The sequence below is a fragment of the Elgaria multicarinata genome, chromosome 6 (assembly GCF_023053635.1).
Source record: "Elgaria multicarinata webbii isolate HBS135686 ecotype San Diego chromosome 6, rElgMul1.1.pri, whole genome shotgun sequence".
In the NCBI taxonomy this organism is placed as follows: Eukaryota; Metazoa; Chordata; class Lepidosauria; order Squamata; family Anguidae; genus Elgaria; species Elgaria multicarinata.
In genome coordinates, this window is record NC_086176.1 from 66,892,543 (window position 1) to 67,180,900 (window position 288,358).

General features: G+C 41.6%; 3 protein-coding genes across 3 annotated transcripts; 2 read left to right on the top strand and 1 right to left on the bottom strand.

Annotated features, from left to right (window-relative positions):
* Nucleotides 1-5,856: 5,856 nt before the first annotated feature.
* LOC134400121 (uncharacterized) lies at nucleotides 5,857-10,444 on the top strand. Its single transcript, XM_063128409.1, has 3 exons — nucleotides 5,857-6,261; nucleotides 8,836-8,982; nucleotides 9,849-10,444. The coding sequence occupies exons 1-3, from the start codon at nucleotides 5,865-5,867 to the stop codon at nucleotides 10,442-10,444; spliced, it is 1,140 nt and encodes a 379-aa protein (XP_062984479.1). The 5' UTR covers nucleotides 5,857-5,864.
* An 11,412-nt stretch (nucleotides 10,445-21,856) lies between these two features.
* SLC25A46 (solute carrier family 25 member 46) lies at nucleotides 21,857-43,501 on the bottom strand. The gene is made up of 8 exons (XM_063129529.1): nucleotides 43,168-43,501; nucleotides 40,032-40,074; nucleotides 35,363-35,420; nucleotides 34,941-35,018; nucleotides 34,549-34,649; nucleotides 31,155-31,211; nucleotides 30,163-30,220; nucleotides 21,857-24,349 (listed from the first exon to the last, which is right to left on the bottom strand). Exons 1-8 carry the CDS (start codon nucleotides 43,409-43,411, stop codon nucleotides 23,771-23,773), a joined length of 1,218 nt encoding a protein of 405 aa, XP_062985599.1. The 5' UTR covers nucleotides 43,412-43,501; the 3' UTR covers nucleotides 21,857-23,770.
* Nucleotides 43,502-46,405: 2,904 nt separating this feature from the next.
* On the top strand, nucleotides 46,406-194,265 carry TMEM232 (transmembrane protein 232). The gene is made up of 14 exons (XM_063129540.1): nucleotides 46,406-46,473; nucleotides 59,697-59,833; nucleotides 64,040-64,151; nucleotides 68,426-68,531; nucleotides 80,997-81,154; nucleotides 87,736-87,835; nucleotides 91,946-92,115; nucleotides 96,530-96,708; nucleotides 107,693-107,816; nucleotides 108,570-108,786; nucleotides 124,417-124,595; nucleotides 146,629-146,876; nucleotides 190,635-190,728; nucleotides 193,898-194,265. The coding sequence occupies exons 2-14, from the start codon at nucleotides 59,703-59,705 to the stop codon at nucleotides 194,141-194,143; spliced, it is 2,064 nt and encodes a 687-aa protein (XP_062985610.1). The 5' UTR covers nucleotides 46,406-46,473; nucleotides 59,697-59,702; the 3' UTR covers nucleotides 194,144-194,265.
* The last annotated feature ends 94,093 nt before the right edge of the window (nucleotides 194,266-288,358 follow it).

Sequence of the window (288,358 nt, forward strand, 5' to 3'; positions counted from 1 at the left end):
GGCTCAAAATGGGGAGCATAAGAAACAAAAGAAAAGCAAAAACATGAAAACATCTAAAAAGCAGGAGAAAAAAGTACGGTCTTGCCGAAGAAAGGATTTTCAGAGGTTGTTTGATTTGCTGGATGTATCTAAAAAGGCCAACCCTATCAAGCCTCGACAGAAAGAGCAGGAGGAAAAGGGAAAAAGGACAAAGAGCAAAGGATCACTTAAAGCCCTTACTAAACAATGTAGTGGTGAAGTAGATCTAATTTGAGTAATGTGTCCAGTGATCAGGATTTGGAACTGTTGCGTGATCCCTGGGAAGACGTTCTTTGTAAGGCTCAGGTAAAGTTGGAGGATGATGTTCAAGGTATTAAGCAGGGTGCTGCTATTTTTCAGCCCGAACCAGTGCTGGTCTCTACTGTAAGAGCCAATTGGAATTTGGTGATGATCCCTTATAAGCTGGTGTTTGTGAACTATCCCAAACCGTGGGGCAATCTTGCCCAGTCAGTTCGTGTCTCACATTTTTTGCATATGGTAAATAGTGTTATGCCAGGTGCATTGCACTTTAACAACATTGTGAATATAGAATACTTCTATTATGATGGAATAAGAGCACGTGCTGTTGTTACATTTAGTGACCAGGGCATAGCAAGTTGTATTTATAGAGCAAAAAGGGAATTTTTAGTAAGTAATATAGTTTTAGCAAGATTTTTTGAAAATCAGGCCCCTTTGGCCCCTTTATTTGATGCTCTAGACAGGAAACACAGTGAGAACATAATGGGAGTTAGGAATCACACTGAAAATCTAATTGATCTAAATTGGTCCTGTGACATCAATCAAGCCCCTACTCAGTTAGAGAAACAGGATAAATTGAGGATTAAAGTAAACCCAACAATGGGATCACAGCATTTTGATAATGGAAAGTTAGGTTTAGACATTGCAGAGGAGACTGCTCTCCTGAATTCTTTTCAGGTCTTGCCAGATTTTGCACAGGAAGAGATTTTGGAAAGGTTAGAATCATTGAAAAACCATCTAAGGGAAATAAATCTAGGGAAACCTAAGCCTTATGATGGAGGAGGACTTCAAAAAGAAGAAGAGCTAAAAATAGTGGTGGATGCAGGAGACAGTAGGATGGCTCAGATTTCAACAAGTAATTCAATAAAAATGAGCCCAGTTAATCTTTCAGGTTTGATCCAAAATAGAAGTGAATGCATTGCTTCTAAATCCAAGAAAGGTGTCGACTTAAACAGCATAAACTGGCACGCTATGAGGTTCTTGGAGGAAGGGGAGTTGGGATGTATTAATCAGCCCATTGTGACCACACATTCTGAGACAGACATCATCCATCCTTTGAGTTCTAATGTGAGTGTATTAAGTCCCTTTATGGAGGAATTGACGTGTCTGGATACGGAGTATATTCAACCCACTAATCAATTAGAAAAGGCAGTCAAAATTAGTTGATTAGGAGAGCTAATTGATTTAGGGAGGGAGGATTCATTGACAGCTAGATTTTCATCTCATGCATATCTTAGTCCCCACAATCACACTAGCAGGCCAGTTAAATTTCTCTCATGGAATGTATCGGGCTGGAGGTCTTGTCAGCAGGGAGTTGATCTGAAGGAATTCCTTTTTGACTTTGATGTGATTGCCCTCCAAGAAACTTGGCTCATAAATAATGAGAATATCCTCCCAGGTTATATTGTTTGGAATGAACCTGCTCGGAAAATGAAGAATAAGGGCAGAGTAGTTGGAGGATTAGCAATTCTTGTTAAGGAAGATTTAGGTTGGGTTGGTGAGCTGGTGTGTAATAGTTTTGCTCCACAAAATAGTATAGTAATTAGGTTAAAAACCCCAGGTTTATCATTATTATTAGTATATATTTATATACCACCACTCAACTCACAGTATTATTTTCAGGATGTCTGGCTTCTTTTGGAACATTTGGTGGAGGATTTAGGTACGAGATTCCCGAATGATTTAATTATCATGTTGGGTGATTTTAATGCCAGAATTGGCTCCAATCCATCACAATCTGCTGAGCGTTGGGGTCTTCATGAAGACCTCCAGGAGATCTATTACTGGTCCTCCAGAGATAAGAAAGTAAATAAAGCGGGTCGGAATTTGTTGGAGTTAACCTATAAATTAGGGCTTCAAATTTTAGGTCCCAGTGATACCGGGCTTCTTTATCCATATACATATTTTACACATTCAGCTGGCAGTGTTATAGATTACAATTGTGTCCCTAGACAGAATGTTCATCTGTTCCCAGGAATTAGGGTAACTACAAGAGAAGAGAGTGACCATCAACCCATTTCAACTCACTTAATTTTAGAATCAGATCGTAGATTAGTGACTCAGACAAGTATGTGTCAAGTAGGCTAGACATTGTTAGTGAGAAAAGAATAAGATGGGAGCATGTGAATACCCAGAATCTCAAATCTTGTCTGAAATCAAATGAGGGAAAAGCCCTGGGAAATCTGATATGTGCTCTGGATACAAACATTGAGTCTGTACTGTCTGCATACCAAACAATTTGTTCACAAATTAAACCCTGGTTACTAAAAAGGGACAGTAGAAATGGTCTGAGGAATATAAAAAGTACTTGGTTTGATGCAGATTGTAGAGTTTCAAGGGATAGACTGAGAAAACAAATGAGGATTGCTCGTGATACCTTGGACAATGAAGCACATGTACTTATGCTTAAGCTTAGGCGAAATTATAAGAAATTACTCATAGATAAGAAAATTAATTATTATGCAAAAAGTTGGTCAAAGTTGGAACAGGCGGCCAGAAACAAAAATTCAGCAAGTTTTTGGCCTATGGTATCTGCCAGATTTAGAACAATTATAGTGTAGAGATTCCTGTATCTGCTAAAGTATGGGAAGACTTTTATTTCGAACTATTTAGGGATAAGGCAAACGGGGAAGGAATAAATGTTGCAGAAGACATTGATGCCATTCCCAAATGGCCTCCAATTTTAAAACAAGAAATAAAGCCTCTCATTCTTATGTTAAAGAATAATAAGGCTCCTGGAGAAGATTTTTTGCCGCCAGAACTTTTTAAAGACAATGTTGACTGGTGGGCTTCTGTTCTTGCAGGCCTCTACACTCATATAAGTAATACTGGTCGTATACCTAATGGATGGAAACTTAGCATAGTAATTCCCTTATTTAAAAAAGGTGATCGCAGAGACCCCAGTAACTATAGACCTATCAGTTTAATAGATATCCCTGCAAAAATCTATGCTAGATTCTTATACCAAAAATTAGAGGAGTGGGCGGAACAAAATGCTATTTTGGTAGAAGAGCAGGCAGGTTTTAGGCAGGGAAGGTCTGTTATTGATAATTGTTTCACACTATCTCATTTGATATCTAAATATACCACAAAGGGTGGACAGCTCTTCACAGCATTCATCGATTTAACTGCAGCCTTTGATTCAATTAATAGAAGTCTTCTCTGGGATAAGTTGGCTAAAACAAACATTGATCAGAGACTCCTTTTTCTTATAAAGATCCTCTATATAGATACCCGTTTAAAGGTTAGAACCGGGGTAAACCAAGCTTTAACAAACGACATTCCCACAAGTAAAGGAGTTCGTCAGGGTTGTATTCTTGCGTCATTCCTCTTCAATTTCTATGTTAATGATGTAGTTTCCGCACTACATAGTCAAGAGCTTCATATGCCAAGGATACTGGATAAATCGTTGAATATCCTCCTTTATGCGGATGATATGATTTTGTTTTCTACCACACAGGTTGGTTTGCGGAGGCTTCTGAGAAAATTTAGTTTATATTGCAGGAAAAAGGATTTAACGATTAATGGTAAGAAATCAAAAGTGTTAGTCTTTGGAAAGAAAAAGAAGCGATATAAGTGGGTTTTGGATTCTAATGAAATTGACCAGGTGGATTCATTTATCTATCTTGGCTTAGAGTTTACTTCCTCAGGTTCTTGGGCACCGCAGTTAAAAAGAAACGAACTAAAGGCAACGGTGTGTGCAAAATCCTTGAACAAGCTCTTGAATTATAGACATCCTGGTTCTCTTTTGCCAGTAATTAATGTGTACAAGGCTAAAGTGTTGCTGATAATAATTTATGGGGCTGAAATCTGGGGCTTTTCTAAAAGTAGGGAAATAGAAAGGGTCCAAAACCGTTTCTTTCGTATGATTCTAGGGGTTGCATTTGCCTGTCCAGCATACGTGCTTAGATCAGAATTTGGTATCTTGGCTGTTTTAGACCAAATACATTGCAGGCTATTTAATTATTGGTTTAAGCTAGTTTCGATGAATGAGGCCAGGCTTCCAAAGATGTGTCTTCTCGAGCAGATGGCCAAACCTTTAAAAACTTCCTGGCTTTATAAATTTAGTAAGATGCTACCAAACTATGGCTTTAGTTTGCAGGCACTTAGCATTTCAAACACCAATATAAGAAATGCCGTTAAACTTAGGATTTCAGATATTAGAAGGCAGTCTGATATAGCGGCAGTGTCAAAATCAAGGGCCATGAAATGGCTAGCCAAAACAAAATTCCATTTCAAAGAAGAAAAATATTTGTTTTTTGTTATGAAACGGGCCCATCGAGTAGCCTTTACCCGGCTTCGATTCGAGCTGATGGACACAATGATGTTACAGGGTAGATTCCAAGGTATTCCATTGAAAGATAGACTATGTATATGTGGCAACCCTGAAATTGAAGATTTAGTCCACTATTTACTTGAATGTTGTTTATATTCAAAATGTAGAGAAGACCGGCCAACGCCCAGCCTAAGTTTGGGCGGGAAGGCCAGCAGTTGCGTTTGGGGAGGAGCGATAAAACGCTCACCCCACACTAGGGCTGGTCACGTGGACTGACTGGGCTGGGCTGCTATATAAGCAGACAGCCCCCAGCAACTCGGCCTCTTTCAACGCGCTGACTGCACGTGTAGCAGTCAGCTGTAAAAGTTGGAAGAGGCAGTCTCCGGGAGTGGAGCAGCAGCAGCAGCAGCAGCAGCAGCAGCAGCGTCGTCGTCGTCGTCGTCAGCAACGACCACGTGGCTGAGCAGGGAGCGTTTGCCAGCCGACGGAGCTTCTCCAGGCAGCGCCGGGCTGTCCCTCGGCCCCAACAGAGCCAGTCTTCAGCCCGTCTGGGCTTGGTTTGAGAGGGCGAAAGTTTCCCGCAGGGGCGGCTGGTGACTCCGAGCCCCTCGATCTAGTTGGGCTGCGATTTTCTTAGCCTTGCCCTTTTTGCATTCCCTGAACTTTCCCGGGTTCTGGGCTTGGGGAGGGCTGGGAATGGGGACCTTGGGGGGAGGTTTCCCCAACATCTTTCACCAACAGAGCCCGTCTTCAGCCCATCTGGGTTTGGTTTGAGAGGAAGTGAGTTTCCTGCAGGGCGGCTGGTGACTCCGAGCCCCTTGATCTAGTTGGGCGGCGATTTGCTTAACCTTGCCCTTTTGCATTCCCTGAACTTTCCTGGGTTCTGGGCTTGGGGAGGGCTGGGAACGGGGACCTTGGGGGGGGTTCCCCAACATCTTTCACCAACAGAGCCAGTCTTCTAGCCCGTCTGGGCTTGGTTTGAGAGGGTGCGAGTTTCCCGCGGCTGGTGACTCCGAGCCCCTTGATCTAGTTGGGCAGTGATTTTCTTAGCCTTGCCCTTTTTGCGTTCCCTGAACTTTCAGTAATAGGCTGTAAACCAACCACATTCAGTTAGTAGGCCACTACCTTAGTTTTACCCTGATTATTAACTGTTTATTAGGCCAATTGTATATTAGTTTAACCCACATTTCCCGCATCACTTTCCATATTGGTGTAGTCAGTTGGCGCTTGGGCGCAAGGGCATCCAGTGTGGTTTAGCGGCCACCCACAGTCTTTTATCTGTAGGCTTTTGGCCTAACCTGAGCATAGTGCCATGGCACCTAAGAAAGGAAATGGGGGCAAAAAGGGGAAGGGCAAAGCACCCAGCACTCCTGCCAAGCGGCCACCCCCCCAACCTCTAACATCATCTGAGGAGGATGAGCCTGATATGACTCAGGTGCTAAAACGCATTGAGGCGTTGGAGCAGGATAACGCCAAACTCAGGCAACAGCTCCAGTCTCGCAAACCTAAAGTGATGAAAAAAGCCAGCTATCGCAACCCTCTTTACAGACCTCTTACTTCTTCACCTAAGCAGGTGATGACCACATCTCAACCACCAGCTGGTGAGACTGAAGAGCAAATTCAAACAACGCCAAGGCAAGCTGAAGCTTTAACTCCAGGCCCTGCACCCTCAACATCTGCAGCTGCTGTGACCTCTGACGTCGTTCACAGTGAGTATTCATCGCACAACACGGCCAGTTCATATCCATGGCCAGCTTTTGGTTCTTGGGGTGTCCCGCCTTGGGCCCTTGGACAAATGTGGCCTTACTCACCTCCATTAGAGCAGGATGACAATAGGGAATTCAGTACACCACACAAATCTGTTACAGATGCATGCACCCAGGTTTGGACGGATGCAGGTAAGGCTAATGAATCCAGGGCCACCTCAATTTCCCAAGGCACACAAGTGGAGCAGGGCTCAATGCATAAGCCTTCTATCGACACATCTAGCACGGTGCAGGCAACCCAAACAGGACCTGTAGAGTCACCTGAGGCACCGACGGACCCATATGCTTCAGCGATGGGTTCACCAATTCCCTATGGAGCTATATCCACCCCGGTGGGATATCATCTTCTTCCCGCCACGAAAGAAAAGATATGGAAAGGGGAGTACGTGAACCTATTTTCACTACTCTTCAGGGAGGAGGAGAAGACAGAGAAGGACAAGGAGAAGGATAGAGATCACGAGGTGGTTAAGCGCAAGAAAGTCGAGAGAACCTGGGCCAATTGGTTGGCCGGGTACATTATCTTCATGGGGGTGGCTTTACAGAAGCACCCCAGTAAAGCCACAGTATTGATTAAGTACCTGGACATCATATTCCGTTGCTATACAGAATATTTGGGTCCGGCGTGGTTGGCTTATGATGAAGCCTTTAGATTAAAAGCGGTTTACACTCCAGAGATTAAGTGGGATGTGAAGGAGCCGGAGCTATGGCTTCAGTTCATGACACCTGCTAGGCCCGTAACGGGGGACCGAGCTGATAGTGGGCACATTTTGTCACGCCCGGCGGGCCCCTCAACTAGTAGGGGCTACGCCGGGCAGTCGGTTCAATCCCGACTCTTCTGTTGGGAGTTTAGCTCCAAGGGGGCATGTGCCAGGGCACAGTGCAAGTTTAGGCACGAATGCTCACTTTGTGGGGCAGCCCATCCATGTTCAGCATGCCCACGGCTTAGGGGAGCCAAGGCAGGCAAAGAGCTATTTGCGGCCAAGAAGTCCAACAACAATGGACCTTCTTTCAAAGGGCCCCAGTCCGGTGCGGGTGGAGGTGCTAGCTAAATGGCTGAGTAAATACCCGCACCGTGAACATGCGCAGTTTCTGTTTGAGGGTTTTAGTTTTGGATTTAGAATACCTTTTAAAGGAGTTAGGGCCTCCTTCTCCGCCAAAAACCAATCATCCATTCGCGGAATGGAGAAGGTGGTTTTGGAAAAGATTAATAAGGAGGTCAAGGCCGGGCGGGTTCTGGGACCCTTCCAGAGCCCGCCCATGCCTCGTCTCAGGGTGTCCCCGCTCGGCATAGTGCCCAAAAAAGCCCCTGGTGAATTTCGTTTAATTCACAACCTCTCACACCCGGTAGGGGAGTCGGTTAATGATGCTATTCCTGATGAGTTGTGCACCGTACGTTATGCCTCGTTCGACAGTGCCGTCCAGATGGTTCGGCGCTGTGGAAAGGGGGCATTGATGGGAAAGTGCGATATCAAATCTGCCTTTCGCCTATTGCCAATTCATCCGGAGGACTTCGAGCTGTTAGGATTCCAATTTAAGGGCATGTTCTTTGTGGACAGGGCACTGCCTTTCGGATGCGCAGTGTCCTGTGCCACATTTGAGTGTTTTAGCACATTTTTAGAGTGGCAATGGAGACAGAGAAGTGGTTCAGATAACAACATTCATTATCTGGATGATTTTTTGTTCTCTGGCAGTCCAAACTCCAAGCAGTGCCTCGAATTCATGGCTGAATTCGAGGCAATGGCGGCCGAGCTAGGCGTACCGCTCGCTCAGGAGAAGACCGAAGGGCCGGCTACGGCCCTATCCTTCTTAGGAATCCTCATTGATTCTGTTGAGCAAGCGTGCAGCTTACCTGCGGATAAGTTGGAAACCCTACGTACGTTAATAGACGAGGCGTCTAGAGCCAGTAAGTTGACACTGCGGCAGGTGCAGCAGCTCATTGGACACCTCAACTTCGCATGCAGAGTAGTCGCCCCTGGGCGGGCTTTCCTCAGGCGCTTGTGCGAAGCTACAATCGGGGTTAAGCGGCCCCATCATAGAATCAGGGTTTCTACCGAGATGAAGGAAGACTTGCGGGTATGGCACTCTTTCCTCCAGGATTACAATGGTGTATCATTCTGGAGGCAAGAGATTAGGCTGGAATCGCAGTTCCAGGTCAGGTCAGACGCCTCGGGAGCGTTCGGTTTCGGGGTCATTTTTAGAGACCGGTGGTGCGCCCAGCAATGGCCACGCCATTGGCTGGTAGGGGACATATGCCGGGATCTGACTTTCCTGGAATTGTTTCCTATTTTAGTAGCAGTTTGGCTCTGGGCGGAGCTTCTCGCATCAGCAACAGTGCATTTCTGGTGCGATAACATGGCAACTGTGCAGGTAGTGAATTCCTTATCTTCAAGGAACCGCAGGGTTATGAGACTTGTCAGGGCAATGACAGCTCGTTGTTTAAAACATAACGTGGTTTTTTATGCCCGTCACATCCCGGGACTGGATAATGGAGTGGCTGACGCTTTGTCGCGTAACCAGATATCCAGATTCCGGGAATTGGCACCCTTCGCCAGACGGGAACCCGAAATTATGCCCAAGGAGCTTTGGGATCTTGGAGATCCGAAGCCATCGAAGCGATGAATATGTCTATCGCCCCTAGAACCCGAGCCCTGTACGAAAGAGCAGGTAGGGAGTTCAGCGTTTTTAGGGGGAAATATGGCCTACCAGAGTCCTGGCCGATTCCTATCGACCACGTCTTGCAGTTTTGTGTGGAGCTCCATCGCAAGGGGCTATCCACCAGGACTTTGCGGGGAAAATTGGCTGGCTTAGCCTTTCAGGCAAAAGTCATGGGTTTGAGCGACATCACAGCGGACTTTAGGGTGCGCAAGATGCTCGAAGGTTGGGCTAGATTTAACCCACCACCACCTGACAAGCGCAGACCCATCACGCCAAATATACTTTTGGGATTGTGTGCGCAATGGCCTAAGCTTTGCATATCCAATTTTGAACAGTGCCTGTTCCATGCAGCAGCACTAACAGCTTTCTTTGGGGCCTTCCGAATTAGCGAACTCTTGGCAGGCTCCAAGGCCGATAAGTCAGGCAGTGCTTTCCAGTGGAAGGATCTGCAGCTGGAGGGACACCGAGTGTGCCTACATTTGCGCCACTCCAAAACAGACCAAAGGGGGCGAGGGACATGGGTAGAGCTTGCCTCAGCCGACAGGGAGGAAATCTGCCCGGTGGCAGCCATGGCTGCCTTTATTGCTCTCAGGGGTAGATCAGAAGGGTTTTTATTCTGCCATCAGGATGGCAAGCCCCTTTCTAAATACCAGTTTTGGGCCATGGCTAAGAAGGCCCTAGCTGCAATCGGTTTAAGCAGCGATCAGTTTGGAACACACTCGTTCAGAATCGGTGCAGCGTCAACCGCAGCTGACGCTGGACTGAACGACGAGCGGATAAGGTCAATTGGCAGATGGCGATCTGCAGCGTTCAGGACATACGTTAGGAAATAAACATTTTTCTTGTTCAGTTAATAGTTCACATTTCTTTGGCAGATGCTGGGATGAGACCCGAGCCCATTAGGATCATCATATGCGGCCACAGCATGGTTTTCTGGGCATGCAACAGAGCCTCCAGATCTGCAGTGGGCACGCATTTGGGACTACAACCGGACGCCACCATTCAATGGATTGGGCGTCGGGGATTGAGATGGGGCGGTCTCATGCATCTTTTGTTCCGCTCTGGTGTTGTGGTTCGCCCGCCGCAGGTGTTGGTTATACACCTGGGGGGCAACGATCTTGGTTTACTTAAGGGAAAAGCCCTGATCCTCCAGGCCCAAGCAGACTTTGAGCGGATTTGGGAATGTTGGCCAGATACTTGGATTGTATGGTCCAACATGCTTCCTAGGCGCCAATGGCGCGAGGGGCACAATGCATGGGGACTAAACAGGGCGGTCAAGAAGGTGAATAGGGAACTTCGGTTGTTTTTGCGGGGTAAACGGGGATGGATCATCCCGCACCCAAGCATACCAGTTTGCAAGCAGGATTTATATAGGGCCGACGGGGTACATCTCTCCGATGCAGGCAATGACTTTTTCCTACAGGATCTCCATGTGGGTTTGCGGGACTGCCTCCCTGGGTGGGGTAAGTGAGCCTAAGCGGAGGCTTGGCCCACTATCATGGCAGGGTTGTGCGGGAATTGGTTAGTTTGGATAGGGTTGGCAAGTACACTGGCACCCATTGGGGGGTGATGGGCATAACCAGATGGCCTGCTCCACGGGGCTTCGCGGCCCCCGTGTCAGGATATGGAATGCCTTTGGAGCCCCTCAGGTTTCATCTACTTACTGCCGTTATGGCAATAAGCGGGGGTGAAATCTGGCGGACTCCCCACACTTTAAAAGTGACGGTCAAGGCAGGAGCCGGGGAACCGCCTTCTGCCTTGGAGTGTGTCTTGCCCTTGACAGGCCTAGGGGCCTGAGAGAAGAATGAATTCCCGCACAGGCACATGGAGATCCGGGGAGGGATGTTACTACCATGTTATAAATAAAGAGGCCCAAGTTTAACCCACATACGTTGTCTGTGTTTTATTTCTGCTTCCTTCTCCAACACGCAAGACCGGCCAACGCCCAGCCTAAGTTTGGGCGGGAAGGCCAGCAGTTGCGTTTGGGGAGGAGCGATAAAACGCTCACCCCACACTAGGGCTGGTCACGTGGACTGACTGGGCTGGGCTGCTATATAAGCAGACAGCCCCCAGCAACTCGGCCTCTTTCAACGCGCTGACCCACCCGCCCTCCCTCTCCTAGAATGGGATTAGCCAGTCGCTCTCTTTGGAGAGGGGGCTAAGTAGGAATTTTTCCCCACGGGGTTTTCGCCTACTTCATACTGGGAGCATAAAGAGGACGGGTGAATAAATAGGTTAATCCGTGGCAGGGTTGTGCGGGAATTGGTTAGTTTGGATAGGGTTGGCAAGTACACTGGCACCCATTGGGGGGTGATGGGCATAACCAGATGGCCTGCTCCACGGGGCTTCGCGGCCCCCGTGTCAGGATATGGAATGCCTTTGGAGCCCCTCAGGTTTCATCTACTTACTGCCGTTATGGCAATAAGCGGGGGTGAAATCTGGCGGACTCCCCACACTTTAAAAGTGACGGTCAAGGCAGGAGCCGGGGAACCGCCTTCTGCCTTGGAGTGTGTCTTGCCCTTGACAGGCCTAGGGGCCTGAGAGAAGAATGAATTCCCGCACAGGCACATGGAGATCCGGGGAGGGATGTTACTACCATGTTATAAATAAAGAGGCCCAAGTTTAACCCACATACGTTGTCTGTGTTTTATTTCTGCTTCCTTCTCCAACACGCAACATTATCTATCTATGTTTTTAATACGCATGAGAGACTGGTCAGCCAAGGATAAATTGGCCTTTCTCCTACGTGGTTCTAACTATTTTGTGACCCAGAGGGTTGCTCTCTTCGCTCTTAAAGCAGCCAGTATAAGAAAAAAGAATTAGAAAAAATGGATTAATTAATAAGTTTTTATCAAATGTTGCAATATATGTGGGGGTTTTATTAACTGTTAGTCATATATAATGTATTAATTATGAACTGTATATTGTTTTAGAATTTTAAATCATAAATTTTAAGTATTTGTTTGTTTTTAATAATATGTGATTTTTTGAAATGGTCAGTAGACTTATTCAATAAAGGTATTTACCTTTGCTTTCTTATCCCCATTACAGTAATTATTTATAATATTCTGCCAACTTTTTATCTCTAATTCTGAAATTTTTATTGGTAGCATCCTGAACACAAAATTAATTTTAGCTAAAATCTTCATTTTTATTAATGCTATTCTTCCAAACCAGGATAAATTCAATCTTTTATATTTTTCCAATTTTACTAAAACCTCTTTTTTAACCTATTTAAATTCTCCTTCTCTAAATTGTCTAAGTTTTTTGTAATTTTAATTCCCATATATCTAATCTGTTCCTTAACTCTCATTTCTATTCCCTTTCGTTCCCATTCCTTTTCTTCCTTTTTAGTATAATTAAATAAAATCATCTCTGATTTGGACCAATTTATTCTTAATCCAGTAGCTTCTTCAAATTCTCTCAATTGCTGTTTAATTCTATCTATCTTTCTTATTGGGTTCTTAATAGTTAATATCATCTGCAAACATATTCAATTTTGTTTTTTTTATACCACCAATTCCTTCTATCTCCCCATCGTCTCTTATTGCATTCGCCAGTACTTCCATAACCATTACGAACAGGACCGGCGAGAGTGGACATCCTTGTCTTGTCCCTCTGGCTAGTCGTATCTTATTGGTGAATAGAATTGACTTTTAATAGTGTGGTCACTCAGAAGCTTTTTTAAAAGTCTAAAAGAGCAAACTGGAAAGAAGTGCTCTGCAACCCTACATTGAGGTCTTATTTCTGTTTACTAGAAGTAAGTCTCTCTCTATTCAATGCGGTTTACTCAAAGGGAAACATACATTCATCACACATAAGCACCTAAAGTAGGGTTGCCTAGAAGGGGGCTGGGTAAAGAGATCAAACAGCCCCAGGCCCCAAAGATGCCAGAGGGACCCCGCAGTATTCGCTCCTCCTACCACAACACAAACGACTCAACTAGCAAGGGTCAACAGCAGCACAAACAGCTGCAGAAACTCAAGCTGACTCAGAGTGAGACGTCCCACTCCAATGTGTGCAGAGCAAGGGATGAAGAAGGAGAGATGACAAGGACAAGACACAAACCTAGCTAGCCACATCCCATTTGGAGGGGAGCGGAAAGCTCAAACACGAAATTCCTATTGAAAATACACTGTGCGAAACAAGGCCTATCCACGTGGTCCCTTTTTAATGTCTCTTTTTTAAAAAAAGGATTTTTCTTTGATCATGGGTTGATGACACATGGCTTTCCTTTATCAAGGTGTTCAATCAGCCCTAACCCAAATAGATAAAATCCAATATAAGTGCTACTGAGAGTAGCCCTATTGAAATGAATCAGACTAAAGTTAGTTATGATTTTAGTCCAATTCATTTCATTGGATCCACTTTGTATTTTACTCTACTGCACATTCCATTAGCTCCAGCAATTATGTTCTGTGCTTGGTTTTGATTCTAGTCGTAGGCTACACCCTAAGGGCTGGCCAACCTTAGGGAAGGTAGTCTAACATCCCTGGCTTGGATGGTGAGTATTCCAAAATAGCCACCTACTTCACACCTTATATTCCGTTCCATTGAAGGTGCAACCCTACCGTGAAAAGTTGGGTATTTTTTTTTTATCCAGCTACACTTAGGAACAAATGCCTTTCACCTTAAGAAGGCATAGATATCCCCCTATTATTTCAAATAGTACTTGAGGAGCGCTGCCCATCATGGCCGCTTGCTAATTATACCACCTCATCCTCTCACTTGCTTTCCTGTGGTCTCTTTCATTGCCCAGTGGTAGTGGCAATTGGCCCCAAGTAATCCAATGCTTGAACCACCAAGTGACAGAGACATGGCCGAGCCAGGGAGAGGGGGAGGCTGCTGTTACATTTGTGACCAAATGTGCAGGGCCAAGAGAAGGAAGCCAGAGGAGGTAGGGGCTGCGGACGGATTATGCACTTCCGTGTGTCACCACATGATTGGTATAACTAGGAGGATCTGGATGTAGTAGGGAGGAGTGGCAAAAAGGACTGAATGAATGAATCCCCCCTTTCCTCCCCATTAACCCCCCATTGTGTGCTTTTTCCTTGTGTGTCATCTCTTTTTAGGCTGTGAGCAGGGACTGTTTTGTTTAGTAATTATATGTAACTTTTTTGGCTGAGGAATAGGGTAAAGATACTTTAAATAAATAAGTAAATATCAAAAGTGTAAATGACATCATCCAATGTCTAATGAAGCATTTGACATCAGAGAACAGGAGATGTCTTGCTGTGATGCAGAAAGATGCTGAGGTTTCCTCTAATTAAGTGGAATACAGGCAACAGGAGGATGCTTAGCTACAGTTATCCATGCTCTGATAACCTCTCGTTTGGATTACTGCAATGCGTTATATGTGGGGCTGCCTTTGAAAACGGTCTGGAAACTTCAACTGGTGCAAAACAGGGCAGCACGCTTACTAACAGGGACTGGCCGACGAGACCACATTACGCCAGTCCTTTTCCAGCTTCATTGGCTGCCAGTCCAGGTCCGGGCCCGATTCAAAGTGCTGGTATTAACATTTAAAGCCCTAAACGGCTTGGTGCCAGGTTATCTGAAGGAACGCCTCCTCCCATATGTACCTGCCCGGACCCTAAGGTCATCTTCAGGGGTCCTTCTCCGTGAGCCCCTGCCAAAGGAAGTGAGGCAGGTGGCTACCAGGAGGAGGGCCTTCTCTGCTGTGGCACCCCGGCTGTGGAATGAGCTCCCTAAGGAGGTTCGCTTGGCACCTACATTATATGCTTTTAGACGCCAGGTGAAGACCTTTTTATTCTCCCAATATTTTAACAATCTATAAATTTTAAATAACATGGTTTTAAATTTGTAATTTTGCATTGCTGCTGTTTTGTTTTTATCTGGTTGAGCTTTTATATTGTATTTTATATTATGGTTTTATACTGTTGTTTTATATTTTGAATGGTTTTAATTTTTGTGAACCGCCCAGAGAGCTCTGGCTATTGGGCGGTATAGAAATGTAATAAATAAATAAATAAATAAATGCTGTAATGAGGAATGATAGAAAGGCACGGATCAAGTCCATTGATAACCATGCTGCCATACTTCAGGGCCAAAGGAAAATATATATGGGAGAACTGAAAGTGTATCACCTGTTTATCAAGTCAATGAGCAACACAGAAGTGCTTTTGACTAGCCAAAAATTTCTCCCATTCAAAGGAGAAGAAATTTCGGAGAAATTCTCATGGGCTTGGTTCAGGGTTGTTGTGTTTTCCTTACTTATGAGATGGTTGAGGAGTGTGTGTGAGTGTCCTGTCTACCATTGTAGAACGATCTCTCTGGCAGCCTGTAGCATCGTTGGCTTCCCACACCTCCCAACCAGAGGAAGACATAATTAATTTATTCCTTCCATAGAGCCTTTTCAGATCAGGAAGTGCAGGCAGGCTGGGGGACTGTAGAGCAATGGAGAGATGTGTAACAGAAAGAAATATCTCCATGAGCACACATGCAAAATAAATTATAAAATGCCCTGAGAATGAGGCAAAAAATATATGGTTCGGGTCCAGGTTATTCGAAAGAACGTATTCTTCCTTATGAGCCTGCCCGTGCTTTGAGATCTTCTGGAGAAGCCCTTCTTTCAGTCCCACCTTCTTCACAGGCACGCTTGGTGGGAACATGGGAGAGGACCTTCTCGGTGGCTGCTCCAGTGCTCTGGAACTCTCTTCCCAGGGAAGCTAGGCTGGCTCCCTCCTTGATGGGCTTTCGGAAGCAGGCTAAAACTTTTTTGTTCCAGCAGGCCTTTGGAGAATAATCTGGGCCTCCATCTATGTTAATGTCTTATAATTTTGTTGTGTATTTTAAATATTTATGGTTTTGTTTCCCCCCCACCCCATGTATATTTTAAACTTTGTAAGGCCGCCTTGAGGCCCAACATTGGGCAAAAGGCGGGATACTACTACTACTACTACTACTACTAATAATAATAATAATAATAATAATAATAATAATAATAATAATTGAAAGCCTCTTTCATGGGGAAGAAAATTTTTCAGGAAACTGGAGGACAGATTTTGGCACAGCTGGCTTTGCATAGATCTTAAGTTGCATGCAACAAAAAGCATACTGAGAGTTACCATTCTCTCTCTCTCTCCCTCTCCTTGAATGTATTGCTTTAGAATAATTGTTACACTATTGTTGATTTCAGATATATGATGGGATACTGTCCTAAGAAACTGGGTGCTTCGAAATACAACTTCTGCTAACAACCAGAAGGCATTGCACCACTATTTCCATCTTTTCTTCCTTAAGGTGTAATCCTATGAAAGTTTAGACAGAAAAAAGTCCTACAACTCCCAGTATACCCTAGCTAGCAATGCTGGCTGGAGCATGCTGGGTATTCTAGGACATTTTTTTGTCTAACTTACATAGAAATGCACCCTTAATGGATTTTCTGCAATAAGAAAAGAGATGGAAGAAGCAATGGGAAAACTTAGGAGAGTTACGAATGGAAGTTAACATTGTTTAGATTGCCTGTAAAATTCTGTGAAAGAGTCAGGACCATGGCGCCATAAAAGCCTCATCTAGAAGCACCCACTGAGGAATTCTAACAAGTTAAGGTACAATCCAATGAAGATAGCTGGCAACCTCCAAACCCAGAGGCTGCTGATTATCTAATGCAGAGCAGCTGGAGCATGGAGGCGGTCTTCCTCTCCACTTTCCAGTTCCCCTCCATTTCTGCTAGATGGACAATTTTGCCCGTCTAACAGCAGCACTTCCAAGGATGATCATATGCACACACAGATTTATTGTGTCTTAGCAAATTGCCATTATACACACAGAAAAACGCTATGCAATTTAAAACGACTAATAAGCCATTAAGAGTTTAATAGTTTTCTGTATAGCCTTTAGACTTTGTGGCACATATTTGTAGATAATTGACAAGGAATTTAGAAGTTCTAAAAGATATATACCTCTCAGCATCAGTCAATAGGAAACAAGCCTTAATAAAGGATGGCCTTCCCTTGAACGATCTCAACAGTGGATGAATGTATTTGGTTCTGAAATCATTATAATAGAGCATTCTAGCAGTACATGAATAATATCTTCAATTGATACAGAATTGCAACTGCATACTCTATCCTTCTTAGGAACCCCCTTGTGCCGACCCACCCAATCTGACAATGGAAGAGCATTTAGGGAAGGACGCTGGAGTGGGCTTTGGAAACGTGTCTCTCTCTCTCTCTCTCTCTCCCTCCCTCTCTCCTGCAATAGCTTCCTGGAGCCCAGATTCATTTACAAAACATCCTGTTTCCAGGATGGTTTGCATTGAATATTAGTCTCATAGTGAGTGAACTCATTAAAATGAATAGGACTCTTGTTGGACATGACTAAATTATGGCCCATTCATTTCAAAGCGTCCTTTCTAAGTATGAATAACTTTGGGTGCGACCCAAGGATAGAACAAAAATGATTAATTGATTGCAGCTACTTGGCACATCATTTTCTTTGCAAAATGAAAGGGCATTTATTTATATTTTTGTTTATTTTATTGTATTTATCCTCACAACAACAACCCTGTGAGGTATGTTGAGCACCAGGTTAGGGAAGGCTGCACTAATTAATTTTAGCAACCCAAAGAACTGTGCATGATATGTTGACAACCACTCATCTGTTTCCACAGAATTCAACTCTTCCACCTTCAGGTGCACTGTCACTACTTAGTTCCGTTTCACCTGGCCCTCATCTTCACGACCACAATAATGCTGTGTGCGGCAGTGTGAGGTGCACCACCGCCACATTGACACTCCTTCCGACCATCTACAACGGAAGGAGTGCAGTTGAGGGCATTCCAGGTGCCGGTGCTGCTGGCGCCCGCCCACCGGAGCACTCATGCGGCCAGTCTGGGGGCGCCTGGGAGCACTTCCTCTTCTATGGTTAGTGGGGGTTTTAAGGGAAAAAGGGGATTGACGTGTGTTTTGTTTCGCTTTAGCTGTAAATGCGAAGGATTGCATTTACAGCTAACTTGGGAGGGGGGGACACAAGGCGGGAGGAGTGGGGTGCTCCCTCCCTGGCAGGATTTCCACCACCCCCTTTAAATTTCATTTATTTTTTCTTAACAAGGCTCTGCAGAGGCATGGAGCCTTGCTCCAATCTAAAAAAGTCGGGTTAAGTACCCGACTCTTTTAGCGTGGATCTTTTGGGCTTTGCCCCTGGATTGCTTCGGAGTGGCAGCTGCTTCATGTAGATCACCTGCTGCCACTCTGAAGCAATCCAGGGGCAAAGCGTCCGTGTGGACAAGCCCCCTGACACATACACCCACACACAGAGGCATATATGTATTCTCTCATATACCTGCCAAAACAAGTATACCTGAAAAGCATTAATTACAATTTTGAAACTGCCAAGCTTGCTTAATATTGTATTTGCAATCAGCATCCACTCCAGGTGGAAAACAGAATGAGCAGGTACTAAGGGAAGGAGATTGAATGGAAATAAGCACTTTATTGCTTGGTTGGAAGTAGGCCTGATGTCTGAATGTGACCAGCAGCTGGTTACCACAAGCGAGAACTGTAATTGTGCTCAGGGCTGGTGCCACACTATTTTGTGCCCTAGGCAAGGCAAACTACTTGCCCCCCCACCCAAATTGCACGGAAGTCCAAACATGTGCACCGAGTGGAGAGCTGGGACTGGCTCACTTCGATTTGGGACCGAGCCGTCTGGAATTCGCCGGGACTTACTTCCGTCCGAACACAACCCACTATGCATCCTGGTGTCCTGATCCCCTCCGCATGTTTACTTGGGGGAATAAAGCTTCCGAGTAAGGAGGCATAGGCGGATCAGGCCACACTGGTGCCTCCCAGTGCAACGCTTTCTTGGATGCAAGTCCCTTTGATCCACGCACGCAGGATCGGGAAGCAGGAGAGTTTGCCTTGTGAGGAGTCCACAAGTCCCTAACTTTCCTGGGGGAAGGGAAAGGGAGTCCTGCTTGCCCGCCTGCCTGGACATCACAGCCTGTTTGAGGAGAGAGGTGAGGCAACCTGGTGCCCTTTCCTTGGGAGTAAGGCAGAGGCTGGCTTGAACCAGGGTCAAGCTCGCCACGTGCTTTTTCTTCTTCTTTTGGCGGTGGCCTCTTGGCTCTGGGAGGGCAGCTTTCGGGTGGAAGTCCGAACGTGGAGTCGTCCCACCACCCCAGCGTCCCTGGCTTCGCTTTGGCTGGGTGGGCACGGGGCTCCATCTCGCCCGCTCAGGCCCAGCTGAATCCTCAGGCCGGGCCGGCTCACAGCCAACAACACGCATGAGTGCTGCGCAGCAGGGCACCCCTCTTAGCTTGACGCTCTAGAAGGCCGCCTGAGTGGCCTCTATGGTAGCACCGGCCCTGATTGTGCTGTTCTGTTAAGACTGATTGTTGGATGAGTGGTGTGTATGGTTGAGAGGAGGTCTGCATAGTGAGTGAGTGTTGCAAGTGTGTAGGTGGAGTTGATAAGGATGTTCTTGGAAACTGTGATGCAGGGACACATGGAGGGGGCACCACTATTCCAGTGATTTGGGGCAGAGGGAAATATGGCAGAAAGAGGGGGTTGGGAGATCAACATAGAGCGGTTTACAGGTGTCTTTACACTGTTCCACTTCTACCCCCTCTTCCTTTAAGACAGGGGTGAACAACATCAGTAGTTCTGGGGGCCAATTCCTGCCCTCCTCCCACAAGGGGCCACACCCCTCCCTGGTGCTGCATTGCTGATTTTGCCACTGAAATTTGGTGGAAGTAGCAAACAAGTAGCACAGCCAACTTTCCTTTAAAATGTAAAGGGAAATAGCTCTTTTTTTGGCCACTGTTGCTACACTACTGAATTTTCTCTGGCAAAATGCCACCTTTTTAGACCCTGCTTTTCCATGGCAGCAATGGGGAAGTGATGGCCTGACAAGAAGCGGGGTGGGTGGGGGGCTGTAGCCATGTGTTCCCCACTCCTGCTTTAAGGATATGTATACAGAGAGCATAATAAAGAAACATCTAAAAGGTCTGAAGCAGAATAGTTTAAATTAACAATATTATTGAACAATTTTCTTAGGTACTACGTGGGAGTATGAATCATCTTTGATAAAGCAGGCACAGCCCAGTGACATTCTATTGTTTTATTATGACTAATATGATCTCACTAATCTGTCATAAACCAGTCACTGGTCTGTCAACTTCATTCACTCCATCTGCAATGTGGTGCATAATAATACTGACTTACCTTGCAGGATTGTTGGAAAGATCACACTTAGATAATGCATGTGAAGCACATGTAAGACTTGACAGTTCTATAGTGGCTTTCCCCAACCTGGTGCCACCCAGATGTTTTGGACTACAACTCCCATGATTTCCAGCCAGCACAGCCAATGGAAGGACTATGCTATGCAGATAAGTGTTTATTAATAGTTAATGTTTATATAGCATATAAAATACAATAAGTACAATTCTTCTGATGTATCTTCACAACACCGCTGCTCCTTGCTAAAAAACAAACAAAAGCAAAAGCAGCTTGCAATGTAAATCACACGGGCTTTGGTCCAGGAATTATGTATAGGCTCCCGAACATAGGAGACCTAAAAAGGGCTCTTTGGGGTTGGTGCCCTTGACTATAAAGGCTCTTATATGCAGGGGTGGCTTCTATATCCTAACAAGATTCCTGTCCCTCTACCACTTGCAAATCATTGGCTTCAGCCCTACCCAATCCACCCTCTGGCAAATTAACACCCTCCATGAAAGAATGTGGCCTCTGACGGAAAAAGGGTTTCCCCAGCTCTGCTCTATTTAAGGAAAGGTTGGAGAAGAAAATGATTTGGAATACAAGATCTATTGTACTGTTACTGTATTTTTTTAAGGATCTGTCAGTTTTAGCAAAGCCATTAACGTGCAACTTCGGAGAATCATGCAAAATCAGCATTACTCAAGACAACCTGATCTTGGGGAAGAGCTCTTCCACTGGTATGTTCAGCACATGTCTGGAAAACCCACTTAGTTGTCTGCAAAACAGCATGTCTTCCCAGAAAGAGAGGAGAAAGGTTTATGAATAGGCACTCTCCCATAAGCAGAGAGCTCTGAACTTCTTTTGACATGAAGTGTCATGGTCTGACCTTGGAAGCCTTTTATCTTACCTCCTAAACAACTAACTAGAATTTGACATGTGGCTATATAGCCTCTGGCTAGTATAAAGTTTGAACTATTACCATCAAGCTGATGAATAGAAAATAATTTCAGTAATATGGGATGTATACTTCTAGTTCCTATTTCATAGAAATAATCTACTTGCTATAGCTCTTGCTCAATACAAATTCAATACCAAGGCAGAAAGGGATTTACATGAAAATTACTAAAGTTGTCATGAGGTGCTCAGCCTCCATATCTTCCTTTTGTTTTTGGATAATTTTGGATACTTTCTTCTCTTCACCTTCCAATTGTGAAGAGACAAGACACACTCAAGACACAAGGAAGAATTACAGTAGCTAGGATTCTCAGGAGTGGTTTATTTTAATGTAAATTTGGCACAACGTCTTAATGCATGTAATTGCATTATTGGCTTTTTGAGAGAAGTAAGGTCTAAATTTTCTATCTTGCCTATCTATGCAAAATCTTCATTCTGGTTTACTTAAGAGGTGGTGGCATTACCTGTATTCTCAAGTTGTTTGAGCAACAAGGTGCGTGTGTTTAAACTCTTCCAACTGATAGCAAACCTCTCCCCAAAAATGCCTTCAGAACACCAAATGTATTTTTCACGTCACTGTTTATAACATCCCTTTTAAAATTATGTGTACCTGTTTCCTAATTAGTCAGCAATTATGGAGTCTAATACACCGACTTCATGCACACCAATTTCATAAAGTCTGAAGTGACTCTCTGATAACAACATCATGAGCTCAACTAACAATTTTTCTGGCATACCAAAACATTATGTGCACCATTTTTCTTTAAATCCTCTCTAGAAGTTTAGAGAAACAAACTCCTTATATTGTAAGGACCCAGAGGTTCATCACAGCACAGTTTTTTTAGAAGTTTTATTTAGAGTTGACAGAGTGACCATCCCTTTCAACATATTCGAGATTCTTTTAGAAGTATTTAAAAAATATTACAACATACATTAAAAAGCTGGAATTTCCTCTCTTAGGCAATTTGCAATATTTGCTTTATTCTGCCACTTGTGATATTTCAAAGACCGAGTTTTCTTGTATCCTCAATTCTAACATCTAAGTGTTTAAGATATCCTCAAAAGTTAACGAATGGCAACCAAAACAATTGCCTTTCTGTCATAGAGCTCCATGTGTCAGAACTGTTTAGTGTGTTTACTGCAGTCCATTAAATAAAAACTTTTTTTTACAGTAAGTCTGAATTTGAACATCACATAGATATATCAAGTCTTTTACAACACTTGTTAATTTATGAGAAAGGAATGATTTTTTTTTTAAAGCATGCTAGTGCATTGTGAAAAAACACATCTTTCTAAACGCCTCCATTAGATCAAGCTTGGACAAAGAAGCAAAGACAGACATTTAATAGTCAGAATTAGTTTTTACAAAGTCAAATCTTGACATTTTAGGAAAGAAATAAAATTGTATATTAAAGTTCAGTGTTATGTATTATGTTGATGGGCCACATACCTGTTCCAGAAGAACAGCTAAGCAAGGATTTGAAAGGCTAATATCAGAAGTGGGGACAATGTAGACTGCTGTGCTAGAAAGATAATGACCACCAGATTGAACCATAGTTCCTTAAAAGGAATGTGAATCTTAGGGAAAAGATGAGCAACACTAAAAGGTAAGCAAGTTTTTTTTATACTTTTGAGTGAAGTTTGAAAACAAAGATCATGATTGTTGTACTTATTCACAAAAATCAGTAAGACATACGTATCTTAGGATATATGACTTATACGTTATTTAGCACATATTTATTTAAAATAAACCTCATTATATTTCAATAGAACTTACTTTCAAATACTCTTAGGTCAATAGCCTATAGTTTTTATCCAGTGCATGTATATATTCCTTATGACATTTTTGTGAAGCCTCATACTGTTAGCCTTGAATTGTGGAGTCATCTTTAGTCAAAACAGGGTGTCTTTCTTTTAGACACCTGAATCAGCAATCCACTTGCGTGTGTTTCTGGCATCATGTAACTTTCTTCAAAAAATGATGAAGAAATTAATGTCATAGTTGTAAATCAACAAGAATCTGAAGCAGAAAAATATTGGTAACAATACGTTTTACATTCATGTTCTTGACCATAGCAATGAGCTTTACAAAATATTAGGACTTTAATTCATGTTACAGCAATTACACGGGAAACCCTTCAGCAGAAATGTCAAAGTTCATTGGCTTCTGAAAGCTTTCAAATACAGACAAAATAATTAGCATTTCAAGCTACATCTAGAAACTAAGGCACAACCCTCAGTGCAAGTACCTCTGAGAAGAGGGAAGACCTTAAAAACAAGAGTACAGCTTACTCTTGCACAGCTAGCATTCATATCAAATTGAGTTTATGCAGGAGAAATTGCCAACAGGATTGTGTCTAAGATCTATCAGCAACAGTCTGAAAATCATATCTTTAACACAGTCATACAGATTTATAAAATATTTTCTAATACTTTATTTACATTTCAATATTTTTAAAGCCCCTATCAGCTTTCATGTTTTTTCCTTTGATCAAGTATTGTGCAAAGGACATAGGGGAACACACATCTCTATTTACAAAGGAACATTCTAAGTGGCACGAAGAAAAAACATTACTGCAGATTCTAATTTCTCAGATTTTGCTCGCTCACCTATCTTCTGAATGTGAAGCGTTCCATGTGGCCACATCTATTCACTTTTAAGAAACATTCTGTAGCAGTGTGGAGTAAATAATTTTAGTGAACTGCAATACAGCTACATGCAACGTATATTGAACAACTACAGCCCCAAACCCTTTGTAAAACCCCATTATTCCTTCTTCACGCTTTATGGCGTTGATACAGTCTCTCATTCCTTCATACTGAGTATTAATAGGGAGAACTTCATAACCAAGGTCTGTATTGTCAATGATGGTGCGCGTCCCTTGAATATGAAGACGGTGCAGAACTGTCTCCAGTGGATAGAGCATGACATCTGCACAAAGGCTGGCAGCAAAGCTAGCAATAAGTTCTGGAAAATAAGCATCCAACATGCTCTGCACAGAGCTGGAGTTCTCTGTTGGAAGGCTGGGGGAATTCTCTTTCTTTAGAAGGAGGAGGACTAACTTCTGTACAGAGGAACTGATTATATAGTGAAGAACTCCATGCAGAACAGTTGGAAAGGTCAGTGCCAGAAGAGGAAGGAGCCGCTTGCTATGGGGTACTCCAAAGCCCATTGCTCTGCCTATGCCCTCTTTCAAGCAATCCAGAATTCCAGGATTATCCCGAATTATTTCACTCTGTAAAAAATAACCAAAAAAACAGTATTCACAATGCGCAAGTCTCCCGATTTTGTGATTTTTGCAACAAATGTTGGTCTACTTATTTAAATTAATTCAGTATAATCAATTTTATCTAATAGGATAGTACAAAGAAAACCTTACAAGTTAGTAAGCCTACCATTAGGCAGAGCCAGACTCAAGCAGAGCCAGATAACAACAACAACAACAAATATTTTTAGTGCTAGGGAGGGCCAGAGGTACTTGAGGGATTTTCTGCTTCAGGTAGCAAAAGAACTTGACCGGCTGTGGGTACTATGGCTATGCACCTTGACTAGGAGGTGTGTGTGTGTGTGTGTGTTATTTGCTGTTCTGCCTGAGGCAGCAAAATGTCTTGGGGCTGGCCCAGCCTAAAAGACCTGCATTCTGTCTAGCACACAAATACTGAATTTTTAAGCAAATTATATCAGGTGAATGCATAGATTAATTAAGCCCAGGCTAACTTAATGCTTCTCTCAGTATCACAAAAGTAGTCCAAGCCATGCCATCAAAAGGGCATGCAAGCCAAGAAAGTCAACCCAGTTTCATCCGCTCACCAGAGGAAGGAGCTGCTGGAGTGCTGGGGCACAAGTCTGATCACACTAGCTGCTCAAGAGAAGGGAGCATGCACACCCAATCAGGTGCCATGTACATTCATTTAGCAGTTTGGTGCTTTAGAGACCCAAGCTGCGGAACACATCATGGAGTGCTTAGACCAACTTGGCCCCTGCAACCAGCGTGCACTGCCATCATGTGCAAAAAAGACCTGATGGGCAACAGGAGTGCAGCAGATTTTCTAAGAAAAAGATGTGCAAGAGGCACAATTCCAGGGCACTGACTAGGACTGCAGTGATGAGATTAGCAGCAAGAGAGGCTTGTGTTTCTGAGGAATCCCCAGCTCCAGCTAGGAACTACTGGCAGGCAGCAGTTAACACTCCAGGCCTGCAGAGAGGAGATATGTAGAAGGCAAAAGGACTCTCTGGACCTCTAACTAAAGAGGTATGACTTCCCAGCCAAAACTATTTTGATGAGTCAGAAAGCACTGCATCTGACACCTAGCATCTCTCCCCCCACCCCCACCCCCACCCCCACCCCACCTCCCCTACAAAATCATGGAGTACATCTTGGAAGGCTGCTACATAGGCATGTTATTAAACCTAGTTTGAAAGTGTTACATGTGTGAAACAAAGGTAGCAACAATGTAGAAAGAACTGATGTAGAAAGAACATTCCTTCTAGCAAGGAATGCAGAAATGGACCTACAGGTTTAGCATGGTACATCTGGTAGCCTGGGCTACTGGTGCTTGGCCAGATGGCCTAGTTATTGGGAAAAACTGGGGATCACCAGGGACGTCACCTTTCTGGAATTCTTCCCCATCTTGATGACTTTATACTATTTTCACATACTACTGTAATTGGTTCTTAATGCTATTTATGGTATTCTGTTTTATTTATACGATCTATATAACAATTGTATCATATATACTATTTATACTAATAACTTCTCTATTGGGTGTGATAATGATGTATGTTATTTTTATGAAATGTAATTGGACTAAGTACAGTAGTTAGGATACCACCAATTGTTTCTGTTTTTTAATTTGGGTTTGGACAACACAACAAGCTATGGTAACTCCCAGCTGGGGGTTGCATATTCATATGCCCCTCAAGGGCTAATTAACCCACATTGGGCTGTTGTATCATCCAAACCAAGACAAATCTTGTGTATGACAACAAAACATGGGTTAAGCACGGGGTAAATAAACGATGGGTTAATATTATATGTGAACTAGGTATTTGAGTAATACAATAAATACAAAGTTATAACCTATTTCCTTTGTTGATGTAATTCTTGCTCTTGCACTCCACCCTACCTTGGGGAAAACAATCTGTGGCTGTTACATAAATTTCATCATCTTTATGACAAGTCATCTATATTCTTCACTCACAAATCTCTCTCTCTCTCTCTCTCTCTCTCTCTCTCTCTCACACACACACACACACACACACACACACACTATTTATGTTACTCTGGAAAACCATAAATTAAAACCAAGAGAATATACATAATCTGAGACATCAAACTAGATCCCAGCTGCTTTGGATTATTGGAAAACTATGTGATTAAATATTTTCTGGAAAACTGAAGAAGTTTTACCATTAAATAAACAGTTTTCAGTCATATCTCCGCTAAATGCCAAAGGAAAATCATGGATGGAAATGATTCTCTCCCAAGTTGACATGTTGCCTCAAATAGAACAATTCTTACTATTGGCTTAAGCACAACATGATTTCTGACTTGGACAAGAAGAGAAACTGCTTCCACTGATTAGCTTCCTTTGACATTTAGGCAGTAGTAGCCCTGGAAAGGATTAGGGATTTCCTGAAACATCTGGAATATTTCTGATAAGAGGGTGTCACCATTCTTGATTACGTATGAAGATGGTGAATTCCAACTTTTATATAATAATAATAATAATAATAATAATAATAATAATAATAATAATAATAATTTTATGTATTTATTACCCACCTCTCCCTTTGGATTGAGGCAGGGAGCAACATTAGTACAAGAATGTTATATATCATGTAACAGTTGCTGATCAAGACAGGAGTCAAGTAAACTGACTGGATTAAGTTTGCCTTGAAAATCATTGCTGCTAAGACTGGTTACACTTGGAACTTTTTTGTTTTTACACATTTTATAATTTTATATGGTTTCCATTGTAAGTCTGTATATGGATCATTATATTCAAATCGCTTATTAGAATGATTTTTTAAAAAAATTACTAGATTGCTTTTAATTTTTGGCGTATTTTTCAGGATGATCGTTGTGGTCTAAATTGCCAACCAACAGTTTTCGGGGGGCAGTATTTCCACCACTTATTCTTTAAAAAATGGTAGAATATTGGTTTAAATTGCAACTTTCAAAGAAGCATGCTATTTCAAGTACCTGGATCCTAATAAACAACTATGACACCACTATGACATCATTGCAATGACATATTTTCAACATAACTATTAGTTTAAACCTTCTTAAACATTAATTCACAAGACAGCGATTCTTCAGCTCACCCTGATATTATGCAATTCATAGTATTAAAAACCCATGATCAGGATCCCAAGAATTATGCAGTTGTCTCCATGCATCACATAGAAATGTAATAAATAAATCTAAAGCAGGACATTTTTGAAACTAAGAGGAGTTTGAAAAGTAATGTTCCATGTGGCACTGGGAGTTGCAAAACAGGTAAGTCCAAAGCTCCATTCAGCACATGGAATAAATTGCAGTTCTTGGGAACCTGGCCTTTGTTTCTAATCATAAGCTTTTCTCAAGATACTAGGAGCCATTTCATGCCACTGAGTTGGAGGAAATTTTCTATCCCCATTTTGCTGTTATTCCACATTTAAGATAAATCCAATTAGAAACTAAAAAGCAATCATACAAATTCCTTTGGACAAACTAACTAGCACACAGAGATATTTTTTCAAAATATTTACAACATTTATAAGCTATTCAGTAAGGTGGTTTGGATAATAATCATGGCTTGTTTAAGTCTGGCTGTGGCTTATTGTGACATCTGAACCCGGGTAGCATTTGTTTGAGGTGGAAACAACCTTCAAATAACCCAACAACAGCCACTTGATTATTTGAGTGTTGTTTCTTCTTCAGCCTTGCTGCCCATATTTGGATGACCTGAAAAGCTGCAGCCTGGTGGGTGATTATGCAAAACGCACCCAACACGTGCCACTGCTTAAACAAGCTTGTTTCGCCCCTGATAATTGTGCAAATTGGTCCTGTATCTAAAAAAATATTCCCAAGCAGTGATCAGTTAAGAAAAATATATATCAAAATATATATTAAAATATATATTGAGCTTTTATATTGTATTTTATATTATGGTTTTATACTGTTGTTTTATACTTTGAATGTTTTTAATTTTTGTGAACCGCCCAGAAAGCTCCGTCTATTGGGCGGTATAGAAATGTAATAAATAAATAAAATAAATAAAATAAATAAATAAAGAACACAAATATTTCAAATAAAATAAACCGTGGCTGGAACAGCTTGTTTAAATGTCTTTAGCAGAGGCCTGAAACAAAGATATGTTAGTACTTGCCTAACATAAACTGGTAGGGAATCCCACAGAGGGGGAGCCAGTACATTAAGAACTCTACCCTGAGTGGCCCTATATTATTATTATTATTATTATTATTATTATTATTATTATTATTATTATTATTATTATTATTCCTTCTGCCTCAGGTCCATACAAAACCACCCAAAGCATCATAGCTAATGACCTCAATGACTGGGAAGGTTGATAAGGGAGAAGACACACTCTCAAATATCCTGGTTACAAATTGCTGTCCAGACACTAATCTAGGATTTGCACACCCTCACCTGATTCAGGTGTCATATGGAGATGGGGCTGTGTATCATCAGCATATTGATGGCACTTTACCCCAAATCCCCTAATGAGCAGGGGGTGAAGCTCCCTGAGGTCTTATACAGATGTTAAACAACATTGGGGATAAGTTGGTAGCCTGCAGAACCCCGTAGCTTAATTGTCAAGGAGCTGAGGAATAATTACCCCATGTTACTCTCTGAAACTAGACGTACCTGCAGGTACGTCTGGAATCATTGCAACATAGTGCCTCCACCATCCAAACAATGGAATCTGTCCAAGAGGATACTAAGGACAATAATAACAACAGCTAATGAGATTGAGCAGAATTAGCACTCCCCCTTGTCCCATTCTCTTGATAAAGGCCATCCATCAGGCCACCTCAGGCTGATACACTCCTGTAACCAGGCTGGAACTTAGATTGAAATGGGTCTAGACAATTAGTATCCACCAAGAGTGCCTGCAGTTTCCCCACCATGACTCCCTTATGTACCATTATTAAGAAAGGGGTATTCACAACCAAGTGGTAGTTATCAAATACCATTGAGCCTAGACTGGGTTTCTTCAGGAGTGACCACAGCCACCATATTGAGGGCAGCAATCACCATCCCTTCAGGTAAAGACAAATTCATCACACTATAGACACAGCCAGTCATATCCCCCCACCCCAAATCCACTGCTAGCTTTTACTAGACAAGAAGAGCACACAGTTGATCATATTGCTGGCACTTTGTCCACATGGGCAAAAAAATATGGAGAGGAAAGCTTCACATAACGTTTCAGAAGCATGAAGATACAGAGTAATTTCCTCCATGAATACCGCTATAAAATAGATGGTTTATAGAATCTAAATGTGACTCAAAGCATTTCTATACTGCTTTTTTTTTTGCCCTGCGTCTACTATGTTTCAGTTCAAACCAAAACCTTGAAGTGATGAGTGCGCCACCAAGTGGTTTGCAACCACACAAATGGAAAAGCAGTAAAATGGGAAGGGAAGACACTGATCCATGAAAAATACCTGCCCAATTACTCTCAAAGGAAGTTAGTACAATATATTAAGGAAGTTGTTCTGTAAATTCACATGCCATTCACAACTTGTAAAAATTCAAATAAAGCCATTCAAAGTAATTAAGTGAAAAAAACTCTTATAGGAAAGAATTCCTGCCCCACAAAAGAAGCAGCTTAAGAACTAGAATTTCAAATGGCCTGCAGTCAGAAACCTGATCTTGCTGTGTATATAATAGTTTGAGAAGTGGCACCTTCCTCCCTCCAGGAAGAATGCAAATAAAGACAGAATCCCATCATTCAGAACAGGTGATGCTAAGATACTTTCAACACTGATTTCCCCCCACTGGCATGCAAAAAAAAAAAAGCACTTTAAACTTACTTGCACAGTTTCAATCAGGCTTGCTGAATAAAAAGGCATTGCTATCACATAAGTCAACCTAGAGGAATAAGTACAGTTAATATTTTTGAAACTGACATCTGTTATTTGCTACAGTTTTAAACAGCCCAATCATGATCCAGTTAAGCTGAGACATTTCAATGTAATCCAATTTAGTCCACTTAGATGAAAGTAGTTTAGAGTTCAATGATTTGGATTAGGCTTCAGATTTTGCTTCCTGGGTACTTCAATGTTAAAATTCCCCTAATAGTAAAATTATCCATCAACACCCAAGATTAACTTAGTAGTTACAGTTTCTTACAGTAATACTTCTCACTATGCATATTAAGCACATCAAAATGGATTATATTCTACATTTCTTCAAACCCATTTACTGTGTATAATGTTTCAGTGAGTTCTCTTCTAATTCATTCGTTAGTAGTTCTTTAGAAATTAGAGTTCAACTCCAAAGGCCCCCACTCTGGATATTAATGCACTAGGACATGATTGCAGCAATCTATAAAATTCTCCCCCGGAGAAAGGTGGAGATATATGATAGATTAGCATATACAAAGAAGGTGATCTGAAAGTCATAAACTCTTATCTAGTTCAATTTTAAGCTGTTATACTACAAGTTGCTGAAAACAACAACCAGAGATCCTGTTATGTTTCCATTTATCTCTTATGGTTATTATTTTCAAAACCTGTAATATAAACATCCTTTAGCAATAAAAATAAGGAACATATTCAATATTTATTTATTTATATTGTGTCTTTCCTCCAAGGAAAGGAGCCCAAGGCAGTGTAAATGACCCTCCTCCTCTCCATTTTATCTTCAAAACAACCCTGTGAAGTAGGTTAGGCTGAGAGTCAGTGATTGACTTAGTCACCCATTGAGCTTCATGGCAGAGTGGAGGCTAGAACCCAAGTCTCACCAGTCCTAGTCCAAAGCTCTAACCACCACACCGGCTCTCATGTTTACCAGCTGTACCTACCCTTTAAGCATAAGATGTCCTCCTATTTGCCTGGGACTCCATTTATATGAAAGCTCTCTGGAAAACAACAAGAGTAATTGCCCATCAACTGTCACCAATAGAAACTCCAAGTATAAAAGCCACTTACTACTTTACACTGACAGTAAAGGAAACTTGCAGGGGCACCGGTGCCTAGGAAGCTCTCTGTAAACACAGCCACTCTACACCAATCCCCATGTTGGGAAAGCACTGCAACAGGAATGCCACTGCATGTGCATAACATTCCCCGGTAAAGAAGTGAAGATCCTGCTCATGTAACTTTTCAGGTGCACCTTGAAATGCCACAGAGCTTTTAGAAGTTTTGCTACATACAAAATTCAATGTCGACTATAATTAAAACTGAAGCTCACCCTACACTGATCTTTATTTAAGTTTTGAACACCAAAGCTAGTAGTACAGATTTTATAGATTTATATATATTATAAAGCTGTAAAATAATCCTTTTATTTTTTTTCTCACTTTGGTCACCTCCTCTGACTATGTGAAGATGCGATGTGTGCTGAAACTTCCCAGGTGATACTTCATTGTAGTTATTTTATTTTTGGGAATTTAGCGTAAGCAAGATTTTTTTTAGCACTTATTTTCAAGTACTCCATCTGCTTTCACTTTTTGGCTTATCATATTCCTTTAATAAACAGCTTCTTTCAATTTTGCCCAGAGGCATGAATGCAAGTTTTCAACAATCCCACAAGAGCCTTCTGTTCTACCTGTCTAGCCACTTGGGTTCACCTACTTGCTTGTGACTAAGGGGGAATAAGGGAAAGCAAGCTGCCTTGCCTGCAGTGACTGGAGTACCTGCTGGGAAATCTTGGAGTTCTGGACTTTCCTTCCTGGAGAGAGTTAGAGGAAAGGGGAGGTAATGGCATAAATCTGCCGCTTATATAGAAGTGTGCACATCTGGCCTGCTTCACAAAGCTGTTGTGGCACACAATCATTACAGGTACATCCAATAATCAGCTGTGAACTACCCGACAGCTAACTCAACTGGCTGTGACACAGGCCAGAAGACGTTTTGTTAAGCAATGGCATAAGCTACTTAAGGTCAAATCAGTTTCAGACTGAATGTGGGGACATTCCTGTTGTTAGTTTGCATTTTCAGATGACACAATTTTATAATTTGAATTGCATTTAGCTTCAGAGGTAATTATGCCTTAAAGCGGGGGAGGGGGAGGGACAGACATCAGGCTTGCTGGATTTACTTTGATTTTTACTAAAATCTCTCCCGCCTCCACTTTTTGGTGTACTTCTCCAGATGATCTTTCCCTCTTTTTCTGTCCTATCCCTGTCAGTGGTGTGCAAATTAGCCTATATGCAGTCTCATCTTGTCAATTTCCTGGTATGTTTCCTGCTGTACTTCTTTCTGTTTGACAGCTGAAACATACAATGGCTTTGAGAAGGCAAATGTACAGCCATAAGTGCACACTTCTGCGCCTCTGAAGTACCGACAAAATATAATACAATTTATAATTTACAATTATTCTAGTAGTATTCCTAAGTATGAGCTGCAATCACCTCTGACCATACAGATCTACAATATCAGGACTAATCCAAGCTAACTTGGAAAGGTGTCATTCCAATTAGAAAAAAGAAGTCTTCAAATAGAATTACAAAGCCCTATGGCTCAAAGCAAAGAATTAAGCAGCTTCCTCAACATGATTCTTTCTACTAATACAAGAGTTAAAGCACTGATTTAATTATCATTGTTCGGATTTAAAATGACTGCTGGATAGATTTTCCCCAATACGTTGCACAATCTAGCATAACATGCAATGCTAGCACAATTTGGATTTATTCAACATATTACTCATCTGACATCTTATGTCCTGCTCACCTCTGCTTCTGCCACATTATATTTTGGCTTGCTCACAGATACTATATTACTACAGTATTTGGTAGATAATATATAAGCAATGTTGGGCATGACACATATTGCTTAGTTTTACCATTCTGTAATTTGACTTAAATTCTGTAAATAATATATTAAGAAGTATATTATTCTGCCTTGAAGACAAATTTTGCAGTTGAAGTCTCCATTTATAAGGTTCAAGAATATAGTAATACTCAGAGCCCTTCCTTTCCCCCACAAAAAATAAGTGATCAGCAGGTGCAGGAATGAGGATATCTGGAAAGTGATGCTCTTCCAAAACAGCTGGAAGGTGGCCGAGACCACAAGTGCAGCAGCAGGGAAGCAGCCAGATGTTGAGCTGACAGTCCTATTAAGAGTTTCAACTACTGAATTATTCCATTTCCTGTAGCAGGCGATTGTGAATTTAGGTGAAATTTATACACAAAGATAAATCTTTATGAATGGCCCCTGTTCCCTCACTGGATAGATAAGAATCTTGGCAGGGGCAGATAGAGGAAGTCTCGAAAGAACATGGGGCAGGGGAAAGCAGGGGCAAGATGACCTCATACAATATCTTCAGGTTTAGGGCACAATCCTATGAAGATAGTTAGCAAGCAATGAAGTTGGAAGAGACCAAATATCCAATGTAGGGTGGCTGGAGGATGGAGGTGATTTTCATCTCTGCTGTCCAACCACAGGGCATTTCTGCTAGATGGGTGACTTCGCCCATCTAACAGTAGCACTTAGGAGGGGAAGGGAAGGAGGCTGGGGAGGCCATAGGAAACATTGTATGGCCGATGCCCCCATTTCCTCCCTTGCCTATCCCCAGGATGGCCCCTTTTCCCGTCTCCATGCTCTGGTACCCAGTGTGGAGATGTAGCAAGAACTGTGCTGGCTATGAGAGGGAGCTCAGTTTTTGGGCTCCAAGGTCAGAGCTCTGTTTCCAAACTTGGAACCCAGAAAACATACAATCTTATGTCCCCCCAGACGCTCTGATTGGTTACATATGTGTTACAAGATTATTTTGGATATTTGCATGACACACACTAGTGACAATATTTGAAGAAAATGATATCACTGAATCTTTGGCTTAATAGGAATATCACAAGATTGGTAGCAAATTTAAATCTGTATTATGAAACCATTTCTTCAGAGCTCTAGGTGACAGGAAACAACATTTATCCAATACATATAAGCATAGATAACTCCAGGGGCATACAATGAATATCTACTTATCTAGAAGGGATATATTGCTTTCTATAAACAAGGTTATCTCATCTTCATAAAGTTCCCAGTGATGCCATTTTGGTAAATGTGTTCTGTTATCACAGAGAACACTTGAATGTTTGACACACATACAATATTTCAATGAATGTGACCCAGAGACAGAATTTACACATATGTAAGAGTGCCCACATATAGTAGTGGCTTCTTTTTAAAAACATACCAAAGTCATACTAACAAATCCTAATTTTATTTAACAAAGGATGAGAGAGAAAATGACAATACCTTGGCAAGGGTGTGAATTCACTGATGATACCTTCTGCCCCAAGAGTTATGCCCTGAACAATAAAAGTGCTTCCCATTCCTTTCCAAAGAGCTCTGGGCCCCTGAAATTTAAATTAAAGTTTTTACAAAATGTTTGGGTGAATCTAATCCAGTATTTCACAAAATAATACTCTACTACAGTGACTTCTGTGCCTGCTTGTATTATCCAGTATATTTTTGTAATAGTAAATCACATGAAAAATGTTACATTGAAAGTAGTGCATGAATAGTAGACTTTCCCTCCGTCCTTTCAACACTTTTGTACTATTGACATTACACATGATATTATTATTATTATTAATCCCCCCCTTTCCCCAGTACTGGGCTTTAATATCTTGACACCAAATACTAACCTGGGTCTTGTTGATGCTATACATAATATTGATGATCGTAAATGGGGTGAGATGATAATTCTTGGCATGGTAATTTACCTTAAAAATAAATACACCAGATTATAAAATGGGTAGCTGTACATCCATACATTCAAATTTATACTATACTTGGCCAACAACTTCTTGAGTATTTTCTTTAAAATTTATCGGATCACTCATATTCAATTAATGCAATCCTAATATCACATTAAAATTGCAACTTGAATATCAAATCAAACCCAGCATTTTAGGTGACATTAAATTCAATACTAACAGCACAATTCTATGTATGTTTACTCGGATATAAGCTTCATTATGTCCAATGGGGCTTACGCTTAGGAAAATATGCTTAGGATTGCAGCCTAAAAGAGGTAAACAGAAATATCTGAAACAATCATTCTTACCTGGCACTGCCGACGCAGAACAATGCAAGGATGAGCCAGCACATTTTCTGTAAACAAACTTTGGAAAAACAATTGTTTTAAATAATAAAGTTTTTCAAACAAATACGAGGACACATGTGTTTTTTGGAGGGGGCCTAAGCTACATAACTTTGGTAAGTTTTAGATTTTTTTATTATTAAAATGCTCTTGTACTCTAAAATTAGGTGGTGATTTACTAGTAGTAAAAACTAAGAAGTAAAACTTTACAGAACCCTTTGAAACTACTCAGTTCTCTTCAGGTTAATTTAAGTTATTTTTATTACTAATATTTATGAGTTGTTCTGGTGCCCAAGCAACTGAAACAACTTACTATAAAATGGATACAAAAACAAATATTATACTAAAATAGCAGAAATTAAACAGCATAAAATTTAAAATAGCTTAACAAATACAGGGATAAAAATATTAAAAAGGCTAAATATAATATGCGGGAGAAGTTAAATAATAAAGGTAGCAGCATGCTCAACAGCAGCAATATGAGCAACAAAACAGAACAGCAGGGCTGTACAATTCTATTTAACACCAAGGGAAAAGCTTAGTGATATAAAAAAATTACTAGCTGGTAGGAAACAATTCAAGAGATGGTCAGGCGTGTTTCCGTCAGCAACAAATCCTACAGCGTGGGCACAAGAGCCCCTTCTCCTGGTCCTTACAGATTTTATTTGGGCAAGGAACAGAAGACAAAGCAGGTGTCTTCCTCAGATCTTAGGAAGCAGGGAAGAACATAAAGGAATGTTTCTGAGGTATGCCAGACCCATGTTATTTAGGGATTTAGAGACAGTAATCAACAACTTGCATTAGGTCTAGAAACAAACAGGCAGCCAATGTAGCTGAGCTAGCATTGGTGTTAACTGCTCTCAATGACTGGTTATCTAAGGATGAGTTGCAGAAGTCTGCACTAGATGAAGCTTCCAATCTATTTTTAAGGGTATCTCCAGGTAAAATGTAATGCAGTGATCTCAATGGGTAGTTACCAATGCTTGCATGATGATGGCCAGAATATTACCTGAGAGGAAGGACAAGTCAGGTCAACAAATGAAGCTACGAAAGGCACTCCTTGCCACTGCCATTACCCAAGCATAAAGCAGCAATCCAAGCATCCGAAGAGTGAATTCACCAAGCATCTGAGAAGGCTCCCCCACCCACAATTAACTACAACTTCAAAGTGGAAGAATAGTCCAATTTGGGAACATGTCTGGCCAAGTACACGGCATCTATCATGATAACTTAGGTGCTAACCAGATTTGACGGTGGGCCAATCAGTGGGGTTGTGTGGCCATTTAAAATGGAGAAACCTCACGCTGTATTTTTCACAGAAGGGAGCCCAGTAGGGAGGTAAATACTTTGCAGGAGGATTGTTCATAGAGAGGGAAAGAGTTCTGTAGCCCTTTCCTATTTATCACTCTCCCAAAGCTGTGTGGCGGACCAATCCTTCTAAAACTAACGTCTCATTAGAACAACACTACAAAAGCCAAACAGCAGACCAAAGCTTTCCCCACCTCTACTACACAAGGGGATTCCAATTATGTGACATCCATTTCCCACACAGTCTACATGAGCTATGCAAACCACTAGATGAGATCCAATGTCCCAGGAGCAGACTTCCCTCCTGCAACCCCCTGTGTGCCTTCTGGATCTTCTCCAAAGAGTCTCCCAACCCTCCGTAGCAGTTTGGGGGGATGAGTGGGGGAGTGCAGCAGGAAGGGGAAGTCGTTCTGCCAGAGGCTCCTTTTCCACTACCTGACTGCATTGGATACAACCATTTATCTAGAGAAAAATGAGCGAACTGGCAGCCAACACCTATGGCCTGGAAAGCAGCCATCTTACATTATTGTCCGCTGCCAAGGCTTCATCAGTCCTCCCTGCCGCTGGGAAGAGCCCTGTGCTGTGTACTGTTCAACTACACAGGTGAAGAGATGCCCTGCCTGTTAGGGATCAAAACATCTGCCACTACAAGGCCATGGTTGCTAGGTAGCACACTTCTGGAGGGAGGGGCTACTTTCCCATATAGTCACCATGGAATCTTGGAAGAGCAGCAGTTAAAACAGCCACAGTAGCAATGGCCAACTAGTAAGGCCCACCTCCACAATAAGTTGTGTGTGTGCATACATTTTGGTTTGCACAGCCATTCCGGAGAGAGTGGTCTGAGTCGAAGCTGTGATGGTTTTGCCCAGCCAACACTGCCTCTGGTGTTTCCTGCTCAATTCACCAAAAATCCCCACACAAGGAAGAGACGCCCTCAAGACTTCTGTAATAACATTTCTATATCAATGTACATAGGTGCCATTAAATAAATAAACTCTACTGTATTTTCCTAACTGTGCTTCAAATGAACTGCACTGTTACTATTTGTATACCCATGCTGTTCCAAATTAAGTAATAGACCAGCATTCCCCTACATGGTGCCCTCCATATATGCTGCACAACTCCCATTATCCCCAGCGAGCATGCCCAGCATGTTGTGCTGGCTGGGGATGATGGGATTCATAGTCTAACAATGTCTGGAGGGTACAGACATATAACTTCCTCTCCCTATGTTTCATAAGGTGCTCGACTCCCCAGTTTACTGAGGACCCAGGGAACTAGACGTATATGGTTAGTTAATGAGAACATTGGTGGCAGAATATTTTATTTATTTATTACATTTCTATACTGCCCAACAGCCCTTATGCACAATGTGATTTGAGCATGTCATAGAGCCCATTTGCAGCAAAGAAGCCATTTTTCTCTGTTCAGCTGAACTTTTCCATGTTGTGAAGAGTCTATGAACTCCTAAGGGGGCTCTATAGATCCTAGCTGCGATGCCTTTGCTAGTGTATTGGCTAATAACGTTGCTCATGCTCAGTCAGGCTTGGATATAGCCATTATGACAGATTCTAAACTGACACTGTCAGAAACAACTTTGTTTATTTTGATCTACTCTCCCTTATTTATTTATAATATTTTATACCATCTTTCATTTACAGATTCCAGGGTGGTATACAAACATTATAATCCAAAACCAAAATAATATAATAAAAACAACAATACATACAACAATCAAGGGCAGGCAAATCCATATAATAGACAACTCACATCATCCAATTTAAAATGGTTGGGGAAACAAACAGGTTTTGACCTGGCACCAAAAAGAGTACATATCAGTACCAGCGATATCTTCATGGGGAAGGTGTTCCACAATCAGGGTGCCACAATAGTGGAATATTTCTCCCTTGTCATCACATAACGTACTAATGGTACATAGAGAACAGTATCCCCTGTCAATTTGAGGGCTTGGGAGGGCTGATATAGGGAGAGGCGCTCCTGCAGTATTTGAGTCCCAAGCCAGTTAGGGCATTAATAGTACTTTGAATTGGGACATTAATAGGCAGCCAGTGTGGCTCCTTCAGAAACGGTGTAATATGATTCTGCTTGGCTGAAGTGGTTACAGTTCTGGCCATCACATTCTGCACTTGCTGAAGCTTCCAAGTTGTCTTCAAGTGGACCCCCACAAACAATGCATTGCAGTAATTTAATTGGGAGGTTACCAGAGCATGAACCACTGTGGCTAGTAATGTGGGGTACTTTTTTTAAAAAAACTTTGTTATTTGCTATATTCAAGTAAGATAAACATGTTAAATCAGATCTCTCTAGGGCAGGAGTGGACAACCTGTGGCCTTCAAGATGTTGGGTCTATAGTTCCCATCAGCTCTAGCCAACATAGCCAATGGTGAGGGATCATCAGAGTTGTAGGCCAAAGCATCTGGAGGGCCACAAGTTGCCCATCTATGCTTTAGGGCATCAGAGCATTTTCCATTACAAAGTGAAAATTTTCCTATGCGAATGATCCTAGGCAAATCAACCTAATTTGCATTGGAAACTTTTCCAATTCAGTATTTCCCCCAAAAGCCACATCAGTTTGGACTGAAACTCCCATAATCTCTGACAACTAGACGCTCCTGAGGTTGATAGGAACTGTAGTCCTAAATATCTGGTGAGCACCAGGTTGTCTCTCTGTGTTTATCCTGGCTGGTTATTAAAGCCAATTGCTTATAGCTAAGCGGACCTTTGGTCAGGATTGTTAATAGTTAATAACTAGGCTGCCAATTTGCTTCCAAGTCCAATTCAAGGTACTGTTTTTAACTTTAAAGTCTTGCTGAGACCCTCGTATCTTAAATACTGACGTTCCCACCCTCCAAGTGAGCCCAGTACCCTAGTCAGCAGGCTTCATCAACTTTACAGCAAATGTAGGGCTTTTACAGTGATTACTATAAAGCTACAAATGTCCTACCAGTAGAGATACAACAGCTACCTCTTTGAGTTATTTTCAAAAGGGCTGTCAGATGTTTCTTTTAACATCAGCTTTTGGTTGAAATGTTTCTATGGCTGATAAATAGATTTTGTTGATATTGTCTTTCTTTTACCTTTTTTATCACATGGTGGTAAACCATTTGAACAATTGGAAAAGGAAGTATATAAACACTTTAATAAAGCAACACATTTGTGAAAGGTGATAGCAAACTATCTTTCTGCGTAAGGCTTTACAACAACATTAAGCCCTTTAATTGCATATTGCTACTCAATATACAACTGGACACATACATTTTAGGAAAAAATGCTTTTAGAGACATCATCATCACAGAGATCTTACCTTGCCAGGCCAATTCCAAAACCGGCAAATCGATTCAACTGTTCTGAAAGACATAAATGGATAGATAAATCATTAATGTATACTTTTCTAAAGTGGTAGCTTTAGTAAAATAAATGGTAAAGTATAGATCAGATGTAACCTACTGTAGGATATGCATTAACTTGGTAAATGCACAAATATATGGGTATTTGCAAATATGATAAACCAGTATCAAATTTCCTTATGTCTCTTAAGTAATCTGATACTTTTCAGTCTATGAGAGAAGTGAGGCAAACATTTGCCTAATAATCATCTTTACTGAGCACAGCACTTACTAGATGACCCTGGGCCAGTCACGTTCTCTCAGCTTAAACTACTCCCATTTACGCTGTGCTGACCTACTTGGAGGGACAGTAGGATATAAATAGGGTCAGCATCAAGGGCTGGCCTCACTTAGCAGCTGCCAAGGCCCCAAGGGCTAAGGAGGGCCCAGTGGCACAAACCACTGACCTGATGCTGCTGCTACTACTATGAAGCAGCTCCTGATTTTGTCCCTCTAGAGGAGAGGGCTGCTCTGTTCCCCTGCTACTCTGCTTTGCAAACGCTCTTGTCCTTGCCTGGTTATCCTATCTCTTGGGTGGCACAGTTGGGAGAACTGCAGGTCTGCCTAGAATATGCACACGGACCAGGGAAGAAAGAAGGCCATCTGCTACCTCTTCTCACTTACTTTCTTACACTCTGGATGGTGCAACAGAGAGGATTGAGCCCTACCTCACTGCCCAGGGAAGAGAAAGAACACAAGCCAATGTCTCTGCCCACTCGCTAGCTGTCTTTCGAGGTGCACCATGGAGGACTGAGGTCATGGGCCCAATCCTGAACATAGCAGCAGGAGAGCACAGATGAGCAAGCTGCCAGAGTCAGCTGCTTGTGCATTGAGAATTGCTTAATCCTTTCAGTCACCCATACCTTCAGGTTGTGCAGTAATAGGGACTAAGTTCAGACAATCAATACTCTTTAATGAACTGTCCAAAGAGTGTGTGTGAGCAAGCAGGTATTTATTATTTAATATCTAGATCTTATGTCCCGTATCTTCAGTGCCAACTGCCATTGCCTGGGCAGCTTCCAAAAAAAATAAAAATATGGTCTCGTACAGTAAAAGCCCACATCTAAAACAACAACATTACAGCACCACACTGCAAAATAGTCAGTAAAAACAGATACTTACAGTAGCTTAAAAGAGCATGAAAGTTTTTAATAGTCTAGGAAAATAAAACTGTCTTTGCCAAGTGCTAGAATAACAATGAAATAAGCATTAGGCAAGTCTTCCTGGAGAAGGAATTCCAGAGGTAGGGGCTAGAACCAAAAACAACAACAAAAACCCTCCTGCCTTATTTACATGTCAAGGGCACCCACAGAAGAGCCTCAGCTGAAGATCTCTGTGCACAGACAGGTTGGTTGAACCTTCAAGAGAAAGCCTCCTGCTTCTTACAATGATCAATAATCCATCTTGCCACACTGCTGAGGAGTAGTGGTGTGTGTGTGTGTGTGTGTGTGTGTGTGAGAGAGAGAGAGAGAGAGAGAGAGAGAGATAATGCAATGCAATAGAAATAGTTTCTTCAGCCCCTCGCTTTTCTAAACTCTGCCTCTTATTGGTATTTTATTTATTTGTTACCTTTATACCCTGCCTTTTATAAAAAAAGAAATCTAAGGTGGACTATTTCACAAAGGTAAACAATGTGGTAATAAAACCCTTCTGGGCTGTGTGGCAGCGAAGTTTGGGCCCAGCGAGGAGGAATTAAGCCCAGCGAGGGCTTAATTCTTAAGTTGTACTGCCCGGAAGAAGAGTGCAGGTGAGAGAAACAGCTGCTACTCTGGAAGACATGGTAAGGAAGATTGGGGAAGCGATGGTTGTAAAGCGGATACTGCTGCTTCTGAACATTTGCCTGCCCTCTCACTTTGGGAAGCTCTATCTGCTCACATGCCCTCCTTCTATGGTCAGCAGGACAGGGATAATTGGGCCCAGTGAGGCTGCCCAGAGTAAGTGTATGCAAAAGCTGTGGAAGCCCCCACTGTCTCTGGCCATCTCTAGGTAGCATAATAGGTAGGAAAGGTCCAGCTCACACTGATGCACCACGAGGGCGAGAGTACAGGAGGAGAGACATCGAGGCACCTACTAACCCTGCTGTGTTGGCCAAACAGAGTATGCATGCTCTCTGCCATTTTTGTCCACCTGCTAGCCTTGTCTCTTTCTCAGCAGTGCAGTGTGAGAGGGCTGGGCAAGCTGCTGCCAAGGGCCCCAATAACCTAGAACCAGCACTAGCATGCTCACACTCAATTTTTAAATATATGGAACTATTTCAAAGCAGCTCAAACACTATGGCCCAGCTTACTCAAAATATATTGCTTCAGATAGCTAATTCTTTCCAGACTTCCATACCAATTATCCCTCCAATGCAGAGTGCCTAGCTACCAATGAAACGAGCACTGCAACTCAACAGAGAAGATGCTTCTGTAGCCCCTAGAAATTAACTTCAGGGAAGGGGCTGGTCCACATTCCTAAGGCATTAGTCAACAACACTATTCATCCTAGAACTTAAATTGATTATTTAAGATGACTTTCTATTTAAATCAGAAATGATGGTGAGAGAAGAAAAAGAAAAGCCCCTTTATTATTATTATTATTATTATTTATTTATTTATTTATTTATTTATATAGCAACTGTCTTGAGTGTGACTGGGGTTTAGCATGTTAACAGGTACCTCATCGGTGATCCAGGACCAGTCAATGCCGGCCCCAAATTCGAGTACCCCACTGTTGAAGAGAGAGATGGGGTGGATGGGAATTCCAGACCGAGTAACCCAGAAATAACGGGATCCCAGGTGTGAGCTCTTTTTCTGCAACACGTCTACAACAATGGGAATAACCTGAAGACCAGGGGTGCGCACCGCGGTCTTCGTCAGTGCATGGCTTTCTTTCTTTTTAAACAAGCAGTTCGAAGAATAAGGGACCCTTAGCAAGGCCAAGGCTGTGCTTGAGGCGCTTAAAGGGCACGCAGCAGGTGCTGCGGCCCCCTTGGCAGCTCTCCTACTCCCGGCACCGTCTTGAGGCAGGGGCCCGCCCCGCCTATGCTCGTCGCTCCCTCCTCATTTTACGTACCGGAGCTAGCGCCAGCGCCTCCGGCATAAGACGAATCCTCGTTAAACCCAGCCGCCGCCCCAAGCGGAGTCCCTGAGGCGAATTGCGGGGTCTTCTCTCCCCAGTGGAGGTTACGGCTGCCCGGGATGTCAGGCGGGGTACTGACCCAGTGGCCTAAGTCCGACTTGGCCGCGAAACCCCCCGGCTCTTCTCGGCCACCCCGGTAGCCCAGGCCGTCGAAGCCCTCGGGGCGCCGCGGATGCATTGGAAAAAGCAGAACAGGGGGACGCTAACAGGTGACAGAAATAGGGAAGACCCCAACACGGTATCCTTAAACTCCGCTCCCTTGACTCGCTTCCGGGCGCCGACCGGAAGCAAACGCCCACCATTGTGAAGCACAGAAGAAGGTCATGTGACACGGGCGAGGTTTTTTTAAGTAGGATGGATATAATGTGTTCTGTCTAAGCATAGAGATAGGAAGATGGGAGAGGGGCAACTCATTGTCTCTATAGGCGATTTCCTGGTTCGCATTGGAGAAGCTATTTTTAAATAAAATGGGGCGGGGGGCTGGCTGCCCATAGAAATTTATAGAGAAATTCTGAATTTTAGCACAGCTGTGATTGGACGCAGCACCAGCGCGTTCCAACTGAAACAAAAGTTAACAGCAAAGAGAACATCTGCTATCCTTTCTAGTGGGGCTTTATTTCGTGTGAAATGTTTGGAGAAAGCAAAAGCGGAATCCATGAAATTAAAGATAGATCCTTATGATTTCATATGATTTTAAAAGGGGAACCTCCCCCAAACTACCATCACATTACAGAGCACATCTGCCTCCACAGACTTAACCACGGAAATCATGGACCCGCCACTCGCTGGTGCTGACACAGCGCAAAAACATAAATCCCAGGTGTGGATCCTTATGATTTTTTTAGGCAAAATCCCCCAAAACACCATCAAATCACAGAACACATCTGCCTCCATGGTTCAAACCATGATGTGAAGCAGCACATCTGGGATTCTTAGTGTTCAGAGGATTCATATTGAATTATGCCTCATATCCATGTTTTTATACCATGACAATGCCATGAAACCCGAAATCTCTGAACACATCCTAGATGTGTTCTGTAATTTCATAACAGTTTTGGGGATGTCCCCTGTAAAAATTCAGAAAATCCATGAGGATCCATGTTCCAGATGCATGTTTTTGTATTATGTCTGCTCCATTAAGTACCAGTTCTATATTTGTGGGCACAACCCTCGAAACGCATCCTTGCTTTATGGTCCTGCCTTCTATGCAAGTCCTCACCTGCTCGCAATCGGTGACAAGGAATTCCACATAGGTGAGTATGTGGGCTGGCAGAGGATGGTCAACCATAATTCGTGATGGCCTGCTGAGCTACTTGATCATTGCCTCCTCACTTCCTTTATCTCTTTTTTAATGCCTGGTTCACACATATATATATTTCACTAGAATACTATATACTTCATAGGGTTTGAAAAACATTGTGTTTGAGCTGGTAATAAATGGATTTATTTGTTATATATTTTTAATCTCATTCCTCAGGCAAAAGGGTTCCAAATGTGGCTTACATATAAGCAGTAAACTAAGACACTACCTGCCTGCAGGCTTTTTACCTAAAAAGACATGACACACAAGGAAAAAGGGACTGGGAAGTGAAATGGTCCCTCTCATGTCCCTCCGTACAGCCTGCTGGAATGGCTGGTGGTGGTAACAGCTGAAGGAGGAGGAGATGTGGAACTTCTGTTTCTGGTGGCTTATTGATACATGCAAGACACTGTTGGATGCAGCAATGATTTGGTCATTTTTATCCTGGTTGTGCTTTTTATACTGTATTTTGTAATTGTGCTTTTAACATGTTGGTTGTTTTATTATGGTTTTAACTTTTGTGAACTGCCCAGAGAGCTTTTGCTATTGGGCGGTATAAAAATGTAATAAATAAATAAATAAAACATTTATTTGTAAAACCTTGAAATGAACACACTGATGTAGAACAAGTAGCTGGCTGCGGTATGTTGGGAGTTGTAGGACTTTTTTCTGTCTAACCATGCATACGTAGCATTGCACCCTAATTTACTTTTGTAAAGAGTTATTGGCTTGGCTCATACATAACACCAACCCATTGTTTATTTAACCCAGGGTTTGTTGCCCTATCTACCCAGGGGTTGTCTGACAGACTTAGAACAAACTGTGATTTGTTTTCTCAATGCCTCAGTTATTTGTTTCCCTCTTCCTTCATCTGCTCCCTCCCTCTGTCTCAAAGGCATTTGCGTGTTTTGTTAATGTAGGCACATGCACAAATCATGACAGCTTGGAATTCAATAACAGGAGTTAGCATTATGTGTGAACCAGACCATTGTGAAATATTAATAACTGAGTATTGAATAATTTCTGTCAACGTAATGAAATTTCACACACAATTATTGATTAAAAAACTTCTCAGGCTTGACTCTGGAAGCCTGATTTTCCTCTTGAAAACTCCCCCGACTTTCCTCTTCACTTTTAATTCATGATTGCAATGACAGCTGATGCCTAGAATTGATTGCTATGTCATGTCTTATATCTGTCGTTAAAAATCAGTTTCAAAATCTGTACAGATATTACTGGCTTTTTGTTTTTATTAGAGAAATTTATTTGAAGCCTCCTCAGAATTGTCCTGAAAAAACGTGGCAACTGAAATTGAAAAGTCCTCAGAGACTGTTCAAGAGCCGCAGGGCAGAAGCTTTGACAAACTAGGAGTATCAAATTATATCTAGGAGTATCAAAGTATATTTTCAAAATCATGCGAAGGGATAGTTCCACATTACTCTGTGCTAGTCAGACCTCATTTGGCTGCTGTGTCCAGGTTTGGACACTACATTTGAAAAAGTATTCATATAAATTGGAATGGGCTCAGAGAAGAACAACAAAGATGATCACGACTAGAAACTAAATCCTACAAGGAGAGACAGAATTGGACTACTTTGCAGGATAATAACATTGGCTGGAAAGCCAAAGTACGCTACCTTGAGGGAAGACAGGATACATAAATAAAGCATTGAAAAGGATGATGAACGGCAACTTCTTCCATGTTATTCCTCCAGCCCCCACTTTATTCTGTTGTCATTTTGTCGACAGGGAGGCGAAATAAAGCACTGCCAGCAATGTGTTCTCTCTCTCTCTCTCTCTCCCCACCCCTCCCCCTTCCTGGTTAGCGGAGGCCGGGCTTGGCTGCGTCCATGGCAACCATCCCAGCAGCACCTTAACACCAGCAGAGTGCCAGCAGAGTCAGGGAGTGAACTAATCTCTGCCTCAATCCAGCAAGCAGGGTAAGTGCAGGATGGCGGCTGAGTCCCTTCTTTCAAGCAGGGAAGAGCAAAGAGAGGACCGAGGAGTACATTGAAGTCCTTCCCTGTTGTGCCGTCGTCCCATTCGGTTACTGGTTAAACGGTGTTCGCAGCCCTCTAATGGCGACTTACAGTGGGTTTGAGCCTTTCCTAAGTGCAGGGACGCTACGAATAAGTACCTCTGCTTTATGATGGGATCAGCGGGGCAGGCGTGGGCTTGGGGTGGGGGAAGCAACCAGTGTGGTCTAGGCAGTAGTTGTTAACTTTTCCAGGCCTGGGCCCACCTTTCGATCAAACCCATTGGGACCCATTTCTTAACTTTACCATCTGTTTACACGGTGCTAGCTGCTGTTGTGATCCACCTTAGGTCAGGCTGCAACCCAGAAGTGGGTCATGACCCATCAGATGAAGATAGGGTGACCATATGGAAAGGAGGACAGGGCACCTGTGTCTTTAACAGCTTCACTGAAAAGGGAATTTCAGCTGGTGTCCTTTGTATGCATGCAGCACCTGGTGAAATCCCCTCTTCATCAACAGTTAAAGCTGCAGGAGGATAGCTAGAGTGGCCAGATACAAAAGAGGGCAAGGCTCCTATAGCTTTAACTGTTGTGATGAAGAGGGGATTTCACCAGGTGCTGCATGCATACAAAGAATACCTGCTGAAATTTCCTTATCTCTACAACTGATAAAAATACAGGAGCCCTGTCCTCCTTTCCATATGGTCACCCTAGCTACTTCAGACACTCAAAAGCATGAATGCATAGTGGTAGAAATATGGGAAAAAAACATCCTTTTGTTTATTTATTGCATTTCTATACCGCCCAATAGCTGAAGCTCTCTGGGCGGTTCACAAAAATTAAAACCATTCAAAGTATAAAACAACAGTATAAAACCATGATATAAAATACAGTATAAAAGCACAACCAGGATAAAATCAGCAGCAGTGCAGAAATACATATTTAAAACAGCAAAGTTAAAATTAATTTATAGACTTAAAATACTGAGAGAATAAAACGGTCTTCACCTAGCGTCTAAAAGAATATAGTGTAGGTGCCAGGCGAACCTCCTTACGGAGCTCATTCCACAGCCGGGATGCCACAGCAGAGAAGGCCTTCCTCCTTGTAGCCATCTGGCTCACCTGAGGATGACCTTAGGGTCTGGGTAGGTACATATCATAGAATCATAGAATAGCAGAGTTGGAAGGGGCCTACAAGACCATCAAGTACAACCCCCTGCTCAATGCAGGAATCCACCCTAAAGCATCCCTGACAGATGGTTGTCCAGCTGTCTCTTGAATGACTCTAGTGTGGGAGAGGCCACAGCCTCCCTAGGTAACTGGTTCCATTGTCGTACTGCTCTAACAGTCAGGAAGTTTTTCCTGACGTCCAGCTGGAATCTGGCTTCCTTTAACTTGAGCCCGTTATTCCGTGTCTTGCACTCTGGGAGGATCGAGAAGAGATCCTGGCCCTCCTCTGTGTGACAACCTTTTAAGTATTAGAGGAGTGCTATCATGTCTCCCCTCAGTCTTCTCTTCTCCAGGCTAAACATGCCCAGTTCTTTCAGTCTCTCTTCATAGGGCTTTGTTTCTAGACCCCTGATCATCCTGGTTGCCCTCTTCTGAACACGCTCCAGCTTGTCTGCGTCCTTCTTGAATTGTGGAGCCCAGAACTGGACACAATACTCTAGATGAGGCCTAACCAGGGCCGAATAGAGAGGAACCAGTACCTCACGTGATTTGGAAGCTATACTTCTATTAATGCAGCCCAAAATAGCATTTGCCTTTCTTGCAGCCATATCACACTGTTGGCTCATATTCAGCTTGTGATCTACAACAATTCCAAGATCCTTCTCGTTTGTAGTATTGCTGAGCCAAGTATCCCCCATCTTGTAACTGTGTATTTGGTTTCTATTTCCTAAATGTAGAACTTGGCATTTATCCCTATTAAATTTCATTCTGTTGTTTTCAGCCCAACACTCCAGCCTATCGAGATCACTTTGAAGTTTGTTTCTGCCTTCCAGGGTATTAGCTATCCCACCCAATTTTGTGTCATCTGCAAATTTGATCAGCGTTCCCTGCACCTCCTCGTCCAAATCATTAATAAAAATGTTGAAGAGCACTGGGCCCAGGACTGAGCCCTGCGGTACCCCACTCGTTGCCTCTCCCCAGTTTGAGAAGGTTCCATTGATAAGTACTCTTTGAGTCCGATTCTGTAGCCAGCTGTGGATCCACCTAATAGTTGTTCCATCTAGCCCACTTTTAGCTAGTTTGTTAATCAGAATATCATGGGGCACTTTGTGGAAAGCTTTGCTGAAGTCAAGATATATGACGTGCACAGCATTCCCACAGTCCACAAGGGAGATTACCCGATCAAAAAATGAGATCAAATTAGTCTGACAGGATTTGTTCCTGACAAATCCATGTTGGCTTCTAGCATTGATTTCAAGCTGTTTACAGATTGATTTCTTTATAATCTGCTCCAGAATTTTCCCAGGGATGGATGTCAGACTGACTGGTCTGTAGTTCCCAGGTTCCTCCTTTTTGCCCTTTTTGAAGATAGGGACAATGTTAGCCCTCCTCCAGTCGTCCGGCACCTCACCTGTCTTCCATGATTTTGCAGAGATAATAGACAAAGGTTCTGAGAGTTCTAAGTTCATTGGGCCCTGGAGATTTGAACTCATTCAAGGAAATTAGATGTTCTTTGACCATTTGTTTATCAATCTCAAACTGCAAACCTGCCCCCTCAACTTCTGCTTCACTTTTTCCAGGGGGGGTCATAGATCTGCTTTTGGGAGAAGACTGAGGCAAAATAGGAATTGAGCACTTCAGCCTTTTATTTGTCATCTGTTATCAATTTGCCATCCTCATTAAGCAGTTGAACCACCATTTTTTCCTCTGTCTTTTACTACTCACATATCTGAAAAAAGCCTTTTTATTGCTTTTAGCATCCCTCGCTAATCTCAGTTCATTCACAGCTTTAGCCTTCCTGATGCCATTTCGGCACTTCTCTACTTCCTGTCTGTACTCTTCTTTTGTAGCCTGGCCTTCCTTCCACTTCCTATATGTATCCTTTTTGTTTTCATGTCATCTCTAAGCTTTTTGTGGAGCCACATTGGTTTCCTCTGTTGTCTTCTATCGTTTCTCCTTGTTGGAATTGTTTGTAACTGTGCCTTTAAAATTTCCTTTTTTAAATATTTCCACCCATCCTGCACTCCTTTTCTCATTAGGCTCACTTGCCATGGGACCTTACTTATCATAGTTCTGAGTTTTTAAAGTCAGCTTTCCTAAAATCCAGAGTACGTGTATGGCTACACTCAACTTTTGTCTCCTTCATAATCAAGAATTCAAGTATGACATGGTCACTTTCCCCCAGAGTTGCTGTAACTGCCACTTTATCCACTAAGTCATCCCTATTGGTCAATATCAAGTCAAGGATTGCCGATCCTCTAGTTCCTTCCTCCACTTTCTGTAGGAGAAAGTTATCACCCACACATGTCAGGAATTTCTTGGAAGGGCCGCTTTTGGCAATATTTGTCTCCCAACAGATATGAGGGTAATTGAAGTCCCCCATCACTACTACATCACACTTCCTTGAAACACTGGCAATTTGTTTCTCAAAAGTTTTGCCCTCCTCTTCTCCTTGATTGGGTGGTCGGTAGTAGACTCCGATTATCATGTTCTTTTTATTCCTTGCCCCATTTATTTTAATTCAGATGCTCTCGATGGGGCTCCCAGTCTGATCTGCCTGTATTTCTGTGCAGGGATAGGTATTTTTAACATATAGTGCAACTCCACCTCCCTTTCTATTTCTTCTGTTCTTTTTGAACAAGTTATATCCTTCAATTGCTATATTCTAGTCATGGGAGTCATCCCACCAAGTTTCAGTTGTACCTATCAAGTCATATTTGCCTTCATGTAATAAGAGTTCAAGTTCATTCTGTTTGTTTCCCATGCTCTGGGCATTAGTATATAGACATCGAAGACCATGTGTTTTATAGTCTGGCTTTGTTCCTACATTGTTGCGGACACTATTTTGGGTCACTATTGGAGCTGTTCTCTGTACTGTGGTGCATTGGCCTTCATCCATCGTTGCCTCGAAGTGTACGTCTCCCGCCCCTGTAAGATTCAGTTTAAAGCCCTCCTGATCAAGTTCTTCATGCTGTGGCCGAACACATTCTTTCCAGCCCTTGTGAGGTGCAACCCATCCCTTGCCAGCAGTCCATGTTCCAAGTAGCGTAGCCTGTGGTCCCAGAATCCAAAACACTCACGTCGGCACCACCTTCGTAGCCAGTCGTTCATCTGGAAAGGGTATCTGGAAAGACTATTTTTCTTTCCCTTTCTAATCCTCCTCCAAGATAGCCTGGCCCCAAGCTGTTTAGGGCTTTAAATGTTAATTTTAGGTACTGTGGCATCTCCTGCCTTTTAATCAGTCCCATTTAACTTATGCTTCTCAATCAAAATAATATTTCATATAGAAGCAGTTACAGTAATTAGTCTCACTAAGAACTGCAACTCCCAGAAGCCCCTGCCAGCATGGCCAATAGTTAAGAATGCTTGAGCTGAAGACCAAAACATCCAGAGATCTACTTTCTGCCTGCCCCTGATCTAAAGTATGTCTGCTTGGTTCTTTGAGATTGGTAACCATGCCTTTTCTTTATGAACAGAAAAACAGTTTTGGGGGGGGATTTTAAATGGAAAATATTAAGGCAGGATCTACACTGCTGCTGTAAAACCGTTGATAACAGTAGTGACAACTGTTGGGGCCCAGGACACACTCCATATATAATTTTCAAACTGTCATATCCTGGCCCTGCTACCCTTCCTTCACTTAAATATGCTTCCTCTTGAGTTTCTTTCATTAAAAAAAAAGTAAGGGGAAAGATGCTCATAACTATCTGCTTTGTTTTATTTGTACAAGTGGGATGAAGCAGAATGTATTTTTTAATTAGCCATTTATTGCTCAGAACAAATCTTTGAAAGAGGTTTCTTTACAGCAGGGATGGGGAACATGTCGCCTTCCAGATGTTGTTGGACTGCATCTGCTCTGATTGGCTAGGGTTGATAGAAGTTGCAGTCCACTAACATCAGAGGGGTCAGACATTTCCTTTACAGGTTACTGTGACCAAACATGATTCCCATCTGGTCCTGGCACGGGTGGAAGGTGCCAGGCTTGCTGCCCTGGAGTTCTTAAAGCTATAGGCAAGGTCATCTGGGTCTGGATCCTCTGAAGAACTGCTCCTGTTAAGGCCTTTTGGTTTATAACTTGTAATAATAACAATAACAACCACCTTTAACATGTGTATAGCACTTCAAGTGTTCCAAATGCAACAAGTGGATTATCTATCTGTAATCCTTATAGCAACCCTGTAAGGTAAGTCAGTATTATTATTCTCCATATTGCAGGCTACCTAGTGGGTTCACCTCGTAAAGCCACCTAGAGAGTTCATGCAAAGATGAGATTTGAAATGTGGATTTTCTATATTTTCTTTTGCTTAAAGCACGAGCAGTTTAGCATTGTGGAGCTTTCTGCATTACTACAGTGCAGCTAGAAGCAGCATTTGTTGAAATTGTTTCGACAGATTCACTTTTTGGAGCCCTAACATCTCTCCCAGCATGCATTGTAGTGACGCTTTCTTATATTCAAGTAACATTTGACACAAATGTTTGCAACAAAACAAAGGCTTAACTCTAAATGGGCAGTAGATGGAGCACTTTGCCAAGCATATTGTGCCTTCTGTTGAGTTACTGAAAATATTGTGATGGATGGAGATGGCGCTATAACTTGGAATATAGGAGTATAGCGCAATAAGCCTCTTTCATTTAAGTTGCATTTCACTATTTTAATGTTTTAAAAAGATACAGCTTGAAAGGTGTGTTAGTGCTACTTTAATGATCTATTTTTAAAAAGGGGTAATAAAAATGGCACCCACTGCAAAATTTATACTGAACGTGTGCTGAGCTATGATAGTTTCATTTGCCCAATAAGTCACTCCCCATGTCGAACCATTCCTCTTTAAAAAGGTGGAAGAGTAGCACTAAGGACATCTATGGCTCAGTGATAGAGGTCATGCTTTACATGCAGAAGGTCCCAGGTTCAATCCCCGGCATCTCCAGGCAGGGCTGGAAAATTCCTGCCTGAAGCCCTGTTGCTTGTCAGTGTCAACAATATTGGGCTGGATGGATCAGTGGTCTGACTCTTCCTTCCTTCTGAAAGTCGGACTTTGTGTGGTGAGAAAAAGGATGGAAGCAGCACTGAGAAAACACAAGAGGATTACAAATGGATGATAATATTGGCACGGCTCACACACAGTAGAAACGCATAGTGCTAGTTCACATTCCCTCTTGGCTTGGAACTCTGCCTTGAGTCTCACCTGACAAGCCAGAGTTGGAACTAAGGGTAGTGTTAGGAAGCTTGTAGCAACCTGTTGCTGCTAGGTAAACCTATAGTCTAAGACCTACTTATACATGGGTATACGCAGGAAGGGGCAAAGGGATACAATCCCTCCTCCCCCGGATAAGCCGTAATCTGCAAAGTAGCCCCGTGTTGTTATTTCTATTTTGTGGTGTGGGTGTGGGTGGGGAGGCTTTAGAGTGGTGTAAGACTAGTCCAATGTTGTTATATAATCTCCTGATGTGTTGGCATTTTAGGACAATGCAGATGGGGCTCTGAAGTCAATTATAGAAGCAGTACAATTTCTTGCTGGCTGGAGAGTGTGGTTTGTGTGTATATAGTCCAAAGAGAACCTGCCATTTTTTGCTCTTGCAGAAGGCCCAAGTGGAACCTCTCCCCATCTGTCTCTTAGTGCAGGCCTTGGAGCTGAGTCAATGTGCCACACAACCCCTCAAAAATTTTCTCATGTGTCGTAGTAATAAATAACCCTGTTGTGAAAATACCTGGATCTATTGTGTATTGCCTACAGAGCAGAGATAGGAGTGGACTGCAAGCTGAGTAGGCCACAATCTCCAATATTAACCATGTCATTCACCCCTGTAATGGCCATTGGTGAGAAGAATTAGGGAAAGAATTGAGGGTTTTAGCTGCAGATGAAAATACATTGTTTGGACACTAGGACTGTCTACTGAAAAACAACAGAGGGAGAGACCCAGGCCTTTTCTACATAAGGCATTATTTGTTATTCCTACTCACTGTTGTTCATAGCTGTTTAAATGACATTGTGACTCTCCAGTTTCACTTCTGTGTCTCACCATAACTTTTGATGAGTTTTGTCAAGCAAGGAAAATGCGGCCTTTAGTTTAGAATGTGAAAGAAGCACTGATTCTACTGGTGTATTTGTGCTATTCCTCTATACCTCAGTGCCATCTATAGGTTTATCTCTGTATCCAGATATTGGAACTATCTTCATGGTGAATGAAGCAGGTTGCAGCTCAGCACATTAACTAAGAGAAAGGCTTCCACCCTCCACACACTTACCTGGGAGTAAATCCCATTGATCTCAGTATGGCTTACTTCTGAGTAAACATGTTTAGAATTGCACAGGACATTTGATGTAATCCTGAACATGTTTCCCTATCTACAGACCTCTCTGAACCCCAAGTTGTTTCACTACCTCACATAATTTCCTGTACCATCTCATCTACTTTCCCCCACCCCACAGCTATACCTATGCCGAGGACTGGCTAGGGGGACAGGGCTCCTGTATCTTTAACAGTTGTACTGAAAAGGGAAGTTCAGCAGGTGTCATTTGTATATATGGAGAACCTGGTGAAATTTCCTCTTCATCACAACAGTTAAAGCTGCAAGTGCTGGGTGTGGGTCGTCATAACGTCTGAACCTGGCGAGATGGCTGAGGTGGTTTACATAGATTTCATGGCAGTTTGTAAAACACCCATCCATCTATTGCCACTGGCTTCAGATGTCATGACAACCTGCATCTGGCGAGGCTAATTATGTTAATTAGGTGGTTTGCAACTGGCACGTGCGGGGAGAGAAAATAAGCCACCATGGCTTACTTACCCTCCCTGATCATGTGAATCCAGTCAATGGGGTTCATATTTAAAAAGCAACCTAGAGATTATTTTTAGTGGGAAAAGAGCCAGGAGGGACAGGCAGTGGAATGGCTCTGAGAGTTACATTGGATTTTTTAATAGTTTTCTGAATTAGGATGATAATCAGAAATGGCTTGCTGGCGTGAATAAAATATGCGTTTATGTTATTCAAATTCTATTGAAGTTCTTATAATCAAGGAGAGAGACACATGATTTTGGCAGGACTAGAAGACAGAATTGAATGAGGTTTGCATGGGAACCAGTGCTACAATTGTTCATTCATTATGCTTTTGTCAGAAGAGCAAAGATTTAGCTGATGTGAACCTCAAACCTGATTAAAAATTGTAAATTGCCACTCTACTTGAGCATTTTATAAGAAATAAAGAATTTAGATGTGGTTGGAATTAACATAGGCAGAATGGTGATTCATCATCACGACAATACTATATATATATATATATATATATATATATCAGAATGATCTGTTCAGAAACTCAAGGTAATCTGCTTTGCATTTCCACTTGCTTATAACTGCAATGGGTGAAGATGGATGGTAGATTAGATTTGGTGAAAAAATTAGTCCTTGAATATTTTAATGCCTAGTTTTGTTAACCAGACATGCTGGAGCAGCTCTGCTGTGACACAGTATCTTAGGGCACAAAACCATTTATAGTGAGACATATACAGGAATTTAACATGCTGTAGAACAGAGTGATAAAAGATTTCGCTTTAGTTTTTATGTCTTAAAGCTCCTTTCGACGAGTGTTTTATTGCACGCTCGTTACTGGGCACTCACGGATTGTCCGCATAACGTCGTCTGCCTCTCGCACCTCTTCCGCCCCTTCTGGCCTTTGTTGTGCCGCAAACCCTCCCCCCCCCCCGAAAATGTCCGATTGCTGCTCTCTCCTACCGGACTGAATGGGCCTATTACTTACTGTTTTCAGGAAGCGACTTTTAAATAAGCAATGGTCATGTGGTGAGACTCAATACTTCCCAGGTTTTTGTCTGTGACAGTGAGCAAACCAGATGCTCCAGCAAGTTCACAAACAGAGCAAGATACCTGTAGATATTCCCTGTTTGTACCCAGTGTCTTGGTAATAAGAGCTTCTGTCTATTAGAAATGGAACAATAGCCCCAGGCAACCCTGTCTTCCTCAAGTAGCGATTCTAGTATCAATTTTGAGTCTCAAAAATTCAATCAAGGATTGTTTGCTGAAATGTATAAGCTCAAGAGTTTATCTCTGTCTAACTAAAATGAAATGTAACCTTAACCAAATTGAGCTTTATCATTAGTGATACAAGCAACGGTATATGTTATGTGGGCTAAAAACAATTTTCTCTGTTTTTTCTCTTTATTTGGCTTACCAATTTATAATTGTTGAAACAGCAGGTTTTGACTCCTCTGTACAAGTTTACATTCACATTGCATCACGGCATGGGAAATAAATCATGGTAGCTTATTTCTCCCACTACGCATGCTGGAGATTAGCATGATTGCACTCAGTAGCGCAGCTTGTTGCGTTGTGCAGACTCGACCAGGGTGGCTTGCTGTGTGGTTAACAAGCTACCCCAGAACCCTACAACAGCCCATGGGTTCTGAGAGGCTTGTTAATCATGGCAATGAAACGACATGCTGCACTGCCGAAATAAATTATGCGAATTCCCCCAGCACATGACTGGCATGCACAGGGTAGTTAACAAGCCACCATGGCTTATTAGCCAGCCTGTGATCATGTGAACCAGGTAAATAAGTTCATCTGCTTCTGTGAAGGAGAGGAAAAATAGGTGACTACACATCACCATGAAAGAGGACACAGACTTACATAACATTTGTATATCTATAGATGAAAATTAGAAATAACTACTATAATTTAAATAGAAATATATTCTATCTCCTCATATTGGGTAAGACTGTGACCTGTGTGTCCATTCTATCTGCTGTCCAGGTGCTGTTGATGGGCAACTGCTAAGATGCCTGCCCTCCCTTCTTATGGACTGTTCTGACCGTCCATCGAGTAGAGGACGGTCTTCTTTAAAGTAGGACACATGGCCACCCCAGAATGTTATTTGTTTCTGGAGTAGTCATTATTATTTAGCTTACAAATTTTCTAGGTTCTCTAAAATATGTTTACAATGGAACAGGCTCTGGCCTCAGGGTTACAATCTAAATGACACAATACAAAAAGAAAATACTATGGGGAGAGATGTAGCTAAGCATATTCAAGATACCAAAACCTCCTGGTTACATAAAAACTGGGTAAAATGGCCACTGAGGAAACCATTTTGGAAGAGGAGGAGCCAAATGCCAGTTGGTCGCAGCTGAGCTGATGAGTGGGTTGTGCTGTCATTTTCTCATAGTAGCATATAATTAAACATTGATCAGGATACAATTTCAGTAAATTTATGTGTGTGCATGCATGGTTGAGAGAGGAGGAAAGATAATGTTTATTCCAGCTGCACAGTCTTTCTTGTGGGTTAAGTTGCTCTCTTGCCATAGCTGGCTTGACTAGCTTATTCCTTCTGTGCATTGTTGAATTGAGCAACAATCAGTGTTCTGATGACTATAGAGAAATGTATGGCTTTGTTATTTTTTTCACGCTGAAAGAAACTTCACCAAATAGTGCAGCATCTGTGAGAGCCTGTTGGAAAATGGAGGAGCTGGCATACTGTCAATTGCTGGAGATTTTAGTAAGAAGTAATTTATCTAAGATACGTTAAGAACATCTGGTGGGAAGCTGTTTGTAAAGATACTGCATTGTCTTGATAAGACTTAATGTGATTATGTTATAAACTTTTATATATGATACATTTATATAGAATGCACTATATGTTTTATTTTTCTGAATAAAACTTTCTATAACAAATAGAAATGTGTGAAATAATTTTTAAGGCTGTTGGTTTAATTATGATTTCTAACTGAGTACGTGTCATCATTTGTTAAATGTATTTTTTTTAAAAAAAATGTGCAAGATTGCTTATTGGCAGACATAAAACATTCTTATAATAGCCTTTTTATTTTATGTATTCTCGTAATGATTGCATACATCATATTTATTCTCCATCCTTTTTCTTTATTTAGTTCTGGCAATTTATAAACCATAGGCAGAATGCCTAGAGTAATAATAATAAATTTTAAAAAGAGCAGGTATAGATCAGCTCTTAAAACATATGGCTCCGTTTCATCCCGATGGTGTTCATTATTTATGAACTTTAGCACTTGTCATCACAGTTTAGGTGTCTTGTCTTCATCTTCATCTTCCTGGATGTCCTTCCACTAGCGTAAACAATGGCAATGATAGTGCCCCTCGTTTTTAGGACAGGTCAGTTATGAATTAGGATCTGTTGCTTGCTCCTAGGATCTTCTCTAGCTGGCAATTTTAAGAACACTTTCCATGGAGTAAGCTCCACTGAACTCAGTGGGCTTTGTTTCTAAGTAAACATGCACAGGCTTGTGCTGTAAGGCTGTAATCCTAAACTAGAGGGTAAGTCTTATTGAATTTAACAGGGGGAGGGATTTCTTCTAAGTAACCATATTTAGGATGCTGCTGTAAGTCCTTAGATAACAGCAGCTAAAGACCAACAGGTGGAACATCTTTGTATTTATAAGAATTGAATCTCACTGAAATCATAAAGCCTCCTACCATCTTTTAGTGAATCTTCATGGTCATATTTAAAATAAATGATTTCTCTTCTAAACTCTTACATGAATGTTTGCAATTTGCATTTTTATTACAGCATTCAGTGATAATTTTTTATAAAATTAAACATGAACACTAAGTTGATTCACTCAGGCTTCAGTCCTAAACACTGGAGCTTTGGCCACTGGGCAATATAGAAATGTAATAAATAAATAAATAATAAATAAAACACTACTAGAAATCTTCTTCCCTTCAACCATGGGACTTGACTTCTACATAAACACCCCCAGGATTGTAGTATAGGGCAGTCAATGTTTAGCATGAATATGTAAAAAAGAAAGGAGTCTTCAGAGTACCTGTCCCAGTGAAAATGGAATGATATCAATATGTCACTGTAAGAAGGGAATTTATTGCCATTCATGCAGACCATACCTACAATATTCTTTTAAATGAAAGATGTACCTCTTTGTAGTGCTAAAGCCTGCCTAGCTTTGGAAAGGCCATTGTTTGCTACATATCTATGGTGACAGACAATTTTGCCCAACCAACAACAGAATAGCATCTGCCAGCAGAGAGGATTCCCCCCCCCCCTCCCGTCTCTGCAGCCCACCTCTCAAAATCTGCACCAGAGAATTGGAAGACACTGAGGAGAAGATGTTGGGGCCATAAGGGAGGCTACAGAGGGAAGAGAGGATTGCTAAGTTCCAGTGCCCAAGCAGACTTCTGTCAGTGCGACATTGGATGTAGCCCTAAATATCTATCTTGAAAGGCCATTAAAGAAGATTGTCAAAATGCGCTTAGTCAGTTGAAGTAAACCCACACTTTCAGGTTTTGCCTCTGAACATTTATTTATTTAATAGATTTAATTGCCATATTTCAAAAATATTTCTAATATTTATAGATATAATTTTAGTTTACATTTTCCAGGAATTTGTAGATAAAATAATGTATGATACTATTTCTATTGACATTTCATTATTTAATGCTATGTTATGGATATCTTAATTTTTTTATATTGTTGTAGCCAACATATTTCAATAATTAACAAAATTTGAGTTGATGAACTTTGATCAAACTACTCCAGAGTATGAGATTGAAGAGTGGCTATGTAACGGTTTGATCAATAAATAGTTAAGCTGAAGTAGTGGGAGTAAAATCAATGGAATATAATTGGCATGAATCCAACTATTTTGACTTAACTTTGTAGATTGGGGTGTAAATCAATAAGCTTAACCATTGCAATTGTACTTCAGTTATTCCATTATGATTTTATTTATTTATTTATTTATTATTGTTATCCATTATCCCAAATTAAGAGAAATGTAGCTTTCCCAGAACGATTGATACCACATACTATACAGAAATTTCCAACCTAGGCTTCCAGTTGACTGGTTTTATTTTTGTTCTGCTTTTCTTTGTGGTGTGTGATGGAAAGGAGCAGCAACTTAGTGGATCATTTTTAATCTTACCTTTTGGCTGTAAAGGATGACTTTTTCTAAGGTAGTAAAACTTGAAATTGTATTTTGATGTGGTTGTGACTTTTTTTATTTTTTAAAAATCTAGAACAACATGCCCTTTATAAAAGTGCCAGTGGTACACAGATTTGGCATTGTATCCTATGAGGAACATGAAAAACTTCAGCAAAGACTGTTGAAAAAATATTTGAAAGCATCTTCACCTAAGAAGAAACAAACACATAAGTAAGTTCAAATAAAATATGTAATAGCATTATTTTGTATTGCATTCTGGTGGTGTGTGGACAAAGGAACTAGTGAGTTAAACCATGAGTTAGACTGTACCTTATTAGTGACAAACCATTTGGGCTAAGGGCTTTGTAAGAGTCTAAATGAGGTATTGGAGCATGTGGATGTGTTTTAGGGGATGGTAGAGATAGGAAAAAAGAGCTATTGGACAGCTTTAAAGAACAGGAGGACTTGGCATCCATTTGGATATGAAAGGATGAGAAAATGAAGGGGCCAAAGTTAACCTCAAATTTTTAAAAATCTTGACCTCAAGACATTTAGGAGCTGGCATTAATAAACCTACTGGGAACTCTTAATAAGGCTCATGCCGAGATTAACTTTCCTTTGGCACTATCATTGGTAGAAATCACCTGTGAGCTTTTCCGCAGGGAAACTGCCTATATCATGCTTACAAAAGTCTCTTTCAGCCTGAAGGCTGCACTTCATTTTGGAGAAGCTCCCTTCGTCACTGCACTGCAAGGACAACGAGCAAAAGGCCCATGGAGGAAGAGAGAGGTCTCTCCCTCCGCAGGTGCTTGACAGCCTTTCCGTGGTCTGTGGTGCTTTTGTCAGGCTACAGCACAGAAAGGCAGCGATTGCAAACTGCCCATGAGGAAAGAGAACAGACTCTTCCTCCGCTGTCTTTGGCTTCCAACATCCTTGCTCAAGAGGGTGACCCCCCCCACTGTACAAAAGGAATACCATTTTGTTATGGTGGAATCCGTACTGAGTCTCTTTGAGCTGATACCCAACTATTCATGGTTTAACTTTTATTATGAGGCCTTTCAGACATAGCACTAACCTATATTCAGTGGTTGAGTGTAGGTTGTTGTTGAACCACACATTATTTGTTGAACTATGGGTTAATCTGTTGTCTGAAGTCTGCAGGGTGGCTTACTAACCATGCAGTGTGGCTTATTTTCTTGAACAAGCCACTTTGAGAAACCATGGTTTGTTGTTGTGTTGTTCAAGGTGGTTAACAAGTCACCCTGCGAATGTTCAGACAATGTTAGGGTGACCATATGAAAAGGAGGACAGGGCTCCTGTATCTTTAACAGTTGCATAGAAAAGGGAATTTCAGCAGGTGTCATTTGTGTGCATGTTGCACTGGGTGAAATTTCCTCTTCATCACAACAGTTAAAGCTGCAGGAGCTATACTGCAGATTTAAAAGAGGGCAGGGCACCTGCAGCTTTAACTGTTGTGAAGAAGAAGAAATTTCACCAGGTTCTCCACATATACAAATGACACCTGCTGAAATTCCCTTTTCAATACAACTGTTAAAGATACAGGAGCCCTGTCCTCCGTTTCATATGGTCACCCTAGACAACATACTAATCCACACTTCAACAAACAACCCATGGTTCAACAACACCCCACACTCCACCACTGCGTGTGGGTTAGCATGTTATCAGAATTTGTCTTTATTTGTTTTATGAATTTTTGTAAACTACCTTGGTTGGTTCCAGGAAGGCAGTCTAGAAAATCAGTCTAGAAAATCAATCAATCAATTGGTTTAAAACGGAAACCTGTGAAACGGCTGTAAGTAATTTTTAGCAGAGTTTGGTCAGTTTAATATAATTATATCTTATTTATTATATTTATTTATTATATTTCTCTAACACCCAATAGCCGAAGTCTGTTAAAATTACAACCTTAAAATTTGTATTCTCTCCCGACTCCCATTATTATTTTCACTCATCACATTGGATTCTTCATATGGTATTAATGTTCTTGATGCCAGCTAATTACAATGTTTGTCTATGAAGCCTGGTTTTTTTTTGGGGGGGGGGGGGAACTAAGACAGCAGAGGTTTAAGAAGAGATAAATAATTTTGTTAGATTCCAATTTAAGGGAGGGCTAGTTATTTCACTTAAAGTAATTAATATCAGCTGCTCATATTCTTGACAGTGTCTTGGAATCTTAATATTTGTCAGATTGCTTTGTAGTTTGTGTAGAATAAAATCAGATGCTGGGCTATTATGCATACAAATAATGTTTTAATAATCTTCAAACATACCATTGTTATCAATTGGCAGATTTATAATTGTAACAAGGATAGATCAGGGTAGTGGCAATTAATAAAGAATTCATATGTTTACCTCCTAGAACGTAGTGATTGCTGACTAATCTATAGGTTTTTCACAAAAAGTCATTTGAAGAATGACAGTTATAGAGTTCTCTTTCATTCCTTGTGAAATGCTTACACATAATTGCTTTGTAATTTGATATGTGTACCCTTGGCATATGTTGAGTATACATTTGGAATTTGTTCTGGGAAGATACAAACCATCTTGGCTTCCTACCACATATATAAGTGTAATACATGTAGATACAATCATTAAACATTATGGGTTATATCTTATAAAGAATTGCATTGCATGTAGGAATGTCATTATCCTCAAAACAGCACTACGATTAGCTATAAGAGTAGTGTTTAATCATCAATATCTTCTATTGGCTGCTGTTGTAACAGTCTTAATAGCATTATAATTTTAGGAGACATGTAGCTACTCTTATCCCTCTACAGTGATTAAAGAAAATAGTTGCCACTGTTGTAAAGTTGGCAGTTTGCTTTTCAGGATCTAGTAATAAGAAGTACACTTCTTTCCCTCTCGAAGGCATAGTGTTTTGTCTCCAAATTAAAATGTTCACATTTTTAAAAGTTTCCTTTTCTGTAAATATTAGGTATCAGTTAAAATAGCTGTGTTACTGTCATGTTAAATATTCATTAAGTTGAGCTGTGATAGGTTGTATGAAGCAACCAATTAAGCCTTCCAACTTCTGTGCATAAGACTACAAATGACTTCTGCCACTTCTATAATACATCATAGGTTTCAAGTAGACGCTGTGAAAGAATTGGTAAGGCTGAAGTTATTCTGTAAAATTAATGCTAGTAATAACAACACAAATTAGAGAGGATGATTTTGCCTTGGGACCTTCCAGTAACTTAGAGAAACAGAGGAGTTGCTTTGATTCCACTTTCCACAGCTGGAGGAAATCTGAAATGTTGTAACTAATCTAACAGTCTTTTCTGCATCTAATGTACTCTGTATTTCAGCATTCTAAAAGTTGGAGTGTGCTTCCAGATAAGGGTTTTATCACGCCATTGCCTTTTCTCATTCACAGAATTTTAGTGCGGGTCTTGGCATCATCACTTTTCACTTGTAGCCCTCCCATGTTTTTGTACCGCTTTTTCTGTCTTTTTTCTTAATGGTGAAAATCTGTTAAGGTGAAAAAGACAGAATAGCAGCCCAGTGCCTTCTAACTGGTAATTCTAGGAGTCTTCTGCCTGGAAGTTCCTAGAGTCAGGTGAACATTTTGTTATGTGTTCATCATCCTCAGATGCTGGAAGTGTCAAATAGCTCCTGAAAGAAAATTCTGGAACTTGCCATAGAGTGGCTCATGTAAAAGCAAATGCAGTAAAAACTCAGTAGCATAGGAAGCACAGAAGCAGCACAGAAGATAAAATAATAAACAATAAAAAAAAATCATTTCAAGCCAGCTAGAATCATATGCTGGAAAACATTGACAAATAAACCCATCTTTGCCTACCAATGAAAAATAATCAAATTTTGCACCAGGTGTGTTTCTCTGGGGAGATGTGGAACAAAACAGTTCGGAACACCTTCACCCCAGCCATCACCTGCCTAATGTCAGGTAGTGGGTGGAATTAGTAGAGAGGTTCTGATGAAAGTGGGGTTTGGGCAGGCCTGGTTTCACTCATTGCTACCAACCCATCAATCAACCCCTTGCTTACTGATTTGTCACAAATCTGGTAGTCTTTTGGACACCCTAAGACTAGGGCTATGTCTGATTCATGTAGGAACCTGGCCTTGTAATTCATTTGGTTCTGTTGTGTCTATAATGCTGTTATGCCATATGCTTTTGCTGGCCACTTATTTAGCTATTTTGTCTTGTTTCCTTTTTCTGCCTTCGAATGTTTAGGACTTATCTAATTTCTGGTAATATTGACTGACACTGTTAGCAACAAATAAAAGTTCTGTGGATTAAGAATATAAAACAACATTCTACAGTGTACATAAACTCAAAATGGCTTTTAAAATTAAATAAGTTTTTTGTTACATTTTATACTTGGAATTTTGATTCTGTGTATTTATGAAATGCCATATTAAACTGAAATTCTTTACTGGATGCCTTTTCAGAAACCCATTTGAACTTACAGAAGCGTTCATCGAGGATTTCAATGCTTCACTAAAATCAGAAAGAAAAGAAAAATTCATAGAGCTGGCAAAAAAAATGCTTGCAAGATGCAAGGTTTGTATACAGAAGAGTTACAGCATTTCTAAAGGGACATTTATAAAGATATCTGTTCTTCTCAAATTTCTGCTGTAGTGTTTCATGGCTAAGAAGTAATGCAAACATTTCAAATATGAAATATTCCTTATTTACTTTTTAGTGAGACGTTAAAGTGCAGAAGACAATTTTTGTTGTGTTCGACAAAATACTATTTTATTTATTTATTTATTTATTACATTTTTATACCGCCCAATAGCCGAAGCTCTCTGGGCGGTTCACAAAAATACTATTTGATAAGAATGCTCTTCTGACGTTAATGTTATACTATGTTGTATTCTGGGTAGTTTTTATTCAAGAAAAAAAGGTAGTGTGTAGAAACAAAGTATTAGTTTGAATTGAAGAGATACTTAAAAACAATAATATTGCCCTTCAAAAAAACACATTCAGTAAATACAACCAGATGCATTGTGGGACTAAAGTTTTTTTCTACTGCTATCCAAATGGAAAGATTATACTTTTTTGTGGCAAGCTTAAGAAATTATTTGCATATTATGGATGTTTGGTAGGAGTTTTTCCTTGTAATCTGCCTCCCTCTTTGCCCTGTTCACCTGGTGAAAAGAATGCAAATATCATTATTGTATGGTAGGCTGCTAGGCTCAAGCTCATAAATGCTTCTCTTGGGTAGAGCGTTCCAAAACACGGAAGTCACCACTGAAAATACCCTCTTATACACCTTTGTAAATATCATGCAGTGCCTTCTCAGCATATGTCAAAGAATGAGGGTATGTGGAAATACATGAAGAGAGAGATTCCCTCAGATATGCAGGATCGTGGAAGCAAGTAAGCAAACTTTATAGGTCCTCTTTGCACAGTGCTTTGAACCAGACCTGGAAGTGAAGTAGTAGCAAGGGCCTTTGCTAGATGTGTTCTTGCCACCCTGTATTTGTCAATAAACAGGAGGCTGTATTTTGTACCAACTGAAATTTCCTTCAAGGGCAGACCCATGTAAAAATGCAATAGAACACTCAGTCCTTGAGGTTACAGATGCGTGGATGTTTGCCAGTTCCCAGCACTTTTTAACAAGCTTCGGAAGCTATTGTCATCCCACGCTCAAAGAAGCATCTCCTCTGGTGGATTGAACGCAGTTGATCCACATCACTGCTAACCACAGCCACAACACAAGCTCTAGGAACATGCCCATGCTAATGGGCAAACCTAATTGTCTCAGGACCACCAGCACTTCTATCTTGTTTGGATTCAGTTTGTTTCTTTTCAAGTGGTTGGCCACTACTACCAGGTGGGGTTTAAACACCAAAAATGCTGTTCCTTGACTGCTAGAGAAAGATAGGTGCAGCTAGGTATCAAATCTATGCGTCAATACTTAGGTCAGGCATAGGGAATGTTGGACTGCAACTGCCTCATTGTTAGCTGTTCTGGCTGGCCTGAGGGGAGTCCAACAACATCTGCAGGGCACACATTCCCTGTCTCCGACTCTGCCTAACTACTACATATCAAAATCTCATCAAAGCCTATGGACAATCGCTACCAATGGAAGTTCTGTCGGCTGTTCCTCCATTAATATTTTACAACATATGCTCATGCAAATCACTCTTCTATCAAAAATACATGTAGTTACTTTTGGGAAAGGTATGGGAATGCTAAGAGAGTAAGCCTATGCACCAGTTGCTGGGACCATGGGCGGAAGGCTGCTGTTGCACTCATATCCTACTTGTGGGTTTCCCGTGGGCTGCTAGCTGGCCACTGTGTGAACAGAATGCTGGACTAGATGGACCCTTGATCTGATCCAGCATGCTTCCTATGTTCTTAAGAGTCCACTAGCGATTGGCAATATCTATGGCCCGTGTTGTTCTCAGAGGCTGTGATGTTAACATACGATGTTTTAGTTTCAGGAATATTTGTGGGAACTACAATGTATAAAAGCTGCAGGCTCTAAAGAGTTGTATGTTGATCCTAGTGGGACTTACTTTGCAGTAAACATGCAAAGATGTTATTTAAACAATTTAATTAATTAAGACATTTTGATCAATTAAAAAGTACTTCTGATCAACTGTAGCAGGAGATCTTAAATTAGTACTTACCTGATTCACACACAATGAGCTCTTCCTTCCTCCACTAGGCATTGAAGTGAGCAGCAGGGAGGGAGAGTCTAGCAGGAATGAGCAACAGTGGACGGCCACAAGACAGGCCTCTTCTGCAAATATGAACAAACTCATTTGTTTGAAATCCTGTTTGCGAATGATAACTGACATAAAAGTACTGGATTCGCGGTTGTTGTTTTAAGCAGTAATGGCTAGTTAATGTTCTGCAAGCAAAATATGATTTTGTCCTTTTTGGAACGGTTGTCTTTATTCATATGGAAATTTAATTAAACAATTTAATAAAAAATTCACACAATTGACTGAAATGTTTATGCAAAAGCCTGGTTGAGCTATTGAGAAATAAACTGAACAAAACTAAATGAAATGTTCTTAATCAAGGGACAGCCCTAGTAAAAGCACCAAAGGAAGAAAATAAGAATGGAAAAGTGGAAAATTCCCTCAGCATGCCACAGATCTGAAAATTCTGCCATTTCTGAAATTTGGCAGTCGTTACCTTAATATTCTTTACTGAATTGTACCAGTGATCGTTTGGACTGAGATGAGAGACTCACTGATGCAGGTTGCCAGCTGATACCACTGGGTGAAATTCTGTGTCGGAGTGCAAAAAGCTCCCCCAATAAAACAGAAAAGATTGCTTCTATAAAGTATGTCCCATTGCTCATGCTGAGAGCTAAGGACCTGTTACAGATAATAAAAGCCAGAGCTCCTGCACTGAATATAGCCTTTGTTTAAGCAGTGGAAAGAAACAACTTTAAAAGAAAATTACTTTAAGAAAATCTCCGCAGAGAGAGAACATCCATAAAATGGTTTGTACCAGACAGCAGAAATGAATAAGAAATTTCCTAACTAAGATGATCCAGGTATTTTGTTTTTGTTTTCAGGCTGGTGTAAGAATTTCACAAAAATAACTATAGAATGGTAAGGGGATTGTTTTCATGTAGTCTTTGGCTTGTAAATATTGTCTTAAGGAACACAGGAAGCTGCCTTATCCTGGGTCAGATCATTGCTCATCTGCTCCAGTACTGCCTACACCAGGGGTAGGCAACATGCCACCCAAGGGCCCCAATATGGCCTCAGACACCTTTTCTGGGTTCCACCAAGGTGCTCTACCCCTCTTACTATATACATACATACATATATATATGTGTGTGTGTGTGTGTGTGTGTGTGTGTGTGTGTGTGTAAGTAGCATTGCTTTCAGGCAGATGGGCTTGCTTCCAAGCAAAGTGAGGGCCTCTAGCAGCCCCCATCTTCTTTCCCTGTGAATTCCTCTGGGCCACACACACGGGCCTCAGAGACATTCCTAGGAAATGAAGAGGGCAGATCACTGTTGGCTGATGCTCTCATCTGCAGTGTAGCCATTTTGTGGTCATGCCCAGGAGAGTTTTGTGGTCGTGCCTCTGGTCTACATTGACTGGCAGTGGCTCTCCGGAGTTTCAGGCAGGAATTGTTCCAGCCCTTCCGGGACATGCCAAAGACGGAACTTGATACCTTCTGCATGCAAAGCAGGTACTTTGCCAATAACAGAAATGATATAGATGTGCAAAGGGTAATACTAATGATCATTTGTCATATATTAATTCATTTGAATATATGCAAATGCAAACAAATAGTATAGAAACTGAAAAAGACCTTCCTTCCTTTTCTCAGGTTGTTTAAATGCTGATCAAGTGGCCGTGAGAAACCTGTGCTCAGATAGGGATTAATCCATGTCATAGAAGAATAGCATTTATGATTCCAACCAAATTAGTTTTTGAAGAGCAAACCAGAGATGCCTGTAGGACATGGAATATGTCTTGGTGGGATTGGCTGCTTTGGTTCAGTCCTACTTGGATGGTGGCACAAGAGCCTCTTCACAACATGGCTCAGCGCAAGTCATTACTATGATACAAAGCTAGTAATTAATTGCTTTTGTTGCAAGGTACTTCAGGTGGTAATAACAGTATAATTATAGCTAAGCATTTATCTTCTTATTTAAGTGTTAACCTGAGGGATTAAACATTGCTACCTTGTTAGCTCCAGCCATTGTGTTTTGCATCAGTAATCTCCTAAAAGTGCTGTTTTTAAATATGCACAAACTCCATTGTAAGGAAATTGACATTTGAAATGATTATTTTATTCTAAGTTTCCACCCCCCTCTCCTTTGCCACCTTACCTTTTATCTTCCAAACAGAGACGATCAGGTCTTGGCACATTAGGTTGTGGGAAGTATGTGGATCTTCCAGTAGCATGGACTGAGGCAATTATATTATCACAGTGCAAAGGAGAAATCAGTGAAGGTATGTTTCTTCCAAATTCTGTTCTTGTTACATACTTTCTTCTTTTTTTAAGGAAGCACTGCAAGAATTAGTACTTGAAAAAAATTGAATTTCTTCTTTCAAACAGATTTTTGCCACAGTAATCTCTCTGTTGGTCTGGCAGTACCATAGCTCTAGGACCATGAAATCTAGAAACCCAAAATGTGGTATGCATACTAAGGGGACCCTTGGGGTGTTCACCTCTGGGTTCAGGGCCAGCCTTATCATGAGGCAGACTGAGGCATCCACATCAGACGGCACAGTGCGAGGAGTGGCAGATCTTACCACTCCTTGCTCCTGTCCCTTCCAGTACTCTGGAGATCCCCACCAGCTGCTCTCCTGCCGTGGCATTACTGCAGTGAAACAACAACCGGTGGGCTCTCTAGAGCAGCCGCCCATCTTCTGTTTCCCCTTACCTTTGCTTTTGCTGTGGCCAAAAGAAGTAGCTGTGGGGCTCTGGCCAGCTGGGCTCTTATGATAACCAGCAACTGAACCCTCACGAGATCTGGCTGAGCTCTCGCGAGAGCCTTGCAACCAATAGGAGGGATGAGGCGACAGTGGTGGGCGGAAGTTGCGCAAGGTATGGCAATACATTTTCTCACCTTGGCTGGTGAGACCTTGGGCTGGGGCTGTCTGGGTTATTTGAGTTTTAAGGGTGCAATCCTATGCATGTTTAGACAGGAAAAAATGTCCTACAACTCCCAGCATTCCAGGAGTTGTATGTGTTTTCTTTAGCTAAACATGCATAGGATTGTGCCTTAAAACACATTAATTAATTTTAATTCATTTAAATGTGTCTCTGTGTTTGTAGCCTGTGGTACAATCGTTAGTCATTAGGTGGTTTCTCTAATCAGCACATAGCTTTGCAGTCCATACAGTTTGAAGCACAGTGTCTCCAAATCTTGTGGTTGGGTACTTTTCTTTAAAGGCTTTGCTATCTCAAGTGAAAGGCTATTCAAACCTGTGCAAAGCTGGGTCCATTCATTAATATATATATAAAATATTATGTCTGGATCAGCTTTGATGTCAGGTCTTTTGTATCAACTGTCTTGCCTTTCGGAGGGATTCCTGTAGATGTAAGAATGTGAAAACATTCTATTAGATTATTAGTCATTGGAGTGAGCAAAATTTTAGGCTCAACTTGGACATTTCGGGGGGGGAAACTGAAAATTGACGGACATGTTTATTTGATAACTGTGACATAATGTATATTCCCCCCGAATCAGCTGCCATATTGGAAAATGGTGGATTTCTCTGTTTAGCTAAAAGCAGCCATGTCTCTGAAACAAAAAAAGACACATATGAAACCAAGAAACTGAATTGAAAGTTCTTGCACTCAAAATGGTCAGAGATACCAGAGAACAATTTCATATTTTAAAACCTAGGATTTTTGAGACTTTTTGTATATTTATCTTGGCTATAAGAAAAGTGGTTCACAGTTTTTTTAAAATGTAAATGCGGGAAAGGCTAATTTCACTGGATTAGAAGTGAGTTGTCTATTTTTTATTCTGTCATTATTTCACATTATTAACTTAAAATGGAACAGGAATATGTGGGGTCAGATTGTTTCCACTTCCCAGGGGATCTGAAGCCCCTTCTGGGATTGCACAAACCATGGAGTTCAGTACAGTGTAGCATAGTGTTTAGCGTGTTGGATTGGGACTGAGGGAGACTCGGGTTCAAGTCCCCGCTTGGTCATGAAGCTCACTGGGTGACTTTGGGCCTGTCACTGACTCTCAGCCTAATCTACCTCACAGCATTGTTATGAGGATAAAAATGGAGAGGAGGCGGAAGATTATGTACCTTGGGCTCCTTGGAGGGAAGGTGTGATATAAATGTAACAAATAAATAATAAGTAATATACCAAGAAGCCCTGTCTGATGGCGACTGAGGAACCAGCAGCTCAGAGATCATGAGGGACCAGCCCAAGCTAACCAAGGAGCCCTGTTGCCAGTTACCCCTGTTCTTCTTTGCCTGACCCAAGTCCACAAGAAAATATAGAATGCCATACCAGAGTGTGGCCCCTTTAAGAAATGCATTGTTCACTGAGGAGTTGGAGCTCCTCAGTTCTGATCTCCCTGGGAGCTGCCTCTTCTACCCTTAGCTCTGTGCTGATGACCGAACTGTAGAAATCTGCATGTTCGAGGAGGGGGAGATTGGGATCCTAACTGTTGGTTCCATCCCAATACTCATCCATTAACTGTATTTTTTAAAATTATTTTTTTGCACAGTCTGTGCACTTCCTCTCCAATGCATGTAAGTTCAGAATGAACAATCTTCTATCCCTATTGAGGTGTTTAAAATGAGGTGGAAATAAATGTGCAAGGAGGGGGAAACGGATGAACATGCTAGCCTTGTCCCTCTCTATGGATGTTTTCACTGCTGTCTATAAGTGGACAGTGACTTTCTGAAGGGAAGAGCCTCCTCTATCCATGGAGGCTCTGCCTGTGATTTAGAACCCTAATTTTCCAGGATTCTATATCAGGAGCAGAACCTCCACGGATACTGGAAGTCTCCTCTACAGAACGTTGGCCTGCAAGTGGTCCAAACATCCTGTCTAGACTACCGTAGTGCACTCTACATGGGGCTGCCTTTGAAAATTTCTCAGAAACTTCAGCTGATCCAGAATGCTGTGGCCAAATGGTCGGAGAACACATGACTCCCTTGTTACAGCAGCTTCACTGGGTAATGGTCTGTTTCCATGCACAATACAATGGGCTCGTTCTGACCTATAAAGCCCTATACAGCTTGGGACCAAGTTACCTGAAAGACCACCTTCTCCCTTATGAGCCTGCCCAGCCCTTTAGATCTTTTGGAGAAGCCCTTCTTTCCAAACCACCACCACTAGAGGCATGTTTGGTGGTGACGCGAGAGAGTGTGCTTTTGGTGGCTCCTCTCAGGCCGTGGAACTCCCTCCCATGGGAGGCTAGGTTCGCTTCCTCTATGCTTTCCTTCCAGTGGCAGGCAAAGACCTCTTTATTCAAGAAGGCCTTTGGCGTATGAGTAGGTCTGTGGGTTGGGTGCTGTTTTTATTCTGCCACTGTTATGTTTTTATTGTATTGTAATGTGTTTTATTGTTTTGATCTATTTTAAAATGTTTTTATGAGCCACTTTGAGTGCCATTTTTTTTAAGAAAGGCAGGGTATTAATTTAATCAATCAATCAATGTAGGGGAATAGCGACTGAGAGGGGTGGGACTAGTACACTCCCCCTCCTCACATGTTTAGCATGCCCAAACGCCAAATGCCTGAATAGGGCTTCTGTGCTCTCTGTTTTTTGGGGAGTTAAGATTGCTTGTTTGGAGCCTGTGCACAGAGGTTTTGATTAGTGTGTGAAGACCAGCAGGCATAATCCTGATTCCTCTCCATCCTCCATACATTTCAACCCAGTTTGGTGGTCTGATTAGGTCTCCTGACTTGGTTCTTGCTATGTCTGCCACTTCTTCCGCATGGCTTGTCCCATACACACAGAATTTAGCCACTGGAATCCTTCCAAAAGCCATCCCACAGATAAAATGCCTTACATTTTGATACTTAATTTTTGCAATTAACAAATCCATGTATATTCAGCATTCCTTATGACACTTTTCTTTTCAAGTGGCACTGCTTTATAAGCTTTTCCTGAAATGAGACATTAATTTGCTGCAATTTAAAAAGACATTTAAACTTGTGAAGTAATTTGCCTTAAATAATGACATGTTTTAGGTTTCTCCAATTATTTCTGTGAATAAAATAGCATGATACTAAGTTCGGTCTGAAGACTTAGAAGCCTTCCTAAGATGTGATTCTCCTCCCTCTCACGCCCCCCCCCCAAAAAAAAAAGATCTGGAGAACAAAATATTTTGTTTTATAAAATCAGATAAGGTGAGATGGTTGTGCAACTCTTGCACATATACTTTTTAAATTTGAAATTGGTATTGGAATTTGAGTGATACTGTAAATGCTATCTGGATGAGGGTTAGAGTGCTTAGATAAAGGCAATAATAATAATAACAACAACAACAACAACAACAACAACAACAGGTAGCTATCAGATGTATCTTCCTTTGGCTTCAGTGAATGGCAGGTGTTATATAACATGAACATGATGGATGAAAAATAACTGATCAGTGATCTATAGCTTGACATGGCTGATATGTAGGACAAACCAAAGTCAGTCTCTCCCCCCCTATTTTGTAGATATGGATATTACTTTGGTCTTTGTTAGTTTATGTATGTATTCATTGCAGAAGTAAAATGGAATGTCATTCAAAGAGATTTGGGGCAAGAGTTATATTGCTTATCATTGTTAGGAAATAGGGCCTATGGTTATGATCTGTTTGGTAGATGCAAAGTCTTCAAATGAAAGGGCCATGTTGTTCTGTTCTGGTGTAACTATTTTAAAAGAGGAACCCTTAGAAAGGAAAGGAAACGGTTGTATAATTCAGTTGTGTAAGCAATTTTCAGAACATGATAGGTTGTATCCAACGGTGCCCTTCTGTTTGCAGAAGCGGCTTTGATCCAGCGATGGCTCCCACAAATGGAAAGGGGAGGTGATTTTGGCTAATTCTTCCTTTCCCCCTGTGTCTTCCAAAAAATTTCTCCAAAGGATTAGAGAACCCTCCACGACAATGTGGGAAGTGCCGTGGGGTTCTGCAGGCAAGGTAGGGAATCTGCAAAAATGGCCACCCCACTACTTCTGTTTGTGGATGTCATTGTTGAATCGAAGGTTCTGGCTTTCATAGAAGGACACCTTTGGAGATAACGCAATAGAATTACCTGTTCCTTAGATAATATTGGATTGTGAGTAGAAGAGGAACATTAAAAGACATCTAATCCTCATTAAGTGATGTTCAGTATATATCCTATAATGACTGTATCCTGATATGTACAACTGTCTGAAATCATCACAGCTAGTCAGCTAGCTGTCATGGTATTATCATAATTGGAACTGCTTTTTTTTATAATGAGGAAAACTACAGTAGATACAGTGGTTTATTTGCTTCTTAGAGGATATAGATATGCCTTGGTTTCCCTGAGGGGATCTCCTTCATGTAGTGGGTCTTTTTATTTACATGGAACCACACTTTAGGGACTGTAGTTAAGCACCCTTGAAGTCATAGTTGTTCTAATCAAGTTTTATTTGTCCCTGCAAGCTGCTTTCAGTGCTGTTTTTCTTGGTCGAAAGGCCATGCTTGAAAGAGCCATGCTTGATCAGACCAAGGGTCCATCTAGTCCAGAATTCTGTTCTCACAGTGGCCAAACAGCTGCCCACAGGAAACCCACAAGCATGACATGTGTCCTCCCACTCATGTTCCCCAGTAACAGGTGTACATAAGCACACTGCCTCTGACATTGGAGGTATCATATAGCCATCAGGACTACTAGCCATTAATAGCCTTATCCTCCATGAATTTGTCCAGCCCCCTTTTAAAGCCATCCAAACTGGTGGCCATCACTACATCTCATGGAATTGAATTCCATAGTTTATTTAAGCATTACGTGAAGAAGTACTTCCTTTTATCTGTCCTGAACCTCCTACCAATTACCTTTATGGTATCTTGAAAACTCCAGGAAAGTTGCAGTTTCTTTGGAGGACAGAACACTAGAGACAAATGATGTCTATGTAATAGTGTTTATTATTAACATATGTATCATTGGCATTATGGGAGTTCAGCAGAAAATAATGCGTGCTGAGCTAGTTACACCACAATGGGCAGTATCCAATACAACACTGCCACTAACGTAAATTATATTGTGCTAGTGTAAGCAACCTCTAATGCAATGCCAGCAAATGCTAATGTTGTTGCATTAGAGGAACCTCCTAACACAATTCATACAGCAACATCCAAAGTGTATCTTTGCCCTCAAAGAGTTATGGCAGCTTCTAGACACTTCCGTACCTAGTAATTTGGGCATGAGTTTAAGGTAGATTCAAGGAAGGTGGCCTTTGAAATCCCCAGCACCAGTTACTTATTGAATTGTACTCATTGCTTTGATCAGTCATCGGCTTATAAAAGCGAAAGTTGTTCCTCTGTTGTTCCACCGTTGTGCACAGTGGCATTTGAATGTATTTGAATTTTAGTCCATCATCTTCATCTATTTCTGAGTTTCTTGTTGTGTGACTCCAAATATGAGAAGTGGTCCTGAACAAGTATTTTGCTCAAGTAGCTTTCCTTGCCTTTTCTCACCTTAGGGAAAGGAATTTTGGCCAGAAATTGTCGCATTGCTATTTATTATGCAAAACCATAACAGCAATGCCTTTCCTTCTATATTCAAACTCTCAAAATATGCTAGAGGGGCAGTTCAGACAGGATGTCCTAGGGGAGATGTCATAAATTTTACTAGATAAATGTAATTCTCAGAAATGAGTCCCATTATGGACTCCATAATTTTACTTTTTCTTAACTGGAAAGCCATGAATTGGCTGATGGGTATATTACATTTTTGGTATAGGTATAAATTTAAAGTGTCTAAATAACATTATATATTAAAGCAGGGGTGGGGAACCTGTAGCCCTCCAGATGTTGGACAACATCTCTCATCATCCATGAGCATAGGCCATGCTGTTTGTGGCTGATGGGAGTTGGTGGCTAGCAACATCTGGAGGGCCATTGGTTCTCCATAGCTGTTTTAAAGTTTTAAATGCAAAGATAAATACTAGGATAGTATAAAATTTATTTAATCCAGAAAATTACTATAATATATTTATGAAGGTGCTTTGATAATCACAATGTCTAAAGCTCAACACAAATATTCGATAGTTACCAAACTTTTAGTATGACTATCTTTGTATTCGTTGTTGTTTATTTATTTAGGTTACAATTTTCTTTCTTTATATATAAAAACAGAAAGTTTGTTTCACTTGGGAACATCTCCTGAATGAAGTTTGTTTCACTGGTTTTGCCTGGGTGGGGCCCCTGAGGACAAAGGAATCAATAAAAATGGCCTCCTCTCCCTTCTGCCAGTGGATCCTCTGCTGGTACACAATTTCTTCCCCCACTATTTATCTGTAAACTACCTCTCCCAGAGCTGCACAGAAGGTAGATCAGATCTATAGGTGATGTGCAGTAGATTGGAAAGAAGTTCTAACTCCCTATTGTTTAACAACAACAACAACAGCTAAAAGATCTGTCTGTAAATGTGTTTTTTGTAAAACCAACCACGACCGCACACACACTTCGGCTTTATTTTTCTTAATTAGGTGGTATTTCCCCAATAATAATAATAATAATAATAATAATAATAATAATAATAATAATAATAATATAATATTTATTTCTTACCCGCCTCTCTTTGGATCGAGGCAGGGAACAACATTAGTACAGAATCAATACATCTTAAAAATTCTTGATTTTACATTGATCTGGATAGGCCTGCCGGAAAAGGCTAGTCTTTAAAGCTGCCTTAAAATCACACAGAGTTAATTTTACGAATCTCCTCCGGCAGGCCATTCCACAATCTGGGGGCGACAGAAGAAAAGGTCCTCTAGTAAACTGATGTCAGCCTAGTTTTAGCTGACTGAAGTAAGTTCACCCCAGAGGACCTGAGTGTGCAGGGCGGACTGTATGGGAGAAGGCGATCCCGCAAGTAACCTGGACCCAAACCATTTAGGGCTTTAAAGGTAATGACCAACACTTTGTACTTTGCCCGGAAACTAATTGGCAGCCAGTGGAGTGACTTTAACGTTGGGGTAATATGCTCACCCCTAGATGTACTGGTGACCAACCTGGCTGCCATATTTTGAACTAGTTGAAGTTTCTGAACTAGGTACACTGGTAGTCCTATGTAGAGCGCATTGCAGAAGTCAAGCCTTGAGGTTACCAGCGCATGCACTACTGTCTTTAGGTCTTCTGACTCTAAGAAGGGGCGCAGCTGGCGTATCAGCCGAAGCTGATAGTAGGCACTCCTGGCCGTCGCAGCTATCTGTGCTGTCATTTGGAGCGACGGATCTAGGAGCATCCCCAAACTGCGAACAGAACTGGTTGACACACCTCCAAACCTAGGTCAGAGCCCTTGACAGCAAGCACCTCTGTTTTGTCTGGATTCAGCTTCAGTTTGTTTTTCCTCATCCAGCCCATTACTGCCTCCAGGCATTCATTCAGAGGAGACATATTATCCTTAGCTGATGCTGTTATTGAAGGCATAGAGAAATATATTTGGGTGTCATCAGCATACTGATAGCACCCCGCCCCATGCCTCTGGATGATCTCTCCCAGTGGTTTCATGTAGATGTTAAACAGCATTGGGGATAGGATGGCACCTTGTGGTACGCCATACAACAGCTCCTTTTTTGAGGAGCAACTATTCTCAAGCATCACCATCTGGAATCTACTTGAGAGGTAGGACCGGAACCACTGGAGCACAGTGCCCCCGATTCCCAACCCCCTCAGGCATTCCAGAAGGATACCATGGTCGATGGTATCAAAAGCCGCTGAAAGGTCCAAAAGTACCAGCAGGGACACACTCCCCCTGTCAATACTCATGCGGAGATCGTCCACTAAGGCGACCATAGCTGTCTCAACTCCGTATCCCGCCCTAAAGCTGGTTTGAAATGGGTCTAGAAAATCTGTATCATCCAAGACTGCTTGGAGTTGGAAGGCAACTGCCCTCTCAATCACCTTGCCCCAAAATGGAAGATTTGATACCGGTCTGTAATTATTAAGGTCCAGGGGGTCCAGGGAGGGCTTTTTTAGAAGTGGCCATACAATTGCTTCTTTTAAACATGGTGGAAAACTCCCCTCCCTGAGAGATGCATTAATAATATGTTGTAGTTGTAGTCTAACTGCATCTCCTCCCTGGGCGACCAGCCGAGAAGGACAGGGATCGAGAGGACAAGTTGTCTTTCTTACTCGTCCAAGCAGCTTGTCCACATCATCAGTACTCACCAACTGAAACTGATCCAGTGTAATCCTACTCACGGAGTTGCTGGACACTTCATCTTCATCTTCTGTTATAACGACGGCATCTAAATTGGCTCTTATCCGAGAGATTTTATCTGTGAAATGATCATTAAATTCATCACAGCGAACTACCGAAGGTTCTAAAACTGGGTTCAGGGGAGGAGGTGCCTGAGTTAGACCCCTCACCACCCTGAACAGTTCTGCTGGACGCAAATTTGCAGACGCAATGTGGTCAGAAAAGAAAGCTTTCTTCGCTGCATGTATTGCCACCCCATGGGAACGAAGATGTTCTCTATGACGTACCTTGTTGGATATGAGACGAGTTTTCCGCCATCGGTGCTCCAGTCGTTGACCTTCCTGCTTCAACTTCCTGAGATCTTCTGTGTACCAAGGTGCCCGATTCGAAGCAGGTCGGAGAGGACGTTTGGGGGCAATCGTGTCGATAGCCCTAGCTAGGTCTTGATTCCATCTATTGACCAGGGCTTCAACAGGATCGTTGACAATACCAGCCATAGCACCCTCTAAGGCTTTCTGGAATCCAAGAGGATCCATCAGCCTTCGAGGGCGGACCATCTTAATAGGTCCGCCACCCCAGCAGGGGCGGATGGTAGCCATGATATTAACCCTGATCAGAAAATGGTCTGTCCATGACAACACAGAGGTATTTATCACCTCTGCCCACAGATCTGTCTGTTCGGAACTGAAAACAGCATCGAGGGTGCGACCTGCTGAATGTGTGGGTCCAGAGACCAATTGGGATAGGCCCATGTTTGTCATGGATGCCATGAACTCCCGAGCTGCACCTGACAAACCACTCCCAAATGGGATGTTGAAGTCGCCCAGGACCAAAAGCCTGGGAGACTCCAACACCAACTCCGACACCAGTTCCGTGACTATGAAGGACTATAAAGTCCATTTAACCAATATTAACTTGCCATTCTTTATTTTAAGTTTTGATAAAATTCAAAGTATCTAAGGAAGGATTATCACATACTATGAAAATAAAACTATGCTATTATATTAATAATTCTATCAATGGTAATTAATTTGCATTTTGTGGAGATGTGGGCTTTGTACCATGTTCCTTAATTATACCTATATATATATATTGTCTTTCTTTTCAATTGTTTTGACCCTTTCTCCACACATATCCATGGAGAAAAACTGCTCCATTAACTTGTAAGGAGAAATGGGAATTAGTCTATTTAGGACAACCATTGACAGGGAGCACCAGGCAAATTCTGTGGGTGCGTTCATGGCTACAGCTCAGCCAAGACCTATTTTGAGAAGCACTGAGAAAAACTCTCATCAAGATTAGCCCTACCTAGAATGCATTGTGAACCGCCCAGGGAGCTTTGGCTATTGGGTGGTATAAAAATGCAAATAATAATAATAATAATAATAATAATAATAATAATAATAATAATGCTCCAGTCTCAAATATCAGTCACAAAACAACATCTGACCAAAACGTGTTGCAGTCTTCTCAGTAATGACTGTGATGAAGAACAACTTTTGCTGCCTTTCCAACCTGGATGGCAGGTAAGGCATTAGATGCAGCAGCATTCTAAGGCTGCAGACTTGAGTAACCATGGGAGACTGAGTTTACAAAGTAGGGGTGCCTCTAACTTCCACCCCACTCCAAATCCTTAGGGCTTTAGACACATCATTATGTCATAGTGGTCTAGATTCAACTTCATGGGCTTATTTATTTATTTATTGCATTTATATACTGCCCCATACGCGAAGCTCTCTGGGTGGTTTACAAAAGTTAAAAACAGTAAATGTTAAAAACAAATACACAAAGTTTAAAAACATAAAAAGCATAAAAACAGCACTATCCTTATAAAAGCTGCCTTGAGATGACCATGTTCTTGAGATGCAGCTAAGAAATACATTAAGTAAATATTTTTTTTTTAAAAAAAGAAATAACTTGTGGAGTAGTGGTGGTCCATGGTGCATATTCATCTGGCTCACAAGACAGAGATGTAAAGACCAAACTCCCCCCCCCAAAAAAATCAGGAAAAAATGTTTTTTTTTTTTTCTGAGAAACAAGTTTGTTTTCCCCCAAAAAATTTTTAACAGCTTTTGAATGAATTGAATGATTGAATTGAATGAATGATTGCATTTATATCCTGCCTTTTTTCATCCAAGGAACCCAAGGCAGTGTACATAATCTTCCTTTTATCCTCACAAGAACCCTGTGAGGTAGGTTGGGCTGAGAGTCTGTGACTGGCCCAAAGTCACCCAGTGGGCTTCCATGGCTGAGTGGGGACTAGAACCTGGATCTCTTGATTCCCAGTCCAACACTCTAACCACCATACCACACTAGCATTGGATTATGAAATATTTTCTTTTAGAATTTAAGACGAAATATTTCTATATGTTACTCAGCTTGTACTCTCCACAAAATAATTTCTTAAATCTATGTAATAACGCTTTTGTAGAAAGATTAGAGATGTAAAATGTCTGATGCCATGGGGGAAAATGATTTTTAGTCCTCTCTGTAAGACTCCCAACATAGTTATTTCTTTCATTAAAATGATTGATGTAAAGTACATTTTACTGATAGACATTTCTGCTCAGTTTCCTAACATGTGAATAAAGTCTTCATTGTGCATTCCTGACAGAAAATGTGCATTCTTGACAGTTTGGATTTTGTTCTGTAGAGTTCTGTGTTTCTGAGGCTGTAGCAGTCATTTAACATCGCCCTAATCTATTCAGACAATAATTACAAATTTACTAACAGTTTACTTTTAAAAGTTTTAAAATATAATGATAATTTTGTGAGCAAACTAAGTTACACACAAAATAACTTTAGGTACAGAAAGGCAGCATTATGTTCCTAAAGTAACCTGCCCCAACGTGGTGCCCTCCGGATGTTTTAGACTACGGCACCCAGCATTCCTAAACATCGGCTATGGTTAGGTATTGCTTATTTTTTAATACCATCCCATTTCTGTTTTTTTCTGGACACCGCCCCCCCCCCCCCGGAAAAAAACTCTGGATTTTTCTATGGCCTCAAAATTTCTCTAGGCCGTCATTTGTCTTGTTAATTGGAGGCAGGATATATATGAAGTTTTCTGAGGGTTTTGTTTGTTTTTAAAATGTGGGAAGTACAAGGAATCAGAAGAATTCCTTTATATACTCCTCACTTTTTAAGTAGCAATATGAAAAACAAAACCATCAGTACAAAAGCTGGCAGGAAAACAAATGTGGTAGATTACCTCAATAATCAGTGTACATTGCACATTCTTGGTAGCCTGTTCCATTTTATTAATTTAGATGGCTTTATTATGCAATAGGATTTAATTCATCGCCTAGCATAAACATTTCGGCAACTGTTGAACAAAATTATGAAAGAGATGAGCCTTAATTACTTTTTCATCAAACTGATAATCATAAAAGGCAAACAATCTGGGAGAAATTGATGTAACACTTGCTTTATTTGTTCATAACTTGGCAAGCGTTGTGTTGCAGGTGTGATGAGAGTACTGTATGAAATATTGAGGCTCTGTAGAGGGAGCTATTTATTTGAATTTGTTTTTCATTTTATTTTACTTCAGAAGCTTTTGAAATTCTTGCAATTTCCTTGGATCATGCCCCTGTTGTTCCAGACCAGATCCCGGTTTTATTTTTCATTGCGGAATCCATTTTGTATAAACTCTGCTATGATGCAGTAGAGAAGCCGTATCTATACTCATGTGAAATCAAGTTGTGCAAGGTATGTTGTATTTTTTTTTTTTACAGTAATATGGACGTTGCATATTTTTCCATACATGGGTGCTTAAACTTCAGTGGCATTGCAGCCTTTGCATGTCAATATCCATTTATAGTGGTCTTACCCCAGGAAGGTCTTTGCTCCTTTGTGGAAATTGCATGTAGCGTCATCCAGGGCAGAGCTTTTCCACATAAGGCTTTTACTGTGTGATCGTGATTTGTCACTCATGTTTGTTTGTGGGTTCTTTACATGACACTCAACTTCCAGGGCCCCTCATGCTTTCTGGCCATTATAGTGGCTTTATTCTCAATCAGGAAGATGCAATGAGAAATTTTATCTTACTTTGAAATGGGAAAATGTTTGGTGAATTTCTGGAATCCCGCTGTATCACAGCTACACCACAGAACCATCTAGTGGCTGTATAATGAAACATATAGAACTTGCCCAGAAAGAATACCCCAGGGAAAAAAACACATCTGAAGGAGCCAATCTTAATCTCGCAAGGAAACAGAAGCCCTGGGAAGGGTGCCGGATTTTAGCCTCATGTAGAAAAGCCCTCAGTTTTGGAGCTGTGGCTGTGGCGCACTCTTCCTGTGGAAGGCCCACCAGGCTAAAACCCTATCCAGATTGAGATAATAAATGAAAACTTTATTGTTCTTCCTGGCCTTTTAGTTCCCCCCCCCCTGGAATAGGGGAAACAATGTTTGTATTGATCTTTGCATTTTATTTGTTTATTTAGTGTTGTATGCTGCCGTGAGATGTGTAGCAGAAAAGTGGAAAAGAAATGTTACTTCCTATTATTATTTTTTAAAAAACACGCGCATTAAAATACTTCATTTATTAGAACCATAGTGACCCAGCACTTGCAAAACTATGGCATTGGTGATGATTTACATCAGTGCAAATAGCATGATTCAGTGTAACATCACTGATGTACAAACCAGATATTATACTTGATGTACTAACCAATGACAGCTGCTTCTCCTGGATCCAAATTCAAAATCTTTGCTATGGAAGTGAATTATGGAAACTGTATTTTATACTGTTCAGCCTTTATAATGGAGAATAGGATTTGCACCAATGTGCTTAAGTAAAATCTTCTATCATCTTTATAACTTGTTCTATCTTGAGTTTTTATCTCCCTTAATTCATTGGTTTTGAGTAGTCCATAAAGGAATATTTTGTGAAATACAGTTTCTGCTTTCAAGTGATACTTTAATGAGATGCTCTAAAACACGTATGAGAAATGAGGGTGGTGGTTTTGGTTTGCTATGCATATGGTAAGCTAATAATTTCCATGATTATCTTGCGTAATATGCTTCCCACTATTTAAATGATGTGACCTCTTTATTCTCCCATATGGCTTATCATTAACTAAGATGTATTATGTTAGGTCACATAATCTTAAAGTAGTAGCAAGAGATTTATGCATTCAAGAGGGAGGATGAAATTGAAGCCATGTAAATGAGAGTGTTCAAATGAGAGCATTTACTTCTGAAAGCCGAATAAGACCTGCAGGATAATTGAAGAACTGACTGGTATATCATTGTTTAATGGTTTAGCCCTGGACTTCAATCATGTACCTCTCTCTTATCATTCATAGTGCCCTTTCAAACAACATGTTTTTGTCTTGACTGCAATAGTTTCTGTCCTAAAACTTTTTGAGAACAGTGAGCCATGAGATTGGCCTGCCGACAACCAGGAACATTTTGGATGGAAATAATGCTGTCACTCAAGCCAATGAGCACTTTGTTTTATTTATGCTTTGTAACACGATCTATCCTTATTTCAAAAGAGCCCTGATTCTCACCACCCCAACTTGACATGTGTACATAGACACAGATGGACACACACACGCAAACACACACACACACATGCTGTTGCACACTGGGCCATTACAATGGATAAGAGGCCTGCACATGCCTGCAGTATAACCATCTAGTCCTTCTCTTCCCTGGCTGCATGTTACTCAAGTGCAAGGAATGAAGAATAGGACTATTTTGTGCCCTATGTCTATTCCTCTTTGCATGAGCAACTGTGCCTGCTCATGTATAGATCTTGTCCTACGTCTTTAGTCGATTACACAAAATGCAATTAACTGGACATTCCTGTAGAGCTATATGTTGTCTGATATATGTAATATAGTAACGAGTTAACACCAAATTCAAAGGATTCATAAGACACTAGATTCTTAATGTACTTTACTGACTGGGGGACATGCAAGGGTTCCACCCAGAGAGCTTTGGCTATTAGGCAGTATAGAAATGTAATAAAAAATAAATACCGGTTGAAATGTCTATTCAAAACAGGTTTCAGTTAGTTCTTCAGTGGAAAATTTAAATCCTCCTGACACTTCTCCCAGATATGGACTCTGTGTGTGGAAATTGAATATTAGGTTCTGGAAATATGAGTTGTAACCACCATAATAGAGTTTTTTCCCAAACAAGGCTTTCATCATTCAATCGCCTTGCCCCGTTCATGGTATTTTAGGGGCAGAGGAGTCCAAGAGCTTTCAGACGGGGAAAATTGTTTTCCTCTATCATTGCTTTGCCTCCTGCTTCTGTTCTACAATAGTGATGAACAGCTTTCTCTTTCTTCACATGGGGAAGAAAGAGGAAGCAAGCAACGACCACGTGGCCCACTCAGTGGGCATTTTTATTACGCTGTATCGCCTGCACAGGACAGGAAATGGCAGCAGGTCTTGTTATAGTCAAAAAAATTGGATTTTCTGGTCTTATTTTTTGATGGAAAAAAGAGCAGAAGGAAGGGGAGATGCATGGGGGGAGGACATTGTCATCTAAAGGAGCCACAAACATCCATGAGCGGCCAGTAATGAGCGTGCTATAAAACGCTCATCTGATGATGCTCCAAATGATGTATCTTCAACTTGTAGCCCTCCTGTGTTTTTTCACCATTTCAATCCTTTTCTTCCCACAAAAAAATCTATTAAGGAATAAAATGTGAAAAAACCTCACAATATCTCTTGCTTGGTAGTACCAGGAGCCCTCTAATTGGAAGCATTTACAATTATGTTAATCATTTGTGGTATATCAATGTCCTGATTGGAAAAAAATAACCAAGTGTCTTCTAGTTTTCAAACACGTTTCTGCCTAGCCTTTTGGAGGCAATTCTTTCTCATCACAGCCAGCCAGGCAAGTAGCTATTTACAAACCTGTGCCACCATTAATGGATGTATTGCTGTAGCTGCTCTGTAAAGACATCCATATTTTTGCTCTGGCCATCATTTAATTCTCTATGTGTAATAGAATATCTTGTATTGAATTTTTTGCTGCACTCAGACCTATTTCCAGGAAAAGCAATGAAGTGAGCTGTTCCACCTATTCCAAGGAGCCCAATTATTTTGACATCTCAAATTCCAATACACTCTCCAAGACGTCTGTTGTCTTGTTTTTCCACTTTATTTTTTTTTAATGATGGCTGTATAGAGACAATTAACTTTTTCAGACATTATTGGATTTGTTCCCCTTTCCTACCCCTTACCTCTAGTTTGGCCAGTGTGTTAATGAATAAAAAAACATTGTGGTTCACCAAGCACCAAGTGGAAGATATTTAAAAAATTGATTTTGAATCACAAGGTGCATCATGGGCATTATTAGGATAAGCACATATTTTATATGAGATCTCTGTGATGACTTGTTATCTGTTCTTTAGCGTTCTTATTATTCAGAGACACTGCACCTCCCATTATTATCCTGGCTGCTTATTAGGTTTTCTGGGAGTCATTTTCAGAGAGGAAGGCCCCAAACACATGCCTTTTCCTCATTAAAACATAGGCTCTCTGATTTACTTCTTGGGGATTCTAGCAACTCATGCTCTCTGCACCCTACTTATGCCACTATTGCAGCTTGCAAGCAGGAGCAACTGCTGTTCTGATCTTTGCTGCCCCGCACCACCACCACCACTGGAGAGTATATTGCAGTGTTCAGCCCAGTAAGCCAATAAGGACCCATCTGACCCTATAAAGCTGCTGCCATTCATTCAACAGCCAAAGCTCTCTGGGCAGCCTACAGAGATTGAACCCCTAAAATTATAATATTTTACACAATTTTACACAATCAGCAGCAAAAATGTCAGGACTCTTTAAAACCTTATCATGTGGTGTCAAATGCTTGGGAGTAAGAGAAAGGCTTAGCTGAAAAGATGGCAATGTTGGTGCCAGGTCGACCTCGCTGGGGAGAGTGTTCCATAACTGGAGGGAGGCCCCGTCCCTTGTTGCCATTCTCTAAACCTCTCTCAGAGGAGGTACTTGGATGATGATGTTACTCATGGGCATCCACTCATAGGGGCAAGTGGGTGCAACTGCCCCTCCTCCTCAGATTCCAGTCATGACGTCATTCTGAGAGCAGCAACAGGGGCTGCCTTGCTGGGCATGCTCCATCTATGTCTCCTTTCCGTTCATAGCCACACGGGCGAGGCTCAGGACAGGGCAGCAGGCCAATAAACTAAACCTGCCACAGGAGCGCCTCCTCCTAACACAAAGAGGAAGTGCAGGCAGCAGCACAACCAGGCTCTTCCATGCCAAAATGGCTTCTCATGCTGTGTATGCCTGTCCTGTTTATCTCTTCTCTCTGGTTCCTCATAATGTGGGCAGTTGAGGCCCAGCCAGGGGAGGTCAGTAAATTAAAGCTGGGGTGGGTGGGATGGGATTTCACTGATCTCATTTGAGACTGGCTGCAATGCAAATGGTAGAATGTAGACCTGGAAGGGGTGGTGAGGCTGGCTTTCTGGCAGGCCCACCCAGGCAGTGCTGCAGGCTGTTATGCACTCAGTTGGGTAACCTGTGGGAGCACCTGCCTTGTAAAGCAAAGGGGCAGTAGTATGATGGGCTCTCTTTGATAACTGTGAGGATGCAAATCACTGACTTTCCATCCTGTTTCATCTAGCATGGTGTCACAACTACTCCCTTTGGGTCTCCTTTTTACTTCTCTCTATTAAAGGATCCCAACCATGGACCCAGTCGGCATACTGCTACTCACTGGTTCTGTGTTTCACTGACTCTTCTTGGCCCCACAGCAACCAGCCCAGCACACTGTGCTCCATTGTATTCACCCTTTTACTTCACTGCTACTACCATATATCCTAGTACCTTACCTCAGGTACTTTTAAGAATCCAATCCAGTATGAAACAAAATAACTTTTATTTAACAATAAGTAAGTTCATGCAGTTTATCAATCTTGTGGTTTCATTTGTTGCAATACTTGTTTGTTTCAATACAGTATATATCATGTATCTTTGCCTACTCTACTCACTAGTCAAATCTATCTCCTCCTGTTTCCTCTTTTCACAAAACAATAAAATGTTGGTCCTACTCTGTTCTAAACCCTACAGCAGACAAACCTAGACTCTCACTCAGTCAACTCTCCACACACAACTCTCAACTGCTAACTGTCATTCCCTTCAAACACTTGAATCTAACAGACAATCAGCGTCCACTCCCCCTCCCAACAGAATTAACCACTTACCATCCTTACCATATGAAGTCCAAACAGCATTTACAATGCAGATATATGGAATAGAAAAAGTGAAACATCACACATGGTCCCCTGGCTGAGTTCATTTTAAATTAAAGTGAACCAGTGCATTTTTTTCCCAGCCAATAGGTGAGGTGAGATGGGGGAGAATACAGGAATGTCACCCATACAGAAAGTGGCTGGGGTGGGGGGCATTGCTTGAAAGAACCATCCCTGCCAGTCTCAGAATCCCAAGGAAAAATGCAGCCCTTATATACATTGGCTTTTTATGGTTTAACTTCCCCCCACCCCTGTAAACATGCATGGGATTGGGCTGTTAAAGTTGGTATGTGAAAGCACCTTAAAACCTGGGAAGGTGCTGGGAAAATACTGAAAGAGAACATGTGAGAAAGGGAAGCCTACCATTAGCAGAATGAAGCAGATTCCTCAGGTAGATAATGTTGGATATTATGAAAGGGAGGCCTACCATTAACAGAGTGAGGCAACTTCCTCAGGTAGATGATTTTGGGTATTATGAAAGAGAGGCTTACCATTAGCAGAGTGAGGCAGCTTCCTCAGGTAGATGATTTGGGGTATTATGAAAGGGAAACATTGTTATTTATTTACTGTATTGTTGTTCTATTTTTACTGCCAGGGAGGAGTAGAGTTATTTATGGTGTGCTGCCTCAGGTTCCAAAATAATTTGTCCAGCCTTTGGTTCTAAGCACCTTGACTTCAGGGGAAAGACTTTTGCTGTTCTGCCCTGGGCAGCAAAATGACATGGGCCTGTCCTGTGGGAACTCAGAATTTTAAATCAGTATATATACAAATAGTGGTTTCCATGGAGTGGTCAAACCTGAATCGTATGTTGTTATCGGGATGCTAATAGTAGGCCTTGGTGATAATGTGGCATAAAGTACTGAGGGAATTGGCTTTCCAGCTCATGGATATGAGTGGAGAGGTGGCTAACCACTAAGTCCTGAACGTAAGCAAAATTCCATTAATTGGTGGCAAAAGTTTTTTAAAAAGTTTTGTAAATTATTTTTGTGGTGCTAGGAAATGAATAGAAACAACATGATGCCAAGAAACGTCTTTGTATTTCTTTTTGACAGCTTGGATTTTTGGTCTTTTTGAGGCTTCTTCTATTATATTTCTTTGGTTGTCAGAAGTTTCCAGAAGAAAGCAAATCCAGGCTACATATTGGCTTAAAAGGTAGATCATTCTCTCTCTCTGTCTTTGAGACACCCTTGGGAATCCAAAGCGTTTAACTACCCCATTTACTGTGCCCACCCCAGTAATGCTCACAAAGAATCTGTATCAGAAGAGAGTGGCTAAATCCAGATTAACTTCTTATTCCATTCCCATACTTATTCCAGCTTTGCCACTGACTGTTTAATGCACTGTAACACTGCAACAGGATTGAACAACCTGCAGCCATTTGCCTAATTTTGTATAGCCCGTTGACTAATTTCTAAAGCCCTCTGCAATCGGTCAGTTCAGACTTCTTGCAAGAGTGATCTGTTCATTCTCCAGCAGCCCACTGGATGGAGAAGAGGTGGAGCGGGGGAAGATAGAAGGGGATGACAGAAAGAACAGGAGAAAAGGGGTGGCCGTGCCCACTGCTGGCAAGCAGCTTCTAACAGATGAACCCCAAGGGAACGTGCCCCTCGACAGAAAAAAACATTCCCCATGCCTGCAGTATAAGCTTCAAAAGGGTGAATTGGCTTTGGAAGGTGGGCACTAATCTCAAAGGATGGACAGGGATGGTTGGCAGTAATGGGGATGGCTGCTGCTGCTGAACGAATTGCCACTTCATGCACTCAGTAACTCAGCTTGGTGCTGTAAAGTTCACCTCCCCCAATATAGACCTGTGCAATCATTTAGAACCTCGGAGGAGGTCATGCTGGTGGTACCACGATCTGCAGTCTGCCAGGAAGTGGGCCTTCTCCACAGTAGTGCCCAATTTATGGAAGGATAAATACTCTCTGGTATTCAAGAGGCGCCAATTCTCACATGCTTAGGGCGTCCATTAAAGACCCATTTCTTTACCCAGCCTTTCCCTGAGTGAATGTGCTGCCCATTCTGTGTGTAATTACAGTGTTGCTTTAATTGCTTTAATGTTTTTTATATTAACGTTTTAGCAATTTTTAAATGTATTTTAATGTATGTTATAATGTATCTTGTGAACTGCTTAGAGATATTTTCAAATATCTTCAGCAGTGTAGAAATTTATTAACAAAAGTAAGTAAAGTGTTGGTAAAGGCAGCTGCCACCACCATTTTCATTATCCCTTCTGCCTCTGGGCTCCGCATCCAATGTTGTGTATGTTGGGATTGGGGCCCAGAGACACTGGGTGTAATGAAGATGGCAGTGGCTGTACCCACCTGGTCAGGGACTTTTCTTCATATTGCTGGGCCACTTTTTTTAAAAGGGGAAGCTGACATCAGCCAAGGTGCCCTAGCTTGCTGGGTGATGTTGCCAGGCCAGGCCATAAATAATGTATTTAATGAAACATTAGTTTTGGAACTGGAGAATTATAATTAAGATAGGTGCAAAGCAAATGAAAACGTTACATTGCTTTTAAAAAACCCTCTCCAAAACCTTGTTTCTAGAGCCATGGTATAGTGGCCAGTAAAAATAGAGAAACAGCCTGTTCACAATTCTACCTCTAAAGCAGTAGAATTTTCAGTGGTTCTGGAGGCCTTGCTTGGTCATCCTGCAACCAATTGATTATCGCCATGTAGTATCTCGAAGGCGGGCCTCCTCAGTGGCAGTGCCTACCCTCTGGAACACCCCCCCCCCCCGTGCTGTTTGGGAGGGTGAAATCTGGTATGTTTCAAACGCCTCTGAAAACCTTGTTCACCCAGGCTTTCCCTGGCTTGTAATTAATTGCAATTAATCATATGTTGCTCCTTTTTCCTGTTCCTTGTATTGTTATTGTATTTGGAATTGCTTTGAATAGTGTATTTAAATGTGATCTTAATAGTTATATATGACCCAAATAGAGATTTGATTAAATTAAGCGGTATGTAATTACTACGAATGAAAACAATAAATTAATGAAAAGTAAAATATGGTGACAAAACAAAGGTGAGGAATCTCCACATTGCTTGCATCATATTATTTTATCCTCACCTGCTATGGAAGTTGTAAAATGTCTAAAGTAAGCCTGAACTGTTTGGTGTTTAGCCATGCTTCCTCTGTTTACATTTGCCAAGGGAGTGGGGCGTGCCCCTTAACCAAACTGCAGGAATAAATACTGACTAGAAAAAATATTGGATAAATATTCCCACTACAAGATTGGCTCTCATTTAATGGTTTGAAAGATATCCATTACTGTTGATAGACTTTTGATAATATGTAAAATTAACGAGTATTCAAAACATAGTTTGATATAGAGAAATGATTCCAGATTCTAAATGGAATGTGATTAATGTGAATCACCCCTGAAAGTTTCACATCATGCTGCCATGATCGAGCGTGTGATTCAGGTAGGAAGAGGTTCCTCCTGAAAATTCCCTCAAGCATGGTTCTGATATGCAGTCTGATACTTCAGGGTCTTGAATGTCTCACATAGGTTGTTACGTGCACACAATGTGACCGTAGAAGAAAATAAGAGTGCTTGACAAAACCAGATGAGTTGCCACTCATTCACAATTTCTAATCAAATAACTTAATGTCAAACACTTCCCTGGCATACATCAGGCTTTTCAGCACATGTGTACACAGTATGCAGCAACTCAGCAGGCTGTTGCTGTAGTTGTAGGATTGCAGAGGTATTGCAGTCTTGCTACTGTTATTGGTTGTCATAGTCACAGGTGAAGAACATGGAATCAGTCAATTAAAAACAAGACTGATATTATGTTTGCATCTATTTCATCTCACAAGGATATAGAAAATTGAGATCTTCTTCTCCCCCACCCCCCAAAAGAAGAAGCACCTCCTGCTGCAATAACACATTGAAATGCATGTTGAATATTTCCATAAGACTGATCTGTTTATTTCAGGTTGTGTGGAGAAGCTCTTTTAGGTTTGGGCTATCAGTGTCATATGATTATGCCTATGGCTTTGGTGATGGAATGTTGTTAAAACATTATAATTTTAGAAGGCTCTTTCAAGGCACAGTCCTACAGTGATGATCGTAATCCTTCGAACTTGGAGGCTTATGGTCATCCTATTCAGGGCGAGAGGAATGGCAGAGATGATCTTTGCCTCCCTATCCTCCCACCCTGCATTTTTGCTAGGTGACTGCCTAGCAACAGCATCTTGGAGGGGGATGGAAGGAGTCTGGAGAGGCCTCAGGATAGCTCGTATCCTGGCCTCTCAGTCTCTTCCCCTCCCCGCCAACCAAGACACTCTCTTTCCCCCCCTCTCTGACTTTGCATTCCAGATCTCAGAGGCAGCTAGAGCAGTTCTTTCCATGGCAGCTACAAAAGGGAGGGGGGTTGGCGCTCCCATTCCCAGCTCCGAGGTCAGCACGCATTCTTAGATCTGGGAATCCGAACTATCCTATGAAGCCTCAGATGCTGTCTAGGACCCATAGGATCGTTCCCTAAGTCTTATTAAGTTGTAGAAAATATTTTCATTTAAAATAAATTTAAATGTTCTTTTAATGAAAACAGTTGGCTTACTCACTACATTCTACCAAATTATATGCAAGTGTAAACAAACACCTAATTTTCTATAGGGAGGATCTTCAGTACGCTGTTAACTAATATGTTCACAGCTGTTAACATACTTTTGTTGCAAAGCAAATTAATTGCACTTCACCAGGAATACAGCCACCATAGCAAGCTTCTCCCTGTGTAATGTGTGGGTAGAAATGGGGCGAAATTGTGTGGTTTGCATTTTAATATAAACTGACCTAATTTACATTTCCTGAACCAATGTGTACAGGAATGCAACTATTCTTCAGTTTTTGCGATTCAGTTCTTTGATAAAATAAATGCATATATTACCAAATAGAGTACAAAATTGTGTATATAATTTTATGTGTACTTTAATTTTAATTTAATTTTTTTCACATGGATGCAGAAATGAGATGGAATGAACTTGTGCTTGAAAAAAAAAGTCTATGTTCTAGAAAGACAAATTTGTCCATCCTTATGTGTGGATTACACAAGCTCTTTCCTTAGAATCTCATCTGTAGTATTTTGTTGCAACCACAAGGGGTCATACAATATTTAAAAATCCTCCTTGGATTTGCTCTGATGAAGCTGCTTCAGACAAATAGTGAAGAAGATAGATGTAACATAATAGGACTAATTGTAAAACAAGACAAAAAATAAACAGATTTTGTGTGTGTGTGTGTGTGTGCCATAGCACTAGGAGCTTGTGAAATCTGCTACCAACTTTACCCAAATGTCCTTTTCCTGGTGGACTTTATGCTGAAGGCTGGAGGAACAATCTGTGAAACAGTGGTCATTTCTGAATCATCATTAGCAACGCATTCAAGTTTGGAAGAAATACGTGATAAAGCATTTCCTGACACAGTAGGTAACATCTAATTGGATAATATAATATGCAACAAATAACGTCGCCATGATTCAGTAAGTGTGCTTAGGATTGAGGGGAGATTGAGGGGAGACATGATAGCACTCTTCAAATACTTGAAAGGTTGTCACACAGAGGAGGGCCAGGATCTCTTCTCGATCCTCCCAGAATGCAGGACACGGAATAACGGGCTCAAGTTAAAGGAAGCCAGATTCCAGCTGGACATCAGGAAAAACGTCCTGACTGTTAGAGCAGTACGACAATGGAATCAGTTACCTAGGGAGGTTGTGGGCTCTCCCACACTAGAGGCCTTCAAGAGGCAGCTGGACAACCATCTGTCAGGGATGCTTTAGGGTGGATTCCTGCATTGAGCAGGGGGTTGGACTCAATGGCCTTGTAGGCCCCTTCCAACTCTGCTATTCTATGATTCTATGATTCAGTTAAAACTCTTAAAGCTGAGTTGAACTGGACAGATTGGCAACAGTTCAATAATCTATTGGTTTATAGTGGTCAAAGCTTGGATCTTTGAAATTCAGATCATGAATGTATGGAAATAACTTCTGATATGTTCTTCTGCATCCCTCTCAAAACCAGTGTGATTGGAAGTAAAAGGACAGCCCTAGAAAAGTCGTTTCCTGCTTAGAAGCTAGAGCTTTCAGTTGGAAAACTATCACTGCCTGTGCCTCTCCCTCCTCTCTGTCTAGCATTTTCCATTTATGGACACCTTGAGGGAAATTTCAAACATTTATTTGTCAGAACGGCACCTCTAAGGGCCTTTTGGGGTGAATCCGAAGTCCACTGGGCTTTGGACCTCTTTGGATCTGAAGCACATCAGATTACAAGGTGGTTCAGGTATCCCTGAGAGTAAGAGATTCACCTGCAATTCATGCATAGTCCAAGATGAATGCACCACCCCATGTAGTTTGGTGGTTAATTACTTTGCATATAGAAAGACTGCTGCAATCAAGGTAGATAGTACCAAGTTAGATTGACTAATGATCTGAAGACAGCTTCTATAAGGCAACTCAACTCCTTCTGTTAGACTCTAGGAAGAGAACCTTTGGATCAAACCCATTGACTCTCCCGAAATACTAGGGTAAAACAAATAATGCTAAAAAGGTTTTTTTCAGTGCAAAAATCAGAGTCAATCATCATTTATAGTCAACAGAAGGGATAGCTCACTCTTTTAAATATTGCACTGAGTCAAAGACTGTGCCAATGAACTGACATTCCATCCTCCAGTCCCGAGGGTAACATTTTCCTTTCATCCTTTTTGGTCTCCTCCACTGGTGTTACGCCCTGAACATTCTTGCTGTGTCAGGGTGGTGTCAGGCCAACCATTTACTGGCAGTTTGCATTCAATGGGTATGGATGTTGCAAGTAAAGGTCATTGGGCAAAGTGAAAAAATCTAGCTGTGGAGGCAATCATACATTGACCAGTTAAGATAATACAATTGTCCTTGACTGCCAATGTAAAAGGTTTGTAGAGTAACCTGATTCTTGGACCTTGCCCTGAACCAAAAGTGCTTAGAACTCATACCAAGAACTCTGAAACAGAAGAAGGGCTTGTAAGGTGGAACCGGATGGGATTCCTTTGGATGAGAATGGCATTTATTAACAGTTTTGCAGGAACAAGTATATGTTGCAAGGTACCCACAGTATGTTCCTGGAAAGGAACCTGATCTGAATTCTGCAGTGGTATGTTATACAGCACATTTTGATGATAAATATGGACATGTGCCTCAATATGAGTGATATGAGTACAAGTCATCATATAGTCAGTATAGAGTAGTAGTGACAATGCCAAATCTGGACTGGAGAGAACTGGGAACCGGGCATGGGGCACAGAGCTCTTCAGGAGCTCCATGCCCATCGGGGGTGGGGAGCGGAATCTTTTTTTAAAAAAAACAACGTACCAATGCAGTGCTCATGCGCTCATTTTCAATACCACCCCCACCAAAATGGCGGGCGCGATGTCCTCTTCCTCCTGGGACATCATGCGCTGCATGTAGACTGAGGGGGAGGATCTTGCGATCACCATATCGTGAGATCCTCCCCCTCCCCTCCCTAGGTCTAGACATGCCCATAGAGGAGAATGTGAAATAGATCAAATTGAAGGGAATTCTTATAAAGGCTGAATCTATAGGACATTGAACAAAAAAAGTGCTTTTTGATAAGCACAGGCTTTGTAGCTAGCTTTTCCATTTGTAAAGGGCAGCTTGCTCTAGGCCCTGCCCGAAATACTTGCTTTTGGTAACAGTGGGGCTATTCAGAGAACAAAGAATGAATGCTAATGGGGTGGCTTATGCTCCACTATCCTCTATTTCTCACCCCCTTGAGTTCTCCCTTGGCCCTACTGTGCTTGAGTTAATGCAGCTCAAGGGCTGTAGCAACTCTCCTGCATATTTCAGCATGCACCGGAAAGGAAAGCTCAAGGGGCAGGATATGGACTGGAATTGATTTTGTTTTAAATTACCCAGGGCTCCAGTTAGAGATCTTTCACTCATCCTAGTTTGCTGGAGGGTGCTATAGAGATGTACTCCTCAATTTAGAAAACCTTGAGGAATAATTTATTGCACAGCTCAATTAAATATATTATGGAGACTAAGCTCCATTAATAGTAATTGAATCACCACCCTGATATTTTTAGCTGTCTCTTGTATAATGTTTCTGAAATCTTTTTCTGCTCTGTTACTTTTTATGGAGATATTCAGAGCTATGCCAAAGAATGGCAGTTGTTGAAATAAGGAAAATAAAAATAGGCATATAAGGCAAGGCTGTAATGTGCAGCTGAAATGTGTAGGTGGATATCATCTATAATTTACTCGCAGCATTGCTATGAGGACTGACTACATGCAAAATCATCAGACATAGCTGGCTTTGCAAAGACTTTCCTTTGTATGCTAAGCGTTAGTACTCTGTTCAGCCCTCTAATGCAGAATATATGTACCAACTTTCTAACTCCCAGTATTTTTGTGAAGCAGTTCGTTTGACAGGACAACGAGGAAGCTTTTTTAACAACTTGAAAGCACTTTTTTCTCCATGATTTCTTTTCTCCAGTGATTTGGAAGCATCTTGTTGCCTATAGACATCATTGTTGTGACAAAGGCTCTCTTCCTTTTGTGTCCCCACTTAAGGCGAGAACTGGTGTCGAGTTAATGAGTTAAATTAAGAATTCTGGCATTATTTTTCAATCACGGCCTTTCCATATGTTGGCTTGCATAATGAAGTGAGGAAAGAATCTCTGTTCTTCCCATTCCTATTTTATCATGCCTCTGGAGCAGTTTCATCAAATATACAATACAAACATTAGCAGCCTATCAGTACCCAGCCCACACATGGAAAACGTAGGTAGTTAGGCTGAACCACATATGGGAGAAGGTGTGTGTTTGTGTGTGTGTAATTGCAGATCTTCTAGATCAGTTTCATTTCATTTTATTATGTGTGTCTCACTCTTGTTTACAGTAAAATCAATGCAACATGATTCTGCTGCTTGGTTTAAACATTTGCAACAGGGGTTTGTCTCACCGTATTTGTAAAAGTCAACAGGAGGGAATCACACCCATAATGGAAGATAAGTGAAAGTGTGATGCTAGAAGTATAGCATGTGCATCTAGGGCTGTCTTGATCCCTCATGTAACCCAGGTAGTCACTAATGGTATAATATTGTTGGAGGAGGCTAGGGCTTGTACTGGAGGTTGAATTTCACTTTGACCTTGGTGATGGGGCAGCATCCTCTAGCTGCACCTCAAGGCAGCAGGTTGGCTGAGAGGGTACAGGTCAGGCCATGTAGAACACAGAGCTCTGTCCTTCAACACATTGCTACCATTCCAAACCCTCAGCATCGAGTGCCTGAGGTGGCTGTTTCATTTTCCCTTATGGTAAGGCTGGCTTGGGTGAAGCAATGAAGCATGATATGATCCAAGAACTGTGCCTCAATATGCCTTACAACATTGCAAAGGATCCTGGGATACATCTGGGATACATTTGATTTTCCACAATGTCTTCATTTTGCTTGCATCTGATTGCACAACAAAAACACTCAAAGAAGAGCAATGGTTTGTTCGTTCATTTGAAACATTTCTATAGTGTCCTTCATCAAATCGGATTCCAGGGCAGTGTACGGTAATGTTGACAATAAATTATTTAAAACCTAATACAATAAACACGAACACATCAGAGAACCATAATAAAAGACAGCAAATAAAAACATTTTCTTCTTTTGACTGTGTCCTGGAGCTATTTTTTTTAATGCATTGTGAGAATGAAATTAGTTGTACTCTGCATGAAAATACAATGCTGATCGAGTCAAATATTATGATGGAAAAAATTGAGATGCAAGTCTATGCAGAAAATTACCAATTAACTTTGTATTCAGAAGTCTTATTAATGGGTTTAACTTATTTTTTCTAGTCACCCATGAGTACTGGCACAGCAGTTGAATTAAATCCCGAACAAAAGCAGTTCAAAATTAAGCCATTTCTTTGGCACAGCCTTCTTGTTTGGGTTTGTGTACATAACAGCTGCTCCGAAATAGATGAAGTGCTCAAGCATGTCCTATTCTATAAGGAACAGCTTCATCAGAAAGACTGGTAAGGACAACCTTATAACTTAATGTAATCTTTATGGAAATAACCTTTGTGCTGAGATGTTAAATAACCTTTATGTTTAAATGTTAATCACCCTAAAATCGCCTGTCAAATAGATTTATATATTTTTTTCCAGAAGGAGAAGCAATTTATGTACTTTGTATTGCTTCAGTTTATCAATAAATTGTTTTTGCCTTTTTGGCTAGAAGCACATACATAGATTTTTTTACCAGTGGACTTTCATTAAATTATGGTTGTTATTGATAGGAACTTCCTTTCAGCATTTCAAGATGCAGTAATTTCCCCATAACTAAGCAGCTGCAATGAAATGTGCTATCCTTCTGGGACAGGTACTTGGCTTCAATTTTGGGTGCCCTTTATATGCAAAGTGTAATGTAAACTAATTCCGAATGCCTACAATTAATTTTATACTAGAACTGATAGCGTCTGCTAATTGAAACCTCAACAGCTTGTAATTGTGGATTGCATTCATTGGAGCTCTCCATTATGCTTAATTTTAAGCCATTTTGCCAAGAAGAATCTTATTGGATAAATATAGTTATGCATTTATGCAACAGCTAGTGATAAAAAAACCCAAAAACCTAGCTCTGCAAATTAGGCTTCAGAATCAGATATGATCTTTTTGAAATTTGCAGACATTAAGCTTATGTAAACCTAAGAGGGTTGGAATCATGGAAGAAAGAGGTAAAGTTGTCCTTGAGTGTTAGAGTGCCTGCGCTCAGACAACACAATAGTCAACTCCATGGTTTCTTATCAATAGGGTACTCCCTACATGTCATGATTATAATCAACCGTGGTGTGGATTAAGGCCAGTGTCGAGTTGACTATTAGTCAACAGTATGTTTGATTGACACATCCCCTGCCCCCTCCCCCCAATCCTCCCGCATGGTATCCCATCAGCCATTGCTAGTTCTGCTGGCTGGACTAGAGCAGCAGCCACCACTTTGGCCACTCTTGCCAGGGGACATTATAGTCGCCGAAAATAACCAACTGTGTGTGATGAAATAGTCAACGGTGCCTGACACATGACATGATAACCAATGGTTGTTCAAATAATCAACTCTGCACAGCGTTGGTTATTAGTGTTGGTTATTTTGGCCAAATAACTAGGGGTGTGCACGGACCCCCCACTCCGCTTCACTTTAAGATCCGCCATTTTCGGATCGGCCCGCTCCGCCCCGCCCCCACTCCACCTGTGCCCACTCCGCTCCGCTCGGAGCTCCGGATCCGGATCGGAGCTCTGGTCCCCCCCCATAGGGGGGGTTACCGGGCCCTGCCGCCATCGCCGCCCATGTGGCGACGGCGGCAGAGCCCGGTAAGGAGGAGGGGGGCCTTACCTGCCTCCGTCCGTGGTCACCGTCTTCAATTGAGCCCGCGGTTCCACCAGAAAGTCTGGGCCGCAAGTGCGGCCCAGACTTCCTGCTGGAACCACGGGCTCAATTGGAGACGCTGATGGACCGCGGACGGAGACAGGTAAGGGAGAGGAGGGCGGGGGGCGTTACCGGGCCCTGCTGCTGTCGCTGCATGGGCGACAGCGGCAGGGCCCGGTAAACCCCACTTACCTTTCCGGCGGAGCTCCGGATCGAGGCGAAGGATCTGCCTTCACCTCGATCCTCTTCGCCATGCTCCGCCGGCCCCCCAATCCTCTTCGCCTCCGCCTTAAGGGCAGGCGAAGCCCCCCGATCCGCTACTGCTTCTCCGGTCCGATTAGAAGCGGAGCACATCCCTACAAATAACCAACTGTAGTGTGAAAAAGTCCTGACAGATGACACAATAACCAACTGTTGACTATTTAACCCACTATTGGGTATCGTGCCATCTGAACTTAGTCAGTGTCTTTGTTGTGTTTAGTCATGTGGTGGAGTCCCAGCTCAGGCAATGAGACCATAAGTAGTCAACTGTTTCCATACTTCGTTTCAAGTTCAGAGTAAGGAGACTGTAGGATGGGTTGGGCAGGATTGCTGGAGGTAACATAGTTATTTGCTCACATAGGTGGCCAAGCCTATATTGAGCTAATGAACCTGCAGATTTCAAGTAGTGATTTTCACCTGAAGAAAAGTAGGTCAGAGCAGTTCAGGTCATTTCCCAGGAAATATCCATCCCTTTCCTTGTTTTCTGTCTCAGTTTACACAAACAAATGAGACTGGCGAAAATTCTGGAGCTATGAGCATATCTAATTAAAGGATATGATTTGTTGTTGGAGGTATAGCAAAACCTAATACCCAAATAGGCATAACCAATATTAACACCCAGATTTTAAACATTTGTGCCACTATTATTTGCCTATAACATTGCTGATGCCACATAAGTGTAATGCATTGTTGAATTGTGTGCTGATGTAGCAAGACATAGAATTCGGCTGATAAATCTGTTCCTGAAATTCCATCTGTCCAGAAAATGTGGCACTTTCTGACTTAAAACAGTGGTAGTTCACAGCTATCGTGGAGAAGCCGTTCTTAAATCTGTCACATTTAACTTGGAGTAACAAATTAATGTAGGGGTATGTTAATCGTGTATATGTAAACCACTGATGTAATGGATCATGGACTCTGAAAACAAGCCTAGGGGCCTTGGTCACTGTATCAACAAAGCTGCTGGCCTAATATCATTGCATTGTTAGCACCACCACTTTCGGTGGCCAGAGGACCAGAACTACAACTAGCAACCTAGCAAAAATCATGGTACACAAGGAACTAAGAGGCGTCCATCTGACCCCATAAAACTACTGGGTCCTATTTGAGCTTGTTGCTTGGATATAGAGTACCTCCCACCCCCTTGCTTGTCTGCCTGCTGAATCATCTGTCGCCTCCAAGCCACCAGATCTTACAGTGTCTTTTAACACTAAACGGTGTAAAAATCCACTACATCAGCAGAGCATTCCCAACAAAGAAAGCTTCAGGATGACGACAAATTCCCAATACGTCTCCCGTGTCAAACCTTAGATTGTAAACTCTTGGCATCAGGGACTTTTCTTTGTGTTCATTTGCTCTCTAAAGCACAATGCACACTGATAGTACTATATTAGTGCATGGATTTATAAGAAATAGATACAAGTAATGAGTAAAAGTAATTTGTTATTGCTGATTTGGAATCTGCTATATGTGTATTGTTTCAGGAAGGGTGAGAATTCACACTTATTTGTTTCTGTTACTTATTTATTGACTGATTAGGATGTGTTATCCTTGGTATTCTGCTTAAATAAAAAAGATGACCCATTCTCTGATAAATTTATACTCTAAGATAATGATCCTGAAAATGCTAATGTTCATGCAGCGTACTGACGTCAAGGAGTCTACCCATGAATGGATACTTTCAGGATCTATCATCTAAAGGCATCCCAGGAGTTATTAGATTATTAATAGTGATCTTTTTGTCTGAGGCATTGAGCTTAACTGTCGCCAACAGCATAATACAATGCATTTTTGTTAAATGCGTAAAATGAAATGATTCAAAAATATAGCCATTCCATTCCATGCCTCTGCTGTTTTCCCCCCATCCCCCTTCTTTTTACTGCTGTCAGCAAGTGCTAAGTCCTTAGGGAGGGTGTTTGAGCTTCAGCGGTGCCCTTTTTTCCTTTTCTGTCTGTGAAGTCAAACTTAAATTTGCTTTTCAGAATAAAAAAAGTTGCTTTAATGTGTGGATCACTAAATCAAACCACATCTCAGATTTTAATCGAGCATTTCAAAGATTCTAACCTTTGCTACTTAAAAATGACAATAAATAGGTGAAGAATATAAAGAGCTTGCTAAACAAATGAAAATAATGGGCAGTATCCAATACTGTTGCTGTGCTTCTGGTGTTTCTATTGTGCTAGCAGGACCCATCACAAGCCCACCAGGAACTAGTATTACCGATAGCAACCCTAGAATTGAGCATTTTGGCTTGTTTCCGATTACTACAGGATTTGGTATCTTCCTATTGCACTATTGATGGGTCCTGCTAATGTATTGGCAGCTTTGGATACTGCTGAAGGTATTTTCAGATGTGTTTTTCCCCCCAAAGTAACCTGCATAAATTCTTTAAAAGCAATCATGTTCTGAAGTGGGGATAGCGCTTGGTGAATGTTGAAGAGCAGAGTTCCCACTCCCAAGACAGTTCAGCAGTTTCATGAGCTGTTTTTGCCATCGTGTACCATGACTTTACATTAAAGATCACCGCATGTGTTCCTTGGGTGTATGTGTGTAATCATGCACACACATAGACAAGGAGACATGGTAAGAAGTGTGTCAGGCTTTGCCGGCTGACTGAAGCTGAAATGTGCTGACTGCAATAAAACTCTTGCAGATAAGCCGGGGTAATAAATCCGAAAGAGGGAGGGCGAGACTGTATGCAGGCCTTGGAAGTTTACCGATTCAACGAAGTTAATTCAATGAGGCAGAGAAAAGTCCTTTTCCAATCCAGAGTCCAAAATCTGAGGAATTCGAGGTGTAAAGACTCCGGGTCTAGGACCAGGCTGATGAGATCCGGCATGTAGATACAACGTTGTTTCTTCTGCAATTGTCCTGTGCCTTCTCGCTGCTTTTAAATTCAGCATCCTGGAGCAGCTGCTGGCAATGAATCCTCTGTCTTCAGGGAGGCTTTCTGTCTTAAACGGACACTCACTCACTTTCATTGTGCTTTTACATGAAGCCTCCTTCATTCCACTGTGGTCAGTGGAACCTTGTCCTCTGAATCAAACAGAGAGGCTGAAGCAGGGCATCGATGCTTATTAGTTAGCTTATCGAGCTGCTTCTGTGCTAGTCCCTTCACAGAACCCACAACCTGCCATTCTCCTTTGTCCTCAGAAGAATCTGAGGGAGGCGTGACAAAGTGGAAAGAAAAGTGAGATAGACACAACCCAAAAAGCGCAGTGTCTGTATTTATTTAGATCATCTGTCCGTTTTAATGACCCCAGCACTTCCTCTTCCCCTAAATCATAATCTGAAGTTTATCTAATACAAAAAGTAAATAGCAGTTTATACTGTACATATCTTCTTTATGGGAGGTCCTCCAATTTGGTAAGCGTATTAGGAAAAGCTCAATACACCAAGTAACACCCCCCCCCCCATGAAACACCTTTATCCCATGAATTAAATAACGAAGGATACAGAAACGATACTATTCAACTACTAGCATAAACACTCTTATTCAGTTCAAAATCAAGAGATGCACAGTTCTAATGTAGTGGTTTCTGAGCTCATGTCCTATTCCTATAATTCAGATATTAAAAAATTCAGAAAGTTGCATTAAATACATTAAGGGAATGCATTTAACTCTTTCCTAGAATTAGATGAATGGTTTTGGTTGGATCCAAGAGCTTTTGTGACGAGGGGGCACTGTGCAACAATTTTTATTTTATTTTTTGGTCATCTGTTTCATTTTTCAGGACTTTGGTGAATGCTGAACCACGCATCCACTGCCTTCCCTTGTTGTCAGTGAGCCCTCCTGGAATCATTTTTCATTTCTTCACACAGCCAGAGTTTGTTCTGTTTTTTTCTAAAACATTCCTTTCGTTTCCTTTCTAAATCTATATGTGAGTTAATGACTTCTGGTCACTCTTTCTGAAAAGCATTTTTTTCCCTAGAATCCCAGCCGTATGACTAACCCTGAATGAAAAGAAAATGTTGCCATAGCACCATTAGGTTGCCATAGATTGCTGACATTGATGAATCATTTTTATTCATATATCACAGAGGAAGCCTTGGGATAGACGTGGACAATGGAACTGAAAGCCTTTTAGAAAGAGGCCATCTCAGGGTTGCAGTTAAATAGTCATAGCTATAAAGGCCAGCATCTGCATTTTCCGAGGGCTGAAGAGAATTTTTTTTAAAGACAGCTGTCCCTAGAATTAATGTGCTAATTGGATATTTGGGAAGCCACATTGTTTTGCAATGGAGAGGTATCTGCGTAATAAGTCATGACTTCTATGAAGGCTTATGTGGATAGCTTTAATGCCCGTTTTATAGGAACACAAATTTTCTAAGGTTTGTGGTTTGGGAAGCCAAAAATGTAACATCCTTTAAAATGCCTTTCCAAACCTTGCCTTTTTATACAGGCTTTCTCTGGGCTGTAACTACTGCCAGGTTTATCTTGGTTTTATATAGTAAAACTTTTAAAGCTTTTTATTACATTCTGGCTTGCTGTAGACAAGTCATTATTACATTCTGCTTTCTGTATTTTATGGTTTTAATTGTGTCCAGAGAGCCTCGGCTATTGGGCAGTATAAAAATGTAATGAAATAAATAAATAAATAAATAAATACCATTTTAACAAATGCTAAATATTTTATTTATTGTTGTAATGCTCCATGTGTGATTTGCGCTGTTATGTATATTACACTCTATTGACCTCATTTTGGTGACATTTCTGTTGAATTGCATTGTGGTGTCTTAATTACATTTTTAATTTGAAACTCAAAAACATCTGCTAGAAATGCCATGGATTCATCATAGACCACATGAGACTTAAGTGATCTGGATAGGCATTCCACTTGTAACATCCATTGAGACTTTGATTTTATAAATGTTAATTATCTGAAGAAAATTATCACACACACACACACACACACATATATATATATATATATTCACACACACATACATATATATACACATATATACTATACATAGACACATTTTTTAATATATAATAGTTACCTGACTAAACTAAAGAAATCTTAATTTAGCCAGATAACCAGCTAAAGGTGCAATCCTATGCACGTTTAAACAGAAAGAAATCCTATAACTCCCAGGATCCTCCAACTAGCAAGGGTGAATAGGGAATGCTGGGAGTTACAGAACTTTTTTTTCTGTCTAAACATACGTAGGATTGTGCCTTAAAAATTACAATTAATTGTCTAGCAATGTAATCCTATGCACATCTACTTAGTAGTAAGTCCCACTGAGTTCACTGGGGCTTATTCCCAGGTATGTGGGAATATGGTTGCACCTGCTGGCCTGGTTCACACAGTCAAAGCAAGCCTTGGTGGTTTGTTTTGAGCTGTGGCATGTGCCAGGTGTGATTTGCTATGAGCCACAGTGAGTGCCAGGCAGCATGGCTTGTTGAAGGATTAAACAACCCTCAAATAACCATACAACATCCCATGGGTTATTTGAGGGTTGTTTAACCCTTCAACAAGCTATGCCATCTGGGTTGGGACAACACGATAAGCTTCAGCCGGGCAGTGATGATGCAATTTGTGCCTGGCACACGCTGCAGCTCACAGCAAGCCACTATGGTTTGTTTTTGTAGTGCAGTGGGTTTAACTGTTGTCATATAACTTGGGCAAATCATGAATTTTATACATTGTGGCACACTGGTTATGTAGAATAAGTTTAATATGTGAGGCGCTACTTAGCACCAAGCTAGACTTTATAAATGAAAGAAAGCTGCTACTGCTCCATGCCTCTCTACTGTTTCTTCCAACATCTAACACCAAAAATGTATGATGTGACATCATTGCATGGTCCCTCTCTGCACCAGCCAAAGATGTGAGGTGGGAGTGGAAAGATGCAAATTGTGATGATGTCATACAATTGTATTAGACATTACAAGAAAGGAGTAAAAGGGACATGGAGAGCTGGCAGCTTCATGTGAATTATAATGTCTGTTTTGCTCCTTATATCTATTGGCATCTCTAGTCTATTACTCTATTCTGATTGGCGGCAGCTTTCTGGAGCACACAGCGGAAAATGGTTCCAAGATCTGTTATCTGTGACTTTTTAACTGAAGATGCCAGGGATTAAATGTTGGGCATGTGCTCTCAAGTGTCAGGCCTGAGCGATAAGCAGCAGTCAGAGGAGAACTAGCAGGAAGGAGCTGCAGCAAGGAGTCAGAACTGAAGGATCAAGCCAGGACTCTGAGCTGAGAACACACTGGCTGGATTCAGACAACATGATAACCCACACTCAGGGGTTGAGTACAGGTTAAGTGTGTGTTGTCATTGAACCCTAGGTTGTGACTGAACCATGGGGTTCAATCATATATTTAAAAGAGCTAGAACGTCTCTCATTTTACTTCACGTACTTTTCTCATAATGCATTCTGAATTCATCATTAAGTTTGTTGACTTCTTCCCATGGTTTCATCTTTTAGTTTTATTATGTTTCTTTTTCAAACTCTGGCCTTAATAGCAAATGTCTAAAATGTGTATTATGTGAATAGTATTTATATTAGGAGATTTTTATTGTTGACATTTGTGAATTTATTAGTGTGTAATTTTTCCTTAATAAATAAGCTGAAATGATCCCACCAATGTTGTACTAGTCACCTTCTTCAGTTTTCTTACTGGAGAACAAACAACCTTTGATTATAGGATCCTTCATTTAGGGCACAATTCTGTGCGTTTTTAGACAGAAAAAAGCCCTACATCTGCCAGCAATCCCCAGCTGGCATGACTGCCCAATAGCTGGGGAATGCTGGGAGTTGTAGGATTTTTTTTCAGTCTAAATATACATAGGATTATGCCCTTAATTATGATAAATCCTTACTTTATTTCTAATCTAATTAGCTCAATAACTCCTCTGTCATCACCTACTAGTACTAGGCCTCATAATGGAGGACAAGCTGCCCTAAAGTTTTTCAGAAGCACTAACATGAATCTCCTTGCCCCCATCACATTAATTGAAAAAAGAGCACTATCTACAAATTGGATGAATAAAGTAAATAGTAAATGGAATAAATAAGCTGATAATAAGAGCATTCAAAAATATGAAGAGCTTGGCTGGATCATACCGAAGGTTCATCCAGTCTACCATTCTGTTTCCAGCAGTGAACCAGATGCTGGCCAGATACTAAAACAATCTATTTCCATTGAGTTGTATCCAGTGGTGTCTGACTGCCAGCATAATTAACAGCTGGCAAAGTAGATTTCCCTCTCCTTCCTGCAGCCACCTGTGTGCTCCTATATCTGCTCTGGACTGTATGGGGATGTTCTGGAGCAGATTTGGGGGGCACGTAGGGGGATGGTTTCTACAGCTGCTTGCAGCACCATAATTACATGTGATGGGGGATATTTTATGCCAGGAAAATATTACAAAGCATGATAATGTTACCATTGGTGTAGTAGTGATTCTCCGCCATGGCAGCCATCTACACTGACACAAATAGTTAGTACCTGGATATAAATGAAGTGAAATCCAATTATTGTGACATAACGGGTTTGTCAGCTACAATGCTAAGGTCATGCCCTGTGGCTAGCTTTCTATCTTTTTGAAGAAAACACAAATAGTTGAATTATAGCAGTGTCCTAGCCGTCAAGTCTCATCTAACTGATGAACAATATCAAAGTTAAATAGAGACTCTGCATGCCAGTTTATCTGAGGAATTTATATTCCGTTTATTTGACTGGAAGCTTGACACATTTTAATGGATTGATAAAATTTTGGTGCCAACATTTTAAGTACAGAAATCCTCCCAGGGATAGGATGATATGACAATGTAGGGCCAACTGAAATTTAATCCTATACTGAAATAGGGTTCTTAAGGGCCTTTTCCATTGGGATACAACAGGGGTTGCTACACCAACCAAGGAACTTCACCCTACTTGGTGTCCCCATTATTGGTGAATTACTTGCTACCATTACTTGGTTTGCTAACTGGAGTTGCTGATAAAGATCTGTTCTTGCCCCCCAACAAGCACAACCATTTCATATCCTTCGATGTGTAGAATGTTGGGATCGATGAATCTGTCAGTTTCACTTACTCCCGCATTTGGTTGTTTAAAATCTGAGGTTCTTCCCATCCTGTTGATGAAGACATTTGAGAATTTTGATAAGTTCTTACAATAACAATTTTTTAAAAATAAACTGAACAAAATTCTCATCCATCTGCCGCAGCAAAATTCAGTGGGTACAGCTCCTCCCAGCGCAGAGAGGACCACGTTGTACCTGCCTGTCACATAGCTGTTAAAGATAAGGAGCTTGTCAGAAAAAAGAGGTGGAAACCTAATTCAGTACCAAAGGAATGATTTGAGTACAGAGAGATTCAAACCAGAAAACTGTTCAGAATGAAGCACTCAAAGGAAGCTTTGTGCCTAGATGGAAGAATCTATCAGTTTTGCTTTCTCACTTATTTATTTTTTAAAAAAATCAAGCTCTTTCCATCGTGGTTAAGAGGAAATTAGCAAATTTCAGTAAGTTCATATACAAAAATGAACCAAACAAAATCCCTACCCATCCCTAGTGGAAAGTGGCTCTAAAAGGAATATAGTAGTCAAGGTCTGTCATACGCTATTTTGAGTTACTTGCCCCTTGACAAAACACTTTAGCTGAATATATTGCTTTCCCTTTTTGGGACTATGCACTCATCCACTCCAGTTCTCAAGCCTGCACCTCCTACAGTTTTCCAAAAATGCTTCACACCATGGTAAGCCTTTGCACTCGTCATAGCAGCCTTTGCACTCGTCATAACATTTATTGCGCTATCACTATAAGTGTCCAGCTCTGATAAAGTGTTTGTAAGATAGTGATGCTGCCTCTCTAAAAAAGTACCATTAGTCTGCAAACAGTCTGCATTTCAATCAACATATAAAAGCTGTGACTAAGGCCTGATTTAACAACAACTATGCCCCATGAAAAGGGCTTGTCGATGTAGCTGCTCCATCCTTCCACCATCTTGTTGAAGTATGCTTACTGTTGTGTGCTGGCCCATTAACATTCAGTGTCAGCATGGCAATGATTTGTGGCCCAGATAGCTTTGTGGCTGGTATACTAACAGTTATATGTGTGGGGCAATGCATGCAGTATGCACATCTGAATAAGGTGGAAGCCATATGGAATGTTTACACAGGTAAGCATTTTTCATGGGACATTGTTGCATTTAAATCAGGCCTCAGATGTCTAGATGTTTGTTAATTAAGTCCAAAAGAAGTTAGTATCTTTTAATAGAAATTAGTTGGAGTAATCAATGAAACACATTCTTTTCAATTTGAAAAAACAAAACAAAGAAATTGGAGCCAATATTTGTCCTTTCTGTCCTGAAATATCTAGGTTGGAATCAGTATTGGGTTTGATGATTCTTGGAGAGACTGCCAAATTAAACATGTCCTGCCTGAAAGTTTTAATGGACCTTGTGAGAGATTTTATTTCAAGCTCTATGCCTCCTCAGAAGCAGGTAACAGCCGGGCTAATTCGGATGTAGAAGAAAATGTGCTTGTGGAAAATACTAAATTGGACAGAACCAAAGAATTTATTTTCTTTACTGTTTGTCCTTGAGGTTTCTATTGATCTCAGGATTCTACCTTGGGAAACTGGATAAACAGACCAAGTTGAATAAACTTGAAATGTAATTCTATAGCCCAGTGCATTTTGAGTTATTCTTGTGGGACTGACTTGGGTATAAGCCCCATTGATCACACTGGTGATCAGCAGAGGTGGTGAATGTGCCACCCTCCAGATGTTGTTGTCCTGGCCAGCACAGCCAATGATGCGGAATGATGGAAATTGTAGTCCAATAACATGTGGAGGTTTGCATGTTCCTCATTCCAGGTTCAAGCTGTAAGGTGTGTTGTAAAAACTATAGTGGATCAATGTTCTTGTGGCACTGAGTGGAGGTATATAAATATGTGAACAATTATGACATTTAATTGTTTACATATTTATATACCGCTGCTCAGTGATGCACTTAGGTAATTTGAGAATCTGGAATTAATGGTCATATAGCAAACCCCTTATGATGGAAATGTGGTTTACTTAATGCAAAATGTAGTAAGCCAGCCTTACTGTGTTTGAGGCCCTGCTTCTCATTCTCCTGATTGGGACCCTCAAAGGTCCTGGCCCTGAGAGCACCTCTGTTCCTTTCTTAGAAGTGTAGCCTTGTCACTGACATGGTAGATATTTGTTTAAACTGTAGTATTTCTTCCTATAGCAAAAGAGTAGTGAGAACTTCATATGCTGGCACTGGCAAGTGGGATTCGTATACACCAATATACTGAGAGAAATCTGCTTACATGGCATTAGTACTGATTTGCAAAAAACGGCTTTTCTTGGATTCTGTTATTGTGTCAAGGAACTGAAGGAGGACAAAGAATTAAGAGGGGCAAGTTTTCTTGATCTTTTGTGCTACTGCCCTTCACCAGATGACTGTAAGTACCAAAGAGGCAAATTTATTCCTATATGTTGTGTATATGTGGAAGTATGGAGACATATCTTTAAAGCATTGTGTATATATCACAAACAGCTTGAAAGGTTTTTGTATATTTCCTACTGTGTGTACACTGAAACTCTTAACATCATGCCTGGTTTTTTTTATTAAAGGCAAATTTCTGCTTCAAACCCCCCCGGGTGGCTTGAATAAAAATAGAGTTTCTTGTCTGATATGAATGTTGCAATCCTAAACATACTTACTAGGGATTTAATGGGGCTTATTTCCAAGTAAATATGCTTCTGATCAAAGGTAACAGAAAATCTTCATGGTGGTACAAGCTTACCAGATCTCAAGCACACAAAAATGCACACCGGAAATTTACAAGGCTTACCTGTGTCACCAGAAAACAAAACAGAACATTTTCATCTTCATCTTATAAGAAGGGACAACTAAGGGTAGACTCCAGTTAAATTGGCCTTTAAAATGTAGCTCATACAGTAAAATACAATACAAAATAACAGACAGTGCAGGAGTAGATAAAAATATATAAGAACAGCCATAAAAATCTAGAACTAGATCTTTAAAATGGTTAGGTAAAAAAGAAAGGTCTTTGCCTGGTGCTGGAAATATAACAATGTAGGTGCCAGTTCAGCCTCTTTGGGGAGGGCATTCCATAAGTGGGGTGCCATAACTGAGAAAGTTCTCTCTCTTGTAGCCACACACTTAGTTTCCTTTGGCAGGGGTACTGAGAGAATGGCCTCTGAAAATGACCTCATAGTCTGAGCAGGTACATTTATTTATGTAAAACATTTGTACCCCGCACTATATCATTAAGATCTCAGGGCGGCGTACATATGGGAGGAGAAGTTCCTGTAGATTCTCTGGTCTCAAGCCATTAAAGGTCAACAGCAAAACTTTGAATTGGGCTCAGAAGCAGACTGGAGGCCAAGTGCAACTGATGAAACACTGGCATCACATGATCATATAGGCCAGTCCAAGTGACAAACCTAGTTGCTCTGTTTTGAACTAACTGAAGTTTCTGAACCATCTTCAAAGATAGCCCCATATACAATGAATTGCAGTAATCCAGCTGGGAGGTTAACAAAGCATGAATAACTGTCACCAGACTATCTCAGTCCAGATAGGGCCACAGCTGGTATATCAACCTCAGCTGATAAAAGGCATGCCTGGCCACTGAGGCCATCTAGGCCTCAAGTGACAATGATGGATCCAGGATCATCACAAGTTGCACAATTGATCATTCAGGGAGAGTGGAATCTTCTCCAGAACCAGTTAAACAATGCTCAACAGGCAGATGAACCACCTGCTAACAGTACCTTCATCTTGTCTAGATAGAGTTTCAGTTTGTTGACCTTCAGTTTGTTGATCTATGCTAGGTCGGGGGCCAGATGCAAATGCATATACATACATACATGCACACACTTGTTTAAAAAGAAAAGTCTTTGATTGCAGTGGAACACAGAAAGAGGAAGATGACCTAATATTTTTGGAAAGGAAATTTAAAGCTTTAAACAGCTTGGACCCAGGTTACCTGAAGAAGTGTCCCCTCCTGTATCTACCTACCAAGACCCTAAGGTCATTATATGAGGCCTTCTTCCAGGTGTGCTTGCCAAATGAAATGAGGCAGGTGGCTGCAAGGGGCCTTTTTAGAGGTGACATTGTGTAATAGCCTCCACAGAAAGATTTGGCTGGCACCTATGTTATGGTCTTCTCAGTGCCAGGTAAATAGTTTCATATTCTCCTAAGCATTAAAAATTACTTTGATGCCCTTAAATCTTTACACTGTTTTATTTTTGCTGCTGCTTTTACTTTGGTTTTATTATGTGCTACATTGTTTGTACCCCTTGCTGCTGAATTTACCATGTGCTGTTTTTTATCATTGTTTTATTGTTGATTGGTGTTTTATGTTTGTAGTTTACCTGTACACCATACAGAGACCTCTGATTATTGGATGGTCTAAAAGAGGAATAAATAAATGCCATGGGACACTCACAAGTAGGATATGCGGACTATAGCCTTCTCCTGCTGCTTTCCAGCAACATATTTAGAGACATGGGCCTAATCTACACCAAGCAGGATATTGCACTATGAAAGTGGTATATGGTATTTGTCAATGGGCCCCAACAGTTGTCAGTACACTTCAATACCACTATAAAGCAGTAATGTGGCTCCTGCCTTTTATATACCGCTTTCATAGTGCAATATCCTGCTTGGTGTAGATTAGGCCCATGGTGTCTCTGATCCTGGAAATAGAATATAGTCATCATGACTAATAGCCGTTAATATCCTTGTCTTTCATGAATTTGCCTAATCCTCTTTTCAAACCACTTAAATTGGTGGCTGTCGCTACAGCTTGGGGCAGCAAATTTCATGGAAACTCATATTGATCCATATTGAAACAGGCCAAGTGTATACATAGGATACATCATGGCATATGACAAGTTGAAAAATAGGGACCTTGGGAACTTTGGTTTCAAGACAAAGGATTACTTTTGGCATTACTCATCCTTATTTTCATTGTTGAGATGCCACGAACATTGGAATTTGGCCTGAAGCTGAAGTTCAGATACGCAACAATGTTATCAGCAATGTTTTGCATAATTGAAAAATGTGTATGTCTTAAAAGTCACTATTAGAAAATAGTAAAGGTTTATGCTAGATTTACCAGTAGTACTTTGTGTGAAATGACAAAATTTGGTTCACTCAATAACCCAGCCGTATTGAGACATTCATTACTGAAGCACTAAGCTATGTGTTGTCATTTATGTTGTTCACATGAATATTTCCAGTTGTTAAAAGAGATGCCGTATGCTAAGCAGTGTGCTGGCACTTGAAAACATAATGAGCAATGGAAATGGAACAAGGACATGCTTGAAACCTCTCTGAAAGGTTTTGACATTGTTGTATCAAATAAGAGGAAGTGGTATTGTGGCCATGTCAAGTGGTGGTGTTTGTGACAGTAAATGTCCTTGAAATTGGACTCTGATAAGAAGGCAAGGTAAAATTCCCCTATGGATCATTTATTAACTGCTTGGTACTGTGCAGGTTCCACATGATCCTGCAGTCAGAGCTTCAGTGCGTCCATGTACTGCATGTGTCAGTGCATTTGTGGGGCATTTTGGAATTTTAAATCTCCCTTTGCTCATCAAAGTCTTTCTGGTGTCCTGAAATGCAGACCAGCAAGAAGTTCATCCACCTGCCTGCGAAATTTGCTGTTTTGCCCTGCTTTCTTGCAGAGCCTATTTATATATTTAGCATCCTTCAGTATATGTACTGCATTACAGAGTAAAATTAGGGGTGGGTGGGAAAGGTTGTTGTCCCAAGGAGCCTACAATCTAAATTTTTATGTAGGAAGTCAACATGGGATCAAGGGAGGGAAGGGAGAGACAAGGAGAATGACAAAGAAAGAGAAGGAATGAGAATGAAGCCTAACAAGGAATGAATGCAATGTAGGGGTATTTACACTTTGTTTGAGGTGAGGATGTGGATTGAGGGGATTATTATTATTATTATTATTATTATTATTATTATTATTATTATTATTATTATTATTATCCGCCTTTTGCCCAATGCTGGGCCTCAAGGCGACATCACAAAATTTAAAACGGGTTAAGCCAAAGATTTCATGGAGGCAGTAGATTGGAAGGAGGGGAGGCTGAAGGAAGAAAGGAAAAATGAGAGAGACATTGTTCCACATAGATGTCTTCAGAGGGGCATCCAGGTTTACTGAGAGAAGGGAGAGGGGGCAAAGTCAACTTAGGCCATAGCTAGACAGGCAAAATCCTGGGGTGATCCCCGGGATCGTCCCTATGTGTCCACATGATACACAGGGGATCCTGGGATCAGGGATGGATGATCCCTCCCTTGCCCCGCGATCTCACCCTCCCCTTTAGCCCTGGTTTTTCCGCGGTCTTGGGCTGAGTCTGAGACTGCGGAACGTGTGGCCATGGGTTGACCCAGCTCCTCGTGATTCCTTGTGAGGAGCCGGGAGCTGCGCCCTTTTGCACATGAGCGTTCGTGCGCTGCTGCCCCTTTAATCTCCCCACAAAATGGCAGGCACGACACCTTTCCTTCTGAGGTTGTCGCAGGTCACATGTAAACAGAGGAGGGATCTCGCGATAAACACATTGCAAGATCTTCCCTCCTCCGTTGAGGGCTAACCGGCCTTAGAAAGAAGGAGGGTGTCAGTTTTCAACTACGTGTAGCTTCTTAAACAAACACACTTAGGGCACCATCCATGGTTGCCTGTGGAATGGTGGGAGTTGTAGGACTTTTTTAATGACTAAACATGCATAGGATTGCACCCTTAAAAGGTCAAAGCAGCTTTTCAAATAGTTGATCAGTTGACAAAAACTATGCTTAAATGCCCCTTCTTCCTCGGTGAGCTCCATAGTATGTGATTTGACAATATTCACCAGGATACAATGTAGCTAACCACCTTTACTCTGAAATGCACATTCTTGACATCTCAGGCATGCGTGCTCCCATTGATTACATGCAAGGCCAAATATAGGAAGACAGAAATGACTTGTTTAGGGGGATTAACATCTGAGATAGATAGGCTACAGACAAGGTTTTTGAGGGCCCTTCTTCAACTCCCAAAGTGTGTCCCTAATTCTGTACTTTTGTTGGAAACCGGGGAAAGCTCTCTTTCGCTTAGGGCTTGGTGGCCTGCCTTAAAATTTTGGATGGAAGTTAGTCTTTTTGGGAGGGGCTCAGGTCTGCTTCCATGTCTGTCTCAGGACAACTATGTGAACAGCTGGTCCAAGCTTCTTGCCAAGAAGGCAGCTTCAATTGGTCTCTCCTCTTCCCTCCTCCTTAATCTGGGCTTGAATTTTGCTTTTAAATCTGTTAAACAAAGACTGTGGGATATAGCCTTCTGCGACTTATGCACTTGCTCTTATGTTTCTTGCTCTCCCAGTGCATTGCACGTTCATTACGTTGGGCCTCTTCAGCTGGCTGACTATCTAAAGAACCTGTCGGTGGCTAAATATCATATCGCTTTCTCCAAGGCCAGATGCAATGTTTATTATATTGAATTACTTCGGGGCAGATATGCTGGTGTCCCTTATCAGGAACGACGGTGCCCCTGTAGGAATATGGAAGTGGAGACGATGGAGCATATCCTTCTGTCCTGTAGCTTTTATAATCAGGCCTGTCATCTTATGATCACCCCGTTGTTGAGTAAACTGTCCAGAAGTTCAGACAAATTTTATGTTAAGTTTCTGTTGGAAGTTAAGTCCTCAAAAGTAAATTTGGCTGTTGCTAAATTTCTTACAGTGGCAGCCAGGATTAGAGCTCTCTGTGTATTAGACGAAAGTTGATAATAGCTCTAACTGTATGATGTTTCATGTTTGATTCTTGTTTTTTCATGGATCTATGGATCGCAATAAAGAAGTATGGTATGGAAATTACTTGTTTCCTCAGGTGAACACAACAATATCTGTGTGCGCGGTGAACAAGTAAATCGGTGTACTGGAAATGTGCCACCCGTATGGAAATGCATAGAGATTTTCTATGACCTGTATAGATTTTCACCAAGCACTCTGAAACCAAGCTGACCAGAGGAAATCAATTTAGGATAAATTACCAGCTCCTTGTTACCTACATAGAAGTCAATAAGATTGCAGTGACTACCTCTCAAACTTCATTAGGTACATTCACACTGGCCTAGTGCTAAATATTTCTCAACCCAGTTCAGTGAACACCAACTGTGCAGAAACCATGGCAAACTCTGTGCCTGAATTTAAGAAGCCATTATTGCTGGTGTCTGCAATTCAGCCATTCAGACTTCAGTTTGTACTAGTACAAATCCTGTTTTCTCCAGATTTCCTGCTTAGAGTTAATCTACCTGTTATATGAGAAATCCATGATTGGTATCCTTCTCACCCACCCCCCGCCTCGATCCAGAGGGAGAGGCAGGTAAATAATAATAATAATAATAATAATAATAATAATAATAATAATAAAAAAACAGCAGCCAAAGGGGAATGTGTGTGTGTGTCTCTGTGTGTAGAGTTAAAGTCTTTTCTCCCTGTCATGTCTCACCACCTTCCTGGTAGGGTGAAGCCAGAACTGCTTGAGCTCCCCTGTGGAAGAGAAGGACCCTATTACTGGGCTTGGTACTGAGGTTCAAGGGGAGTCAGCAGATACTGCCAACCTTCCCCAAAACAATCACTCAAAATGGACTCCATTCAAGAAGACCACAGGTTCAGCTAAATCAATGTATCCTGGACCCCATCTCCTGGCTTCTGATATTAAGATTGCCCCAGCAGCAGAGACAGCATTGTCTCTGAGCAGAAACTCAGGACCAAAGGTGTAATGCCATTCTGGCAGCATGAGGTGTCCCATCCATGAGTCCCAAATATGAGGAGGAATCCAAACTCCTTATGTGCTCTGCATCCGGGCACTGATTACATGCCTAGGAAGAGGTGGGGCAGTAGAAACAGTGATAAAGTGGCTGAGATGGGATGAGAAACATTTTCCCAAATTGACAGTTCCCTGAAGCTGCATTTCATTCAAAAAGAAAATGTTCAGAGTTCCAGTCATGGATCTCCTGCAAATTTTTCCTTGGAAAAACTTTGTATTTTGAAAGGTGACAGACATTCTTCTTTTAAAAGGTGTTGTTGGGCCCTTAGATCAGGCTTCCTGCAATAATCGAGATACTTATTTTTAGGTCAGTGGAAATCATTACTTCTCATTTGTGTCCTGAATACAGTTTGGGGCAGTTTTTATTCAGGATAAGCCCATGCTTGTTGCAAAGTCTATGAAGTGAAAATTAATTCACTTAATCTTTCCCATAAGTACTTCAGAGCACACACTTATTTTTATGTACTGTGTTTCGTCAGTACAATATATGGGAGTTCACTCACTATAAGTGAAATATCTTTCCTTTTTTCAGTTCATTTTAAAATGCTGGTTGTGTCTATGCAGTCCCTGAAGAATTCAGTCAAACTTCTTTACATATTTCCCTCTCTCTTTTTGGTAAGGTAACATCCTCCTTGCTCCTCTTGTCAAAGCTGAGATGAACTTTCATCCCTTTCTCTGCATCTAACAGGAAATATACTACACAAAAGCCTATTATTAACCTCCCCTTCCCTTCTAATAGCATGCATTTTAAATGATCTACCCATATAGCAATGCCAATGACATCTGTCATAAAAGTAAAGACAAATCTATGCTTGACTTTGAAGGCTGCTTCCAAAAAGCTTCACCATTGCCACTATAAGATATAGTCTCTCATTATTATTATTATTATTATTATTATTACTATTATTATTATCCAATGTAGCTGACTTGTATACTTACCATTTTCCAATTTATCTTTTTGAGGCAGGTAGGAAGTCAACTTAGTAAGTGCTAGGAAAGTTAAAGGGAGGGAGGTGGGAGTTTACCCAAACAGTCCTACAAAACTTGTTCAGCTGTGCTTTGGTTTCCTTTGAATGATCTTGCAACATTCCACAACAACGGCAAATGAGCTGTGCCCACTCCCCAGAAGATAGATGAAGAATCCCAATTCCCACCCTGCCAGTACAGCTTGGGCGTGGTGGTGATTTCCAGGCGGGGAGGACGAGGAGATGACGCTACATGTGTGCAGCACGACACATGTGTGGGGCAAGCCTATAAAGGCAAACCCAGCCTCTTTCACTTTCCGTCTCCCTCCCTCCCTCCCTCTAACCAGTATGGGAATAGTCAGCTGTTTCCTTTGGAAGGGCTGAGTAGGAATTTTACCTACCATGGATTGGCTTTTGTGTACAGGTTGTTGTTGTTTTTTTGGCCTACTTCATACAGGGATTATTGCTTAGCGGAGGGTGAGTAAATAGACTGATTGGTTGTGCAGGGTTGTGCGGGAATTTTGGTTATTAGAATAGGGCTGGTGAGCACTAAGGCACCTTTACGGTGATTGGCAAGTTCTGAGGCCTGCTCCTCGAGGGTTGTACGGCTCTCGTGCCAGGATATGGCTTGCGTTTGGGGACCTTCCTGCCTCACCTATTTGGAGTTGTTTGGCACCAGGTGGGGGTGACACATGGTGGTCTCCCCAACTTATAAAACATGTAGCTTATGAAAGGGACCAGGTGCTCGCTCATAAGACAGGCTAGCAGCCTGTAGAAAGGATTTAACTGATTCCCGCACTTCCACATGCAGAACCAGGGAGGGGTGAATTACCCGCTTTAAATAAAGAAGACCTAGTTTATCCCAAACTCCAGTGTCGTTATTTCCTCAGTTCCTTCTCCGTTCACAATAGCCTTGCTCTAGAAAACACAGCCCTCTCTTTTTTGCGGGGAGGGGGGAGTACTTGTGCTGCATACCCCAGCCCCCTTTTTAAAAGGAACTGGAGTGTGCTTTCTTACTGCAGAAGCATTGTGCATATTTTATTTCCAGCTTTGAAGAGCCTCTCTCAGAGCTGGGCATGAACTCTGTCAATTTCACTTGTGCTGCTATCAAAAGCCAAGAAGTGAAACTGACAAAACTCATTCCCATTGCTGTGACAAGGCAAGGAAGACCATAAAAGTTCTTAAGCGAGGAAAAAGCACAGAACATGTTTCGTAAAATAGTGAGGCAACATTGCAGCCTTGCTACAGTTTTTGTCATTAATTTAAAGGATTAGAGCAGACTCATTTACAAGGCTGGCTTAGAATGCAGTTAAACACACCAGCTTTGATTAGTGGTAGGCTTGCTTTAATCTGTTATATCTTGCTAGTTACAAGGGCTTTGGTGCTCCAAATAAATCCGAGCGACTTGGAATATGTGAAAAGATACAAAAAGGTTAACAAACAGCTGTAGAACTGTTTCCCCCCTTATTTGTCAACTTTAACTTGGGCTAAGATATTTATTAATTATGCACTTGATAGACATGGGTTGGGGGTTATTAGCTCCAATATGATGACTCCTTTATATGTCAACAGCACAATGCCATATATGCAAGACTTGAAGAGCCCTCAGACAATGCTAATGCAGACCTGCAGTAATGATTTGTAAAGAAGATTAACTGACTCACCACTATGGTTTCCCCTAAACAGCTCCTGTCAAATTACTGACCACTCTTGACCTTGCCTAGCTAATTAGTCCTGACAAGATCAGAGTCCAGGACACTATGGCTGAGGCTCACTGCATCATGTATCTTTTTTTTTGTCTGTTTATCTACCCCATATAAATGTATGCAATGGGACTGAATTAAAGCCTGTCAGAATTTCCATCACCCCACAAAGTGCTTGTCTTGGCAGTAACTTGAAGAGTTCAGTTTTCAAATTTTACTAAAGATGACAGGTCTATCACCCATTATCAGTGTCTCATCAATCATAGCAACAATAGCAGGGCTCCTGTGGAGAGGTTATTAAAGTCTAGCTTCAAGATCTTTCCCCTGCATTTATGCCAAGATCTTTGTACACGTACAGGGGCCTGTGTGTGTGTGTGTGTGTGTGTGTGTGTGTCTAAAATCACAATTAAGAAAAGCATAAGCAGTCAGTCATAAAATATTTTCCAATTTTTCCTTTACCCATTGACAGCCATTCAGATATAATGAACACATTAAACCTGAATTTAGAGAGTTAAAGTAATTCAGAGTATTTACTACAGATTATTAAAGCAGTGTCCCATATAGTAAAGTGGCAGGAGCCATAAAGTTCCTTCAGAGAGTGTTCCACCTTTCTGTTAGAGAAAGCAACCTTTCTGTTGCTTGTGCCTCATGTTAGTTGAGATGTAGAAGATAGGTTTTGTAATGCAGTAGTTAAAAATCCATCCTTTTTATTTTAATACAGGTGAGTGTGTAGAAGGAAATGTTTTCTATTTAAAGTGTACTTGATGCATTCTTTGTCCCAGTGCTGGTGTTTGTGATGATGGGAGAGGTAAAACACCTGCAAAATTACTGAACACGTTCTTGTTCTTTAGTGGTTACTCAATTAGCAGTGTGCAAAGGAAAAAAAATAGAATATGAAAAGAATCATTTTTCTTTTCAGGTTCCTGAATACCTTAATGGATTTTTCTTCTTTAGCTTCTGTTCTCTTTGAACAGCTTTTGTTGCGGAGGCTTTTTTACATGCCACCCTCCACCCCCAGCCTCTTCACTTGTTGAGCTGTCAGGGGCATATTTCTTTCAATATATTTAAAGCAACATTTTTGATAGCTGCCACTAGGTCATGCAAAGCAGAACAGATGAAAGCCTTATAATGCTGCTGGGGACCTGGATGAGTAGTTTTATAATAGATTTCTCTCAAAATGTCTAGACATGATTATTAGATTATAGTGTACTTTTTATGACATTCCTAACATATTGCAATCGGCCTGTCTTTGTAAGCAGGATTTCATTGTTGTTGTTGCATTAACGAAGTGCCAGTTATATGGTATAGGCCCTCTTCACTAATATTTTTATACAGAAATAAAGTATCAGAGCTTAAAGAGCCATACTGCTTACTTAGTAAATCTTGAGTTGAATTTAAAAAGCAGGTATGAGTGGCTAGAATATGAGTGGCTAGTTCTGTAAGATTTATCATTTATCTTGTGGATTTCAAGGCAGGCTGTGGTTAGACTGACGGTAACTCTGTTGTGCTCGCAATATCTTGTAATTCACTGGACAATGATTTAGAGAAAGTTAAATCGGGGAGATCTTGCATGAAGCATTTTTCACCATCTTTTAGAAGAGCATGTTGATAACAACTGCTTCATATTTTCCTGGTGCTTTCTCTACTTATAGAAGGGATATTGGTCCACAGGCAAATGGGATCCCAGCACTGCATCTTCTTCAGCTTAGAACAGCAAACATATCTCTTTTATATTCCCCTATTCTAACCCATGACTTATTTTTAAGTTTAAGATGCATGCATACAAATGACACCTGCTGGAATTCCCTTTTCTGTACAAGTGTTAAAGATGCAGGAACCCTGTCCTCCTTTCCATATGGCCACCCTAACTCAAGTTATTGATGTAGAAAGTCTACACTCCCTGTTTTAGTTACTGTAAGGACACTCTTTCCTGAGGCCTACTTTTTTTGTAGGCGCCTTCTGAATTGTCCTGGGTTTGTGCACAGTAGTAATGCTTCAGCTTGAAAATGTTTTTTATTTTTATTTTTTTGGCTTTAGAAGGCTCACTATGATGCAATCTGAGAATGCCTTGTTTAAATGAATTAGGGATGTTACTAGAGACTGCTGATTTGCTCTTCTGATTGTGGAAAGGAAAGGGAGGGTGATCTTCTCCACTTTAGTACTATAAACTAGGGCCAATTGTGTTGTGGCTGTGAGTTGAGTTGCAAGACAGGCATGTGCTGAAGCTCTCAAACTTCATTACATCTCAAACTGTGCATACATTTTTCAATCTAATTATCAACATGTCAATTTGGTCCTGTAAATTGGCCTTGAGGTTTTTTTTTTTAAATCCCTACTTGAATTTTTCAAAAAGCCTTTAAAATGGACCTAATTTCATGTTTGCATTGGCATTTTGTTTTATGACTCACCATTACACTGCAGGTGTAAATGCAGCTCCACTTCTGTCCATTCATTGATGTAATCTGGTGACCTGTGGTATGCAATTTGTCCCTGAAACCTGGAAAAGCCTTGCTCCACTTCTAGAAGGCTCCATGCTGTGATAAACGTATCTAAACAAATATATGGTTTTGCCCCCTTGCTTTGTCATTTCACTTTTCTCACTGTTTTGATATAATTTTAGCACTTTAATGATCATATCTCAATATCCAAAAGCATTTCAAGATTCAATCTTTATGAAAGTAATTTGAATTGCGCTCACTAAACCTGTGTGGCGCATTTGTTCATTCATATGCTCAACATGATCTCAACAGTTCTTGTCTAATTAATCTTTCACTTAAACCAAAAGGATCTGCCTATGATTGTCAGATTATCTATGATTCCTTGTTCCTTATCATTCATTTCAATCCTTCATTCATTATATTTCTATATTGCCCCATAGCTGAAGCTCTCTGGGAGGATCACAAAAATTTTAAACTATTGAAATATATTATACAAAGTACAAAGAACATTTACATAAAAACATATAAACAGATAGCACATACATAGACATCAAATATCTAAAAACGATTTTTAAACAATCAGCCAAGAACAATCCAGGACCTGATTAAAAACTCATTATTTGCTGCCAAAAGCCTGAGAGAAGAGACCAATTTTAACATGGTGCTGAAAAGATAACAATGTCGGTGCCAGGCAGGCCTCCTCAAGGAGATCATTCCATATATTGGAGTCTGTGTTTATTGCTATTTATGTAGGATGTAAGTGCGGTTTGGACTTTGGATGGTAAGTGGTTAATTCTGTTGGGAGGGGGAGTGAGTGCATGGAATGTTGCAGTGGATACTGATTGGCTATAGGATTCAAGTGTGTGACAATTAGCAGTTAATAGTTAGAAGCAGTTGAGGGTTGTGTGTGGAGAGGAGAGAGAGAGAGAGACTGACTGGGTTTGTCTGCTGTAGAGTTTAGAACCGAGTAGGACCAATGTTTTATTGTTTTGGGAAAAAAGGGGATAGGAGGAGATAGATTTGACTGGTGGGTAGAGTAGGCAAGGATACATGAGATATACTGTATTGTAACAAATAAGTATTGCAACAAATGAAACCACAAGATTGATAAACTGCATGAACTTACTTATTGTTAAATAAAAGTTATTTTGTTTCATGAACTGGATTGGATTCTTAAAGTACCTGAGGTAAGGTACTGAAATATATGGTGGCAGTGGTGAAGGAAAAGGGTGAATAGAGTGGACCACAGAGTGCTGGGCTGGTTGGTGTGGGACCAAAAAGGGTAAGTGAAACACAGAACCAGTGAGCAGCAATATGCCGACTGGGTCCATGGTTGGGATCCATTTATAGAAAGAAGTAAAAAGGAGACCCAAAGGGAGCAGTCATGACAGAGTTCATCACCAAAAGGAGGCACCTGGAGGACAGCCTTAGATGCTGAATGTACTACATGGGTTGGTTCATGCTGGGAGAGGCACTCAATCACATATTGTGGTCCCAAGCCATGTAAGGCTTAATTAGTCAAACCAGCACCTTGAATTGGGCTCAGAAACATACAGGCAGCCAGTGCAATTGGGCCAGATTCAGTATTACATGTTTGGATCTTTTTGTCCCTGTTATCTATCTGGCTGCCGTATTTTGCACAAGCTGCAGCATTTGAACTGTCTTCAAATGTAGCCCCACGTAGAGTGCATTGGAGTAATCTAACTTGGAGGTTACCATAGAACAATGGCCTTGCTGGTCATTCCAAAACAAACAATGTTGCCATGCAGTATCCTGATAGAGGGCCTTCTCCGTAGTGTCACCCAGCCTCTATCTATCCATCCATTCATCCATCTGATTCAATACGAGGAGACTACCCTTTTAGTGATGGCCAAGCTAAACTGCCACTTCTATTCAGGAGAATGAAAGATGTGGAGCTCCATTTCAGGAGTCATGTAGTTCATTAGAGTTAGCACAGGCCTCTAAAGAGATGACTAATGTTTCCTCGGCATTGGTCATATTGCCTGTTTTAATTAGGAGGGCACGTAGGTAATGCTGCCGATGCCAAGAGAACATGATGCAAAGCAAGAGGGGGCAAAGAACCTCTGCAGAAGGAGCACAGTCATTTAACATTCTCAGATCTTTGGGCACGTTTAAACATTGTCACATTTGCATGTGTTTCTGTACTATGTCAGTTTTCAGCTGGAAAGGGAACAACTATGTTTTCACCTTCAGACTGAACAATTGCATGCTGAGACGACCTGGGATCCAGCCACTTTTACAAGCTCAGCATATTCCTCACACCTAACATAATGGCATGAACACAAATATAGCATACAAGCATCTTTTCATGAAAAATAAGCACAGTCAGCCCCTTTTGATATCCTCCTGATCTTCTCCCTCTTTCAACTACTTATTTATCCTCAACAGTTCTGTTGTGCCACATTCGGGAAACAAAATCCATGAACTGAGAGAGGTAGTTACTATTATGTTTCATAAATAAATAAATAAATCTGCTCTCATGTGAATTCAGTAAGCCCCTGTTTTGTCCATCTCTCCCCATAAAGACCCCCAAAGTATTTATTTTTCTACTAAACAAATTAAACATGGAGCATCCACATACAGCAGCAGTTTATTTCTCAGTACCAGATGCCAGGGGAAAACACAGTTCTCCCACTTTCAGACTTCTTACTACTGCTGATGCATTGCTTGTCTGCAATCAACTAAAAGTGGAATTAAAATGGTGGTGCCACATAGAAAGTAACACTATGTTATTCAGCAATGCTTGTCCCCATGGATAGGATCTTTCTGCTAATGTTTACTCAGAAGTAACTCCCATTCAGCAAAGGTCCCTTGCAACATTACTTATTTAAGGAAATTTACCACCCACACTTCTGCTATAGTCACAGTGCTCAGGGTGATTTACAGCAATGTATAACTACAAAATAAATCATGAAAATTAACAATACACAGCAATTATTAGCGACCTCCTTGCAGCTTTTACTTCTTTTATTGCTTCTTGGTCAGCACAGCAGCAGTGTTACTGATGAATTGCCTCTTAATTGCACCTTAATTTGGGTAATTATAGTGACAGTGCAATTCTGCAATAAAATGAAAAGAAACGAATGAGAGAAAATTAATAATTAACCTCCTCCCCTTCTCTGGGATGAACACGGACTGAGTGAATAAGGTGCAACGAAGAGGCCATTAATCAGTAATGATGCTGCCACACTGAACTGGAAGTAATAAAAGTGGTGGAAGCTGAAAGGAGGAAGCTGCTAATTAAAAGGACAGAAATTCTAAAAAGCCTCAGCACTACTATTTTGTTTTTAAACTTTTTTTTAAAAAAATTATGATAAATCAGGTCTCACAAAAGACTAAAACACAACACATTGCAACAAAAAGTGAGAGAGCAAATAATGTCTATTTCAGACTAAACTTTTAGGGTTGCATTCAACCCTGGCATGATGAGCAGATGTCTGATTGCACAAAAGGATTTCCCTGTCTCTTTTCCCCTGCAACGCCCCCCCCCCTGAAAAAAAAATCTGGTCCAGAGATCCCCCAACCCTCCAGAACCAATTTTGGGGGCTTGCAGGGGGAGGGAAGAAATCTGTTCTGCCAGCGTTCTCTCCCACTGGCATAACTACACCATTGGATAGAATCCCTAACACGAAAATAGCCATTGAGGGGCTAGCCATTACCTTAATCCCCTGCAAAAACACAGTCAGGGCCTTACCTATGTAGATTTTTCCATGCAACAGTGTTTCTTTTAAAAACAATAGACTATATGTGATGGGCAATTTGTGTTCTGAGTTAGCAATGGCACAGCCGACAGCCTGTGGACCAGAAGGATATGCTGATGGGATGCTAACGCTGGCTGCAAATAGCCCAGTGCACACTGTAAGTGCCTTTTAAACAAGATGACAGCTGTGTGGAACGCTTATATGGGTAAGTGCTTTCCACACCTCGTTTAAATGGCCTTGTCATGTTTAAATTTGGCCTGAGCTTGCAAAGACATCAGGTGGCTGCTGTTTAAAGCAGAATGCTAGGCGACTTGCATTTTGGTGTGATGCAGCAAAATGTTTCTTATGTTCTAATCTGATAAAAAAAAAATCATAAGATTTATGGCATAGCAAAACATCATTATTTGCAGGTCATGATCCATTCTGGGTTATCCGTTATGGTGTGATCTACAATCTAGTTATCCTGCGCTGTGAACTCTCTGGGGATGTGAATCGAGAAGGATTAAGGAATGCTGTGTGGAGATCTTTGCAGAAACAGAAGGACATTGAAAAGGAGAGTCGAGTCCTGGATGCTGCAAAAGTAGCAGAGGTAGGTGTGAAATCCAGTAGTTGGTTTAAGTTATTGCTCAAACAGGACTACTACCGTATCATCATTAATCAATTATTTTTCAGGTAAAAAAATGGAGGTACCTCATAGGGTGACCATATGGAAAGAAGGACAGGGCTCCTGTATCTTTAACAGTGGCATAGAAAAGGGAATTTCAGTAGGTGTCATTTGTATGCATGCAGCATCTGGTAAAATTCCCCCTTCATCACAAAAGTTAAAGCTGCAGGAGCCCTGCCCTCTTTTGTATCTGTTCAAGAGGGCAGGGCTCCTGCAGCTTTAATGTTATGATGAAGAAGGAATTTCACCAGGTGCTGCATGCATACAGATGACACCGGCTGAGATTCCCTTAATTGTACAACTGTTAAAGATACAGGAGCCTGTCCTCCTTTCCATATGGTCAGTCTACTTTCAGTTATAGACTAATTATTTGGAGAGCAGCAAGGACTCCCAGTTAATATTAGTGGCATGTTCAAGTAACCTGCTATTTATCAAAAAGGAACTACATCATTTAGAAACACATTATTAAACAGAAAATTTAAAAAAATGATTTTCGAGTCAGGCTCCTATGCTAGCCTGCAAGAGAATAAATACAATGAACTAAGTGGGACTTCTGATTGTGGTGCACAATTGTTATAATCCGCAAAGAATATAGTCAGTAAGACAAATCAGTAAAAAATATAGTCAGTAATTGAAGCAAGAATATTTTAAAAAACTGACATTATTTAGACGCTGGATTGATTTTCTTTTAGGATTTTCTTTAAATCTGGGATGGGGAATGTTTGGTCTCCAGAAGTTGTTGGACTGCAATTCCCACCATCTCTCACCATTAGCCTTGCTGCCTAGGGTTGATGGGAGTTTCAGTTCAACAGCACCTGGACTTAAATATGAAGTCCCATCCCTGACTTAAATATTATAATTACAAGTGCTATTTATGTATACCTTGTTTTTATGCCTGATACATGGACAGACATCCCAAAGAAATGTTTTGCTAACTTGTCTGAAGACTTGAAGTTTATTGTTGTTTTCTTGAGAACCCTCTGCAAGCTCTATCAACTATTAGTGTTGAAGTTTTCTTTGATCACTATTATCCTATTGAGCCATTATAATTTATATTGGTCTGTCCTGAACCTACAATAGAATTCCAGTATATTGACTGAATGTTAGCGTTCCTACTTCAAATAATGTAGAAGGCAATCCATTTTCCAATCATGCCAATAACAACAACAACAAAAATCCCATTGATTTTAATAGTTCTGGGTTGTCACATAAATGCAAACAAGAGGACATTTTTACATGTCATAAATCACGTGCTAAGCCACAATATTTTTTTGCAAATCACTTACATTGCAGTGTTTGCATTTCATCTTTTTCCTCCCTATTAGTAGTGTTTTCAAGTAAATGGCTAAGAACATAAGAAGAGCCATGCTGGATCAGATCAGGGTCCATCTAGTCGAGCATTCTGTTCACACAGCAGCCAATGAGCTGCCCACAGGAAACCCACAAGCAGGACACAGTGCAACAGCACCCTCCCATCCATGTTCTCCAGCAACTGGTGTATATAGGCTTACTGGAGGTATGGTATAGTATGGATGTTCCAGAGGTGTGTGTCCTGGTAATGCATCTCACTTCCCCGTTGCCCAAGGGGATCCTGCTTCTTCCAACCACCTCCAACTGGTTGCCCAAGGCATTAGAAGGCTGCTCCTTCTCCGTAAATCCTGACTTGTTCTGAGAGAAGCTTAGGTTCCTTCTCTGCCTCTTGCATGGACAAATCAAGTCAACACATTTCTTGTTTTGCTCCTCCCTTCCCTACTCATGAGTAGCCCTTTGTTCCTGAGCAGGCTCTAAACACTGCTATTGGCTAAGGTGATTTGGATACTGGTGCCTGCTTCTTTTGCCCTGGGCCAGCTGCCAGGGAAACATAGCTGGCCATTGCCTCCACAAAAGAACCACATATTCCTCCATTCAAGGCTCCCCCTTCCTTCCCCAGGCATGGATCTCATTCTTGTGCCCCATGGCATCAGTGTAGTAAGGGGACTTCCCATCCACCCACAATGCATGTATGTTTATAGTGCATGCCAGTCTAGAGACCGGTTCACACATGCAAGCCTCAGTATTTTCTCTGTGTCATTATGTAATGTGAACCATATGTTGCATGGAAACAATCACACCCATTTCCAGTGACCAAGGCATCTCATCTCATGTTCCCCTCTAGTGTATACACAGTGGTGGGACTAAAAAAAAATTAATTTGAGGGATGGTGGGGGGAGGGGGGAGAGAGAGAAATAGATTTTGAGACATCAACCTCTGCATTGCATAATAAACCTGAACATATTTACTCAGAACTAAACAACAGTGATTTTAACAAGATTTACATTTAAGACAGCATCTTTAGGATTGAGCCTTAATTAAAATTCTAATTTAGGATTTTATTTAGTTTTTTTTAATTTAGTTGTAGTAGCCTCTAGGTGCTGCTAAAAAATGCAAGTCTTTTTTCTGAATAAAGAACAGTAATGGGAAATCCTCTTGAAATGTCTTGTAGATGTAGTTCTCATGTAGGTAAAACTGCTCTGTGGTAGAAATTAGCTGGCAAAGAATTTCCGAAAATGGAGATTCAGCGATGGAAAGCTTCAACCATTGAATTTCTCTGTGTTAAGCAGCTGTATAGGAGCCCTTGAAGAAAAAGCTGGTGACCACACACAGAACGAACTGTATGGGATGGGCTATGGAAGATGGTATAGTAAAACAATCTAGATCAATCAGCTAAGTGAACCAATTAAAAAAACACCTCAGGATAGTGGGGCAAGTGAGGATATATAGGAATCCTGGATGTATATCCATTCCAGAGGGAGAAAAGGAAGCAGTATTAAGGTGAGAAGAAGGGGGGGAAACAGAAAAGGAGAATAAGGCTTAAATATACATCTGGAAAATCATGTGTGTGTGTGTGTGGGGGGGTTTGTATTCAATGTGGAATAATTGCCTGTTAGTGAGGCACTTCTATATCCAGAACTTTGCAGACCATGTTTTTCTTTGAAGAATTGGGGTCAAACTACATGTTCATACTTTTAAACAGTATGTTTAAACCGGCTACCCTTATTTTGAAGAACAAAAAACAGCTGTGGAGCCCCAATCTGAATCAACGCCCCCCCCCCCCCCGGCTGCTATTTGTGGACCTTCCTGAGAGCTTTGGCTATTGGGTATAGAAATGCAATTCTACAGTATAGAAATGCAATAACTAAATATCCCTCCCAAAGGTGTCCCCAAAGCTGTGGCTGGGTAGAGCTGGGGAACACAGGCAAAGCAGGCTTCTAGGTTGGCATTTGATCACACTTGACCCACTGTAGCACAACCTATATGGGAAATAAATAAATAAATGGTTTGGATGGGTGATCTATGTCTGAAGCTGCAGGCATATGCAGATGTACTTGGGAACAAGCCTGATCTGATTAAAGATGCAGCAGATAAGGCTGTGTATGAAGCCCTCCTGGATAAACTGACTAACTTGTGGATCGTGAACATAGGAAGCTGCCTTATCCAAATCCAGAGTATTGGTCCGTCTAGCTCAGTATTGTTGAAACTGATTGGCAGCAGCTGTCTAGGATCGCCATCTGGTTCATTTGAAAGCTACGTGTGGCTGGGCTGACACATGTGGTTAATGCAGTTAGATGCTTACATGGATCAGCGCCTTGCGCATGGTCCATGCCACTTATAAATTGGGCCTCAAGCAGAGTCCTGCCCTCCCCTCCCCACCCAGTGCTGCTGTCAGAGATCCTGTTTAGTGACACTAGAGATTGAACTTGGGACCTTCTGCCTGCAAATCATGTGCTCTGACACAAGGCTGCGCCCCTTACCTTAAAGCGTAGCCAGAACTATTAAATCATCTGCCTCAAAGTCAGCAAGAGTCAGAGGAGAACAAACCACAAATCCTAATCAGAATGCTTTGATCACATCACAAAATTATTCTTCCTATCTGTGATTGTATCATATAACTAAGTAATAAGATTCTGGGGAGTGGGGAAATGATTTTCTAACATCTTCAAGGGCATCTTAAACAATGCTGTTTAAATTTATGAAATATATTACAAAAGAAATGTTAGTGTGTTAAGAAAGCTGAAGTATGAGCGATATGGCTGGAGGTTTTATTTTTAGAAGGACAAAAAAATGAATGGGAAAGGATGTTAGATCATTCGCAAAACAAATCACCATTTATTCCAAGAACCTTCTCAGCAGCATTTGTTCCTTGGGACCAATATTTGTGTTGTACCCCGCCTTGATCCAGTGAGAGAGGCGGGTAATAAATTATTATTATTATTATTATTATTATTATTATTATTATTATTATTATTAAGGTGGAAAAGCAAAGCACTGAATTAATTTCCTTTGATGCTTTAAAAAGGTTTTGATAATCATGAATGGATTATTTTAACACTTTGTATTATTACCAATATTTGAATTTAACAATAGATAGGCAAGCAACAAAAGACAAGCATGATTTACCTCACAGCTGCATTTGCTGTTTATGCTGTCTGCAGTTTTGCATAATTAAAGTAGGTACTTATGGGTGAGGAGAAAAAAAAAGCTGTATGTTTGGTTTATTTCTCTTAATGTTAGACATGTTAGAATGTTCATTGGATGCACCACACCTAGGCCTAATCTACACCAAGCAGGATATTGCACTATGAAAGAGGTATGAAAGCGGTATATAAAAGGCAGGAGCCACACCAAGCAGGATATAGCACTATGAAAGCAGTACATGGTCTGTGTCAATGGGCCCCAACAGTTGTCAGTGCACTTCAATCCTGCTATAAAGCAGTAGTGTGGCTCCTGCCTTTTATATACCGCTTTCATAGTGCAATATCCTGCTTGGTGTAGATTAGGCCATAATGTAATGGTATTGTGAAGAGTGAGGAAACAGCAGGAGGTTCCTAGAGGGACCACAGTTTTCCCCCCTACAATGAGTGGCCCAAAGGGCTATTAAATGCCTGGCATTTTGAAAGCCTGTGCACATTCTTTTGAAAATACATTCCATTCTTGACAGTGCCAGACAGAATTACAGAAATAGGTTTTATAATTTCAACAGGTAAAGAAGATAAATTTGCTATAAGCAGTGTCTGCAGCAAAGTTAAATTATACATTAAACCCTCTGCCCATTCCTATTATCTTAGGAAATTCTATAAGACTGTCTGATTTGTTTAACTGAGAGAGAAATAGTTCTAGGAAATTTAAAATGCAGCTCTTTGATAGTCTAGAGAGCACAGGGGAGTTTGTCTGGTGAACATCCTAGGTATTTTTGTCTAGATATTCGTGGTTGTTTGCCTTTGGTCAATTAAATACCTGCAAATTAAGAGCTGAACTGAAGCTTTTGCTCTATGGAAGAAGAAGAAGAAGAGAATGTTGAGATGAGAGTGGGTGTTTTTACTACAACATTAATAGTATGTGTATGCAGTTTCAAGGAACAATACAACCTGGGAATCAATTGTAAAATATTAGGGTGCTAGAGAACAGCCTGAATGTACCTATGAAGCAAATCCGTTGAATATAGGTTTGTTCAGTTCCAGATATAGGTTTGTTCAGTTCCAGGATAGGAGTCCATTTGTAAACCTTATGTTCAATACCACCAAAAGCCCAGAGGGAAGGTGGGATGTGAAATAAATATAGTTTTGTGCTCATGAATTTACTTTTTAAGCAATCCCATGAATACCTGATCATAAAGCTGATGTGTAAAAATCCTACTATTTCCCAAATGGTACAAGCAGGAACCTAGATTTCTGTCTGCTGATTTTCATATAGCATCTGCAGAAAACGAATGAAGGTAAACCACAGTTTTTTATCCGTTTGTGATGGTATATTGGAAGTTGCTGTAACCACATAGGAAGCTATTTCACTTACATGGTCTGTCATATGGAGTTTTGGCCACACAGCTGGCATTTTAAGTGACTTTTGACTAAGGCAACAATATTAAGATATAAATTACCATTCCACAACAACGGGTCATTTTGCAGTGTGTGGACTTGCTATGCTTAAAGGTGTCAAATCTTTTAGCACATTTTAAAACATACAATTAAAAACAGATGGAGGCCCAGCATAAAGGTTAAACAATACTGCTATCTCTTTCTCAGTATTTCACTTGGGTCCAGACCCGAGACTCACCTCAGTCTCCCAACCTGCAACATGGGACCCACTTTCGCAATTTCACAATGGCCCAACATGGCAGCAACAGCTTTGCCGTGACCCATCTGGGCTGATCTCGTGACCCATTTTTTGGTTGCGACCCACCAGTTGAAGGCCACTGCCTTAGAGAGTGTAAAGCACAGGCGGGTAGCCTCAGGTAGCCTGAGTGCAAGCTCTCTTGCCGCTTCATGCCTCTTCCTCTCCTCTTCATCTTTCTCCTCGCCTTCGCTTCCTCTTTGATGTGCCCCTTCCCCTGACCTTTGCTGCCATTGCACTGGCTCTATTTTTTCTGGCCACGTGGCTCTCTCTCTTGCTGCAGCAAATGCCACAACAGGAGACAAGTTGGCGGGACTCTCCAGAGCACCACTGGAGGTAGTGAGACCATGGCACTGGGCTCTCAGGGTGGAGGTTGGGTAGGGCTTCAATTTGCTGGTCCTCCCACTCCGCTGCCTAATGTAGGTGCATCACCCTGCTTCATGGGAAGGCTGTCTCTGACCTCAGGCCCAGGGGCCAAGTGTAACCCTCCTGGGTCTGAGCCTGGGCCTCTGGGGTTCCATAAATGGCTGTGTCCCCTTTCCCATGTTCACCCCTTCCCCCAACCACCAATCATTTTTTTTAAAAAAAATTCCCAGCTTTTTCCCATTCAGAAAGCTTGAAAATCTTTCCTAACATAGGGACGTAGAAAACCTTGGTCCATCTAGCCCTCTACTGTCATGACTGGTAGAGCGGCTCTATAGGATTTCAGACTGAAGTTTTTCTATCCCTATCTGGAGAAGCTAGGAATTGAACCTGGGACCTTCTGCATACAAGGCAGGTACTCTACCACTGAGCCATAGCCCTAAGTCTTTTTCAATCAGCTTTAAGCTATGATATGCTGGTATATTTTTTTGTCTTCTTTGCTCCCTTCTTTTTTGCTTTTTTGCCTTCCCTCTTTGGCTTCAGCCCCACCCACCATTGGAATGTGGCCCCTCAGAGCTTCCCTACTTTGGCTCTCAGTCTGGAAGAGTTTCTCCACCCCTGGTATAAGCAGTTGCTAAGGGAGCTGAAAGCGTCTCCCTGACTCTTCCCAATGTATGTCTTGATTAGGCCAGAAAGGAAGGCACTTTCTTCTCTCTACCAGTCCATGCAACATGAGAAACTTGTGCAGTCTATCAGTGCTAAGGCCAATTGGCCCACACTTTCTCATTGTCTTGTCTTTTATGTCTTGTTTGATAAATGGATGTGATTCCCCGAACTAGCTGTTCCTCAGCAAAATCCTTTAAAAGTATTAACAATAGAACTATAAACTTATTGTGACATGGGTGTAATTCATTCTTCCTGGTTTTGGATCTGCTTCTTTCTAGTTCCTTCTTTTCTACTGCCTTACAACATATATTTATTATACACACGCACACACAAATTCACCGGTTAAAATTGGCATGCCTCTCTAACAAATTTCTTATTCTGGTTCACTGAAATCTTGTATCTGAGCAGCACTAGTGAATATTCATGTATATTTAACATTTAAAAGGCACTTTGAAATACTTCAATGTATCAGGACTGTGTAACTCCTAAATAAAGAAAATCCTCCTAGGGAAAGAGGGCAAGCCAGAGCTCATCCATTCTGAATTGTTTGCATTTTGTGTCATAAATTCCACAACACTTAGGAGGTTTTAAAGCAGCAGTTTGGTGGAATCCAGCTGAGCACAGGCTGGTGTATACCGCAGCATAGATAGGAGACAGTCTGCTAGTAACAATTAGAAGAATATGCTGTTCTGAATTAATAGATAGGATGCAACAAGATTCCCCACCCCCTAATCAGTTGGAGTTTGCAAGAATAGAAAACCTATTTCCACTCACTTTTTCCATAGCTTATGTAGCTATTTTCTGTATAATATGATATACCAGTTTATATATCTATGTTTATCTATATTTAATATGAGACACACTGGTCTGATTCACATGTCACACAAAGCCTCTTGACAATAAGCTGCCATGGCTAACCCAACAGATGAACAGGTGCTCTGTGCTTCGCTGTGGCTTGTTTCCCCACCCTCTTCAGCATATATCCCAGGCGCCTTTGCAGCAGAACCCCTCATTTCCTTTCCCCTACAACAGGACCCTTCCTGCAATTGGTCTGTAGGGGCTGGTTGCTGGCATGTGAGGGAAATCCTCTCTCCCCTCCCCCGCATCAGATTGCAAAATTGAATTAATTGTTTGACCCTGTATGAATGGGGTAACACATTTGAATTTCCGCCCCCCAGGGACTTGCGCAAGACTGCCTCTCCCATTATATCGCCCTCTTGTCAATGTCCTTGTCAATGTCATCCTCTATTTTGGTACCTCCCTTGCTAGCAAACACCAGTTTTTTTTAAAGGCTGCAGCAGGCTACATGAAAGCAAGAACACCCACCCCCTAAAACTCCTTTTCTCCTGCAGGCACCAGCTGCTTTTGGCTCCTCCCCACACATTCACATCAAATTTCAAAAAGGTTATAATTTTCCAAGCCCTTATGGGAATGTGTTGGCAAGGTTTCTTTTTTGGGGTGGTACTTGCAGTCTTGCACAAGAGTGCCTCTCCAGTATTTAGCAAAGCATTCCTGTATCCTCCATTTTCAATGTTGTCCACTTTGGCAATTCCCTTGCTATTGAACACTTAAAAAAAAAAGCTTGCCTCATGTGAAGTAATAAGACCCACCCCTAAAACTTCTTCTCTCCTACACGCTCCAACCACTTTTACCTCTGCCCGTTCAAGCCTTCCTTCTGCTGACTTCTGCTGTCATCGATACATACTGAGCAGGGTTGGTAAACATATGCAAATTTCATGGCGGACCAGTAAAATGGGAAATTTATGCAAATTTCCTAGCCATGGACATTTGATCCTGTGCGCTTGCACAGGACTGAAAATATTTTTTAAAAAAGGTTGTGAACGCATTCAGAACACTCTCTGGTGTCCTTTCTTCTCTAGTTTTAGGAGGATGGGGCAGAGGGCACTGAGAAGGGATGAGGGATGATGGTGGCAGTACTCATGAGTGGCACGGGGTTTTGCTGCTCTTGCTGGGTTGCTTTCTAGCCATTCCTGACAACCCACAATGAAATTTCTCAGCTGGGTTCAGATGTCATGAGAAGCCACCATGGGTATGAAGAACCCTAGAACAAGCCATGGATTTTTAGGGTAATTTGTTTCTGAAAATTATGCCACCTTGCAGAAATCACACTGGATTTGCACAACACAAGCCAACAACCCACCATGGCTGATCAGCCATGGTGGGTTGTCATGTCGTGCAAATCAGGTAATTAAGTGAATCTAAAATAAATATGGGAAAAATCACTAATATTGACAGTGGTTTTATCTCTTCATGCTACCTGGAAATATGTCTGATAACCCAGAAAATATACACATTAGTGCCAATATTTAAGACTGGAACTAGATAATAATGCAGATTTTGTGTGTGTGTGTGTGTGTGTTCATGCTCTTCTGAAAACAGCATTCCCATGTATCCTTTCCCCACATCACAGTGAGCTTCCCTGCACCCACTCCAGCTTGTTGCCTGTCACTTGTGGGACAATGAGGCACACTCTGGCATCCCTAGAGAATGGGGAACAAGACATGGATTACTCTTTTCATCAGTAGCCACCTCTGCTCCAATATTTAAACTAAGAGAGAAAGTCCAGATTAAACATGGTTACTTGGAGGTAAGCCACATTGATATAACTGGGGTTTAGGATATCAGCCTGTGATCAATATTGTGGCATCAATGTAAAAAAATGAAGTCAGGGGTGGAAAGGGAACAATTTTCTAAATACAATAAAGTTGATAAAAATCTGAATTTGCCTATAGGTGTATCTCTATCCAGACTGCATGCTGCAATGTGGGCAGGTTTACAGAAGTGTTGCAGGGCTGTAGCATTAGTTAAGTTTCTTCCCAATTATTCAGCCAAATTATTCCAAATTATATCAAATTATTCAAAGCTCCACTGTAACAGCAGGATGCATGTGGAAGGAGAAAATGCTATCAACTATGACTCCAACCTTTCTTTTCTTTAGAATTCTGCACAGGAACATAACTTGATTTTTTTTTACAAAATCAACTTGATCAGAAGCATAAAATGAATAGCAGGGATTCATGAAAGGTGAAAAAGCTGAAAACATAGCCACTTAACTTAGGCTCCTTTCTAAACAATCCATTTATTGTGCAATAAAAGAGCATTTGTAGCTCATTTCCTGCAGGGGATACAGGCATATCTTTCCTCAAGGAAGTGCTTTTCTTGTAGGAGCCTCATTTTCCCAGCATCCAAAACATGGTATTTGGAACAACCCTCTGTGAGCTGAGAGCCCTTTTTGAATGCTCTTAACTCTCCCTAAGCATAAGTGTGTTCAGCATTTTAATGAGCCCTTTCCTCTTAGCACAATGGAGGACATTTTTCCAGTGTAAAAAAATATGACTTCTTACTGGTCATTGCGCCTCAATCACGTGCAATTGATTGAAATCAGGTCTGCATATTCTTTGACAGTATGCAGTGAAATTAAGCTGCTCTAAGTAATTACATTTTGTGGATATTGAGCTGTGATAATACAGCATTTGAGACTTAATTTGGTTAATGAAACAGAAGGCTTATTTTCCTCATCACTAATTTCTCTGGTGGTTGTTTATTTTTATAATTTATTTTTCATCTCTCTTGAAGACTCTTCTTCTTCTTCTTCTTCTTCTTCTTCTTCTTCTTCTTCTACTTCTTCTTCTTCTTCTTCTTCTTCTTCTGTGCCTGTTAAACTGGAGAAGCGACTCCAGACATACTTGGCCACGTTCAAGCAAGTATGTGATAAACGGTGAGGAGTAACTATTGCCCTCACCAATGAGGGACCATTTATCATGGGAATATTTTGCATGTGGGCACATGTGGATGGTGCATGTCTGTTTACATTACTGTTCTTTCCTCAGCAGAATGCAGACTATCTGATTGGAGAAGGATATGGCCCCCATGAATTTTGACCCCCAAGGAGTGGCAATTTAAATGCCTGTATGTTATTCATAAATGACCCAATAAAAAAAAAACCTGTGAGATTTGAGATGATAGGCTTTGAGATAATAATTAAAAGTCCATCTTAACAGGTGTCTTCGATGGCTTGGAGCACCTTTTACCACTGGTGGGTAAGACAGTTACAGTCATTCTTGGACAGAGATAGCTTGGTCATCATGGTCCATGGCTAGACCTACACTACTGCTTTATAGCGATTGAAGTGCACTGACAACTGTTGGGGCACAATCCATATTCCATATGCCATTTTCATAGTGTTATTTCCTGCTTTCTATTCCACATTATCCAAAATACCGCAACAAATGTCATTGTGTGTCCTATGAGGTATAAATGCGCAAGAGGAATATAGTGTTACCATGATGGGATCGTAATGATTGGACATAAGGTGGAGATCTGGCCCATGTCTTGGTAACCTTAAACCTGGATTGGTTCAGTGTGCTTTATGTGGAGCTGCCCTTAAGGCTGGTCCAGAAGCTACAACCAGGTTGGTAAAGGGAGCAGCTTACTGCCAACACATTATACCTATTGTGAGGGAACTGCGCTGGCTGCCCGTTTTCTTCCAGGCTAGGTTTAATGTTTCGGTACCTGTTCATAAAACCCTAAACTACTTGAGACCGAGATTGCCTGTCCCTGATACCTGCCTGTTTAATTGCGGTTCTGATCAGAGGATACGCTTCTGGTGGTGCCTGATATTTCATAGGCCCAATCCATGATAGCTTGGAATAGGGCCATTAGTGTCACTGTACCCACTCTCTGGGACTCTCTACCGGTACAAATTAGACAGATGTCAACTCTTCTGGGTTTTTGGCAGCTACTGAAAATGTCCTTGTTCCCAGAAAAGTATTATTTTTCTTCAGCATACAGAAATAATATAGAATATTTTATTATGATCTTATACTGTATTGTTTTGTACATTGCTTAGACATTTCTTTCTATGTAAGTGATACGTAAATATTGTTAAATAAATAATAAAAATATTTAAAGTGGAATAATGTAATCTAAAACACTGCAGCTTCAACTGTGGTCAGTTCTTTCCTCATCACCTCTGTGCTCTATATATACTTCAGCATGCTAACCCTTTAAATGGGAACACCAATTACTATTACAAGGTTGAATGATTGAGAACATCACATGATGCTAGCTAAGATCCCAAAGCAGTGCACTAATAAAAGTGTTGCAAAGCAACAGATATATGTTCAGACATGTTCCTCATTCCGAAAAACAGCAGGGTTGTGGGAACTGAGGCATGGGAGCAGCAAAGCTCAGATGCCCAGACAAACACAAGTCTCAGCAAATGACTAAGCAGAAAGAAATACCCTGTTCAAGGATCAGGCTTTTTACCTAAATTGGATTTCAGTTGACTCATTGTACCAGATGCAAATGCAACAGGAAGGGCTTTACTTTATATCACAAGTCAAAGTATCTCCATTTTGTGCTGTAACCTTTTCCCTCTAGCATCTCAAGGCTAGACTGTTCTGCTGCGATGCTGCTGATATGCTGCTGTGATTTTTGAACACTATTTGGAGGTAGAAGCTGGTAGAGAATGTACTGGGAGCACATTGTACTAGCATTCTACATTGTTTCCTATAATCTTCCAGGCTTACTTCAAGATACTGGGGTTTTCATTTGACCTGAAGGACCATTTCTCCTCCCCTTCCCACTCTCTGTCCCCATCATAATTACTAAGATTTTCTGCAGATAATACCCTCTTAACTATGGATTGGATCCAAACCAAGTTGTTAAATTCATTTATTAAAAGTATTTTAAAACCACCCTTTATTCTAACATGCCACAAATATAATGCAGTGCAGCAGTAACACAATGATGTATTACAAACAAATTAGAGGCATAAGAACACCAGAGCAGACTCCACAATACCCAGCTTAATTTAGCTGGAAGTGAGTTGCTGTTGAATCAATGTGAAAGTTAGTCATGATTTGAGGTTAGTCAATTGATTTCAGTGGGAACGAAGAGCTACTAACATAGTCTCTAACATTATGGCCTTTTGTGCATGAACTTGCATACAGGGACATTTTTGAAAGTGTAACCATTCTATGCTGTTTTGCCTGCAATGGAACTAGGGATTGTCTGAAGGAAATTCCATATTTGGAGATGCAAATTTGAATATATTAGTCGTGTTTCTTGGCAAAGTTCAAATGTTGGATTGGTATCTTGAATTAATTTGCTCCAGTCTGTAATGTGTGTCATAACTAAGGGTTACCAGAAGCTGAACTGAGCTGAGAGTGAGGAAAAGGACTGGGGATAATTAATCTTCTGTCAAATGGCCAGCCTCTCTCTTTAGACCTAGTAAGACAGGAGGTGTGGGGGGAAAACCCTCAGAAAGGAAACAAACTAGACATTTGTTACCTAGTCATAGTAGCCTAATAAATGTGCTTGTTTTGTGATGGCTTCTGGGAGAGTGGGAATAAGAATGACACTATGTGGGCAATCCTAAAGCATATGCTGGGACGTAGAAGATGAATGATTGTCTCTAAGTGCTTTACGCCATCTGCCTCACAAAATATGAAGCACTGACAAAGATTTTGAAATCATCTCACATTTCTTCTTGAGCGTGAGTTCATTTTTTTTGGGTGCACCTTTGACCTTCGGTTCTTCCTTACATGGAGCCTCCTTTTTAAGTAAACATTTTCACTCCCATCCATTCTTTTTGACCACTACTGAATTATATTACAGTAGTTAGTTGTAAAGAAGAGGAGGAGGAGGAAGAATGCAATATAACAAATAAAATTCAGACTAGATAATGAGCTAATCTTCTGCATTCTGTTCAGTCTGTCCTTGGTTTTCTCTGTAGTTTTGAGAGAATGGCTCATCTCAAAGGAACTCCTGTCAGTCATTTTTACTTTTCATGTTCTGTCATCATAAAGGAATCTGAAAGGGAGAGGCCACAGGCCTCAGCAGCATATAGCTTTGCTGCAGATAATGGTCTCTGATTTCTTGATGCTGCTGGTAGATGACAGTTGGATTAGACCTTATGCACTTCCCTAGTTCTTAGGCACCCAGGTTGTTTTGGCTACAAAGCTGAGAGCAGCAGCAATCTGGTCTGCTTTCTTTCCATCAGGAATATGCCTGCTTGCCATCCTTTTGCCCACTTTTCTACAGAGCACCATCTGTGAGTTCTCCATGTTGGGAATAGTTCCATCTACTTTCTATGCACAGAAAAGATGCAAATACTCCCTTACAGTTAGCGATCCTCATTTATGACTATCGGCCCTGTTCTCCTCAACATATGTGCCTCTATTAAGGTGGCCATGTGTTCTGCTTTACAGAGGATTGCCCTTGATTTGAAGGGCCATCCGAGGACAGTTCTCTATTTGAAGGTGTCCTCTATTTGAAGGGCTGTCAAGTTCAAGTCTGGTTGAAAGGTAAAAAACCATAAGAAGAGAGGGCAGCCTTGAAGCAGCCCATCCATCATTAGAAATTGGACATCAGACTGAGCTGGCACTCAGATCATCTTGTCACGGTCTTCTGCATTATGGTGATGGTGAGATGTAGTTCTCTTCAGATTATATTTTTTTCTAAATCTGCATCTATACCAATAAATTAGAATCTGCCAATTTTCTATAAATTGACCTTTTTTTCTTTTCTTTTTTGTTCGTGATGCTTTCCTTCTGTTTTGGTGATATGTAAGTAGCCACTCTTGCCTGGCTTGTACTGAGGGAGAACCGTGTGGATATTCTGCATAGATGAACTTCAAGTTAGTAGCATGAGCTCTGGTCTAGATGTTATACTCCCCATCAATGTTTCTCACACCCCATCCAAATAGTTTAGAACAAATGTGTTGAGACTGTCATGTGGATGGTGGATTTCACACATTCTTGATTGTGAAACATTGAAATTTATTTATTTTAAATTATTTTTAGATTGCCTTTAAGGACAGAACCCTCTCATGGGCCATTGGAAGGAAAATGTTCTTTTCCAGGTGGTGGCAACAGCCAGATGTGGGTTCTGGCCCAAGCAGGAGTTCCCTCAGGAGTCCCAGTTCAAGGCAAGAGTGCAGGCTCAAGGTAGCAGCCTAGACAACTCCAAGTGGCAGAGTCCAACACAAGCAGACTGAAAACATTGCTTAAACAGCACAGTTCTCAACTGAGACTTAAATAAGGTTAGAGCTCAGTCTAGTGGCTTGCTCTTCCTTTGCTGGGAGAATCCTCTTACAGCTAAAGGGTTCTTCTGGAGTTTTAGCAGCTGTTGACTTTGATGGCATTGGAAAGAGTCTGGCTCCGCTGTGATTTCTGGGCTAGTCCTCAGACTCCAAAGATGGTACATCACCTCCTCAGGCAGGGTAGATGATTGCAAGTAGGGCTCCACATGTGTGCCATGGCTTTCCTCCCCCAGTCAGTCACCTTCCCAGAGTCCATGGCTTCATTCCTTGAACATATCCAAGCCTGGGGTTGGAATTCGTACTGGTTCATAAATCATGCAAACGTGTTTTGTTTGCAGACTTGAACATGAGCATAATTCTCAGGAAATCGTCACAATTTCCTCAGCTTAGATTCACAGTTCATTAGATTCATTTGCACAACTGGGTACTTAAAAAATGCACAACCCTCCTCAAATATGCATTTCTCATTTATATGCTTTCGCCTATGGGGAAAATGCGCTTGGAAAAGTATATATTTTTGTGTGTGAAAACATGTGCTGTGCCTGTTTGAAAAAAAGAAAAAGATGCTGGTGATTGGTAGCGAGAATGAAGCGAGGCAAGCGTTGAAGTGAAAAAGGGGGAACCTTGACAAGTTTCAGCTTCACTCTTTCTCCCATCCCTGTCCAAAGTGCTGGATATGCTCTCTGAAGGTAGATTTTGCAGTGTGAGCACTGGAAAAACAATATATGCCTGCAACAGGCATGTTATCTTGAGGAAAGATATCTGGAACCAAGGTTACAGACGTGTAACAATTGGGCATTTCATCACACTATAAACTGTCCAATACGCCCTGAGTTGGTCCAATGCAAACTGCCACTCTGCTTGCTGTTTATTTTTTGTTCTTTGGGACAAATACACCTACTAAGGACTGATTCACATATGTTTACAGTGTTAAATGGCCCATCACTTTCCTTCTTTGGAAACTGTCAAGGTAATGTCAGGGGATACCAAATGTCTGTCTGTGGTATAGGTTCTGATAGTTGTTTCACATGTGTGATTTGATATGAATATGCATGTAAGAATGCAGTCTGAAACTTTGATCCTGGAATTAAATTGGATACTCTCCACAAAATCCTTCCATAGAGAATTGAGGGGAGCATCCATCAGTAATATCTCAAATGTAAATATCTATGATGGTACAGGGTACATAAAGGAATGGTTGTGCCACCTAAGGGTACTATTGGAGTAAACAGGATGTTAGACCTATGCTTCTCTGGGGGAAGCTCTGTGTAGGTAGCACACTGTACTTCTGAGGCCTAATCTACACCAAGCAGGATATTGCATTATGAAAGCAGTACACAAAAGGCAGGAGCCACACGACTGCTTTACAGCGGAACTGAAGTGCACTGACAACTGTTAGGGCCCATTGACGCATTCCACATACCGCTTTCATAGTGCTATATCCAGCTTGGTGTGGCTCCTGCCTTTTGTATACCACTTTCATAGTGGAATATCCTGCCTGGTGTAGATGAGCCCTGAGTCATCCTTGTGGGCAAAGTGACTTTTGGAGTTCCTTTTTTATTTATTTATTTATTACATTTTTATACTGCCCAATAGCCGAAGCTCTCTGGGCGGTTCACAAAAATTAAAACCACAATAAAACACCCAACAGGTTAAAAACACAATTACGAAATACAGTATAAAAAGCGCAACCAGGATAAAACCACACAGCAAAATTGATATAAGATTAAAATACAGAGTTAAAACAGTAAAATTTAAATTTAAGTTAAAATTAAGTGTTAAAATACTGAGTGAATAAAAAGGTCTTCAGCTGGCGACGAAAGTAGTACAGTGTACTTTCCAGCATAAGTAATCGCCACATCAGGAAAATTATGTGCAACATCACGTTTGATCATCTGTGCAAGTATATGTTATTTTGTTCTCTACATATGCATTAGGTAACTGATACCATATCTATAGCAGTTGGGGGGCATTTCATTTTTGAAGTTTCAGCTGTAACAGAGGATGGTAAGATTTGTTTACCCCACATTCTAATTTGTGGAGCTGTCCCAGTCTCACGATGCCCGTGACTTTTAATTCCTCAACCCAAGACAAGGTCCAGGGCATTCCCTGTCCTGGGCTACCAGAAAATTTACCTACCACCAGGAACTCCTCTCAGTGCTTTTAGTAAGGACTCTCCTTACCCCAAACCTCCACCCCCTGTTTCCCAGCAGGATCTTAGTCTGGTATCTAAACATACAAGGCTGAATTGAAGTTTGAAGTGTGTCTCAGGAGATGCAAAGTTCAAAGTGTGTCTTAGAAGGAGATGAAATCTGAACTGTTGTTTTGAGCATATGACTGTAAAGTACATGGGGGTTTCCTCTCTTCAATTTTTAAAAACACATAAATTATGCTACGGAGATAAAAAGTTGAACTTGCTCTGGCGATAAAAAGTTGAAGCCAGGAACGAGGATTAGATTCTTTTTGCAGAGCTCACTTACAACCTAAAAAGCAAATTTTAAAGAGAATATAGCAGAGCCATAACTGAGCAGAAGTTGCTATAGCAAGGATTAAAAATGTGAGGTACTGGAATGAAATGTTACATCTGGCCAATTAAAAAAAGTGGTTATCTACACAGTGCATCTGCATAATGACATTAATAAACATGCTACACTGGTTCAGATCTCATTAATACTATAAAAATACATTTGACATTCAGGTTGTTTTTTTTAAAGCATCTGACTGACTTGTAAAGAGTTGCTTAAAGATTCACTGTATTTGCCAGTTGTCATTGATATTTTAAAACCAAATTGACAGGATTCAATATCCAACTTACTTTCAAGAAAGAACAATTGCATTATAAGCATAAGCATGTGGCTGATTGTGACATTGCATGACACTTTGAAGCGAATAGCCTCAATTATTGTAACCATATTTTGGCCCAAGAAAAGAACAGCCTTGTGGGCATCTCACAGGATATCTTCAGTTACAGAGAAAACATAATTTAAAATATCCAGTAATTAAATGAATAGGTAAACCATCCTAAGACCAGTGGATTTTCAATTTTTTACAATGCTTCAGCACTCATAAAGCACCATTAATTTTGTTGTTGTTGTAAAAACAGTAACCGCTGCCCCAATCCTGATTGCAGCCTCTGACTCCAAACATGTAAATCGGGGACACAGAAGCTCCCTTGTCCACATGATGGATGGAATTCTCTGCTCTTGTGAACATGTTTTTATTTATTACATTTGTATTTCACTCTTCCTCTGAAAAGAACTCAAAGCAGTGCATACGGTTGTTCTCCAGTCAACTATCATCTGGTACGGGGGCTACTTAATGTATTGGAAAAAGGAGGAAATGAATCCCGCCAAAAGAGGACAAAACAGGACACAAATCTACGGAACTGTGCATATACTAATTTATTTGTTCATTATTATTTTTTACATATACCACTTTTTTCTTCTTGCAAGCAACCCAAGGTGGCATACATGATTGTTCTCTCTATTTTATCCTTATAACAACTTGTGAGGTAGATTAGGCTGAGAGTCAGAGACTGGCCCAAAGTTGCCCAGTGAGCTTCCCGAGTGCCAGTCCAACACTAACCATTAGGCCACACAGCCTTTTGTAATTCTTTCTAAACATGCATCTGTACATATAAATAGAAATTATAATATATCTCACCATAATGAGGAAGGCTGTGTCCTAGTACTCACTGTTCTTTGGCAATTTCAGAGGCTGCTCCTCTCCCTATTTATTTATTTTTATTTAATAGAATTATTTACTGCCGAAAATGTTTAAAAACATCTCTAACCTTATGGTTCTTTGGTTTTAAATAGAACTTGGATTAGACATCCCTTCAAACAGAGGACTATCCTCTGCTTGGACACATGGGGAACACATGGGGAAAGGATCGAATGGTTTTGGGCCACTAGTGCTATTCATTTTGCACTAGTGGAACCCAATGCTTGTGCAATGTCCATAGCACTCAGTGTGACAGATTTCCTGGGAAACCCATCACTCTAGCAAGTGTTGTTGACGTTGTGCAAGCACTGATTTCTACCAGTGTACTGTAAATAGTACTAGTGGCCCAACACCATCAGATTGTTCCCATGGCCACCCTATCATCCAGGTAGTAGCCAAAGCCAGGCCTGCTTAACTTTGGATTGGTTATTACATGAAGCATCTTCAGACCATCCCCACATATGACAATTAAATAGAAAACTGTAATTAGTTGTTAGCATGCATTCAAGTCAAGCCAAGAACTCAGCCCAATTCAGTATTCTCCCACACCCACCAGTAAGGAACCTGAGCTGAGCTATACACATGGAATGCTACACTATCACAACAGCTTCCCTATTTATCCTAATGAAGAAGAAGCCCTGCCTGTGCACTCCTTTGTACACATCCACTTTGTCATTAGAGGCACAAGTGGATTCGGTGGCACGGAGCACCTTTTATCAGTTTAGGCTGATACACCAACTACGTCCTTATCTGGACAGGAATAGGCTAGCTTACAGTTCCAAGCCCGATTTAAAGTGCTGGCATTAACATTCAAAGCCCTAAATGGCTTGGGGCCATATTACCTGAAGTATTGTCTCCTCCCATATATACCTGCCTGGATATCTGGCCAGTCCCAAGGTCGTCTTTAGTGGTCTTTCTCCAGGTGGCCCTGCTAAAGGAAATGAGGTGGATGGCTAGAATGTAAGCCTATGCGGCAGGGTCTTGCTATTTATTGTTTTACTCTGTACAACACCATGTACATTGATGGTGCTATATAAATAAATAATAATAATAATACTAAGGCTGTTTCTACACTTGCCTTTTTTCCTGGGATCATCCCTGTGCATCCAAATGACACACAGGGGATCCCGGGAGCAGGCAGGGACGATCCCTCCATTTTCCTGGCATAATCCTTAGCTGTAGAAAGGGCCTAAGAAGAAGGCCTTTTATTGTAGGGTGACCAACTGTCAGGATTTCCCCGGATTTGTCCTGGTTTTTGTTCTTTCCATGGTGTCGGGGGATTTTCTATAATTTTCAATAATGTCCTGGAATGACACACTTTCCCCTTTAAGGCTGCCATTAGCATGGCAGGAGGGAGTGACATGCTTTCTTGAGGCACATCATTCCCCCACCCCGAGCTCCAATTGAGGTCTTAAAGGGGAAAGTGGGTCATTTGTGGACATTATAGAAAAGGCCCCAATTGGAGTGGATGGTGGTGGTGCAGAATGAAATCCTTTCCCCTCCTCCACTCCAATCGGGTTCTTTAAGGTGGCGGGGGAATAACATACTTTCTGCAGGACTCAGAAAGCTGCTTCCCCACACACACACTAGGTGTCCTCTTTTTTGGTTTCCCAAATATGGTCACCCTAGTACTATGACTGTTGTGGTTGTTTATTATGTTATTAAAAATGAAGAAATGGTTTTATATAAGTGTAAGTTCCTTTTTTAGTATTTAGTATATTATTATAGTAGTTGTGTGCCTTTGCTACTCATTGGTTGCTATCATTTACTTTTTGTGAACCGCCCAGAGAGCTTCGGCTGTTGGGCAGTATAAAAATGTAATAAATAAATGTGACCGAGGCCACGCCCCCTTGGGGGCCGGACATGTTGAGTTGGCACCACCTTGGGGGTGGGCATGTTGGGGTGGCCACGCCTCCTGAGGGCAGCCATTTTGTCCTCCTTTTTGGTTTCCAAAATATGGTCACCCTATTTATTGTGACCCCCTGGTTGTTGAATGAGCTTCCCAGAGAGGCTTGCCTAGCACATACAAGGTGCTCTTTTCAGTGCCAGGTCCTTTTAATTTTCCCAGGCATTTTAGTCGTTCAGTTTCTGTTGGTATAAACCTGTTACCCTATTTTAAATCTTTGTATAGCTGCTAGGTTTCATTTTGGTTTCGATTTTATACTGTAGTTTTATACTTTTAGACTTTGATATTGTATCTTAGCATGTTGTATTTATGGTTTTAATTGTTGTGAATCACCCAGAGAGCTTAAGCAATTGGGCAGTATGCAAATGTAATACAATTAATTAATTAATTGGAATTAATTGAACAACCTCCAGCCATGAGAGATCAGTGTGCACACAAGTCTGTGTGATCATGGATGTCACACTTGAGGTCTCTCACCTCAGTTCATCAGTTTGGAAAGATGAAAGCACTAGTGAGCTGCAACCAAGGCATAGGCATTTTTCAAAAACATAAAAAAAATAGTTTGATCCTAAAATATGCTGTGCAAATACCAAAGGATGGGGAATTTGAATGACCATACCAACATAGTCTCAATACATGATGTTTTGACACTATTGCATGCAGATTCTCTCTCCCAAACTGCTATTAAGGTGCTGTATAATTAACACAAACCAGTCAACGTTACACCTGGCCTAACAGCTTTGAAAATGCCTGTTAGAGTGTTCCAAATCCCTTAACATTTCTACATTTTTTAATATTAAAAAATGATATCATTAACACTTGAAATTAAAAAGTCTGTTTCGAAAGAAGGGAAATTAAGTGTCAGCTTCTTTTCATGATCTCATTCACAACCTTGTTTGCAGATGTCCTGGCTGTAGCAGGATCAGTTAATCAAAGTGAGCCATGGAGAGTGGAAATAAACCGGAGATTGCCTTATTTATAATTCTCTCAGTAGATAGGTTATAGTCCAGAATGGTTCTGTCATTACCTTGTTTCAGGCAGCGGGTTGTGACATGCTTGCTTTTGTCTTTCTTGTCATTCCTTAGGTTGAGAGCCAAGGCTCAACAAACCCCTTCCTTGCTTCCAAAGGGAAAGGTCTATCAAGTCCCAGAGAAGTCTCTTCTTCCCAGTACATTGGGTGGAGAGTTGCCACTGCCATGTGCCATCATTTCTTGCCACCCATCGGTCCAGACATCCCCTTACCCCGCCAGCCTGCACGGAAGCCATTCTCAGTGCCAAGTCGAGAATCAGAGCCAACTGTTAAGGAGAAGAAAGCCAAACGCCTCTCTTTAAGGTACTCATTTTCTAGGTCTGCATATTTCTTATGTAGTGTTATGCGGTTTGCTTGAATGTTCTTTTAAGCCTTCCTGCATCCACCATTCCCTTGTCTGATAAAATTGGGCAAAAAATATTGGAAAGGAAATGAATCTATCTGGGTCAGATCTTTTGGATGAAACAGTCATTTGTCTGCTTTGCATCAAAGCACATTTCTCTCCCTGGCATTTCACCTGGCTACATGATAACTGAGTTTAAAAATAAGCCTTTCGATAAGGAAGCATCTGGCATGGCAGTGTCACAAAACTAAAGTGATTTGAATTTACTTTAGTTTTAGTCGGGTGCTTTAGTGAATCAACTCCCAGAAAAGGCAACTGGTAATCAAAGGAAAATGAGATAACTCAAGGGTATGCACTGGGTGTAAATGAAGCCTTCACAGACCAACGCTGCAGTTTTGCAATGTCCCGAAACAGGGGTTTGGACATGTTGTGGTGTGTTTTATCATGCAGTAGCACATGTAGTTTGGTCCTGAGTTCCTGGGCAGTTTCATAAGGTCTGTTTCATTTGGAGGAGATGGGTGTTTTTGTAATATCTGTTCATTTACAAATATGGAACTCTGTGTGTTTCACAGCAGTGCAGAATCAAACACACAGCAAGCAGTAAGACCACAGTGCTCCTGGATCCTAGAGATTCATCCAGAAGCCTCTTAGCTCCAGATCTCAAACACTGCATTTTCTTTCTCCCTCCTCCCGTATTCAGACTGTAAAAAATTGTCCCCTGTACCTCTCCTTGCAAGGCTATCTCTAGATGGAGAATAGGGCACATTCTAGAAGCCAATAGTAGCCAACGGTCAGCTTAATAAGCCATCCTGACCACAGTGAATGATCAAACCCTTAGGTACATGCATAGAGTAGGACCCCCAAGAGAGAATAGGGAGGATCCAGTGGTTAACTGGACCATGCCCTATGCCTGTAACACTGTATATGTTGAAGGTTGCACAATAGTAATGCTTAGCATTTTTATAGCCCTTTAGAGTGTTTCAGACCACTTCACATCTGTCACCTCTGTAATTCTTACAACAACAATATCGTAAAATAGGGCAGTATTATTATCCCCATATTCTAGTCCAATGGAGAACTGGACCAATGGTGAACTGGACCATGCCCAGACCAAGGCTGAGACTTGCCTAAGGCCACACAAGTCAAATCATGACAGAAGCAAGGTTTGAACCAACAACTTCCTACTTCACACCTCAGCCTCTTTGTCATTCTGTAGTGCCACCTCTGAAATATACGCATCGTATATGTTGCTGTATTATGCCCTTTGGCTTCTGAAAGAATTGAATGAAAAATGGATGCAGAGTTTAGCATCAGACAGAATAGTACAATATGACCTGAGGACTTAAAAAAATGTTCTCATAGCCATCAATATTCTTGACAGCCTGTGCTTTCTTCAGGAAACGTCTGACAGACCAACAGTGAATAATAGGAAGGAGAAAGGAAGGAGATGAGATAGTTAAATATAAAATAAATGTCATCTCCTGGAGTCAGCTAAACAATATTAACATGTGTCAATAGGCAGGACATGTTTTTTAGGTGTACATATATTCTCATATTCATTCATTCTCTCTCTCTCTCTCTCTCTCTCTCTCTCTCTCTCTCTCTCTCTCTCACACACACACACACACACACACACACACACACACACACACATACACACACACACCTCTCTTCTCCCTTCTCAAGAATGCTGTTTTAGTTCCCCTGTGATGCCCTTTAAAGGGTTTAGCAAACTCCTAAGCACCACCAACATGCATGTTTTTAGCTATGTTCCCTTTTGGCTGTAGTGATTTTTATATGCTAACTGGAGATTCTGCCAACTGTGCAAATAAACTGTGTAGAGAAAACACAGGAGAAGCCAATAGAATTTTACTTATTTACAATAAACGAGTATCTGACCCAGTGGTCTAGCTATCATAAGTACTCCAATAATGCCTTAATGAAGAAGCAAGATGCATTTTAAAATAAAGTTCAGATTAGCTCTTATGAAATGCAATGCCTGGGAATACGGAAAAGAATGGAAATTGCCCATATGAAATGGGAAATATAATTGCTGTATTTCATGGACTCTGACCGCCTTCTCAGTGAAGGGAAAGACATATTAACTTCCTGATTCCCCCTCTCCCTTGATGAATTATACTATAAGCTAGGAAAAACAGTAAGTCTCTGCCAAAGAATTGGACTGAGACATTCTGTTCATGAGGCATCCCTCAAATTACAAAACACCACAGTGTGCATCAAGCCTTTATACTACAGCCTTTAAAAAACAAAACAACTGCTTGTTAATCCTTTCATTTTTTACCATAATTTGGCTTTGCTCTTCATTACACCGTGCATCTAGAAATCCTGTTTAATCCTTTCTGGTACCTTTCTGTGCAGGCACAATTTGGTGCCAGCTTCCAGATAATCTATCACAGGTTCAAGCTTCTTTGAATTCCCATTCTCTTCTGCTGCTTCCCTTTCCCCACCAGCCTTCTAGGAAATGAGATGGTTTTAGAGTTGGGGTTGTCAGTGTTGGTTCAGTCAATGATCAGGATCCAGTTGTCTTCACATAGGAATCCCTTCTGGGGCTGGGATATCCCATTTTCTCAACACTTGGATCCTGAGAAATGCCAGTGGAAGGATGCTCATGGAAGGGGACTTCCATGTGCACCCCTGCATGTGCCCCTTGAGCAGCTTTTCTGGAGGATCAAGGGCCACAGTGAAAAGAAGGCAATTGGTCGAAAGCAGGTGGAAGCACTTTGCACAAGGTGCTTCCTCTCAATTTTGGCCAATTCCCCCTTCACCCAGTCACCTGGTGAACTCTTCCCATGCCATCAAGAAGGTCTCCTAACATTCCAGAGAGGCTTTTTAAAAGAGCTTAGGGAGCTGAAGGAGGGAAAGTGCACTGGCTTGAACTTCCTTCTGCTCATATGGTAGGGTCCAGGATATGCTTTCCGCAAGAGGAATGATTCCATATGTGGAGGGTCTCTCCCTCTGTCCCACACATTACAGCTTGCTGCATTTGGCAGGGTCCCCTGACTGACTGACCTGGTTCACACAACATGAGGGATGTCTTGCTAACCACCCACCGTGTTCCACTCATGTGCTGGCCTGCTTCACATAATTACCCTCACCAGGCATGACTTCTTGTGACGTCTGAACCTGGCAACGGTGGCTGGCTGGGATGTTTCACAAATGGCCTGCTCTAGGGTTGCTGGGTGGTTTGTTAACCAGCCCAGCTGTCCACCCTTGTAAGGGTTCACACATCACAACAAGCCATGTCCAGCAATAGTAATTCTGTAAACCAGGCCAGCATGTTACTGGCACACAATGGGTGTTTAACAAGCCACCATTGTTTATAACTAGCCTGCATGTGACTGGCATGTGTGCAGGGTAGTTAGCAAGCCACTGTAGCTTTTTATTCACCTTCACCTTGTGCAAACCTGCTCTCTCTGTGTAACATTTTCACAGGGCTGGAGGGACTGCCTTTGTAAGGAGGTGGTGGTGAAGTCCCCTTCCATCAGTGCAGTTGATCCAGCTTAAATCAGGATCCAACCCATAGTTTTCAGGATCCAAACACCATGGACTGCCCATGGGGTTTGGATCCTTTGCCACACAATATTAAACTCCCCCTTTCTTTTCCCTTTGCTTAATGCTACACAGCTCCAGCAAGGGTGAGCAAATCCAGTAATGGATATAGCACTTGTCTTTTGTTTTGCTTTTTAAATTGTGCCAGGCTTGGGCTGTGAGTAAAATGCGACTGGGGTTTCCATGACCAATATTCTGGAACAGTTCTCACACTTGCTCAGATTTCCACGCTTCAGCCGAGTAAATTCTTCCCTGTGATTATTTTTACAGTCACCTCTGCCTTTCAAACCCCAAATACCTCACTAGAATACTGGCTGCTGTAAGCTGTGACTCCTTCCAGCTACCTAGGGGGAAATAAGAAACATCTGTTAAAGTAAAATACCTCATTTGAATACAGCAGTTTCAGATTAGTCCCACCTCGTCCCCTGCCCAGCCACTGTTTGTTTTCGTCAGTGTCTGGAGTAAAGTTTTCAAAATGCAGATCTTATCTGTGGAAGGATGATGCTTTAGTGAGCTCATTTCACCCTGTCTTTCCTTCAGAACTGATTTTGGCTTTTTGGTCAATAGTGTAGATCAGGAACTACTTTACTAAGCTTTTAAGATAAAAGATGGGATTTGCTAGTTAATAAGCAGAGGCTCTGACATAGAGCTTCTTCACGCAAGCAATTTATTGCATGCTTGTGTTTGGTCACTCACGGAAGTTTGCGGGTTCTATTTATTTATTGCATTTGTGTACCGCCCCATAGCCGAAGCTATCTTTTCCTGATGTCACCCTCCTCCGATGCCTCTCCTGCTGTTTTCAACCCCTCATTTTATAAAACCCTGAAAATGCAGTAATAAATGGAAAACACGCTATGAAACAGCAGCATCTGCTGGTGGTAGAATAGAAACATATGGGAAGGAACTGGCAAAAATGGAGCGGGGGGACTGGACCATGTGTATTGTGCAGATTGTTAAACCTGCAAAGACTTCAGAAGACAAACTCCGGTAAAGCTGCAGATTTTTGCTGAATGTGGAGAAGCCCATAGTCTGTTAATTTGTTATTGTCTGAGACATGACGTCTAGACAATAATGCTATCTCCAATATCTTAGAGTCAAAGCCAGATATGACATTAGCCTTGGGTAAGGTGCTTTCCCATGCACATATAATAAATCACATACCATGTGAATTGGCCTGTTTGTGCATAGAGTTAACCTGCCAGTGATCTGTAACCTTGGTAGGTGTGTCACTGGTGTATTACTCTACATGCAAATGGGCCAAATCACAGAGGAAGTGGGTTTGTATGTGGAACACATAGACAGATAAGCACTTTACCCATGGCCATGATTACAGCTGTTTTGGTTCTAAGCCAATAAAGTAGGAGCAAACCCTGTAGTCAGCCCCAATGAAATGGTGGAACAGGGAGGAGTTCCCAATGGCTTATTATCCACTATATTGAATAACATCTGTTTTTAACATCTGATTTTATTTCATTCATGCATTCATTGTTGCCAAATCAAGTGGAGGTGTATGGCTGTCCAATGTGAATAGCAGAGAGCCATATTTGGGTGTGGCCATTGATGAAATGCTCTCTGTCATACGAGGACATTCTTTTTAAAGCCAGACGTGTGCTGCCTGCCAAGAGCTCTAATCATCAGAGCAAAAGCAAGTACAACTGAAGCTTTGCTGACTGATATCCAGAAATGTACCAGTTGTCGTTTCCCCCCTTGATAAAAACTGAAACCTCTAATATCAATGGAAATATTCTGATTTAATTCAGAGGAATTAGGAGTGGGATGGACTGTAACTTCTGCTATGCCAGTTATGCTGGGGCAAATTTGTCCACTCTGAGAGGCGAATGAGGTAATAATTGGCTTTTACAATTTTCACCTACAGCAGATCGTTACTGTTCCTTTGTTCAGCGTGAGAGACGTGCACAATGTACTTTTTCTCAAGCAAAACAAAATTATTGAGCCCCTAGTGATGTTCATTTTGACACACTGCCTCAGAGTGCCGGCATCTGATAAAAGGGGGTGAAAGTGGTAATGTACTACACATGAACGTAGGGTCAGTAATTGTTCCCGAAAGTTACTTTTGTGAAGCACGTTGGTGCTTTAACTTATTTGGCCAGAGTCACCTTATCTTGCTCTTCTAGGGTGAGAGAAAATGGAAGAATCTCTAACACTTCAATAATTATGGCCAGGATCCAAAGCACTGTGTACACCCAAAAGAGCTTTAGGGTCAAACAGTAGCCATGCAATGCCACTTAACAAAGTGTTTTTTGAAGCTGAGGAGAATTTCAGGAACAGCCTGTGTTATGGTGGGGATGAGAAGGGGGACAGCTATTTCAAATGGGAAAAAGTTAAAAGTTTCATTGGGTATGCCCAAATCTTTAAGCATGCCTAAAGTAGCCCTATGAACCCCAGCCTACTTGCATTGAATCTGTGAACCAAAGGGCTAGATCTACACTACTGCTTTATAGCAGCATTGAAGTGCACCGATAACTAGGGGTGTGCACGGACCCCCCACTCTGCCCCGCAGGCCGATCCGAAAATTTTGGATCGGCCCGCTCCGCTCTGCGCCACTCCGTCCATACTCCGCTCCTCTTCGCCGTGGAGCTCCGGCTCCGAATCGGAGCTCCGCAGTGGAGGAGAGTGGCGCCAGGTAAGGCTGGGAGAGGAGGGCGAGTGGGTTACCGGGCCCTGCCGCTGTCGCTGCCCATGCGGCGACGGCGGCAGAGCCCGATAAGGGACCAAGGGGGAGGGGGGCCTTACCTGCCTCCGTCCGCAGTCCGTCGGCTTCATCAATTGAGCCCGCGGTTCAACCAGGAAGTCTGGGCCGCAAGTGCGGCCTAGACTTCCTGGTTGAACCGCGGGCTCAATTGAAGAAGCCGACGGACCGCGGATGGAGGCAGGTAAGGGAGAAGAGGGCGGGGGGGTTTACCGGGCCCTGCTGCCGTCGCTGCCCATGCGGCGATGGCGGCAGACCCCGGTAAGGGAGCAAGGGGGAGGGGCGACAGCGGCAGGGCCTGGTAAACCCCACTTACCTTTCCGGCGGAGCTCCGGATCGAGGCGAAGGATCCGCCTTCACCTCGATCCTCTTCGCCACGCTCCGCTGGCCCCCCAATCCTCTTCGCCTCCGCCTTAAGGGGAGGCGAAGCACCCCGCTCCGCTTCTAATTCACCGGTCCGATTAGAAGCGGAGCACATCCCTACCGATAACAGCTGGGGCACATTCCATATACCACTTTCATAGTTTTACTTCCTGTTTTATATTCCACATTATTCAATGTACTGCAACAAACATCACTGTGTGTCCTACAAGATACAAATGCACAAGATGGATATAGCATTACCATGATGAGATCATTATAATTTGACACAAGGTGTAGTTCCAGCCTAGGTGTCTGCTCTTGGTCAATCCCCTCCAATGGATTTTGCTCTCCCTTTCTCTTAGCTTCCTTGATTGTTAAATGGAGCCTTACATTCTTGCTCCTAGCTGTTTCCCCAAGGCCTGTTCAGTCTTCAGTTAGATTTATTAAGCTTATAGCTTCTTCAGGTCTCAGGGAAAGACAAAGTTGGTGAAGGAAAGAGATGTTTGGAGACAATTGTTCAAATGGCACATTTCCCCTGTAAGATATGCCTTTACTGACTCCAGCTTCCATTCCTTGACATTAGAATTCCTAATAGGCAATTTGTTTAATTGGATGGCTGTGCTTGGAATATTTTTTCCCTTGAAATACAGATACAGTAATTGCATATGTCTCCTGGAGAGAAACGACAATAGAATTTAGGAATAGAGTGCTAAGTTATGTTCACTAAATAGAAAGATATTATTTCAATGAGCTCCTCCTCCCCCCTGATATTTTAATCACATTTTTTCAATTGTTAGTACACTCAAAACAATAGCTAAAGCCTACATTTTTGGAGATGTTCAGCTTCCATTCTGCCTGGTAAACTGCTCTTCAAAAAAATCTGGCAATAGGTGAAACCACTTGAAAGTTTTGGTGCTCAGGTCTTTTCGAACCCAGGCCTCAGTTCAGAAGATTTTATGGCCCGCTCCATTTCCCCAGAAGGGTATCTTTTAAAACAGCAGCTTCCCTGAGGGAATCTACACGTCGTTGTGAGGGCGCTTACATGCGCCCCCAGTGCGCCCCCACAACGACTGTGTAGACCGAGAAAGAAGAGACGGAGGAAGAGGTGGAGGAGGCGGCGGCGGCTGGGGAACTGGCCACGTCCTTGCCGCCGCCTCCCCGCCGGCCTCCTGCTGCCGGGCTAAGAGCCACCCAGGTCGGAGAGCTCGAGCTCTCCGACCTGGGTGGCTCTTAGCCCGGCAGCAGGAGGCCGGCGGGGAGGCGGCGGCAAGGACGTGGCCAGTTCCCCAGCCGCCTCCTCCTCCGCCTCTTCCTCCGTCTCTTCTTTCTCGGTCTACACAGTCGTTGTGGGGGCGCACTGGGGGCGCATGTAAGCGCCCTCACAATGACGTGTAGATTCCCTCCCTGTATTCTATGGCACATTTCTTAGGGAACTCTCTTGGTTGTGCCCACTGTTCTTGCCTTAGTTCCTAAATGAGAGCTATGCTGTTGTGAATTCTTTTCATTAAAACTCTAATAGGGCTTCTGCCATTCGACTTCAACACTCCCCATAGCGCAAAATATATGGGAATGTCCAAAGCTCATGAAAGAGCACAATTACAGCATAATCCTACTCAATTCTGCTCAGAAGTATATCTCATTGTGTTCACTGGGGCTTAAGTGGGTATAGGATTGCAGCCTTATTTACCCTCCACAGACTTCACTGTTTTTGCTTGGAGTTCAGCGTGATCTGGGTGTAGCTTATCTTCTCCTTAAGAGGCAATCCAATTGGAAGTAAGTATTTTATTTATTTATTTATTTATTACATTTCTAAACTGCCCAATAGCCGGAGCTCTCTGGGCGGTTCACAAAAATTAAAAACATTCGAAGTATAAAACAACAGTATAAAACCATAGTACAAAATACAATTTAAAAGTATAGGATTGCAGCCTAAATTTCTCCAAGATGTTCCTGCATCCTTTGCTGGGCATTTATTTCTTGTTCTCTCTGTGAAACCCAGCTATTAAAAAAAAAAAAGGCAAAAAACAACAGTCACCTTTCCTTACTGCCTTCTAAAGAGAAGCATCTTTTCTTCATTCCAGTGACATGTCAGAATCACCCATTTCCAGCTGAAATACTCTGTCTATTGTAGCTCCTCTCCTGCACTTTGGCACTCTATTACTTGTCTCCCCTTTTCAAAGTCACGCTAATCCATTGCTTCTTGTAAGAGAGCACAGCAGCATCAAGCACTAACCATGTATCTTTAATAAATTGTCATATTCATTTATCTTCCTGAACAGCCTCTCCAGCTGTGTTGCTGCAATTTAAGATTAGTCATTGTTTAACATCCATCATATGTAAAGAGAATTGTCCTTAACTCTTGACCAGAAAGAGTAGCCAGAGCGTGTTGTTTTCTTTGCGTCTCAGACAATGTTTCTGGATGTGTGAGAACAGATAAAAATGTTCAGGCAGAGGACCTTGTGTGAGTAGTTTTTTTCGGTGGGGGGAGGCTGGGTTGAGCAAGAAAGCAAGCTGTACCTGATAGCAGAGTTCAATACAGCAACAGAAACAAGTTAGACTCAGAGATAAGGACATCCATTGTACAGACTGTAAAGAATGAACATAACAGGCTTAAATTGATCAGTCATGATAGTCTTATTGAATGGCCTTGGCAAGTTGCATCACTCAGTATTGTTTTCCTGTCCATCACTTAATACATGAGAATTTTTAATAATTATGTAGCACTTCCTGTAAAAGTATTATATTACTCTTACATAAGACTGCACACACACACACACACTGCATTCTCAGTAATTCTTACATCAACCTTGTAAGAAATGTAGACTGGTTTATTATCCATATGTTGGGCAAGTGAGCAGCTTGGTCATAATTAGTCTCAGAATTCATAGCTGAGACATGAATGAGAGACTTTTGAGCTCAGCTTTATGCATTTGACTGCTATGCAATGTTACTAGCAGGCATAGTGAGAATATAAGACGAGCCATGATGGATCAGACCAAGGGTCCATCTAGTCCAGCACTCTGTTCACACAGTGGCCAGCCACCTGGCAATCAACGAACCACAAGTAGGACATAGTGCAACAGCACCCTCCCACTCACAATCCCCAGCAACTAGTGTATACAGGCTTACTGCTTCAGATACTGGAGATGGCACACAACTATCAGGACGAGTAGCCATTGATAGCCTTCCCCTCCTGGAATTTATCCAACTCCCTTTTAAAGCCATCCAAATTGGTGGCCATCACCACATCTTGTGGTAGTGAATTCCAGAGTTTAACTATGCACTACTTCCATTTATCTGTCTTGAATCTTCCACCAATCAGATTCATGGGATAATCCCAGGTTCTAGTATTATGGGACAGGTAGAAAAATGTCTCTTTATCCCCATTCTCCACACCATGCAGATTTTTTACACCTCTGTCATGTCTCCCCTCAGCCTCCTTTTTTCCAAGCTGAACAATCCCAGCTGTTGTAACTCTGCCTCATAGGAAAGATGCTCCAGTCCCTTGATCATTTTAGTTGCCTTTTCTGCACTTTTTCCAGCTCTATGATATCTTTGTTTTTTAGGTGTAGTGACCAAAACTGTACACAGTATTCTAAGTGTGGTCGCACCACAGATTTGTATAAAGGCAGTATGATCCTGGCAGTTTCATTCTCAGTTCCTTTTCTTATAACATGGAGTTTGTCTTCTTTACAGCAGCCGCACACTGGGTGGACATTTTCATAGAGATGTCCACCACAACCCCAAGATCTCTTTCTTGGTTAGTCACTGCCAGCTCAGATCCCATCAGGTTTTACTTGAAGTTAGTTTTTTTTTTTTTTGGTCCCAACACGTGTCTTGAACCACATTGAACCACATTTGCCATTTGGATGCCCACTCTCCCACCTTGGAAAGATCCTTTTGGAGCTTCTCACCATCCCTTTTTGTTTTAACCACCTTAAATAATTTGGCGTCATCGGCAAACTTGACCACCTCATTGCTCATTGCTAGTCTTGGTAACTGCTGTTGGGCAGCAGTCAAGACATTGGGTAGGATCCATGCACCTGTTGACTGTCCCTACTGGAAAGTGAACTATGGAAGATAGGGCAGGAACGGACCTGGTTGATTCAGTGTGTTGCAGCTTCTCTGAGCTTCTGTAGAGAGATCCATGTTTTGAATAACAATGGCACCTACTGAAGACAACTTCCAGTACCTAGGGAGGCTTTGGAGAATTTCAAGAAAAGGCTGAGCAAGTGTGTGTTGGGAATATTTTCAAAGATGCAAGATGTTATCTTTCAGTTTGGAGGGTTGGACTTGATAGGGACTTTTCAACTCAATTGAAAATTGAGCTCGTGCTCTCCGCTCCTCTGATGCCATGCTTCTCGCCTGCCCAAGGACCTCCACTTCCCTTACTTGGCTTCGTCCTTTTTCTTCTGCTGCCCCTTACGCCTGGAACGCTCTTCCAGAACACTTGAGAACTACCAACTCAATCACAGCTTTTAAAACTCAGCTAAAAACTTTTCTTTTCCCTATAGCCTTCAAATATTGAGTTTGTTCTGACTCTATACTGTTAGCCTCACCCTACCCGGTGCCTGTTTACACTTCCCTGTGCCTGTTTGCATTCTCTTTCCCTCCTTATTGTTTACTACAACTTTATTAGATTGTAAGCCTATGCGGCAGGGTCTTGCTATTTACTGTGTAATCTGTACAGCACCATGTACATTGATGGTGCTATATAAATAAATAAATAAATAAATAATAATAATAATAATAATAATAATAATAATAATAATTATTCTGAGATGCACAAGATAAGGAAACATTCCTATCTAGCCAAGGCCTTAGGTACTGGGTGGATTCTAAACCTAAAAAGTGAATCAACTTCTTTTGCACAGGTAGTTTTAGTGACCCTATATAGCAGTAAACAGCATGTCTTTACATCACAGTAGCACTTCCAGAAATATATATATATATGTGATGACCTTTAATTCCAGAAGTAAGTATTCTAATCATGGTCATCCAGTTAAATAAACAATTCAGTTAACATTGCAGTGTCAAAAAGAAAAGAAAAAAGAAAAGGGTGGTGGAATGAGAAATTAGGATATGCGCTGCGCCAGCTGACATCTTGTGCAATCTGCCACGCGAAGCGATGGGAGGAGTTCATGCAATCTGCACGTTATCCCATGTCTCTCTCAGATTAATTTTAGTATCACCCTGCTGGATGCTTGCTTTGTGTGAAAGTCAGGGCTTGGCCAGATGGTAGTTTTCCCCATGGCTGTTTTTCCTTTTTATAGCAGAGAGAGAGAGAGAGAGAGAGAGAGACCAACCAACTAGGATGGATTTTAATGTAGTAATTGCTACTTTATATTGTGTCACCAGTATTGATCCTGGTAGGATGGAGACAAGCAATTTGGACTAGCAGGAATCAGCATGGAGATTGTGTTTTACATCATATAATTGTCTCACCCTCTCTTATGAACACTGTCCCTCATTCCCACCCCCCACCCCTGACATCATTACATCACAAAATGATGGTTTTCATTGTTGCTGCTAGAGGCTGAATGCCCCTAGTAGCAGAGTAGTGGCTATCCTTTGGCGTAACAGTGCTACATTGGAATCCGGACTGGCTTCTGACACTGATGAAAATGCACCAATCGTGGCTTACGATAATTAGGCCTCATTCTAGGGATCTCTAAGCCCAATTCCCCCTTTCCCCAGCAGCTGCCTATACCCCAGTCCATATTTTTCAGGTGGGCTCTCTGACCCTCTGGTGACGCTTGGGAGCAGGGGGAGGGACGGGACAAGGGGCTGCATAAGGGAGGAGTTGATAGGAAACTTTGCTTCCATGAACCTCTTTTCAGCTAATTATTTTTGGAACCAAACAGTTGTCTGCAAATTACATGCAGCAATGGTGCATCATTATTCAACCAACTTCTAATTTTAAAGTAACCAACAAATTAGAGTACTTTCATAGAAGAACAAAAAAGATGATTAACAGTTTGGAACATTTAAATAAAATCTGAAGCAACGAATTGAAGGAAAAGGTTAGATGGGGAAAATGTAGATACAGCAATGGAGGTTTTAGTTTACCTGCCAGGTAAACTGAATCTACACTCCTGCTATAAGATGTTGGGCAGCTTAACCAGGGTGTTCAAAAGGAAGTGTTCAAGAAGAGACAGGAACTGCTCATGTGTGGGTTGAGTCTAGAGAGCTGAATGAGATGATGCAGGGGAACTCTTCGAAATCTATGTTTCTGTGACACAGAGCTTCTCTATATTAGCAATTTATTGCATGCTCATGATTGGCCACTCATGGACGTTTATGGCTCTATTACGATAACTCTATCAACTCTAGGACATCTCCTGCATCTTCTCCAAGTAGTCTGGCTTTAAAAAGATCAGAGAAAATGCACTATATAAAATTATCATGGGCTATTGCTAGTGTATAAAGTTGACATTGTGCTATAATACAGCCACTAGATGGCACTGTTTTATTGATCTTTATAGAGTATTGCTCAGAAGGGAAGTTTGCAATTACAAATCATGGGGTCACAGTTGCTCACCGCTGAAAAGAGCTAGTAAACACGGAAAAGATCCCAGAAGATGGTGTGGTTTTTTTCCTTTAATGTAGAGATGCTCTTAGACTGAACATATAGAACTAGTTATACTGCTATATTACAGTGAAACTTTCTTGTAATCTAATTTTCTCACATAGACATGATTAAGCAGTGTCTTGTAAAAGCTTTGATTATCTCCCTGCCACCTCGAACTTGGTTAAATATAAATCTGAAGTACAGGGCCACATTAATAGGGAAATCTTACTATAGCAGAATGACAGGGCAAAGTAACCCGACGGTGATCTTCAGTTTTCATATGCAATCTGATAAACTCACCTTTAGTACTGCTATTTATTACCTGTATCATAGGGTTGTGTGTGCTAAGAGCCTTATTCTTGGTAGATTATTTGTGATAACGAAAAGGACCCCCTTGGGAACCCGTTCCTTTCAATGCTGGTGTGCTGCATCTTCCATTCCTTTAGTCTCCAGCTGAATGCTCTGCAGCAGTGCTTGTTGGATTATGCCCCAAATTAGCAAGGTAACTCAGAGGATGATGAGCTATACGGAATTAATGGGGTGTCATTTATAGTACCTAAACATTAGCCCGGTTAGTTGTCATGGCTTAGTAGATAAGATTTCATTGCAGAGGATAAGTAGTAGAAGAAAATGTGGTCATATTTGTCTATTCCTGCACGTCCAGCTCTGTAACTAAGAGTGCAATTCTGTGCAGGTAATATATAACAAGCTATTTTAATTGGCAGTAGGGAACCAAACAACCATGCTGTGTTTATCAAGGGCAAGAGTGTGAGGGGCTAATCAGTGAAAGAAAGCTTTATAATGAGGAAAGATTCTGTCGGTAAAACCAATCATGGCTTTTTTGTTTTGTTTGTTCTATAGGAGAGGCAGAACCTTACACAATCTGAGTTAGCATGCGTAGGACCGAATTATCTTCTCACTTGAGCATAGCAATTTTGTCCACACTAACCCAGGGTCTGCCAATATACCAGCTATAAAGCCTCTAATGTTAGGAGGTGATAACATTTATTGCAGGCTGAAAACACAGTATGCCAAACAATTTTCAGGAAAAGAGATTGGCTGTTCTCATTTCACAGCATTTTCAGTTAACATTCATGTGGCAGTTTTTGAGTCTTAAGAATATATAGCCATTAGAAGTAATTTGAGATGATTACTTTTTCTTCTTTCCATTACGTCAATACCGGCGTAGTAACTGATATTTCATTTTTAGTTTGAGTCAGATACGTTTCTCCCAAGCACTTAACATTTCCTGTTCCATTTACATTTATCTTTGGTACAGGAAAGAGAATGGGCTTGTAATAAAAACAGCTTAGATTGGGAATGGAGTGGGGAGGGAAACCCTGAATAAACCAAGCATTCATTTGGTGATTTAAGCCAGCTCCTTGGGTGACTGAGAACATGTTGTTCTCTGTGACAAGACATTTGAGGGTTTTCTGGGTAATGTTAATGCTGGAGCAGTGTTTGGAGAAGAAAAGAGAGCTGCAGGGTGTGACACACCTAAGCTAGCTGGTGTCGCTTTTCTAGTAAATCAAGATGGCAGATGGATTTCAAGGAATGGGTTTAATTTAAATTAGTTCATTTTTATTTTTTTATAGAGGAAGTGAAGGCCTAGCTTGAGGGTGATTTCTTCCAGACATAAGCCCTGAGGGATGGCTCACAGTTGTATCTAGATTCCTTGACCCAAATGTAAATACAGAATCCCGCTTTATGCCACACAGTCTATTTTCTGACACCTTCCCAGGTTGTGCTGTGTAGGCAAGCATGCCCTCCCAGTGTTATTTTTCATGGGGATCTTGGCTAGTTATGGAATCTCATAAAGCAGAAGCTGGTATCAAAGATGGAAGATGTGGATATACAAATAGAAGTTTTATTCCCCCACCCCAGCTTGAATCATATAAGAGGAGTGTTGCTGCCCTTTCAGAGCCACATCACTTTCGCCACTAAATAGATGGTTATTTATTTATTTATTTATTTATTTATTTATAATATTTACATACCGCTCCCCATTGAAAAATTTCAGAGCGGTGTACAAGGTAAAATGGGGGTTGGGTTGAGGACAGAGATGGGCAAATCTGTCAGGCTTGATTTCGCCTGGTTTCTCACTCTCCTGTCTGTAAGTTCATTTTGGCACATTTCTACAACAGTATATGAATTCAGGGAGAGAAAGAAAATGTCAGCATGAAAAAGCATGCTCATTTTGTACAAATTTCTAATACATGCATTTTTGTACAAACTTTTCCAAGTGCGTTCACTTTTTTCAAGTGATTTTACCCTAATATTGCCATTGAACTGTGTGCACACTTCATAAAATTCTCATATTTGCAAATTTGCGTCATAAAGTTCTCAAAAGTGAAGATGTCGATGTGCACGTATGTTCTGGTTCACATATAACTTGGGAGATGCAAATTGAGAAAGTTCATATAAACATTCAGACCAAACTTATTTCTCATCCATCCCTAGTTGAGGGGGCTCTACTAGCACTGTAGCACAGCCAAAACCCGTTAACACATTTCTGGAACAACTTAAAACTGCCAGAATTGTTCATACACCTTAAGTTTCTGGATGTGGGAAAAGGAGACAGAAGTTAGATTTCCCCACCTCATGCAGCAGTTTCCTGCATATGAGAAATATTGTTTACAAGATGTTAAAAATTGAGCCTGACAATCATAACAATATTAACTTATGAGAGATGCTTATTTTAAATGTGCCTGTAATCGCTGGATTTTTCTGGGGTGTGTGTATGTGTGTTTAAAGGTTTAGATGATATGAAACTTAATTTGTTGCACCAATCATAAGGGAGGCCAGCATGACAAATGGCTAAATAGATGTTAAAGTGGAACAGAATTTGATTTACCTGTGGGATTTCGGGATGTCCATATCAACAGAAATGTCTATCAAAAGAAAACCATTGGGTGCTCGGCTGCCTTCCAAGTGAAAGAAACTTGACAGTAGAAAATGATTTGTCAATTAATTCAGGTTCTGGTTTAAATTTGTTTGTATGTGAACCAAGACATCAATCTGACATGTAGTTGACCAAGTGAGCTGATAACAGCAGTGGAAAAATAGAAATGATAGGCTTTGCCCAGGCACTGAGATCATGATATAATCATTTCAATACTCAAAAATGGTAGAAGGTTTCACATTCCGAAAACTAGAAGATAGACTGTAGCATACATTCCAGATCTCTGTAAGAACACAAAATGTAATATTGACCTGTAAATTCATATATAGAGAGAAAATGAAAAACCTGAATTTTTAGTTTTTATTTATTTTGTTCAGTTGGTTAGTTAAAATTGCATGATGAAACAGGAAACAGTAGCTCAGCCAAGAACTTGTTAAAATGTGATGCCTTAATGTTTATCTCACCTTGAATGCTCAAACCCCTCTGCTAGACTTTTATTGGGAGAAGAGTTTGTGTGGCTTACCATGAAAGAAGGCTTCAATAGCTTTTGTGCAATTTCTTTGGTGAACATTCAAATGCATTTTCAGCCTGCCCTTAGTTAGTTTCTTCCATTCTAAAGGCACAGAACATTCTAGCAGCCATTTAATAAAGGACACTCTTTTAAATGCATTGATTGATTCAGAAGCATGAATCACTTAACATGCGTCTGAATCTCAGCACTTAAAGTAATATGTAATGGCATCGATCTTTTCTATAACAAGATTTATTTGTTCCAGGAGCACCGTGGGTGAGATCTTTGCCCACTGCTCTGAATATTACTTGAAATGCAGAGATTTCGTAGCATAAGTGAAGTACATCTTTGAATCTGTGATACTGTATCTTGAGTAACTGTGGCTGAACTATCTCCATCCAGCTAAAGTTGCAGCTGGCATATCTACCGAGGCTGATAAGAAGCACTTTGAGCCACAGAGGTCACTTGAGCCTCTAATGATAATGCTGGATCAATAAGCATCCCCAGACTGCAAACCCAATCCTTTAGGAGGACACCATTCAGCTAGGCAGATGAATCACTACCAACAGTATCTCCATTTTGTCTGAGTTTATTCACCCTCATCCAGTCCATTACTGCACCCAAACTCTGATTCATGATAGTCACAATCTCATGTGCATCTCCATCTGATGAAAAGAGAGATGAAGCTGGGGGAAGGATGGGTGTTCCCATCATGTCCTCCACTGTGCCAGTGGCAACTTCTCCCACCCTACCTCAGTTGCGTATTTTCTGGTCTACACCTGCTGAAAAATTGCACTGCTGTTCTGCTCTTTTACTCCTTAACCATTGTTTTTGTGATCAGAAAAAAATAACAGTAGTGGGAAATAAATTACGATGTCATCAAGACCCTTTGTAAAATTCCATGAAAGAATAATTGCAAAATAAAAGCTTCGTCTGGAAGCACTGTTTGATAGCAGTAAGATTTTCTTTTACCTGTGTCAAAAATTGTGCATTTACCACAAGATGGCAACCTAAATCAGTCTTCCTCTAACATGTTATCAGTCATGATTCTGTGAGGGGAAATCCATTCTGAAAAAAAAGCTTATCAATTACTTGTATTGATTCCGTGCTGTTAAAGTGTACCAACTGCATTTAGCAAATGATTAGGCTGATATATCTGTGTTGTGATTTTGGTTGATAACATTCTTAGTTGTCAAGAACTCAAGATTTTAGCTGTTGGAAAAGAGTGGAATCTTTTGCATGCTGAAAAGACAGAAAGTGCCCTAAAAACAAAAGAATGCTGCTAAACAAATTTAGCAAATTAAATAGAAGCCACCCTTGCTTGGCTGCTCCCAGACACCTGTATACTCCTAGGAACATAAGAAGCTGCCTTAGACAGAGTGAGGCACTTTGTCCATTTAGCCCAGTATTGTCCCCACTGACTGGCAGTGGCTCTCCAGGGTTTCAGGCAGGAATGTTTCCTAGCCCTGGCTAGAGAAGCTCGTGACTGAACCTGGGGCCTTCCACATGCAAAGCATGTGCTCTACAACTGAGCAACAAGCCGTCTCTCAAAGGTGAGGCCTGGAAGCAGAGGCAGCACTATAGGAGAGCTAAGGGTGGTGAAATGCCCATCTAGAAAACCTTCATGTCCCCTCTGTCAAGACGGCATCCTCTAGGCACAAGTGGCACTGAGGTTGAAGGTATTTGGTGGTGAATCAGCAAAGTGGCCAAACCACTTCCTCGAAAATAACCCAGCAGTGCATAGTCTGTCTGAGGAGACAGGAACAGGAAATGAAGCATGAATGAGTTTGAGGCAATAGAAAAGGAAAAGCGGACAGACAGCTCAGTAGCAGGGAGTCTGATGCCGCCAAACTAATAATATCCCAAATTGATACAGTTGGAGTGCTGTATTCTCTCAGCATCCTCTACTTTCTGCTCATTGCTCTGTTTATTTTTTTCTCTCGAGTTGGATGTTCTGAAGCCCCTTGCTCTCCAGAGCAACCCCAGGCTTCAAAAGATTTGAAATCAGAAGGATCGAGAGGAAAATGGCCGCCTCACTAACAAGATAGATAGCTATTTCAGGCTGAATACAGAATGAAACAATAGTCTTGAGTGTAGGTTGATCAAACTGGGTTGTTCCCTTTCAATTCCTGTTTAATTCTCACTACCCTTTCTTACTTCTCCCTTTCTCATCTTCTCTGTCTCTTTTTCTTCTTTTAACTTAGATATCCTTTGTTCAAGGATCTTGTGTACCCTCATTTCTCCCATTGCCTTGGAGTGTTTTGATTGGCTCGCTTACTTAGAATGATCTCTTACATATATACAAGACTAGCAGAACTGCATTCTAAGTGTGTAACTCAGGATATTGTTCATTTCTTAAGACCAATTTGGACGTTGCAACTATATGTTATTTCAGGAATGCAGCAACATGCTGGTGAACATTGTCCGATTGCTTCTACTTTGGTTACTTAGTGTTGTGTGTGAATCAGGAACTCTAGCTTGTTGGGGAGAGACAACCAGGGTTGGAAGCCAGGGATTAATTCTGGGTTGCAGCTCTCAATTGTCTCTCCCCCAACAAGCCAGTGTTCTTGGTTCACACATAATACTAAACAACCCAGGAACAGAGTGTCCCTGGGTTGTTTAGCTTCTCCCATTTGCAGTGGGAGTGACTGTGCAGCATGCACCAGCCCATTTACTCACAACAATCCAGGGTTTTAAAAAACCTTGAGTTGTTGTGATCTCCAAACCAGGATTTTGACTATTGATTTCATTGGGACATAGATACACTTAATCAAGCAGGATTCCCACCCTATGATTACTGTCTTGAATTGACTGGATCCAAAGATTCATTCCCATTTACATCAGTATGATTAGAATTCTATCTGTAATTAGTGTTATAGCTTTTTAAAAATGAATGTTGATAGTAAATAATAGTCTTGGATATGCCAGCTGCGCCCCTTCCTAGAGTTGGAAGACCTAAAGATGGTAGTGCACGCGCTGGTAACTTCGAGGCTTGACTTCTGCAATGTGCTCTACATGGAGCTACCTTTGTGCCTAGTCCGGAAACTTCAACTAGTTCAAAATATGGCAGCCAGGTTGGTCACTGGTACATGTAGGGGTGATCACATTACACCAGTCTTAAAATCTCTTCACTTGCTGCCAATTAGTTTCTGGGCAAAGTATAAAGTGTTGATTATCACCTTTAAAGCCCTACATGGTTTGAGTCCAGGCTACGTGCAGGATCGCCTACTCCTGTACAATCCGACTCACACACTCAGGTCCTCTGGGAAGAATTTACTCCAGTCAACAAAAACAATGCTGACAGCTATTACCCAGAGGACCTTTTCCTCTGCCGCTCCTATATTATGCCATGACCTGCTGGGAGAGATTCGTCAACTTAACCGTCTTCCGGACTTCTAAGAAAGCTGTAAAGACTGATCTCTTCCAGCAGGCCTACCCAGTTGAATTTTAGGATGCCTTTTAATAATGTGCTGCTTTTAATGATGTATTAGTTTTGAATATTTTAATTATATGTATTTTGTGGCATTTGCATTTGTGTTGTACCCCGCCTCGATCTGGAGGGAGAGGTGGGTAACAAATAAATATATTAGTAGTAGTGATAGTAATAAGGAATACTTTGCTAGCAATTAAATCAGGGGCATATTATTTTGTTTATTTTGAGCTAGAGCTAATCCTCAGCAGATACGGCTAGCGTTGACATTTCATTTTTGTAGTAGAATATTTTAGCGATTTACATTTATCTTAATCTCCCTGAAAGATTATGATTCTTGTATCTCATGGCAGATCAATTACAGAGAGCACAGTGGAAGCAAATTAAGTTCACTTCAGAATCTGAAACTGAAAAGCTCAAAATACAGTTGATCTTGCAACAAGCTTTATCTGAAATGTTGTCTGATCTACATATTCATTTATCATAGTAGTGGAACAGCAATAATAACGGTAACTACATAGCTGTATGTATAACTCTTCCACTGATAATCAATTGCTAAGAGAGTAATGGAAGAGAACTGATGGGTAAAAAACAAGTCCATGTCTGGTTATGATGACCCTTTTTAAAGCGTTCTAGATCAATTGGACGGACCCTACTCAAAAGACAAGAAAATCCCACCAGTTTGAAGCATTCGGAAAATATTTGCACACATTTCCAGATGCCTTCACAAGACAGAACCATGCAGATACCAAAACAGATAAACTGATATCTGTACACCTTCCAATGCAATTTTTCATTTTTTGCAAAACGTTGGTACTCAGTGTGAAGCTTTTTTCATATCCTGTGATTCCTCAACTGATGTCTCAGAGGCCATAACAAACTCATTGAACTTTTGTGTCTGGCCCTCCAAGCCTCTTTCCCCTTTCCACTGTGCGTACACTTTGCTCTGATTCCATCAGTCACCTCTGATGCCCCTGTTCTGATTGTCATGTCTCCTTGTGTTTCTGAGCACACACATGAAGACACTTGGGTAGATTAGGTCTCTTGAGGGTCAGCAAGGAGTCTAGTGATGCTCTTCAGCTGGCAGATCAGGGGTTAAGCTGGTCTGTCTGTCAATTTCATTGACAGATGCTGACTTGCATGTTTTTGAAACTTCCATTGCAAATGCAGTTCAGCATACGAAGTGAGAGCTGGAACATCCATTGAAATTCCTGCTCATATGAATGGTCCACCAGCATGTGGAATGTTACATCAGAAAAGGGAACATGCACAAGATCATAAATCTTCCTCTGAACAGAGGTTTTCCAACTCACAGGAGGGGAGCTGAACTATTGTTTTTGTGCGGCAGTCCGAAGGCAAATGGATATCAACTGGAACAAAAGGACTTAGTCCCTTCCTAGATAGTTCTGCATCTTTCTCCATCTTCATCTTGGCAGATTCAAATGCTGTAATCATGAACATTCTTCTTTTCTGATATTTATTTATTTATTTATTTATTACATTTTTATACCGCCCAATAGCCGAAGCTCTCTGGGCGGTTCACAAAAATTAAAACCATCATAAAACAACCAACAAGTTAAAAACACAAATACAAAATACAATATAAAAAGCACAACCAGGATAAAACCACGCAGCAAAATTGATATAAGGTTAAAATACAGAGTTAAAACAGTATAATTTAAATTTAAGTTAAAATTAAGTGTTAAAATACTGAGTGAATAGAAAGGTCTTCAGCTGGCGACAAAAGGAGTACAGTGTAGGCGCCAGGCGGACCTCTCTGGGGAGCTCATTCCACAACCAGGGTGCCACAGCGGATAAAGCCCTCCTCCTAGTAGCCACCTGCCTCACTTCCTTTGGCAGGGGCTCGCGGAGAAGGGCCCCTGTAGATGATCTTAAGGTCTGGGTAGGTACATATGGGAGGAGGCGTTCCTTCAAATAACCTGGCCCCAAACCGTTTAGGGCTTTAAATGTCAATACCAGCACTTTGAATCGGGCCCGGACCTGGACTGGCAGCCAATGAAGTTGTAAAAGGACTGGCGTAATGTGATCTCACCAGCCAGTCCCTGTTAGTAAATGGGCTGCCCTGTTTTGTACCAGCTGAAGCTTCCGGACCATTTTCAAAGGTAGCCCCATGTATAACGCATTGCAGTAATCCAAACGAGAGGTTATCAGAGCATGGATAACTGTAGCTAGGCTATCACTGTCCAGATAAGGGCGCAGTTGGTATATCAGCCTAAGCTGATAAAAGGTGCTCTTTGCCACTCAGTTCACCTGTGCCTCAAGTGACAGTTCTGGATCGAAGAGCACCCCCAAACTACGGACCCGATCCTTTAGGGAGAGTGCAACCCCGTCCAGGACAGGGCAAACATCACCTCGCCGGACAAATGAACCACCCGCTAACAGTACCTCCGTCTTGTCTGGATTGAGTCTCAGTTTGTTAGCCCTCATCCAGTCCATTACCGTGCCCAGGCACTGGTTCAGAACAGTCACTGCCTCACCTGGATTTGATGAAAAGGAAAAGTAGAGCTGGGTATCATCCGCATATTGATGACACCTCAGTCCACATCTCCTGATAACCTCCCCCAGCGGCTTCATGTATATGTTTAACAGCATAGGGGATAAAATAGAGCCCTGCAGAACCCCATGGCTTAGGAGCCACGGCACAGAGCAATAATCCCCCAGCACCACCTTCTGGAATCGGCCATCCAAGTAGGAGCGGAACCACTGCAACGCAGTACCTCCAACTCCCAGCTCAGAAACCTATCCAGAAGGATACCATGGTCGATGGTATCGAAGGCCGCTGAGAGGTCTAGGAGAACCAACAGGGTCACACTCCCCCTGTCTCTCTCCCGACAGAGGTCATCCCACAGGGCGACCAAGGCAGTTTCCGTTCCAAAACCAGGCCTGAAACCCGATTGAAATGGATCTAGATAATCCGTTTCATTCAAGAGTGCCTGGAGTTGTCCTGCAACCACCTTGCCCAGGAAAGGGATATTAGCCACCGGCCTGTAGTTGTTAACATCCTCCGGGTCCAGATTAGGCTTCTTCAGGAGTGGTCTAATTACCGCCTCTTTTAAAGAGGCCGGCACCACTCCCTCTCTCAAGGAGGCATTTACAACCTCCTGGACCAAGCTGGCGATCCCCTCCTTATTTGATGTAATGAGCCACGAGGGTCAAGGGTCAAGCACACAGGTGGTCGACCGTACTTGGCCAAGCACCTTGTCCACATCCTCGGGCCTCAATAACTGAAACTCATCCAATAAAACTGAGCCGGACGGCGCTCTGAACGCCTCTACTAGTGGTGCTGCATTAAGTGTGGTGTCCAATTCATGACGAATCTGAGCGACTTTATCTTCAAAGTGCCGTGCAAACTCGTCACAGCGTGCTACGGAGGGTTCCACCATCTCTCGCCCTGGCCCAGAGTGTAACAGGCCGCGAACCACCCGGAAAAGCTCTGCCGGACGACACTGAGAAGACGCAATGCTGGTGGAAAAGAACTGCCTCTTTGCCACCCTCACCGCCACAGAGTAGGCTCGATAGTGAGCTCTAGCCCATGTTCGATCAGACCCAGCACGAGTTTTCCTCCACCTGCGTTCTAGCCGTCTCCCCTCTTGCTTCATTGCCCTCAGCTCAGGTGTATACCAAGGAGCTGACCGGGCTCTGCTCAGAGGGAGAGGACGCTTGGGCGCGATCGTGTCAACCGCCCGAGTCAACTCTGCATTCCACAGAGCGACTTGGGCTTCGACAGGAGCACCGGCCATATCAGCAGGAAAATCCCCCAGAGCCCTCTGGAATCCATCGGAGTCCATTAGCCTCCAGGGCAGAACATTTTAATAGGCCCCCCACCCTTGCAGAGGGGAAAGGCCGCCGAGAGTCTAAACCTCAGTAGGAAGTGATCTGACCATGACAAGGGGGTAGATGTTAGTTCCCCCACTTCCAGATCACCATCCTCCTGCCCAGTCGAGAAAACCAGATCAAGCGTGTGTCCCTTTGCATGTGTTGGGCCGATGACATGTTGAGACAGCCCCATGGTTGTCATGGCAGCCATGAAGTCCTGAGCCGCTCCGGATACAGCAGCCTCGGCATGGAAATTGAGATCCCCCAGAACCACCATCCTGGGGGTCCTCAACACCAGGTCCGAGACAACCTCCGTCAGCTCAGGCAGGGAGACTGTTGGGCAGCGGGGTGGACGGTACACCAGCAGAATCCCTAATCTGTCTCAAGTACCCAACACACAGTACAAACACTCCAGACCAGCACTCGACTGAACAGGAAGCCTAGAGAGGGAGATTGTATTCCTATAGACCACGGCAACCCCTCCCCGGCCCTCGAGTCTGTGCTGGTGCTGCACCGAGTACCCAGGAGGGCAGAGCTGGGTGATAGGTAAGTTTTAATCAACTTTAAAATCACTTCACTGGCTGCCAATTAGTTTCTGGGTGAAGTATAAAGTGTTGGTTATTACTTTAAAGCCCTACATAGTTCGGATCCAGGTTACCTGCGGGATCTCCTTCTCCTATATAATTTGCCCCACACACTCAGGTCCTCTGGGAAGGGTTTACTCCAGTCAGCCACAACTAGGCTAGCAACTGTTACCCAGAGGACCTTACCCCAGACTGTGGAAAGCCTGCCAGAGGAGATTCGTCAGCTTAATGCTCTCTATGAGTTTAAGACAGCTGTGAAGACTAGTCTTTTCTGGCAGGCCAGATGAATTTTAAGTGTAAGAATTTTAAGATGTTGTGATTGTTATTTTAATATTGTATTGGTTTTATATGCTCTTTTAACTAATTTTATGTATTACATTGTGTTTAGCTTTGTTCCCTGCCTCAATCCAGAGGGAGAGGCGGGTTCTTCTTCTTCTTCTTCTTCTTCTTCTTCTTCTTCTTCTTCTTCTTCTTCTTCTTCAATGGTAGGGTGCTGAATTCCTCAAAGTTCCTCTTCCCATCATGAATTTGCCTTAGCAGCCTGACACAACATTAATTAAAAAAAACACTGTATGCTTGTGCGGCTGCATGAAATTTCCCCCCACTTAAGAGAAAATGAATTATACATAAGTATTATTGAATTAATCATCAAGGATGAATCTTATGCATATTTGCACCAATGATGAAAAATATATCAAAATCACATTAGCTGGACAAGCTTCAGTGTTGCCTTTGGTATATATCTATATATCTATCTATATCTAAGTGTATGTAGGATTACAGCCCAAGGCTGCAAATTTTTGCACACTTACCTAGGACTAAGACCCAGTTAACTCAGTGGGACTAATTTCTGAGTCAGCTTGCTTAGGATCACGGCCATACAATCCTAAATATGATTAAATGGTGGTGGATACCATTGCTGTAATGAGATTTACCATCATATAAATATGTTTAGGGTTGTGTGCAAGACATCCATGATTGTTTGCCAGCAAGACTAAACAGAATTGTTGTGATTAGTACATACATTTCCAAAAGTTAAGAACAAGGACCACCTCCAAAATACAGTTCTATTAACATCTTTGAAGAGTGGGTAAACAAGGCACGTCTCATTTGCAGATGATGTAAATTAGATTAAAAGAAATTAAATTATTTGTCTAAGGTCTGATCTGTTGAGCTGGAATTACAAAGGCACTTTTGTCATTAATTTAACCCTCTGCCTAACGAATGTATCTGATTTTGTTTAGACATGTTAATTACCTTGGGATCAGCAGATTGTATCTAGTTCTCTCATTCCATGGTCAATCATTCGCCATATGTCATTACAGATTCCCAGTGTATAATTAATGACCTCACTAGACACATTTCTCATAACCCAACTGTAGTTGCAAAATCAGTTTTGTATGTGATTTGAGCACACTATACACATAGGAACACTTGTTTGCAGAATGCCTAAAAAGGAGACGCTAGGAAGACTGCCATTGCCACTGTTATATTGCCCATCTATCCATGGCTTCCCCATCTATCCATGACTGAACACTAGATTGATTGGATGATTGATTACACTTTTAGATTGCCTAGTAACAGTGTACAGGCAAATTAAAACATAAAATCCAAACAAATAATGATTAAAACCAAAGCATGATAAAAACTTGATTAATGGTTTAATTTGTTTTTAGCTGTGTATATTTATTGTTTTATATTGTATGATTCTATCTGTATGCCACCCTGAGATCCTAGTGATATAGGGCAGTATACAAATGTTTTAAATAAATAAATAAAAACAAATAAGACACTACTAGCAGTAAAGGGTAAAAATGATGCAGACTTAAGTGAAACACGCAGCAAAATAAAACAGTGTGAAGTTCTAATAGGGCTAAAAGAAAAGGTCTTTTACAGTTAAGTGTCACATAGAGCTGCAGGTTTTCCCGGCCTTCTCTCCTGATAGATAGGGCTGTTGCCACTTTTTCATCTGTCAGGGTTCCTACACCTTAAACTGTAGCATCACTGCATGGCAGTCGTGCAGCTGTTAAAGGTGCAGGTGTGCCTGCCAGAAGAATAGTTGGCAGCCCTGCCCCTGCTGGTGGGAGTGGTGTTGGCTGTAGTTTGAGGACAAGTGTGTGAGTGGCCTGTCCCTTAGGTCTACGTATTTTAGGGTGACCATATTTGGGAAACCAAAAAAGAGGACACCTAGTGTGTGTGTGGGGAAGCAGCTTTCTGAGTCCTGCAAAAAGTACGTTATTCCCCCGCCACCTTAAAGAACCCGATTGGAGTGGAGGAGGGGAAAGGATTTCATTCTGCACAACCACCATCCACTCCAATTGGGGCCTTTTCTATAATGTCCACGAATGACCCACTTTCCCCTTTAAGACCTCAATTGGAACTCGGGGTAGGGGAATGATGTGCCTCAAGAAAGCATGTCATTCACTCCTGCCATGCTAATGGCAGCCTTAAAGGGGAAGGTGTGTCATTCCAGGACATTATTGAAAATTATAGAAAATCCCCCCTGACACTATGGAAAGAACAAAAACCAGGACAAATCCAGGGAAATCCTGACAGTTGGTCACCCTAACGTATTTGTCCCAAGGGAAGTGTGGGGTCCAAGACCTCTAATGATTCAGGTCAGCCGAGATAGAAAAGCCTGACAAATCACTTCCAGTTTTATTTTCCCACGGCTACCCACAAAAGCTCTCTTTTCTAAGCCAATTTTATGAGTAAAATATATGTGTGATACTTAACAATATGCTTAGATACCATAGCTGGGATTTTAAGTATACCCAAGGGCTTAGCATACCTAAGGCAACGCTGGACGTTCCCCCCCCTTTGAACGGCAGCCATATCGTAACTGCTTTTGGAATTGCTTTCAGCTTCAAAAGAAGCTTGCCAGGCACCACAGAGAGTTGATGTTCGAGAAGCATTGGTCCAAGACGTGCTTTTAATTATAAATGCTTAACATAACGATTTGACATAAAATACATGTTGCCAGAAAGCCAGCATATGTTATATTGCTTCATTCATTTTTATCTTCCCCTTCCTCTAAACAACTCAGGGTTGCGTATAGGTTCTCCTTCCATTCGTGTTGTCTTCACAACAACTCTGCAAAGTAGGTTAAGCTGAGGGATCACGACTGGCCCAGAATGGCTCAATGAGCTTCATGGCTGAATAGGGATTTGAATCCTGATTGTTAATTAATTTAATTAAAAGTAATAAGTAATACTATTACTAAATCCCTTTATTCAAAGAAATGAGGAAGACCAATTAAACTTTTCAAGCCATGTCTTTTGTTTGAAGACCGCTTGAGGTAAAATAAAATGACTTCCATTACATTCTACAGTGTTTAGCAGTAGAAGATACAGTCCATGAATGGCTGTCTGTACAATAAAAGGCATAGGGTGGCAGTACCACAAATGGAGACTCCTGTCAAGATGAATGCAGTTAAGCTTCTTCAGGGTATGTATCTAATTCAGATTAAAAGTGACTGCACAGCTATCTTCCCATGGAGCTGAGATCTGAGGTGGTCTATTAAATGCACTTGTTCTGGTTTCTAATACCCAACATTAAAGCAGCTGTCTTATTAAGTAATTCTGAACTATTCATTAAAAACAACGTGATAATAGACAGCAGATGTGCATTAATAGTTATCTAAGAAGTGTGTTTTAGTTGTGGTGAAAATGTCTTAATAAAGACGGTGCCATCATCTGTGCTTTCATATATAATTCCACAGAAGAGTAGGGGAGGAGTCCTTCTGGATTTTTTTTAATGGAAAACTTTGTATTATGTATTTTCTTTGCAAATCCTTGTTTACAAAATAATGTCAAAATCCACCAGTCATTTACAAATATATATATATATATATATATATATATATATATATAGAAGCTATAGATCTGATCATTTTATAATTATTACATTTGCATGAGATTTTACATAAATATTGTGGCTTTATAATTTACAGTGTAGTAAGACTTAACAACAGAAAAATACAAAAACATGTGACGTTAAAAACACTTGAATGTTTGCCCTGAATGAAAGAACTTTATTTCACAAATTGCCAGCGGTGGGGGTCCTTATCTTGACTGTAACCCATAGAAAATCTTTAACCCTTTTTCTTGCTGTGGTCCCAATCCTCATCAGCCCCCTGTGTGTGAGATTTAGATGGGAGGAAGCTCCCTTTTGCTCCAATTGGACGTTTTTCCCCATGCAAAAAGCATGTGCAGGGAATTAATCTGGATTAGCATTTTAACTATGGAAAAGGATTAAAGACACCCCTGCCCCTAATGTTAGGGAGTAATTTGTGCTGGCAATTTCTGAAAAAGTACCTGCATTTAATGCTGTGGATAATGTGGTTAGGGAGACATTTTTCTCCCTCTCTCATAATACTAGAACCCGCGGTCATCCCATGAAGCTGATTGGTGGAAGTTTCAGGACATAGCGCATAGTCAAACTATGGAATTCGTTACAAGATGTAGTGATGGCCATCAATTCGGTGGCTTTAAAAGGGGGGTAGACAAATTTCTGGAAGAGAAGGCTATCTTTGGCTACTAGTCCTGATGGCTATATGCTACCCCCAGTATCAGAGGCACTAAGCACTATGCCTATGTTCCCCCAGTTGCTGTGGAACATGGGTGGGAGGGTGCTGTTGCATTCATGTTTTGGATGGGTTTTCCATTGGGTTTGCTGGACCTGCCTGTCTATTTCTGCATAGCAGGACCCATTGTTCATATCGTCTCACTAACAATTTATAGAAGCAGGCCTCAGTTATTGCCTCTAATACAATTCATATTCACAGATGAAAATTTGAAAGGAATACAGGCTTAGTTTTATAGGAACACTAGCTGATATACCCGGCATTGCTCCACCCCCCAAGATATATGTCTGCAAGGTAATCATCTTAAAGTGATAGGCCAGTGATAGGCCTATGAGTTAACTTTTAAATGAATTAAATTGCCCAAGGCATGCTGAGAGCTATAGGCTTAAGCCTAGGTCCCTGAATAATGTGTTCATCTTTGAACACTGTCTGAGGTGTGGTGGGAGACAACTGGAGAGAGGGCCTCCTTAGTTGTGATACCCTGCTTATGGATTTATTTTTCCCAGGCAGGCTTACCTAATGACTGCATTAATGTCTTTCCAGTGCCAAGTGAATTATTATTATTATTATTATTATTATTATTATTATTATTATTATTTTCCAAGGCCTTTTAACTTGATGAGATTTTGTATGCTGTGTTTTTTTCTGTTATAACTAAACCACAACATTCCAAGACAGATGGAGGAATTATTGAATGAAGTGTCTGACTTATGTAAAAGCCTGACTGTACCATTTAAACAGGAGAATGAATGGAGGAATGACTGACAGCTGAGGCTAGAATGGAATGGTGGGTGGGGTGAGTGGCAGTTGGAGAAAGCCAGGTAGAAGAAGAGAGATAGTTAGTCAGAGGTCAGGAAAGTGGGAGCTGAGTTAGGATTGAGAGATAGTGACCTGGTTTGCTAACCCATGCATTATTTAAAATCAGCCACTCTAAATGTCAGTACTACACCTTCCAGCATACCTTTGGGGGCCTGCAGTAGACTTGAAGCAAGCATTCAGTGAACCATATTGGAATTATATTGTAAATTACTCGTAAGATTTTGCAAACTTATAGTCACAAATTGATCCACCCAGTTAAGACAACAGACAAATTGTTACAGAGGCACTCACTTGGGATTGTAGAACCATAGGACGCTGCCTTCCTCCGAGTGAGACCATTGGCCCATCTTGCTCTGTATTCGCTACAATGAGTTTTAATGGAGCTCCAGGGATTCAGGCAGAAATCTTTCCTAGCCCTACCCGGAGAAGCCAAGGAATGAAACCTAAGATCTTCAGCATGCAAAGCAGGTGCACTTCTACTGAGCTCTGCCCTTTCCCCCTAGATACTCTTTTACAGGTTATTGGTATATGGTACCATGGGAATAATGCTGACTCCTGCTACTTATTTTGTCACACGCACCAGAAAGATAAACGTTACATGGCAGTGACACCAGCTACATTTATATTTCAAATGTATGTCCTGCTTCCTGAGCCTGTGGCATAATGTAGTGGCTAACAAAACCCGTTTTAGCAGTCCTATTCCGATTGGTGGACATGTGCAAGCATTTAAGCTTCTCTTAATCCATATACATGCACATATCAACAGAAGTTCAATAAAAGATAATTGACAATCAACTTCCCCCAGATAATTCTGCTAAAATATATCCTTAAACAAATATGTAATAAGATTATAATTAGAAAACAAATCTGTCTGTGATGTGGTTTTCTAAGGTATGTTACGTACATTTGGTGATGTGGTGGGGGGAGGGGAATCTAGTGTCAGATGTCATTTTTGCTTGCTTGCTTGCTTGCTTTTTATTTCACATTTGGTGCACCTGTAGCTTGAATAAATAACAGAACATGAATTATGTTATTGCAGTTTTATATGAAGCCAAAATCTTTTTAGTCACCCCATGTCTCATACATGGTGTAAATAAAGGCATTTTAATTCAAGCTGAGAATAATTAATTCTATGTGTCACTTCAAAGCGGAATGTAAAATTCCAATTGTGTGTATGTGTGACTGCAAGGAGGCTTTTGAAATTACAGCATAAGGAAGATTTGTCAAAGGAGGAAGAGAAAAGGGTGGGCACTGCATTCAAATATGTTGTTTGGAAAGCAGAACTATGAATTTAAATTGTATTTGTTTATAAGGAAAAAAAAATACTGGTATTTTAAAAGACATAATTGCATTTATCCAGAAGGAATGGTAAATTCTACTATAGAAAAGTTTGAAAAGAGTTCATGAGGCAAATGTTAAAGGTTTCAAATATGAAAAAAATAGCTGGGAGAAAATTATCCCCCTTTCAAATATGAATGGAACAAATTAACGGTCAGCTCATTTGTTCATCATATCTTACTTATTAGCCTATCCACACACTAACCTATTCACACACTTACAGGCAAACCAGAAGCAGACATAGAGTAAGATATACCTTTGTGCTTCATTGCTGGAGATTTGTGAAACTGGGTTCAAGCATTCCTTCTCAACCAATGCAATAGAACAGCTGGTGACTTGGCTCAACTGCAAAACTTGTGCTGGTGCAGCTGTACCAGTTAGGAGTATTTTCACCAACAGCTGCATAGGTGCCCTGAAAACATACTTCAAGTATAGTATTTTCGCCTGGCACTTTGCTTGGTATTCTGGTGCCCAAAAGGATGGGGAACTCGACCAGTACTCCACGGGGTTAATGGCTTTCCTCCTGTGGAAAATAGCAGCTTTAGTTTGAAGGGATTTTTTTGACGGGGCTGCAGCACAGGAAGAAATAGTTAATATTCCCCCTTTTCCACCCCTCACCCAGTCCCAATTCTGCTCACCTTTCCTTATTTTTAAAGGGAAATCAGACACATTGGATGCAATTACACATTTAATTTTAGGATTAATTTCTGGAAGATGCTTTTATGGTGTAGTCGCCCTGCTTCATCCTTGAAACTTTATGGGTAGTCCAGACAATATTGTCTTCTACTTGGAACTCTCCCATGTTTCCCCACCGCTTCATCATCCTCTTCCTTTCCACACAAAAAATCGTTAAGGAGGGAAGGTCAGAATAGCTGCACAATATGCCTTTGGCTTGGTTGCAGTAGGAGTCATCTGTCCAGAAGCATCCATCATGTTTCTTTGGGCCTTCAGAAAAAATGGTAAAATCACAGTTGAGTGGTCACGTTCCCTCTTACGCAGCGTTTCCCAACCTGGTTGGGGAAGGCTGCTTTAACATTTCACAGATGAAAACAGGAACAATCATATACCATCCCTATCCTCACACCATAAGCACTGCCTGAATTGCCCCCCCCCCTTATTACACATTTATTTATTTACTTATTTATTTGCTTTGGACCCTGCCTTTCAACAAAAAAAATGACACTCCAGGCAGCTGGACACTGCAGGACTTAAGGATGCACAGTGTAATGTTTAGACTTGCAATGCAAGTGGTTGTATTTGTTATTAGAAAAGCTGTAGCTGCCATTCATTCCAGAACATTAATTATCTGGATAGGTGTGTGTGTGTGTGTGTGTGTGTGTGTGTGTGTGTGTGAGAGAGAGAGAGAGAGAGAGAGAGAGAGAGAGAGAGAGAGAGAGAGAGAGAGAAATGGAAGGTGAAAAGCAATGCAGGAATCTATGTCTTTGAATGGCCATTCTCTGTGAGCATATCCCTATTTTGTGTGAGTGTATTTGTATTTACATGCACTTGCTCCCCAGAGATTTACAATGCAGTCCTGTGGCTATTTACCCAGATGTTCAATAGGGCAGGTAACCATACATAGCACTGAATGATCCGGGAGAAGAGGCTGAAGAAATCTGAAGAATTCCAGTTGCATGGATGTGCATGCTAGCTAACAAACTTTAGCTAGTGCCCCCGCTCCCCCCACCCCACCCCACCCCTGATGGGCTCAGAGCTCCTGACGAGTCCCAGCTCCTTGCAAGTAACTAGCAAGGAGCTGGGACAAACCGCGATGCCCGCCCACACGTTCCGCGGTCTCGGGATCATCCTGGAGCCTACACTGTACTCCTTTCATTGCCAGCTGAAGACCTTTTTATTCTCTCAGTATTTTAACATTTAATTTTAACTTAAATTTAAATTTTACTGTTCTAACCCTGTATTTTAATCTTATATCAATTTTTGCTGCGTGGTTTTATCCTGGTGGTGCTTTTTATACTGTATTTTGTATTCGTGTTTTTAAACTATTGGTTGTTTTATTATGGTTTTAATTTTTGTGAACTGCCCAGAGAGCTTTGGCTATTGGGCAGTATAAAAATGTAATAAATAAATAAATAAATAAATAAACTTTTAAAAAGACATTGCCAATATCTTCCCCCAAAGGTGACTACTACTACTTCTTCTTCTTCTTCTTCTTCTTCTTCTTCTTCTTCTTCTTCTTCTTCTTCTTCTTCTTCTTCTTCTTCTTCTTTCTATACCGCCCCATAGCCAAAGCTCTCTGGGCAGTTTACATAAGATTAAAACAATTAAAAACGATATACAAATTTTAAAACCATAAAAACATACAGTATAGACAAAAACATACATCTAAAAACAACTATAAGCTGTCAGCCCAACCTAAAAACAGATCCAGGATCACTTAAGCTCATCACATATTGCTGAACACCTGGGAAAAGAGAAAAGTCTTGACCTGGAGCTGAAAAAATAGCAATGTTGGCACCAGGCATACCTTGTCGGTGAGATCATTCCATAATTGGGGGGGGGGGGCACCACAGAGAAGGCCGTCTCCCTTTTTGCTGTCTTCTGAACATCCCTCGGAGTAGGCACCTGGAGGAGGACCTTAGTAGCATATTTTTCCACAACAGGTACCAGAAAATAGGGACTGGTAAATAGCGTCACTTGGAGTGTGTGTCATTCCAGGTTTACCTGAGCTCCTAGGAACAATAAAAGGGATACAAACTGGATTGTTATATTGGCATGATTCAGGCTCCAGCTAATTTGGAATGTTGGTAGTTCCTTCTTTGACCATTCCCTTTCTTGCCTTCAGGAGCCATGCTGGTGTTGGGTTGGGTTGCTGCACTGTTGCCTGTTTTCTATATAATATAAATGACTTAGGGAACCTTTGCCCACCTCCTAGACATTATTGGAATACACTTCCCATCTTCCCTGATCAGTGGCAATGTTGGCTGGAGCTGGGGGAAAGGGGAGCTGGAGTCCAACAAAAACTAGAGGGCCACAGTTTCCTCACCCCTGCTGTATATATTAGCTTAAGGGCCTAGTCATTGTCCCAGTGACTTCCAGTGAATCTTGGCATATAGTTTAGTGGGAATTAAATAAATCCATGGGTACAAGGTTGGTTTTCAAAGAAAAAAAAAGCAGGGGAAGCTAATGCAACAGCAATTTCCTCTGGTTTTCAAAGAGTTATCATGTTTACTCAGCGGTACATGCCATTGAATTCAGTAGGGTTTACTCACATGCAAGTGGTTATAGGATTGCAGCCTAAGTGTCTTTCCCCCCCCTTTGAAAAGTCTATCCCAAATAAAGGCGTACCTTTATTTTGAAGATGCTTTTTTTTAAACCCTTTCTCTGAATTTAATTTCCTTTTCTTTTAAGATTATTCTGTCTCCAAAGAAGAAAAACACATAAACTGTCAAAGTGAGCTAGGAACTACTCATTTGCAAATAATCCCTTGGATACAAGTGAGGTTGCTCATGAGTAATCATAGGATTTATATGCAAATTCATACTTAAGTGGATAGTTCATATATCTTCCTTTGAAGAAAAATATGTCAATTTTTCCAAGAAGTTTTTGAAAGAAAAGTCCCAAAGCAATACGCAACCTGTAGTAATTGCTACTCAAGCCTCTTTAGACTTGCAAATTGGTCCCTTTTCCTTCTAATCCTTGGTCCTCAGTAGATACTGACTTTTTTTTTTTTACTCCTCTTGAGTTTTGAAAAAGAACTCTAACCATAAAATAACAGCTGTCTGAGGAAATAGTGAATGGAATTTCCAGAGTATGTACCAGCTGGCCTCCTGTTTCCAAGTTTTGCCTTTTAATATTTGTGTATTCTAAGTGATACTTCTCAGTTTCATCCTGACCAATAAAGAGTCTTCCCATAAGAGTTCTCTGCAGAAAATGTGGACAACTTTACATGTTATGTATTGTAAATCATATGTTTTGGGACAAAAAATTAAGTTATATTCTGAATTAAGCACAGATGTGTAGGCAGACGTGAACGCCTTTAAATTTTATGCAGGCTTTAAAATGTTGAAGATACTGCAGTGAAATTTAAAGCACTCCTCTCTGTTTCAGGTGTGAATTTTACCATTTTTTAGTAGCAGAAATGCATGCATGTTTGTAGAATTTGGAGAGCATATAAATCTTAACTGTTACTTGCAAGTAAGAGCTTGCAGCATTAAAGTGCAATCTATCAAGCAGTGCAGAGCCAAGCTCCCATTCATTGCAAGCCCTATTAACATGAGTGGAGGTTGAAAAGCAGCCATGCTTGTTGGGTTGTGCCTTTCGTTATTTATGTAGAATGATTATTTATTATTCCTGCCCAACAAAGCTGAAAATGAGGTTATTGTACAAGCATTTGTTTACCATATTTTAGTCCATTAATCAGAGCAGTACACAGAATAAAATCAGTGTCAGCTAATCATATTTCTTAGTGACTAACCATTCATCATGTTTTTAAGTCTGAGTTTCAATATAATAATAATAATAATAATAATAATAATAATAACTAGTTTACTTGAGACTTGATTATTTGTGAAAGTACTACATTCACGTTCTAGTTTTAAATTAGGCTTACTGAGTTATTTAGGAGTCAAATTTATGTCTCCTTTGCTGAAACACATTGAAAATCTATATTGTTCAATATATGTGGCTTTTTCTTAACCAAAAAATAAAATAAAAAATACTTACCAAGTTTTTGGGGTGCAGAAGAAGATGAAAAGAGACAGAAACATAACTGCTTCTCTGCTAGGGTGGCCACGTATGCATTGCCAGAAAAGAGGACAAAAAAAGATATACATTTGTGTAATATGTACATGTGCTAATATATGTGTATAGCTAGTCACTGGATCTAAATATATAGATATTGTAGAGCTGGAAAATGTGCAGAAAAGGGGAACTAAAACGATCATGTGGCTCAAGCAATTCCCCTATAAGGGAAAGACACAGCAGCTGGAATTGTTTAGCTTTGGAAAAGGGAGGGTAAGGGGAGACATTAGAAGTGTACTAAATTATGCATTGTGTGGAGAATGTGGATAAGGAGTAATTTTTCTCCCTCTCTTATGATACTAGAACCTGGGGTCATCCCATGATTCAGGACAGATAAAAGGAAGCCCTTATATCCCACCTTTTTCCTCCAAGGAACCCAAGGCAGTGTACATAATCTAGGGTGACCATAGGAACAGGAGGACAGGGCTCCTGTATCTTTAACAGTTGTATTGAAAAGGTAAGTTCAGTAGGTGTCATTTGTATGTATGAAGAAACTGGTGAAATTTCCTCTTCATCACAACAGTTAAAGCTGCAGGTGCCCTGCCCTCTTTTGAATCTGGTCACTCTAGTATAGCTCCTGCAGCTTTAACTGTTGTGATGAAGAGGCAATTTCACCAGGTTCTCCATATATACAAATGACACCTGCTGAAATTCCCTTTTCTATGTAACTGTTAAAGATACAGGAGCCCTGTCCTCCTTTTCAAATGGTCACCCTACATCTTCTCCTCTCCATTTTATCTTCACAACAACAACCCTGTGAGGTAGGCTGGCTGTTTTGGAAGTCTGTTGGAAGTTAAACTCTCTATGCTAGAGATAAGCAGAAATTAGCAGCGGCTCTCAGTGTAGGACAGCAAAGACACAAATGAGGCTCAGGATCCTTTGCTTAGTTAAAACAAAGCCTTTTTACTGGCAGTTAAATAACTTAGTTACAGCATCAGACATACTCACAGACAATCATAATTTACACAGCATTACAGTTGGAGTGGAATAAGTGGAGAATAATAATCAATACACAGTCATTTATAATAGAGCAAAACTGTACAATCATGGAGTCACTTCATTGACTAATTGAAACCATCTTCAGCCAATTATTCAATAATTGTCCAGCTGTAGCCTTGGCATTTAGCAAACACATTCTTTCTGGTTTCTTCATATTACTTCACGCCTCCAGGCACTTATGAAACAATGGTAAAAGTAAAACCAGATCCAATCCAGGATCCAACAGGCTGAGAGTCTGTGACTGGCCCAAAGTCAGCCAGTGGGTTTCCATGGCCAAGTGGGGACTAGAACCCGGATCTCCCGACTCCCAGTCCAACAATCTAGCCGCTACACCACACTAGCTCTCCTAATACACACATTTTTGTATGCTGTTTTGTCAAATACACAGAATTTTTGAAAACAATTTTTCTTATGTTTCCCTTGAATACACATTTCTGTATGCATTTTTTAATTGGAGAACTCTCTTGCAAAATTTGAAGAAGTGCAAATTTTCAAAGGACAACTGAATTTCAATTTGTATCCTGGTTTGAAAGTATGAAATTAACTAAGGCCTCAGTTAGACCAGAGGGTTTACCCGCGACGATCTTGTGATTTTATGATTGCGAGATCATCACACTGATCTACACAGGGCACGTGACATTGTGGCCGCCATTTTTTTTTTGTTTTAAAGAAGAAGGGGCGCACAAGCGCTTGTGCGCAGAAGGTAAGTTTTTTAAAAATATATATTTTCCCCGCTCCCCCCCCCCCCCCGATGGGTGCAGAACTCCTGATGAGTCCTGGCTCCTTGCAAGTAACTAGTGAGGAGCCAGGACAAACCGCGACACCCACCCACACATTCCGCGGTCTCGGGATCAGCCTGGGATCATGGTAAAAGAAGGCTTAAAGGGCAGGGTGAGATCCCGGGGCAAGGGAGGGATCATCCTTCCCTGATCCCAGGATCCCCTGTGTGTCGTGAATGCACAGGGAAGATCCTGGGGATCGCCCCGGGATAAAGCCTCAACTAGCGATGGCCGGAGCCTGCATAAAAATGTGAGCCAAACAAATTTCTTCCCCATCCCTATACTAAGTTGTTTCTTCATGGTTCTTTTAGGCATAAGGGCAAGCTGATGTGGGCTCATTCCTTACATTTTGTTGTGTGATTTGTGTTCCCTTGCTGGGGTTCCTGCTACTGTGATTGGCTTCCATGTTCATCAGTGTTCCGTTATTTCCGTGGTGCTATAAGCAGTGGGAGGTGAAATTATCTTGAGACTCTCCACTGGCCTAGATATTTGTTTTTAGTTACAATTTCAATATCTACTTAGCACCGAGGAAGCATAGGATTTCGGGAGAACTGTCTATTCATTTACTCCTCTGTTTGGTATGACCCAGTGCAGACCATTCTTCACTTTTGTGAACATCAGAAGAGCCCTACTGGATCAGACCAAAAGCCTGTCTAGTTCAGCACAGATGCCTTTGGGAAACAGGACATGACATCAACAACACTCTGCCATTGCTGTTCCTAGTTACTGGTATACAGAGGCATGCTGTCTCTGATCCTGGAGATCGTATATAGCCCTCATGACTAGTAACAATTGATAGCTGTATCAATTATGCCATCATAATTGTAATTATGTTGCAATCTATAGTTACAACAACACAGCAATTATACTGAAGTTATATAGGGAGAATGAGACCTCTACTCAGTCATAATTTCACTACACCAATATAACCTGGAGTTATGCTGATGTTGGAGATACCCCTATCCTTGACCTTGTCCAGCTGGTGTAATTTGAGGATACAATTGTACTGTAAGCCGTGAACATACTTGTTAGGGATCACAAAAGGCTAAATGTCCATGTTTTCATGTCAGAAAGATTAAATGGTTTTGCAGAAAGTAAGAATACCATTTTGATAAGAACAGTCTTCTCTAAAGTGAGTGCAAGACCCTGAGAATTGATTCTCTCCCAGCCATCAGTAAATCACAAACCTGCTGCTCAGGGGAAATATCCATGAGAACAAAATATATTTCATATCCCTAAACTGGCAATGGAAACTTTTTGATCTGTAACATAAAACTCAACAAAATACTTATTCTTGCTCAACTTCATACTCTCTGGAGCAATGAGTATTCATGGTTGCATGAGATTAGGAAAAATCCTGTAAACTGCAAGCTAAAACTGAATAACCTAAAATCATAGAAAGAAAAAGCCATTGTGCTGATAACAGATTGAAAAATAGTTAATTAAAAACAACAACCAACCTCTGTGTGCCCTTGGAAAGCCTTTATATTTGTTCTAAATATATATATGAAAATATGAAGAATAGAAACTTCTCTAGAAGGGTTCTCTGCATTTTGTTGGATGGAAAAATCAAGTGAAAGTTAAATACACTGAAAACCCATTGAAATCAAGAGGATGAACACTTAGCGTTTCAACTTTAGTTCCATTGATTTCAATGGGATTAGGCACATTTAAAAATGAACGATATGTTCAGAATTGCCTTATTGTAGTTGTGATGGCTTCCCTAGATTGTATTGGATGCAGGCAGGGAATTGTTTAGCACCAAGCGTACAGAAAATCCATAGAATTTGAGAAGGTTATATCTATGTAGATATATAGATATATGTTCAAAGCTTCCCTCAGTGAGTTAAAGTTCAGGGAAGTCAGAATTTTTATGCTACTAAAAAAAAACACCAGCTGAATTTTATTTTGAATGTAACCTACTTAAATGTAACCAAGGACATAAAATGTATGGGCAGAGCTGGCATTGTAACGCGAGTACAAACACACCTGTTTAATGTTCTGATGTTTTCCACTAAAATCATCAAATGATTTTTAAATAACAAATGTAACCCTATTCCAACATATTGAAACAAATGATCGAGGCCCCTACGTTAGATGTAGGGGTCACAGAATATTGGATGAGAAGTGCTTGATAGCAAGAGAGCAATATCCATTTTTAAAAATGTCTTCCATTGTCAGTTCAGCAAAGCAACGCTTACTCAAACAGGCAGAAACCCCAGCAGTCTACGTCCATAGAATGGAAGCTTTTGACTAATCAGAGTCCCATAATAGCTAAGGTGCAGCGGGGGAACAATTGAACCTGCAATTAAGGCTGCGGTAGACATGACAGTGCTGATGTCAGGTATTGTGACCTAAATAACATTTCCCAGTGGTAGACTGTGCAGAAAATTGCAGAAAAAGTTGGCCATGTTTTAGTTGCTTATTACTTATAGTGTCATTTTATACAAGGTTTATTGACAAAAATGCCATGGTTTGCAGCTATTCTGCTGCTGTCCATTTAAAGCAAACTGCAAATTAAAAAGAAAATCTCAATATTAGTACTGAGGCATGCATCACTTTACATTAGGCGATGTCAAGCCTCATCACCCCCATATTGTTTAATGTACATTAGCCTCATACTGTGTGTGCATAGCACTGTAGCACAGATTGAAGAAGTTATTATCTGACACTTTCAACATAAATAAAATGCCTTCAATTACCAACCTAGCAGGAAGTCAATATGAAGTCCTTCCTTGAAATTAAAAAATTACAATTCAGCACAACTCTTGGTACAATCTCTCTCCCCACCCCCCACCCCTTCTCGTACAGTGGAATCTAGCTACAACAAGCAATCAAGAGAGACTCGGGGAAGCATTAATTTACAGCCAAGATGAAACAATCAAGCATCTAAATCTAGAAATAAGAAGAAAACCTAGAAGCATAACATACACCAATTGTTAGTTTGTAATTAAGATCATTAGAGAGATTAAGGTAGGGGAAAACAACAAATACATTAGACAAAAATAGTTCAAAGCCTATAAAAAATAAGAATAATGGAACACGAAGGAAATCACACTGGTTGCAAACAAAATGGTTAACCAAGAGGATTTCTTGCTCATATATAGTAGTCATTATATATCAAAATGCACTCAAAGAAATGGAAAATGTAAGACATTGACCCAGGTCCCCAGGGTTGCGGACTGCCCAGGAAAGCTGTGTATGAGGCTAACTAGGAGCCCCTCCCAGCTCACACCCCAAACCTGGAGCCACTGCCTCCACCCGCAGGACTTATCTGAGCCATCTGGCAGCTACACATCCTCTATGAGAGTTGCCATTCTTAACAAAGAGGGTGGCTCTGAAGTTTTGTACATCTAAGGTCTCAAGCTATGGTGGCCATAAAGTGCCACTTCCCATCCCGATCCACATTCAGGCCAAGGCAGGCTGAATTTGGCCCACCTTGGCTCAGGTTCGGGGTTCAGGTTTGAAGTGGTGCACAGCCCTAACAATCACCAGGAAGAAATGACATGTACAAGAGATGAGGTGCTGCATAGCCAAGGGTTAAGAATGCCCAGGAATGTGGAACCACTAGATTTAGCCTGGAGAGCATGTTTCTGGTTTGTAAAAGCAACAACAGCACTACACAAGCTGGTTAGAGGAATGAAGAATGAAAGGAAGCTGCTGCACCTTCTCCTTCCAGGTCTTGCCTTCATAAGGAAGGCACTGAAAGCTTGGCTGAAGCATCATTGCTTTTCCACTATTTAATCACGGGGAATTTTGGTGTGAACAGCAGGGAGACATTTCTTCCTGTTTTCTCTCATTAATTTGGCTGGGGGTATGAATTTCGATGTGTTAGCTTGATATAGTAGAGGAAGTGCTCTGTTCCTTGTGTTGATTATTGATAGTGGGGTTCTATCTTGCGATCTTAAGCAAACCTTTCAGGATTTATTATTTTAAGATGTATCCTCACTAATGAAACTCCAAAAGAGGATTTGGTTGGAGAGACCATGTCTGTTTTCTGCTCCACTGGAAATACTGCAATTCTCCCCTCTTTCCACTCGTGGGTCACAATGCACTGGATCAGTCCTTGCTTGCCAGGCTCATCTTAAATCAGTGTGAAGCTATTTTGCGTGCACACTTAGCAAGCTACCAATTGCACTTCACGTGCTACAAAATCAATCCCAAGAAAAAACACTAAGCAATTCATGTGGTTTTGGCTGTTGAAATGACCCTGTGCAAAATTTAGAGGGAACTGACATGAACTAAGAGGCTGAAAGGAATTTAACCAACCGCGTAGTCAAAAAAGAAAGAGAAAGGGGTGGGTGAGGAGGTGGAAAGATCAGAACGCATATATGACACAGTCAGTGGTAGGATGAATTTTAATACTTATCTTTCTGTCAGAAAACTTTTATTTGAATATTGAAGAAAATAAGGAAGTAGAAAAGAAAACCAATTTGGATTTCTTTCGGAAACAGTGAGCAAGCAGCTATAACTTCCTGTGGCGTGCCAGTGTGGTGTAGTGGCTAGTGTTGGACTGGGAGTTAGGAGATCCTGGGTTCTAGTCCCCACTTGGCCATGGAAACCCACTGGGTGACTAAGGGCCAGTTACAGACTCTCAGCCCAACCTATCCTCACGTTGTTGTTGTGAGGATAAAATGGAGAGGAGGATTATGTACGCCGCCTTGGGTTCCTTGAAGGAAAAAAGGCAGGATATACATGCAATAATAAATAAAATAATAATAAATAACCACAGCAACGTCATCATTATAATCTTGCTGTCAGGGGGATGGATACTGACCCTGATGTTCCATGAATGGAAGAGTGTCTTTCATGAGTCAGATCCAATGGAGACCCCTGCTCCACGAACTGGATGCTCGCATGGGCAGAAGAACGGGCAGCGATATTTGCCAATTCCCCCTTCTCCCAGTAGCCTCCAGCACCACTTCTCACTCTGTTCCAGTGGGGGGGGGGCAATCATGTAGAGTAGATTTTAAGGTGCAATGGAGAACTTTAGATCTAATCCATAAATGGGACCCTTGTAGAGAGGGGCAAGCTCAATAAATAAAGGATACTGTGACTAAACCTTTACAGTGGCCATGCTCAAGTTGTTCTGCTTTTCCAAAGGATTGTGGATGTAAGATAAACAAATAATCTGTGCATGTGGCCCTATGGCTGCACAAGACCCTAACCCTTTGAAGCCCTAACCAGGTGCGACTGGGTTACCTGAAGGGCAGTCTTCTATATGATTCTGCCTATACACTGGGATGATTGGGGTGGCCCTATTGCATGTCCTGCTCCCATCTGAGGCATGATTGGCAGGAACATGTGAGAGGGCTTTCTCAGTTGTGGCACCCGCTTTCTGGAACTTCCTGCCATAGAGCAACATTTTGCAACCTCTCATAAACCTTTTTGCTTGGACAGACTTTTGTCCTGCATGTTGGTTAATTTTGTTGATTATCCTCTTTACTTTTTGTGTTTTATCATTTAGGCATTTTTCTTCTTTACCTTCTGAAAATTAAACACTCTCAGCATGATTAAGGGGGGGGGGGCAGAGAAGCCCCTGAAATACTTTGACAGTGCACATATGGTATATTTTGGTCTCGAAGATGTAGCATCTTTGTGATTATAATTATAACCTGAACTCAGAGTAATTACAGAGCCAGGAATAAGTGTAAAAATAAATATGCGAATAATAGCCTAAAACTGCTTTTCAAAAAAACTGAACATACCCAATTAAAATGACTAAGGAAACCTAATGAAGATTTAAATCTTTCTCCTCCTCTGCAAGACAACTTTATGAAGCTTATGCTTAGATGTGGAAAAACTGGCCTTCTGTAAATGCACCTGTACCTAACCAGTTGTGGGGATTCATCGAGTCATTGGGAGACTTGACATCATCTTCTATTTAAATAACGGTGGACCTTCTTGGACAATTACAAAGCTAAGGTCAAATAATAAATACCTTTTTTCTTTACTGAAGGGAAGAACTATTGCGAGCTGGGATTCCAAAATATCCATATCCAGATTACTTTACCCGCACAGATATGGAGCTAAGGAGAATCATCGATACTCAGGTAAGAGTAGACATTAAAGAGAAAATTGTGTGAATGTAATGCTGTTTATTACAAACCCACAATTTGCTGATATCAGCTAACAGACCTCATCAGCCCCTTAATTACCTTTCTGAGTTATGGGAAATAAATAACCTTTTGTTATATTTCACTAGTACTTCAACCAAGGCATGACTCCATCTGATAAAGACCTGATATGCGGGAGAAATAGTGATGTCTTTTATGTATATTTTAAAGGGAAGTATCCAACATTGCCCATGCACAGGCTGGACCCCTGCTGGTGCAATGGGAAGCTAGTGCTTCCTAAAGCAACTGGAAGGGAGCCAAAATGGAACAGGTGAGCAGAGCTTCACTGATCTGTACAGTTGAAGGTGGGATACAAAGTTTTGAAGGTAACTTCAAAATTTCATAACAAAGAAATTAAAATAACAAGAATCAGCTCTCCTCACTAATAGGGCTCCCAACCCTGAAATGGCTGCCTGAATGCATGCTTGCCTTCTTAAATGCAGGCTTTGGTCAATTTAAAATTTGAATGTGGTCTTCTTCATATGCAAGAGGGACTGCTAATATGTCAGAACAATCACACACAGGTACTAGATATGTGAATAACTTTAGCCACAATGGGGTCCATGAATGTTGACCTAGAATTTCACTCACAAATCCTGGTATTCCATTTGGAACATATGACAAACCATGAATATGACAGGAGACAAGGTTTTGTTTCAGGGAGTTGAAAGTAATATGATACGGGCATCATTGAAGAATCACTCATTTTATCATTGTCATTCTGTAGTAAATGCAATACAGCCCACTCATTTAATAAGACAAGGTTCACACATATTGGCATTGTTTCAAAACCCCACAGCACCCCCTCTCTCCCTGCTCCCTGTGATTACATCTTCTGGTCTACACCAAGAAGATACTTATTCATCAATCACAAATTATTTCTAGCCATTACACTTGTAGCTTTATCCCAAGCCTTAAAGCAATTTCTTCTTTCAACTTGGAGCAATTAGGATTTTTCTGGTGTGGCTTATTTTAAGGGGCTGAAATCATAGCTCAAGAGACTGTAATAGCCACCCTTAACCCCACCCCCACTCCCCACCCCCACCAAGTCTCTCTGGTTCACAATATTGAATACTTCCACTGCTTCTTCTACTTTTGAAATTTTAATCTAGCCTTGCTAGAAGCAATGGAGTGGGAGGGAGTGCTTCTTCTTTCTTTCTTTCTTTCTTTCTTTCTTTCTTTCTTTCTTTCTTTCTTTCTTTCTTTTTTTTAAAAAGCTTGTTAAGCAGTTTCTCTTTCTGACACTAATCTTCTGGGACTAGCATGTTACAATGGAGAAAAGAGGTAGATTTGTTATGAAAGATTTTTTTAAAAAAGTTCAAATCCCCACTCAGTTTTGAAGCCAGCTAACTAGTGTGTCTAGGGCAAGTTGCTCACCTACAACGCTATGTTGTGGTGGAGATAAATATTGAAAATTTCTGTCAACGTTCTTATTAATGCTAACAGTCCCACACAGCTTGGAGATGTTTCAAAAACACTTGGGGGTTAGGGACTTATTCTTACCATCTTTTGTATAACTGTCCAGAGCATTCTCTCTCTCTCTCTCTCTCTCTCTCTCTCTCTGTCTCTCTCTCTCAAAAAATGTTTAAATAACTGCTATTCTTAAGCCACTTTGGAGAATGAAAGGAAAGGAATATACTACGTCTAATGCATTAAACAAGCTTTTAGAGTTAATTCACCATTGACTTCTGCCTCTGGAGGCAGCAAAAATACTAAGTGCACTGAAATATATTTTATAACTTAAGGCAATTCTGTCAGGTGGTAATAATGGTAACCATGGGGGGAAAAACGGCCACAAGCTGCTAGTTTGCTTATAATACTTTGTTAAAAGGACACTGTTTTATTATTTAAGATTAGCCTGTTCATAATGTAATTGGGGGCATCCCATAAAACCAATCACCTCCCAAACACAGTTTTCTCAGAATTTGAAATCCCTTCTCCTGTGTTTCAAAGCCGTATCAACTCTTTTTTTTCATGTGGCTATTATTTCCAAACCCTTTCTCCTCCTCTTTAAATCTAAGCTGTACTTCTTCCTTGATAAACAACACATTTTATTGCTGTTTTACTCAGAGCAGCAGCTCTTTCACATAAGTCTGTACCTTCAGGGCCTGCATTAATGCAGTAATGATGTTCTTATTGAGGTTCAAAATAAGAATATGAAGTTCTCCTTGACTGCAGCCCTTAACACTTTTAGTGTTTCCTGCGCAATATTTGTATAGCACATTGTGTTCTTTGTAAAAGTGGCACTTTATTGAACACACACACAGATACACATTTTCTTGTGCTGATCACATGGACAAACTGTGAGCTTGGGTTGGAAAATGTTAAAACATTGAACAGGAAAAGGTTCAGCATTGAAGGCCACTTTGGAAATGCATCATGAGCTGGAGGGCAGCAGATGACTTACACATTTTAATGTGCATAAAATTAATAAGACTTGCCTATAATTTGTATGCATATGGTGGTTGCCAGGTCACAGCTGGTGGACGTGTTGTGTTTCTTTTGTGATGGTGATAGCATGCAAGCTGTGCGCCTTTTGACCTCGTGTCTTTTGGCATTTCACTCTCAGATAACAGATCCAAGCACACCGGAAAGCATGACAATTCTTCTGTGTCAGTTGAGTCTCCCAGCTAGCTGGACGGCCAAGAGCCCTGGTGTTAGTAGCTCACAGATTCCATGTGTTAAAAGAGAGAGCGAGAGAGATGAGATTATATTTCAAAATGTGACCATGTAAGAACCACGTGTGGTTCGTATATCTACTCTTCAAACTTTTGACCCACACATTGTCAGTTAACTCTGCAATGTGCTAGTGATGTGCTTTGACAACCAACCTGACGTTCTGAGGTTACTATCAAGAGCCTGCAGACTTCCCAATAGCACCTTAGAGAATTTATGCACTCTGTAGGGTGTACAGTGCTCACTCCTACTAATAAAGTTTCATGATCCATTACTAATCCTGCTGATGTCCGCCTCCAAAGTCCCTGTTTTATTATCTGCATTTCCTGTTGAGCCATTAAAGTGTTATGTTTTTTTACATATACCAAGATCTCTAATAAAAATAATTTCACATTCTCTCTCTCTCTCTCTCTCTCTCTCTCTCTCTCAGTGGGAAAAAGAATTGGAGATCAGGTTTAAGCTTGAAGAAAAACTCCTGGAACTAGAGCTTCAAGAAAAACAAGAACTGGAAGAGAAGCGCTTCAGGAAAATAATGAAATGGCGCCTAGAAAAGCTGCACAAGACAACAAAACCATATGAGCTTCCTTTTAAGCATGAAGATGAACTGACAGAGGCAAGCAGCAGCTGCCAGCTGTCAACTCCACAACTATCCCAGACCTGGACACCAGCCCTCTAAGAGGCTGACTACAATGTGCAGGCAACAGTGTCTGTCAAAGGCCAACATTCATAGTCAGAAATCCTGTGGGGGAGGGGGAGCAGTTTAAGAGTGATTTTGAGTGGGAAAACGGTGGGCGGGGTAAGAGCTATGCACCCTTTCCTATCCCACTGCTCTTCTACTCAGAATCGCAGCCTCATGGGGCTGCTCGTGGCTTTCATTTAAAACAACAACATTGGACTTCATAACCTTCATTTGTATGTAATGTATAGTCTGCTCCAAAATCGAATGTCTTCTCCTGAAATACAAAGTTGATGGCAAAGCATCTTCTGTAGTGATCAATTTCTGGAGCTTGTGTTGCTGGATTACATTCACCCTTCCTACTTAGCACAATCACGTGTTCTGTGCAAGGTCAAGAGAAACACATTGATGATGCTCAATGCTCTCATGTCTAATGTCTATGCTATAGACATTAAATGCTTCATAGCCTTATATTCTGTTTCCTTCACCAATTCTGCATCAATACTCCCCCCCCCACTCTCCACACACTTGCTTTCTGTGCTATTGGTTCTGCTTGTTTCTCAAAACTTACTCTTGTTTCTTTTCTTTCTTTTGATTTTTGGACCTTGCATACTGTTTTAAGTCCCTTATATACATTGCCACACCCTCTAGTGTTTGATTTCCTTTTAAAATGTAATGTCTTGGTTCTTGACTTATTCTAAAACCTGAGCACACAGTTGATGCAGTCCTGGGCTATATTAAATTCTTGATCTATGGCTTCACATTTGGGTGGACATTCCCTTCAGCTCAGACCTTCACATCAAAAGTTGACTATTGCCTTCATCGCTCACTGTGGGTCAGTGTCTGACAGTTGGATCCGTGACACTTTAGCCCACTATTTCAAGCATTCTGGAACAATGCCTGTATCGGAAGGCATGCAGCTCAGGGTCAAACTCATAGGCCCAAAGCAGGAACATCTCGTCTCTCTTTGAGTGTGTCTACACAAGAGGCCCTTGTGGTTCAGTTGCTGCACGAAAGCAGAAGAAGCCATATTTGAAAAAGCAGAGGCAATGTGATGTAGAAAAACCTGACCTAACATCTCTGCCGACCAGACACCAAGACTGAATACTCTACATTGGCACTGTGGTACCCTCAATTGATGTTCACAGCTTCATTGTGGCATGGTAGGTGAGGGGCAATCGTGGTCATCACAAAACAGTCATATAGTTGCTCCACTGTGTACAGTTCAACTCAACCTACATTGTCATCCCACCAATTTGGTCCTGTGAATTGGGCCCTGGAGCATCTCATGTGCACACCCCAAGTTTCCTCTGGATCTTATCTACTAGAATTGTGTTATCTGGCAGCAACTACTGGCAGCAACTTTATGTAAGTATGATAAGTCTTGGTTCTAACAAAGCTCCAGAGAAGTCATGTAAGCTTCCAAAGTCTGCCCATGCCTGCACACCTAAAATGACACAACCTGCTCTTGGTAAAATTATGGCTAATAGGTCCTGTACACGGATGGAGGGTTAAACATTAAACACTCCAGGCAGCTTCATATCCTGTGGTCAAAGGTAATCCTGACAAATAGGCCCAGCAAATAGAGATCTCATTTCACCTGTTTTGCTCCTCTCCCAGTTTACAGCTGCTCAAACAAGCAGGAAAACAAGGGTTCATCTTCCTCCGAATCCTTCAGTCCAACCTATCATCGTCCTAGCAGTTTCACTTCCTTTCTGCTCACTACACTTCATTCACCAAACACTTCTCTTCTTCCCTTGCCATAGTTGAAAGGGTGAGTGGTAATATGATGAAGCCTTTGAGCTGTAAGGCAGCCTTAGGACTCCCTACTCTGATCATGGAAGAGTGGTACAAATAATCTGGTCTATGCCACCTTTTCTTTATAGGATTGAGGATCTTGATCTCCCATGGCTCTGAAATACCTCCATACCAGATTTTGGTTTCTTTAAAAGTGTAAGTGCAACTAGCGTCTTGATCATTCATCAGCTATGTCCTAAAGAGACATCTCATCTTTAGTCAAGACTGCAGTTAGGAATTGCTTTCTTCCTGAATACCTCTACTTCTGAACTAGTCTGTAGTGAGTCTTCTATATGAAAAATAAGGTGCTTCGGGATCTCATGAGGCCTCACGTCTTCACTTGCTCCTCTTCCCCTTCCAGTTGCAGTCCAGTGAGTTGAACTCTATGTGGCGTATATGCCAAGCATTAACCCCAGTGTTTTCCACATTTATCAATAAATCACACTAACCTTGTTGATATTGCTGACAACGCATCTCCCTGGGACACTGTGTGTTTGGTGGTCAGGGCAGCTAGATCTCTGATGAGAGCTTTGTGTAAGGTTGTTGTTGTTTTTACAGTGAAAAAGCCACCCAATCTTCAGCTTTGCTTCTATTTTGAAAGAAGATTTGAGGGAAAGTTATCATGGAGGAGTCCCAGTTGATTTAGAAAAATAGTTTGAATAACCATTGTTTCCAATTAAACTCTTGCCATATATGATCACACAGGACATTTTTTCTTTTATAAACAAGTAGTTGATATTCATTACTAAATAATCAAATATGAATTAGTAGTAAATAATGAATGAGAACAGTTATGAACCATCCATTGGAAAAGAGAATATGCTTCAACCATAGTTTGTTCAGAGAGAACATAATCTGGAAATAAACACCAGGATATAGCTGAATAATTAGCATCAGCAAAATTTTTCAACAGACTGATGTTTAAAAAGCCATATACATGCGTATGCATATTATACATATACAAACATACATATAAAATCAACAAAAATTGACCTCTAGTAACAGTGATTTTTTAATTATTAATCTGTTATCTATTTTTGGAAGTGGTTTTTAAATATGTAGCACATTTGCATCCACTGCTTGGCTAGTTTATCATGCAAGAACACCCCAGCCTTGCTTTGTCATAATTTGGCTTCAGAGCCAGAATGTTCATGAGGTTAGCAGGACATTTCACAACCCTGATGGTGTGAGCCAGGATTAGTCCAAGAGGCAGTGCGTCACAACCCTGACATCCACATGTTGAAACACATAGCTTCACCACGTAACCATCAGTCCCAGTACAATTATAATCAAAATAAAGGGGATTGTAAGAGGTCAAGTGTATTTGTGGGCTCATATTCATAGTCTCTCCATTGTCAGTGGAGGACATCCTTATGAAGAGCTTCCCCGGTTTTGTAACTTTCGTGGACACCAAGGTTCCTCCCTCACCGATAACAAAGGAGGTGTTGAAAGTATCGACCACTTACATTTCAGAGTCTCATCTGCTACCTGCTGTGGCTCACCCCAGCAGAAGAAGTAAGTTGCCTTGCTATGGAAATGTAGACAATGGTTTCTAAATGAATTCCTAAATTGGAGGAATTCATGTAGATGAATTATTATTAGTCATGAATTATTCATTCATGACTAATTGACCTCTGTACTTTTTTTTTTAATCCCGTGCTTTACCCAATGAGAAGCTTGGATTCAAGATAAATCCCAAAGAATTCATTCTGATCCTGTCTCTGGTACTTTCTATGCAAAAGCCTCTGTAGGATTAATGAGGTATTAACCATATAGGAACGCCCCTATTCTTCCATCTCAGTTGTTTCCATCAAGAATTGTAGAATGGTGACTCTATAAATGGAAACATATCTATCTATCTATCTATCTATCTATCTATCTATCTATCTATCTATCTATCTGAATGATACATGGCACAAGCCTGTCCTTCCTGCTGCAACCTGCTCACTCTTTGGTATCACTATCTTCCAAATAGGCATTATATGTCTTAAAGATGAGATCCTATCAACCTGCTAATGTTGTAGAGTTGTGTCTCCAATATGCATAATTTTACTTTTGGATTATCAAGAAGATAATCCTAGTGGTAAACTGCCCTAAAATTGAGCTGATACTCTTCTCTTTCTTAAGGATATGAAAAGCAAGCAAACCAACAACCATATTATACAAATTATTTATTCATGAGCCCCTTCCATCTGCTAAAAACAGGAACATGCACACACATATTATACTTTGACTATTGTGTCAGAATACAATGTTGGCTGTAATATATTTTATCTTAATTCTTAGAGCGAGAGAGCTGGTTAATATGTGTGTGTTGCATATGAAGACAGAATTTTCTGATGGATTCAGCCCACGTTCCACCTATATAAACCATAGGTTGGCCACCTGAGATTTAAGGCATTTTGGAAGACTCATTATATAAATTCCAACCTTCTTCATTGATTTACTGAGAGTGTTTGGAACTTTATTTATAAACAGCAAAGCTAATTTGGAAATGTCAGATTCTCTAACACAAATTCAAATATTTACATAGTTTTGCACATTCCATTGACGACTGTTACTTTTGATCAATATGCATTTTTCATAGTAACACAGCAGATTTTAAAGTTAATGTAGCTTTAATGTTATTCATTCACTTCCTTAGCTGTGACTAATTGCCATGTTACCTACTGCTGTACAATTTTCATATGCCTACTTCTTTAAAAGAAAGAAATATTATATATATACATACATACATACATACATATATGTGTGTGTGTGTGTGTGTGTATACACATGCCATGCACACATGCACCCCCACCCACTGAACACATACATCTGACAAGTTGTTTTTATAACTGTTATGACTATTACTGTTAATCTTAGAATAAAGAAAAATGATACATCTTTCTGGATGCCTACAAAACTAGACTAGTTTTGAAGCTTTAGTTCTGAGACAGGAGTTTATAAACGAATGTTGCCTGATAAACACTGAATAAAGTAAGAAGCGGTGGTACCTGTCCTGTGGAGTGTTATGTTCTATGGAGGAGAAGGTAATCAGTGGCTTTAAGTTATGGTGACTTTATATTACCTTCAGTATCAGAGACCAGATGCCTCTAAATGCCAGTTCCCAGAGAAGACGTGTGGGAAGATGCTGTTGCATTCATATCCTGTTGTGGACTTATCATAGAATAGCAGAGTTGGAAGGGGCCTACAAGGCCATCGAGTCCAACCCCCTGCTCAATGCGGGAATCCACCCTAAAGCATCCCCGACAGATGCTTGTCCAGCTGCCTCTTGAAGGTCTCTAGTGCGGGAGAGCTCACAACTTCCCTAGGTAACTGATTCCATTGTCGCACTCTCTAACAGTCAGGAAGTTTTTCCTGATGTCCAGCTGGAATCTGGCTTCCTTTAACTTGAGCCCGTTATTCTGTGTCCTGCACTCTGGGAGGATCGAGAAGAGATCCTGGCCCTCCTCTGTGTGACAACCTGTCAAGTACTTGAGGAGTGCTATCATGTCTCCCCTCAATCTTCTCTTCTCCAGGCTAAACATGCCCAGTTCTTTCAGTCTCTCTTCATAGGGCTTTGTTTCCAGACCCCTGATCATCCTGGTTGCCCTCCTCTGAACATGCTCCAGCTTGTCTGCATCCTTCTTGTTGAGCCCAGAACTGGACACAATACTCTAGATGAGGCCTAACCAGGGCCGAATAGAGAGGAACCAGTACCTCACGTGATTTGGAAGCTATACTTCTATTAATGCAGCCCAAAATAGCATTTGCCTTTCTTGCAGCCATATCGCACTGTTGGCTCATATTCAGCTTGTGATCTACAACAATTCCAAGATCCTTCTCGTTTGTAGTGTTGCTGAGCCAAGTATCCCCCATCTTGTAACTGTGCCTTTGGTTTCTATTTCCCAAATGTAGAACTTGGCATTTATCCCTATTAAATTTCATCCCAAAGGCATCTGGTTGGCCACTGTGGGAACAATGCTGGACTAGATAGGTCTCTGATCCATCATAGTGTTCTGGCTTCCATTACAGTCTCTGGAACAATGTTATTGTTGATGTATGGGAATAAGGGTTCCCCCCCCCGCCATGGCATTTGGGTGCTTAGGAGCTTTACCTTCAATTCAAATAACTGTAAGAAAAGTCTGAAGAGGTACAGGGGCGGTAGTGGAAATGGACCATAGGGACCTTCCTCTGAGCTCAATTTACCCTTTGAATGATTGATCTGTTGTGGAGGAAGGAATGAAGTGGGGAAAAGAATGAAAAGAGCCCTTTGCCTCCCCTTCCTTACCTTCTCAATTCCCTGCAGGTTCCCAGCTGTCTGTACTAATGGACAACTGCAAAATACTGACTGCTCTAGGCATGGGCTAGAAACAGACAGCTACATCTCTTCAGAAAAGGACAGTGATTTATTCTTGTCAGTAAAAACAAAAGGAAGCGGCACCACTCTGTGTTTGACACCCTCAAAGTTGTCTGACATGCAAAACATGCTTTCTGCTTGACATCACGGATGTAACGCCATTGACTAAGCCTGGACCATTATGTTCCTGGTGCTGCTGTGAACTTCCACAGAGAGAAAATGCTGTACATATTTTGCTCCTTCTATTCCCATCTGGCTTTTGTTTATTTGTGCATCTGTGATGATGTCAAAGTGGTGGTGAGGGAATGCAAATATTTGGGTCACAGGCAGCACCAGCAAGTGAATTGGTAGGTGAGCTGGGGTCTGGGCAAAATCTGTTCTCACTGTTTGTTTCAAGCATTTGTGTGCTGCTGATTATTGTAGGAAATCAACGTTTGCATAGCACACAGGGGAGATTGCTATTATTTAATCCCCCAACTTAAATTTGTACCCTTGGCTTTCAGCACATAAGTGCTCTCAGGGCAGCTAGCAACAACAACATTTTTTTTTTTAAAAAAGTCATAAAATAAAGAAAAAGGAAGACTTAGCTATTTAACTGCCTAAATAGACAAGGCATGCTTCTTGATGGACAGCTCCCAGCACCACCAATTAAAAATCATTTTGCAGCCATTCCATTTTTCACTTCTTAATGGATTTTTTTGTGGGGTGGGGGTGAGTAAGAAAAAAGATGGACAAAGTGGTGGGAAAACACGGGAGGGGTACAAATGGAAGACATCACAACCTGAGCCCCTTGTAAAGTTCCATGCAATTGCATAAGCATCTTGTCTGGAAGCACCAGAATGAAAACAGAGTAGATAAAATTTACACAGTAGCTTAAAAGATTTAAAGAACCTATTATTATTATTATTATTATTATTATTATTATTATTATTATTATTATAGCACCATTAATGTACATGGTGCTGTACAGAGTAAAACAATAAATAGCAAGACCCTGCCGCATAGGCTTACATTCTAATAAAATCATAATAAAGCAATAAGGAGGGTAAGAGAATGCACCAAACAGGCAGTATAAAAGTCAGAACAATTCAAGTTTTAAAAGCTTTAGGAAAAAGAAAAGTTTTTAGCTGAGCTTTAAAAGCTGCGATTGAACTTGTAGTTCTCAAATGTTCTGGAAGAGCGTTCCAGGCATAAGGGGCAGCTGAAGAAAATGGACGAAGCCGAGCAAGGGAAGTGGAGACCCTTGGGCAGGTGAGAAACATGACATCAGAGGAGCGAAGAGCACAAGCGGGGCAATAGTGTGAGATGAGAGAGGAAAGATAGGAAGGAGCTAGACAGTGAAAAGCTTTGTAGGTCAACAGGAGAAGTTTATATTGGATTCTGAAGTGAATTGGAAGCCAATGAAGAGATTTCAGAAGTGGAGTAACATGGTCAGAGCGGCGAGCCAAGAAGATGATCTTAGCAGCAGAGTGGTGAACAGAAACCAACGGACTGATGTGAGAAGAAGGAAGGCCAGTGAGAAGAAGGTTGCAGTAGTCCAACCGAGAAATAACCAATGCATGAACAAGAGTCTTGGCAGAAGAGAAAGACAAAAATGATCGAATCCTGGCAATATTATACAGGAAAAAACAACAGGATTTAGCTACTGCCTCAATATGAGGAATAAAGGAGAGCGAGGAATCAAATATAAAGCCAAGACTACGAGCTTCCTTGACTGGAGTAAGCGTAACATTATTGACAGTAAGAGAGATGAGGAGAAGGTTTAGGAGGAAAAACAAGCAATTCAGTCTTTGCCATATTAAGTTTCAAACGACGATGAAGCAACCAAGCTGAGATATCTGAAAGACATGCCGAGATACGATCGTGAACATCTGGAGAAAGATCCGGAGATGAAAGATATAATTGTGTATCATCGGCATACAGATGATATAGGAGGCCGTGAGATTGAATAAGATTACCCAAGGGCAACATGTATAAAGAAAACATCAACGGGCCAAGCACCGAGCCTTGCGGAACCCCTACTGAAAGGGGAAAAGAAGAAGACGAGCTGCAATTAGCCAACACGCTGAAAGAGCGACCCGCTAGATAGGAGGCAAACCAGTTATAGACAGAGCCACAAAATCCGAGGTCATGAAGGGAATCTAAAAGAAGATCGTGATCAACCGTGTCAAAGGCTGCAGTTAGATCAAGGAGAATAAGAACGGAATAAAGGCCTTTAGACTTGGCAATAAGAAGATCATTGGTAATCTTAGTAAGGGCTGTTTCAGTGGAATGCAAAGGATGGAATCCAGATTGAAAAGGATCCAGAGCAGAGTTGCTAGAAAGAAAGTCAAGACAACGAGAGTTGACCACACGCTCCAGGATCTTTGAAACAAAAGGCAACAAAGAGATAGGTAGATAGTTAGATAGAGATAGCCTATCAAGAGTAGGTTTCTTGAGAATCGGAGAGACTGTAGTGTGTTTAAAAGCAGAAGGAAATGAACCAGAGGACAAAGAAGAATTAATAATATGAAGCAAGGAAGGGAGGATAGCAGGGATAAGATTAATAAAGACGCGAGAAGGAATCGGATCACGAGAACAAGTGGAAGGCTTCGAAGAGCGCAGTATTGTGGAAAGTTCATCAGCTGAGACCGAAGGAAATGTAGAGAAATTTGCAGGAGGAACCGACAGATGAGGAACAGGAACTGGAAGAGAAGCAGAGCTGGCCAGATCAGAGCGAATAGTTTGGATTTTAGCATTGAAAAAAGAGGCAAAGTTATTAGCAGACAGAGAGGCAGGGAGAGATGGTGGATTAGGCTTCAGAAGAGAATTTGAGGACGCAAAGAGCCGCTGAGGATGCCTAGCATTTGACTGGATCAACGTTGAGTAATACTGCTGTTTGGCCAATGAAATGGCAGAAGAGAAAGAGGAGAGTACAAATTTGTAATGACAAAGTCCGCCCAGTCCCTGGTCCTGCGCCAAAGGCGTTCAGCAGCCTGGGAACAAGAGCGAAGGTAGCGGAGGAAAGAGGTGAGCCACGGTTGGGGTTGAGAAGGGCGAACTATCCGAGTTGTAGATGGAGCAAGATTATCAAGAGTTGAAGATAAGGAGGAATTAAAGAAGGAGACAGCTGAGTCCAAGGAGACAGCCGAAAAGACAGAAGGAAGAGAGGAGGCTAGAGACTGAGAAAAAGCCTCATAATTGATAGATTGCAAGTCACGACAAGAGCGAGAAACAGGATGTGAAGGAGGAGGATTATGAGTAATCGTGAAAGAAACTAGATGATGATCTGACAAAGGAAAGTCAGCAGTAGAACCTAGGAGAATAAAAAGATTCTTGCCTAGCACTGAAACGTTGGCAAAACCATGCATGATCTTAACTGCACAATTCTGCCCTTGAATGCAGATTCCCCCACCCCTCCACAACCCAATACGTATCAGGACCCTAGCATGGGGGATAGGGGGTGTTAACCCTTTGACTCCACTACAGTCTCAATCCAAGTTGGGTGCCCTGTGCCTATAATTCGCATTGGGGGGAAAAGGTCCCATTTAAACAAATGGGACCTTTTTAGCAATGAAAACCAAAACCCGGGGAGGGGGGCTGATCTGTATTGGGACCGCAGCAGGGGCCAAAGATTCCACCCCTTTGCTAAGAACTCAATCTAGATCAGGCACCCTGTGCTGGCAATTTGTGGAAAAATCAATCCTGACTTCAAGGATGGAACTACACAGGTAAGGTCACCTGCAGTTTTGCCCTGAGAGTACTGTAAGTGCCAATTGCTAAGTGGGGTTGCTAACTAGGGCAAGCATTCAGATTCACTCTACATGAGATTGAGGGGGGGGGGACCCAAGGAGAGAATCAGCAGACAATGTCTGTGATTGGGTGGACTCATACAAGAGAAAACCCAACAAGAGCCCAGGCCCCTAAGCCTTGTGGAGCTTTAAGCTCCAAACTGGGTTTAGAAAGGGACTGGGAGCCACTGAAGCTGCTTCAGTATAGCCTGGCAGATGTGTTTCGAAGTTACGGCAGTTTCCAGACAATTGTAAAAGGGAGCCCCGTGTACAATGGATTGCAGTCATCCTTCCTTGAGGTTACCAGATAACTCTGGTAACTCTGGATAACTGGCCAGGCTCTCTAAGCCCCTTGTTGCCAACACCTTCTGAGTTTATACATACCTGAACGTAGACCATGACAATTCCAATGCAATCCTGGAAAGGTTGTGAGTGGGGCCGACTGCAGAGGCTGTAAAATCCCCTATGCTGAGCTGACCCATAGACACAGCGGCATGAAGGAAGTAATGTCTGACCTGGCGAGACCATGTTGATGGCTCCTGCTTTCCAGCAGTGAATCATATGAGCATGGGGACCTTTTAAAAAACACCCACCCTGCCATGCTCACTCAAATCTCATCAACTTGGTCACAGCAGGTCAGCATTTCTGTCAGATGCCACATCCATGAGGACATTTAGTATGGGGGATTTTTTTCAACATCTGAAGAGTAAATTATGTGTAATGAAGGAGGGGAAAGCAAGGGGGGTCAGGGAAGTAGAAAGCAAATTGTGAAGTAGGAAAGAAATTAGGGCCATCTGTTCCAAGAATAAATAAGCCAGGCTTATACATATACAGAGGAGCCCCATTGAAATCAACAGGACTTCAGTTAGTCTCTTTAATAAGGGATTGTCTAATTCAGCTAATTGTGGGAAATGCAATATACAGCTAATGCTTCTTCTAAACATAAGATTTGGCCATGTCCAGTAGTTGCTTCTTTTTGAGAGGAGCCTATTACACAGATACACTGGTTCTGACTGAAACCCAGAGCAGATTCATCATCCCACTGACATTGGAGCAACCCGCCTTCACTGATTTCTGCCCCTTAGAAGTATGGTATGTGTGTGTGTGTGTGTGTGTGTGTGTGTGTGTGTGTGTGTGTGTGTGTGTATGTATGTATGTATTAGTAACATAATTGCTGGGATACCACCAAACAATGGTTGTGGGTTAGGGGACGGGGGTTAGGGAAGGGGATGTGACCATCCGGGGACTCCAAGAGGCCAGAATTTGGTCCCTGGTGCTGAGGTTCTGCTCCCCTGCTGTATATTAATCACAGTATCAGAGGTAGTTTGCCTCCTAATAGCAGATGCTGAGGAACATGGGCGGGAGGGTGCTGTTGCACTCAGCTCCTACTTGTGGGTTTCCCATGTGCAGCTCATTGGCCACCATGAGCTGCACAACTCAGCTAAAAACTTTTCTTTTTTCTAAAGCTTTTAAAACTTGATTTTGTTCTGACTTTTATACTGTTAGTTTTACACTACCCTGTGTCTGTTTGGTGCATTCTCTTCCCCTTCTTATTGTTTTATTATGATTTTATTAGAATGTAAGCCTATGTGGCAGGGTTTTGCTATTTTATTGTTTTACTCTGTACAGCACCATGTACATTGATATACATGGTATATCAATGCTATAATAATAATAATAATAATAATAATAATAATAATAATAATAATAATAATGTGAACTGAAGGGTGGACAAGATGGACCCTTGGTGTGATCCAGTAGGGCTCTCCTTATGGTCTTATGGTGAAGGACCAAGATATTTTGTTGGCTGAAGTACAGCTCAAGTCCCCCATGCTCCCCACCTCCCAAACCTCGGCCAAAGCACCTTCTATGCCTTCATTCCCCACCCTCATGGAGCCACTTGAAGCAGATTGCGTCACCCTTCTTCATGAGAGCGCTGGCCCTGCTGATAGGCTGACCAGGTCATTGGGGTGGGAGAGGTCATTGATAGGTCATTGGGGTGGGAGAGCCATTAGGTTCTGTGGAAGTATAGACAGGTGATTTCAAACTTTGTCAATGATTGTGTTCTCTGTCAGTCCATCAGAAGGGCCAGCCCTGCCATGAAGAAGGTGAAGCAATCTGCTGGGGGGGGGGGGGGTTAAGGTGGTCATTTATCCAGATGTTTAAATTGCTGTTTACTACAATTCTCAGAACAGATTCCAGTATAAAAAACAAACAAACAAAATAACAAGTTAACATCAACCGCAATACAATAAAACACAACAGGACATTAATGTACTAAAACAAAATGAGAATGAGAATGAAAAGGCCTGGGGAAATAAAAAGGTTTTAAGCTCACATTAAAAAAGATAATGCAAGGCAAGTCTTTCTGGGGAGAAAGTTCTAAACCCAGAGCACTGCCACAGAGAAGGCCCTGTTTCTGGTTACCACCTGCCTCAGCTCTGATGGATGTGGGACATCTGAGGCAGATGTTATTGCATGGGCAGGTGCATGTGGAAGGAGGTGGTGGTCCATGTGGTAGATGTGTCCAAACTGGTTTAGCAATGTATAGGTCCATCTTTGAATTGTGCCCGGTAATGGCATTTTGAAGCTGGTATAATGTGTTCCATCCACCCAGCCCCTTGTTGCTGAGCTTTGAGCCAACTGTTGTTTCTGAACTGTCTTCACGAGAATCATTTCTCATATATTCATCTGAAACAAATCAGTGTAGCTTTGGGAACATCTACCATTTACATAAAGCCAAGCAACTTATATGTATTCAGTGTTTATACTGCAGTTTAGATTGAGACCAGAGGAGTCCAAAGTGTGGAACAAGTGAGTTACACACTAATAATTTAGTGAATTGTGAAATATATCTCAAGTGCATTAAAACGTACAATTTCTGCCATTAGTGTTTGTACAGCTCTTCTTCGGTTGGTATGTATTGCACTGCATTATGGCATTTTGGAGCGTATTCAGTATAAAAAGCTCAGTCTAGAACTGAATTCACGTCATTTCAAGTTTATCTATATTAGCATAATTCTCTGTGACATCCTATTATGCTTCTCTCCTTCAGCAGAGGCACTGGGTTTTTCAAACAAACTTCACAGCAGAGTTGCAAAGGCAGAGATCTGAAAAATGTTCAAGGAGTTGATGGCCCTTGCACTCCACCTGCAAAATTGGATTTCTAGGTGCTGAGAGTTCACCCAGAGAAGAATCTGGACAGATGAAAACACAAATACGTGTTCCAGCAAAAATTACAGGCAGCCAGCAAGCAAAAATTACAGGGGTGGGGGGGAAGGAGGAGAACTTCTGGGCTTGATGTTTTTTAGCAGTCAGTACTATGTCAGCTTGTCGCTTTCAGCCCTATGTACATTTTTCTTTATGTGCATTCTTCCCCACCCCCACCATCCAGATACGTTGCCAAGTTTTTAAAAAGAACATATGCCTTTAATATTGAGTAAGGTTGTTGTAACATGTTGTGCAACAAGTCCTAAAGACATAGGGTGGTATTCTATTGCACATGTGTGCTCATGGGAATGGCCACTCTTACAGCAGGGCTTTCATGCTTCTAAAAACAAAGTGAAACAAGCACAAACTCTAATTTCCACTGACCTGTCCTGATCTGGAAACAAGCAGTTCTGCTCATTCCCCAGAGTTATTTTGGGAAGTGGGAAAGCCTCGTTGCACAAGCCATCACTCCCGTGAGCGCAGCAGAACTTGCAGAGGTAGAACAGCACCATTGGATACTGCCCCACACCCTGCCCCAAATGCCCATGTGTTCAGTGAGAATGTCTGCAAAACGGTGATCAAAAATTCAGCAGCTAAGTTAGTGACTGGCACTGGATGAATGAAACACATTACATCAGTTTCAAAACACCATTTCTGGACAATTCAATGTGCTGGCATTGGCTTTTAAAGTACTAAACTGCTTTTGACCACCTCCTCCCACATGAACCTGCACATGCAATAAGATCAGCCTCAGATCACCCTAGTTTTTGCCCTGTTTTGTGGTCCCTTAAAGCTTGCAGGGGAAGTTAGTAGCCAGATCAAGGCAGGATGAAAGTAGGATCTGTCATGTTTCCAAGCCCTCCCGCGGCAGTGTGCGACAATAAAGATGTCTGCCAAGTAATCCACCAAACTTTATTCAGCAAATAAACATCACTTCGCACCTGAAGAGAGGTTAAACACTTGGAACTTTCCTCTAGGTTAAAACTTGGGGAGGACCTACACCAAGCAGGCTATAGCACTATGAAAGCAGTATGAAAGTGGTATATAAGAGGCAGGAGCCACACCAAGCAGGGTATAGCACTATGAAAGTGGTATATGGTATGTGTCAATGGGCCCCAACAGTTGTGAGTGCACTTTAATACTGCTATAAAGCAGTAGTGTGGCTCCTGCCTCTTATATACCGCTTTCATAGTGCTATATCCTGTTTGGTATAGATCCGGCCTTGGCTAACTAAGCAAGATGATTGTCCTTTCAACAAAAAGGAAGGTCTTTTCCCTGAGTCCCTTTAACTTCAGGGAGGATTCCTCTGAAGAAGTCTTTGGCAAGAAGCTAGCTGAGCATCTTGCCTCTCGTCTTCTTTTAGATCCACCCATTTGACTCTGGGATTGGCCAACTATGGAGTCTCTTCCCCCTCTGAGGATTGCTAAATTGCCACAGACTCTGAGTTAATGTTTTCACTGATAAAGTCTGGTGAAGATTCATTCCTGGCTAGGGAAGGGCCGTACCACTTCCTGTGTATGCTGGTAGATTTCTAGTCCTGTTTCTTCTGCTTCAGAATCTGATTCCAATTGATAGCCTGAAACTCCTTCTCCCACACTAAGGGAAACAGGCCTGAACACGACAGGATCTTGGATAGCATCAGGTGAGTCGTATTGGCTGGAATAATCTCTTACTAGGTCAATAGAAGGATGTTTTCTCAGCAGGCCAGGACTCTCATTGTTAAAGGGTCCTTATCTGATTTTGTAGCCTGAGACTTCCGTGAGACTGGGGAGAAGGAGATTCTGCCAGGGACGCATCCCTTGAGTCAGAAGATGATGGCAGGCTGTGTCCTCTGGCTGGGTGGGCCCTGAAAAAGGCACTGAGTGCTTACTGGTTCTGACTGAAACCCAGAGCAGATTCACCCCACTGACATCGGAGCCACCAGCCTCCACTGCCTGCCATGATGGCACTGCCATTTCTAAATATTGTCTATATTTGGCAGCACAGGATATTATACTAAACCATTGGAGAATGGCATTTCATTTTCTCTAGCAGGCAGCCACTGGTGTGCTGGGCATGGGGGAAAGGGCATCAAGGAACAACACAGCTCCTGAATCTTTAGCTTAGGATAACTGTTAATTCTATTCATCATTCTTTGTTCTAGTAATTACGCCTGACAATAGCAGTAGCCCTAGCATAAAACTCATGGGCCTAAGATAGAGATCAATATTCGGATTCATTAGTCAGGTTTCAGGCCTAATCTACACCAAGCAGGATATTGCACTATGAAAGCGGTATATGGTATGTGTCAATGGGCCCTAATAGTTATCAGTGCAATTCAGTACTGCTATAAAGCAGTAGTGTGGCTCCTGCCTGTTATATACCGCTTTCATAGTACAATATCTTGCTTGGTATAGATTAGGCCGTAGCCTCTCTAGACAGGTAGTTACAAAATATATCACTTGCATTTAGATCCAAGAGAAATAAGGTATGGGATGGGGATGTGCAATGTTTTGTTTTTCTTAACTGCAGTAAAAGTTGCTATAGTACTGAACTGAGATTTGTATCTAAACCCATTGCTGCTAACAAAATATAGAAGGAAAACGAATTCAATGAATGCCCGGGGTTCTTTGTGGCGTGTGATCATTGGTTTTCTGTCAATAACGAGGGGACGTTCTTGGGTTCCACACAGTAGGAGGCCTGGCCAAGTCCCAGCCTGGAGGAACTTTTGGTGAAGAGTAACATTAGCACTGTAATTAGATTTCACAACCCAAAGCTGCTCATGTGCTGTGGATGTTTTGTCCCTCGGAGACGTGCACAGCAACAAATTAGCATTTGTATTGGTTATCCAGTTCAATGGGCTGTTTTATGTTCATTTAGTATGCTACACATAAGAAACAGTCCAAACAATTTTAAACACATTCTGGGCGAGGAAGAATGCATTTTAAGTGAAACCGATAAGTTTTAAACAAAGCAGCCAGGTTAAGTAGGAATGGCTCTCTTTAAGGCTTGCTTACTGGCTGTAAGAGATTTGACCTAAAATAGGTTTCATCCCCTGTGCTTTTGGCCCTGCCCCCTTTTGCATTTAGCCCCGCCCACCACTGGAATACACCTTCGGCTGAAAGTGGTTCGGCACCACGGTAATAAATGAAGCTCAGAGCTGCATCCGACAAGTGTTTTATTGCATGCTCATTATTGGGCACTCATGGATTTCTTGGAAGTCCCTCACATGATGTCATCTGCCTCTCGTGCGCCTTCCAGCCCCTCTGGCCTTCCTTGGGCTGCAAGTAAAACCAGAAAAAGTCCGGTTGCTGTTCTCTCCTGCTGTCTGTGGGAGAAGCAGCGTGATTACAACGCTGGACTGAATGGGCCTCGTGCACCTTGTTTACTTCCTGTTTTCAAACAGGAAGTAACTGAGCGATGACGAAGAAGCGACAGAAGCCAGCGTTTCTTCCTAGGTGTGATGGAGCTTTCAATCTTAGTGCAGTTTAACACTCTTTTCACTCCTTCAAGACAAATTAGTGACATAACATGGGATTCCCCCCTTCTCCTTGTGTCTTTTTTAAGGAAGGGTGCTGACAAAATGTATTCCACTCCATCCCGGGGGCTGAGCCAAGCAAATGGATTGCGTGGAAGCATAATGTATCGTGGTAATCATGGCGCACCACAGCACTACGCTTAGCATCTTACAGACGTGAGGGAACTCATTCCTCTTGCTCTGTGCAGACCTATGGGCTGCAGCCAAAAAACTGCTGTACTGAATTGATTTTAACAATGGAGGGGAAAGGGGATGAGCAACTTTGATGTAGTTACATTTCAGGTGAAGGAGGTGTCTGTGTGTGGGCAGCCGGAATCCTTTTTTCATCTGTATAAATCTGTCACTGTGCTGTGAAACTTTCAAGGCTGTCTCAGGGGATCATCAGATGAGCGTTTTATAGCATGCTCATTACAGGGCACTCACGGATTTTCATGGGTCCTATTCACAATGCCATCCACCTCCCGTGCGTCTCCTGCTTTTTCTGGCCTTCTTCCCATGACAAAAAAAGACCCCAGTAAGTCTGATTTATTTTTTAAAATGGGATTTGCCACGATCTCCTGCTCTGCGCAGGAGAAGCGGCGCAATAAAAAACGCCCACTGAATGGGCCACGTGGTCGTTGCTGCTTCCTCTTTCTTCTCAGTTGAGAAAGAGGAAGTACTGTGTGATGGAAGTGGGGGCAGGGAAGTGATGATAGGGAACTGTGAATCCCTTCTCCCCTGGTCTGATGAAGCTCTTAGGGAAAGGACAGGTAATATGCAAGCACAGGAATAATCAGAAAATGACACCTAAAGAAAACCAGGGAGTTGGACATATGAAACTGAGGTCCAAACCATGAAGCTGACTGGATGGCCTTTGGCATGGCACCCTTAGCCTAGCTAGCCTCACTTTACAGGGGTGGAAGGTGGGGAGCAGGAAAGTGTGTAGTGAGTGTGAAAGAAAGACTAGCGGCAGCCGTGTTGAAATAGAAACAGAAGTGCTTCTCCCCGAGGAGACAGTCCATCCTCCTTCCTGTTCTCCATTTAACCCACAAAGAACCATAATAGTATCATGTTTTAGAGTGGGAGTCTGAAAAGTTAGGGTACAAATGTAGTAAAAAAAAAAGAGACAAGCAGCATTGCACATGGTGTTAACAGACACTGAAGAAGGACTATGGCTTCACTTAGTTGGTATAAAGTATTGTGGGAAATAACCAGAAGCCTGCTTTCCATACATGCCTTTTGAGGTGTGATGAGACCCCGGCAGATGGTTGTGATGTGGTGAAAAACAACCCTAAGGCTGGAGGCAGACAAGAAGGTTTTTGGAGCATACAAAACCTGACAATTTTGTCAAAGACAAAATTAGGATGAGCATGCACGCCATGAACAGTGATCCCTCTTTCAAACCATGTTCAATTCTCTCTCTCAAAAACAATTCTTTCTAAACCAGCCTGCTCCAAACTGGTGCACTCCAGAAGTTGTTGTACCACAATGCCCATCACCCCTAGGCCAGGGAAGTTGAAATCCAACCATTGCCAGAGATGATGGGAATTGTAGTCTAACAACAACTAGAAAGCTACATGTTGCTCACCCCTGCTCTAGACCAGGGGTGAGAAAACTGTGGCTCTCCAGATGTTGTTGGATTTCAACTTCCATCAGCCCAAGGGGGCATGCCCAATAGTGAGGGATGATGGAAGTTATAGTCCAATGACATCAGGAAGGCCACAGATTCCCCACTGCTGCTCTAGACTAAACATTTATTACAGTGTTAAGGAGCATCCGACTCTCCAGATGTTGTTGGACTGCTTCTCCCCATATCCCACTCCATTGGTGATGCTGACTTGAGCTGATGGGATGTTTCACACTCCTGACCTATTGTGATACTAATATGAGCACTGGAAAATTGGCAGGCCAGGCCTCCTGGAAAACCAATTGTACAAACTTGCTGAGATAAATAAAATGAAATGGTATTTTAACCGCTGTCGAGGTTAACGTACAATTGCTTGGAATTAAGCATAATAGTATAATTGAAAGCAATATGTCTAGCACCCCAGTTTTAACTATATTTACTTGCACCAGTCCCATTTAAACCAATGGCCCTTACTACCATGTAATGTCCTTTAGATTATGTGCTTATTAATTCAAGTTCAGGCCTAATGCTTCAATTGAATTGGCTTGTGAACACCAGGGGATGGAAAGAACAACTAGAAAAGTGTTAGAAATAGTTGAAGAGAAGTTTGAGTTAACTTCTGGGTGTTGGAAGGCAATCCACCCCACCCCCCACTGCTCACTCCTCTTTGTGTTTGATGTATCATTATTACACCCCAGTGCTTTGACACATCTCCAAGCACTGCTCTTAGCCAGCATGGTGCTCTGAGCACATTGATTTTAATGGCTCTCCTGCCAGGAGAAATGTGTTGAGAACCACATCTCTGAGCCTGACCCAATACTACAAATATCAATAGTCTTCCCATGACTTCAGTAGGCATCGTACTGCGGAAGCCAACACTCCAATTTGCAGACTGACATGCTCACAGAACTACTGAAAATAGTTGGAGATTTAAGTTAAGGGGATGTGGAGTGAAAAGCAGAACAACCATTTGGGCCTTCACAATTTTCAACTTGGAACAGTTTCCCCCCTCTTTTGAAAACATGGTTGTGCATCATAACATTCTTGTATCAGACTTAGGCAGGATCTACCCTACTGCTTTAAAACATATTCTATGGTATTGACAACTGTTGGGGCCCAGGACATATTCCAGATACTATTTTCAAACTGCTTTCAAAGTGTTATATCCTGGTGTAGATCTGGCCTTAGTGAAGATTGGTAATGTGACACAGAATGGTAACATAGTGGGTACTCTGAATCATTACACTGCCTTTAAAGGATCTGGATTGAAGAGGGATTAACCTGAAGAAGGGGCAACCATCTTCCCAGAACCCAAAGGGGAAAGGCCGTTGTTCAATAGTAGAACACCTGCTTTGTATACAGAAGTTTTGATCCTGTTCTCCTTTGTCCTCTTCCCTCTCCATTGTTTTTTTAGTGATTCCTAAGTGGCCAACCTACTAATGTGGATGGAAGTAACCCTGCCACACTGCACTCAGTCTTGTAGTCTAGAAAGCCAAGTCTAGGAATAGAGTGCCCTTAGAAAGGCAAAGGTACTGACACCCATGGCGTTCACTGCCTAGAGTAGTGGCTAACTTCCAATAAGATCTCTCTCTCTCTCTCTCTCTCTTTTCTGGTCTTCTCTATGAATTCAACAATCCTGAATAATTATATAGAATCTTATGAGTCAGATTGCAGGATATAACATTAATTACGCTCCTCAAAGAGGACATAGACAATCTACAATCAACACACAGTTGATTGGTAGCTGCCCTGCGTACGTCTAGCTCAGAACTGGACAACATCAAACATATCACAGCTTTCAGACTTGTTTAAGAAAAGATAGAAAATGGTGTTCTTAACCGAGCTGACATATTTTTCAAGAAGTTGTTATAGGAATCAAACACATAAATTTATAGGGAAATGGTCACTGTTCATCAACTCCTAGAATAATAAGCTTGACAATAAAGTGCAACCATATTTCTCTTTTTACAGTAGCATAACATAATTTTGTAGTATTAGTAACTTAAGCCTTTGAAAGTTGAATTCTGTCTGGTACAATTCTTTTGTGTCTATTTGTAATAAAAATGTAAATATTTCTTTATTTGTATACAATACATAGTGGGATTTGTTGTTGTTGTTGTTTTTAAAGAGATATAGTAGGTGCCAGGCCTCAAACCGGAATGGAAGCTGCACCCTCTGACTAACGCTCTAATTCCAAAGATGTGGGTATATCGTGGAGGTTACTCGGTGGAGAAGGAAATGCAAAGAGCATTGTACTGTGAGTATACACATCCATGTGATAAATGTTTCAGGAGAAGGAGAGCACTTGCTAAAGCTAAAGGAATATTTTCTAATTCCTCCCATTTTAGAGTCTAATCGAGGTGGAACTGCTGATTTGAGGTAAAATGTTACTGTGGATAAATTGTGGGCAAGGCCCCTGGACGACATATGAATCACCAATTTAATAATTTGATTCTTCCGTTCCCATTCTTTCTTCAACACCACATGTTCAGCAGATTTCTACGGATGTAAAGGGGAATTCAGAAGACCAAGCCAGCACAGGGAGAATACGAGTTCAGGATATTTATTCATTTAGTTATTGCATTCCTATATCGCCCAATAGCCAAAGCTCTCTGCCATGCACATTATGCAACATGATGTCTTCATGTGATTACTTTAGTGAAGCGCAACCAGCAATCAACCAGCATTAACTGGGCCTCATTAGTCTGACCGCAGTAGAAAAATCTGTTGTAAGAACAGATTGAAACTTTTAAACTGAGGTAGCATTAAAGCATCTTATCAAGACTGGCACAAGACATTTTGCTGCCTGAGGTGAAGGACAAGATCATTCTATGTACAGAAGTGGGCAGTTGCTTCTGTATATGGCCACGTCCACACCTGCACCTGAGGTCAGCAGGTTAATTAATACGGAGATTTTTGCCCCACCCTTCTAGGGCCAATGCACCACTCAAAGCTGCCTCACTCTGTCTAATGATAGGGCTGGCCTGTCTGTTATCATAACAAGCAGTGCAATTTCAAGGTGTGGCTTGAGCTTGGCAGGTAGAGCAGCACTATGTAGTAAAAATATAAGGAGGACTTTCAGACAGGGTGGGAATCTACACTGATGTTATTCTAACATTTTTAATGGGTTACTGTGACGCACAGCGTCACGTGACCCTCGGTCTCCAACGTTGCAAATGAGTTGTACTTACAGGTTCTGTTTCTTAGTTCCAGCGTGGCTACAGATTCATGTGCCTCGTTCTACCGGTAACTTTCCTCTCCCTTTCTCAGAGCTGCTGGGTTTGCTCCACCCACTTCCTGTTCTCCTTCCTTCGCCCCGTTTGCTATCTTATCTGCTACAGCAGATAAATCACACCAGCCTTATACTGTGCAATCACTGACAATTGCATGCAAAGGACTCAGAAGTTTTCCACCTTAGAATCTGCTTTTATTGTGAAGTACTCCCATGCATCCTGCCTTAAAATTTGAATCAAATTGGGTCATCGGTTGATTTTTTTTTAACATTTCCCCCCTTTTTGCAAAGGAGCTGAGGAGCGCTCAAAGGATCGCTGTAGCTCAGTGCAGGAAAATTAACAAGGGTCCAAAGTCCAAAACTCATGACCAGTGGGGCTTAAATGGGGCTGCTGCTAAAACTTTTCAATTTGGTCTCCCATCCAAACTCTGACCAGACCCAGCCCTGCTTAGTGTCAGCAAAGTGGCTGGTTCCTATGCATTCAGCCAATTCCCTGGGACTTGCATTAAGATGTTTTGGGAGGAGGTTTGTGTGTGCTTATGACTGCTGCCCTGCCCTGCCCTGCCCTGCTCTGCTCTGCTGGCTAGGAATGAGGCAGGCAGTGGGCGGAGCAAACTCAGCAGCTCTCACAGAAGAGGGAGAACAATGGAAGGATTGAACAATGTGCCCCGAAGTTCCGTTGCAGCGAAACATAAGTCACGCTAGTGTGTCCCGTGATACAGAGAACCACGTTAGAAAGGGACACTAGCAACGTTATAAGACTAGTGTAGATCCGGCCAGGGGAGAAACCATGTTTCCTTACTGTTGCTTTGTTTCCTGCTTCTCTTCTGCATTTGAAACGAACTGAATTACACGGGAAGACCATGTGGCCTCTAATGTAAAACCTCCTGGCCCATACAGTTTAACGGGACAGCACCCTCTAGTGGGTGATTTATAGCGCAATTTCGACTGCATATGGCAGGAAATCCTGACAAATCGCAACATAATTCATAACAATCAAGGTTTCTGAGGTTGTTGGGTTTTTTTATGGGAAAAAATGGGAAAAGGAATGGGAGATGCTCAGGAGGCTCATGGTGTCATCAAAATGACCCACGAACATCTGTGAGTGGCCAGTCAGAAGCGGGCTATAAATTGCTCATTTAAAGAAGCCCAAGGTCAAGACTGCTGCTTCTGTTTCATGAGCAGGCAGCTCTGCCGATTCCCTTCTGTAAGGCCGTTACCAGCAGAATGGAGTTTTAGCACTTCCGGGGACAATCCCTGAAACGAGCGGGAGTGCCTTCTTTCTGGAACGGGGTAGTTTGGTAAAGCTCCCTCATGTGAACTGTGCTGGCTTCCCTTGTTCTAGCAACAAGTGTTTCTGCTCATTTTGGGCTGCCCCTGGAAGGGTTAAATCTCCATTCCACAAACATGAGTGCCGCTTGCGGAAAGGCATCGGCAGGGCTGGCTGCTCACAGGCAGACACTGCTGGATACGGCCCAAGATGAGATAACGACTGAGGTGAGATTTGTACCAAGGATTTTTAGGTTCACAAATCACTTTCTTAGCCACTATTTTACTTTAAGGCTGCAGTCCTATGCACTTACATGGGTGTAAGTCCCACTGAAATACTTCCAAGTAGATTCCTCGCTCTCCTTTATTCCTCATATTGAGGCAGTAGCTAAATCCTGTCGTTTTTTCCTGTATAATAATGCCAGGATTCGATCATTTTTGTCTGTCTCTTCTGCCAAGACTCTTGTTCATGCATTGGTTATTTCTCGGTTGGACTACTGCAACCTTCTTCTCATTGGCCTTCCTTCTTCTCACATCAGTCCGTTGGTTTCTGTTCACCACTCTGCTGCTAAGATCATCTTCTTGGCTCGCCGCTCTGACCATGTTACTCCACTTCTGAAATCTCTTCATTGGCTTCCAATTCACTTCAGAATCCAATATAAACTTCTCCTGTTGACCTACAAAGCTTTTCACTGTCTAGCTCCTTCCTCTCTCTCCTCTCTCATCTCACACTATTGCCCCACTCGTGCTCTTCGCTCCTCTGATGCCATGTTTCTCGCCTGCCCAAGGGTCTCTACTTCCCTTGCTCGGCTTCGTCCATTTTCTTCTGCTGCCCCTTATGCCTGGAACGCTCTTCCAGAACATTTGAGAACTACAAGTTCAACCGCAGCTTTTAAAGCTCAGCTAAAAACTTTTCTTTTTCCTAAAGCTTTTAAAACTTGATTTTGTTCTGACTTTATACTGCTAGTTTTACCCTACCCAGTGCCTGTTTACCCTACCCTGTGCCTGTTTGCATTCTCTTCCCCTCCTTATTGTTTTATTATGGTTTTATTAGAATGTAAGCCTATGCGGCAGGGTCTCGCTATTTACTGTTTTACTCTGTACAGCACCATGTACATTGATGGTGCTATATAAATAAATAAATAATAATAATAATAATAATAATAATAATAATAATGAATAGAGTTGCAGCGCAATGCTGAGAAGTAAATCCCACTGATCTCAATGGGGCTTACTTCCTAGTAAAAGTGCTTAGGGTACGAGTCTGCCCTAAATCCTGCTGACACCACTATTTCCAATAAACTGTTATCATTAGGGTGCTGCAAATATCTGTGCTCTCCAGTTTGATTAGAGGTTCTTGCTTGTTTAGCAGATGCAGCAGACCAGATCTACACACCCTATGTCAAATCATCAGAAATGTGGAACAAAAAGCAGGGTATAACACTATGAAAACAGTCTATGGGATGTGGATTGTGCTCCAACAGTTATCAGTGCACTTCAATACCACTATAAAGCAGTAGTGTAGATCTAGCCATCGATGCTACTTTGCCTTCAGTCCAGCTTCTTGTCACCAAAGGCACAGTTATGCTCCAGCAAACCCTGCAAACATTGTGCGTTGCTGTGACACAGACGTCAAATTAAACAAACAAAAACACTCACTACTGATCATTCTTTGTTTTACACAGAGGAAAAAGGGATACAGAGAGAACAAGGCTTATTCATATAAATGGTTGGTTTAACACACAGTGAACAAATAGATGTATAAATTGGCTGTGATAAATGCTTGCATTCACTATGGTTATTTATTATGTGTTCCATTACATAAATTGGTTGCAGAATTATAACAAATGCTCTTTATTAATCTTACCTTCCCCGTGGCTGGAGAATGACTTCAGGCAATTATCTGCAGCATGGAACTCAATTCCATTACTGCTGATGGGCAAAGCACAGCAGCCCCTTTCCCAGCTCTGCACAGACAGCTGAAATTATCCTGCATTGGCTTCCCAATGTCCTGTTTCGACCCTTTTTGTCCTGGTGTGATATATCACTGCTTTCTGGCCCAAAGCATTCACACCTCTATCAAGAAATTTGATGCTTTCATATCAAGCAATTGGCATCTTTAATCTCCAAGCTCAAGAAAGACTGTTTTTTATCTATCCAATCATGTATTATGCATAGGAATGAGGGAGAATTTTGTTCAGGCCACATTTTTAAACAAACCAATCTAATTTGCACTTCCTAGACTATTATGAGGATCAGAATGCAGTTAGTATTCAGATTGTGCATTTCTCTGAATCTTGCAATGTAGTTGTTGGCTAAAAAATGTGTATAAAATGCCTATTTTAGGGGAAAGTACATACAAAAAGGAATAATATGGATTACACTTACATGTTCTAAGTGGGGCTGCCCCTTGACATACAATCATAAATTATAGCTAGTGCAAAATATGGTGGCTAGACTTTTTTTCAGGAGTGTGGATACTGCCTATGGACCAAAAATTAGGTGGATCCATCCCTAATTATGTGTGCTTCATGTTATATGTCTGTCTGTCTGTCCATCCATCCATTTTCTCTCCAGCCTTTTTAATCTAAAATCAAGTGTAAGTCAATATAAATCAATAGAACCATATCCTCCTGCCCCCAATATCTTGATATTAATTTAAAAGATGTTAAATTGACTTGTCAAATTAGGAGTAATCAAAATTCAGTTACTTGCACAACTTTTCCTAGGCTCTCTTTCGTTTTGCCATTTTGAAAAAGTTTGGAATACGTATCTCTGGAAACATTCAAACAAACAAATAAATAAATGCACTTAGCCACTTTGACTTCATTGCAAGAAGAAAAAACGGCTGGATATAAATATACATAAAATAACAAAACCAACCTGGCAGTTGTGCCCAGAAAGAAGAAATGAACTGCACCATGCAACCAGCAGAGGAGAATTGAAGCAATTCAAAACTATCCATATATTTATATTAGAAATGCCATCATTTTCTCCATCATTTTCATTATGTAGCATTATTTATTATACTCTAGTTTTAGGGATGTATGAGATATTAATTTCAGTTCATTTTAGATCAGGATATACCCAATTGACATCCTCCAGAATAAGCATGGACTCAAACACAATTTGTAGCCAAAGTCTGTACATTTCGAAGCTTACAATGGAAACGATGCACACCAACATGCTTTAATCAGTGGGATAAGAATCCATACATTTCAAAGATGTGCATGACTGTGGCCTACATTTGGAAAAATGAAATGCACAATAATTTTCATGTAAAAAGAAAACAACACCAAAGCTTGCAATCTGATACAGGCATTGGACAGAACAGGGTTCAAGGTGGAATTTGGAGAACACCCACAAACTTGAGTTTTGTTTGCACACACGTCCCCAGCTCATTCGACTCCAAGAAAAGTAGAGTAGCGTTTCCTAAACGATCTTATGCAACATTACATGCATTGCAACCTATATTGCCTGCAGTTCTCAACGTTCAAATCAAGGTTCAGGTCAAAATCTCATGCTTTTCTTGGTCTAGGAATCCCCAAGACTTCCTGCTTACAGGGCTGAGTTGAAAACGGTCCCACAGGCCACAAACATGAGGAGCATTTTCAGTGATTTCTTCAGGGGGTGTAAGAAAAGAAACACAAATTGGAGGTGGGGAAAACTTACCCCAGTACAAGGCACCTGCAGCAGTAGCTTTTTTGGTCAGGGGAAGCTGCCACCTATTTTCCAGCAGGGCCTCTGGATTGATTCTACATCCTGACATTGCGTAAGGCACTGTGAAGAAACATAGCTGGCTGTACTTAGCAGGCCCTGTTCCACTTGTGGTGGCAGCTAAACTATATTTAGAAAAAGACTAGGGGCTACAGTGGGAGTGGAGGCACCTAACGCCCCAGAAATTTTGCTAATTTGTCCTTTCCCCTGAAAAATCTCCAAAAACGCCCCCCTCTCATGGTCTCTGCATGAGCCCATGAAGTAGGAGACATTTTCAACTCAATAGGAGGCAGGGAGTTGCCCACCCATTTCTTTCCCCTTGCTTTCTCCCTGTCCCATACTGTGTGTGTGTGTGTGTGTGTGTGTGTGTGTGTGTGTGTGTGTGTGTGTGAAAAAGGTGTCCCCCAAATCTCAGGCTGGTATCCTATGTATTTACTATCACTGCCATGTGTTGGTCACTGTACTTCATATTTATCAGTGATTAAACATGAACAGTGAAATAGGTTGAATAGTTTTTTGGTGGAGTGGTTAGAGTGGCCATATTTGGGAAACCAAAAAAGAGGACAACTAGTGTGTGTTTGTGTGTGTGTGGGAAGCAGTTTTCTGGGGCCTCTGGAAAGTGTGCCATTCTCTCTGCCATCTTAAAGGTCCCGATTGGAGCAGAGGAGGGGAAAGAGTGTCATTTCCACCACCTGCTCCCACTGCTCCAATCGGGGCCTTTTCTATAATGTCTGGGAATGACACGTTTTTGCCTTTAAGGCCCTGTTAGAGCAGGAATGGGGGGAATGACGCACCTCCAGAAAGCACATCATCCCCCTCCATGCTAATGGTGTCCTTAAAGGGTAAAGCGTGTCATTCCAGGACATTATAGAAAAGTACAGAAATCCTCCCTGACACCCAGGATAGACCAAAAGCTAGGACAAATCTGGGGAAATCCTGACAGTCGCCCTACAGGTGGTGAAAGTCACATGGATTTCATTCAGGCTCATGCAGTGGTGTAGTGGCAAAATTTGAAATGCAAGCGGTCATTATGACAGTCCCCATAGCCATGCCCCTGTGTTGATCAATATCTATAATTGTGTTTATTAGGTATGGGTGCTTGTGATAGCTCACAACAACCTATTATTACTGAGAGAATGCATTTCCCCCCACCCCCAGCTACTGCGAGGACTGCAGCTATGCTCAGTGGAAATAGGGAAATCTAGGGTGGGTAGCGGGTAGCAGATAAAGTAATTGACTCTGCTAAATAAAATGTTCCGGCACTTTGACCCCTTAAGACTTGTCTCCACTACACCCCTAGTCTCATGTTTTAACAGAGCCATAAGCCTTCAAAGATCCTTTAAATACACAGTATAGCTGATGCAACTCCGTTGTTTTATGGCCAACTCCCAGTATCAAGACAACTGATCAATGTCAGTCACACTTCTTATTGCACCTTGACATATGCCTATCCAGATGTTTGCAGTTAGTATCCTGAAACCCAGTCTAATTATCAGTGCAGACACATCTCTTATTTTACACATATATAATGACATTTATATACTGGATAGAGTGAGAACACGTAATAGCTTTATAAAATGCCAACATATGGAGGGAGATCACTGAACAGGAGCAAGGAAGCAGACTCTTTTCTTATTCACAAGCACCCAAATGCTTATGTGATTTAATTTTTCATTAAAATATATCATGGATTTGAACTGGGAGTGGTTGTCATTTGATGACAGGGAAAAAATGGAAATAGGAACATTTTTGCAAACCTGCAGATTGTTCAGTTTATTTTTTTAAGGTGAGAGCCTGGTGATGAAGGTTAATTTTTAGTAGAAAAATCTGTATTTCAGCTGAAATATAAACACTGCCACCCACTTTTGAATGAGTAAAGAATGTATGCTAGACTAAGTAGGGTGACTATTCAAAGTATGAAAAAACTTTCAAAGGTTAAAATTGTCCTTGATTTCACTCCCTTTCAACCCAACTATCTTTAACTTTTTGCACTTTTTAAAAAGCGCTTCTGGCTTCCTGCATCTCTAGCTTGGAACACTTGCTTGAGCTACCTGAATGTCTGTCAGTGTGAGGGATGGCCTGTTGATCTTTAATAGGGTGGCCATTTCCTCAGTGCCAAAAAAGAGGAAATGCATCACCAAAAAAAGAGAACAAAAGGGGGCACTGGTTTGCATAAGTTTTTCATATGTTAATTTTATTGATTTATTTACTTATTACATTTCTATATTGCCCCAAACTGAAGCTCTCAGGATGGATCACAACAATTTAAACCATAAAATACCGCTTGCTAAAACATAATATAAATCTTTAGAACTACAGTAGAAAAAGAGAGAAAAAACAATATACAATTCAGAAATTTAGAAATAATGGGTTGAATCTGTCATGTTCTTTGTCTCATAGGCGGACACAGAGGGGGAGGAGGCTTCCAGAGGACAAGGCTTTAGTAGACTATAGGAGTCAGTGGACTGCAGAATCAGAAAGTGAACCTTTAAGAATTAGACAGCTCCTCAGAGAGGGCAGAGTTTACAGCAGGTTCCGACATCCCAGCCTTCAGAAACCCTCTACATGTTGCTTAGACAACAGCTCTTCTCGCGTAAGCACTAGCCCATACCTGCCTGGTCTAATCTTGCCTTGCCATCCTGCTTAGTCAGACTTAGCTCTGCTTCTTTTGACTTGACTCTGCTAAATCGGACTTGACTCTGCCTTGCCATTCTAGTGAGAAGTGCAGCTGCCTTAAATCAGCTCCCCTGGGATCTTGAGCCAAGCTAGACAGGACAGGACATGATCCAGCTTGTAGTCCACCAGTGGGATCAGCTGAGTTCCACCCTGAATGCTACTGCCCTCTCTCTACTGCCCCCAAGGAGACCTCCACTGTGCTAGAAAAGATATTCTTATTATTTGGAAGGGCTTAGGGGACCAAGGAATAATCATCATCATCTCCCTCTTTCCCTGGCTGGAACAGAAAGTCTTACTGGATTAGAAGCCTTCTGTGGACAGGACAAGCCTTCACATCCCTGGGAGGCTGAATGCATCCCATTCTATATGAATAGATGCACATTTAGAAAGGATTACTATAGATTTAAATAGACATGCACTAGATCCATCATAGTGGGGAAGACTGTGAGCAGACGAGCTGTGCACTCAGTCTGCTGTTCAGCTGTTAACCAGCAACTTCAAGGCAACTGTTCTCTTTTCTGGATGTCCGCCCTTTGACAGACTCTTCTCTATAAGATAGGACCAATGGCCGCCATACTCTCCAGGCCAGGCCACAGCAGGGACTTGAGGGATGAAAACCAGAGCTAGGCCTGGTTTTCTCATTCCAAGAAGTGGAACTCTGTTGCTCAGCCCACAGTTCCGTGGTGCACAGCACATTAATGCAACTATATGCACAGAGTTCACAGGGATTCATTTCTTCTCCCTGCCTCAGCTCCGGCAGACGTGCACACAGCAAGGTAGGGTGCCGGTCATTTGCCACCATGACAAAGGAAGAATGGAATGAGAGCCAGTTCTTTGGGTTGGTGGTGATGTTAGTGGTGGTGGCAATAGTGGTGTAAGGAGCCACAGCCTGGAACCTTGATACATGGTATGCTACACAGGATGTAATTGGATGATGATGATTAATCTGAAGGGGGAAAGAAGGTAATGCTTCTCTCTAACCTGTCTAAATTACCTTCATGTCCATTCCAGCCTGTAAATCTGGAAGTACAATTATATGATGCAGCTGCAGCTTCACAGCCATTGTGGGGCTTTCCTGCAAAGCTGCACGTTGAAAATGTTGTGGACTTAACCCGACTTTTTCAATGGAAGTGAGGTCAGTACGTCTCTTCTGCCATCTGATGTTACTCCAGCGTCAATCTGAGGGTGGTCTCTGGTGGAAGGCAACCAGCGATTGGTAGCCTTCCACCAGGAATAGGGCGGGGACAGCTCTCCCAGTTGACCTCTGGAAACCCAGCTCTCCCTCATCAGGATTACCCAACCTACTGCAGGAGAGGAAAACCACAGGGTTACTGGTGGAGATGGTGCCAACTCAGCATTGTGAAGACAGCCCCAGGGATTTATTATCATTAGGAATTGCTCCAATTAGGACCCCCTTTTCCCTTTATCATTTGATACAAATACTACTTGCAATATTTTCTTGTTATACCTCCCCCCCTTGCTGTTTTATCTTATTCTTTCCCTTTATGGGATTCATATACAAAAATGTCTTAGAAAAATGTTCTGTATCCCTCGTTATTCATTGATATGCCTTCCATGAAACAAAACAGGTTCTATTTATAGGATTAACCTTGCAGTCTTCCAGTTCTGCAGAGAGATTTGTTAGTTCATAACCTAGACTCACCTTGCCGCTATTGCCCTGCCATTTGCCCCTTCGCTTAAAAGGAAATGCTACATTATCCCATAGCGAAGCGATAACTTACTCAGACCCAGGCAATTTCGGGGATATTCAGTGAGCTGCATTCTATTCTTTTTAGGAAGAGGTGATAAAAAAGGAAAGCTGTGATAATTCTCCTGTATAAACGTTTTCTTAGTTCTGCAGAGAAACTCAGTAGATTGGTACCTTAACCTGACGCCTACTGAGAAGACATGAAACACAGTGCAATCTCATTTACCCAGATACCTCGGGGGTAGCGGAAGATGCCTGTAAAAGAGGAGTAGCCCAGATTGGAAAGGCTATGCAATAAACAGTTGTTTAGCAATAATCAGCTTTCTTGTGTTAATCAGCTGTTTGCGTTATACTCCTCTATGCCTTCCCCAGAACTGGATAATTAGCTGTTTAGTGCTAACAACTGATCTGCTTGAACATTACATTCTCTTGCATGTAAAAAGTGCTAAACAGCTAATTAGATGCTGGTGGAATATACAGCCAGCTTGGCAATTAGAAGCATCTGCACAAGAGATGCTTGTCTAAATGAGCTTATATTTAGATCATTTTCTTTCTCCCTCTCTCTTTTTTCAAAAAAAGAAAAAGAAAAGAAAACCAGACTGAGCATGAAACACGCTGAGCCATGTTCAATTTTAGCTGTGGCATTCAAACTTCCCACTATCAGGGAACACTTTCCACAAGTTCCCATCTGCTGCATAACCTCTGTGTGTTTCCCAGAGAACCAAGACACATATCTTAGAGCAGGAATGGACAACATGTGGCCCTCCAGATGTTTTGGCCTACAATTCCCATCAGCCCCAGTCAGCATAGCCAACGGTGAGGGATGTTGGGAGTTGTAGGCCAAACCATCTGGAGGGCCACAATTTGCTCATCCCTGTCTTAGAAGATCTGGGGCCATGTTCTAAGGCACAGTCAATTCATAGTTTGTGCCGGAGAGACCTTTTGGGCCTAGCAGTTGTCCGGCATGAACTGTGCCCTATACATCTTAGAACTGCCTTCCCCAACCTGTAACCCTCCAGATATTTTAGACTACAACTTTCAGCATTGGCCATGTTGACTGGGGGGGTGGCAAAAGCTGAAGTGTAAAACATCTGGAGGGAAGGCTGCCTTAGAATGTCCCCAGTGATGCTCCATTGGAGGAGGCAGCTAATGGGGAACAGATCCGCTACTGTTAAACTTCACACTAGAGAACACTAGAGATGCCTAGACCTGAGTTTGAAATAAAATGGACTGTCCATTATAACATTGTTTCGACGCCTATTCATTGATGTGTAGGTTAGCTACGTGTACTATTTTACAGACAATTGCTCTCTATTTAAAGGCATCCTCTGAATGAAGGGATGTCCAATCCAAGTCCAGTTTGAAGGTCAAGAACCTTAAGAAGGGAGAGCTGCAGGGGCCTTGAAGTTATCTCCTCACAGTCTTCCCCGCAATGGTGAGGGGTACTGTATTTCTGCTTGAACTGTAGGAATTTGTTCTAAATCAATACCTACAAATTAGCACAAGCAAATGTTCTGCAAACTTGTTCCCACTCCCCCTCTGCCCCACCCCTTTGGCAATGCATTTCCTCTTTTCTGATGATACAAAAAAGTAGAAATCTGAACTCCTTTGACTCCATTATGGATGTTTCTGACATCCCTAGTTGGGGTTAGGGAATCTGTTACTTGTCACCAGTGAAACTGCAGGCGCTGTGCAACAGCTCATCATGACACACCTCAGTTCAGCACCATTGTCTTTATGTTAGGGTCTTTGATTGGGGTTTAATTAGCTGCCTCTTGAGGAACTACAAAAAGCTGAGGCAGGCTTGATCTCACTAGGTTCACCGCAGAAAACGAAACAGCGTGTGTCACTATCAGCTGCAAAAGGAGGCCAAAGAGTGCTTTCTTCTGCCTAAAATAACACCTCACTCACCTGCCTTAGTAGTCCTTTGTCAGCATCATACATAATTTTGGGCAGCCAAGCGTTTTCTCCCACTAGAGGTAAAGATGGCAGTGGTCAACATTTAAGTGTGTTGAGAATGGTCTGAATGCACGCTTGCAGCATACTAAAGCATTTATTTCCAGGCAAATAACATGTTGAAACCCCTTTCTAGCACACTTAAAACAAAGCCCTCTGCACATGGCGAGCGCTCTTGGATACAGCCCCAGAGTAGGTCTGCCTTCATCGTATCTTCTTTGTCATTCATGTTTCTATCATTATGGCCAATGATATTTCACTACCTGAAGCAAAAGCAAATCCATGAAGAGATTTAAGTTGGATCAACTGCACTGGTGGAAGAGGACTTCCCTGCTTCCTCCTTCCCATGGAAGCCCCTCCAACAAACCTTGGTGATTTGGGTGAACTGTGGTGTGGGTGGGAAGGGGATCCTCCCAAAATCAGATAGAGGAGCCTTCCATGATCGGAGCTCTTCTTCTTGTGGAAGGGACATCCTGGATCCAACCCATGGATGACAAGAATTATTTTTCCAGAACCTGTGAGTAGACTTGGGACTGGGTATGATTAATTTCAATTCAGAACCATTGAAAAGCAACTGTGGGCCAACTTGTGGATTACTTTATTCCTGTAAGGAACCACATGATGATTTTGCACACCTTGGCTATAACATCCGGTGTGCATTACTAGCTGGACCTTTCCATTGTTTGGACCTTTTCTATACCAGTGCAAGACGTTCTTGGAGGTGCCCATCAGAACATTTTATACCACCCTTTTATTTCTAAAGTCTCAAGATGTAGTGAATCTTATGACTAAACTGGTAGGTAGTTTATATATAATTCCAATTTTGGACATATGAACTCAACAGCTATTTAAAAAAAATACCCATGTCGCTTTAAAAGTTCATATTAAAATTAGCAATCTTTTCTTTCTATAGCTTACTCTGTATTTGCCCATTTATTTTCTGTAAGTCATTCTGCTCTATTGCTTTGCTGACTTTTTATCATAGTTTTTACTCATTACGTTTGAGGATTTGGGGCAGGATGGTGGTATGGAGTTCTATGTCTAACTGAGCATTTATGATCTGTTATCCACAGCCCTGACAGGAAGGCAAACATTATTTGCTCTTGTTTAATGGTCAAGCAGTCATTTGTATCTATCGGCATCATTTCTCATCAAGAAGAAATTATGTTCATGAGAATTGAAATGAAAAGGCCAGTTTTAGTTAAAATGGAAGAAAGAGTAGTACTGCTGATGAATATATTATTGTGTCTGGGCTATAGGATTTTGAGGGTTTTTTTTGTAAAAAATTTGTACTGATAAGAGACTGATATCTTGGAAACGCTCATGCGTATGTGATATTGAACAAGATCAGACAAGGAGATTTTCTACTATCTGTCATGACCTTTGTCTAAGTTGGAGGCCATATTTCTTTTAAAATGCACTTTTAATGTGTTTTTATTCTGTTTTTATTCTTATTTTATTTGTTCACTGCTCCAAAATTCTGAATGGGGAGCGAGATATAAATATTGTAAATAAATAAATAAATATTTGGAGTAAAAAAAGGAATAGTTAAGCAAAATGGGCTGGAAATTCAGACAGCTTTGCTGCCTGCCCTTTTCTCTTCCCATTTTCCTTTGTGGCTGGTTACACAGCCTCTTTGATTTTGCTGTCAGGGACTATTCAATTAGATTTCATTAATTAACTTTTTAAATAAATAAAATTCTCATTTAAACCAAAGAATCAGGATAACTTACAATACAAAAATGACTAGGGTGACCATATGAAAAGGAGGACAGGGTGCTTGTATCTTTAATAGAATAGGGAATTTCAGCAGGTATCATTTGTATATATAGAGAACCTGGGGGGATTCCACACGTAGTACTGAGGGCGCTTCCATGCGCCCCCAGTATGCCCCCAAAGCGATCGTGTAACTTGCCTGGAGAAGAGACGAGGAAGAGGCATCCTTGCCGCCGCTGCCACCCACCTACCTCCGACCCAGCCGTGTCGGAGAGCTCGGCAGAAGAAGGCGGGGGCTCTCCACCCTGCCTTCCGAGCTCTCCGTCCCGGCCGGTGAGGAAGTAGGGGGGTGGCGGCGGCGGCAGCGGCAAGGACGCCTCTTCCTCGTCTCTTCTCTAGGCAAGTTATATGATCGCTTTGGGGCCGCACTGGGGGCGCATGGAAGCACCCTCAGTACTACGTGTAGAATCCCCCCTGGTGAAATTCCCTCTTCGTCACAGCAGTTAAAGCTGCAGGAGCTATACTAGAATGACCAGATTTAAAAGAGGGCAGGGCACCTGCAGTGATGAAGAGGAAATTTCACCAGGTTCCCCATATATCCAAATGATACCTGCTGAAATTCCCTTTTCTATACAACTGTTAAAGATACAGGAGCCCTGACCTCCTTTTCATATGGTCACCCTAAAAAAGGACTATCTTCCCAATGTTTTCAATTAAACAAACAAAAAGAATAGAGAATCAAGATTAAAAAACAAAGAAAGAAAACACACCAGAAAACCAGCATCTCTCCTAGTATAGCAAGGTTGCTGAAACTCTTCCAGCCCACGGGCTGATTTCAGGTTTGGATAAATTATTGGGAGTTGAATTCCAGGGCTGGGCTGGGCTGAAGGCAAGGGGTGGGGGCAAAATATTTTTTAAAGTCTAGCATATTTTAGCTCAAAGCTCTTACTGCCAGTAACTAAGCCTTAGTGGAGGCATTTCAACCTTTTAGAATGGGGCGGGCAGATCTGCAAAATCTGGGAAACCAGCAACTGATCAGGATTCATGGAAAAGGGGGTGGTGCTAGGGGAGAAGGTGTGGCCATGTAGGGAACTCTGAAGGGCTGGATTTGGGGCATAGCCCTGAGCTTTGGCCCCTGCAGTATAGCCTGAATTTTAATGCCGATTTTAACGAAAGAGAAGACACAAGTTCCTGAATTTCAGGAAAAGCTCCCAGTTCTGCTCACAAATGCAAGACAAACCAGGGGCTGTGGGGAAGCCTGGTGAATCCAGAAAAGGACTGAGATGGCCATTCCTAGGGGCACCCTCCTGTTCTTTACCTCAGGCTAGTTGGTGGTGTATTCTAAGGCCGGCGGTGAATCCAATTTTTGAGGGCTGCACTGTAGCCTCATCACCTTACCCCACGTTACGGTGACCATATGAAAAGTAGGACAGGGCTCCTGTATCTTTAACAGTTGCACAGAAAAGGGAATTTCAGCAGGTGTCATTTGTTTATATGGAAAACCTGGTGAAATTCCCTCTTCATCACAACAGTTAAAGTTACAGGAGCTATACTAGAGCAACCAGATTTAAAAGAGGGCAGGTCACCTGCACCTTTAACTGTTGTGATGAAGAGGAAATTTCACCAGGTTCTCCTTATATACAAATGACACCCGCTGAAATTCCCTTTTCTATGCAACTGTTAAAGATACAGGAGCCCTGTCCTCCTTTTCATATGGTCACCCTACCCCATGTGTTCTGCATTACAGCTAGTGGAAAAACACAGAAATCATGTCAGCTCATACTACTTTGGCATTACATTGTTCCTATTTAATCAGGAACCATTTGATGCCCTGCAGGTATTCAGAAGGCACACCAACTCCATAAGTCCTTGCCGAAGGAAGTGAGGCGGGTGGTTATCAGGAAGAGGACCTTTTCTGCTGTGGCACCCTGGTTGTGGAATGAGCTCCCTAGAGAAGTTCACCCGGTGTCTATGTTGTACTCTTTCTGGTACCAAGTGAAGACCTTTTTATTTTCCCAACATTTTAGCAGTTTAGTCTTTTAACTCCACTGTTTCAAGTCTGCATTTTAAATTTATATTTTAAATCTCTGCATTGCTGCTTGGTTTTATTCTGGTTGTGCTTTTGTATTGTGGTTTTAAGCTTTCACGTCATGTTTTATGCTGTACTAATAGTTTTAATTTTTGTGAACTGCCCAGAGAGCTTCGACTATTGAGTGGTATAGAAATGAAATAAATAAACTGTGGTGTACTGTAGCTGTCAATTAAATAACCGTCTTTACCCAGGACTTCCTTAAGTGAGTGTGCTGCAGTTTGATTGTTAATTATGGTGTTGTCGGTATTGATTTTAATATTTTTTTTATAGAAATGTTTTTGTATTTATTATGTAGTTGCATGCACATTATCATGTATTTTAATGTATTTTAATCTTGTAAACTGCTTAGAGATATTTTTATTTTAATGCTATCCTATGCATGTTTAGACTGCAAAAACTCCTACAACTCCCAGAATTCCCCGGCCAGCCACTTTGCCTGGGGAAAGCTGGAAGTTGTAGGACTTTTTCTGTCTAAATAAGCATGGGATTATGCCCTAAAATAAGCAAATACGTATCATATTTTGTGTGACAACCGAAGAAGCCCAGTAGTTCAGAGACTGCCCAGGTATCAATGGGTCAGGTTTGGTCACAGTTGTCCATGCTCAGATAATAATCACTGGCAAACGTGGAAGGAAAAGGGTTTTGAAGGAAACATAATTGTTCTGTGATCTGATCTGATCATGTAAATGCTTCAATTTTCCTTTAATCAACCTACTAGAATCCCCCGGCCCCATTTGCCTATTAGTAGTCAAACAGCAAGGTTAAGAAGCTGCTGACAAAATTACATTGCATTTTGTATTAGCATCAGCAGCTTATCAAATAGCAATACAGTTGTAGGAGCTGACAGAGAGAAGTTTGAAATTATTAACATCAGGGAATGTCAATATTAAAAGAAGTCCCATACCCCCGCTGAATTGTTGGCTGTAATAGAACTTTGGATAATGTGTTGTCATCGTCCTTCCCCCCCACCCAAATTATAACAATACCTTGTTGGCTTTTTTTCAAGAGAATGCAAGGGGCAACCACCCCTATACTGACGTTCAGATACTGCTTTTAAAGGCTTTCAGAGCACGTACATTGGATGCAGCACAAGCATGTTGATTCTTTACATGTTTGACCATGGGTTTCTAGTGTGCAAGAAACAAAACATTTCTCCTTAAAGAGGAAAATCTCACCTGTAGAGAAGAATTACATCAATAGGACCAGTAGAGGTCCGTTCTGGTCCCTACAGGATCAGTTGGCAAGAGACAGATCACCTGCTAAGAGGATTACATTCTAAAATGGGATCTCGATACTGGCAATTCAATTATGTTTGTGGGGTTTGGCAGCCGGAACAGAAATCTGATATAAAAGATTTATTATTACAAAGTTTTGAATTCCAGAACCAGTCTATCACTTACTATCTGGATCCTAACACAGTCCATATCCAGAGATGCCATCACTCTACTAATCTCTGGATGCAGGTGGAAAATGTAGCTTTTAATCCGGGGTGAACAACCTGCATCCCACTTGGGCTTAATTGTGGCCCACAAGGGTGCCTTGACCCACCCCCACTGCCAAATTCCCACCTACAGCAACCCTGAAATAGGTTGTTCTTTCCTCAGTGGTAGTAGCAGCAAGGAAAGAGTGCTTTGTATCAGAATCACTGTGACGTGTGTGTTTGCATTCCTTTGTGCACGTGCTCCTTGATCCCCTGAGCCAACGTCACATGTGGCCCAACCGAACCCAGCATGGAGTGCAGAAGGGGGTGGCTTCTAACCCACACCCACAACCCATGGCTTATTGTGCGGGTTGTTGGGTGGGTTAGAAGCTAGCCCCACCCCGCATCTGGTTCGGACAACATGGCAACCTGAGACATGGCATGGGTAATTAGGTAATTACTTGTAGTGTGAGGGGCACGCATAAGGTGGGTTGAAAAATCTCATACTGTGTTGTTTCCCCCTGTAAACATGAGAACTCAGCCTATGATTGTCGTTGGAGGCCCAGTTATATGTCCCACCACACAGAGAAGCTAGGTTGGTGGCTACTTGGGACTGCACCCTTTTGGTAGCAGCACTCCAATTCCCCTCCTGAGGGAGGTGAAATTGGCTCCCTTACTATGTTTCAGACCAATGACTATTTTGTCCAGGTTTGTTTTTTATTATTATTATTATTATTATTATTATTATTATTATTATTATTATTATTTATTTATTTATATAGCACCATCAATGTACATGGTGCTGTACAGAGTAAAACAGTAAATAGCAAGACCCTGCCGCATAGGCTTACAATCTAATAAAATCATAGTAAAACAATAAGGAGGGGAAGAGAATGCAAACAGGTACAGGGTAGGGTAAGCAGGCACAGGGTAGGGAAAAGCTAACAGTAGAAAGTAACAGTAGAAGTCTGCACAACATCAAGTTTTAAAAGCTTTAGGAAAAAGAAAAGTTTTTAGTTGAGCTTTAAAAGCTGTGGTTGAACTTGTAGTTCTCAAATGTTCTGGAAGAGTGTTCCAGGCGTAAGGGGCAGCAGACGAAAATGGACGAAGCCGAGCAAGGGAAGTAGAGGCCCTTGGGCAGGCGAGAAACATGGCATCAGAGGAGCGAAGAGCACGAGCGGGACAATAGTGTGAGATGAGAGAGGAGAGATAGGAAGGAGCTAGACCGTGAAAAGCTTTGAAGGTTAACAGGAGAAGTTTATATTGGATTCTGAAGTGAATTGGAAGCCAATGAAGAGATTTCAGAAGCGGAGTAACATGGTCGGAGCGGCGAGCTAAGAAGATAATCTTTGCGGCAGAGTGGTGAACAGAAACCAACGGACTGATGTGAGAAGAAGGAAGGCCAGAGAGAAGAAGGTTGCAGTAGTCCAACCGTGAAATAACCAGTGCATGAACAAGCGTCTTGGCGGAAGAGACAGACAAAAATGATTGAATCCTGGCAATATTATACAGGAAAAATCGACAAGATTTAGCTACTGCCTCAATATGAGGAATAAAGGAGAGCGAGGAGTCGAAGATAAAGCCAAGGCTACGAGCTTCCTTGACCGGAGTAAGCGTAACATCATTGACAGTAAGAGAGAATGAGAGATGAGGAGAAGGTTTAGGAGGAAAAACAAGCAATTCAGTCTTTGCCATGTTAAGCTTCAAGCGACGATGAAGCAGCCAAGCTGAGATATCTGAAAGACATGCCGAGATACGATCGTGAACATCAGGAGAAAGTTCCGGAGATGACAGATATAGTTGTGTATCATCGGCGTACAGATGATATTGGAGGCCATGAGATTGAATAAGCTTGCCCAAGGGCAACATGTATAAGGAAAACAACAACGGGCCAAGCACCGAGCCTTGCGGAACCCCTACTGAAAGGGGAAAGGAGGAAGACGAGCTGCCATTAGCCAACACGCTGAAAGAGCGACCCGCTAGATAGGAGGCAAACCAGTTATAGACAGAGCCACAAAATCCAAGGTCATGAAGGGAATCTAAGAGAAGATCATGATCAACCGTGTCAAAGGCTGCAGTTAGATCAAGGAGAATAAGAACGGAATAATGGCCTTTAGACTTGGCAATAAGGAGATCATTGGTGATCTTAGTAAGGGCTGTTTCGGTGGAATGCAGAGGACGGAATCCAGATTGAAATGGATCCAAAGCAGAGTTACTAGAAAGAAAGTCAAGACAACGAGAGTAGACCGCACGCTCCAGGATCTTTGAAACAAACGGCAACAAAGAGACAGGTCGGTAGTTAGACAGAGATAGCCTATCAAGAGTAGGTTTCTTGAGAATGGGAGAGACTGTAGCATGTTTAAAAGCAGAAGGAAATGAACCAGAGGACAGAGAAAGATTAATAATATGTAGCAAGGAAGGGAGGATAGCAGGAATAAGATTAATAAAGACGCGAGAAGGAATCGGATCACGAGAACAAGTGGAAGGCTTCGAAGAGCGCAGTATTGTGGACAGTTCATCCGCAGAGACCGAAAGAAACGCAGAGAAATTTGCAGGAGGAGCTGACAGATGAGGAACAGGAACTGGAAGAGGAGCAGAGCTGGCCAGATCAGAGCGGATAGTTTGGATTTTAGCATTGAAAAAAGAGGCAAAGTTATTAGCAGACAGAGAGGCGGGGAGAGATGGCGGATTAGGCTTCAGAAGAGAATTGAAGGACGCAAAGAGCCGCTGAGGATGCCTAGCATTTGACTGGATCAGCGTTGAGTAGTACTGCTGTTTGGCCAGTGAGATGGCAGAAGAGAAAGAGGAGAGTACAAATTTGTAATGGACAAAGTCTGCCCGGTCCCTGGTCTTACGCCAAAGGCGTTCAGCTGCCCGGGAACAAGAGCGAAGGTAGCGGAGGGAAGAGGTGAGCCACGGTTGGGGTTGAGAAGGGCGAACTATCCGAGTTGTAGATGGAGCAAGATTATCAAGAGTTGAAGATAAGGAGGAATTAAAGAAGGAGACAGCTGAGTCCAAGGAGACAGCCGAACAGACAGAAGGAAGGGAGGAGGCTAGAGACTGGGAAAAAGCCTCATAATTGATAGATTTTTAATGCTGCTTGATGTTTTATCTTACTCTCTAGTTTTCTTTTCCGTTGTAGTTCTCTGATTTAATTTTCTTCTTGGTTGTGCTCCTTTTTTATGATGCAACATTTTTAATGGTGTTGCTGTTGTTTATCACTGGGCACCTGTTAGACAGATGGTGTAATTCATAAATGTATTAAAATATCAAGAATTAACTTAACAAGCTTTTAAGCATGAGATCAAAGTCACAGTTGGAAGGTTTCTCTTAGGCGTGATGGCTTATTCCAGTGAATCACATTTCTGTTGTTGTTGTTGTTGTTATAGTATATAGAAAATGCAGTGACCAAAATTCCATCCTGGTGGTGATGCATGGCAATGCGTGTCACAGAGGTTTTTAGCTATGACACGCTGGAGTTTTGAGCTATGAGAAGAACTTTGTATACTGGAGGTTTCGAGCTATGAGAAGAATTATGTGTTGCTAAGCAACAGAATATCTAAGGACAGCTGGGAGGGGGAGCCCAGAGAGGAGTCCAGGTGGCTTGCTGGCATGAGCAGAGGCCTCAGGTAAGTCTTGTGGGTCATTAGGCAGGCGAGAGGAGGGGTGGGTGGGGAGTGGCTGGGAGGGAGCGGTGGGGAAGTGGGTGGGAGGTGAGGAGTTCTATGGACTCCTGGCTGGCCTTGTGCCTGGCTTTTCCAGGCACCCACAGAAAAGCCAGAAAAGTATGATACTGAGCAATAATGAACTAGCACACAGATGGGCTGTGTGAGTCAAGCCAGTTTTAGATATATGTTCTTCTAGACAAAAGAGTGATGAGCTGAATAGAAGGTATAGGGGGCAAATTCTACAATGAAGGGCTAAAAGTACCAGCTATGTTTAGATGAGAATACTGAACAACACCGAGGACTCCATATTTGTAGTGGTTGATGGCTGATCCACTACCATCATTCCTGAAATTTGTAGTATGTTTGAAAATACTGTAATCCATCAGACACTAAATGTTTGGACCAACCCTAATTTTTGGCTGTTGATAGCCAGGTATCCCTCACTGCTATCATAAAAAAAGGTCAGTAGCAGTTACCAGGTTAGGTCCCAGAGTGAAATCATTCATGGACCTTGACTCATTCATGAATGTTTTACAACTTACCCCAAAGCAGTTAGACTACCCTGAGAGTGATAAACATGGCATGAAATGAGGTCAGTCATCTGTCAATTCCTAGTGAACTGGGTAAGTTAGGTGCTAGAGACTAAGTAACACTTATTCCTTGTCCTGATCAACATCTACTGATGCATTGTGGCAGACATAGGTGGAGTGGGTGGGTGAGATCAGAATCTCATTTTCTGGCCTTGCCGCCAGCCACCATACTTCGTGGCTCTGTTTTCACACCGCCTCTGCTCATAGAAGGTCCATGTGGGCCAATGCTCTACCCATAATTCACAAGGTACTACTAGATCACATAGATCAGAGACAAGGAGATTCCTGCCCCTACCTCCTCCCTAGGCTAGGGGCAGGGCTTGGGAAGGGAGCAGTCCCACAGAGGGGGCCCAAACCCCTGTGGGCCAGATGAACAATCTCTGCAGGCCAGATTAAGCCCATGAGCTGGAGGTTGCCCACCCATGCCATAGAGAGAGTCGTTCCCTGTAGAATTCACATGCTCATGGTTTGCACACACAGAGCTGACCAATAAGTGGAGGTCTGTGTAGGGCCTGCTGCTGTGACCCCAATCTTTTTCCATCTGTTGATTCTATGTCTTGGTAGCTCAACCATATGAGGAGCCGAAGTGCATGTCAACACTCCATTTACCCCCTGGGTCAAGGCTGCAGATGTTGGGGTCCCCCCCACCCTGTGAGTTTTTAACTGGCCATCTTGTGGTAAATTGTTATGCAATTGCACTAATAGACTCTCCATTCTCTGTATTTTAGCCTTTTGTGTTGGGGAATCTCTGGCATATGTCAATGGGTTTTAAAAGCTCCTTTCCATGGGTTTAACAGTAGGAATACATTTGGTGAAAGCCAAATAGTTTCCTAAACTTTTGCCTCTGCTAGCCTGAATCAATAGTGTGTGCTCATCAGGTTAAAGCATCATCAGAGATATTTGCAATTAGGAAGACTTTTAAAATCCCATTAACTCAGGACCTGATGAACTAGAACAGAAGATCCCACATCCTGCTAGATGAACGGATATTGCTATAAGTGAAATCAATCAGCTTCAGAAGGAGATGAAGTCACCGTTCCCAAACCAGCCAGAAAATAGCTAGCCAGATGCTCTGCTTGTGTGAACGAGAGAGTTGCTCATTTGTTTGACAGCATTCAAATTTACAGGAAAGGAGTAGAAATTTTGATCGTTATATATATCAATGTTAATCAAAAGTGAGGTCAATTTACATCATCCGAATAAATTAGATTTCCCTGGATCAGGAGTCTTCATTTGAAAAAAGTGTAGACTTCTGGTGCTCTAATTTATAGCAGGCGCTAGGATTTGAATCCAGCTTTATAGTGGTTGTTAAGCAAAACAGCTCTCACTCTCTTGCCATCATTTTGCCCGCCCCCCAGAGCTCTGAGCTTCTAGACCCCTGCCTTGAAGTCCAGCTGTAATGGTGCCACTAATATGGTTTAGAACTATGGATATTAAATGGTGTCAATTTTTAGCTAAAGGGGAAGAGCTACATTTAAAAAGAAAAGAAAAGAAAAAAGAAAAAGAAACCCAAAGGGAATGATATTGTGCCGATATGACTGAGTGAATGCTACAGTCTGGGAATCCTGTATTGCTTTCTATTAAAAGAGACCTCAAGAAAAGATACTGAACTGTCTAGGGCTAATATCTCTTCGATTAAGAAAGGAAAGTACTTTGCAAAATTAAAAAAGTCATCAATCTGAGGTTGTTATGGATTGTTTCAAGCTCAGGATGTCTTAATTAAGGATGAAGAAACTGCCTTTTCTTTTAATAAAATTAAATCAATTAGAAATCCAGACCCACTTTTCAAGCCTTTTTCGGCTAATATTTTAGTCACTGCTTCATCTCATGTGGCTTTTTTGGGATTAATGCTAGCTTAGAAAACCACAAATCTTTTCTTCATTTAGCGTACATTTGTCTCATATGAAATAGAGTAAAAGTTATATGGAAAATACTTCTGACTATGTTTATATTCTTTTTTGATATAAAAAAAAATCATAACAAACCTGAGCAGTGCTGGATTCCATACGAATAGCAACTGGTTAGATAGGCCCTCAGTTTAGCAGGCTTTGAGTAGGCGTTGAAAATCCAAATGATTATGATGTTGGCTTCACTCCTACGCCACAATTGAAATACAGTCAAGAATACAAAAGTTGATATATTAATGTTTTCATCCCTTTAGGTCATGTGCCTCAGAAAGCAACCCAATGACTCCTAGACAACGTCTGAAGGGTATTGGGGATTTTTAGGCAGAACTCCAGCCTTGGAAGGGGGAATCCTCACTTGGATATCTCCCCTCCCAGCCACCGCATAACACTCCACGGCAGTTTCTGAGGTCGGTGTCCCAACCATGGAAGAGGATGTGGAGAGAGGAGCTGGGCATGCCAATGAGTGGAGTCGAGAAAGGAGAGGGTGTGGATCCACTAGATCCACAAGTCTCTTAGTTCACTGGTGACTGCTGGCTCCAATTTCAGTGGTGCTGTGAATCCATTCTGGGTTACACTCAAGACCAGCCAGAAACTTTAAAGGAGTTGTCCAAGGTGCTGACCCTATTTTGGAGGTAGCTCCTTTGAGTTCTGGCTACTTCTGACTGAAAACCAGAAAGGATACACAGCCTCAACAAAATCGGTCTCACCAGGTTCTGTCAGTTCCTGTCCTAGCCCCAGGAAGGTGGACATGCTAGATAGGCCCATTTACAACAAGATGCTACATAGGGGGAATGAGAGGTGAATTTGCTTCCATCGTTTCTCCTTGCTAGCAGGGCTTAGGGTGGATGGAGAGCTCCAAGACTGGAGGCCTCCATCTTGCAGGCGTCTACCCTGTTGGATTGCATTCTAGATGTATGCTAAACGCTAATCACTTGGGTAAGATTGTGCAGTAATTCTCCAATAATCTGGTCCATTGAATAGAGAACATAGCCGTGTTCGCCCTCCCCTTCCACTTCTACCTCGCCTCTGCTATCCCAGTGTGCAGCATGCCCATATAAGGATTGACTATCCAAATAAATCCTATATATAAAGGTGGACCATCCAAGCCTATATAGAAGGATAGACCATCCAAATAAGGCCCATGTGCATCTAATGCATGTAGGTCAGGATTGCAGTAGTCCTGGGGGTAGGGAGGGGAATCCAGTAATTGGTAGCAGCAGTGGTATTCCTTGCAATGGTTTCTGCTTGGGAATCACCCTTTTATTTCCCCAATGCCCCTTAGAACAAGGCTATGCCATGTCTACATCTAACAAGCTTTTTGGGAAATAAAAATGGCACCAGACCCGATGCTGGTGTATGCCAATACCTCATCTATTTATTTATTTATATTTATTTATTTATTTATTTATTTGGTAAAATAGTTTTCTTTTCAAACAACTGCTCTCAAAACTGGTTATAGTTAACTATAGTATGCTGGATGGAGATCAGAAAGAAAGACAGAACTGGGCTGAGGGAACATTTAAAATGCACATTAACACCTTAAAAGCTGAGGCAGCAGAAGCACATTTACTAAGGTAATGCTTTTGTCTCTTTTAATGGTGAAATTTGAAAGAAGTCAAAATATACACCTTAGCGAGGGAAGCCATTGTATTTCCTTGGCAGATTTTTAATCACGGCGTATTTATGTTAATATTTTGGATCAAATTGGTTTTATGGCTTGCATCTGCAGCTGGATTAATGTTTCATTCTGTCGTATTAGCATTATACATGAAAGCTACTGATGCAGCAAGACTTTGAAACCGAATTAGTCTGTTTGTGTGTACTTAATTCAAAAAGATTGCTGTGGCACAATATATGGGAAAGTTTGCTAATATAACACAATGGATCATCCGGATCAAGGCTGGCATATGTTTCCTGGTCCCACTCTTTCCCCCCTCCCTCAAGTTGGGCTCTGCTTGCTTTCACATCTCACTGGACTAAAGTCTGATGAACTGTATGGTCATAGGTGTCCCCAGCCCTTTTGGCTCAGTGATCACAATTGAAATTTTGAGGGAGTGTCATGCGCCCTCTCACAACAAAATGGCTGCCACAGCAGGGGCTTGCTCATACCTAAAATGGCTGCCATGGTGGGCACGGTCAGTCAAAAACCATTCATTTTCCAGAACACAAACTGCAGAAAGTAAAAGAGAAGTAACTTGCCCAAGAACCTAATTACAAGCAAGAGTTGAAGACTGAGATCCAAAACACAAAAACACTCTTTTGAACCAAAATAAAGATGGCACTGGAGGGCAGCACTTTGCTTTGCATCATGACAACCTCCTAGTTAAAAAAACAAAAACAAAAAGAAGGCAAAACAAAGACCCCCTTCTCCCATATGAGCCTCTCCATGTCTTAAGATTTTCTGGAGAGACCTTTCAAGACCGCCACCTTCAGAGGTGCATTTGGTGGCAACGCAAAAGAGGGCCTTCTCAGGGGCCACTCCCCAGCTGTGGTCTTCTCTGCCAAGGGAGGTTACGTTCGCTCCCTCTCTGCTGTCCTTCCACTGGCATGGAAGGACTGCTTGCTAGCTGCTGTTTTGACTCTGTTATTGTTGTATTTATTATTGTTTTTAATTGTGTTTAATGTATTTGCTTTATTATTGTCTATTAAGTGTTATTAGTGATTGTAAGACATTTTGGGTGCCATTTTTGGTAGAAAGGTAGCATACAAGTCAAATAAATAAATAAATAAATAAATAAATGGGAACCATGTTGGAGATCCCAGTCATAGATCATTAAAGTGATTCAGCCATCATTAAGACACATGCCCTTTCAGCACTTTCATGCAGACTCAAGAGTGATCCCATCGCTACACTTCGTTCCTTATCTCTGAGTTGAACCTGGGTTAGGAAAGATCTTTAGTAAATGTAGCACTATTGGAAGTCTGTGAGATGAACCATTTGAAGCCAAGCATGTCTCATGGGCCATTGGAGTGCCTTACCACATCAGTGGACTTTGGCCTGATCCACACATACAGCAGAATTAGGTGGAAATGAATTGGTATGTGTAGCTGGCTAGGATCCAGCCCCATCTCCATACTGGCTCTCACTCCCCTGACCCACATGGGGCAAAGAAAGAAGGGCCAACTTGGCACAGGACTCCAGCTGCAATTACAGCTGAGAACCGACCTGCCTTCTGGTGGCCATGGAGCCTCGATACTAAATGAGGTGTGACGCAAACAGTGGATACTTGGAGATGGTTCAGTAAGCCTGGGGTGGGACTCAGGGGAGGCTGCTGGTACTGTGAATCTGGGTTTCACTCAGAACCTGTCAGAACTGTAAAGGAGCTATCCAAGGCACTGAACCCTATAGAGCCACCAGTCTCCACTGGTGGGACTTCCAGAATGACAGGGATGAATCACCCTGCAATAGTTTTCATGGGTTTCAACCCACTTAATCAGATGGCAGAAGAGGACCTGGAGGCTTTGAGTTTGGCCAAATGAATTGTTCCTTTCTCTGGAACAAGGCAAATGTACCCTCTTTGACTCTACTTCCTTTTCTTTCTTCCACCCATGCTACCCCTCACGTGGTCCACCTTAGGCCTTTTACATGAGCCCCACCCCACCCCATATACAGCTTCCCAACCCCTGCACCACACTTTCCTTAGCACCACACCCACTCCTGATTTTGTGACTGTGGATTCTCTGCCTCTGACTCCCCCTGCCTCTGTAATTGGCATTAGGAATAGTGCGCCAGTCCCAGGGCTTTGGTATTTGCTTGTAGTATTCACTCTTCTTCTGGGAAGTATTTGCTTGTAGCATTCACTCTTCTTCCCAAGCTACTTTCTCCCATTTGAACAAGTTATTTTCCCCATTTCGCTGGAGTAGAGCGAAATGCTGTGCGCTCACATCCTTTGTTTCCACGTTTGTTGCGACATGCGTACACGTGTGAGTTTGTGTATATGTGAAAACCAGGATATACAACAACAGAGGGTTATTATCTGCCACAAGCTGCTAAAGATCCACCAAAAGAGCTGTGTGGCTTGAAAGTCACAATCCCAGCTGTTGAAATCACCCTCCCAGGGTCATCACTCGTTGCTTGCACGTTCAGAGTAACTGTCAAACACAAGTTTCATACATCAAACCTAATTCAATTCAATATCACCTCTGAAGAAAATTGATATGAAAGATATTTGGTCCTTTGCAACTCCATGGTGACTTCTTATTCTATGTGAGATTTGTGTGTGTGTGTGCGTGCGTGTGCTAGTATCATTTCACAAAGGAAATAAATTCCTTCTGTTTTATATAGCCCTGACAAACAGAAATGCTGAGCAGCTCAATTATAGATCTTGTCTATGGCTTTTGAATACTTTGGCTACTGAGATTAGGGAAGGGACAGGGGAACAAATCTGAATGCCACAGCTGATGTATCATGAATTATAAGGAGGAAATAAGCTAGTAAATAACCTGATTAGTTCAGCAACTGATGTAACAGCTTTTCTGGAATGGCTTAAAGTCTCCATATGGGAGCCATTCACTCTTCTACATACCAATATTTGCAACATATATTTATGATACATCTCTGAGAAGAAAAAGTCAGGAAGAAAAACTGCTTTGAAAGCAAAAGAAAGGCCAACCTGAGGTAACATTATGCTCTGGTCACAAATCCATCTCTATACAGCAGGCGTTGTGTGCAGGGGGATCTTTTAAAAGCTGTCACACTATGGATTTCTCAAGGAGAAGGCATTAGAGAGAATGTGCAGGGTGTTGTTTTTTTTAAATTCTCCAGTGCCTGTGAAAATATCCTAAAACGTATATCTTTAGAGACTGTCTTTCAGTTGTGGGGCATGTCCAATTCTGTTATGGGACATGTCCTTTATTTATAGGCTCTCCTGGAAAGACTGGTGGACTAGACAGAGTAATGAAATTGGATGGATTCCAATCCCCAATCATCCATGAAGCTCAGCGGGTGACATTGGGCCAGTCACTGGAGCCCTATTCAGTCATTCTGCACCTGAAGAAATCAAAACATGAAACAAGAGGGAGCACTCCAGCCCTGCCTTTCTCCATGACTGCATTCATCCCCCTCTACCTGTGGAGGACTGTGGAGCAATGCCTCCTTCTTCATGACCCCAAACATTGGGAAATCCTCTCTTTGTGTGCTTTCTCTGTTCAGGTCCAGAATGCCTGAATAGGGCTTTGGTTGGATCCAGGAACTGCCTTCCATGGGAAGAAGGGACTTCCTGCCAGAGGAAGCACTCTGCTTGGGAAGGTTCCTCCGCCTGTTTTGGGGGGCTTCCCCTTCCTTCCACACCACAGTTCATCCCATTCAGCAGGATTTCCTGATTCTCAGGGTAGCATTTTCAGGGGGCAGGGAAGTCCACTTCTGCCAGTGCAATTGATCCAATGTAAATCTGGATCCAACCCACGATCTCTCAGGCCCCATCTACCTCAGGAGGTTGTGAGGCTAAAATGGCAGTGGTGGGCATGCACAAACCTCATTCCGAATTCTTTGGAGAAAGGGTAGGATAAAAATGTAATATAGAAATAAATTACCACTGGTATCCAAAGGCCCCCTTAAGCTCTGGCCAGAGTTTCTGTGGCATACCTTCTCTTCCTGCCCCCTGAATGTAAGTAGCCTTGGAAATTGATGTATTTGGCATGACCATCTTTGCATTCATGGAATGTCATCATAGAATCATAGGGTTTGAAGAGAGGGTTTGAAGGGCTTTATTGGACATACAGTCCAAGTCTGTGCGCAGCACAGGAGGCCTGCCAGTTCTCAATAGAATTGCTTTGTGAAATAGTTACCACAGATGTTAAACCTGCAACTCACAGGCATAAACAGCAGACACAAAGAGCTTTATTTTAACCAAATGTCATATCTCTACGTATTTCATTGGAGTTCTGCCTTGCTTGATTAATGTCAAACTCGTGATCTGCAGAGCACGCTCAAGTCGAAGGAAGAGGGACTTGTAATTAACATTCTAAAAACAGCTGTACTTCCATCTTGATCTGGCACATGCCAATTAGCACAACAGAAAAACAGTGAAATATTATGTAGAAATATTTGCGTGTTGCGGAACAATGGGCCTTGAATTGGCACAAGCAATTATGGCAGTAAATTAGATTGTTGAAAAGTCAGGGAAAAGAATAGATCACAGCATGAGGTGTGCCTCCGGAAGAAATATTGAGGAGCTGGGCACATAATACATCTCAGCCCTGACATAAGCATTTTTGAAATTTGCAGGGTAAGTGTGAATATTTATTATGATGTGAGAGCAAATGAAAAACTGGGATATAAAATGTAAGCTGCATACTAGTAGTGACTTGTGTTTCCCCCTTGCTGTTTATTCTCTCCTATGTTTCAGATCGGTTTGAAGAATAGAAAGGCATCAGTTCAAGGAGGTCCACCATTACTGGTTTGATGAGAAGGAGAGAATATGAGCCCTGTGGAAACATTTAAACAGTATAGCAATAAACATGGGTGGGTGGGATTGTGCCCATCATGTGTTGGATAAATCCAGTGGAGGCTAGTGGCTCTGATTTAAGTGGGATCATGAATCCATTCCAGGTTTCAGTCAGAACCAGTGACAACTCTAAAGGAACTATCCAAGGTGCTGAATCACAACCCCCAAATAGGTTCAGTAAGAGCTCTTTAGAGTTCTTACTGCTTCTGAGTGAAACCCACCAGCCTCCACTGATTAAATCTAGTAGAACATAGGAAAATGGCATACTTTAAGACAGACCATGGTTCATCTAGCTAAGTATTGTTTACACTGACTGGCAATGGCTCTCCGGGTTTCATAGCAGGGGTATTTCCTACCTTTACTTGGAGATGCCCAGGTTTGAATCTGGGAGCTTCTGAGTGCAGAGCGTGTGCTCTGCCACTGTATGCATGAAAATGGAGCCAACATTTCTCAGAAGCGACTTTGCAGAATGTTCTCTGCATATTCTCCATCATTTGGAGGGTGGGGGTAGAGTGGGAACTCATTCCCTCCAGAATGTCCTGAAATGAGCCCAGAACACTGTGGAGGACGCAAAAATGGTGGTCAGATTGTCTACACAGTTGCTGTTGTTGCCATTTCCGGTGGTAGCAAAGAAAAAAACCAGGAGAAAAAAAGAAAGAGGCTTTACTACTGCTGTTTCTTATGGTGACTCTCACCCCTGAGAAACAGTCAGAGAATTTATTCTCCCCCTGGAGAAATGTGGTAAAATAGTTTCTATAGAGTGGTGAATTTCAAGAGGACCCTGTGCAAAATGCTCTGAATGCACAAACTGTACCCTGCAAAAAGGAACCAAGCTAGAGAATAGAACCTTAACTTTCTTTTGCATAAATATAAACGAAGCATACCTATTTTATAACAACAGTAATATGATTTCATATGTATTTCAAGGGATAATTACTTAAAACTCATAAGAGATGGGAGCAATTTAGCTTTGCTTAAGTCTGGGAGAGCCACAATCTTCCCTTTCTAATCACTACTCATTCATGCATTATAATCTCGTTTTTGCGTGTAGCCCCAGCAAACTGTAATTACATAATGTCATTAATGCTAAACTTTCAAATGTATCATCACTGATGAGAAACAAGTATTCGAGGCATAGAAGAGAGAGTAATAATAAATCTAGCACTGATGGACAACATTTCCATATGCTATTAATTAGCAAGAAAATGGCTATCCAGAATGTCAAGTGTAGTGAGGAAAGTACTGGCTGAAATCTATAGCAGTAATATGTGTATGCAGAAGAGAAACTTCTACATAGCCAAGGCTTCGTTTCCTAGTGGTCAGTTCCTCTTCTGTGCAATTCTTGAATTGCAAAAGTTCTGGAGTGGGCCCACCCAACCCCCTTACCTTTTGTGATGGCCTCCTTAACTATAAATTTAATAAAGCTATGAGATTGTCATGATTTGACTAACAGCTAAATGAGATGTGATGTTTGTCAAAATGGCTGGGTTCAGACAACATGCTAAACCACAGTCAGTGGTGGAGTGTGGGTTGCTATCAAAACATGGGTTGTTTGTTAAACTGTGGGTTAGTGTGTTGTCTCAACCCAAGATATTTCTCGCAGGGTGGCTTGTTAACCATGTAGTGTGGCTTATTTTTTTCAAACAAGCCACCTTGAGAACCCATGGTTTTCTGTTTGTTGTTCAGGCCACACTGTATGGCTAACAAGCCATGCTGCGGAAAATGTCCTGAGTACAACTAACAACCCATGGTTCAACAACAATGCAGTCACCCGCTGATTGTGGGTTAGAGTATTGTGTGAATCCAGACATAGTTAGCTCTGGCATGCAAAAATTAAAAAAATAGCTGGTGTGGATGTGGGTGGGTGGGGCTGGATCAGGAACATAGCTGGGTGGGGAATTTAACATTTTGCCTTGCTGTGAGCTTAATTGGAACTATTGTCCCCAACTGCTTTTCACATGGGAGGAAAGCTCCCATTGGTGCCAATCTTGAACGCTAGGGCTTCCAATTTGTTTGGACCTAAACTTGGGGGAAATCCAAAGATGGAATTTGTGGATTTCTTTAAGGGCATCACATGCTTTCTACTGACCGCTTATGGATGTTTGCGCATCCTTTAGACAACATCACCTGCCTCCCATGTGCCTCCAGCTCCTTCCACTTGTTTTCCATCACAAAATAGATGCCCTTTAGTCTCACTTAAAAATCAAAACAAAAATGGAATGTGCTGCGATCTGCTGTGTGCAGGAAAAGTGGTGCGATAAAAACGCCCCCTAAATGGGCCACATGGTCTTTGTTTACTTCCTCTTTCCTCTCCGGGATGACAGGGGAAGTAATGAAGGACAAAAGGGGGGTTGGAGAAGCAATGGTAACAAAACGTGATTTCCCACTGTGTGATGATGCTTTCAGTGTAGTCATGGCATTTGGAGAGACATGGAAGCAAGGTCATCCTGTGCCACATTAGCAGGGGACAAGACAAGGTATGAGATGGAATAATGCAACAAGTTAATGCCATGGGGATGCATCCGAGGTTGTAATTCTGAGTAGAGAGGCTAGTAAAGAAAAAACAAGTTAATCTATTCCCCCTCCCAGTATTTGGAATATAGTTTAAATGTTTAAAAAGATGTTACATCTTTTTCACAATTCTCTTTTCTCCAGTGCTCTCTTTCACCAGCCAATTTCTCCTGCATTTAGCAATTCATTGTGCAACAACCACATTCAGTTCTCATTTAGTACTGAAAAATTAAGTTAAGTCCTGTTTAGATTAATTGCTCAGTAGAAAAGGAAATACAAAACTGGTGGAGTCATGAATTGATGCAAGAAGGGCAACCTCTCCCTTGAAAGTCAGACTCAAAGCAGTTGTAATCTTTGCTGTATTCCCCTCCTTTCTTTCCTCCCTCCCTCCTTCCCACCCATGCCTTTCTCCTGTTTCCACACATCCCTGTCCAATTTCAACTCTCTTGCATCCTTAGAAAGCCGATGTTGCAGCCTTCTTAAAATGAATATATATTAAACAACAGGTGTAAAGTACTTGTTCAATTTGGGGAGACAGTGATGTCTTCTCTTTTGTAGTTTCACAAATGGTTCTGCTTCTTGTAGTACTCTTCAATACAGGGGTGCTCTTTGTGAGTCACAAGACACTTCATTTTCAGAAAGCCTGATGTGGGCATGATTAATGCACATAACTAGATTCAAGAAAGTTGTGCAGTCTGCAGTAGTTACATACATGGATCATTCCTATATCAGATTTCTGGGATAGGAGTGACTGCCTCCTTTCCCTTGAATGTCCCCAGTCTCTGAAGTGATCTTGTAGGGCTCTTTTGCATGCCCATTGGCTAACTGGGGTACAGCTGGTGGGGATATAATATTATGCCTGTTCTATTGTGGGACCCCCAATATGGAACTCCTTGGCTAAGAAGGTTTATTTCTTTCCTGCCACCAATATTTTACTGTCACTTAAGAACTTTTTCTTTTTGTATTGTGTTGGATCTTTCTAGTTTAGGTTGTTGTAACTGCTGCCTTGAGCATTTTTTGGATGTGAGGTACAAGTCCCTTAACAGATATATCAAATACTTATTTTGTCCCACAATCAGCTATAGTCAAACATGTTTGGGAGATCTTTGAAACAAGTACAAAAACAAAACAAAACACTTTTACCAGAGCAAAAATAGAATGAGTGTGCACATTGCAAGCAAGTGCCTTTTTGTTCAAATTACCTTCAAGCCTCTAAAAAGTGATTTTATTCCTCCATGTTCAAAAGTCTAGGACAGAAGAAGTGAAGACTCGGGGGATGGGGGAGAAAATCATGGCTTGGATTTTGCTTCTACCATTTCAAAAATAAATTCCATCTGCTTCTTTTTATTAAAATTAAGCCATTCTTTTGATTTTAAACATTACTTTTAAAACTATTATTGATAGCAGTTCTGCTATTTTCATAAAATTTGAAAAAGCCTATAGCAACATGTTATACAAACACATTAGATACACATATTATTTGTCCCTTCTAAACATTTATACACTTTCCCTTTGAGTTTATCTTACTTTTCCGTTTTGTTCTTAGTAAACGGAATAAAAATGTAATAAATAAATAAATAAATAAATAAAGTTTTAAGAAGTCTTCCTAAACTTTCCCAAACTTAAAAAAGCTTTTTAAAAACCAAAACAACCCCCCCAAATGAGCAGACATATGCTTCCTATCCCTTTTCTTCCTATAAAAAAAATCCTTCAGAAGTTATTACCTTTTTCCAATGCCTCTGCTTGCCTTTTTTTTGTTTTTTAGTAGTTGAAGCCAATTGCTGTCAAATTCAAGGTGATGCTTCTTGATATTTGCATAGTGAACATCCTCAGTTTTGTATCTTTTCAGCATTATGTTGACAAAGCCTTTACTTTTCTTTCTTTGCCCTTGTCGTTGCAAAGTGCAGTGTATATGACCTCAGTCTTTCTGTTTATTGAAAACAGTATAATCAATATATGGGCTCTTGAATTTTGATCTGTTCCTTTAAAAAAAGCAACCAATAAAATATGGTGCATGATAATTCCCCAAGGCTGCTATCCAGGACATGCTTATCTGAGAGTCAGTGCCATTAGGTGAAATCATGTGAGTGGGCTCCTACTTGCTCTCATCCCCTACAGCCCCTTGCGTGCCCCCCAATCTACTCTGGAGGGTCCTCCAATTCCCCAGAGCAGTTTTGGAGTGTGTGTGGTGGACCACAGGGTGGAGGGGAAATCTATTCTGCTGGTAGACAGCCAACATTGGAACTAACCCATTACACTCAGTAAGACTTACTTCTGCGTAGACATGTAGCAGATTGCACTGTAAATGTCCCACTCCTTATGGATAACCCTGGGGTTGTATGTTTGTTCACTCTTTTTGTCTGGGCTCCTCCCTTTAACTTTATCTCTATCTAATAATGCCGTTCTTAATTTACTTTTACTTTTACATAGCCATAAGGTTGAGTAGCCATTGATAGACTTCTCCTCCAGGAATTTATTTAACCACTTTTTAAAGCCATCCAAATTGGTGGCCATCACCACATCTTGTGGTAGCTAATTCCATAGTTTGACTATGCACTGTGTCTTTTGTCTGCCCTGAATCTTCCACTAATTACCTTCATAGGATTTGAAAGCATAACTGGTCTAATTTAGAAACAGGCAGAAACAATTCTGGCCATCACACATTCCTGTATCTACTAAACTATGCCAAACACTGTATGGCCATATGTTGGCAGGTAAACCTCTGCCCTGAAAACCCCAGCTAACTGATTACTAATAAAGGGCATAATGAAAATGACACTTGTCCTTTGCAAAAATAAAAAAAGATAAAATAAAAATGAAGCACATGAAGGGAAAATAAACACGATTAGTTGTGTTTATGTGCTGGGGAGAAAAGTATTGAAATGGCAGGTTCCTCTCAAGGGTGACAGTGCCCCCACTGTTAGCTTATTACTGAATACATGGAGCGGGCTTAAAGGGTATAAAAATTTTGATTTGTTTTTTTGGTGCTACTATTAAAGTGTTAAGGCTGCTGTGTTCTGCTAGCAAGAGACCAAACACTCCAAACTGACTTAATCAATCACTTCAGGCCCTTGTTCACTCCCTGAATTGGCTGCGAGTGTGACAATCACACCATCACAGACAAGACTCAAACTGGGACCTTCACAGACCATGGGAAGCAAGTTACACAATGAGGCAAGCGAGATCTCTAACACAGAGTGGAACTGGTAGGAGTTCCATGAAGCCCGTCTCAGTGAGAAGCCGCCACCACGCAGACACATTATCAGAGCACAAGCTTTTAATGAGCTGCTGCCCTTTTAGCACAAGTAGGCTCTGGCCTTCTGATAAGGACGGCTTTCATGCCATTCAGCAACCATGTGTGGCAGCTTTGCTCTCTTGTTAGGAAAGCAGGTGTTTCACTTCTAAGGAAAAACAAAAACACAGCCGACAAGACTCGCTGAGCACAAATTGTAGGAAGAAGATGGACCTGTGGGGACTGGGGAAGTAATTCAAATATTTTTCATCTTTTCCAGTGCTGGAGGATTAGAGGAGGCTGCAACAGAAGCAAGCCAGATGGAGGGCAGAGGCTGGCAAATCATTGGACAGATATTAAATAGAGTTTTCGTTAAAAGTGAAATAGGCAGGGAGAAATGTGAAATAGGCAGGGAGAAGCCTGTCTAACTTCAACCAAGCCTACTACTTGGAGACTGATTACATTCACTCAGTGTTGAAAAGGAACTCCATGCATGCACAGGGATGCTGTCTTCTGTATTATTATACACCCCAGAGCTGAGAAAATAGGTCCTACAGCTGAATATTGGGGAGAAACTAGGTTAAAATTATGTTCTGGGGAAAAATCACTCCCTCTAATACGAAACTCAGGTGATGAGGGCCAACAATCACAAGGCCAAGGGCAAAACAGGGTCACTGAGAAACATGAAAGAAACATGAGAGTTTCTGGGAACCCCAATGTTTCAACTTCCTTCCACAAAACAGCCAATGACAACTGAGCATGCTGAGCAGCCACAGTAGGTTGAGTGTGAGTTGGAAATGAAGAACAGAAAACTATCTGGGACCCTAAAGTTGAGAGTGCATTCAACATTTTGTGGCAGAGGGTCCCACATGTAGGGGGAAATGCTGACATACAGTATCTACTCCTTACCCCAGGGGGTAAATGCTGATAGAAAAGTGAATGTGATCTGTATGTGCCTCATTCTCTCTCATCGCATCACTGATTGAAAGGCCATCATGGCCCCGAAGTTATAGGGGGAGACTAAGAGTAGGGGTGGGATTAGGACATCATAGAATTCAACTCGATTCCTCCTTTCCCTATCTTCATATGGTACGATGGCCAGGTGCCTTCTTTTACAGTACATGGTCCTTTATTTGAAGGGTTGCCCGTGAACTATCCTCCAGTTTAAAGACTGATCAGGCTGGCACACAGATCACGTAGACAGTCTTCGATACTATGGTGAGATGTACTGTATTTCTACTTAAATTATAATAATTATGCCTAAACTTTAGAGATATCCATCACTGGGAAATCTGGCCTTTTTTGAGCTCTCTGGATTTCAACAGCACCCCTGACTTGCTTTATATTTGCAAGCTGAACTGTTCTCCCCCCCCCCAAAAAAAAAAATCTGGGATTTTTTTTTTTTTAAAAAAAGGAATTAGTACAAATTGCAGCTGCGAATTGTGTAATTTCATGCTTCAAGATGTAGCTTCAGCTATGGACCCATGACCAGCACCAATGAAAGAATCCACTTTTCAGTTCAAGATCTAGAATGCCAGTTGTATCTTTGTTTGGTAAAGCTGAACATATCAGATGGTTTATCTAGCTGAAATGTGAAAAAAGAGGGGATTAATGCAAATAAATACTCCTAATAATCATTGCTTTTCTTTTACTCTATTGCTAGAAATATATTTTATTAAAAAGCTGAGTAGCCTTTCCTAAAAGATTCTTAGGTTTTAATGCAGCAACAGGCAAAATCATCTTCTCTCATCCACAATGACTAATTCCCTAATGAGCTGTGTGGATAATACCTTGCTAAATGTTTTCCCAACAGACCTAAATGAGGTGTTAATAGCAAAAGAGATTATCACTTTCTGTCTTATGGTGGAGTGTGTGTGCGCGTGTGCGTGGTGATGGTAGGGACAGTACAGGGAGAAGGATGTAGAAAATAAATGCACAGTTTGCAAACAGCAAAATTAAATACAGGATAATCATGAAGACAGTGGATATATTGTAAAGCATGCAGATAACATACCCAGTTCAGGACTTGGGGAAAAACAGAAATGCCATGAAAGACATGTCTATGATCAGAAGTGCTATGGGAACATAAGGCATAATCCATTGACAAAGTAATGAATTGCAACAAATCAATGCTTCATCACCCTACTTGACTGCATTCCCAATGCTCAATTACTCTTTTTTTTCAAATTAGGTAGCATTGTTTATAAAAGGCTGTGTCTATCCTGTAATAAACTAGTGGCATGGGGATGGTAGCTGCAGACACACTGCCATTTCTATCATCCGCCTCCATTAGACATCTTTCTGTTTCTCCAAAGCTCAGGAAATGAATGGGGCATATGTAAGGGCAGCTACAATACATGTCAATGCTAGGAGGCATTCCTGATCGATTATGCCCATCATGTTTTTGTCCACCCATATACCCGTGCAATGGGAGAAACAAAATAAATAAATAAATAAATAAATAAATAAATAAATACATGGGCAGACAAAATGGTAAATCCATGCCTTCCACCAGTAGTAGAGACAGGGGGCTCATCTACACCAAGCAGGATATTGCACTATGAAAGTGGTATATAAAAGGCAGGAGCCACACTACTGCTTTGTAGTGGTATTGAAGTGCACTGACAACTGTTGGGGCCCATTGACACGTACCATATACCACTTTCATACCATTTTCAGAGTGTTGTATCCTGCTTGGTGTAGATGTGTCATGGGCCCCAACAATTGTCAGTGCACTTCAGTACCACTATAAAGCAGTAGTGTGGCTCCTGCCTTTTATATAGAGCTTTCATACCGCTTTCATAGTGGAATATCCTGCTTGGTGTAGATGAGCCCAGGGTCAAACCAAAATAAAGTAAGACGATATTACAATCAAATGACAGGTCAAGGCTATGAGAAAATCAGCAGTTGATATTTGCAGAGTTTGTACTGTAAGCTGGGCATGATTCTGAATGACATTTTATTTATTTATTTATTTATTTATTTATCTATCACATTTTTATACCAACCAAAAGCCGAAGCTCTCTGGGCAGTTCACGAAAATCAAAACCATAATAAAACAACCAACAGTCTAAAATCACAAACACAAAATACAGTATAACAGACATGGCATGGACTTTGTTCAGCTCCGCTAGCAATGGGTCTGAATGACATGGATGTGTATTTCTCAGACTGCCCTGAGAACACAGCAGCATAAGAGATTCTTTTACACTGGCCTAGCAGATGTAAACTGGAAGTCCAGGAAATCTTCCTTTTAGAGTTGTACAAGATAGGGTGGAAGAAGCATGTCTGTGCTGCTGATATACTTGAAAGTGGTGGAGTCCAGCTAGCCACACAAGCTCTCCCCGCCTGCACTTCAAATTGACTAGAGAGATTCATATGAGCTGAAAACCTCCCTCTAGAATCATAGAATAGTAGAGTTGGAAGGGGCCTATAAGGCCATCGAGTCCAATCCCCTGCTCAATGCAGGAAACCTTTTGCATTTTTGCAGAAAAACCTCCCTGCTGCAGACACACCACAAGCCAAAATGTATTTCATGCTAATTCACAATGCAATGTGCTGACATTTCTCAGCCACCATTAAGGCACCTTTACCAATGCAGTGCTATCTACATGTTTTGGTCCACAACTCCAGCATTCCTGATCACTGGCAATGCTGGCGGGGGCTGATGGGAGTTGAAGTCCAAAACCTTCGAAGGGCCCCAGTCTGGGAAAGGCTGGGCTAAGTGTGACATATGACCTGCAGAGAGCACATTAATTTCACACCACAAAATACCCTATGGAAAATCCTTCCCTTTATTCTTGCTGTGAGAAACTCTGGATCATATCCCTGACTAATCAGCTAATATATTGGTATGAAATGTCCAACTAAGAATCAAAAGGTTGGCTTCAAACTAAGGTAGTCATGCTTTACTCCCATTGGGAGGGTTCACCCATCATGCTAAGCCACCCTTGTTCACTTGCTAACCTGATAAGTAATCGGTCTCTCAGTGGCTTGTTTCCACCCTCATTCCCCCACCTGCCTCAGCATGTATCCTAGCTGCCTTTGCAGCTGAACTCATTTCCTTACTCTCTACCTTGGGTTTTGCCACTCTGGATGAACAGCTCTGCAACTGTTCCATGAAGAAGTAGCCTTGTCGGGTTTGGACAACACAACAAGCCACCATGGGTATCAGCAACCCTAAAACAACCCATGGGTTTTCAGAGTGGCTTGTTTGTGAAAAATAAGCCACCGTGCAGAAACCATGTTGGGTACATGCAACACAACAACCCACTGTGGCTAATCAGCCATGGGGAGTTGTCTTGTTGTGCGAACCAGGTCATTGAATTCAATAGGACGAAAGTGTGACTCAATCTGGATCCAACCCAAATTAAGTCTTCAGTTGGAAGAGGATATTGGGTTTAAGGTCTTGACTGCTTCTTCACAGGGGCATGTACATGCTTTGAAAAGAGGTTGCTCCCTTGGAGTAGTAAATTGCTAAAGAATAGCAGAAATGCCTTAAAATAATCTCTAGGTTTGAACAAATGGAGAAGGCAGGATGCCCTGGCAGCTTTTCAACCCAGTTATGATCTTAATTCCCACACATGGGAGAACCAGCCTATCTTTTCAGCCCTGAAAACATGGGGGACGTTCAAAAACCATTAGAAAGACCATCTTCAAGGTAAATGGAATTGCTCAGGGATTGCTTAAGTCTTCTGGAAGACTTTCATATCAAGTTTCAAAGAAAAGCAGGCCTAAAAAAAAAACTTGTAAAATGACAGCTACATACTCCATTGCAAATTATAGTATAGGAAAATTCAAGGAGTGTGTATAATTTTTATATCTGTATATATTATCCTCTCCCTCCTTCATTAAAAATAAATAGAATTTTTATTACTGAGCTAGCCTGCTGTCTGAAAACATAAATTACTACAGAAGACTGGAGTGGATTCCCCCCTCCCACTCACCAGTCATAACATTCAACTCAGATTGATATCCGCCACTATGATGGATACATGCGGTTGATACTGGTTAGAAGCAGTGCAGGTTAGACAAGTCTGAGATGCAGGGGAGGCTGGTGGTGTTGATGTCAGTGGGGCAGTGAATTTGCACCGGGTTTCAGTCAGAACCAGCCAGAACTCTAAAAGAGCTCTCCAAGGTGCTCCTTCTCCTCTGACAACGGAGCCACCAGCCTCCACTGCTGGGATGCCATTTCTCTTCTCTTCTCTTTTTTCTTTTTGTCAACAGAATTGTTGCTGCGAAAGGGGGTCGTAAAACTTACAGAACGTCTCATTGATCTCAGGCTTTATGAATCACACACTGAAAGATGTGGCAATTAGGCACGCTTAGTGTCAATCTATTATTAATTGGAAATCAAAATCACCTTGCCTGAAACCCAAAGGGACAGTCACACAGCAGCAGGAGAAGATGTACTTCCATGACACGGACATGTTGGCAGGAGATTCCAGAGCAATTCAAGTATCATTTCCCCAAGCAGGAGAATTAGGGTGTGCCCTATAAAACATCCCCCTCATACACCAACCCCCCCCCCCACTTCACTTGATTATCTCCTTTACCTGCCTGGGGGACGTTCCAAGCCATTTAAATGAAAAGTCAAAGCATTCAAAAGGAAGCAGGGGTTTACTGTGCATTCGGTTGGGTTTGCTTGCTCAGTGAAATGCAATCAAGTTACAGCAGGCAGTGCTCCACACACTTCCCGTTAATGGCTTTTATGAATCCTAAATGCCCTTTCTAGTTGAGCCTTTTTGCCTGCTTTGTCCTTGCAGTCTCCTGGGGCCAGTACTGTGCATCAAGAAAATGAAAAAAATCGCACACCCCACAGTTCTGAAAATCATGCTGCTGCTGCTGGAAATACATGTTAAGTTTCTCAGAGAAGCCAGGCCTGTGGTTGTTGCTCCCCCTCTACCCCCACCCCATGAGACCCCATTGACCTTTCTGACGACTGGGTAGACTAACACAGCTTCAGCAGAAGACAGATGCAGCGTGCACAAGAACAGCATGTGTGGTCTGAGCTGAGACTGACCAAAGGAGATGGAGGGAGTGAAGAGAGACCGCCTGCCTGGGCACCCATGCCAATTCCTCTTCTTTCTAGGAAGCTGCTTAATGAGATTTTTCATGCACAAAATTAATCTCTTTTCCCTCCCACCCACCCCAAATTCTATCAGCTTCTGGGAAGAAAGGATTTATTTACGATATTGTCAGGTTTTATTTATATTTGCAAGAAAGGCAACCAGGGTGGTAATGAAGGCTTTTAATGGTAATAATGGCACGTGTGCGCGCGCACACACACACACCACAACCATAGACAGATTCCTACTGCTGGTTGCAGTGATAAATTAAACATGAGATATTTATCCCAAGAATGGCAGCCAAGCCAATCAAACTGAAAAATGCACCCCTCCAAGACCTATACTTTATCTCCTGTCTGATATGTCATTGCTGTGGCAAGAGTCCCAAAAGGAACACTGTTAATATGCAGCCCAAATAATTGCACGCTACAATTGCAGCTTTATTTGAGTGTGCCTTGAGTAATTACTGTTTACAACTTCAGCAGCCATCGAGCATGTGTGCGCCATGCTTCCCTACAGCAGAAAGGGAGACTGTCCCTGCTGCCAATGTGATGAGATTCAAGCCGCTTGCGATCTTTCCTGGATGGTGAGAGTGTTTGCAGAAAACACACCACGAATTTGCCATAGGAAACTCTTGGCACGAATAGTCGTACGTACTGTAGTTACCCATGATAGCATGAACTTCAGCAAATGCCAGATACCCAGATCTCAGACAGCAGCAATACAAGTAGCCACATGAAATCCCTCTTATGCCAAAAGCAGGGAACTTTGCGGTGGAGCCGGATGGCTCTAGTTTTGGTGAGGCCATGAATCCATTCTGGGTTTCAGTCAGAATTAGCCAGGACTCTAATAGAGCTATTCAAAGTGCTGGGCCATATCCCCAAGGTGGGTTCAGCACCTTGGATAGTTCCTTTAGCGGTTTGACTGGTTCTGAATGAAACCCAGAATGGATTCATAGCCCCACCGGAATCAGAGCCACCACCTTCCCCTGGAATTTTCCTAAGAGTAAATTAGTATAGTCAAACGCAGTGCTGTATTGGTTCAATGCCTGGCAATCTAGCCTCAAATTCCAGGTTGAACAGTGAATCCAGAAGCCTGGCTGCTTCACTAGGGAAGGTGGCACCTCCCCCTTCCACCGCCCCCTCCACAACAGGGCCAGTGTGTCAAGAGTCCCTCTAACAAAGTGAAAACTACTGGGCTCCCTGGTGCCTGCAATCCCCTCTGTTGGCTGCTGCTCCCTTGACACCAGTGCTTTCCCTAGCTGACTTAGCAGTGGTGGTGGCAACACTGCGTGGTAGCAGTGCCAGGTTCTCTGGTGGGCAGTGGCGAGCCATCCTCCATTTTAATTTCCCCACAATGCCCTGTTGTCACATCATCACTCTGAGACACTGCAGGCAATCTAACACTTCACATCTGCCCACCACCAGGGAGGACAGGCAGGCAGGTGGGCCCAATCCCCAGGAGGCGTCAGGAGTGGTGAGCCCTTAAGAGCTACCAAAGGATTCTGGGTGCTTACATTGGCCCAGCTACCCAGTTATGGATCAGCTACCCAGATATGGATCAGTAGACTCAATTTATCAGAATGTAGTTGCGATGAGTTTCAGCTATGAATGATCAAAAACGATGGGCTGTGAGCAAGATATTTTGCAAAATTAATGAACTTTCTACACAGCCAAACACAACCCTAGGAGAGCAATATGGGGGCTCTCAGCCTGGGATCTAAGCTATTTTGGCTGTCTACAGGCATGTAATCAGTGAGCTTCTTCAGACGACACACTAAGCCATGGTTAGGCCGCTCACCCTTTTGCAGCAAAAGTGACTGTGCTTAAATTATGGTTATGTAGCCACCATGGTTAGGAATGGTTCATACAACACACTAAGCCATAATATTTTGCTCAAAATGCTTAACCACTGTGACTTAGCGTGTCAACTGAACAGGGTCTATGTGAGTTCACAAGTCATCAGCGTAACAAACTAGTAGCATGATGGGAATTCAGTGGCAATAGGATGTGCAATTCTGCTGCAAAACTGCAACCGTGTTCACCTACAACTGATCACCGAGTGATCATCAACGATAAGTGATTGGGGTCTGCTTCACAATTATGCCACACTCTCTCTGAAGACTAGCCCAGATTTGATCAGGTTAATTAATTTATTTATGAAATTTATATAATGCCTCATATATACGGTCCCATTGTACAATCTTCCTATCTGGATTGTCTTTTTTTTTTTTTTTTTTAATTTTTATTCATTTTCAACACTATATAAACATAGATAAACATTACCAAAATATAACTGAAACAAAACACAATAAGAAAAAGAAAAACATCAAATATCTGCTGCATACATATTGAATGATTGTTGAGTACAAATATCAAAAACTATTACATATACCTTATCATACTACAACATCTTCGTTCTTAACATAAAAGTGCACCCCCCACCTCGGGATCATTCTTGAGTCCAAAATCTAATCATTTCTTCTGCTGGTGGTTTCCCACTTCCCTTAGTAAACACAAACACTAGGAACTGTTTCCAAATTCCTTCGAACTCATTTATTTTAGTTACGCCTTTTCTCCACTTAATATTACATGTCAGTTTATCATTAATGGCTATGTCCCATACTTCTTTGTACCATTCCTCAATAGTATATTCCCCTTGGACCTTCCAGTTCCTAGCTACCATCAGTCGTGCTGCAACCAACAAATTCGATATCAGCTCTATAGTTCCTTTTCCACACTTTATATCTTCAAATAGTGACAGCAATGCTATTTTTGGTGTTTGTTCTATTTTCATTCCCACTATTTCTTCAATTTCTGAGAACACCATCTTCCATAATCTTTGTACATATTTGCATTGCCACCACATATGTAAATACGTTCCTTTTTCCCCACAACCTCTCCAACAATTTGCTGAATGTTGATCACTTATCTTATTCAATCTAACCGGGGTTAGGTACCACCTCCATAGGATTTTAAAATAATTCTCCTTTATTCTTACTGATAAACTTCTCAACACTCTTTGTTTCCATAGTCCCTCCCAGCTCTGTCGCCCTATTTGTATCTTCAAATCTGATTCCCAAACCATTTTCTCTGTATTCCCTCTAAAGTCCTTCTCTAACAATATTTTATATATTTCACTCATTAATCCTTTTGAAACTATACTCCCTCCTTTCCCTTCCTCCTTACTTACTACTAATTCTTCAAACCTCGTCATCTTTCTGCACATTCTATTATCTTTAATCCACTTTTTATTCCATTGCTCTAATTGACCATATTCTAGCCAAGATAGCTTCTTCTCCTTTAACAAATTTTCCATATCCTCTCTTGTTGTAATATCTCTTACCCAATCCTTTAATCTTATTTTATTTTTCTCTTTTAATATTTTACATAATCTACCCTTTAGATCCTCTGGGAAATTCTTTAACATTATTATCGGTGCTAAGGGAGAGTTGCTCGGAAGCAGCTTCCCTTTAAATTTACTCCAAATTTCCCATTGAGTCCTCAGGAGTGGATTATCTATACTTCCAACCCACTTTCTTCCTCCGTCTTTAAAAAAAACATTCTCCAAATTCATCTCTACCTTATTTATGGTTTTTTCTTCCATCCAATATAAATCTCCTACTCCCATAATTGCTTCTACAACATGTCTTAATCTATTTGCTTCGTAGTATAATTTTATGTTTGGGAGACCCATTCCCCCCTTTTTTTGGCTTAGGTACCAATTATTTTTATTCACTCTTACTCTCTTTTCTCCATTACAATATTTATTAATAATATTTTGCCAACTTTTTATCTCGGTTTCTGATATTTTTATAGGTAACATTCTAAATACAAAATTAATTTTAGCTAATATCTTCATTTTTATTAAGGCTATTCTTCCGAACCAAGATAAATTTAATCTTTTATATTTCTCCAATTTCTCTAATACCTCTTTCTTTAACCTCGTTAAATTTTCCTTTTCAAGATTCTCTAAATTTTTTGTAATTTTAATTCCCAAATATTTAATCTCATTCTTAACTTTCAATTCCATTCCCTTAAATTCCCAATCCTTTTCTTCCTTCTTGGTATAGTTAAACAACATCATCTCTGATTTAGACCAATTTATTTTTAACCCTGTAATTTCCTCAAATTCCCTCAACTGATATTTAATTCTTTCTAACTTTCTTAATGGATTCTTAATGGTCAATAAAGTGTCATCCGCAAACATGTTTAACTTTATTTCCCTTACCTCTCCAATTCCTTCTAACTCTTCATCCTCCCTTAGTGCCTTCGCCAAAACTTCCATAACCATTACAAACAGGACCGGCGAGAGCGGACATCCTTGTCTTGTTCCTCTGGCTAGTCGTATCTTTTCAGTAAGTCCGTCATTTACCACCACTACCGCCGTATTTTGGGAATATAGCTGTTCTATTACATTTTTAAATTTATTTCCAAATCCCAATTTATCTATAATACTCTTTAGTGCCTGCCAGCTCACACAATCAAAAGCTTTAAAAATATCTAATGCCATAATACCTGCCTTAATATTTGCTTTTTTTATTACATTTATTACATTTAAAACTCTACCCACTAAATTATGCATATGCCTTCCTACCACAAACCCACATTGATCTGCTCCTATATATTCTGCCAAAAATTTATTTAGCCGTTTGGCCATAATAGATGTAAAAATTTTAGCATCCTGATTTATTAAAGAAATAGGTCTATAAGAATCGGGATTAGTCAAATCTTTATCTGGTTTTGGGATCAGAATTATCACTGAATGTTCCCATGATTCAGGTATCTTCTCTCCTGATAATATCCTATTATAAAGTTCCATTAATTTTGGAACTAAACAGTCTTTGAAGACCTTATAATATTCTGGACCCAAACCATCTGCTCCCGGTGATTTACCAACTTTTAACTTATCAATAACCTCTTCAACTTCTCTTTGAGTTATTACTGACTCCATTAACTCCTTATATTCTAATTTTATTCCCTTCTTTATAAACCTTCCAATATACTCCTCCACCTTTTCTTGTTGACTTTCTTTACCCTTATACAATTCCTGATAGAATTCCTGAAAATTTTTTATTTTAGCTTTCATTGCATGACAATAATTCCCTCGGCTATCTTTCAACGTTTCTATCCCATTCCTCCCTTTTTCTTTTTGTGTGAGCTTGGCAAGCAACCTCGAGTTCTTATCACTGTTTTCAAAATATTCCCTTTTCATATACATTAAATTCTTTTGAATCTCTTCTATATTTAAATTTTCTAATTGTTTCTTCTTAGCTTGTATTTCCACTAATTTATATTTATCTTTAACTCGCCAATATCTTTCCTCCAAGTTTTTAATTTCTATCTCTAACTTTTCCTGTTCTGCACGTTGTTGTCTTTTTAAACTACATGTTTCTCTAATACAGATTCCTCTTGCTACAGCCTTCATGGTGTCCCAAATGACTGACCCAGCTGTTCCTCCTTTTTCATTAATTTCCCATGACTCCGACAGTTCCTTCCGAATTTTATCTACTATTTTATTATATTTCAATATCTTTGTATTCAGCTTCCATCTATATGCCTCTTTATAATCTTTCTTAACTGTAAATTCTAGACTTAACAAGGCATGATCAGTTACTTTTATTACCCCCATTTCCATTTTACAGATCCTCGTTGCAAAATCTTTTGAAACAAATATATAATCTATCCTGGAGTATGTATGATGAACTGGGGAAAAGTATGAAAATCCAGGCCTATTCCCGTTAAGTAAACGCCACGAATCTAAATAATCATTTTCTTTTACTAATTTATTCAATATAGTCATATTGTTCCTCTTTTCAACATTAGTGGGATTTGACCTGTCCCGTTTATTATCCATAACCATATTAAAATCCCCAGCTAATATAGCATACCCCTCCTTAAATTCTTCTATTTCTTTAAACAACTTTATAAAAAACTCTCTATGCCTCTCATTTGGGGCATAAACATTAATCAAAGTATAGACCTTTCCCTCAATTTTACCTTTTAACATAAGATATCTGCCCTTATCATCCTTTTTTACTTCTTCTAATATAAACCCACTTTTTTTTGAAATCAAAGTGGCCACTCCATTTTTTTTCGATGTCCCTAATGACTTTTCATAATAGGCTAACCACTTTAATTTTATCATATTCGAATTCTCGGAGCCTTGGTGTGTCTCTTGGACCATTATAATATCTGATCCCTCTTTATTAAGCATTTGTTCTATTCTCTTCCTTTTCACGACTGCCCCCAAACCTTTAACATTGAGTGTTGATACCTTTATCTTTTTATCCATAATCACCCTTTTGAAATCTCTTCCGATCCCTTGTGCTCAGCAGTTCAAACTTGCTTACATAAAAAAACAAACTCCATACATAAAACCCCCACCCTCCTACCCCAATCCCTCCTCTCCTACCTTCCCCCCCCCACCCCCCCACTCTAATCCCCCCCCATATCCCCGTGAGTCTAGCACTCCAGCCATCTACTTTAAAGGGGGGGGGAGGCAGTGCTGCGCCTGGCCGGCAGGTTTCTATATTAGCATTTCTATTTGCAATTATCTCCAAACATAATTAACAATTCTCTTACTCTCCAGATGTCCCAGCCTCATTCCCTCCCCCACCCACTCCAGCCCCATTTGCTTCCCCATCCAGACCCAGCCTCTTCAGCAATTCTTTACCTTGATCCAATGAGGTTACTCTGTGTTCCCTCCTCCCATATGTAAATCTTAAGAAAACCGGGTAACCCCATGCGTATGGAATTTTGTTCTGCATTAACATTCCAGTTATTGGTTTAATACTCCGTCTCCAATTTAATGTATGTTGAGAAAGATCATTATAAATTTGCACTGCTTTGCCTTTATATTGTAACTGGGTCAAAGATCTCAATTCTTTCATGATTTGCTCTTTTTTATAATAGTTACCAAATTTCACCAAAATATCTCTAGTCCCTTTGTAGTTTTGCCCCCCCACGCGGTGGACTCGGTCCAGATCCGATCCATCTATTGGTATGTCAGGCATCAGCTCTTTGAACCAGTTCAGAATGATTTCTCTAAGATCTTCTCCTTGTATCTGCTTCAGCTGCTTTATTCGAATTGAAGATCTACGAGATTGGTCTTCCAAGGCGATCAGACGTAATTCCCATTCCTTAAATTGAATATTTGTTGATTTTTCAAAAGCCTCTTGCTTCTTCTGGTCCAATTCCGCTTTTGCCTCTATCTCTTTGATCTTATCCGAGTTTTCTGCGGTCTTATCCGAAAGAACACGCATTTGTTGTCTAAATTCATTCATTTGCAGATCCATTTTTTTAAAAATGATGATATTATTCTCTACAATAACTGCCTTAATTTCTGCTAGGGAGGGAAAGTTGCTGTCCATTGCTTTTCCCCCTTCAGCCATATTCTTTTCTTTATTTGGTACTGTATCCAAAGAAACTGGGTCTATAACTTCGTCTTCCTGGTCTGTTCCAGGGGCTGTATCTTCCAGGTGGGAGAGGTGGGTTAAATTATGATTTGAAGGTTTCTTTTTTTGTATATTCAACTTTTCCCACTTCTTAATCTTTTTTTTAATGTTGGACATAGGACCCTTCTGAGTAGGGCATAAATCTTAGAGCCCCCACTTCCTTAGCAACTTTTACTGGCTTCTCTTCTATGTGCCAAACACACCACCTTCTTCCCGAGGGGGAGGAAATATATTCAGTTCACAACAGCATTCACTAGAGGGGATCAGATCCAATCATTCACAGTTTCTCAAAATCCCACATCTCCCTCACAGAATGCTGTTTCTTCCCCTTCACCCCCCCCCTTCTCGGCACACCGCAAACAGCTTCCACTTTCCACTTTACAAAGATTACAGCAAACAACTTCAAAGCCAGTATTTCAATCTTTCCAACTTAAGATAAAGGATGAGAAGTGAGGATCGCTGTAAATCAGATCAACGTCTAACAAGCATAAGTTCTTTCTTTTCAAACTGCGACATCAATCATGTTACTTTACTTTCGGTTTTGCCTCTGCAGTTTATAAAGACATTCCGTCAAGCTCACCTCATCCCATCGGCTCTTCTCAACACTTTCCAGCTCCGATAGCTTTTATAATCATTTCCTGTCGTTTGCTCAAAGATTTATGCCCATTAAAAAATAGATAATTGCTTTTTCCGGCAACGCCGCTCAGAGCCTCAGAAGAAACCTGCCACCGCCATGGCTGCCAAGCTCCGTCCCCCTCTGGATTGTCTTTTAATAGCCAAAATTAAACTTTGTAAAGTTAGGCTGATACTCTTAATGATTGATCTTATTTATATCATTCCTTTCATTTTAGAAACAAAAAGCCAAGTCATCCAACAGAAGTATAAAATATTCTTGGTCTCAGCAGGTCTCAATAGGGAGTCATCACAGTTTCTTCTTCTCCTTTCTGCCCACTGCAGGGTGGGCTGTCAACTAGGGCAGCCGCTTAGGAAGCCAAAAATGAGGAACGGCATCAACAAGAAAAGAAAAAAAGAAAAGAAAGGATAAAAGTGGACAACGATCTGCAGAAAACTTGCATATCCTTATTTATATGTGGAGAACAAATTTAGAAATGGTTATTCTAATTTAAATAGAAATACAGTAGATCTCGCCATAGTTTGGAAGGCTGTGACCAGTTGACCTGCCTGCTCTGCCTGCTGTCCAGATGCTGTTGATGGGCAACTTCAAAGTCTAACTCTTCCTTTGGATGGCTCTTTACCTTTAAACCGGTCTTAGACTTCAAAGGGAGGACAATCTTCCAGCAGCCCTTTAAATAGAGAGCTGTCCTCTCTAAAAGAGGGCACATGGCCACCATACACCAATTTGCTGGGAGACTGGACTGGGAGACAAGACTTTAAACCTCAGCTAGATGATGCAGGGTATTATATATTACACTGTATGTATCTTTAGTATAAAGCATGTTTCGATCGGTATCTTCAACCAACAAACTATTAGCATGGACAGAATAAAAATGCAGACTGGTTTTTTTTTAATGCACAACATAAAACCAGGCCTGGATTGCCAGGCATGGAACCAATATGGTAGTGATTTTGATTATATTAATTTTCTCTAATGCAAGTTCACTGCTTTTGGTATGGGAGGGATTTCATGTAGCTACTTGGACTGCTGCTGTTCAAGATTTGGTTGTTTGGCCTTTGCTAGAGCTCATACTATCGTGGGTAGCTATGCATGGCTATTTGTGCCGGGGGCTTCCTATAGTGAATTCATGTTCTGTTTTGTACAAACACTGTCACAATCCAGAAATGAGATTTGGAGCCAGTTTAGGCAACATGGTTTCCCTGATTTGGCCCGTCACATGGAGAAGAGTAAGTGAGCAAATCTCCTCCCCATCTGCCTCCCCACCTCTGCCATCTCTTCATATACCCATGTAGCTTAATCGTCTAAATGCCACCCATGTACAGTTCCACACACACAGGCAAAAAATGGTGGCAGGAAATCAGCTACACGTGCGAGTGTTGAGCCGCACATTCATAGGCAGCGTTCAGATGTTCCACCCCCTTGAAACTGCAGGGACTGCAGAGGCAGAACTGGTGCAGAACTGGTGGGGGTGGAGGAGCTACACACGTTCACTGTGATAGGCCAGATCAGGAATGATGTCTTGGGCAATTGGGCCCTTGTGGATACTTCAGGTCAGCCTGAATTCACAGTACTTTCTTGACTTACTCTATCCACCACCCATCACACACACGCACATTCAAAATTTTGTCTAATACTAAACACCACTAGCAGCAAAAGTATCAGGTGTCAGATAGTGCCACATATCAAATCTTGAATGTCGACTTTTAAATGCTGTCAAATATCAAACATCTTGGATGTCAAATAGTGACATAGGAACATAAGGAGAGCCATGCTGGATCAGACTAAGGGTCCATCTAGTCCAGCATTCTGTTCACACAGTGGTCAACCAGCTGTTGAGGGGAGATCCAAAAGCAAAACATGAGTGCCACCGCACCCTTCCACCCACAATCCCCAGCCACTGGTGTACATGGGCTTACTGCTGCCTCTTATACTGGAGTTACCAACATTCACAGAGGAAGACATAGGAAGGCAAATGCATTTCATCTCTTGCAACAGAACATCTGGCTCCCTAAATTAGAGCCATCTCAATGTTCCTCCATTGCGTACTGTTTATATGCAGCTAGAGACAGAGAATGCTTCAGATCCATTCCTCATCCTGAAGATGGGGAACAGAACTGGATACACAAGAATGCCCTAAGAAAACTGCTATTCTAGCTACTAGGGCAGTCATTGACCAGCTATCCGTGCATCACACTGACTCTTCTTAGACTTAATGAACCCAATTCTATCACACAACAGGGACTCTGAGTACCACGGTTTGCCTGCTCTTTGCTGTTCCCTTCCCTTCTCTACCCAGGGAGATATTCCATTACATTGCTGCAGCTTCATTTCGGCACCTCCTGCTATGATTAGGTGGATTTTATCCATTATGAATGAATGAATATATTTGGAACCAAGAGAGGATCAGGTACCTAAAAAGTACAAATAGCATCCAATTTTTAAAAGCTCATTTAGAGAAAATTACAAGCCAATTATTCAGCAAAAATAATAAGAGAAGATTAAAGCAGATGGGATTTTCTGCTGTTATCTTTGCTAGATAAAATAGGAACAATTAAAATGAAAGTCTCCCAAGAATCGTCTATCTGTGCAAATACATTTCACAGCCAATCCCTTGAAACCAGATAGAATTAATTGATAAACACATTTCCAGATTTGTTGAGAGCGGCAATGATGAGAAAATAATATATAAATCACTTTGGAAGATTCCTGACCCTATTCATTGATGATGCCATGCAGCATCACTGGGTAATCTAATTTAAATTTTTTTCCAGTGGGTCAAAGAGAGAGAATGGAGTTAATGGAGGTACAGATGGAATAAGCTGGCACACTTCATTAGTATCAGTAAATGAAGCAGACCTTTCCTAGTTAGCTAATAAATAAGACTCTATCTATCTGGGGTCACATCCTATAGTTCTCATGTAGGCAAGACTCCAATTGGAGGACTAATGGATCTCATTGGTTTCTAGAATGCATTGGGGGGAGGGGGTTGGCCACCAATATTGTTGGCATTCCAATTGATGGCCTTCTTGTTCTCTGTAAGGGGGAAATGCTGTGGGCAACAGCCAACATTGTTCATAGGTGCCTTCCTACAAAGTCCTGATTACGAATGGCCTCTTGGTTTACCAGGGTGTTAAGGATGTTCACACATTCATGATGTGCAAACCCAGACCACTGGGTTGTTTAGAAGCTAAACAACCTAACAGTTATCCCAACAGCAAACCATTGGTTAACTGGTAGATGGTTTAGCCCATAAACAATCAGTGCTCCGGGTTTTCATGCCATGCTGCACAACCTATGAAGGAGCCAAACATGGTTTGTGCTATAAAGTGAAAGAGGCGGATGTGCTGCAGGCAGTGTGCTCATTCATGTACAATACAAACCATCGATTTTCAAACTGAAGGTTCTAAACCGGATCTAAATCTTAAGGGTGGATTGATAGAATGCAGGTAGTTGAAAACCGGGTCCAAATCTGACCATGTACAGCCCAGAGTGCATTTGAAAGCCTATGCTATGGCAGTGATAGTGACAAAGAAAAAATACTTCTCAGCCATGGCTGTGATATTTCATCAGAATGCTGTCTAGCAGGATTGTTCTTGAGGATTAGGAAACTGTTAGAGTCTAGGCCCTGGTATGTGAGAAAGAGGACTCAGTTGTTCACTATGACAAATTTGCTAAACGTTTTGTAGACATAATTACTTGCCTTGAATCTGACTTGGAAGCCTCCAGTCTGGCAGAATTGGAGCGTTACATGTCCATGGCTACTGCTTGTAACAGCTGCTTGAATCATCTTCAGTTGATGGTATCTGGTGCACCTAAAGTTCAGACACCTGTATGCTCAGATATAGGCCATCTAAATCTAACTGAATGAAGCTAGTTGGTATTTCTGGCAATTACCAATGCCTAAAATGAAGGAAGGACAGACTCTTCCAACATTGAAAGAAGAGGCTGTTATGCATCCATTATTGAAAAGGCAATCCTCAGACCTAGAGGACCTGAACATCTGTCTCCAAATAACCTTTTTTCCCCCAGCAAGGTGATCAAAAGCAAGGTTTGTCTGAGCATTCTTGGAAAAAACTTTTAAAAAGACTGAGGACAGATTTGTATTTTTAAAATTATTATTATTATTATTATTATTATTTACATTTATATACCGCCCCACAGCCGAAGCTAAAAAAAACCACCCATCGCCCAAGTCCGCTCCCCACCCCCGCCCCAGTTGGGCACAGACTGGCCCAGCACAGCTCCATGCTCATTTTAAGAGCCCTCCTACTCATGGACAGGAAGGAACAATCCAGGAGCAGTGGCCACACAGCCCACGCTCCTCAGGATCATCCCAGAACCATGGAAAAATGGGATTTTCCGCATTCCCAGATATCCCAGGGAAAGTCCCTGGTTGCCCCTGAGAACCCCTGTGCATCATTTGGACACACAGGGATGATCCAGGGATGACCCTGGGATATAGAGCTGGTGTAGACATGTCCTGTTGTAAACAATGCTGAGCTAGATGGACCAATGGTCTCAGTTGGGATAAAGCAGTTTCCTATTTCCCTAGCTATGGGGAGAGATCATCCCTGTGAAAAATGTTGTCAATATGTTGATCAGTGATGGCACTCAATTCTATCTTACATTGTTGTTGTTGTTGTTGTTGTTGTTGTTGTTATTGTAAGCAGCTGTAAATTCTCTGAATATGTCTAGATGCTGTTATGGAATACATTAAGGATACAAGGTAATTGTGGCTGGTGGCACTTCATGATTCAGAGGTGTGGGATTAATTTGTTCTGGATGGGCTCGCACACAGTGGGATACTTCTGGACCATGTGTTTTTCCCGTATGTTCAGTGATAACCATGATAAAAAATGCCTACAATTAGTCACATCTGATACACCAATTGCACCCTTTATGCCATAAGACTTTTAGCCTGGTCCTATTCTTCATGGCCTGGTAATACCTAGATAGATTACTGCAATGGAACTATCCAAGTCAAAAATATTCTTGTTTTACAAAGCAAAGTCCTTATCTTTCACTGGAACGACATGGATCCATAAAGCGTTTGTGTATACTTTGCAAGGCAGCCCTTGAAATCGTCACGTCTCTGTTTTGAACTGTAAAAAGAGCAAGCCTGGTCATATGCATTTCTCAAGAGTGTCGACCTATGCCATTTCAGATCTCTAGCTGCCATCACCCAATGAATTATTTCCCAAAATTCTGAAATTATAAACCCTTTGGTTCCTCTCCTTCATGCCGCACACACATTTAACCTCCTAGCAACATTAATTAATGAGAGAAATGTCTAAGCAAATATTAATTACAAAATGCAAGGCTTTCAGACAGCAATTATGCATTGGATGTTAATACAGGCTACCTAGATGCATCAGTAATTATCACCTGGAAAGTTCTGAGATAGCTTTTACTAGCAAGCAGGAAGGAAGAGAAATAGAATACCTAAAGGGAAGGTTTGAACTTGAAGAGAGGTCTTAGGAAGCATTTTAATGAATTTGCAACAAATGGATTCAATGAATGGATTTACTTTAATCATACAGACAGGGACAGGGGAACCCTGAGCCACTGGCCCAGCTGTACCCCTTTCTACTGTCACACTCTCTTGATTTTATTGTTTTGCTTTGCTGTGCAGTTTCTCTTTTGCATTTTTTTTTAGGGGAGGGGAGGGGCTTTGTTTCAGGATTGCCAGAAAATGGTTTCCCCATGTGTATAGACTTGTCCTGACTCAGGCCAGGGCCAGATATACAAAATGTGTCAAATCATTACAATCCCATCCTGGTAATGTGATATCCCCCTTGCACATTTATACTTTGTAGGATACACAATGACATTTGTTGCAGTATTTTGAATAATGTGGAATAAAAATCATGAAATGAAAGCAGTATAGGGAATGTGTAATGTGCCCCAACAGGTATCAGTGCATTTCAATACCTCTATAAAGCTGTAGCGTGGATCAAGCCCTTCTGTGACCTTTCTGGAAGTGCTCCACCTTTTCAGAGATGCATCGGAGTTCTTCAATGATCTCCAGAGAGCCAATGGAGCTTCAGAGTGTCCAGCTCAATCTCAGCTAAATTCTCTGGTGGTTCCTTCCAATTGGGCAAGACTAACACACAGCAAGTGTTAAATTTCAATGATTCAATGAACAAAAATATGGACTGGGGTGGGTGAGGAGTGGGAGTTACTTTCTTGCTTCTGAGTAGAATGGAGATATATTGGATTAGGGAGGCTAGCTTTTATTCTGGCTTAAGTTTTTCAGTGCTATCTGAAAGTGCACTGGAGCTTCTGGGTGGTATATCTGAGTGGCAGTATGGCTTGCTTCTGAGTAATATTTCTGAGTAGCAAATGGTTCATACTTCTCAGTAGACATCCATAAGACTGTACTGTGCTTTTCTCAATAAGTCTTGAATCCCTTGTTGAATTGTACTTCAGCAATTCTGCACCGATATACATCTTTGAAAATTCTTTGTTCAAGAATGGCCACCCTTAAAGTCAATGACTGATTGTCCTGGGAGGTTGAAATATTCCCCTACTGGTTTTTGAACAATGCCATTCCTGATGTCAGATTTGTACCCATGTATTCTTCTGTGTGGAAGCTCTTTGTCCTATGTCGAGCTCAACTTGAGGTAATCAACAAACAACATAATTTACCACACTGTTTCTCACCTATACAAACTGTGATGCCATCCAGAGCCTCAGAAATAATATTGGCATTGTAGTTATGGAGGCCAACAAAGATGAAGCTGTTGTCATCAGGTACAAGTTGGACTATATACAGGAGGTTAAGAGCCAACTCTCCAACACCATATTTTCCAGGCCCCTATTCTCAAATCCCAGTGAGGAATAGCAGAAGGAATTGTACAACCTGATGAAGGAAATTCCTACAGATGTGCAGGACCCCCCCTTTAACACCAGGAATGTCAGATTACATCCCAGGGTCCCTTTCTGGATGAGCCCGTTCCAGCTCAAAGCCCCAGATGGATTGGATGCCGATCTGAGCTTTTCATCACTTGCCCACAATGGCCAGCATTCAAATGGCTAGAGGCCTACCAGGTCCAAGGTCTTCTCCTTCCTCATGAGCCAACTAGCAATGAGAAATTGGATGAACTAGTGACCCTCCACCCTCAGCATATCTCTGACTGCTCACCAGAGTGGCCTATTAGCTATCTTGGTGCCCACGCTACCCACCTAGTTGTGTCTAAATTTAAGCCCAGCAACCACTCCCCAAGGGCAAGTAGCACAGAGTAGGTGAAAATGAAAAGCCGATCAGAGTGCCCCCTCACAAAAATAAACAAACCTACTCAGTCCTGCAACAGGAAACTAGTGAGACCCACACTGCTGATCAGGGTAGGAGGGAAGCTTTGCCAAAGATGAAACAGTGGGGGAGAGGTTGGGTCTGCCTTATAAACGTCCCCTCCCCTACTTTCCTATTGGGGATACATACCCACTCTGGGACACAGCATGTAACACCCAGTTGCCTCCCCACTTCCATCCCTGGGTGACCTCCAGAGGAGCAGCTTTTATGCTACCAGTAAAGGTCTGGGAGCCCTACTGCTGAACAGTTATTTATCCCTGCTCTAGGCAAAGCATATTATTTTTCTTTCTACCATGATTAACTTCGCATACTGGGTTGCTAATGCCGGCTATTTATCAAACTCCTGAAAACTAAATTTTAAGTGCAAAGCCAGCAGCATTACCTTGCTCCCTGACTTGAATTCAGGGGGAAAAATATTCTCTTTGCTTTAAATATTATGTCCCTAGAGAAGAGAGGGCATTGCTTTCTTAAAAGGTTAATAAAGTATGTTAATAGATTGCTTCAGACTGCTGGAGAGTTTATGCTGATTAGCATCAATCAGGACAAGCTGAGATTTGGACAGGTGCCATTAAAAAGAAGAAGTAATTGCTAATACTGTCATGAGCTGCTGGGATAGAATCAATGACACATAATCCAAACATGCCTGTTCTTGAGACAAGCATCTTTGTGTCATTCCAGCATACATGCATTGGGGAGAGGGGCAGAGAGAGAACAAGAAAGAAAGAAAATAATTCATTACTGATAAGAGGAGTTGTGGAGTGACTCATCCTGAAAATAGATAATTGCCATCTAAATATAGAGACAGACATGAGTTGGCCCCCTTTTTGTTGATGGGAAAATGAGATCAAAATTCCCAGCAATAGGAATATCTACTTAATTAAACCAAGGAGAAGTTGAGATAGGGAAGAATCCCATTGCTCGGGACAACAAGGTTGATTCTGGCATATTTAGGGCCAAACTACATGTGACACTAGCAGCCCAATCCTACACATGTCTACTCAGCAATAAGTCCCATGGAGTTCAGTGGGCTTATTTCCACGTGAGCATGTGTAGGATTGCAGATTAAACATGTCTTTCCATTTAACATGCAGTTCGCCCCACTTTTCTTCTTTTTTTAAAAAAAATTCAAATAGCACAGCTTTGTGTGTGTGGGGGAGTGGGTTTACTGATAATAACTCAGGCTGCAGCAGGCAAGTTGGGGGAGTTTAACCCTTTCTCCCTTGTTTCAGCCCTCTGTAAAATCCCTCCTCTGAAGATGGTATTTGCTAAGGCTGTGCACGGACGCACCAATTCACCTTGGAGGCCCCCGAAGCAGCCCTGATTCACCTCGGGGATGCTTTGGGGGTTGCCTGATTTGCCTCGGTGCTGAAGCCGAGGCAAGATTCAGACCCTCCAAGGTGACTTGGACTTTTCTAGGTGCCGGCTGCATGGTGGACTCATGTCTTTATCAGCAGAAACATAATATAGGAAGTTGTTTTATACTGAGTTGTGCCATGGTCCATCCAGCCCAGTATTGTCGACACTGACTGGCAGCAGTTCTTTAAGTTTTGGGGCAAGATTTTTTCCAGCCCTACTCAGAGGTGCTGGGAATTGAACCTGAGACCTTCTGCATGCAACGCAGCCACTCTACTACTGAGCCATGGCTCTTCCCATTATACTCTACTATTGATCGTCCTAATGTTGTTGCATTTCCATAGAGCACTGCTGGTGCTGCGGAGTGTGTGGCCCTCCAGATGTTGTTGGGTTGCAACTCCCATCATCCCTACCCAGCAGAGCCAATGGTAAGACATTATGGGAGTTGCAGTTCAACAACATTTGGAGGGTCACACATTCCCCAACCCTGATTTAGCGGTGGTCCTCCTCTGCTGTGGACTCCTAATTAGGGGTGTGCACAGACCCCCCGCTCCGCTTCACTTGCAGATCCGCCATTTTCCGGATCGGGCCGCTCCGCCCCGCCCCCGCTCCGCCCACTTCCGCTCCGCTCCGCCCGGAGCTCCGGATCCGGATCCGGAGCTCCGTTTCCCCCCCCCCATAGGCTTGCATTGAAAGCTAAAAAATTATACAACTTTTTTTCTGTTCAAGTTAGAAACCTCATGTTTGGCACCATGACACCTCATGGGGATATACACACGCATGCCAAGTTTCAAAGCAATCCCATCATCCCCTGATTTTTGGTGAATTTTTGAAAATCGGGCACCCCACACACAACATCCCTGCGAGGTGGGCAGGGGAGGAGGGAGGGAAGGCAGGCAGGCATGCAGCTGGCATTTCTGGGGGCATAAGGAAGTGAGCCAAGGATAAGCCAGTAATGCATATAAAATGGAATAAATCAATCAATAAACAAAGGAGGGGTGGAATTAAAAGCAGCAGTGTTGCTCAATAAACAACAAGAAGAACTTTTTTTAAAAGGCTATATCTGTCTTTTACCAGCAATAGGGGGACGTGCCCGGGGGAGGGGGAAGTAGCTGCCAGTTCAAGACACTGACAGCCACAGCTCTGAGAAGAAGTAAAACGCTCACTTCGACTCAGAACAGGCATTGCTCCACCACTGAAAAGTGACCATTCACTTCAACTCATGATAGGCATTGCTCCACCGTTTTACTCTCTTTGGAAGGCTCTAATGGCCTTCCAGTGCAGGAGAGAGTGGGGGCACGTCCAAGATGAGATGCCCTAGGGGAGCTCATCCCCTTGCACCACATCGATTCAGTTGTTCCCCAAGGTTAGGGTGGGGAGCAGTGCTGTGTTCTATCTCTTATTCTTGGCTTAGTATATGATTTCAGGTTGTGTTTGTGCATTTGGTGGGGCTACTGTGTTAAAAAACACGGGGAAAAGCCCGTTCAGATGAAGAAAGAGAAGTTTCCCAGAATCCCAAGTTACCTGTTTTGCCTATGCCCTCCTCCAACTTTGGGATCATCATGACCGGGAGCTGACTCTGCCCCTCAGCCCTTTGAAAAAGGTATTTTTCCCGCCGATTTTTTAAAAATGTCTAGCCCGCGACCCGTACGATGCAGAAAGTTGAGAGTGGTCTCAAAATGACCCCCATCCACGACTCTCTGTGCACAAGAATTTCCAGAACGATAGCTTAAACCCCCCCCAGTTATCCCCGATTCTTTCCCTCAATGCAATCCTATGGGCGAAAAGCCGAAAACGCAGTTTGAGCCGCGCGGTTGACCCGATTTTCACAAAAATATAGCCCGCGACCCAGACAACGCAGAAAGTTGAGAGTGGTCTCAAAATGACCCCCATCCACGACTCTCTGTGCACAAGAATTTCCAGAATGATAGCTTCAAAAACAACGTAGTTATGCGCGATTATTTGCCGCAATGCAATCCTATGGCGAAATGTTTTCAAGATGGCGACCGGAGCGCTCCGCCTGAACTCGGAGCTCCGAAAAATGGTCGCTTCTCTTCGCCTTGCTTCTAGGGGGTCCGCGGTCCGCTCCTACTCCGCCTCTGGGTAAGGCAGAGCAGGCCAATCCGCTACTGCTTCTACGCTCCTAATCGGAGCGGAGCACATCCCTACTCCTAATGTCCTACAACTAAGAATTAGTGAAATATGGAATCAACAAGGAATTGATAAACATGTCCATTTCAGTTTCTTTCAATTCCTCATTTTCTAGTCTTAAGTTCATCTGGTCCCATTTTTGCATCAGTTTGAGAATTTGGTTTTTAAAAAATCAGGCTGAAGATTTGTATATGTTTCTGTGTGAATTTCTAATGTATTCTAATACTCACCAATTACATGATAATCACAATATTCTTCTAAAAATTCACATTTTTGTATGCATGTTTGCCCAATATATGGTTTTCTTTGGCAATACTTTCCATAATATAATGCCTTTTATATATTATTTTCACTAATATACACTTTCCCCTAAATATATGCATTTTTGTACACATTCTGCATTGCAAAATCCAGAGAAGTGTGAATATTTAATACCCAAGGATAACTGCTACAGTTCACATATCACAGGGGTGGGCAACCTGTGGCCAAAACCAGATGTTTTGGCCTACAAATCCCATCAGCCCTAGCCAACATAGCCAATAGTGATTGTGGATGGGAATTGAAGGCCAAAACATCTGGAAGGTCACAAGTTGCCCAACTCTTCAGGAAGTACAAATTACAGAGGTTCACCTGAAAAAGTGAACTGCATAAATTCCTTCTCCATTTCTAGGACTAACAAGGACTATATTATCTGCTTGGATGGAGTAGTAATAAAACAGCCCAAATCGGTACTTTCATTTTTCAGGAATTGCCAATATCCCACATTTCCAGAACTAGTCTGTGCACTCATCTTCACAGCAATCTTGTGAGGTTGTTTAGGTAGGCCGAGAGATAATGACTCGTCAAAGGCCACCCTGCGAGCACGGTAAGCAAAGGGATGAATTCCTGTAAGGGATTCTGGTCTGGAAAGTAATTTTGTGGACACTGACTGAACACTGGCAGTCCTCCTTGGCATAAAAACTTCTAGGTTAGACCCATTTTCTCTAACACTTACCTATATGGCCTGCTTCCCAGTCCAGCATTGTTTTTTGTTACTTATTTCTTTTTCTCTGGGAAGGTCAGACCACTGTAACTTGCAATAGCATCAGTAAGAGAGCACGGAGGCATCAGCAAGAGCTTATGGGAATGCTCTCCCAGTATTCATTCCATTCTAATGGGGGCTGGTTCAGGTTGACATGAATGAGAAGGACACATACATATTGTCCTTCTGTCAGGGTATGACTTCAGAGGAGAAAATTCCCATGAGATCCCTAATCAATTATTTCATTCCTCTTCAAATCTATCAGCTAAGTAATGGATCATCCTTCACACCCATGAGAATACTATCCCTACCAAAAAAAAAAAAAAATTAAAAAAATTAGAGCAGTCATTTAAAGTTTAATCTTTCTAAAGATTATAAGGGCAAATACAGGATTTAACACGAAATCATTTTTCCCACTACCAAATGTAAATATATTTGTTATCAGCTATTTTGAAGCAGAGACCAAGAAGGGTTACAGAAACTTATGATCCTACAATGCCATGTGCTCTTTTTCGGTTCTTTCTCTCTAGTTGAGCCAGATAGCATAAACAGTGACCCTTGTAACTCCACCCTTTTCATTATATATAACAGGAAAGGCATAAATAATGCTGCACATGAAAATCCAAAGCTCTTGTTCCCATTTCTTTACAAGATGAAGCACATTAAAACTACATGGCTACAATCAGATCTTCTTTTATCGGCTCAGGCAAGGAAGTTGGCAGAGTCACAGGATAATCCATGCGCAGCATGGATAGGATGAACCTAGTCAATATCGCTTGGGGTGGGGGAAGATAAAGCAGGGCTGGAAAGGTCAGGAGACCTCATAAAAGGTAAAAAGCGGTACGGTGCCTTTCTCCCTTATGACCACAACCATTCAATTAAGCAGCAGTGGAGGGCAAAAGGAGAAGCAATAATTGGCCAAATTTTTTAAAGCATTTATAAGGCTGTAAATCTGGAATGACTTCCTTGAGTACAGAGGAGTTATTCCAGATTAATCCGGACAAAATGGACTCAGATTTGATGTATGGTTTCTGTTAATAGAATACTTAGCACCAGTGATAAGAACGTAAAAGTATGGTAATGAACTCTGAATCTCCATCTTCACTGTGCATATGTCAGTGGAAGCTCAAAGTCCGTACAAGGAGTTGTATGAAGAAAAGATGCTATGCTATGGAAGTGCGAAACTAAGGGCAGGAAAGGAAGAGGTGTGAGCTCTTGGATGTGCTGATTTGAAGTAGCTAACCTTAGTAACCTATGCTAATACATCATGCTGATCCCCAGACCCAAAGAAATGGCAGCAAATTTCAGCACACTATCTGCCCTCCTCATAGGGGAGTTCACTAAGATTAATGGGGGAGTTCTCTCTCTCTCTCTCTCTCTGGCCTCATCTACACCAAGCAGGATATACCACTGTGAAAGTGGTATGAAAGTGGTATATAAAAGGCAGGAGCCACACTACTGCTTTATAGTGGTACTGAAGTGCACTGACAACCATTGGGGCCCATGACACATCTACACCAAGCAGGATATAACACTGTGAAAGTGGTATGAAAGCAGTGTATGGTCTGTGTCAATGGACCCCAACCGTTGTCAGTGCACTTCAATACCTCTATAAAGCAGTAGTGTGGCTCCTGCCTTTTATATACTACTTTCATAGTGCAATATCCTGCTTGGTGTAGATGAGCCCTCTCTCTCACTATTCATGCAGGTGGCTGGAGGGGATGGCTATTACTGGGGAGCAACAGGCTCAAAGAATGAATGGGAGCATTCACCTTTGTTGTGAACACAGTTCTGACCATACCCATTGGAAACTTGGAGGAGAGGAGAGAGTCAAAGGCCTCATCTACACCATGCAGGTTATTGCACTATGAAAGTTGTATGAAAGCGGTATTTAAAAGGCAGGAGCCACACTACTGCTTCATAGCGGTATTGAAGTGCACTGACAACTGTTGGGGCCCATTGACTCAGACCGTATACCGCTTTCATACTGCAATATCCTGCATGGTGTAGATGAGGCCATAGTTTCCTTGTAGAGTTGGATCTTTCTTAGTGGCTTCATGGAAGAGGAGGCCAAGGATTGCAACACTTACAGCTAAGGTAAACTGCATTGTGCTACCGTAAGTGACCTCTAGCACCATGCCAATGTCATTTGGTGGCTCTACAGGTTTTCTATTGCACCAGAAAATGCTTTTGGCATTAAGTTAGAGGTCAGTTGCAGTAGCACAACATAATTTAAGTCAGTGGTAGTGTCACATAGGATGTTGCTGTCAGATGGCAGTATCTGTGGGCTTTTCTACATGAGGCTGTTAATGCATTGTGTCTATTTTCAGTTTCATCGCAGAACTGAGATCCAAGCACTACGCAAAGAGTGTTTCTGTTCTTTCTTTCCCAAAACATAACCTCTGTGGTATAGTGGAATAACATAAATACACAAGTCATTTTGCTGTTGCTATTGTTAAATGATAGGGAGTCAGGAATCCTTGCCAATCTACTGCAAATCACTGAGGATCTACCTGTAGATCTAGATCTACCTTGTGTCCAGTCCAGGTCTGCACTGACAGGTAGTGGTTCTCCAGGATTTTAGACAACAGTCTTTTTGAGCCCTACCTGGAGATGGTTGGGATTGAACCTGGGACCTTTTGCATGCCAACCATGGGCTCTACCAGTGAGCTATGGCCACTTCCAAAAGTCATGCCATGAGTACTAACCAATGAGTGTTTCTTATATTTGTATAACAATCCACATTGCTGCAATGGTGGCATGACATTATTTGCTGGGAACACTTTTCCTCAGCAATTTTACATTGCATTTTCAGTTCCTTAGGCAAAGATTTCTGGATCCTGATAAGCAACACATTTGCTAGTGTACTTTTCTTTTCTTGCACAAGTATCTCTCATTGGCTGGGAAGGACCTAAGAAGAAATGAAAGAAATTCAGATGAAGCCTAAGGGTTTCAATCAGCATGTCAGAAAAAATAGGAATGGTTTGGTATCTGGCAGAAAGGTTACAACAAGATCTCCTCCAAGGGTATGTGCCCAAATGTTCAGAGCTCCTACTGTTAAAAATATCAATGGATAGCAAAATCATTGGTTCCTGAAAGTAAAGCTGGTGACTGAAAAATGTGTCTTTACCATGGAAACCCATGGACCTGAGGCACTTTGAGGAGATCATAATGGTTCTTTTTATATGATGTAGAATTATTTCACAGTATATCCACTGGGGAAAATATTATGTTCTCTCTCTCTCTCTCTCTCTCTCTCTGTGTGTGTGTGTGTGTATCATTTTGGTACCGTATTTTATCATCAGAGTTTTAAAGAGTTTGAAATCCCCAAGTTGACATTGTAACCTGTATTTCCACTTCTGAAGGGTTCCCCCTTCCATTTCCCCATCACCCCCCTCAATTGTATCTATTTGAGGAACAGCATCTATGGGCTGGTTCAGGTAATAAGTATAGATTTCACATGCACCTGTGGTTCTGTTTCTGGGTCAGAAACTGGCAGTCTCAGCTGCTTGACTTCCCTTGCAGTGCGAATGTAAGTCATTATTTTAATTCATGATTGCAGGTGCATAAAGAACTGCAGCCATCTGTTCAGCTTTGAGAACTGACCCTAGAAGGGTTAAAAGCATGCACCTTGTTGTCTGAAAGTGCTTGAAATTCAAAGCACAGAATTTGAGATAAATAGAATTGTGTCATTTGGGCACTTTGGCTTGGATGGCCACTGAAAATGTGAATGTTTCTCCATAACATCTCCCCTTCGGGAGCCAAGAGCATTATGATGTTCCATCTAAATGCTAATATTTTGAAATTAATAAATCACTGTTATGGGAATAGGAGAAAGATGTTCTGAAACTATTAAAGAATATAAGAAGAAAGCCAAGAAAGGTCTTATCTCCAAAATTTCATTCCTCTGAGATGAACAGGAAAATGGAGAATGGAATCACTTACTTGAAAGTTGGCGATAATAAGCCTCCTAAAGCCAAGATGGCTACTCAAGTGCTTATGAGTGTGGGAACTCTGATCTTACCAACTCCAATGAAGAAGACATCCCTAGGTGGGGTGGGTGAGTGATGGGAAGAGCTTATGATCCCCTGGGAATAGGGATCTACATCTCTCAACCTTCAACTCAAGAAAAATGCAATAGGGTTCTTCTCTTGAGGTTCAGCAAAGCGTGCTCGGTCTTGTGGTCTTTCCCACCTATACACCAATCAAAGGGAAACAGGAAGGAGTGGAGCCACATGACTCTTTTAGGACACAAAGAACGTTGTCTAACTTGCATAATTCTTGGAGATGTAATGCACCTAGTGCTTCTTTAATTCATATGTTTTGGCAATGCCCAGTAGTCATCTCCTTTTGGGAGGAGGTTATAATAAGGATAAACATTGTACTGAAACAATCTATAATATGGAACGTTGTGCATGACCTCCTAAATTACCTACCAGCTTCTTGGAAGTTAATGCATAGTCAGCGCAAATGGCTCTTCAGAGCCCTTATGACAGCCAAAAGACTTATATTATCATGTTGGAAGGATAAATGCACACCTCCAATAATGTAACGGACTAAGGACTTAATAACACCATCAATATTTGAACAGGTGTTATATAGGTGCAATTTGCAAGTGGATAAATATATGGATATTTGGTCTGCTTTTCTTGAAACCTATGTATCAGTCTCTCCCTTCCCCCCACCCCACAAATGGTAGACTTGAGGGGGGAAATAACAATATTTCTATGTATATAGTGGTTTCCCCCCCTTTTTTCTTTTTTACTTTTTTTACCCCCCCCCACATGACTCTTTTTTGTTCTGTTTTGTTATTCAGAATAAAAAAGAAAAGAAAGAAAAAGGACACAGAGAATAACTCCAAAGACTGCAGTACTGTATAGTACACAGTTCTTCAGGACTGTTTCAGCCTAATACAGAGGCCTTCAGAGGGTCCACAATGTCCCCCTCTAAATCCCTCATTTTTTACACTGTTTATAGTTTTTTCATGGCCCCGATCAGCTGCTGTGTCAGCTACTCCATCCTCCCCCACCCCAGCCATTGCAAATCAATCTTCTTTCCTAGGAAGAATTTACCTTGTAAATCAGAAGCCAATCAGAATTAGCTTCGTGATGATGTCAGTGAGGGCAAATAAAGCTAATTCATATTACGGACAACCATCACTCTGAATTGGTTTAATTTGCCCTCAGTGATGTCATGCAGCCAAATACAATTGGCTCATGATATCCCTTGCCACTAAGAAAATAGAGGCTGATTTGAAAAGAAAAGAAAATAAATTATGCTGAAGCAGGAGACAATTAGGGCTGTGAAGAGACTGGCATGGTGCTGCCACATCTGTGTCAAGTATTGAGGCAGTGAAATCTGAATGTCTATGAGGATACATGCAACCATGTTGCCAAACTTCAAACATTATTATTATTATTATTATTATTATTATTATTATTATTATTTATTTATATAGCACCATTAATGTACATGGTGCTGTACAGAGTAAAACAATAAATAGCAAGACCCTGCCGCATAGGCTTACATTCTAATAAAATCATAATAAAGCAATAAGGAGGGTAAGAGAATGCACCAAACAGGCAGTATAAAAGTCAGAACAATTCAAGTTTTAAAAGCTTTAGAAAAAGAAAAGTTTTTAGCTGAGCTTTAAAAGCTGCGATTGAACTTGTAGTTCTCAAATGTTCTGGAAGAGCGTTCCAGGCGTAAGGGGCAGCTGAAGAGAAAGGACGAAGCCGAGCAAGGGAAGTGGAGACCCTTGGGCAGGTGAGAAACATGACATCAGAGGAGCGAAGAGCACGATCCGGGCAATAGCGTGAGATGAGAGAGGAAAGATAGGAAGGAGCTAGACAGTGAAAAGCTTTGTAGGTCAACAGGAGAAGTTTATATTGGATTCTGAAGTGAATTGGAAGCCAATGAAGAGATTTCAGAAGTGGAGTAACATGGTCAGAGTGGCGAGCCAAGAAGATGATCTTAGCAGCAGAGTGGTGAACAGAAACCAACGGACTGATGTGAGAAGAAGGAAGGCCAGTGAGAAGAAGGTTGCAGTAGTCCAACCGAGAAATAACCAATGCATGAACAAGAGTCTTGGCAGAAGAGACAGACAAAAATGATCGAATCCTGGCAATATTATACAGGAAAAAACGACAGGATTTAGCTACTGCCTCAATATGAGGAATAAAGGAGAGCGAGGAATCAAATATAAAGCCAAGACTACGAGCTACCTTGACTGGAGTAAGCGTAACATTATTGACAGTAAGAGAATGAGAGATGAGGAGAAGGTTTAGGAGGAAAAACAAGCAATTCAGTCTTTGTCATATTAAGTTTCAAACGACGATGAAGCAACCAAGCTGAGATATCTGAAAGACATGCCGAGATACGATCGTGAACATCTGGAGAAAGATCCGGAGATGAAAGATATAATTGTGTATCATCGGCATACAGATGATATTGGAGGCCATGAGATTGAATAAGATTACCCAAGGGCAACATGTATAAAGAAAACATCAACGGGCCAAGCACCGAGCCCTGCGGAACCCCTACTGAAAGGGGAAAAGAAGAAGACGAGCTGCCGTTAGTCAACACGCTGAAAGAGCGACCCGCTAGATAGGAGGCAAACCAGTTATAGACAGAGCCACAAAATCCGAGGTCACGAAGGGAATCTAAAAGAAGATCGTGATCAACCGTGTCAAAGGCTGCAGTTAGATCAAGGAGAATATTTATTCCTTTTCAATCCCTCCATGAAAAATGACCTCAAAGAGGTGCTTTTTATGTCTTAAGAAAGCATCTGTGAAAAGCTAACCTTGATTTGTCTCACTCCTATTATAATCATTATGCAGAGGCAAATAGTCACGGATCATTGATTATCATATGTATGCAAATGTGTATCTGTCAATCTAGTTCGCATGCATATCCATGACTGCCATACATACATTTTGACATCTAATCAGATTCTTGTGGGTTCTGAGCTTTTTCTTTTACAGGATCTCTGGAAAGCTACATCAGGGCTAGAGCTACACTAATGCTTTTTATCAGTGTCGAAGTGCACTGATAACTGTTGGGGCACATGGCACATTCTGTATACCACTCCTCTGGCATTATTTCCCGCTTTTCATTTGGTATTATCCAAAATACTGCAGCAGATGCCATTGTGTGCACTATGAGGTATACATGTGCAAGAGTGATAGAGCATCACTATTTTGGGATCATATCTTTACGACACAAGGTGTAGATCTGGCTTAGGTATTACAGCTTTGATTATTGCTTCAACAATATATTGCTTTTTTGGGGGGGAAGAAGTCTCATACTTGTTAGTGTAATCTTTAAGTTTTATTATTGCTTTGGTCAAGCCTTCAGAAATCTGGTCTGGCAACACCATCCTATTTGCCTGAGGTTTTACAACAGAAGTTGGATTCAACTTCCTCAATGACCCCGCAGAATGGATCACACTGGCAGAACAGGATTTCTGGATCCTCTTGTTCCCTTCTGACCCTTGTGTGTCCTCTAAATTTCCTTCCACATTTTTCTTGGTCAGCAAAGATGCCCCATATTGTCCTACCTTGCGAAGCATCTAGCCTTACTGCTACAAAAGGGCTCCCTCTCTTTGTTTAACTTATCCTGCCAGCTACTGATGTAAACAACAAGCTGGCATGGGTGAACTCACAGGAGGAGCCTTTTAGTAATACAGCAAAGCTCAGATGCTTCATAAGGCACCTTATGTGGGACACCTTTGCTGGTCCCAGGCACTCCATCCTCCCCATCTGGATTTGGGCCTCAAGGACCATGGAAGAGTGTGGGTACATGGAGTTGAAAGTTGTTAGCAACTGGAATGATCAAGTTATGATGTTGTGTAATGACATAATTGATCATTCCAGTTAAAACATCAAGCTTTACTTCTAGATTCCTGGATTTGTGGAGCTTGAGCCAATGTAAGATAGCCTTAACTCTTGTCTTAAACCAGCAGTTTTTAAAAACAACAACAACACCCCACATTGAATATGTATATATAACTGCCAAGAAGGATTATTATTGTTAATATTTTGGCAAGATCTGCAATGCAATCAAATGACTTTGGATTTCTATGAATCCGACCCATGGATTCTGCAACAGACCGGCCTTTTTTGAGTCACACAAATTCTGTGGACTTCAGACCATTTTTTTCACTTTCTGGAATTTTACACAAATCTAGGCAAAGAAATAGATATCAGCTGAAAATGTGCATTTGTCCCATAGACTAAAGCATGAAAACGTGCATTTTGGGGGGAATTTGGGCATTTTGTGTGGGGGGGGGGGATATGTGCATTTTCACAAGTGCAAATCTGTGCAAATTTAGGAAATTGACAAAATTCTGACTCCCTCGATGAGCAGACGATGGAACAAAAGGCACTTGCCAATCTGCAAAATACAGATAGAATGCATTTTGCAAAACCTGTACATCTCTAATTGTTCCATCGATTTCCCAAGTTCAGGGGATACATGTTGCTTCTTGCACCAAAATTGCACAAAAGGTACTTTAGGGGGGAAACACCTAAGGAGAAAACCCTTAAACAGCCCAGAGTGTGTCCAGTGGCCGCATAATGCTGACAGTATATATATAGGGTTTTTTTGAGGGGGGGGGTACTAAAAAACTGGGGAGTGGATGGAATGGAGTCACTGTAATCCTGAATAGCAGCAGTACACATTGTAACATATTGCTGCAGGTCCCTGCCATCACATGGAGTTCTACAAAAAAAGCGGGGAAGAGAGGACAGATCTCTGCCCCAAGGGGCTTACAATCTAGGAACAGACACAGGAGAGACAGAAGAAGGGGAGGGAAATGGAGGGAAGAGCAGGCCTATGTGACTGTTTCAGTGACATGTATTCAGACTTAGTTAGAGTACATTGTTGGGACCAGGGGGGTGGAGCCTAAGGCTTCATGAGAAAAAGATGGGTCTTGAGGAAGAATTTGAAAGATGTAAGATAATTGGGATGGACTTGGATTTTTGGTCTCACAGGCCCCAAAATGTTTGGATTGACACTGCTCTTTGCCACAACCAGGGCCAGACAGAAAACCATTGGTTCTGATGATTCAAGAAATGGAGAAACCAGCATGAAGGAAGGGCAGTGGTGTGGGGAGGGAGGACAACTTGCAAGAGAGAGAGAGAATGGTATCTTGGTTGATGTCAATTCAAATATATATATATACCATACACAATACCATACAGTAAAGCAGGTGTTTGCACACAAGCACAAAAGACGGAGGTGGACTTCAAGAGGCTGCCTTTGTTTCAATTCACTTTGCTCTTGTCTCCAAAATGCACCTGACAGACCCTTGAATATATTTATAGCATGGCTGAATCGTTAGGCTAATTATGCAGGAGATGATATTATTTATAGCGTGACTCTCAGGACCATCATTATCCAAACAGAATGATGCCCCCTGACATCTACTGATGACTAAATTTCCCTCAATTATCTGAAACCTTGCTTAACATCCTCCCGCCCCCAAATAGTCCAACACATTTATAAAATAGAGGAAGTTCTGAACGGCAGAATCACCTGGCTGTTATCAAAAGCACCATTTCATACGAATGACAAGTTGAAATGTAAGTTTTAGGGATAAGTACAGCTTTCGGGTTGGATCCAGAGTGCCACTCATGAGATTCTCCTGCAGGAGGAAAGCGGAGGCAAAAAGATTCGGGGTGGCTGGGTGAGCATACCTCAGTGGTAGAACACAAGCTTTGCATGCAGAAGGTCCCTAGTTCAATCCCTGCCTTCTCCAGATAGGGCTAGGAAAGACTTCTGCCTGAAACTCTGGATTGTTGCAGCCAGTCAGTATTGACAGTACTGAGCTAGATGGACCAATGGTCTGGCTCAATATAAGGCAGTTTCCTACGTTTGCTGAATCCAACTTTCCTCTGCAGTACTTGGTACCGTCTGAAAATGTGCTGCCAGTGGCTCTAATGTCAGTAGAGCAGTGAATGCCCTCTGGGCTTTAGTCAGAACTCTTAAGGAGCTGTCCAAGGTGCTGAACCTTATAGAGCCACCAGTCTCCACTGGTGGTGGGACTTCCAAAATGCCAGAGATAAACTGCCCTTCCTTTCACAGGATGAGAAGGATAAGGAAGAGGCAGTGGTGGGAGCAGCAGCTCCCCATCATTGCCTATCCAAAAACCTTTCTTTTAGATATCGGTGGACCACATGGTGCATCCCATTCTCAATAATGCTAGGGTGATTACCCCATGTTGAATTCGCAACCAAGGGCAATTTATCCCTGGCTTTTTGGAAGTTCCACCAGTGGAGGCTGATGGTTCAGCACCTTGGATAACTCCTTTAGAGCTCTGATTGAAACCCAGAGCAGATTCACCACCTCACTGATATCGGAGCCGCCAGTCACCAGCCTCCACTGCCTAATTCACATGACTGGGGGACATTGATACTCTTACAGCCAACATGCCATTTCTTGTAAACCAAAATCCAAATGTCTGAAATTTGACCCCAACTAAGGCCAAGTGATCAATCAAACTCAACTCCATCCTGCCTGGACAACGTTTCTTCACTTTTACTCTACCACACTGAAAAGGCTTTAGATCAGAAATATGTGAATGCCAATAATTTATTACCGAAGAAGACACAGAGTATCATAAAGTGAAGGCTTATTGCTTTTCCTTAGGTGCATGTATCGTGAGAGAACTCAAACTGTTTCCTTGCCCCCCCCAAAGTGGATAATATAATGCGACCTGTCAGTAGAGTCAAATTAAATTTTTAGAAAAACAGCAGGACCAAGGTGCAGCTAAATCATCTGTCTGGACATCTGTACTCCTCCCCACAATCCAGCAGGCCACGTCCTTTTGTGAAAATGTCATCTTGTTGTGGGGGCCTTGCATTTATTATCATTTTGTAATTTTATTATTTTTATTTTGTTTTGCTGAGTTTCCAAAACTGGAGAAGCCATTGAAGGCAGCGAGCAATTCATTGCCCAAGATAACAAATAGGAACCCTTTTTGGTGTAACAAACAAATTGCACACCGAACGAGAGCAGTATATTCATTGGGAAAGATGCACCATAGAAAACACCTGTCAGAAGGTATCCCAGGCTGCAAACACTTAACTGTATAGAAAATGGCAAACTGCACCATTTGAATGGTAATTCATGGTGAAATACATATTAGGTGGGAAAAGGTTAAAGTACAGCCTTCCCCCAATCTGCTGCCCTTCAGGCGCATTGAGGGAATGGCCATGCTGGCCGAAGAATGGTGGGAAGGATGAAAGGAGTTATAGTACAAAATATCTAGAGGGCACCAATTCGGGGGAAGGCTGTTGTGTCGTCTATGCACTCGATCACACCACAAAGTGTCACCTCCCTGGGCTGTTGTAAATGCTTGGTCTCCATTGGATTAAGTTTAGCCAATGGCGTTTGTGACCCGGGGCAAAGAATTTAATCTGTTTCAGCTTAATAGGGATACATGGGATCTAAGCAACAGGTGATGGTGGCAGAGCCATCTCTTTAAACCAGTGGCACTGAACTCTCCAGTCCTGGCCATTCTTACCCCAGCAGTCTACTCCTCAGTGAGCCACCATTTTGTGTAAAAATGACAGCTCATTCTTTCATGTAAAGGGCTTTTTCTGCAAATAGTGGCTGTAGAGCAGCCATTTATGCAATATTACAGGTGTAAATGGACTAACGGTGACCCCCCACCCCCACATTATGGAATGATCTCCCCAGCAGGACCTACCTGGTGCCATCATTATTATGTTTTGGGGCACCAATTTTAGACCCTCTTGTACTCTCAGGCATTTGGCAGCATATAATAAGCTTTTTAATTTGGTCCTGGATTTCTTACTGTTGATTGTTAAA

Excerpts from the sequence above, each read along its gene's own strand:
- LOC134400121 (XM_063128409.1), top strand. The coding sequence starts at position 5,865 with ATGGCACCTAAGAAAGGAAATGGGGGCAAAAAGGGGAAGGGCAAAGCA. Across the intron at positions 6,262-8,835 it reads GACCTCTGACGTCGTTCACA|ATATCCAGATTCCGGGAATT; the intron begins GTGAGTATTCAT and ends TCGCGTAACCAG. Across the intron at positions 8,983-9,848 it reads AGCCCTGTACGAAAGAGCAG|ATGCTGGGATGAGACCCGAG; the intron begins GTAGGGAGTTCA and ends TTTCTTTGGCAG.
- SLC25A46 (XM_063129529.1), bottom strand. The coding sequence starts at position 43,411 with ATGCATCCGCGGCGCCCCGAGGGCTTCGACGGCCTGGGCTACCGGGGT. Across the intron at positions 35,421-40,031 it reads TTTGGAATTGGCCTGGCAAG|TTTGTTTACAGAAAATGTGC; the intron begins GTAAGATCTCTG and ends GTTTTTCCAAAG. Across the intron at positions 35,019-35,362 it reads TTCTGCGTCGGCAGTGCCAG|GTAAATTACCATGCCAAGAA; the intron begins GTAAGAATGATT and ends TTTATTTTTAAG.
- TMEM232 (XM_063129540.1), top strand. The coding sequence starts at position 59,703 with ATGCCCTTTATAAAAGTGCCAGTGGTACACAGATTTGGCATTGTATCC. Across the intron at positions 87,836-91,945 it reads GCTACATATTGGCTTAAAAG|CACTAGGAGCTTGTGAAATC; the intron begins GTAGATCATTCT and ends TGTGTGCCATAG. Across the intron at positions 108,787-124,416 it reads CTGCCCTTCACCAGATGACT|GTCATGATCCATTCTGGGTT; the intron begins GTAAGTACCAAA and ends CATTATTTGCAG.